At 41.7% G+C, this 288,358-nt stretch overlaps 3 protein-coding genes, 1 long non-coding RNA gene, 1 other non-coding gene and 2 pseudogenes across 8 annotated transcripts; 5 read left to right on the forward strand and 2 right to left on the reverse strand.

Annotated features, from left to right (window-relative positions):
• Window positions 1-12,157: 12,157 nt before the first annotated feature.
• Window positions 12,158-198,509, reverse strand: MCF2L2 (MCF.2 cell line derived transforming sequence-like 2). Its single transcript, XM_037526575.2, is given in 32 exon segments — window positions 12,158-12,333; window positions 12,410-12,519; window positions 12,865-12,935; window positions 13,216-13,222; window positions 22,500-22,527; window positions 23,077-23,163; window positions 24,804-24,840; window positions 31,534-31,612; window positions 31,788-31,880; window positions 32,733-32,948; window positions 36,535-36,660; window positions 38,865-38,936; window positions 43,008-43,100; window positions 43,750-43,842; window positions 47,912-47,981; window positions 49,122-49,237; window positions 50,282-50,348; window positions 86,788-86,873; window positions 95,760-95,851; window positions 100,694-100,871; window positions 106,327-106,518; window positions 109,153-109,344; window positions 120,283-120,402; window positions 120,912-121,026; window positions 121,600-121,724; window positions 125,010-125,159; window positions 131,154-131,270; window positions 135,666-135,785; window positions 138,408-138,498; window positions 153,995-154,109; window positions 160,254-160,337; window positions 198,001-198,509. Coding segments are annotated over 32 exon segments (3,354 nt in total). The 5' UTR covers window positions 198,077-198,509; the 3' UTR covers window positions 12,158-12,197.
• On the forward strand, window positions 63,626-83,361 carry B3GNT5 (UDP-GlcNAc:betaGal beta-1,3-N-acetylglucosaminyltransferase 5). Of its 3 annotated transcripts, none has more exons than XM_037525177.2 (3): window positions 63,626-63,770; window positions 68,359-68,474; window positions 79,410-83,361. In XM_037525177.2, exon 3 carries the CDS (start codon window positions 79,704-79,706, stop codon window positions 80,841-80,843), a length of 1,140 nt encoding a protein of 379 aa, XP_037381074.1. In that variant the 5' UTR covers window positions 63,626-63,770; window positions 68,359-68,474; window positions 79,410-79,703; the 3' UTR covers window positions 80,844-83,361. The 3 variants fall into 3 exon arrangements, with proteins under 3 accessions (XP_037381074.1, XP_037381075.1, XP_037381076.1); XM_037525178.2 differs by lacking the exon at window positions 63,626-63,770 and adding an exon at window positions 63,888-64,046; XM_037525179.2 differs by lacking the exon at window positions 63,626-63,770 and adding an exon at window positions 64,359-64,516.
• On the forward strand, window positions 99,596-99,705 carry LOC119258392 (U2 spliceosomal RNA; annotated as a pseudogene).
• Window positions 145,897-146,524, forward strand: LOC119257331 (rRNA-processing protein FCF1 homolog; annotated as a pseudogene).
• Window positions 198,510-206,075: 7,566 nt separating the features above from the next.
• LOC119257332 (uncharacterized) lies at window positions 206,076-213,521 on the forward strand. Of its 2 annotated transcripts, none has more exons than XR_008553821.1 (4): window positions 206,076-206,370; window positions 206,917-209,359; window positions 210,283-210,413; window positions 212,832-213,521. It is a non-coding gene; the product is annotated as an uncharacterized LOC119257332 (long non-coding RNA). The 2 variants fall into 2 exon arrangements; XR_005128006.2 differs by having other exon boundaries at window positions 206,092-206,370; window positions 209,246-209,359.
• Window positions 210,484-210,610, forward strand: LOC119258345 (small nucleolar RNA SNORA63). The gene has a single exon (XR_005128209.1). It is a non-coding gene; the product is annotated as a small nucleolar RNA SNORA63 (small nucleolar RNA).
• A 23,837-nt stretch (window positions 213,522-237,358) lies between the features above and the next one.
• KLHL6 (kelch like family member 6) lies at window positions 237,359-280,984 on the reverse strand. The gene is made up of 7 exons (XM_037524532.2): window positions 280,651-280,984; window positions 262,289-262,454; window positions 249,312-249,761; window positions 247,675-247,912; window positions 244,163-244,365; window positions 240,621-240,834; window positions 237,359-238,727 (listed from the first exon to the last, which is right to left on the reverse strand). The coding sequence occupies exons 1-7, from the start codon at window positions 280,935-280,937 to the stop codon at window positions 238,426-238,428; spliced, it is 1,860 nt and encodes a 619-aa protein (XP_037380429.1). The 5' UTR covers window positions 280,938-280,984; the 3' UTR covers window positions 237,359-238,425.
• Window positions 280,985-288,358: the final 7,374 nt, after the last annotated feature.

Genomic DNA, 288,358 nt, shown 5'->3' on the forward strand with positions numbered 1-288,358 from the left:
TCTTCTACATGAGATAAAAGAAGAAGAAAAAAAAAGAGTTATAGACCATGCTATATACTAGATGTTTTTGTTCCCCTGAAATTCATATACTGAGGTACCAATATGGTGATATTGGGAGGTCAGGTGTCCAGAAGATACTTAGGTCATGAGGGTAGAACCTCCTGATGGCATTTGTGTCCTTAGAAGAGGAAGCAAGCTGGCCCTCTCTGCTCTCTGCTATATGCAGATGCAGTGAAAAGGCAGCTGTTTACAAGCCAGGAAGTGGCCTTAATCAGTACCCAGCTATGCAGGCACTCTCAGACTTCCCAGCAGCCAGAACTGTGAGAAATAAATATCTGCTGTTTAAGCCATCCACTCGGCGGTAATTTTTTATAACAGCTGGAGCTAAGACAAACAAAAATATACATATTATGTCTTTTATATTTACCTATGTAGTTATAGTTATTGGTCCTCTTTATTTCTTTAAGTAAATTTGAGTTACTATCTAATACCCTTTCATTTCTGCTTGTAGGAGAAATTTAGTATTTCTTAGGGCAGGTTTGTTAGTGATAGATTATCTCAGTTTTTATTTATCTGGAATATCCCAATTTCTTCTTTAGTTTTGGTAGTTTTGTGGATACAAAATTCTTGGTTGACAGTCTTTCTTTTCAGCCCTTTAAATATATGATCTTAGGGCTTGCTGATGGTTTCTGATGAGAAATCCATTAATTTTATTGAGAATTATTAATTATCTGTTAATTTTATTGCATATAGTTTGAGATGTGGATCAAATCACATTGCTTTGCATATAGATAATTGATTGTTCCAGCGCCAATTTTGATATTTTTATTTATTTATTTAATTTTTTACATCATTGTTCATTTTTAAACAATATTTGCTTCCCCCCCTACTCAGGTGTCATCCCCATAGAATTTCCTTCCCCAATGCACACGTGCATCATCACCTCAGTCCCCTGTGCTCCTCCCTCCCTCCCTCTGATCCCTTTCCCTCCTCCCCTGCAGGATGTCTCTGATTTATAATGGTCTGTTTTTGTTTTGTTGTGTTTCGTATTGTTATAATTTTTTTACACTGATGTCTTATTTGGTTCCCTTATATTCCTTCTATAAGTGAAACCATCCGATATTTTTCTTTTTCCTTCTGACTTATTTCACTGAGCATAATTCTGTCTAGATCCAGCCACGTTGCTGCAAATAGCATGAGTTTATCTTTTTTGATTGCTGAGTAATATTCCATTGTGTATATATACCACATCTTCTTGATCCAGTCATCTATTTTTGGGCATTTTGGTTGTTTTCAGATTTTATCTATTATAAATAATGCTGCAATAAACATAGGAGTACAGGTGTTCTTTTGAATCAATGCTTTTGTCCAGCACCAATTTTGAAAAGATTGTCTGTACTTCACTGTATTGCTATTCCACTTTTATTGAATATCAGTTATCCAGATATATATGGGTCTATTCTGTTCCACTGATAGAATATTCTATCTTTGTGTCAAGATCTAATTAACTTGATTGATTGCTGTTGCTTATAATAAACTTGAAATCAGGTATTGTTAGTCTTCCAGTTTTGTTCTTCAACATTTTGGGCATCTCCCTTCCCTTACCATAATTCCCTCTCTTGTGCTTTAAATTAGCCATTAAAGAATGAACACTCTATAGACTCCACTCCGGGATCCTAATACAGGCAAAGCCCCAAGCACTCTGTTTTTCCTCTCATCCTAATACCCTTGCTGGGTGGCCCACAGACATCAATGTACCCTCCAGGAGTGTAATAAATCTTGTTCCTTAAAGGTCCCTTATGATTGGTGGTTGAAGTGTTAGGAGTAATACAGCCTGGGCAAGTGCCTGAGGCCTTCCCAACCAACAGCTTCACTATCAATATACCGAGACCAACCCAACATAGGGGGTGGCATACAATTCAGTCCATAACAAAGGATTTCTGTTAAATGTTCTCTATGCACTTAAAGCAAACGTGTATTTTTCAGTTGTTGCTTTCAGTGTTCAATACATGTTAATTAGTTTAAATTGGTTGATAGGTTGGTCAAATATTCTATATTCTAACTGATTTTCTCTCTACTGTTTTATCAATTCTTGCAAGAGAAGAAAGATGAAATATCTAAGTATATTTGCACTTATTTGGCTTTGTGTATTCTGAAGCTTTGTGAGTGATGTGTAAACATTTAAGATTGGTATGTCATCTTAATGGATCAATTACTTTATCATTTTAAGGTGATCTTCATTTCTGGTTGCATTTTTTGTTCTGAGGTCTTCTTTATTTTACATAGTCATTCTGGCTTTCTTTCCACTAGTGTTAACCTGGTATATCTTTTTCCATTCTTTTACTTTTAGTCTATTTCTGTCTTTATACTATTAAAAGATACACTGAGGCATAGTAAAAATTTAAATTTCATTTGAACAATAATCAAAGAGGATAGCACCAGACTGAAAGTGATTAAGAGCACTCTGCTGTTAGGAGCCAGGGGAAGGACTTTTACAGGCCAAAAGGTGCAAACAAAGCAAGGGCCTTATTTGGACTGACTATAGCATAAGTGGTTGTATTATTTGAAAAAGCTTAATTGACTCTTTGTGATTGGTTGTTCTTAGATTTCAAATTCTTAATCTTGAGGCATTACAGGTATAGGTTTTGGTTTGCTTATGTTGGCTACTAAGGCATTAAGATTTTAATGACCTTGTCTAATGACCTCCTTGTTTAATTAACTGAATAATACTTCAAGTGGATTTCTCCACAAGGATGGTCATTTTTTTTTAATATACAATTTTATAATCACTCTTTTAATTAGTGTGCTTAGGCCATTTGATTATTAATCTGTATATATTTACCATTTTAGCAATTTTTTTCTCCTCTTTCTCTATCAACTTTTAGATTAGCTATGTTTTTCTTTTTTTATTTTTTATTTTTTTTCAGGGGAAGGAAAAGTTTATTGCTCCCGGACGGACCTCACAGACCCAAGGTGTGGGTCAGTAAAGCCACCCAGATTAGCAATGTTATCTCATTTGTTATTGATTTAGAGTTCATATTGATAATATATATCTTTAAGATACCACAGTATACATTCAAATATTATTCCATTTCACATATAAGAGCCTTGCAACAATAGACTTCAATTTCTTCCTCCCTGACCTCTTTCTTTTGTTGCCATATATTTTAATTCTGCATATGTAATAAATCCCACAGCATATTATTTTTCATTTAAACAGTCTGTCATCTTTTCTTTAAATTTATTTTTAATGATTTATTTATTTGTGCATACAAGAACTGGGTTACAGTTCAGAGGTGTGGGAGGGTGAGAGAATTCACCAGAGAGAGCAGGGATTAGAACAACAGGCAGATGGACCGAAGACGCTGCTGAGGGGAGCAGCGGGCGAGGCAGGAGAGGTCTGCCCGGGATCGAACTCATGCTGCAGAGGCTGCGGATAACTTCACAGTGCAGTGCTCAACACGCTGTGCCACCGGGGAGGCCGGAAACTAACTCATGTGATCACCATTTCTTGTGGTCTCTGTTCTTTTGTGTAGCTCCTTGGGTTTATGTTTTCATAGTCACCCTAAGTACGTCTCACACTTCAAACTCCGCAAGTGCTAGCCTGTGTTCAGGGCATGGGCTTGTTTGCCCAAATGTTTTCCTCAATGTCTGTTTCACCCTTGGCTTTGGGTCTTCCCTGCTGTGTGTTAGAGTCTCTTTCTGTGTACCTGTAGTTCTACCAGTCATATTCTACTGTTCCTTGTTAGTCAGTGCTAGTTAGTTAACCTGGTGGTGATGTTGAGGGGTGAGGAGTTCTGTTCTGATTAACCTCAATCATGCGTGTCCCTGAGGCTTGGTGAATGTGATCTTCAAAGAGTTTCTGTCTCTCCACCAGCAGTAGCTCTGGACCCAGAATATAGTCTCACCCCTCCCCTGGGATCTGACATTGGACTTCTTACTGTTACCTTTTCCCAGTTGCACTGGACTTACCAGCCCCCTAAGAGTGGGTTTATTGGCCTTTACTCATAGTTGGTTCTGCAAGACAAGTGGGGCAATGGAATCTGAGCTTCATCTCAGATCCCATCTTTCCTGGAGTAATTGATATCTCCCTTCCCCCAAGACTGTGCCAGGAAACGCACTTTTTCAGGAATTTTGCTAATCATTTTTGTGAGTGCCCAGTGAGATCACTAGAGAAACATCTGGAAATGGATGCAAATTCATATTATACTTGTGGTCCCCAGGTTTTCTGTTTTCCCTTGCAAACACACACTGGGACATTAGCAATAATTTTACTGAATTTACTAGTGAATAGCAGTGCCTGCCCCAGGCACACAAGTACTGGAGTCATTTTTTCTTGGGATGTGAAATCCCCAGATTTCAGGTTAGATGGTTGCCCTGTAGACTCAGATTTCTTAAAGATTCAAAAAAATTTGTGAATTTGTATATTTTCCAGACTTTCATATCTTGCAAGCTGGGGAATTGTGCCCTTTCTAGCACTCTACGTCTCAAGTGGAAGAGACTTTTAACATCTACGTAGAGTTCTATCGTCTGTCAGTACAATACTTTACTAACCAGGTTACCCCTCGCTCCATCTTTCCTTTTCCAAGAGACTTATTTTATTACCTTTATTCATTTATTTTATTGAGGTAAATGAATTGCAATATTGTGATTAAAAGTGTAGGGTCTCCCCCTTCAGGTGTTGTTTTTTTTTTTTTTTTCCTTAGTGCTATAAGGCTTTTTTAAAAAAATCTTATTTTATATATATATTTTTACATCATTTTTTGTTTTTGCACAATGCATGCATTTTCATCTTGGTTATATTCCCCATACAATTCACACCCCCCCCCCCTTATTTTGACCCTAATCCCTCCTCCCTTGCCTCCCCTCCCCGGCCCCGTGTGTCTCTGGTTTATAGTTGCTTGTTGATTTTGAGTTTTACTTTAGTATAGTTAGTCTTTTTCCTGGTCCCTTATTTAGGTTTTCTAAATTCCTGCTATGAGTGAGACCATCTGATATTTTTCTTTTTTTTTTTTTTTAAGATTTAATTTTTTTATTTATACAAGCACTGGGTACAGTCAGAAGCACAGGAGGGTGAGAGAATTCACCAGAGCCAGAGTGGGGAACAGAACAGGCAGACCGATGAAATACACTGCTGAGGGGAGCAGCGGGTGGCAGGAGAGGTCTGCGCGCCATGTGGAACCCTCCCCAGAGGCCGGGGATCAAACTGGCGCTGCAGAGGCTGCGGGCAGCTTCGCAGCCCAGCGCTCAACCGCTGTGCCACCAGGGGAGGCCCATCTGGTATTTTTCTTTTTCTTTCTAGCTTATTTCACTGAGCATGATCCCTTTCAGTTCCATCCATGTTGCTGCAAATTGCATGAGTTTCTTTTTTGATTGCTAAATAATATTCCATTGTGTATATGTACCACATCTTCTTGATCCAGTGAGGTTTTTACCACACCACATGCAGCCCCAAAACACCCATAATCTTCACTACAGTCCATTGTGCTTCCTCCACACTTTGACCTCTCTTCTCCTCCTTCCCCTCCCCTCCTGGTAGCCTCAATTCTACAGTCAGATTTCTAGGGTTTGTTATTGTTTTGGCTTTATCTGACCTTTTGTTTGTTTCTCTATATTCCACATGTAAGTGACACCATCCAGTATTTGTCTTTTTCCTTCTACTTACTCACTTAGCATAATGTCCAGATCCATCCACCAGTTTTTTTTATTATTTAATATGTTATCTATTGTTGCTTGGCAAATGACCCCAAAATTTAGCAGCTTAAAGCAACAAAGATTTGTTATTTCCTGGTCGTCTGGTAATGAATCCAAGTTCTTCTAGCTTGGATTCTCTCATGAAGTTTTAGCCGGTACATCAGCTAGAGCTAAAACCATATCTGGAGACTTGATTGGTGACACAGCCTAGGGAAAAGATATTGGGAGCCAGTGGGGTAAGAGTCGCCCCAAGTCCTGTTTGCACAAGTGAACTGTTCATGGGCTGGATTGGACATGGATTGTTTAAATAATCTGGCCCTCCACACTGACCATAGACCAAAGCATTGATACCTGGGTTTGCTTTTTTTTATCCCCTCCTTGATACTTGTTGATGAGTAAGCAAGTGTTAGTGTGGTAACATGAATCCTGGCCTCACTGTTGAGAGACTTGGATTCTAGTCCATGCTCTGCTACAAGCTGGCTGGGTTACACAGACACATCAGAATAAAGTTGGGGTAGGGCAAGGGCTGTCTAGGTAGGTCCCCAAGCTACAGGCTACCCTTCTTATAGCTTGGTGCGGGCCAGGCAGCAAAGCTTTCACTGAAAGAATCTAAGACAAGGTGCTGTGTGCCATTTGCAAGCTGGGCTTAATCTTAAACTGTGCTTACAATCTCCAAAGTGCTGTTTCCTTTCTTTGAGCTAAAAATCAGACATTCCTGGTACCCCTTGGACTATGGAGACCAGGACAATGTTATAGGGGATGATGGGAGAATTGAAAGGAAAAAAACGAGGCATCCCCAATGGAGCAGAACAGTATGCATTCCAACCCCATTGTCTCATGAGAGAGAAATCTTATAAGTCCCTCTATTGTTGAATCTCTGTTATAGCAGCTTAGTCTTTCACCCTACTGCATATGGAATGTTCTCACCCACAAAGAAAAGATTTCTGTGGTCAAATAAGTGTAGGAATTCATGAGTTTAATAGATGTATAATAGACTTCCTTCCTGCAAGAGTTCTCAGATCCCAGGGCCTCCCCTGTGGCACAGCGGTTGAGCTCTGGGCTGCCAAGCTGCCCTCAGCCTCCGCAGCACTGGTTCGATCCCCAGCTGGCGAGTGTCCCACATGGCCCATAGACCTCTCCTGCAGCACCCGCTTTTCCCCTCAGCAGTGTATTTCATCAGCCCCGCTCTGGCTCTGGTGAATTCTCTCACCCTCCTGAGCGTCTGACTGTACCCAGTGCTTGTATAAACAAATAATTTTTTTTAAAAAAAAAAAAGTTCTCAGATCCTTTTGTCTTCTAATTTGTTTTTGTTTGTTTGTTTTTTTAATATATATTTTAAAAGATTTATTTATTTATTTATACAAGCACTGGGTACAGTCAGAAGCACGCGCTCAACCGCTGCGCCACCGGGGAGGCCCTGTCTTCTAATTTGGATCAACCCAGGGAGGACTAGAATATGAATTGTTGAAGTAATTGTATTAGGTAAATAATTTTTTGTTGTCGTGGGATTAACTCATTAAAATTTTACATTCATCTGCCCATTCTGCAAAATATACCTTGGTAAATGCTTGTTTAAAGGATCTCTAACTTTTCTGATTGTTTCATAATATACATGTTTGCTGTTGACCATGGACTCAGACTACCACTAGATTTTACAGATACAGCGTTGTTTTTAGTGCATCTGCTTCAGACAGGGCACCTACCTCTGGGGCTCCGGGCTTCCCACTCCTCAGCAACAGGTTGAAATCTGAGTCCCTCTAGTGGGCAACAGGCAGCAAGATAAAGATGTGTATGGTTTGAACAACTTGTGAAAGTGGGCTGGGGAATGTTTATCTCGTGACTCTTACTCTTTTCATTTACTCAAGTGGAAAGATAACACGAATTTCACTCACAGAAGAGCCACTCTTTATCTCTCCCCCTCCAATTTTTAAAAAAGATCTATCTATCTATCTATCTATCTATCTATCTATCTATCTATCTATCTATCTATCTATACAAAAACCTGGGTACCTGGGTACAGGCCAGATGCGTGGGAGGGTGAGAGGACTCACCAGAGACAGAGTGAGGAACAGAACAAGCAGACTGACTGAAATACACTGCTGAGGGGAGAAGCAGGTGAGACAGGAGAGGTCTGTGCACCATGTGAGTATCTCCCCAGCCAGCGGGGATTGAATTCACGCTGCAGAGGCTGCGGAAAGCTTCATAGTGCTGCATTCAACCACCTGCGCCACCAGGATGGCCCTCCCCCTCCAATTTTTAAGACGTCTAAAAAATTCACAATTATTTCCTGAGTGAACTGTGTGCAAGTGCCCTCTAGGAGGAGATATAGAGATATAGTGTCTGCTGGGAGCATCCCATGTGTCTTGCGTGGCCTTAGGAGAACAATCCCACTGATGCTGTTCTACCCCACAGTCCACCATGAATTCAGTGGGAGTCTGATTCCCTGAGCCCAGCAGAGGACCTGTCTCCCAGAGGATATCTGTAAGTAGATCAGCAGTGTGAGGCTTGGGCAAAGTGATCAAAATGGATGGTGAGAGTTTTTGACCTGTCCCAGAGCACTTGGGGTCAGGACCTAGTGAAATCAGTAATGGTGTTTGATATTAAAATTGCACCTCTGGTTGCCATTTTAGTGGTATGATTGGTGTTGTGAGATTTGGGAGTTTTGTCTTCTGAGGCCTGGGAAGTTACAATTTATATTCTTCCAAAACCATCAGATGTGGCCATTTTTGTAGATTCAGAAAACAACTGAATTGAGAAAGTTTTGGGCTATGTTTCTGTAGTGAGCAGTTGACTAGTCACTAGTCAAAAGTGTTTTGAAGGATCCAAGCGATGCTTCCTGAGGCTATTCGTAAGAATCTAGAAGATTCTCCTGTCTAACCATAGTTGTTACATATTTTTATTGAGAAATGAAGTGTGATTGATAAGATAATCGAAGAGAACAAAGTTGAAAAGTCTGCAGAGAAACACATGTTCAAGACTGAATGTATGAATATGCTTTATAGAAAGTGATAAAATGGGCAGGGCTATACTTGCTTTTTACTTCATAGACATGGCTAGTGCAGTTAATGTAGCCAAAGGCCCTGTGTGCTTTTAAATTTGCCAATCTCTTGAATTCACAGGCCTGGGTTGGTTCTAATGCAGGTTTCCCCGTTTGGGAGGAAAGGCATCCACAATCTATGAAATAAAGGTTGTTGACTGCAGTTGAAGGTTGGTTGTGCTAAGAGCCCACTCCCCACTGCCTTGGTCTGCAGCTCTACTCTGAGACCCCATAGCAGCCCCCTCTGCCCTTCTCCTCTCTGTCTACCCTGCAGTTGTCGTCACCTGCACCTCAAAGCTGGCTGGTCTCAAGCCTCCTCCTTTCTACAATATTTATGAAGCCCAACTCAAATGTGGCAAAGGGAAAGAGTCACCTCCAAGGGTATGTGGAAAAGAATGGGTGAACAAGGATAAAGTCAGGAATAAGGTGAAGTATTCCAGAAACAGAATTCCAGAAACAGCAGATCAGAGGGTCTTGTGAAGCTGTGGTTAGAACAGTAAGATTAAGAAGAACATGGACTCCGGGGGTGGCTTCCTACTCCCTGAAGCCTGCCATGAGGAGCAAATGACAGCCTGTCAAGCACTGGGCCAGCCCCTAATGTCAGTGCCTCCATCAATCATCCTCCCAGCTGAGGATGGCTCTTCTGCCTCTGTGCCCATGTACGGATGCCTTTTCCTTCTCCACCTGGAAGGCGCCCCTGCCTGGCTGCACCAGGAGGAGTCAAGGGCGGGCTACTGAGCCCCATGGTGTTTGTCAAACCATGTTATGATGATCTGATCCACAACCATCTCCCTCAACTGAACTTCAAGCTGCTCATTCATCTTCATGCCCCCTGGTCCCTCCTGGGGCCAGCACCTTCCTTAGGAGGGGTGCCTAGAAGTAGGTGTTGAATTGAATGACTTACAGACACATACAAATAGAAATGTTCTTATGGTCAACTTGGAACAATGTGGGTTAGGACATAATGCAGGCAAAGTTCTAAGGTCTCTGTAGATTTGGAAAGAACTTTATTTTTTGTGAAAATAATGATTGTAGTCCACATTTTGAAGCACACTCTATCAAGAAAGATACTTTGTTGTTAGAAATGGTGGCAAGAGAGGGTGGCTCTACAACACAGTTTGACTACAAGACAAATTTCAAAGAAGAGCCATCGGTTGGACAGTTGTGCCGAGCAGCTCTCTACACCGGTGGGCTGTCCCTTAGTCTCTGCTCTTTTGGGTCATACAGTCAATAGGCTTCCTTAAGAAAAAAGTGAAACACTTTTTTTTTCCTTGGATTCTACAGTGATTTTTGTAGTTTCATGGCCGAGATTACACACAGATCTTTGTATTCCTATTTCATTCCAGAAACAAATCGAGGGATTGGAAACTCAGATTCCACAGCTAGTGAAAAAGTTAAAAATAAATCACCCCTAAAAATTTCAAAACTGAATTCAAAGCTAATTTGAAAGCTAAACAACTGCAGACAGAGATCAATATGCTGGTCATCAGCTATGTATTCTCAGGCCCAGCCTGCCCTTCTGCTCTCCGCTTTGTGGTCTGGGGCCAGCTGTTCCTGCTAGGCTTGGCCAACAGGGCTGACTAATGAGAGGCTGGTGGTTACAATTAATGTCTGCAACCAACTGATCTCTACCCTGGGAGCAATAGTGGGCTCTGATAAGTTGCAACTTGCTATTTTCATGACACTTCCATGACCAACCTCATCACAACAATTCAGAGACACCAGCACCAGTTAGCAGGAACCATTCTTTAGAGCTCTGCATCCAGTTCTTTCCAGCTCCTGGGGGACCCATCCACTGGACAGCACAACCTCCTTAAGAGGGCTAACCCCTAGCATGTGGGCCACCTCAAGTTTCTGAGTTAGGAGAATTCTAATATTTTCCCTCAGTTCCCTCAACCATTGGGCTGCTTTTGGTAGTTAAAATTTCCATATTTCATTTTTACTTGTTTCATCCTTTTAAACTTTTCAATAGGCAGTTAAAATTTTTTTATATTAAATTCTCTGTTAAAATAACTGGAATAGTGAGCATCTCTTGATTGGATCCTGGTAGACTAAATAATTTTAACACTAAAAATTCTTAAAATAAATAAATCTGAAAATGAAATGAGTAAAAACACAGGACAGACAAAATTAAAAGGCAAAGGCATAACTGAAAAGAAATGAAAGACAATAAGCAAGCCTTAAAATAACTCAAAAACATCTCAAAAATTCTGAAAATAAAAAATTCAGAAAACAGAATGTTCAAAATGCAGTCACTGAAAATGAAATAACTTATTAACAAATAGCTAAATAACAAATGAATATACAAATAAATAACCCAGAACCTAAAATCACTGAAAATAAATAACAATGACCACAAGTAACTCTAAAATTACATAACCAGGAAAAAACATAAGGTAACAAACTATTTTCTCTGAAAATTAATAGCTAGAATAATAAAAAAAAAATCCAGTGACTTTTTAGTATTCAAATAAGTAACTGTATAAATAAGTGGCCCAAAACTCCATTAATTAAAAATAGAGTATGAAAATAAGCAACGCAGACGTTACTTGTAAAAGTAATTAAAAAGCAACAGTTCCAAGCTAGCTTGGAAATATATAACTTATAAAACAAAATAACCATAAGTAAGTAACTGAAAAACTAGTATCTCAAAAACTAAATAACCTTGAAGATAAAAGAATTTATAAACACGTTACTTAAACACTTTAACATTAAATACCTAGAAAATTAAAATAAGGGAAAATTAACTAAAAAGTCACAAAACTAAAATTGAACTGAAGAGAACGAATTTAAAAGCTAATAAACGGAAACATAAATATCTCAGATGTTGACGAATAACCACCCCTCTCTGAGATGAACAATCCTGGCACAAAGTTACACAAGCACCACATGAACATTCTTGCCGAGATTGCAGGAGAGCGCAGGGTTATGCCAGCAGCGTTTGAGGCGCTCAGGCACCTCCAAAGTTCAGAAAACAGGTTCTCAACACATTTCTCCACTGGCACCCGATGGGAATTTGGGCATTCTCCGACGGCAGTTTTGATGTCCCCATTTGGGTGGGTGAGTAGGGTTGGACAGACATTTAGTGGGTAGAGGCGGGGGATGCAGCTAAACATCCTGCAATGCACAAGACAGCTTGCCAAAGAATTCTTCCCCCGCCGGCCCTTTGCCTTGAGAACCCCTGGAGTGAGCCCTCCAGTCTTGGGTGGGCTAATCCTCACAGGCCCAGGCATCGCATGGTCCTGCTTGTGCCCAGGGTGCAAGGAAGGTGGAGAGCAGCTCTTCAAGTTCCTGGAAGGCAGCCCTGGGCGTGCCCTGTCAACCCCGCAGATCCAGAGGCTCTGAGGCCACTTGGCTGCTTTCTGCTTAGAGGCGGCACCGCCATCAGCGACCACAGCAGCCTCTCCCACACCAAGGAGGCCTGGGCGGCTCAGCTGAGCCGGAGCGTGGCTGTCTGGAACGGGTGTCAGTTCTCTGCCACGGGGGTCTGCAGGTGGGCTTCCTTCGCTCCCACGGCCTTTGCCTGGAAACTAGTCGTCTCCCCGGCAAGGGCGAGCAACCCAGTGGGCTCCCCAACACTCTCTTCAGTTTTGTTTGTTGTCCTGAAATTCCAAGAAGAAAGTTAGAGAAGCAATGGCTAACAAGTTTGCTTACTTTTCTTCGCTGTCTCACACTCACGAGTCTTGCTCATTGCCGTCTTTTTCTCCCTGGAGGCTTTCTCCCGTTTCCAGAGCAGATTTGGAAGAACAGGTTTCATAATTGTCATCCATCTGGAAAAGTCCCGAGAGCTGGAAGGGAGGGGACAGCGGGGCACGCGGTTAGTGCAGGGGTGCCCAGCCTGCACCAGGCCCACATGGTGATCCGCTGCAGGGTGGGGCCCACGGGGCTCACCCCAACTCTCCCACCTGGTACACTCAGGAGCCCCCTAATTTGACCAGTACCTTCACAGCTAAGGAGAGGGTGATGGGGAGCAAGCTGGCCTGGGAGGGTCTGAGCCACTTTGCAGACCTAGTGACCTCAGCGTCCTGGATGAGGCCCAGAATCAAGTAAAGGAAGGAGAGGTTGGGGACAGGAAGAGGAGGCAGGAGAAGCAGGAATGAGAGAGAACAGGAAAGAAGAAGGAAATAAATTACACTCAGCGCACTGATATCCTTTTCCATATCTTCTGCACCGTCACAATCGTCAAAGGTGTCCAAGGAGGAGCCTTGGGGAGAGAAAAAAGGAAGAATGTGGTCCTGGGCAGGAGGGAGCAGGCAGTGCCAGGGATCAGGAACCCACTCTCCGCATCTGGAACTCCTGTCCCAGGACCAGCACTGCCTCACCTGGCCTTGAGGGAGCAGATGTGTGAACTCCAGCTTCCCCATCCAGCTCTGACATTCTGAGCTGTGACCCAGAAGACATGTCCCCGTGGAAACTTGAGATGAGAGAGGAATAATCACGGGGCTCAGTTCCCTTGGCCTGTAAACTGCAGCTGCATCCTAGACATTCCCGCTTTACCCCACTCTAAATAAGTCGTGATCTCTGCCCCCACACTGCCCACAAGGCAGGTTAGGGCAGGAACATCCACATAAATCCCAGGGGAGGCCGCCCCAGGCTGAGGGTCAGTGAGAAAAGGATCCACAGGATCTGGGTGCAGGCGAGTTTCCATCAGAGAGAATTCAGGGGGAGGATGGCCAGGCCGTGAGGGTGGGCAGGATGTTGGCAGGGAGGCCTTCTGAGCAGAGTGAGGCAGGAAGAGAGGGAGTGGCAGGAGCCAGCAGCTGGGAGTAGGTAGCACACAGTTATCTCAGGGAATAAAGTTGAGCTCCCCAACTTCTCCCTGGAGGCCCTCCAAGCTGTATTCTGGGACCAAAGCAGGTCAAAGGGAGTATGGGGTCAGCCCTTCCTGGAAGCCTCCAGAAAACCCCTCTGATGCCGGAGGTTTCCCTGGCAGCTGTCATAGTCCTCTTGGACTGATGCAAAGCCTGGTTCCATTCCTGGTCCCAGGCCATGGTGGGTGAGAATGGAGAGTGAAGGGTGGAGGGCAGAGGAGAAACTGGGTCAGGGAGGTGCCTCCCTCTGCCCTCCTCCAGGTGTGACATGGGGGTACCCCCAGTAAGCCCCAAAGACTGGTCCCCTTCCATTAGGAGCACAGTAAGAAGGGAGGAGGGTCTGGCTGAAAGGCTGTAAGGGAGGAAGAAGCCATGCCTTTGCCCATCCCCTGCAAGGCAGAAGGGTTGCATCTCCTGGGTCTGCAGCCTGGCTGGGCAGGGCAGGAGGCAAGGCAGGATCCACAGGCCTGACAAGTCCCAGCCATTCCACTGGTAAATGTGAGCCTGAGTGGAAGGAGCCCTGAGGCTGGCGGTTCCTTCCTGACTCTCTGCTGACCCTGTAGGGGAGGGAGGACCTTCAGCGGGCCCAGGGCTGTCACAGAGGGGTGCTCATGGGCTAGTGCATTATCTCAGGGGTCATTTCGGCCATCCCCTCCTCCAGGCAAGGAGCTGCCTGTGCCTGGAAACAGGCTTATCCTGTGAGTACTGCTGGCACCCACAGGCCACTTCCAGCCATGCGCTGTCAGCACAGGCGGCCTCCTGGGCATCTGGTACCACAGGTGAAGATGTGGGATGTGTGGGTTCCCACAGGAACCTCATTCAGTTTATTTTTTTTATTTTTTTTTATTTTTTTTAAGAGGCTCTATCCACATTTTCTTTTTTAATAGAGGCATGTTTTATTTATTTATTTATTTGTTTGTTTTGTTTACACATGCACTGGGTACAGTCAGAAGCGCGGGAGGGTGAGAGAATTCACCAGAGCCAGAGGAGGGAGCAGAGCAGGCAGAAGGACTGAAATACACTGCTGAGGGGAGCAGCGGGCTGCAGGAGAGGTCTGCGCGCCATGTGGGACCCTCCTCTGGAGGCCAGGGAGCAGCCAGGGATCGAACCGGCGCCGCAGAGGCTGCGGGCAGCCTTGCAACCCAGCGCTCAATCGCTGCACCACCGGGGAGGCCCAGAACCTCTTTCAGTTTATAGCAGGGTTTTCTATACTCAGAGTGCAACTGCAGGGAGATGCAAATTTTACATCCCAACACAGTGCACACAAATACAGTTATCAAGTTAAAACAAGTTCATGGAGGGCCTCCCCAGTGGCGCAGCGGTTGAGTGCTGGGTTATGAAGCTGCCTGCAGCCTCTGCAGCACCAGTTCGATCCCCGGCTGCTCCCCGGCCATGGGAGGACGGTCCCACATGGTGCGCAGACCTCTCCTGCCACCCGCTGCTCCCCTCAGCAGTGTCCTTCGATCCTTCTGCCTGCTCTGCTCCCCGCTCTGGCTCTGGTGAATTCTCTCACCCTCCCGCGCTTCTGACTGTACCCAGTGCTTGTATAAATAAATAAATAAATCTTTAAAAAAACAAACAACAACAACAAAAAAACAGGTTCATGGAAAATATGACCCTTATGCTGTGTGCTGCCCTCCTCCATTCTGGTCCATTCTCTGCTCCTAGGCTGGCCTGGCCATTCTGGGAGACAGAGGAGGAAAAGGGCTGTGGAAGGTGATGGGGTCACCCACAATTACCTCACAACAGACCCTTTGAGGGAGAGAGTCTTCTGAAATAGACACAGCTGCTCTGGGGAGCCCTGGGTGTTTGGCAGCAAAGACAATACTCTATCCACCCAGCGCCCCCATGGCTCCTGGAAGAAACCCAGAACTCTTAGACCTTAGTCTAAGAACGTCCTTCGTCTATGGCCCTGGTTTTATAGGGGATGAAGGTGCAGCTCATGGCTGCCTTTTGCTCTATCCTTCTTGTCTCCATATTTAAGCCCTTCCTCCTGGACTCACTGGCCGTGGGTTGTGTGGTGCTTAGAGGCTTAGGCACCATGTGTGCTAAGAGACTTAAGTACTGTGGATGTGGCAGCACTGGGGAGACACCAGAATCTCGGGCCAGGGTTTGGCAGGTGATGGGCACGAGTGATAAGGGAAAGTTCCATTGCCTGTGGCAGGAGCAGGGGCTTTGGAGCCAGTCAGACCTGAGTGCAGTTCTGGCTGTGCCACTCACTCCCTGGCTGTGTGGTCTTGGGTAAGCCACTGAACCTCTCTGAGCATCAGTTTCTCTGTCTCTAAAATGGGGATAACAATATCTATTTGCAGTGTTGATATTAAGGTTAGTAAAATATTTATATAGTAAATTGTCTGGTATATCATAGAAATTTAATAAATAACATCCACTGTGATTAATTTTAATAATCATTACAATAATCCTCAAGAAAAGGTCTCAGAACAGCACTAGCACCAGCTATGCTTTTATTATACTTACGTTTGGGGGAGATTTGTTTGCTGTTGTCTTCATCTTCACAAACATCTGGGGAAAGAAACAGATTATGAAGGTAATAAATAACTTTAAAAGGAAACACAAGAGCAAATACACACACACACACACACACACACACACACCAGAAAAACCAAAGCAAACACACAGGCGCTTGGCCTATATTCAATTTCATTATAGCAAAATTTGAACTGGAAGTTGTTTTCTTGAAAAATGTCAGATTAGTCAAAGTTCTGTGGTGTGTAGGGAAGAGAGACTCCAAGTCTCTGGGGCACCCCCAGTCCATGTACCAGAATAAGCATAAAAAGTGTCTGTGAGAAGAACGGGAAATATGAGAAATGCTGTAAGGACTGGTTTCTCTTTCCCTCCATGGGTGATCTTTATAACCCACATCACATAAGCTTAAAGGGTTTAAGGAACTTACTTTTAGCACTTAATGTTTAGATTTCTAAGTTTTATTTTTGCTTATAAAAGTAAATAAAATTTGTTAACAACTGAACCCATTCATCAACTTAAACTGTCTCATTAGACTACAGGTTTTTGGTATTCAGAAAATTACACTTTGAATAAAGTCATGCCTTTTTCTTACTGTCCACTAGATGGCGCAACAGGACTACGTAGACCCTGGTAGTTCAGCATCAGCTCTTACCCCATAGATTTCAAATGGGCACGTGTTTTATTTCAAATTAGATTTTTCTCTATGCCTTACAATTATGCAAAACTCTTAAAGAATCACCACCATCACACAAACAAGTATTTCATTTTCACTTAGTGAGTGGGGTTGGCGGCCCAGAACTTCTTTAAAGCAATGCCTAGGTCTTAAGCTTTTCTTTGTCCCGCTAAAGGACAAGCACAAGTAACTAGTTACTGATGATAAAATGCTAACATCAATCAGTGCAAAGAGTCATCTCATTTAATTCTTGCAGCAAGACTATACAACAGTACTTCCATTTTGTCAAATAAGTGATAAAAATGTTAGGGGGAAAAGGATGTCCTGAGCTAATTCCATGCAGGCTTTGTGGACTCCACCCCCACTCCAGACCAAAGCCATAAGGACACTGGGAAACACAAATCCCATCACCACCAAAGGGAAGGTGGCTGGGACCTGAAGGTGGAGTTAAGCAGCCAGGTTTGGTATAAAACCAGACACGTGGGGCCTTGGGGGGTTCCCTTTTGGCTCTCCGCCAGCTCGCAGCACTCAGCCAGCTCTCAGAGTGCCATTGGTTTTCCAGGTCGTTGGATTGGATAGGACGCATTAAAGACTTTATTTCCCTATTTTCTCCCTGAGTTGTACATTTCCTCATTTCCCCTTCCCTTGTAAATAAACCTTTTATTAACCTTTTGTGTGTGCCTGTAGTGGACTATTAATAAGTTCCTTTTAAGCACACGGGTGAGGACCCACAATCAGGCAACCCGTTTTATATCGGGGCTGCTCTATAATAAAAAGAAGTTAAACACAAAGAGGTGAAATAATTCATCCAAAAATAAAATGGAGCTGGATTTCAACTAGGGTCTATGAGCTCAGAGCTTGAGCCTTTAACTGTCAAGCAACACTGCTCACTTTCTGCCTAATCCATTCTAGTAACACTCAGGAGCTCATACATGGTAAGAACTCCAGTATGTTTCCATGGGTAGTGGCCCAGCCAATAAACTTGGACACCTAGGGTGGTTTGTATCTGAAGCATCCATCTTTTTGCACACCTGCCTTTGGTCAACAGGAAGCAAATAGCTCCCAAACAATTCAGTTAATTGCTTTCAGATTCCAAATATTCTAATAGCACATACTTTTAGTGCATTTTCTGTTGCTAAAAGTCCCTACTAGCTTTTAGGGCAGTCTAAGCTTGCTATCTCAGATTCTCAGAGCTGTTAGGACTTTGGGCAAAAGAACTTTACAACCGAGAAACTACCTTCTAATTAGCTGCCCTCAACAGCCCAAAGGTGAGTGGCAGGTGTCAAGAACAAGCCACCTGTTTAGTAGTTTTCAGTCAAAGCCTTGCCCATTTCATCAGAGATTTAATGGGAATTTTTAATCAGTAAGATTAAAACAAAAAACCTTCCAAACTTCATATCATAGCTCCAATTTTTAAAATATGCATTTCTATAGACAAAAGAGTCTGGGTTAAAAGTGTGGAGCAGTTATTTCTGACTCTGTTTGATTTGCATTTCTATATACTTTTCTAAATTTTTGAGACTGTACATATATGTTCTTTTTATGTTATGTTTCAGAAAAGGAAGCCTAAAATCATTAAAACCAATTGGATATCTAAAATAATGCACAATCTCACTAGAGTAGGCTGTTAGAACTTATTTTTTATTATAATCTGATAATACATGAAATAAGTTTGAATAACAATAAATAATAAAAATAATGAAAGTAACTGAATTATTTAGACCTAAAAGGAAATCCCACAAAAATCAAGAAATGTCCTATACTAGATGGTCCATAGGTATTCTGGTAGCACCTCCCTCCCTCCAAGACCCTGAGGGCCCAGACAAGGGACGCACAGTTAGACATGGAAGGTGGGGAATGCTCAAGGATTTGAAAACAGATTTTTCCAGTTTTCTTTGTGGCAGAATGGTTACTCACATTCGATGTAGCATTTTTTTTCCCCTCCCTCATTTTTAAAAGGTGAAGTAAAGTTGCATTATAACATTATGTAAGTTCCAGGTGTACATCATTGTTAAATATATGCATTTTTCATGGCCAGGGCTTTGCAAATCATGGGCTCAGAATACAATTCAGAATTCAAAAATTTCAGCATACTCTTGTTATAGGGCAGCCCCGATATTGAACGGGTTGCCTGGCTGTGGGTCCTCACCCGCGCGCTTACAAGGGACTTATTAATACTCCACTACAGGCACACACAAAAGGTTAATAAAAGGTTTATTTACAAGGGAAAAGGAAATAAGGAAAATGTACAACTCAGGGAGAAAATAGGGAAATAAAGTCTTTAATGCGTCCTACCCGATCCGCCGACCTGGAAACCCAAAGTCACTCTCAGAGCTGGCCGGACGCTGCGAGCTGGCGGAGAGCCAAAATGGGGGACCCCTCCAAAGCCCACGTGTCTGGCTTTATACCAACCTGGCTGCTTAACCCCACCCTCAGGTCCCAGCCACCTTCCCTTTGGTGGTGATGGGATTTGGAGTTCCCAGTGTCTTTGGCTTTGGCCTGGGGTGGGGGTGGAGTCCACAAAGCCTGTATGGAATTAGCTTTAGGACATCCTTTTCCCCCTAACACTCTGAGCTAGTAAAATACTATTAGCTTAACTTCTTTTTTTTTTTTAAAGATTTATTTATTTATGCATACAAGAACTGGGGTACAGGCCGGAGGTGTGGGAGGTGAGAGGATTCACCAGAGAGAGTGGGGAGCAGAACAGGCAGATTGACTGAAATACACTGCTGAGGGGAACAGCGGGTGAGTAAGGAGATGTCTGCTGTGCCATGTGGGTTGCTCCCTGGCTGGCCAGGGATTGAACTTGTGCCACAGTGCCTGTGGATAGCTTCGTAGGTTGCGTCTTAACCCTTCACGCCACCAGGGAGGCCCCTAGCTTAACTTCTTTATGTTAGCCAATTGCACTAGAAATAGCATACTCACCTATTCTGAGACTGTCCTGTCATTACATTGCTTGAGCTTTTAGAAGAATTCTCCTACCAGGCTCTATTGCTTCTGGCCTGAGGAATTCTATCTTTGTCCTCATGCCAGTAGACCACAGTGGAGGAGGTAATAGATCAACAGGAGGAGGTCAGAATACTAATAGGTAGAGGGGAATGTGTTTAGGGCTCAGATGATCCCCTGGACATCTCCCAATATTTCCATGCCCAGATGTAATTGTACATAGGCAAGTGAAATGGACTGATGGGTCCATGGAGAGCTCAGATTCTGCTACAAAGGTTTCTCCATTTATGAGCCCATTGTGAAGGCTTCAGGATGCTGAGTAATGAGCTGGATGACACCTGTTAGCCAAGTCATCCATTCAGCTTGATTGTTTGGAAACTTTTCTGCAATAGATATTCTCTGCAGAACATTAATAGGTCTATGTGCCTCTTCCCTAACTAGTTAATCTTGCAACTTGATGCTGATTATCGTTTTGTAATTTAATGTTGGTTATTCTCAGAGAAGGGTCAAGAAGGAGAGGTAAGGACCCATCCTGAGAAAGCAAGCACTATCTTGTTTGTTTCATCTGAGTTTCTGTGTAATTTTGGAAGGAAGAGAAGATTCTCTTTCAGCAAGGGGACCGTGTCTGCCAGCCCAGGAAGATCAAGGGCATATATCCAGATATCCTCACCCAGGTTATAGGATCCTACATCTTCCCTGTAAGGCTGTGACTTTCCTGATTATCTACTGGCACTAGGAGCCCAAAATGATTGGTCACAGACTTGCTGAGCCTAAGAATTCCTCCTTCTCTTAAGCACTGTGCTCTGCTGTAGGTGATGAAGGCTGAACTTTGGCAAGGAGGACCTCTGAGTTTCATACTGTGCTTTAAAATTGGTGATTAACGAATCTGTCACTTTCATCATCAGGGGTGGTTAGCAATAGCCTCCCAATTGGTCCTGATAGTTCACATTTTCCCCCAAATCTCTTAAATGCTAGGGACATTGCACCAGCTGGTAGATCCCTCTCTACCTGTAACTGCTCCCTGGTCACCATGGGTGTAGATCTCATTAATGAAACCACTCCCGCAGGCCAGGTACCAAAAGGCCTTGATGGAGGACAGGAATAGAAAAAACTGAAAAGGAGGTGCTTAAGACCAGAAACCTGGCTCATACATGGAGGTGGGGGCATAGCCATTGACCCAGCTATGGAAACCAAGATCCTTAGGTGCTGACACCTAGATTACAAAGCATAACATCCAAGCAGGTATCAGAGCGCATCCAAAGGTAAAGATATGGAGATTGAGCCCATTGTGGAATCTCCGGTCCCTTTCTGATTCTACTTAGTTATCAAAATCAGCTACTAACCCGAAGGTTCACAAGGAGTAAGCCCCTCCCAAACAATAGACTCTCAGTGCAGGCTCTGCACAGGCTAGGGGCAGCACTCTGTCTGCCCACCTGTGACTATGCAGATTCTTCTTTTCACCAACTCTCTCCTCTGCAGGGCAGCAGCTTTCTGCCTGCCCGTGACCTGTACCATGCTGGGACTTCTCTTCCCCGACCTCCCTCAGCGGTCTCTTCACTGACCTTCCTCAGCGGAGGCAGCTCTCCTCAAGGCTGACCGCCTGCAACCATGCAGGCCTCTCTTAGCAAACCTGTCCCTTTGGGGCAGCTCTTCCTGTCTGCTTGTGTCTATGCAAGTGTCCCTTATTCTTCTGTCCCTTTCCCTAATAAACCTGCCCTTTAAATATAACTAACATCTCTGTCTTGTGGAGAAACTTGCCTGGGAAACTCGCTGTGCGTCACTGAAAGGGGAGCTCTGGTGAAACCTTTCCTAGAGTAAACCCAAGGACCCCACACTCCAAACCCACTAACTCCAAAAATGACAACAGCCTCAATAACCCACCTATGCAACACTTTACCCCTCACCAACAATATGATCCTCCTTGCCATTTGACCAGCAGGTGATCCAACACCAGAAGTCCATTGTTTCTAGGACCTCTAGTACTGTCTTAGTTCAAATTCCCCAGAAGCTGATTGTGCAAGCAAGTTATGGAGAAAGGGCTTTCAGATGAAAACTATAAGGCACTGAGGGCAGAAGACAGGAAAAGGAAGAAACCAGCCAAACCCCAGCCTGAGGCTGATCTCAGGGGAAACTCTGCAGCAGGGATGGCTCCTGAGGTCCCATCTTGAGGCAGAAGAGCTAGCTTTTGTATGCAGAATTGGTCAGCCATTTTGCTGGCTGTAAGCCACTCTTGGGGGCATAACCTCAATTTCCTGGTTAGCTGCCCCTGGGCAGCTGAGGGCAGTTCCCAGAAGGGCACAACTATAAGCTGTTAGCAGCTAACTTCATAGCAGTTGGACAATGAGTAGCCACCTGATCAGGATCTGGGTGAGGTTCAACAGCTCTACAATACTACTGTGTGTTTGACTAATCCCAAACTACAATCTCAATGACTAAATCCCCAAAACTCTTAGTATGGGCCTTTGTAAAAACATAGAGTAAAAAGTCTTTTGGAAAAGATTGCCTTTAAATAGTCAAGAAAAGAAAAGATGACAACAAAATAACACATTAAAAACCCTATAAACATATAATAGATTATGTTATTAAAATACAAAATATAAAAAGTGCCTCCACACCTGCTTTTTTTAAAAATTTTTTTTTTAATAGAGGCATGTTTTATTTATTTATTTGTTTGTTTGTTTGTTTGTTTGTTTATACACGCACTGGGTACAGTCAGAAGCAGGGGAGGGTGAGAGAATTCACCAGAGCCAAAGCGGGGAGCAGAGCAGGCAGAAGGACCAAACACACTGCTGAGGGGAGCAGCGGGCGGCAGGAGAGGTCTGCGCGCCACGTGGGACTCTCCTCCTGTGGCCGGGGAGCAGCCAGGGATCGAACCGGTGCTGCAGAGGCTACAGGCAGCTTCGCAACCCAGTGCTCAACCGCTGTGCCACCGGGGAGGCCCGCCTCCGCACCTGCTTTACTTTTTTGGTACACCTGCTTTCCTTTTTTGGTCTCATACCCCATTCTGCCTACCAGAAGAATGACATGACACTGGACCTGAAGTCTTGTGGGGAAGCACCTGAATCAAGCGCTCCTTACCTGGCTGTGGAAAGCTACAGGAGGAGGTAATTCCATAATGCCCGGATAGGATAAGAAACAAAGTGCCAACTTGCAGTGTCTCTATTCCAAAGCAGGGCATCCTGGCAGTGCCTTTATGCCTAAGTGGCTTAAGAGGAAAGCTCTTCCAAGAAGAAATCACTTCTCTGTGCAAAACATCTGTCCTGCATTTTAATTCTGTACTAATTAGAGTTTCACAAATGAATAGCAGGAAATTGATTTTATACCTTTTTTCTCACTCACATAATTAAGGAAGGGCTGAGATTCAAGTGATATCTTGCTCAGCTTCTAAGCAACTGGTGTCTTCCCACAGCTTCTGTGCTCCATCCTACCGTTAATCCAGATTTTCCTTGCTACTGGTACCTCATTCCATATCTTCGATGGTGCATGTGTTCGTCCCTGTACCAGCTGGAGTAGGGCTGACTCACACCAGATCCTCTCTGGTCTAAAGCATAGAGGAGCTGCTTTATCCTCCTCACTAACCTTTAGCTTAAAACCTGTCCCTGCTGTGTGGATGACAGCAAGCTAGGGGATGTTTGAAGAACAATCAGCAACTAACTGACTGCAAATTTTCTTCAAGTTGGAGAAGTGAGGAGGAGAAATCCCCTTTCATCTTCCCCAAAGCTGTTTCACTATAGCTCCCTTTTCTCCTCTTCCCTGTCCTGAAATGCCAACTACTATAGTAGGTCATTTGGGTTAGATTAGTTTAGCAAATAAACATTTGCTAAATACTGAAGTTCCAAGATGAATAAGATGCACCCTGAGCTAAAGCCCTCTGCCCTTAGGCTTTGCAGAGTAGTTTGCTAGCCTGCGATTACTCAATGAGCACTTTTATTTGTTTGTTCACTAAACATTTACTGAGCACATATATGAGTGTCAGGCTCTTGTATGGTATGAGGCCCGAGGGAAGCTAAAACTAATAAGACCACCTCTCTGCCCTAGAAGAATTCATGGTTGAGTAGGAAGAAAAATGTAAACACGTCATAAATGTATAATATAGCATGCTAAGTGCTGCAATGGAGTATTCCACAAAATCAGGGGTGCAGGGCCTCCCTGGTGGCACAGGCGGTTGAGCGGTTGAGTGCAGCACTGTGAGGCCGTCCGCAGCCTCTGCAGTGCCGGTTCGAGACACGCCTCGGAGCAACCCCACATGGCGAGCAAACCTCTCTTGTCTCGCCCACTGCTCCCCTCAGCAGTGTATTTCATCATTCTGCCTGTTCTGTTCCTGCTCTGTCTCTGGTGAATCTTCTCACCCTCCCTGTGCATCTGGCCTGTACCCCAGTTCTTGTATAAATAAAATAAATCTTTAAAAAAAATCAGGGGTGCAGAGAAGAAAAAGAGAGGCTCAGCTATCTACCAGCTCCCTTACCCCTTTCCACTTCTGTCATCTCTTTATTTTAGGGCCTGGGGTACCTCCATTCGGATGAGGCCAATGAGTCTACAAAAATGAAGCAAGCTCCTATATCTGAATTGGATCACAGGCAAAGGTTTATCCAATAAGAATTCATTGGGTACCTCCTGAGTGCCTTGGACAAGAAGAGGAATTTCAGATGGAGAAAGTTTCTAAGTGGGCAGGAATAGATAGGAGAAGGAGCATTGGTGAGAATGTAACCCTGAAGAAGTGTGAGTGGATCTTCCTCCAGACAAGGACGAGTAGAGAGAGGACTAATGATCGAGAGTTCTGAGTGGAGCAAGGGACTCTGAACATGTTAACATCAGAGGGTACATTGGTGAGGCAGGGCAGTCTAGTGAAAGCAGGAATAGAACTGGAGGTACTCGTAGGTGTCATCTAACAGTCAGAAGCAAGGGCGATCAAGGTTTTAGAATGGCAGAGGTGACCGCAACTAGCGACACAACAAAAATACTAGGAAAGATACCCAAGGCCTGGGGTTAGGGAACATATATTGTTTTTAATTGGAAGTTTCTTGTAATAAGCTAAATATTGAAAAGGCAGAGAAGTGGGTTGAAAAGGCAGAGAATGTTGAAAAAAATCATTAAGAGCCATCCTGTATAATCAATGGGAACACTGTAACATTTGACATAAAAAAAAAATCAGTACACAGCAGTGCCTCCTTCAAACTGTAGATTTCCTTGAACTGATTTTTTTTTTTAAATCAGTACTCTCAAATTTAAGCCAGTTTGAATTGATTTTTACAAATTTTATGCATCCATAAACACAAAGAGAAAATATATACTTATATATAATTATATAGATGTTGGCCATAGTAATTCAGAAAACACTGCTGCAGTCCCTGCTTACTGGTTTCTGGCATGCTCGCCCAATTCTCTGCCTTCTGTGCTGGGTGCCCAGAATACTGATTCTGGGTCCATCTCTCTTTCCAAGGTTAGCTTTACTGGCCCTGAATTAGGAATAAACATTTTTTCTACCACCTGAACCCAAATTATATGACTCAGTGAGAGAAAGATCATATATTCTGGGGATAGTGATAACATGTTCTTTGTTCAGATGTCCCAGCTCTGAGCATAGCACGAGGTCTCAACCCCCAGAGGCTCCCCATTACCTACACCAGCATAAAAACTCTCTCCCCAGCCTGACACTTGGGCGTCCCTCCCCCTCAGCCTCATCTCCCCCAGTTCTACCCACGAGACTGGCTGAGGCTCCAAATCCTCACTGAACACGCTCACTTCAAGGCAGCTCAGTGACTGTGAAGGGCTCCAGGGCCCACCCTGTATCGCCTGTGACTGTTCTATTTGCCCAGTTGGGGGATGGGATTGCAGTCTGGCCTTCCAGGCCCTGTGCTCTGGCTCTCTGCCCGGACTGGGGCTTTGTCTTGCATTCCACCTTGTGGAGCTGCCTACCCCAGAGCCCTTCCTTTGGGGGCTAATCTTTCCTTCAGTCTCCCTAGGCCTCTGGAGAGTTTCCCAGGGGTCTGCTAGACTCCATCCAGGGGTTTCACTCTCCTCTCTTTGCAAGAACCCTCTGTGACTCTGTAACTCCTGGGCACAAGGCCCCTCTGCCTGGCAGACTCCACATCCCTCAGGGGCTCCCAGTGTCCATCTTAACACCTGAGGGCCCAGGTTGCTGGGGTCCCCGTATGCCTTGCCAGAGTGAACAGTGATTATGCCCAGCACTCCCCAAGGTTGAGGGTTGTGTAGGGCCCTATAGGAGTGAACAGGGTGATGTCATATGTATCAGAGTTGTGTAAAGGACTAGAGGACATACGGTCCTGACATTCCTGCTCTTGGAATCTTCCATAGCTCCCTGCCCCATTGCCTGATGGCCCTGCAATCTGCTCCTGGAGTCTCATCTCTTCTAAGGGAGCAGCCCGAGGTTCTGAGGGAGCAGCCAGAGGCTCTGCTCCTGCTCACTCAGTGTGCCATGCTCCCTCTGAGTTCCTAGAGCCCTGGCTGTTGGAACCGCTCTTGGTGACATTTCATCAGAGCCTGCTTGGCAAGCCCTACTGTGGAGTTCTGCTGCCAAAAAAAGTGTGAAATTGACCCTCTGTTTGCCTGCCTGCAGTAGGAAGGATCCAGGATCATACCTCTGGCCTGCCTTGTAGTTTAGTTTCTTTTTTTCTAAATTACACGCTAGAGTCTGGTTCTGCTTCTTATCTAGATTTTACATTCCTGCCACAAACCAGGGAGCATGGCGCCAGCATCTGAAGAGGACATGTAAAATGTGGTTCTGAATTGTTAATAACTGAATAGATACCATGTCCTCATAACAAATATGTATGTTTTTCTGCAGGTAGGGCAAGGTGAAACAGCTAAAATTTTAAACTCTAAATTAAGCTTGATACTGTTAAGATATCATTCTCACAAAACTGATCTATAGATTTTACAAAACCCTAATCAAAATTTCATTAAGCTTTTTGGTAAAAATTGACAAACTGATTCTAAAATACATACAGAGATCCAAAGGATTTAGAATAGCTGAAAGAATTTTAAAAAGGAAGAATTAAGTTGGAGGAGTCAAATGATGTGATTTTAAGGCTTATTTAATGCTACAGTAATCAAGATAGTGTGCTAAAGCCAAGATAGATCAGTGGAACAGAATAGAGCTATTATACAAATAGATGCTTTTATATAAACAGTCAATTGGGGAAAGAATAGTCTTTCTGAAAAATGTTAATGGAACAACTAGATATCAACATGCAGAAGATTGAACTTCGATCCACATTTCACATCATACTTCAAAAAGCCTTAAAATGGATCAGAGACCTAAGTGTAAAATGTGAACAATAAAATTTCTAGGAGAAAACTTTAGTGACCTTAAAAAAAACATTTCTTAGGGCACAACACTAATAGTATGAGCCATAATTGCTTAATTGGGTTTCATCAAAATTTAAATCTTCTGTTCTTCAGAAGTTACTCTTAAGAGAATGAAAAAACAAATTTCACACTCAAAGAAAATATTTACAAAGCACACACCCAATAAAGGACTTGTAACCAGGGTATTTTTAAACTCTCAAAACTCAGTAATGAGAAAACAAGGAGCAAAAAATTTGAACAGACACTTCACCAATGAATTTACATGGATGACAGAGAAGCACATGAAAAGAGGTTAAGAAAATCAAATTAAAGCCACAAGATATACCATTGTATACCTTAGAAGATATAAAACTAAAAAAAAAAATACCAATTGTTGATGAGGATGTCAAGCAAGTGGAACTCTCATAGACTGCTATGGCAATGTAAGATGATGTAACACTTTGGAAAAGAATGTAGCAATTTCAAAAAGTTAAATCTGCACCTGCCATATGGCCTAGCCATGACATGTTTAGATATTTATTTACCCAAGAGTAATGAAAATACAGGTCTACAAGAAGATTTGTTCTTGAATGTTAATAGTAAGTTTTATCCAAAATAGCCCCTCCAAAGTGGAAACAAATAAAATGTTCATTAACAGGTAAATTAACAAAGGAATTGGGGGGTATATCTAAACAATGGACTGCACAGGGATATACTATTGAAAGGGATATACTATTGTTACACAAACAACATGAAGGAATCTCAAAATAATTATGCTGAGAGAACCCATATGCAAAAAATAGTACATATTGTCTGATTCTTTTTATAGAATTCTATTTTTTTTTTAAATATTTTTTAAGATTTATTTTGATTTATTTATACAAGCACTGGGTACAGTCAGAAGCGCCAGAGGTGAGAGAAGTCACCAGAGCCAGAGTGGGGAGCAGAGCAGGCAGAAGGACCAAAGTACACTGCTGAATTCTAGAAAAATCAACTACTCTAAAGCGACAATGATCACCTAAGGAGTAAAGGGAGATGAGGAAGGGCAGAAAAAAAGGTGATAGAAAGGAGCATCGGGAAGGTTTTGAGGGCGATAAATGTCTTCATTATCTTGATTGTGGTGGAGTTTTCACAGGTGTGTATGTATATCAAGTCTTATTAAATGTATATTTTAAATATTTGAAGTTTATTCTATCAATTATACCTCAATAAAGCTATTTTTATTTATTTATTTATTTTCTTAGCTCATTGGTTATTTTGTACAGTGTTTGATGTCTTCCTTGCAAGTTTTGTCTTTTTCCTGCTCCTTTGTTTGGTGTCCCTGTATTCCATCTATAAGTGAAACCATCTGATATTTATCTTTCTCCTTCTGGCTCACAATATTTTGCTTAGCATAGTCCCTTCCAGCTCCATCCATGTTGCTGCAAATGGCACGAGTTTATCTTTTTTAATTGCTGAGTAGTATTCCAGTGTACTCAATGAAGCTATTTTAGAATAAAATAGAATAGGCTCTGTAGAGAAACTTTAATAAGTGAAAATGCATATTCCTAGGCATTAACTGTAGCTATCCTAATTCCACAGTTCTGGGGGGGCATGATCCAGAAATATGCATTTGGAGCAAGTCTTTCAAACAATTCTAATTCTAATAAATAGGAAGTGAAAGCTAAGGTGGAATTGTCTCTGCCTGGCTGAGTGTTGAAAGCGTGCCTGGATACCCACGCAGAGTCCTTTGGCAAAGACTGGAAGTTATTGATTTTAGATGGTTAAGGAAACCTCTGCCCAGTCAGTAACTGAACAAAAGTTAAAGTGGCAAGTTGTCTCAAAATCCCCTTTGAGAAGCACTGATCTAGGGAATAAGGATTTCTAAAACAACCTTTTGATTAACCATGTCGTTTTCAGAAAAAAACAAAGTAACTTCTTTTTTAAACTAGAGTTGTTACAACTTTCTGTTTTATGCATCCAGGACAGTCATATTCAATTATCATAACATATATTTAGGGCACTATCAATAGTTTCAAAGCAAAAGTAAATCATCATTCCCCTCATCTTACTGTTATACACATTTAAATAAACTATATAACCCTGTGACTATTTCCCGGCAGAGGTCTCAGTGTACATCAACTTGGTTGTTGTGACACAAAACTTTGTGATGGTTTTCTGTCGCCCTTCTCTGTCTCTTTTCACACCTAACAATGCACCCACTCTCGTCCCCGTAACCAGCTGATGACCAGAGATGAGGTAAGAAGAGTATGAAGTTGTTTCATTCTTGCTAAGTTTCTGAAGACAATGTTAATTTTCATTTTTATGCTATTTTCCTTACCAAAAATGCAAACAATTGCCAGTAAAAGTGATAAGACATAGATTTTTCCATACGAGACTAATATTTCTTAACCCTGGCAATATTATCTGACAGGAATATTAGAACTCACTCAATTGATGAAATTTGCGAGGATTTCCCCAACAGTTGAATTTCAGTATGAACAGTGAGCTTTGTGATGTTTTAGTTGCCCTGATCCATCTCTCCTTACCTTCCTTATGGTAGCCTCAGACCCCAACAGCCTGTGATCACAGTGAAAATTTGCATTCTGGCAGCTGTGTGAGGGGGCAGAATGGGGTTAGTGCACCTTCAAAGTTTCATTCCTCATGAACTGTCATTATTTGACCTGTTTGGGATTCTTTGGAATACTCTACTTGCAAAGCTGTTTATAGTAAACCTAATTTTGAGGTGGCCCAGTTTTAAAACATTTTTCCCTGGGAACATTTGTAGAAAATGACTAGAGGTGATTGTTTCGTTTCTTGGTTGGCTGGGCACTGGATAACGGCTGGGGCAAAACCAGGTTAATCAGAAAGTTTAAAAGGAAAATCTTGGGAATGAAATGCCCATACTGACCTTGAAAAGTTCCAAAATATGCCTGAGAATCTACTGCTACTGCTCACGTGAAGGGCTTGTGCAGGCTCAGGGAAGATATGAGAAGGTCTTTCTTACTTGAGGTTGATCTCGAGATGCTATACTAACAGGATGTGAGAGCTAAAGTGAAATTGTCACCTGCTGGACAAAGTGTTGCTTTCTCTCTTGATAGAAATATAAATCCAGTTCTCCTGCCCTTATGTCTCTCCTAGGTATTCCTGACAACTTAAAATGACTCTCCTAGGATTTGGGTCTTGAGTAAAGCCAGATTAAAAGGTAGAGCCCATTTATCCCATTAGAAACATCACGCCAGCTATTTGAGTAGTTTGGAGTTGTCCTGTTCTTGCCTTGTTTTCTGGTTTTCTTCTTTTTAAAATTAAATTTATTTTCTTACCTTGTTGTTCATTTTTGGACAATATTTGATTTCTCCCCAGAGGTATAGGCCCCGTACTTCTCCCACCACATAGCACCCAGTTAACCTTGTCTTCTTCCCTCCTCTGTGGTGACCCCCTTCTTCCCCTACTGAATGTCAACATGCACATTTTGTGGGTTTTTTGTTTTTACAAGAAACAACCAACATCATTTCTATAGCTTCTGTTTTCAGCTGATTGGCCAGAGTTGGCTTCATGGCCTGCAGTCAAAGATAACCTGGCCTGATAAACCTTTGGCCAGAGACTTAAATCTATCTTAGTTTTAGTTTTTGCATTTCTAAAGTCACAAAAATCATGACTGGGTAAGATGTGGATGAAAGGAGACAACAGAGTCTAGAGTTTGCCACACATGTGCAGTAAGTGATTGTCAGCAACATGATCAGTGAATGCTTTTCACTCTAGAAACATGGGTTCACACAAAAAAGTGTCTACAAGTTTCTAGGGTAGCGTTATTCACAATATCCCAAAGTGCACGCAACCCAAATATCCATCAACTGGTGAATGGATTGGAAACATGGTGTTTCCATTCAGGGTGCTGTCATGCAGCCATGAAAAGGAATGGAGCACAAATACATGCTACTGCACGCATGAACACTGAGCAAATTAAGTTGAATGAGAGAAATTAAATAGAAGGTGCCACATTTTATATGATTCCATTTATATTCAATGTCCAGAATAAAAATTTCCATAGAGACAAAAAGTAGATTAGTGGTTGCTAAGGGCTGGGGGTGGGCGATGGGGATTGATTGCTCATGGGTAAAGGGTATTTAGTTGGGGGAGGGTGATGAAAATGTTCTTAAATTAGTAGTGATGTAGTCGTGCTGGTGGCACAACCTTGTGAATAAAGCTGACCGAATTCTACACTTCAGATAATACATTTTATGGTATATTAATTATATCTCAACTTAAAAAAATTGTAAAGCCTCTGAAAGTAGTACTGGCCATTAACATCACCTTTAACATTTTCTTGGGTCACTTTAGGATTAAGGACTGAGAAGAATGACCTTGGCAACTAGGAATAAGGGGTGTGGGGCACACAACTCAAAATGACACGCTCATCCCCAGCCAGAAAACCCCACACAGTCTGAAGCAGGAAGGTCTTTCCAGGCGCTACAAAATTGTGTCCACAGTTATTTTCCTGGCAAACCATTTTCTTTAACAATATCCTTAATCTGCACACATACCACAAAGTTGAAATCAGTATAACTCCAGAATAAAGGCGGCAGGAGATATCCTACCTTTAATATTGTTTTGTTGTTCCAGCAATAATTTACTTAGTGTTGAAAACCAACAATCTCTGATTTCTTTCGAAGCTGCCTGGAATTACAAATAAGAAAGCACTATGATTTTCAGATCCCTTGGAGAATAAATTGCATAAGACTTTAATTCTCTGGGTGACCTTTCAGAAAATGAGATAGAAAACACTTGTTAAGCCAGGGGAACACAGCAGAGAAAGAGTGGAGGATACCTGTGGAGAAGGCTTGAACTTTACCTGAAGGATGTATTTCTCAAGTCCATTATGGTTGGCAATTTCAAACTTTTTGCTGCTCCCCCTTCCAAGTTGGTGAATTGAAAGTGTCATCAACTATTGTTAAAAAAATAAAAAGAAGAAAATTTTCAATACTCTTATTTCATTTTGAGAATTACCCACCAGACCCTCTAATCCTTTGCCCCTTGATAGCTGTCTTCTCCCATCCTGATTCCGTGTTTGCTGTTCTCTGGTAATGGTCCCAAGGAAGACAACTTCATCTGTGTTGATTGTTTCAGAGGACAACACAGACTATATCTTTCCAAATTTACAACTGTAGTTTCAGGTTTTAAGCAAAGAGATCATCTATCATTTAACACTTAAGTACTTCATAAATCTCTGCATAACAATAACTGAGCCAGTGTCCATTAAGAAACATACATAACAAATGCCACTATGAATAAATTAACAACTTGAAGTCACATGAGCACATGTGTGTGTGACAGACATCCCTAGGTGCAAAAGTTTCCTGTAAGGTCAGAGACAATGCTTAGGATGGGCACAGGCTCCTGACACTCTACTTCCCCCTGGGGAAGCTGCCTCCATTTGTATGCAGAGATGCTTGGCTGGTAGAACATGAAATCCAATCCACACTCTAATCACCAAGTCTTTCATTCCTCCGCCTGGAGGAAAGAGGATACTTTTCCTAATTAGTTTGCCCAGAGTCTGCTATAAGGTCCTATTCTTTACCTACCATGAAGGCACCTCCCAACCAGCCCCGACTGTCTCATGAGGTGTTGTAATCCCTGACCCTGGCATCAGACAAGCTTGGGTATAGATTCTAGCTCTGTTGTGTGGCATTTGGCAAGTTAATCACCTCTCTAAGCTTCAATTTCCTCATCTGTAAAGAGAGCAAGATCTCTGGCCATAGGGCTGTGCTGATCCCCAGGGACAACAGGACCCCTTTACCTTCAAGGACTTCTTAAAACTGTGATGAGGAATAAAGCCCTGGTCACTGGTCTCCGTTCGTATCTTACAGAACACTATTTCTCTCTCAAATAGGTAGATCTGCCTCTGACTGGGCTTAAATCGAATAAAATCCTTCATCTTATAACGATCCTTGTTAACTGTCCAGATGTTGAAAGAGTCACACAGCAACAGCTTGCCCAGCCCGCTGATGTCATCCTTTTGGAAACACAGATGCACACAAAGAGATGTCGTTGAATTTCTTGGCAGGGAAAGAACACTTAGGGGCCTATTCTCAAATTATAAAGCAGATTTATTTGAGGTTTACAATCTTAAAAGTGCCACTCAAGTTAATCTGACACTAAATCAAAGCCATAATTTTGGGACCTTCACTGAACAAGGCACCATTCAGTCATGTAAGCAAATAGTTTGATGTATAAGGTAATAAACACATGCTAGAAATACTGGGGCTAAAGATACTGGTACATGAATATTTTTGTTTTGTAGTTCCTTTTAGCTAACAGAATTCCATTTCCTCTTCTTTTTGTTGGATACATGGAAATCTTCTTAAAAGGGAAAAGAAGTTAAGTTTTTTACTATGTTCAGGAGAGGACAAATTTTTGCAGCATTATGAGCCCATGATGGTCCAGGTGCCCCATGTGCATTCTAACACCTGCTTCAGATCTGTCTGAACCTGAGAACCGAGATCTGTTCTAAAGGGAGAAGGCTTAGGGTAAACGTTGTAATGGAGAAGGTGATTACATTCAACTCTGTTTTTTTTTTTTTTTCCAGAGTGTGTGGACAGTGCAAAAACAAAGCCAAGAGACAGGTTTTTGGGTAAAGTTATTTGGCTCTAAGGGAACATACTTTGATGCCTTCCCCATCAACCAACAAGCCCACCTTTCTCATACGTCAGGTTGAAGTCCAAATGAGGTGACTCCACTTTCTCTGGACACTCTCCAAAGACTAGTGGAGAGGGGTGAGCCCCTGATCCCAATAGCCCCATGTAATAAAGATTACAGAGAGCAAGCCCCAATCCCTGTCTGAACTGGAGAACTGAGGGGTAGGAAGTAAGCAGCAGAACTCGTCAGTGTGAGATGCTTGTCATTCACATGGTGCAATGAAAGGCAAGGAAGTGAAGCAATGAAGAAGGTGAGTCACTAAAAATTATGTGAAAGAGGAAAAGACACTGATGGGACAGAATACACGGGGGCAGAGGGGAGAGGATAGTAAATATTTAAATATACCCAGGACACAGGTAAGACCCCAGTTTCTCCTGGCATAAGACACTAGACCTACTGTGAATTCTGGAATAGTCCATGACCTGCCTCTGCCATGGTTTGGATTCATCCCAAGGATTTCTGGTCAGTTTTTTCCAGTAATCCTGTCATTATCAGGGGTCATGAAAGGGAATCACTGGGTGTTCAGACCCACAAAAACACATGGGCTGCATGTGTTTTAGCTTGTCTTACATAAACTTTCTCAGGCCCATGCTGGTGATGGGATTGGATATCTAGATGCTCAATGCCCAGGGGTTGAGGGGGCCAGTGCTGTATGATGCTAATGCAGGGCAGGTGCATACACATGACCCTCAGCCAGGAGGCACGCTTGCATGGAGGCCACCTCACCTCCAAAGGGAAGCTAGCAGTGGGCTTCCTCTGAGCAGAACCAAGGGTGTGTTGCTCATATATGTCCATTCTTTCCAATCAGTCTGTAGTCTGTCTTAAGTCAGAGACCACATGCACAACCTCTTGTAGATACTTGTTCCTTGGAAAGTATTTATTCATTTATTGGCATTTAATGAGTAGTGTGTAAGTATGTGTGTGTGTGTGTGTGTGTGTGTGTGTGTGTGTGTGATCTAATTCAGTGATGCCCCATGTACTGGGTTGAAGAGTGTCTTCCAAAAAACTCATGTCCATCTAGAACCTCAGAATGTGACCTTATTTGGAAATACAGTCTTTGCAAATAGAGTTAATGAGATCAAATTGGATTAAGGTGAGCCTAACCCAGAAACTGGCGTCTTTATAAGAAAACTGAAACACACACAGAGAGAAAACAGTCATGTGAGGACAAGTGAAACTGGAGTGACATAACTTTAAGTCAATGAATGACAGCCATTGCCAACAACCACAGAAGAAAAGCAAGAAAGAATTCTTTCCTAGAACTTCCAGAGGGAGCATTGGCCCACCAACACCTTGATTTTGGTTCTTAGCCCCTGGACCTTGAAAGAAGAAAAGCCATATAATTTGTGGTGTTTTGTTATGGAGCTCTAGAAAATGAATATATCCTCAATCAGTTTTTTCCACCAGTGATATAATAGTGTGGGCATTACTTTGCTATGTTGAAGAATCTGGTGAATATGAGTCCAGAGATACAACAAAGGGGCTACCCCCAAACAAATAAGCAGGTGAAAAGTCAGACAGTCTTATCTATGTAGGGAATGATGGGAAATATGCTAGTAAATGCTACCTTTTTTAGGTGTGCACATTTTGTAGGTAAGAGCTCTGATATAAGAATTTCAAATGTGACTACATTGGCAAATGGAGAATCTGGCTGATAGAAAAGAGAGGAGCTAGTCTCCAGAAAGAGACTTCTTTAGGATGCTCAGATTTTCATTCCTGGCATTGACAGTTGTATACTTTTTGCACAGAGAAGTAGGAAACACCCATGTAAATGAATCAGCACAAAGCCTGGTCCAGAAATAAAAAGCAGAAGATGTAGGATAGAGGTACCGATAATTACAACTACCACAAGTAAAGTTCTTCCTTCTTTTCCAACCAGACTAAATACCAAATAAGTCAAAGGTAGAACTTTTGTGCATCATGTACAATATACCAGGCATATTGCTAGTGCCATAATTATGATTTAATCTCCATTTTTTCCTTATTTAATTCCTTCATTATTCCACAACCATCCTTTGATATAGATGTCCTGAGGGTGGGGAAATGCACAGGGAAATTCCCTTGTGTCATTAAGATTATTTACTCAGCCTTTTATCTGTAGCTTATACTATGATAAGAAAAATGAGAACTTAAACAGGAAATAAATGTCTGGCACTAGCCCATAATAAATTTGCAATAAAATAATACCTCTATTGAACTACATAAATTTGTTACAGAAAATAAAAATGTTTCATTCCACTTTCACTATTCAACTTTGGAACTTGTTCCTGGCAAGTCAGGATTTAAAAGGACACTAAACATACCACTATTTTATGCATTGGATTGAATAGAGGGGAAACTCTGTGTGTGTGTGCAAAATGGAAGGCAGTAAATTATATATCAGTGTCCCACAAAACAAACTTTGTTGAAAAAAATTTTTATGAATTATGGCAGAGAATGCTGGTGGTGGGGGTGATGTGATAACATACATCTGAAGAAGTGGGATTCTGTATCTCTAAATCATACAGTTTTGGAAACCACTGTATTTTTAGTGCAATAAAAATAGATAGATGTATTGTTCAAGCTTCCATGATTAAATTAAACTAAGAACTAATTGGGTGCATGCAACAGAGGAAAAAATGTAGATGCCAGAAAGGAATTTTTTTCTAGGTGTTTTAGTTATTAATTCATCCACTCAAGTACACTTTGGCCCCTGAGTTCCTGGTTTTTCCAGAGTGAATCAGTCTCAATTTCAGGATCCCAAGATTCCTGAAAATGTGTAGGGGTTCCTTGGAATCTCGTAGCATTGGTTTGTTTGCTCACTGACTTAAGTTACTTTCCCCAGAGTCAAATTCCTTTAGCCTAGATCAATTCTTCAACTTTGCCTTTTGTGTGAATGTTCTAAGATTTGCTGTGGGACATACCGGACATCCACTGACTGCTGCCAGGTCCACAGCCAACTCACAGGACTTGATCAAATCCTCCACCATAGCCAGAGCTTGCTGGAGTTCAGCTGAGAATGCCAAATCCTTGGTCCTCTTTGGCCCATTCTGTAGAAACCAAATGTCTTGTTGAATATTAAAAGGTAAACCATCTACTAAGTGAAGAAAGCAAAAAGGTCAGAGATAAGGAGCCAGGGATCAGGAGCCAGCAGGAAGTGTCTGAAAAAGTGGGTACATTGATCTGTTTCCCTGTCCCCAAAGAGTGGTGGCTAAAGATATTTGCTGGTTTAAATATATGTTATATATACAAAAGCAAAATCATCCACCACACCTTCTGTACATTGTATTAAAGAAAAATGAGGTTCATAAAATCATGGCAATGATATTCCTGCTGTACAGGAATACTGAGCATACTGAGCTTTTCTACAGCATGAAAAACTGGCCCCTTCACCTAGGCTGCTCTCTGTGTTACATCTTTACCACCAGGATCTATTGAAAAGCACAGTCTGGACTACGGGTGCTTTGGTGGTGGGTGCTCTTCCTGAAGGGGGAGGAACTATACTTCCTATACTAACAATATAAACCAACGACACGTCCATAAAAAAAGGTTTTTAAAAGTCGAATATAAGCATCGTGTCTCTATATTCAATGTGAAAGTCTTATTCTTGTGGGTAAAATTCTAACACCATTCCAAGAGGAGGATATTTGTAAAAAATATTAACGGAGCAAGGAATGGGCTGTCCACAGAGGATTACTAATGATTTGCATGTTTCATTTGCCTCTAACTCTTCCCCAACTCTGCCCTTCTGCCCTTCCCCGCCCTCCCACCCCCCACATTCTATTACTATGAAGGAGGTAAGTCAATGTGGCCTGCACCTCCCAAACACAAAGACTCAGCATTAAGTGGAAAAGCAGAAACTGGCTAATTCAAGAGACCAACATTTTAATTATCACCACTGTGTGGGGATGATTGTTTCTGCTTGAAAGGTTTTTGCTAGGGTGTTGGTATCTTATTCCCCTGCTATCTATATAACATATTTATGTGTTATCTGGTAAATGCAAACAAAAGTTTTTTGATTCCTTCTAATTTTATTTTAACACAGCAATCTCTACAACAAAGGACAGATAGGTCTTTACTAACTCCCATGATAACTCCAACTATTTTTGTCTTCCATAACATGATGTAAGCAAAGGGATATATATATATATATATATATATATATATATATATATTTAAAGATCTACACCAAAGCAGTGAAGATTAGCACCTTTGGATCAGAGATATGAGTGACAGTGTTGATGAATGGAGCAGCTCAGGCTGCCTCCAGTGAACAGTTAATCATGCATTTTTACCTTCTTACTCATAATAAATATCTTCAGTTCCTGATGAAAAAAATAACTCTCTCCTGAATTTATATCTTTGTAAATTCAGGCATCTTATACTTTACACTTAACATATAAAAACTCAGCTTTCTGTTAGGAGACTCAACTTCTCCTACTTCCTCTTCTTCCTATCAGCCTTCGTCCCCCAAATACATCAGATGTCTAGTTTCACATTGAATGATGTGAGTGGGCTCAGAAAAATCCTCATATGCACCTTCAAATCCCTCTAACAGGCTAGCTCCCCTTGCTATAAAATTATTACCTGTGCCTTGAGCTGCTTCTAATTTCAATGGGCAGGAGGGCATGCAAATGATTACTTCTTGAGACTCATGTCTCAAGTTTCTCTAGTAAAAAATAAAGTTCCATAGGAAACTTAAAAGAAATCCCACTGCTAAGCAACAAATTTCTTCCTAATCTGATGTAGTCATGATATCCTCCAAGGAAATTCTTTCACAAGTTTCTCTCTCTCTCTCTCTCTCTCTCTCTCTCTCTCTCATACACACACACACACACACACACGGATGGGAACTGGGCATAATGCATACACATTAGCAATAATAAGAAGTACAAAGAAGTAAACATAAACATTTGTAATTCTACCATGCAGGAAAACCACAGTAGAGATTTTATCATATTTACTTCAGTCTTTTAAATGTTTGAATTATACACAGTCACTTATCTTTGTAGTCTTGTTAAAACATTTTTATGTGGAAGAAAATACATCACCAATAGTCCTGCTACAAATACCATCTTCAAAATTGTCTTTTAATTCTTTAGTCCTTTTATCTGACTAAGAATTATAGGATACTTACTATTTTGCAAAATTTAGACAATAAAGATCATAAAGAAGGAGAACAAAATCATGATGAATTCTCTCACCCATAGACAAACACCATTAATAGTTACATAAAGCATTTCATATTCAGTACCTTAATTGAACCTCCTTCAAGGTTGCCTGGAACTATCTCTAAATCCTCCGGAGACTCAAAATCCAGGAGACCCTGCATTAACCCAAAAGCATTATTGAAGATAAAAAAGTAGAATGGCAACAAATCTACCATGTAAACAATCTCCAGCCAGTGCTAAACTAACATGATGTGTATGTAAGTTGCCTGTCACAGAGGGAAAGAATGAATGATATATTCAGCAGAGAGTTCTTTCCACTAACAAAATCATATTAGACACACTACTATAGGCTGTTTTTCCTCACCCAACAGCAAACATATCATGAACATTGTCCCATGACATGACATTATTTTAAAATAAGGTTTTTAATTGTGGCAGTGTTACATACTATGGGTAAATCATAATTGAGTAATACTCTCTCCTGTTAAACATTTAGGGTCAACAATTTTATATAATAATCATCATCTTTGTGATTTTCCTAAGGATAAACTCCTAGAAGGGGAATTGCCAGTGTTTGGAGTTTTCATGCAGATTCCCAAGCTCTTTCGTGAAGGTATGTATTCCCACCAGTCATGCATGAAAATTCATTTCACTAGCCCCTAGCCTGCATAGGCATTATCTTTTAACCAAAAATTGCCAATTGCATCAACAGAGCAATCCTACCTCACTGTTGTTTTAATTTGAAGTTTTCAATTAAGGATTGAAAGAAAACTCCAAAAAATATTTTCTATAAACATTTATTCTTTTGTAAATGATCTAATGCTTCGTCAGTCATTTCATTATTAATTTCAGCTTTCTTGAGGTGTAACTGCCATAAAATTGTTACCTATTTAAAGTATACATCGTTGTAATTTGATATATTTATTATACATATCTGATATATATACACACACACACATATATATACACACACACACACTATAAAATTATTTATAAAATTATTTATAAAATTATAAAATTATTACCTGTGAGAGGATTACCCCCTCTAGTTAACACATTCACCACCTCATATATATATATATGTGTATACATATACATATATATATATATCTTTGCTTTTTTAAGAATGCCTGAGTTCTATCCTCTTAGTAGATTTTAATGCTCTGACGCACTGTGATCTGCTATAGTCTCTGTGTTTTGCTCTAGATCCTCAAAGCTTATTCATCTTACAGCTGAAAGTTTGTACACTTGACCAATCTTTTCTTATTCATTCTTTAAAAAAAGCAGTAGTTTATTTAATCTTTTAAGAAGAAAGATAAATATATTTTTCTATGACATGAGCTGGATTACACGTGGAAAGCAGCATGACCACATATTCTAGAACATTCTTCTTGCAAGCAACATTTACAGTAAACAAATAATATACCATTTTAAAAATAATGCACAAGCCAATCTTAATCAAACTGTAGACAATAAAAATCCTTGCATTAAATTTGCTTTTTCTTTTTCTTTTTTATATCATTGTTCATTTTTAAAAAATATTTGCTTCCCCCCACCCCCTCAGGTGTAGCCCCCCTAGGGTTTCCTTCCCCAATGCACCCGTGCACCATCACCTCAGTCCCCTGTGCTCCCCTCTCCCTCCCTCCGATCCCTCTCCCTCTTCATCCTCTGCAGGATGTCTCTGATTTATAATTGTCTGTTTTTGCTTTGTTGTGTTTTGTACTGTTATTATTATTTTACACTGATGTCTTATTTGGTTCCCCTATATTTCTGCTATCAGTGAAACCATCCGATATTTTTCTTTTTCCTTCTGGCTTATTTCACTGAGCATAATTCCTTCTAGTTCCATCCACATTGCTGCAAATGGCATGAGTTTATCTTTTGTTTCCATAAATCACTGATGGTATTTGCCAGAAATCACGACCTCACTGAAAGTGAACTCCTATTGTCCTCAAATGCATCCATCTCTAATATAGGCTGAATTAATAATATATTAATATTGTGTAATCAACTTACTTTGACTCATAAGGCATTATGTACTCAAAAAACTCTTTGTGAGTACATAATGTTAATTTAATTTCATAATATCTGTTAATTTCATAATATCTCAAATAAGATATTAAACATTTCCTAGATACCATCTCTTTCTGTGATTAATTTCCATGAATTCATTATTAAGCTTGCTGACTATTTGCCACGTATCTTGTTAATATATTTTCCCCAGTTTTTCATGCACCTTTATTTTTAATGGTATAATCTATTATTCTTTTCTTTTTTACTTAGAAATGCTTTCCCACAACAGGAACCCAAGATCCTGTCTAAAGTATGGGGTAACATCCTCAGGGGTCTTGGTTCCCATTAATCCAACATCCATGCTCTTTCGAAGAAGTTGATGACAGGAACTGTGGAGTGAGCTCTGGTCATCAGGCAGGAGAACCCTACAGACGTCTTCCTTTCTTTCCAGGTGTGCCAATGGTTTAAACTTGTTCTGGCCACAAAGTAAGCACACCTATGGGAAAACTGGTCTGCCTTGAGTAGCCTCCATGGTTTTGCACAGACTCCCAAGGAATATTTTACAGTGATTGTTTTCTCAGAGAAATGAAGCTAACAAAAATCTTCTAAGGCTTTTTAAAATATGTATTACCTCATTGAATGCTCCCCGAAAGCATTCCAAGAAAGTACTACTACTTCACAGATGAGGAACCTGAAGCAGAGAGAGGGTAAGTGACTTGGCCTAATTTCACACAGCCTGGAAGCATTGGCATCCGGATCCACAGGTCCACTCCAGGGACATCGAGCTCACAAGTCTGGTTTCTAATGACCATGTCTTAAAGTGCTTGCTTTATGTTCAGAATGTGGTACAGAACTTAGTTGTCCACCTTTGTTCTCTGGGAAAACTTAAACCATTCAGTACATGGGGCAGCCTGGGGGAAACAAGACCACCACTTGGGTCCTGCTTGCTCCTCACTGCGTGGAGGGGTTGGACTTCCAAAGCACAGATGACAGTACAGAAGTGATGGTCAGAGGAATATGAGGCCCTAGGCAAGCTTGGTATCAGAAGATGCTCACAGAAACACTCAGAAAGAGCAGTATGTCATTATCCTCATTCAAACATTGGTGTGATATCTCTGTGTAGAGAACACAGCTGTACGTTTCGGGAAGCTTCCCTCAGGTCAACACCGAGGGAGATTGTTACGCATGTGCACTACTCACTCACCCCTCACAGCACTGTGACAGAGCAGGCTCAAGAGTCTTCCTTTTATGTTTGAGAAAGCCAAGGTCTAGGAGGTCCAGCAATCACACAACTGGTGCGGCAGCTGGCCCAGCGGAGACTATTACTGCTAGAGTGAAACTGAAAGGGGTAACTTCCTGAGGGCATGAGCTTAGCCTCCTGAGTTCACTCAGTTTCCTCACACTCCAAAGCCTTCCTGGTATATCAGACTGAGGAGATCAAAGAAACACATATGGGAAGGTACCCAGTCAACAGCAGGGACTTGTTTTCCATTTATTCTGCTTTTAGTAGCTAGAGCTACTCATAAAGGCTAATTCAAAATACAACTCAGAGTAGACCAAACCTTTCTCTCAGCTCACATGTAGGAAACATCAAATTCTGTTGTGGCTATGCTGTCAAACAGAGAAAACCACTTAAGGGTTCCACAGAAAAACATTCATTCTGTTATGCTGCTCTGGAAAAAGGCCTTAGATCTAATCATGGAGGTAGTTGTTGCAAAAGAATAAAAGACTCCAGTTTTGCCTTCTCCCTTCCATTTTTTCAGTGCACATAAAATAACGACTTCGGGATAAATCTTTTCTGAAGTTCTTGCCTCATCTATAAATTGGAGCAGATGAGATCGTATCTGTCTTACACGAGAGCAGAGGCTCTGGCTGCCTTCCCACCAGCTCAGCTGCCAGCAGTGTGGCTGCCTCCTTCTTTCCCACTTTGCTCCCAAGGGCCCCTCTCTCCTCCCCTAAGCCAAGCTCCTGAGAGATTGATATCCTGGGTTGCACGTTCAACTAGCCAGACTTGAAGGTCCCTTTCAATTCTATCATTCTCTGCTCTCTTTCTCACTGAAGAGTGCTGATTTAGACTGGCAGGACAGAAAATTCCTGAAGGATGGACATATTTTTACATTTGGAAGATGAAGTCTTAACTCTACAAGTCGAAAGAAAAAAGCAACTTAGCACAGTGTCTGTTTCCAAACAAAATACCCTCTCGTTGACCTTACCTTCAACAGCGACTGGTATTTTATAAGCCTCTGGCTTGGTCCTCTAAGATACTTAAAAAGGGGAGAATTGTGATCCAATTGGCGCTGGCACACCTTTAAAGGCCAAACAGAAACAACATAAAGCAAAACCAACAACACACACAGAGAACGAAAGTCGGGGAATTTAAATACAAGAGATGAAACGGGCTCTCCATGGACATGGGGTTGACTGCTTTTTATTCTTCAGGAACAGTGTGCAAAATTAGAGAAAAGGGGCAGGGTGGCTTGGCTGGTATTTAACAGTGGTCGGGGAATCAGGACCATTCATTTATTTTAGAAAGCAAGTCCACTAGAGGACAAGGGGCATTTCAAAAACTTCTGAAAAGGAGGCAGCCCTGACTTTGAGTTGGAGGCTGGGGTCTATTCAGGTCATTTTGAGTCTGGAGGTAGATGCTAGCTTATTGATAACATTCCAGGGAAACCCAGTGAGGGGCCTTTTTGACTTTGTTCTACTTTTTCAACACCATCCTAGCGAGGATTCTGGTTTTCACACCAGCCTTTAGCTGTTCCTCACAGGCCTGTCCCATAGACACATAGTTTTGAAACTTCCAATGTGTGCTTTCAAGATGGGGGATAATGTTAATAAACCCCAATGTCACATTCCTCTGCCTCGTTCATATTTTTGATTTCTTTAAAAATGTGGTGTGCATAAACATTGTCCAGGGAAAACAATTTGTGGGAGATTCTGTGAACTCAATGTTACCCCAAAATAGGCGCAGTCTTGACATTCTTGCCAGATTGCCCTGGCTCGGGGCAGATTCTTATGGTATTTAAAATATATTTGAAGATCTTCTTTCTGAGTGAGAAAAAATTAGAACAAATTAATCAGGTGGTATTTTTCAGTAGTGGACAGGATTATAGTTTATTCATTCATTCAACAATTCGGAATATTTCCAATGTGTAAGGAACTGGGGATGCATGATGGGTGGGGTGAGTGTGTGATGGGGAAGTAGAGAGCATGTTATAAATGATTATGAGTGATCAGTACTAAACACAGACATGAATGGAATGTGGTGGGAGCTGTTCTAGGACTCTGGTAAGTACATAAGTGAATTCATGGACAGCAGTAGGTTTCTATTTTTACTCTTCCTACTCTTTATCCATGCAACAATATCATCCCAAAATTGTTCTGCCCTCTCCTTATTACAATTGTCATGGTGACAATTCTAGGGGGAAAAAAATTTTAAGAAACAACCAAAAGATAATCACACCCCAGAGGAAAAATGTGGTAGTCTGGACAAAATAATACAGAGTTAAGTCTTTCGGGCAAAGCAGCAAGCTCTGCTCAGTCCTCATCTTCAACCTGCCACACAAGACTCAGACAAAAACATTCTATCACTGTCTCAAAACTAGTGCTGTGTGATGCATAGTCTCATAGCACCACAGACCTTAAGAGGTGGACACACACCTCTACTGACATCCCAATTAGAAAGGGTACCCCAAGGTAGTGGAGTCAGCTTGGCAGCTTCCTGAGGAAAGCCTGATCCACTGCTGCTGGACTCAGCACAGAGCCCAGGCTGCTCTGGTGGGGAGGTCTTGGGCACCTTCTTTGTGGAATTCAATCCTCCTGCTCAGCTCAATTCTTAATGTTGCTTACGTGGACTTGGATGACATCAACTATGTCACTGCTATAGTGAAAGATGTCCAGTCCTGTAGTGCTTGCCTTCTTCTGATGGATGATAAGTGGTCATTTCACTACAAGAACTACAGCAATTCTGTACTTTGCTACTGTCTCCAGGAAAAATTACACACACACGTACACACACACATGCACACCACACACACAAACACACTTAAGAAGAAAGATGGGCCTTGAGAAATGTTGTCAGACTGGTTAAGGACTCGGATAATAACTCAGAGCTTAACAATAATAAATCTATTATTCATTCATTCACTGAAGAACAAACTTTTGAGCACCTTTGATGCTTTAGGCACTGTGCTAGTCCATTTATTAAACTCAGTGACTCCATAGGATAGCAGCTTACATATGGGGACACTGCTGGATACTGGAGGCCAGGCTTGAAAAACAAATTGATTAAGGCATCTCACCCACATTTGATCTGTTTGTGCATGAAGCAATCAGTCTTTAGCTGCTAAAAGAATTCAAGTTTTCACTGTTTTCATACTCACCCACCCAAGGAATCTCAGTAGCTGGAAAAGCCCACCACCCAGTAGAATATCCTCAACAGTGAGTCATCTTTCCCCCAATTCTCCCAGTAACAGAGAGGGACCTGGCTCCTTTGGTGGATGCTGAGCTGAAACCTGCATTCTTGAAAGCTTCACCCCTTGCTCCTGTGTCTACACTCTGAGCAGCACAGAACATTTCAGCCTTCAAATACTAAATTTGTTCTTTAGTCCAAAATTCCTTAGAGTAAGGATGCTCACTAACTAGCAGCATATGAAAGTGCCAGATGCCCCCTATTTCCTTATAGGATAATTAGGAGGCTAAAAAGTTGCTGCCCAAAACTTAAATTCACACAGGAAGACAGGACTGCTATTAGATTAGGACTGTGAGTGCCAGTGGTAGATGGTCCAAGTTCAGCTCTTGGTTTGTTAGTTTCAAACAGTATGGCCTGAGGTCAATTACTTAACCTTCCCATACTTCAGTTCCCTCATCTGTTAAGTGGGTTTAGAGCAATAGTCAATTCCTATGATAATCGAGAGATTAAATGAGATGATGTATAGATACTTTTCATCAAATGCCCACTACATGCAGAGTACCCAACAAATCGCAGCTATTGTTAAGCAATTTTTAACTTGTCAAATCCTTCTGCATGCATTATTTTGATTTCCACAACACCTTTACTTATTGGTTTTAAGCTTAATATTTGGAGGAGGAAAATGAGACTCCAAGAATTTAAGTGACTTACTTGAGGTCATACAGCTAACAAGTAGATTGACTTAGATAAGAAGTTACGTGCCCTAAGTTGATCCAATGGTTCTTCCCATTGCTCCATGTGAAATCTCAGAGCAAATTGAACTCAGAGTAAACTACTGACAAATGTTACACTTGATCCAAGCTTGATCTCTGGGGCAGCCTTTCCCCAGATGCAACAAGCTATAGATTCTAAATGAAAACACTTGGCCAGAGCAATTTTTCAAAATTTAATTTCATGATTAGTGGAATTCTGCAAATATTAAGAAAAGGTAAACTGCTGTATAAACAAAGGGTGCTGGGCCTGCTTTATTAATGAACAAGTTCAAGTCTTTCTATAGTGGCAGCCAGTTTCTTCAAGGATTCTTAAACAACTGTCATTTTTATTACTTTATTTGACTCAAAGTAAAAGCTTTGTGCTTGATAAGTTATTACTTGTATTTTGCCTCCAACATCATAAATCATATAGAATTATATGCAGGGTTTGTCAATGATCTTTAAGGTTCTTCACAATGTGGGATACCATCAAAACCTTCATAAAACCTTAGAAGAACTCTTCTGAGAAAGAATGCTTTGTCAGGAATTCTCTGACCATTTCATCATATTTGGACAATTTTTAATTGATAATATTCATCTTTCCCCATGGGAATTAGGTCTTCTTCTCATTCAACAATTTTAAAATGCCTGCAATAATGACACAAGTGATAATAAAATATTTCTATACTCTGAAATTAGATTTCACATTGGTGGTTTGATAAGTATTAAAATGCCAAGTAGTATAAAACACTATATTATAATATTATGGGCTCTGGTGGTTATATATCATAACAACCTATATTACATTAGTATATTGTACTGAGATCGTTACTCACACAGCATATTATAATTAATAATGCTATTATGGTCACACAAGAAGGAAATTAATCAGATTAAATATAACATAGTTTGTGGTATATTTTGAATTTCAGCACTTGATGAAGAACCTATGATGAGGCTGATGGAAAGCCCATAGGGAGTCATGGAAGGGACCTTCTAAACCAGTCATAACGATGAGGGCTGCAGGCTGCTTCTCCGCTGTGTCAAGTACCTTGAATCCTGGCAATTTTTGCTTGTTTTCAGTTTATCACAAGTTTTGCACTTAGACTTATCAGTCATATTTGGGTTGCTTAGATTTTTTTTTTTAAGTTGTTTGATCTGATGTCTCAGACTCACAAAAGGCAAAACAAGGAAGAGAATGAAAAGAAGGGCTAGTGGGATAGAAGAAATGCAAAACACTTTGAAAGGAGAGGGCACCAGGATCATCTGCCTAGTCCTCCTAAAGGGAAGAAAGCATGGTGGGGCGTGATATCAGATAAAGTACTTCTCTGTGCCAGCAACTGGGAAACACCACTGGCCCAAACACTCATTTATTGCCCAAAGTACAAAAGGAGAGCCTGAAAGAAGGAAGGAATATCTGTATGGTAGGAAGAGGGGTTAGTCAGAGGCTTGGTGTTGAGGCAACTTTACAGCTTGCATACTAAACAGTAGAGAAGGTAGAGATTTAGAATATACTACCCCCTCACCCCATGCTGTAAAAAACAAAATGAAAGAAAATACATTTTTTTGAGATTTTTAATTTAACATCAAAACTTCTCCTCTGGAGAGTGGTAATACAAGTTTAGTGAAGAATTTCGACCTGTTGTGTGATTCTTCTTCCAAAACATTTAGCTTCCTCATTCAAAGGTGCATCAACTACTTTGAGGGACACAGGAAGCCAGTGTTCCATTTTTTCAGGCTTTGCAAGTAGCTTGTAAGTTGCTCCCACCTATGGGTTCACTTGATTCATCTCACACCAGGTGAATTACTACAAAGGACTGCTGTGTTGCACTCAAGAGGTAGATATAAATGTTCAGATTATGGGTGTTTCTATGTGCCCTTGCCACTTACACAGAAAATTATGAGCTGACTTTAATTACATGGTTATTTCAATTTATTAGGAGCACAGACTTACTCTCTTGAGAAAGCAACGTGCCAGAAGTTCAGGGTTTTCAGTGCACTTTTCTAATTCTTTTAGAAAAGTCCTAGGGAAAGAAAAGATAATAACGCTTCAGGTTTTTTGTTTTTAAACATGTACAGTGTTCATTTTTTTTTAAGTCAAATCACATAAAGATTTGGGAGGAACCCAAAAAATGCTGTTCTTCAGGCTTTTCTGCTTTTGACTCATTTCTAACACACTGATTTAGATGAAAAAGTTGTGTTCTGTGACATTACTAGGATTCCCTGAAACCACCCCCAGCTGTTCTGATCATTCTGAGCACTAGCCAGAGTCCGTCCGTATGTACTTGATGCTGCCTGCTACAAGATACTCCTGTTAGTAAGAATTGCTGCTCTGGCTGCTGTTAGAACTAATATCATAAGCTAGCTAAACAATGTCTCATTTAATCCCCCATCAAACTTGCAAGATAGGGTTTCATAAATATGAAACCTGAGGCTCAAAGAGGTTGAATAACATCTACAGGGAAAGTAGCAGAAAATAGGATTTCCATTTCAGTCTGTGTCTGACCAATGGACAAGAAATGTGGTCAGGAAATATTTCACCAAGTAATCTTTTCCCTTTCATCAATCAGGTGTGTGATCTTGGGGTCATTATAGTGTAGTAAAGTGAATAAATAGACTACCGTCTCCTCTTCTGTAAAAATAAAGGGCTAGAAGATAATTTCCAAAGTCTCTTCTTCCTCGAGGTCTCCAGGACTCAAGACTCAACTAGCTCTGGGCTATAAAGCTCAGGTTGTTTGACCAGTTAGCACTTCTAACACCCTCCTTCCCGATACTACCCACCCACTGATCATAAGTCAGTGGATACGTGTTTTGATTATCTTCCTGTTCCCAGTGGTGACCGCAATCCCCATGGATATTAATAAATATTGCTCAATAAATACTGATGCATTCAGAGATGTTAAGCAAAGGAATACACAAATAATTATGTTAATGCCTGACACCTACTACATCCTCAATTAATGTCTTTTCATTTCTTTTTCAGAGATCCAGTGGTGCTTCTCCCCTCCTTCTCATCCCCATCCCAACTCAACCCAACCCACTGATTCTGGGCCACTTGCTTAAACCTGAAAATGCTTAAGCCCTTGCATCCCCAAATCCCACCAGTCTGATTTCTGTCCCTCTCCTAATTTCCATTTCCTTAGTAAATCTGAATGATTATCTACCTGTTGTGAAATTCATAAAGTTCTCTAATATTCCCAAAGAGCAAGTCCTTGTTATTCTGAAGAACATCTGGAATCAGATGCTTTAGCCAAATAAAATCCATTGGCGTGATATATCCCTGCAGAGATGGAAGCAAGGTAGGTTTTACAGGTAGGAACATATAAGACATGATCTGAATTAGTTATTCCAGGGACCAAAGCTTTAATGACATAATTGGGAAATACAGCACACATATTTCCTGGAAATTATTCCACCAAAGACTTTCTTTTGATATCAATTTTTTCACGTGTCCATCTTCAGAAGATAGTGTAATAACAATAACAGAATAGTACTTTTCAGAAGAACAAATATATTTCTAAGTGGCTATGTTATAAACGTCAAGTGTGAAAAAAGGGAAAGAACTTATCCATCATTTTATGAGTTGATGCAACTACTATGTTTATTATATTTCCTTTTTGACTTTTAAAAACCTTATTTTATAAGGTTATAACCATGTGCATATATAATTCTGTAGTCTGCTTTACATGTACCTTTTAGACTCTGCTAACAAATTTCTACATATATTATTTTAAATTACATCTTATGAGCATTTTTCAATGTTAATTATTTTAAATATTATTTAAAATAGGTATTTTGGAATAGTTGAATAATGTTTCATTCAGTTTGTATATTATACTTTATTAATATTCCCTTTTTATTAAACAGTGGTTTGCTTCTATTACTTTATTGTAGAAAATTCTAGTATAACCTTGTGCATACAGTTTTTTCCTTGATTATTCCCTTTGGAAAATAGGGAAAATAGACATTTTCACTCTTTTGCAAAAAAAAAAAATGCTTCTTAAACCATTAAGAACTCCCCCTTATTAAATTATCAAAAACTTTTAAATTATAATATCCATCATTGGCAAGCATATGATGAACCTGGTCGGAAAGTGCTCTAATCTTATGAATTGGCACAAATTTTTGGAAGACACTTGGTTACATGGGTCAGTAGTCATAGAATATTCTTACCCTTACTGGAAAGACATTTGTGATATTTACAAGACCTGAAATCTTGCTGAGAATGCTAGAGACACATGACAACTATTTTGAATCTCTTCATGTAATAAAACTTCTCAAGTTTGAATACAAATTTAACAAATCCCCCTTCAAACATACTTACATCAATTATGCTCTTAATCTCTTTTATATAAATCTCTTCAGTTTCAAGTAAGTCACATATAATGCGCCTGTATCACAGCAGCAAGTGGGAAAATGAAAAAGAGAAACATAGAGGAAGGAAGGTTTTAAGAATTCATTTAGAATAATGTTCATCAACACAGTTTCCCTTCAAAGCTCACCTACTTTGATTATAATCAGTTCATTCTGCTCTATTGAACACCCCCAGCCAAGATATCACAAAAGCATACTCTGATCACACTGGCAAGGTGAGAGGACTCAAAATCCATTTTGTGCAATCAGCAAATAATCTGACCACTGGAAGGGGTACAGTGTGTATGTGTGGGGAGGGGTCAGAAATACCAGGTCTAGATCCTTGGTCAGGAATACTGCCTGATGCCTACGTTATTCATGTGATTTCCTAGATTTCCTCTCCAGCTTGCTGCTCTTTCATTGCTCACATTAAGATCTTTGTTCCATGTGGATATATTTGTTGTGTAGGGGGTTAGATGGATGCCCCCTCTCTTTGGCATTAAATGTTTTAGTGTGATTGGCTCCTCAGCCAAAAGACAGCTTCAGAGAATGACAGAAGGGGAATTCAGGGTAATCGTGCTGGCCATGCTGATGAAATTAAAAAAAAAAAAAAACAGAGGATATAAAACCATAGAATAAAGATAATGAAAATATAAGGCAGCTACATTCAGAAATAATGGACTTAAGAAGCACTATAGCTGGTTTAATAAATACAACTGAGGGCTTAATAGACAAAGAGAAGCAGTGGAAAGAATCAGTAAATATTGGAGAACACAAGAATAGACCAAGATAAAGAAAAAAAAATAAAAAAATTGAAAACATTATAAGAGCTCTTTGGGACAGCTTAAATAGAAATAACATCTCTATTATGGGGATTCCAGAAGGAGAAGAAAAGGAAAAAGGCATAGAAAATCTACTTAAAGAAATAATCACTGAAAAAGTCTCACTCTTGAAAATGAATCAGAAGTTGTTATCCAAGAAGCCCAAAGAGTTCCAAACAAAATAGCACCAATTGACATGCACCAAGACACAATAATAAAGCTGATGAGAACCAGCAATAGGGCAGAATACTAACAACATCAAGGAAAACCGGGTAACCTATAAGGGAGCATCAATCAGATAGATTTCTCACAAAAGCATTACAAGCATGAAGGGATTGGAAAGAGATTTTAAAAGTACTTAAAAAAGATTTCCAGCTCAGAAAGACTCTACCCAGCACGTAGAAGGAAGACCTTTACGGGAAAACAAAAACTAAAAGAATTTACCAACACCAAGCCACATGTGAAAGAAATCCTAAAGCAACAGAATGATGAGTAGTAAGCAAAAGCCACCTAAATTAACATGGAGGAGAAATAGGAAAGTAAAATATGGCCCATTAGAACAAGTCAGAGATCAGACCATCCAATAGGTCACACGAATAATCCATCACGTACTAACTTCAGTAGAGTCCTCAAATAAATAACATAATAACACAAAAGAACCACAGAAATGGAACCTAAATAAAGCAACAGGGAGTCCTCAAAAAAAATTTAAAAAGACACATCAAAATCAAAACCAAAAACAAACCAAATGGCAATAATTATATCTCATTAATCACCTTAAATACAAATGACTTGAATTCACCAGTCAAAAGATGCAGAGAGGCAGAATGGATTTCAAAACACCCTGACCTTCTGCTATTTACAAGAAACTCATCTTATTAACAAAAACAAGCATAGACTTAGAATTGAAGTTTGGAGGATAGTTATACAAACAAATGGCACGGGGGGAAAAAATCAGCAACAGCTATATTTATATCTGATAAAATAGACTTTTGTTTAAAAAAGGTAAAAAGAGATAAAGGATACTATATTATGATTAAGGGCCTAATACAAGAAAAAATTATGCTTACAGATACACACACACACACACACACACACACATATATGTTATATAACCCATAACATACTAACTTCAATAGAACCCTCAAATAAATAGCAAATAAATAATTTGTGTATATACATGTATATGTGTATATATATATACACACAAATTAAAAATAGAAATACCATATGACCCAGCATCCTGCTCTTGGGCATATATCCACAGAACACGAAATCATTAAAAAATAAATAAATAGGGCCTCCCTGGTGGCGCAGTGGTTGAGCGCTGGGTTGCAAAGCTGCCCGCAGCCTCTGCAACGCTGGTTCGATCCCCGGCTGCTCCCCAGCCACTGAGGAGTGTCCCACATGGCGCGCAGACCCCTCCTGCCGCCCACTGCTCCCCTCAGCAGTGTACTTCGGTCCTTCTGCCCGCTCTGCTCCCCGCTCTGGCTCTGGTGAATTCTCTCACACCCCCTCGCGCCGCCCCCCCCTGCTTCTGACTGTACACAGTGCTTGTATAAATAAACAAACAAACAAATAAATAAATCTTTAAATAAATAAATAAAAACTAGTTCTCCAATATTTACAGCAGCATTATTTATAATAGTTGGGACACAGAAGCAGCCTAAATCTACTTCAATGGATGTGTGGATCAAAAAGATGTGGTAGATACATCCCATGGAATATTACAAAACCACAAGAAAGGTTGAAATACAGCCATTTGTTACAAAATGGAGGGAAGTGAAAACCTATGCAGCAAAACAAGTCAGAATGGCTAAAACAAATATTAGACATTCATATAACAGACAATGTGACAATGTAAAACACTTTTAGAAACTACTGGACGTCAACAAACATCCTGAGGACTCTGAGATTAAGAGCGGGGAAAGGAAAGAGACAAAGGGCCTTTCCTTTGGGTGGTGGTGGAGGAAGAAAAACAAAACAAAAATAAATTTAAAAAAGTAAAATTGTAAAAAAATAAATAAAAAATTTTAAACACCTAAAGCAGTTTATACCTGGTGGATATTTATCCAGAGGTGGGGCACTATGATTCGGATGCTCAATGGAGTTTTCAATGCAAATCAACCTGCATTACTCATTTCTACCCTAGAGTACATATTGGGTCCTTTGTTTAACATATAAAAGAGGATCTTCCCCTCAGACCCCCCAGGGCATTGAGGAGGAAATGGAAACATTATGTTATTAAAGGATGTCTCTTCTCTGAAACTATATTTCAAGGTAGAAAAAAACTGCTCTGGATACCTGGTTCCTTTCTTTTCTTTTCTTTTTTTAAAGATTTACCTATTTGTGCATGTAAGAGCTGGGGTACAGGCCAGAGTTGTGGGGGGTGAGAGGATTCACCAGAGACAGGGTGGGGAGCAGAACAGGCAGACTGACCGAAATACACTGCTGAGGGGAGCAGTGGCAAGACAGGAGAGGTCTGCTGAGCCATGTGGGTTTCTCCCTGGCCGGCAGAGACTGTGGATTGCTTCATAGTGCGGTGCTTTACCCCTTGCACCACCAGGGAGGCCCCGTACCTGGTTCCTTTCTATATGATATCTTATGTTTGTTTCAGATCATATCATAACCAAGGGGAGTGGGGAAAAAAAATACCTTTTTTTTTTTTTAAAGTGAATGCATCCGTATTTGGTATGCAAGATCATTAAAATATAGATCCATGTTAGGATTTCTTGATAAGTTTCTCCTTTGTCCCTGCATACTAACCTATTCTCTCTTTTAATCCTTATCCCTTACCCCCCAGCATCCTCTATTTCCCAGTTCTCCAACAGAAGTGTAGCCTTTTGGGAGCTAGCCTGTTGGAAGAATATTTTTGCTTGTTAAAATGAACACAATTGACCATCAATTTTTATTTACTCCCGGTATTCTATCACGTTAAATACATGTCAAAGAGTATGAAAGTATGAAAGATTTTTGCTTTTTAATAATTAGTTTTCATGCACACCTAAAGCTTATATAATGTTATAGTGCAATGTTACATCAATAAAAATACAAATATAAACTTTTGAAAACCAGGTACCTGACTTTTAATGTGTGAAAACTAAAAATTAACTCCTTAATTTTAAAAATTGTTTTCATCAAATTCCCTTTTTGTCAAATTGAAATCTCTTTTCATTCTTCTCATTCTAGAACATCTGACGTAACAGATATTTACCCTCTTAAATCTATCTCTTCCTTTGGTTTGGGTCTTCATCCACTGTCCACCTCATCTCTTTCATCTCTATTCCTTCTTTGCTTCATCTGCCTCCTCTTGTCTACTCTCACTGTCCCCAAAGGCCTTAGCCTAGGTTTCGAGGTTTCCTTTTTTCCTCTTCTCTCATGCTGTTGACTCTCCCACGTTTCCAAAAGTCTAGACATTTTCACCTGGACGCTGCCTCCCAGAGACTTCATTCATGCATATCAGTAGGGTGGCCATTTTTCTAGAGTCCCTAAAACACAGTAGTCATTTCAAACTTCTCCCTGCCATTATCTTTTACATTCAATCTGTCAGCAAGCCTCGCCGTATCATCTCTCAACATGCATCTTTGAGACACTGCTTCTTCTCCATTTCTGGTGCAACCAATGTAGAGCAAGCTCTCTAGTTCCACTCATCTTGCAACATGGGTGCACTCCTGTGCCGTTTCCCTCCCCTGTCCCCTCCACCCTTAGTTAGGACAGTGTTATCATTACTATACACTTATCTTAAATTCTAATTTTCTCGAAAACTTGATTCTAATCTCTCTTCCATGAAGACTCAACAAATTCAAATGAAATTAGTACCACAGTTTTGTCCTTGCTTCTCAGTGAAAATCCATTAGATTCATTTATAAAATGTTTTTTCTTTCCTTATTTTGTAAGGGTGCTAGGGATCTAGATGTATACTATGATCCCAGGTCTTAGTCACTGAATTGGTAGAGATAAGAAAAGCAACACCGCCATTGTAGGGTGATAGAGGGTCAGGTACAGAGAAAGGGCTCTATAACTAAGCCAGGGGTGGGGCCAGTTATGAGTTGAGTGGAACAAAGTTTAAGAAGAATTTTTAAAAAAGGAAGCAAGGGAATTTGAAAAAAAAAAAAGGAAGGAATTTTAAAAAAGGAAGCTTGGAAGAGGGAACAGAAAAGAGAGATGTAAACACTATTGGCACTTATAAATTCTTAGGTGGGATAGGATTCAGAATTTGGAGGGTTCACAAAATGCTAAAAGCAGATATAACCTTAAAAACCATCTAGTTCATCATAATTTTACAGGTTTTTAAAAAAAGGGAGATGCAGAACCTAAAGGGATTTGCCCAAGGTAAGTCCAATGGCTTGTCCAATGATTTTTGGCAAAATGAGTGTTTTTCCCACTACATTACATTATCTCCTGTGGCCTATGTTTGGGGGTGCATCTAAAACCCTGCTTGCTGATATTAAATAATAAAAGACAAATTAAAATAGAATGAGCATGGTGTTATAAAAATACCAGGTTTCAGGAAAATGGATTCTGAATTCTATTTTTACTATTAATATGCAGGGTAACCTTGAACAAAGCACTTTCTTTCTCAGCATCTTCATTTCTTTATGTGTTGAAGGCTGAATTAGATAATCTTTTTTTTTTACTTTTACAACTTCACTTTAATGAATTAGATAATCTTAACTATCCCTCCTAGCTCTCATGGTCATTCTCTAAATATATTATCATTTCTAATACAATGTTTAATGAAGCCTTTGTATAATGTTAACTTGTCTTTCATTTTCCACAAGACAAACAGCATAGGTCATAAGATTTTCTATTCAATGATAGCCTTAATTAACTGAATAGTAAATATGTAACTGAAATGTGCAATACACAGCAAGGAGAAGGATAGAGGGAGGTTTTAGAAGATGTGGAATTAAAACTGTCTTATGTAAGAGGCAAGAACCTGGCCAGGAAGATAGGAGAATGTTTTGGGGGGAAAAATAAATATGGGGCCTTCCTGGTGGCGCAAGGGGTTAAAATGCAACCTAAGAAGCTATCCGCAGCCACTGCAGCACAAGTTTGATTCCCGGCCAGCCAGGGAGCTACCCACATGGTGCAGCAGACCTCTCCTGTATCACCCACTGTTCCCCTCAGCAGTGTACTTCAGTCAGTCTGCCTGTTCTGTTCCCCACTCTGTCTCCGGTGAATTCTCTCACTCCCTGCACCTCTGGCCTGTACCCCAGTTCTTGTATGCATAAATAGGTAAATCTTTTTAAAAAAAAAATACGATCAGGGTGTGGACTCCTGTTGACATTAAGATCTTTTGGGAATCACATTGCTGGAGCAGGGCCTGGAAGGAAGCAGAGGAAAAGGGCAGCTCAGATTAAGGAGAAGGTTGTCCTACCAGCCTACAGCGTAGATGCTACACAAGAGCCCAGGGTATGGTATAGGAGACTGATTTGACCACCAGGGCAGGTAACTCTTCAGCAACCCATTTCATTAAGCACAGAACAAGTCCTGAGAGTTCAGACTTAAGAAAATGTTTTCTCAGTTTTCCATTTTCTTCTATTTCTATTGGTGTTACATAATTTAGAACTATAAGTAGTAATCAGATGTAACATTAAAGGCACAGACAATAATTCTGTTGAAATCACTGATCTTTTAATCATTAGCAAAATCATTAATATAACTATCCCGGCTCCCAGAAAACTTGAAGTTGAAAGCTTCTGCTCCCTGGCCAATGTATCATTGGTTCATTTTTCACTTCAGTTTCTGTATTTTTCTCCGGTGTCAGCTGGATTCGGTCTTACTATTCTGATGTGTTTAGCATACCTCCAACTCATTTTGAAAGAGGATGGGGCATACATAAATTATTTCAAGATTCATCTGGATGTTCATTCTACAATATCACATAATAAATAATTACAAAGAAATTTCATATCTACTACACTTTTTAAAAAATAATGATTAATTATAAACATATCCCATTCAAACTAAATCAAGCTAACAAACCTGTATTTGTGTGATATTTTAGGGATTATAAATTTGTTGAATTGTGGTAATATGCCCATAACATAAAGTTGACTGTTTAAACCATTTTTAGTGTACAGTTCAGTAACATTAAGTATATCTGGTGTAACCATCACAACTTTTCTATGACCCCCAAACTGTAACTCTATACCCTTTAAATACCAACTCCACATTTCTCCCTTGCCCCAGTCCTCAGTAACCTCTATTCACTTTCTGTCTCTGTGCATTTCCTCTACTTGGTGCCTCACATAAGTGGGATCATACATTTGTCCTTTTGTAACTGACTTAAGTCACCTCATGTAAGATTCACCCACACTTAGCATGTGTTGGGACATCTCATCTCACTGTTAGCCTACACTACCTTTTGCATTTTCAGTCATCTGTTGGTGTATACTGGGGTTGATTCCACCTTTTAGCTATTGTGAATAACCCAATATTCAATTCTTTGGGGGATGTACCCAAAAGTAGAATTACTGGAACACAAAGTAATTCTATTTTTAACTTTTGATGGAACCACCAAACTGTCTTACTGTACCATTTTATATTTCCACCAGCAATGTATCAGGGTTCTAATTTTCCACATCTGCATCAACACTTACTATCTTCCATTTCCTTTTTTATATAACTGTCAACCCAATGCATGTGCATAAAAGTTTTTTAAATGTGTTTGTATCTTCCTTACTCCATTTGACACCTGACAGATGTTCAGCCTTCTCTCCTTGTTCAGCCTTCTCTCCATGCCTTTGAAGGCTTCTTGTTCAGCCTTCTCTCCATGCCTTTGAAGTTGGTAAATTCTCAATAAATGTTTATTGAATATACAAATGATAGATTTCAGGAATTGATACCAATTCCTTGAGCAATAATAGGTACTAATTGTTATTCTCATTTCACAGAAGAGGAAATTGGGGCTCATAGCAGTGAATGACTTGATTGAAGTCAAAGTGATGGCTAGGTGCTACCAGCAAGAGTACAGTCTGGTCCTTCTAGCCCTAAAACCAGTGACAAGCAAAGTCATGTGCCAAAAGTGAATGTCAGTCCAACAAAATAGTACCCAATATTCTGACTCTTCAAAATAGTTCTGTAAGTAACAGGGCCTGCTGTAAGTAAGTAACAGTAAAAACGCTGTTTCTGCCTTGTATTTAAGGAATTTGGCTCAAATCTGAGAGCCATGGTACATAGACTCATCTGCACCCCACATGTAAAAAGACATCATGTAAGAACTTTCTGGTTCACAGAGGACATCCTGGAATACTGCTGATAGGAAAGCCATTATTTCTTTGATTCATGGGATAAGGGACTATCCCATGGTACTAATACCAACAAGAGTATCCAAGGAACTCAATAATCTTCATTAACAAAAAGAAATTGTGAAAAGTTAATCAGCTTCCACCTCATACAAACAAAAAGAAATCTATTGTCAAATGGAAATTTCCAAAGATTAAAAATGTACAAAATAGTCAAAAGATAAGAAAATTGGGAAGGACACATTGCTTTCTCTGCTTTGTTTTTGTAGACCCATTAGTATCTTTACCTACCCAGCAAATAGGCTATTACTCAATTAATCCTTTTACTCCCAAGAGGGTTTATTTGTTTATTGTCCTGTGTCTGCAGGTTAAAGAGGTGTTAATATTGGACTTTAAGATCTTGGACTAACCAAGACCGAGCCATTAAACTGTATTGTTTCAGAGCACATGATTTATCAAGAACTTTACAATGGACTTCTCAGAAGCTCTGTTATAAGAAAAATCTCAGTATAGCAAAATGAAGTCTAACTCTTAACCAATGGGCTGTTTATTTTAAATAATATTCACTGTAAGTCCCAAGGTAAATCCAGCCTTTTAGAATTGTTTTGAGTGGGATTTGAACCACACGTCTTCCATAAAGCAGGCAATGAGCACTTAGTAGTTAGCAAGTATTTTAAAAAGGAAAATAGAGAGTAACATTGGAGCTGTTCCTTAAATTTCATGACAGCAAAATTTAACTGTAAAATTTCAAACTCAAATGATTTGCATTTGGGCCAGGCAAAGAGTCCCTGTATCATAGACAATACTATTTTCTGAACATCTCCACACCGTGTCATTTTCTTCTTTTCCTCTGTACCACCCACCAAGGGTCCAAATTGTTTTTGTTTACTTTATATTACTGTGGTAGGTCTGGTGCCAATTGTCTTTGAAAATAAAAGCCTTGGGCCTCCCTGGTGGTGCATGGGGTTGAGCACCACACTATGAGGCAGTCCGCAACCTCTGCAGCACAAGTTCGATACCCAGCCGGCCAGGGAGCAACCCACATGGCTCAGCAGACCTCTCCTGTCTCGCCCACTGCTCCCCTCAGCAGTGTGTTTCAGTCAGTCTGCCTGTTCTGTTCCCCACTCTGTCTCCAGTGAATCCTTTCACCCCCCGCATCTCTGGCCTGTACCCCAGCTCATATATGCATAAATAAATAAATCTTTAAAAAAATAAAATAAAATAAAAGTGTTCATCAGATAGCAATACATTGTCCCTACAAAAATGTTACTCATTCACTCAGTTTGGTGCTTCCCTTCTGAGGAAAAGAAAAGAGGTGGGGTTAGAAGCAGCAACCTAGGAACCTGTACAGAACCCTGCAAAACCCTGGGGGTGTGCAATGTGTGTCTGGTCTGCTGGTGGGGAGGGGAGAAGAAATGCCGAGAGGGCCATTGTCAGAGAGGAGTAGCAGGTCATTGTTCTGGGGCTGTCAAAGCACTCGCAACCTGAAGGGAAAATCTGTGCTAGCCTCACTCCCACCTCCTCCCCCAGGTAAAGCCCAGCCCACCCCTTCCATCGCATAACTCCTCAGGACCAAGGAGGGTGTCTGAAAGCAGGGCCTGCCACTCCAAGACCGTTGCTGTCCCTGTGGGACCCCTGATGAGGGTTAGCTAAGCACACAAGAGACACCCTTATGGGCTGATGTGGGAGGAGATGCCCCTGCCCTGTGCAGAGGAGGGGAGGATGGGCAACACTGGGTTCTTAGAATGGCCTGCAGGTGAGTGCCTCTCTGTACCGTCAGTTCCCTTCATCTTCCATTTCTGGGTGTACCTAGGATGGCTTCATCGACCTGCCAAGGTCCTGGAACTGAGGGAGGATGCGGAGGGTGCCAAACCACAGGAGCAGAAGCAAGAGTCTCAGGAAAGGAGCTAGTGTGTCTCCGGTGTCAGCTTTTGGGTCTTGATGGCATCAAGGGAGTAGTACACTGGGGCCATTGTACAGAGGAGGAGGCTTCTTGGAAGGAAAGTTTGAACATCTGATGACTGTGCAAAGCATTCAACAAAACTCAATTCAACCAGCACACTCAGCCACACTCATTCTGTGTGAGGCATTGTAGGTGCTCTTTCAAGGAAACTGGAGAGAATGGGATGTGGTCTCCACTCTTAACAGGTCTGAGGACCCTTGTAAGTGTAGGCAAAACAAATCCACACTTTATACGGTGACAAAATGCCAGTGTTGTTACTGGCATGTAATACCCTGGGCTGGTGCACTGGGAAGGAGGATTCTGGTTTTTTAGGGTATTCATGTCGTCCACAGGCATATTCCATTTATTGTATTTAGATATTCAGCTTTAGGTATGCTAAGCTTAAGATTGGGGTGTCTTTAAGTGAAGACACCCCAGTCTAGAGCTCAGAATCTAGACTAGAAATATAAATCAGGGATTAACATCAATAGGAGAGATCACCAAGGGGCAAGGGTGGTGAGAACACCCAGAAGGGTGTGGGTGAGAAATGGCAGGTAGTAGAGGAGGCAGTGGCCAAGAAGTTGGGTGATGCTATATTGTCAGAAAATGTATTTCCAGAGACGTGAGGCACAGAGGCCTTTTTATCATGAGGGTGTTTGATATAGTGAGACCTCCTTTGTCTGTTCCCCAAGGGATAGGAGCTTTCTGTAGCCACAGTGGGCATGAGGACAGTGGCTGTCCACCAACTCATAAGGATGGCCCAGTGGCAACTCAGCACTTCACACTGATTGCCACGTATTCTGTCCTCACTGCACCCTTCCACAGGAATTACGGTGGACAGACACAGAGAGAAGTCGGGTAACTTGCCCAGATTCCATTGCGACAGGACGCCAGGTCAGGACCCCACCCTATCCCTCCAGCAGCCCAGCTTTGCAAGAACTACAAGAAGGCTCACAGTGTCAGAATCACAGCCTGTGGTGTGTCTGAATCAGAGAACAGGATCTGTACAGGGTCTGTGAGGGAATCTACCTACCAGAACCCAGGGTGAGCCAATGAGCTGAACAAGTCAAGCCTGGCACTTGATATGCTTCAGTGTGTTGGGTCTCAAGCCATTCAGTTAACAAATTTGTTTCTTTTTTGATTTCAGTAACACTGCCTTTCCTTTGGGTCTCTTTTGCTCCCCCCATTTTCCACCATTTGCTCCCACCATTTTAGGCTTCTAAAACACAATTTACATTACAAGCCCAACTGCCCTGCTGTCTGGTCCTCTCTCCTCTATCTGCTTCTCCCTCTGGTTCCTCTCAGCCTTCTCTCTTCTCTCCTAAATCTAACATGCAAATTTTAGCTCCTCTTGTTTTTCAAGTCTCCCATCTTGAAGTTCCTTTTCTTTCCCCAGTATCTTCCAAAGTTCTCTCGTCCTCTGTTGAACTGATCCTGATGATGAGATTCAAAGTAAGGTATACATTTCATCATCATGATGTTTATTCATGATACTTTGGACATACTCCCCTTTTCTGTGATGGTCAAATCAGCATCTGCTATCATCTAATTGTATTTCCAGCTAATTAAAAAATTTCCATGTACTGGGCCTCCCCTGGTGGCGCAGCGGTTGAGCGCTGGGTTGTGAAGCTGCCCGCAGCCTCTGCGGTGCTGGTTCAATCCCCGGCTGCTCCCCGGCCACCAGAGGAGGGTCCCGCATGGCATGCAGACCTCTCCTGCTGCCCGCTGCTCCCCTCAGCAGTGTACTTCGGTCCTTCTGCATGCTCTGCTCCCCGCTCTGGCTCTGGTGAATTCTCTCACCCTCCCGTGCTTCTGACTGTACCCAGTGCTTGTATAAATAAATAAAAAAAATAAATCTTTATAAAAAAATATATTAAAAAAAATTTCCATGTACTTCCTCTCAGTGAAAGAAATTTGAGTACTTTATTCTTTTCTTCTCGCCTTGGGGTGGGTTGGGAGCCAGCCTGCTCGAGGAAATCCTCCCAGGTGGGCAAAGGTGTCTCCAAGGCCACCTCCTCGTTCCCTGTGAGGCCTGTGAGTGGGTGGGCACCAGACAGGTATTCTGGGTGACTCTGCCATTCCCCCCCCTTCACCTTTTCTTGCATTCTCTCTGCTAAAAGCCATGCATCCTCTCACCAATTTCCCGATTTACTTTAAAAAACATGGGTCTGTCTGTGGAATACGTGTATGTGGGATACGGAGAAATGTGATTTTTATGTGTTTTAGTCAGTTTTCAATCAGCTTGTATTTGTTGGAGATACAGTTCTATGGCTTCACACCTGTGTATAATCAATGCGGGCCTAGTGCCAAATGACCTGAAAGTTACATAGTGGTCATTGAGATTTTACGTATAATACATTATATGATATGATGGCTGGAGGGAATGTGTGTGGGATTTCAGTCAGATAAAGAAGGGAGGTGATTTATGTTAACAATGGACCAACTTATTTATTTGCACTATCAATAACCCCCATACAAATCACATTGCATAAATATTTCTCTCTGTGGTCAGACCTGCTGCACAATAGCCAGAGTGGCTGTCAGCAGTGCTAAGCCATACTCCGTGTAGGTAATATATGAAAAGAATCCTCTGCTGGAAATATGCCAAGGGGCTTAAAGAAAGTAATTACAAAATATCCTAAAAATCTAGTTTGAAATTACAAGAACAATATTGCATTTACAGTTTCAAACTCTTATTCAGTAATCTACTTTTTACTCATTACCTATCTTACTCCTTTTATAATTACAAACCTAAAGCTCTTATTGCACTGAAGTATTTGCTTTAATCTTTTGCTTTCTGTCAGGGTCTGAAATAATGTACAATCACAAAATCGGTCAAATTATCACCTTTGTGAAATGATAATGTTTGTTCTATAAGGGAAGGCCTAGAACACCACTTGGGGAATAAGAAACCAAACACATAAAAGATTTACTTATGATCCCTTTCCTTCATTCGAAATTTATATTCTCCAGAATTTGACTAGGTGTGAGCACTGGGTATTCTGAATGGGAAAAACAGCTCAAAGAGGACATTCATGAGGATTTTGGCTCAAGGTTCATCATCTGCGTAAATGAACTCAATTAACTGAAGCAGCACGGGGAGGCTCTTCCAGGAGTTGTCCAGCAGGGTCAAGAACAGATTTCGGGACCCATCACCTTAGGCACACGCCGGGTTGGCAGCCGAGGTGTAGGGCAGGCTGAGCTCTGACGCCAGGAGGTGAAGGAGGAGCACGCTGGCAGCGGCACAGGGGAGGCTCTGGAAATCCAGAGCCCCTGATTGGGTCGGTCCCAGCCGCCAGCCAACAACAAAACGAGTCAAGCCGATCGCCGATCGCCGACAGCTCAATATTTAAAGCGGGCAAGTTTTGTTTAAGACCGAGTTTCGCCCGAACAGAAAAGAAAAGACAAAATTACTTGGGAGTTCAAGAAGCTGGCTCCTTAAAGTTGGTGAGTTTTATTTTAAGCTCTTTGAAACTTAGCTGGGTTTGAAGTTTAGTCACTAGAGGGCGGGGTGACGCCCCCGCCCCAAATGCATTTTTAAAACGAACCGCCGTGTGGTGAAGCTTGACATAGCTGTAAATAAGAATTCCCTTTCTTTGTCATTTGGGCCCGCAGAAGCTTAAGGCATACGTGGTGTAACAGATCTTTCAACTAGCCCGCCCTTAGAACTCTTGCTCTAAAAAGATCGGAGCATGCAACTCACTTAAAACATACCTTCGAAAGGTGAGTACCGGTTGCTAGTTTTGACCCAATGGATCACTAATCTAACACGTTCTGCCTCCTAATGGAAACTGTATGGAGACCAGTTGTTCCAAATGGAATTATCTATGCGATCAATCATACGACTTAAAATGCAGCTTCTGCATCCTCACCGGGGCTGCAGCCCCTCGTGGGTGGCTCTGTTCTTTGCTTCTGTGCGGCTGAAGAGCAGTCTCGGCGGGGCTAGGTCTCTGCTCCCAGGATGGTTTGCTCTTTGTGCTGGGGGCCGCAGAGGGTTCCCTTTGGTCCGGAGGAGTATTTCAGGCCCAACCTCGCCCCGCCCCTTACCTAAACCGGCTGCCCCGCCACTTTATCCAGCCGGAAAAATCTCTTTTGCTCCCGTCGCCCTGGCGAGATCTCCGTAGGCTCGAGAGGGAAGAGAGCTCGAGGAGGTGCAGGGGCGCGCGCGCTCTCTGGGGGCTCCAGGACTTCAGGTTGGAATGCGCGCGCGGCAGGAGCAGACTCCCCGGCCCCGGCCCCGGCCCCGGCCCCCTGCCCGGGCCCGGAGCGCGAGCGGCCCAGAGTCCGGGACCTGGGTCTGCCCCACCGCCACCGGGCACGGCTGCCCGGCGCCCGAAAGCGCGGCGGGTAAGAAGGGCGCGCTCCCTCCCCGAGCGCCTTTGTTTGCTCCGGCCTACGGTCGCCGATGCGACCCCCGGCTGAGCAGCGGCCCAGGTACCGCAGGTAGGCTGGACGGCTCGGAGCTCTGGCTGGGGGTTGAGTTTCCCGGGGCCGGGCGGGTTCTCCTCCCTCGGGAGCTTCGGAGAGGCGGCCGCCGCGCCCCTTTGGGGAGACCCGCCTGAGCGCGCAGTTGGGAAGCGAACGCGGCACCCTAGAGCCTCTGTTTCCGGCCAGGAGCTCCCAATCTTGCCGACACCCCTAGGGTGCAGGCGTCGATTCGGGTAAAAAATCTGCGTCGGGATGGTTGGAGTAAACCGGGAGATTGGAGAACTATTTCCGCGAGTTACGGGCTGGAGACATGGAGGCGAGGAAGTGGGCAGCAGGGACACTGCAAGGAGACCACTTTCCAGCTGGGAGGGCTGGGCCACTCTTTCCTGTGACTGCCCGTTTTAATTTTGCATTTTATTTTCCCGATGTGCATTTCATCTGACTTTGGTCAAAGTAGCAACCTTTAATCTGGCGATTACACGCCCCATATTTTTCCTTTCCGAGTTGATTTCCACAGCTCAGTATTGTAACCGCACAGTGGCCAGTGGTGGCTCGTATTTAGGGTAATTCTCTGATGAAAGTACATCCATTTGAATTGGATTTGTTCCTCTGTGCCTTTATTTTGGGAAACTTCACCTGGTCCCAACGGGGGAAGAGAGAGGAATGTAAAAAACTGAAATTGACCCAGAAAAAGAAGTTTGAAGGTGCTTGCATTGAAAAGATCCCATCCTAAACTTTCTGAAATGATTAACAGCTGAGGTTTCAACTTTCTCAAAAGAAACTGAGGGTAGATTTCATATCTTGAAATGGGGGGAGAGACTGCTTTATGGTCAACTTTTTATTTTGAAGTTAGATTAGTTCAATGCCTGAAATGTTACCATTATATACTCCAAAGGACCCTTCTTTTTCCTGCTGTCTCTTTTTCTCTTTACCACAGGCACTCTCCACCCACATTTATTGAGCACCCACTGAGGATTAGTCTGATCCAGTCTGACCCATCTGACCCCTCTGTGCACTCACTATAACACTTCACATGGGGATGAGCATTAAATGAGGAAGCTCAGGCAACTTTGAGGAAGAGAGAAATGAGGGATGAATATTGCACATAAATGATTTGCCCACAAATTTTTTTTTTAAAGACCAAACACCTCAGAAAGTAAAGAATTTTCTAAATAAATTGCAGACTGCCTGTTCTGCTCCCCACTCTGGCTCTGGTGAATTCTCAATCTTAAAAAAAATAAATAAATAAATAAATAAATAAATAAATTGCAGACTCTAGGGGCCTCCCCGGTGACGCAGGGGTTGAGTGCTGGGTTGCGAAGCTGCCCGCAGCCTCTGAAGCGCTGGTTAGATCCCCGGCCACCAAGCGAGGGTCCCACTTGGCTCGCAGACCTCTCCTGCAGCACGCTGCTCCCCTCAGCAGTGTATTTCGTCAGTCTGCCTGTTCTGTTCCCCACCTTGACTCTGGTGAATTCTCTCACCCTCCTGCGCTTCTGACTGTACCCAGTGCTTGTATAAAAAATAAATAAATCTTAAAAAAAATTGCAGACTCTAGTAAGTCAAAGTGTCATAGAGATACAATTTTCCTTTTATAAAAAGCTGATTCAAATGATAAAATTGTAGGAAAAGGAAATAACTTTCTAATGCTCAAATATAGCACAGTTTGAATAACTCATGGATTTGAAATGGGTCATCTTTTAAAATGGGTCACTTTGGTTAGAATCACTGCAACTTGGTGACTTTCAAATTGTAGAGTTCTGTTTGAGGAAACTAGCTGCACTAAAATCTACATAACAACATAAGGATGCGGAGCAAAACTTGCAAAATTTCAGAAGGAAACTGGCTTTTTTTAAAATAAAATATATCCTTTTTTTTTGAATTTCATTATTGCTCAATTGAACAGGTATAAGTTTTGCATTTTATGTCACATTTTACCTTTTGAGGAATATTCCCTAGCCATTATTTTATTTCATTGTTAGAATAATCTTGTGAAGAGATACATTTTTGTATCCTTGTTCCAGAAATTGAGGGAAAGCAAATTATTACAAAAATTCTGCCACTTAACATGGAATCTCAGCAAAGATGTATCCAGGACAACGTAAAACTGGAATATTTTTATTACAGTCTGCATATATATTATATAGGTGGTATAAGAATCTGCACATATAAAGATAAGAAACCTAATCAGGTGAGATATAAACTTTGAATAGACAAAACTAATTTTTTTAAAAGATTTATTTATGCATACAAGAACTGGGGTACAGGCCAGAGGTGTGGGGTAGGAGGGGTGAGAGGATTCACCAGAGACAGCGTGGGGAATAGAACAGGCAGATTGACTGAAATACTCTGCTGAGGGGAGCAGCGGGCAAGTCAGGAGAGGTCTGCTGCACCATGTGGGTAGCTCCCTGGCCGGGGATTGAACTCATGCTGCAGTAGCTGACAATAGCTTCATAGGTTGCGTCTTAACCCCTTGCGCCACCAGGGAGACCTGACAAAACTAAGTTTTTAGATTTAAATCCTGGGAATTCAGCGGCCAACTTTGGTCTATAACTCATTTTTAAGATTTCCATACTTTTGGGCCTCCCTGGTGGCGCAGCGGGTTGGGTGCTGCGCTGTGGGACTGTCTGCAGCCTCTGCAGCACCGGTTTGCTCCCTGCCCACCAGCAGAGTCCCACATAGCGCAGCGGACCTCTCCTGTCTTGCCCACTGCTCCCCTCAGCAGTGTATTTCGGTCAGTCTGCCTGTTCTGTCCCCGCTCTGTCTCTGGTGAATCCTCTCATCCTCCTGTGCATCTGGCCTGTACCCTGGTTTTTGTATAAATAAATAAATCTTAAAAAAAAAAAAAAGATTTCCATAGTCTTCTATAGTGAAGACTTTAACACTAGAACCAGTTTTCTTCAGAAAGGAATAGCCTATGACTTCTGTAGGCAACAAATTCTCAGAAGCCCAAGTTACAGTCTTAGATCCTCCTAAAATTTCATATCTTATCTCTTATTCCTTTCCTATAACTCTATATGAAACTTTGATAGTGTTCTAAGCAAGTAAGTTAAAGGTTGACTTAACCCAGGTTTGCTTCTCCATAACTGACAGGGCCTTATCATCTTTTTGTCATCTTCACTGAAATGGACGTTCACATGCTTAAGGGAACTGTAACACTGTTCTCTCCTGTCCAGGATAATGGAGGACCATGTTCAGCCACTTCTGTTCTCAGTACTCAACAGTATTTGGGCTGTGTTAGTAGATCTTAGCAATGAGCTCAGTGTTTTAAAAAATTCGTATCTGGTATTTGTTGAGACGAACAATATTAATTGAATAGATCATTTTGAAAGGAAAATAAACCCTAATGAGGATCAGCCATCTACTGATTAAACCATCCTGGCAATGATGTGTGGACAATTTCTAGAGAAAGGGAATAAATGCCTACTGAACAGCAAATCTGGACTACACCTGTCACTTAATCACCTCAAATGATCCTCAGAAAACATTGTGTGGTACATGATATAGAGACAAGTCAAGCTCATGTGACCAATAGACAGAAGCACAGGAATATATGTCTACTTTTGTTTGCAATTTATAACTGGTTTTTCCACTCTTCTGCCCCTGTCAGGTCCAGATTCAAGGTTACAACAGAACATTTACTTACTCTGGTAAGAGATCTACACCAGAAACATCTCAGCATCCTGCTGAAGTTTTCCCAGCATCCTGCCTGTCATCCGTTACACAGTATGTGATAAATCAATCATGGAATTAATTAAATGCAATATTACTAACTTTCAGATTGCCCAGCAACCTTAGAACAGGGTTGCTGCATAATAAATATTTAACTTATATGTTGATCAACTGAGACACAGAAGCATGCTATATATAGTTGTTATGTTTTATATCATTATTTATTTTTTTGTACTCTGAAAAAGCTTTCAATCAAGTATTGTTTCCAAATATAATATCCAGAAAAGGGTATATGAAGTACCATTGGACAACAGGCTTCTATGTAGAGCTTACAGAACAGGTTTATACTGACTTATCTTGTCACCCTGTTTCCAAAACACTTTTTTTATAGCTATCATAATTTGATCTTAACTGTGTACGACATCTCTCCTTGCATTTTACCCAACGCTTATTCATTTAATACTCACCTAAAAGCTTTTCTGTTTCCTCTCCTCTCAGCCTCACCTTACCTCTTTTTTTTTTTTTAACTCCCTTCTACCCTCTGAATCTTGGTTTAAATCCCCCTATCTCCTTTGTGAAAGAAAGACGCCAAGTACTCAAAGGACAGCGACACATGAGGCCACTTTTGTCCATTGTCTAGTACTATTAGGATCAGAAAAAGGAAGGAAAATTGAGGTGGAAGGGAAAGGGTATGTTACAAAAAAAAGTGGGAATAAGCTCTGACAAAATGTAGGTGGTAGCAAACATAAATGACTCCAACCTCAGACAGTGGAGCAAATCTTTGGCCCTCAGGGCTTGCTTCTCTCAGCCCTGCCCTCCTTCTTCCCTGCCCCTCCTATTCTGATGGGATCCTGGAGAGCAGGCCTTGCCAGGAAGGAAGGGCAAGTGAGCAACTCAGGGTCGGAGGTCTGACACTGATCAGCTGTTTCTCATTTTCATGGGCTCCAAAATTCATGGTGGACATGTGGTTAAGTGGATAATTCATGTCTTGGTTCCCCAGTTTCTTTTCTTTTTTTTTTAAAGATTTATTTATTTATGCATACAAGAGCTGGGGTACAGGCCAGAGATGCAGGGGGTGAGAGGATTCACCAGAGACAGAGTGGGGAACAGAACAGGCAGACTGACTGAAATACACTGCTGAGGGGAGCAGCGGGTGAGTCAGGAGAGGTCTGCTGCACCATGTGGGTTGCTCCCTGGCCAGCTGGGGATCAAACTTGTGCTTCAGAGGCTGCAGATTGCTTCATAGTGCGGTGCTAAACCCCTTGAGCCACCAGGGAGGCCCACTTCCCCAGTGTCTAATACAAAGTGAAACAAATTTTCTCCCTTTTAGGTTGTTATGAGACTTAAAGAGTTACTGTCTATGTGAGGCATTCAGAACTGATTCTGGTGCGCTATAATACACTGTGTTGCTAGAGTCAACAAAAGGAAAAATTTCTTACATGGGCAAGAACGAAACAGAAGTTGGACTTAAAAGTGCAAGCAGCCCTGTCAGTCCAAACAATGGTGCCTCAGGAGTGAATACAGAGGACCAAGCCTAGAAAAGCAAGTGTCTGACGTCCCTGAGACCTATTTTATATTTCAGCTTTTTCATTTTTTGCATAATTAAATGGCTACTGGGAATTTCTAGTGACATTTAATATGACTTCTCTAAAATATAGCAATACTTGCAGTTCCAGGTCAACAGCTGCCTTCTCATATGTCAGTCATTTGCTTGTTTATTTGGTATTTTCTTTTTTTTTTTTTAAGATTTATTTATTTATTTATACAAGCACTGGGTACAGTCAGAAGCGCAGGAGGGTGAGAGAATTCACCAGAGCCAGAGCAGGGAGCAGAGCAGGCAGAAGGACCGAAGTACACTGCTGAGGGGAGCAACGGGCGGCAGGAGAGGTCTGCGCGCCATGTGGGACCCTCCTCCGGTGGCCGGGGAGCAGCCGGGGATCGAACCTGCACTGCAGAGGCCGCGGGCAGCTTCGCAACCCAGCGCTCAACCGCTGCTCCACCGGGGAGGCCTATTTGGTATTTTCTTGTCTTTATTTTTCTCATAACCAGCAAATGGCAAACCATGCTTAGCTTATAGAGAAAGATATAACTTAGTTTATATAGGTGTGGACCTTGTTACTGTATTCACACTGTACGATTGAAATTTTCCCAACTTTTCTAACACCTCTGCCCATATTCATGTTAAATGGGCACTTAAAGTCTTTGCACTAACACTGACTCAAGAATTAACTCTATAAATATATTCTTTGTGGAGGAGTAGCATCTCCAAATCTACTCTTTGCCCATGATTTGAGCTAAAGTTTCCTAGCTAGTCACAGGCCCGAATATCAACTAAACACAACTGTTAAGTAAAATTTTTCATTTTTTACAGGTCTTGCATTACAAACAAATGCTCACATTTCATTAAAGGATAAAATACCAACTAAGAGATTATTTAATTTTTCACAGTTAAGATGTGATTTGGAAAAAAAAAGAAAAAGAAAAGAAGAAAAAAAGAGGAAAATAATGTGATTTGAAAATTTATATTCAGGTCCCTTCCTTCTTTTTGAGCAAACGGAATAAGCAAAGACTCCAATTGTGTTTTTCAGCACCAGTTACTACACCTAATTTTACTAAGAAAAATCTATAAAGTCAGATTATAGCCATTTCAGTAAACTCAGGGCTTTAAAGAAAATTCCTGATTTCTTTTAACATGCAGTTTGGCTCCTGAGGATTGGTTCTAGCTATCTATCTTAACAGTGAATAGATGATCAGAACAAGCCAGGAAAAAAATGGTTGGCCTGTAGAATAAAATGCAACATAATGATGGGACAGAAAATTTTATCTTTCTTTCCTTTGAGTTGTACCTGGACAAGAACCAAAAATTGTCACTGATGGGATGATGGGATTTTATGTAACAAAAGTTTAAAAGTAAAAGATGCAAAGTACTCAGGCTTTAAAAAAACTGACTTACTAGAGGAGCATCATTTGTTAACAGTCTTACTTTTATTACTTTTAAAGTTCGTCCCCCCAGTGAGCTCCCCATTTGCCTCCCTAGTGCTGGCCTGAGGGTCAGCGCACTTCAGAAAGGAAATGAGGGCTGCCGACCTGGGGCATCTGCAAGGAGGAGGCACACGTGGGGGCGAGAAGTGACCGTGTGTCTGATGTTTTATTTCTCTGTGAGGCGGAGGTGAAATCATCAGCAAAGAGTGAGGAGGACAGACCTTGGGACACACCAGACACTTAGCACGTCTGGTGAAAAAGCCAGGAGAGGGAGAAGGGTAAGTGAGCAGAGGTCACTGCATCAAGTTCACACTAGAAAAGGCTATTTGTAGAGATGCTGCCTGCCTGGTGTGTCTCTCTTCCCCAGCAGCCCCACAAGGGAATGGAGGGGAAGAGAAGGCTGGAATTACCCAGATCTGGGACTGTGGGGGTGGAAGACCAGGTCCAGGGGACAGAGGGCAAAGATGCCAGATGATTCTACATCTGAGATGGGGAGGTGGGTAAGAAGAAAGATCGGGAGGCTGCTGGGAGGGGTGGTGGGGGTTAAGGAGCAGGCAGGGAGTGGGTAGAGGATTCTAGGTGAATATTTAGAGGCTGTGGTTGAAGACTGAATGTACTAGAATTTGAAACTAGTGAAAATGACAGTTCTAAGGGAAACCCGCATAAATGACTTTCTAGGTAATAAGTTATCTTGAGTATTTGGGAGATAATGTGAACAAAGTGACATTCACAGTAAGACAAGGTTTCCTTAGTATTGCATGTCTATTAAATAAGAGTTAGAAATATAATTCCCCTGAAGTGGGATATTTTTAATATATTTCCATAGTGGTCACACATGTGGACTACACAACAATATATGCATTTTCCAGTCGGAGTGCACTGCTTTCTTAGTTACATGCTGGGTCTGCAGGGCTCAGGGTCAGCATTGCTGCTTGTGGAAAAAGCCCTCCCCAGCCTCCACTCACCCCATCTGTAGACTCTCCTGTGGTCTCCACATCACTTACTCTCTGCTCCTGTCTGTCTTACCACTTAGAGCTCAGTGACTGGGCCTGGTCTGTCCTGCTAATCAGGCAGCTCTCTGCCCCTTGATACCCCATCTTATTTTTTTTTTAAGATTTATTTATTTATTTTATACAAGAATGGGGTACAGGCCAGATGTGTGGGAGGGTAAGAGGATTCACCAGAGACAGAGCAGGGAACAGAACAGGCAGACTGACGAAATACACTGCTGAGGGGAGCAGCAGGCGCCACAGGAGAGGTCTGCCGAGCCATGTAGGACCCTCCCCGGCCGGCCGGCATTGAACTAGCGCTGCAGAGGCTGTTGCGGACAGCTTCACAACATGGCGCTCAACTGTCTGTGCCACCAGGGGAGGCCCCCCATCTTATTTTTCTGATGAGCTAGCACTTTCACACAGTTCTTTTTTTGTCTTTGGCTGCTTCCTCTTTTGTTCCCTGAGTCAAGTTTCCCTCGAGGCCTCTCTGTTCATCCCTCCCCTGGTGCCCACTCTGCTCTCAGCAGCCATCTTCGTCAGTCCATCTGACTCCAATCTGAGATGACCTCCTGGACCCTTTCACATCTCTGAACCTCTAAAACCAAACCCTTACTCCTAACAGGAGACCAGTTTCCCCTCCTTTGTCAGTAATATTGAACCTAGATATAACTCCTTCTCTCCCTATCCTAGAACACTCAGCAGGGCCTGCTGGGATTTTTTTTTTTTTTTTTTTTTTAAGATTTATTTATTTATTTGTTTATACAAACACTGGATACAGTCAGAAGCGCGGGAGGGTGAGAGAATTCACCAGAGCCAGAGCGGGGAGCAGAGCAGGCAGAAAGACCGAAGTACACTGCTGAGGGGAGCAGCGGGCGGCAGGAGAGGTCTGCGCGCCATGTGGGACCCTCCTCCGGTGGCCGGGGAGCAGCCGGGGATCGAACCGGCGCTGCAGAGGCTGCGGGCAGCTTCGCAACCCAGCGCTCAACCGCTGCGCCACCGGGGAGGCCCGGCCTGCTGGGATTTTGTTTTCCTTGAAAGGATCACTTTACCTCTTCCTTTTCCCACTCTCACCATCCTGACCACCTTCCTCACCTCTTCCTGCATCAATACAGAGTATCCCGCATCCACACTGCACACTGCTGTGAGATCAATCCTTTGTACAGGCAGAATACATGTTGACAAGGAAGTCATTGTTCAAAACAAACCCATAAACTTTGGCAACTTCCTGCTGCCCTTGGCACTCCCTGAATCCTCTGCCTTATTTTCAAGCTTTTCCATAAGCAATCTCAACTTCTTGCTTTCAAATATATGCCTGTTTCTCAAATACTTGCCATATTGCAAATTTTTCTTGTCTTCCCTGAACCAGATCACTTTCCTCCTGCAACCACCTAAGTCCTATTCCCGTGAAGGCCCTCCTTGTCCTCCTGTCACTGAGATGTGCTTCTAGAGGCATTCCTGTTGTGCCTGAAGTTTGGGTTGCCCATATAAGCACCAAAACACAGTGTGTCCTCACTGTGATGAGCTGATTGATATCCACGGGAACTGCTCTCATGAGTCTGTGGCTACTAAATCGTAGATACTTTCAGACTGAAGACTACAATACTACTTGATGAGTCCCCCATGCTGGCATAAATATTTACATAGCCAGTACTTAACATACTTGTCAGATGCATTGAAACACAAGGCACCGAGGTTGTTTAACTTGGATTTAAAATGCAGCCCTCGATGTGTGGATCAAGAAGATGTGGTATAGTGGCGCCTGTTCAATCCCCGGCTGCTCCCCGGCCACTGGAGGAGGGTCCCACATGGCGCGCAGACCTCTCCTGCCGCCCACTGCTCCCCTCATCAGTGTACTTCGGTCCTTCTGCCTGCTCTGCTCCCCGCTCTGGCTCTGGCGAATTCTCTCACCCTCCCATGCTTCTGACTGTACCCAGTGCATGTATAAACAAAACAAACAAACAAACAAATAACTAAATAAAACATGCCTCTATAAAAAAAAAAAAAAGAAGATGTGGTACATATACACAATGGAATATTACTTAGCAATCAAAAAAGATAAACTCATGCAATTTGCAGTAACATGGATAGAGCTAGAAGGGATCATGCTCAGTGAAATAAGCCAGAAAGAAAAAGAAAAATACCGGATGGTCTCACTCAAAGCAGGAATTTAGAACACCTAAATAAGGGACCAGGAAAAAGACTATAATAAAGTAAAAATCAAAATCAACAAGCAACTATAAGCCAGAGACACACTACGGGGGCTGGGGCAGGGAGAGGAAGAATGAAGGTCAAAATAAGGGTGGGTTCAATTGTATGGGGAATATAACCAAAATGAAAATGCATACATTGTACAAAAATGAAAAATAATGTAAGAATTATATAAAATGAAATATAAAAAAAAGGAAAAAAAAATAAAATGTAGCCCTCACCATCTTGATTAAGGCTTCAAAATTTACTGGAGATTTTGTATAATGTTTAGGATCACAAAAGTAGACTCGGCAAAGAAATGAGTTGACAGTAGGGGTGAAGTAGAAAAAAAAATCAGTGGTCATTATGCAGTAACTTAAATCTTCTAGATGCACTAACTAGTTTTTTTCCAAAGTTCAAAGAGCTTTCTTCTGAAGAAATATTATTTTGAGTCCCTGAGGGTCACAGCTCTCAGACTGAAAGTATTTTCTGATGTTCCTACTTTTCTCACCACTTCTATTAGTAAAGAGAATATCTTAAGGATATCTGTCCCCTCTTTGTAATCCAAATAGAAGGAAACCCAAGTTGTATCCAAATATTTGCATATTTTCCTCTGAGCTGTTCTTTGTCCTATTCTCCTCTATGGTCTTTCCTATCTCCTTTTTCCAGTAGCCTCTCAAGTCATCTGTAATTTTTATTTCCCCTCAGTTACAGTACAATTATATTCACCCTCAATTTGCAGATTAAATCACCAAATCAGAGTGCAATGAGGATTGCCCAAGGCTATACAATAAATCTGGTCCCAAAAGGGGGTAGCCATGGAGTTTCACAATGTCAATTGGTCACTGGTCACTGAACCACGCTGCAGCCACACAAAGGGAGCTGCATCCACAGCATTCTGTTGGCAAGGTTGCTGAGCTCGCATTCATTATTGGAATCACTTTGTTTCCTATAAGACCCAGCATTTTCCTTCTGCAGGTCAGCAGGCCTGTGGGCTTCTCCTCAGCCCCTGCCTGTGTGCTTTGACTTTGAAATCTGGGAGATGTGCTTTAGAGAAGCCTTAAGATGTTGTGTGAACCAGAAAAGTCAACACTGATTGCATGTACATAGCTTCCATCAGCAAAGCCAGAGTTGGAGACAGCATTGATTAGTTGTGATTAATGAATCTATATCATGGAGGTGCTTTTATTTCTGGTTGGGAATAACAATGACTGCTATTCATTTCAGAGGAATTTAGCTGTACTTGGGTTGTAAAGGAGAAATGGGGTACTATTAAAGAGCAGTTTTCCCTTCCTAAATCTTCTCTCATCAGATCAGTGAGATCTGGTAATGGTTTATATAAATCAGTCAAGCCATGGAGACTAGAGAAATCTTGTTTCAGAACTTCACATGCTGTACTCAACCCAAATTAGTACTATGGGTGTTGGCTTCTTGATAGGTTCTTTACTATTTTTCAAAAAGTTCATACAGAAAACAAGGTAAATACATACGTTGTCGGGGGAGAGGGGTTGAAACGAATGTTTTGGGCTGACTGTTAGGCTGTAGTAGCAGGTCTATTACCTGATTGGTAACAGACCCATCTTTGGAGAGTGACTAGGCCTCTGTCATCAAGGGCACGTGCAATTTTAGTGAAGGAATTAGACTTGTGGGCTGATTGTGTAGCAAGAAGCTCAGACTTACAAACAAGTGTGAACAGCTGCTTGCTAAGCGAGGTGGCACTGGAACATGCTAAACACAGCTGCTCAGAAGTGGGAAGCTAGTTTTGCCTGAGGTTTCAAAGGTTATTCTTCTTTATTTTTTCCCGTGTCTATAGAGTAGAAACTGTAGATTCACTTTAATTAGAATTTTCCTAGAATCCTTAAATGATTGTACTATCTTTAAATCTGCCAATAAGAAATGTCTGCCACCCTACACCGTGTGTATAATGTAGAGGAAGCAGAAGGGGATTCAGGCCTTCACAGGTGGGCTATGATGGAAGTGAGCCAGCTAAGACTGACAGGAAATGCCCCCTCCATGACAGTGATTTTGCAACATTTAGGAAGATGCCACCATCAGAAACCGTCATTACCTACTATCTTTCTCACCTCTCTAGAACATGAGCATTTGTCCGCCATGACCAGCCAAGCCCAGGGGGATACTACTGATATTGATCTATTCCTGGGTAGTCTTTCTTGCCTTTTTAATGGATTAAAGCACACTAAAAATGCATTTTTAATTAAAGCACATTAAATGCATTTTTTAAATCACAACCTTAAAGGCTCAAAGATACAAACCTCAAAATTTCACAAAACAATACTTACACTCACTATTTTCAGTGTACTCTGGCCTTCTCTGTCTGGTCTTTCTCAAAATTCTGGTTGTGGGGCCTCCCCTGTGGCGCGGCGGTTGAGCGCTGGGCTGCAAACAAAGCTGCCCGCAGCCTCTGCAGCACTGGTTCGATCCCTGACCGCCGGAGTGGGTCCCACATGGCGCACAGACCTCTCCTGCTGCACCTGCTGCTCCCCTCAGCAGTGTATTTCGTTGGTCTGCCTGTTCTGTTCCCCGCTCTGTCTCTGGTGAATTCTCTCACCCTCCCATGCTTCTGACTGTACCCAGTGCTTGTATAAATAAATAAATAAATCTTAAAAAAAAAAATTCTGGTTGTGGCTTCCGAAGTGGTGCAGTTTTAACATGGATGCGCCCGGGTATAACATTTTACCTGTGCTGATTATCTCTGGATAAAGTCTTGTTGGGGCTTGGCTCTAATCTCCTACAATCCTTGGGCTTTCCAAATGGTTATCACCCTAACCTGAAACAGTCCTAGGGGATGGAAAATGCAGTTGGATACAAAAGGTCTGAAGTTGAGAAAGAGGTCCCAGAGCCAGGGCTTTGTCTACACTGCAGGGCTGGCAGCATGTGTGTAACTGACTTCATATGGGGCAAAGGACAGGGAATTTGAGGGTAAAATCTTGGACACCAAAGCAGGGACTCTGCCCTGGGGCTCGTGATGAGGACTCTGCTATGTACCCAGCCTGGCATGCTGGAGCCTGCCTTGTCCTTTCCTAGCCAATTTGTTGAAAGCTCAGGAGACCACATGTCCACTCTCAGAGACCCCACTTATCCAGGCAAAAGAATGTGTCTTACTTGTGGCAAGCACTGGGGACAGAATCCTTGAGGAAGAGAGGTGCTCTCTTCTCAAAGAAAAGGGTGGACATGGGCCAGGCACTAGTGGCATGGGCCTCATCTGAGGTGGCATCTGACTGGCCATCCTGACTCATAGTTCTTCCCAAATGATCGGTTGTTTGAGTGAAAGGTGGTCCCACTCCAAGCTTGGTTCTTTGCACCAACATTCAGAGGCTGCCTACAAGGGGTCAGGCACTAACCTGGATGTAGAGGGCAGGAGATCTACAACAGAGTGCCTTGCATCAAGGAGTACATTGTAATTGAGGGAGGCAGGTAAATAGAAAGTCTCAGTACCAGAAGATGTGTAGAGAAAGATACTGTGGCAATGCAGATAAAAAGCATCTTTGGTGGGGAGTTGGCCCAAAACAGGCTGCCCTAGAGAAAGATGCTTATAGAACTGAGGATTAGGAGGCCTTGCCAGGCCACAGGACTGCTGGTGCAAAGGCTGGTGTGTATGAAATAGCAAGTGTATTTGAACTTTCAGTTTAATAATTTGGTGTTGTAAACTAGTGGAGAGACTGGAAGGGGTGCAAAGGGCTCAATCAGTTACCTGGCTAGATCTGAGTTTTAGAAAGTCACTGATTGGAGAGTAAAGGATGGGTCAGATCATTTAGTCTGCTCATGTTCTTGGAGAGAGTGATGATGACAGGAAGGGATGAAGAAAGAGTTAGAATAAGCAATTCACAGGATTAACTAATCGGATATGAAAATGGAGGAAAAGGGGGTTTTTCTGATTTGTCATAGATGCATGAAGTGTAGTCCAACCCAAAGAGAAAGTGGAAAAGAGTAGAATGGATTATAAATGGCAGTTGAGTACCCCCTTGTGCCTGATGATTACCTACTTCTGTCTATCTGTATATACCCATGTATATTCCCATTCAATCTGTATAAAAAGTAGTGGTGTCCTGATTTGTTTCAGATTTCTAAGTTAGAGGTATTAAATCAGTGCAATAAATAGTGCGTGGCTGAGCCAACACTGGAGGTGAAATTGACCACACAGAGCACTTGTTGGCTCTGTCCTATTGCTTCCCAGTTTTAAACATGCTAACTTTGCGGTATCGGTTTAGTTTCCAAATGAAAAAATACAGAGAGAGGATGAGTGTATAGATTTGGGACTCACAAAGGTCATTTTGAGTAGAGAGAGTTTAGAATACACTTTTGAGAAGCATATTGCAACTCCTTCATTATGAGCCTTGCTTAAAAAGAAAAAAAACCTTAATCTTAGTCCTGCCTTGTCTTGGAAAAGTGTAAGATTTTTACTGTTATGAACTTTCTATCCATTCAGTTTTTACCTTGAACTATTTAGCTACTTTCGTCCTGTGTTTCAAGTCAGAGTACTCATAGACTTACCCATTGGAGAAATTTGCCCTTTAAGATCTAAGATCATATTCATTGGGGAGGGTTTTTTCTTTTTTTAAAAAAGGTTGAGAAAAGGAGGGTCTCTGTATGGTGATGGGGGACAGAGTACAGAGTGGTTCTTTCCCTTTTCCTGTATTGCCCTAAAAACCAAAATAGCTGCCTGCCTCTGCTACATGTGGGACTTGTCACCTTTTGTCCAAATCAGTCAGGTTACCTGTAGTTTTTGAGCACTTAAAAGCACTGTTTTTCTTTCTGGTAATTCAGTAACTCATTCACCTGTTACCTTTTCTCTTCTTGACTCAAACAGGTTGCACTTAACCCGCACCAAAAGAACACCACGAAACAGCTATGTGAGACCAATCAGGAAACCTAAGGAAGCCTTTGTGGAAAGTCTCAATGTGCCAGTGTCACCTTTGGCAAGCTCAGAAAAAATGGTATTACAAGAGAATATCTTGTGAAATATAAGTTCCTTTTGCATTTGGCCAACGTGGATTAAGATGTACAGCTATTGTATAAAACTCAAAGTTCTATGGTATCGAAGAAGCAAGCGCCTTTTTAAAACTGGTCCTAAGTAACTGGTCCTAAGTAAAGAAAGACCTGAATGGATTTCAGGATGTTTGTTAGTTGCAGAAGAGTCAGGAGGCAGTTTTTTCAAGTAATTGTCACTAGTTTTATATTGTGCTTCATGTTTTATTGGGTACCTATCAATAATGTCTTAAGCCATATGAAGTCTTACTCGTACAGATACCTCATAAATAGCTACGACTTTGTGAATGAGTCACTCTCTCTTAAGCACAGCTCAGCGAAGACTCCTCACTACCAATACTTGATTAACCATGAGGAGAAATGTCAGAACCAAGATGTCCTCCTTTTGCTGTTTATAAAGACTGCTCCTGAAAACCACAACCGCCGTGCAGCGATTAGAAAAACATGGGGCAATGAGAAGTACATCCACTCTCAATTTAATGCCACCATCAAAACTCTGTTTGTATTAGGAATACCTTCTCATCTACAGAAGAGAGAAGAACTGCAAAGAAAACTGCTCTGGGAAGATCAAAAATACGAGGATATAATTCAGCAAGACTTTATTGATTCTTTCTACAATCTTACTCTTAAATTACTTCTGCAGTTCAGTTGGACAAATAACTTCTGTCCACACACCAAATTCTTTATGACTGCTGATGACGACATATTTATCCACATGCCAAATCTGATCGAATACCTTCAAAGTTTAGAACAAATTGGTGTTCAAGACTTTTGGATTGGTCGTGTGCATCGCGGTGCCCCTCCTATCCGGGACAAAAGCAGCAAATACTACGTCCCCTATGAAATGTATCAGTTGCCAGCTTACCCCGACTACACTGCTGGAGCCGCCTACGTGATCTCCAGCGACGTAGCCTCCAAAGTCTACAAAGCCTCGCTGAGACTTAACTCTAGTTTTTACATAGACGATGTGTTTATGGGCCTCTGTGCCAATATAATGAGGGTAGTGCCACAAGACCATGTGTTTTTCTCTGGGGAAGGTAAAACTCCTTATCATCCGTGCATCTACGAGAAGATGATGACATCTCATGGACATGTACAGGACCTTCAGGAACTGTGGAAGAATGCCACAGACCCTAAAGTTAAAACGATTTCAAAAGGTTTCTTTGGTCAGCTATACTGCTGGTTTACTAAAGTAACTCTCCTTTGCAGAGTCCACCATGAAGACACATACCCTTGTAGCGCTGCCTTTGTCTAGTAGGACTTAAATGTTGTATGTTTTCCCTGTAACTTAGCCAAGCCTTTTCAATGTTTGTCTATTCCTTAAACAAATGAGAAAAAAAATGCAAAAGAATTTGTTAAAAGCCTATCTCCTAAGAATTTGTTGAAAGCCTACATCCACTATGAAATGGCTATCGATGAAAAGTCTATCAGATCTTTTCTAGAAGCTCTTCGATGTAACTTATCTACTTCATTGCCTAATTCATTTCATGCAAGAATTTATATTTAGAAGAAGTTTATAACCGTTAAACTAAAAGAAATTCAGTTTCTACCTTAATGCCACATTTGAGGCGGAAAAGTTATTAAGGTACCTTGGCGTTAGAGTAACTGCTTTGGTAAAATGCCAAGTAAAAAGAATACGACACTCCCAAGACAAGAATATATTGTTAGAGCAGGTACAGAGGTTTATTTTTATTAAAGAGTACTTGATGGAGGAGGATTGGCCTAGGAAATTACATGAAGCTGGTAAAACTAAGTTTCTAGTTCTTCAGAAGAGATTGAGGAAAAGGTATACAACTACTTTGTAAATGGCCAGATCACTTATTGTCACATACATGTAGCCATTTTACACAGTGTTGGTATCATTTAAAATATTTTTTTTCAAAGTTTAATGTGAAATATTAGAAATATTAAATATTCTAATATTTAAATTAGGGTATTTAGGAAAATACCCTAAATATGGGAAATTTGCTAAACATAGAGTCCTTTGTAAGGAGAGATCATTGTTAACTGAAGTAAGTTGACTTTAGTTTAATGAGTTTCAACTAGTTTTTAAATATTCAATACCAGTCTACCTTGAAGGTAGTTCTTTGAATGTAGCTTACATGGAAGAATATAACAATGGAGACTTCAAAAGCAAGGATAGAACATTAAAGGCCTTTTTCTCCATCATTTATAAAATAAAATTTGCAATGCCTAAATTATTGTAATGATTGCTAAAATTATTCTCCCCCTCCTCAAGAAGGTCTTATAAATCTCAGTACTGTGCTCCATGTTCAGATTTTAAAACTGAGTTTTAAAGATCAATCAAGACTAGTATTAAAAAATATTATTTCATTAAAATGATTATCAGAGGTAAAGCTAGCTGAAGAGTAATATTTCAAATTTGAAAGAGCAATGAAATAGATAGGCAAGTCATTTGAATGAATTCTTTATACTCAGAGAGATCTGATTGAGATCTAACAGAGTAAATTTTGTCTTACAAAGGAATATAAAAATGTGGCCACAAAGCAAACAACCTTGCTCCAGAAATTTCTAGGTGCTGTCTGTTGTCAGAGGAACGATATTGAAAGTCCAAACAGTGACTTCAGCAAAAACATTAGAACTGAATATAAAACCTTTGTCTGCAGAGGTGCCTGTTAGGGGAAACTAAGATATATCATTTCACCAGATGCTGTCTGAAACATGCAAGACAACTAAAAAAAGAATTCTCAGTAAACACAAATGGGTAATGATTATATATACCTATAATATTTTTCAGGTAGCTTTTTCATGTTTACAGAATTTTTTTTTGTGAATTTGTTTTCTATTTTGACAATTGAATTTGTTTACATGCATCACTAGTTAATTTAGTCTTTTTAACTAATGTCAAAACCGTGGTGTCCAACATTCTGGTTTGTAATTCCTGGGTTAGTTCAGGATTTTTAGATCATTACACTGACCAATTATATATTCTGACCAATTTTAAAAACTGTAGAGAACAAAAGCATGTTTTGACAAAGCAGGTGTATAATTAATATTATTTGCTGATTCTTTAATAACTGTTTGCCTTTTGGCCACTCATACCCATGATTCTATACTCATAATTGTTTCAACTAGCCATTGTTTGAAAACCTCAGAGAATCTCTGTATTGTTTACAGCAATACTTTTGTGAAAAGATTATTTATTTGGGAAAGCGCTTTCCTCAGCTGTTCCTTTTTTTAGTTTTTGTTTAGAGTAGAATGGAACAGATTTAAATTTAAAGGAAATATAAATGCTTTTCTCTCTTTTTTTTTTAAAGATTTATTTATTTATACAAGAACCGGGGTACAGGCCAGATGTGCAGGACTCACCAGAGACAGAGCGGGGAACAGAGCAGGCAGACCGACTGAAACACACTGCTGAGGGGAGCAGCGAGAGGAGACAGGAGAGGTCTGCTGCACCATGTGGGTATCTCCCCGGCTGGCCGGGATTGAACCCGCACTGCAGAGTCTGCGGACAGCCTACAAAGCTGTGCTCAACCGCCTGTGCCACCAGGGAGGCCCCAAAGGCGCTCCCTTTTTTAATAAAAAGGGAGTTGCTAGATGTCTCCATCACAGCTAAGGTACTCGGAAGAGTATTTGTAAATATAAGGATTCCAGCCTTTTAAAAAGGAAGGGAAAAATTTTTGGTGCTTCAGTGCCAGGATATCTTTTAAAAACAAAAGAAGAAAATACACTAACTTGAGAGGAAGATGGTTATACAGTGTTATTGCTAAAAAGCTTTTTACCTCTGGATTGTTTTGCAAATTTTTCCATATTATTAATTTTATACAAAAATGTTAAATATTTATACTACTTGAATTTTGCTCTTGTATGGCAAAATAATTAGTGAGTTTTTTAAAATAAATTTATGATTTTCAATAAACCACTTGAAAATTGTAAGCAGATGTATATTTTCACAAAGGTTTTTAACTCCTGTGTGAACACCACTTGTTTCTACAATCAACTTGTTCTGTTTATTGTCAGAGAGATCCACAGTACATGGTCCTAATCTATTCCTGTTCCACAGACTTGCTGCTGTGTCTAAGGTAGAGGATTTCTGTCTCTACATTATGCGACCACCACAAATGCCTCTTGTTTGTTAAATGACTTAAACTGGAATGTCTAAATGGGAGAATTCTTCTCTGCTAATAGATTTTTCACAAAGGGCTGAAATAAGAACCTGTAGCCATAGCGTCTTAAGTTACCTTTTGAAATTTTTCCTTTTATTTGGTATCATTAGTTATTTGAAAGTAGATTAAAATTTAGCCCTAGTTTCTTACAGTCAGGAATATTTTTAGGTCTGCTTTGGAGCACTTGGTGCTTTAGTATATTTGTATATAGTTTGCTCTTATCTGCTTCCCATGCTATTCCTGCTCAATTGTTAACATAGTATATGGTATGATTCAATCAACATATTTTCAAAAATTTGGAAGCATCTGAATTACTTGACTGGAATAGAATTTTTTTACTGGCACAAGGCATGGTTGGGTGTTTTTAGTTGGGACTAAAATGATGATCACTTGGGAGGGTTGGTTAATTGAATCTGTATTTGGGATATACCAGAGCTTCAATGAGAATCTGAACAGAGAACTCTTGATACAGGGTCGTTCATTCTGATAATATATGAGAGGAATGTGAGGATTCTCCCTGATGCTGTCTTCCTTGCAACCACTGCATTCTACAGTGGGTCAAGCCACAGTCACAGCATTCTCTACCATATTCTTATCCTCTAGAACTTAAAGGTGGTTTACTGACTCCAGGATCAGTCAAATCTCTTTACTGGTTTTCAAGGCCTATGTTTTCTTCTTTTCCTCCTCTATTTGCTATTGCGTTCTTTTATCCATTGTCACTATTATCTGTCACAATCAGCATTCATGACCATCCATACCTTGTGCAAGATGGCTTCCCGTGCTAGAGGTCCCCATTCTCCTGAACCTCTGAAATCTTGGAAATCCAACCCTAACTTTGTTCTTCCACTATCTCTTGCCCTTCCTGAAAAATACATACATAAGCAATTACCATGCTAATTACTAGCTGTTACATGTGTTTGTTTCTAACTAACACAATAGGTTTGGAAGGTAGGCACTGTGCATGGTTTATTGAATAGTGCTTAAAATACATTTTTTTTTAAATAATGTTATTCTGGTAAGTCATCCAAATATATTATTCAGAACCCTTAATGAACACTATCTGGTATAATGTTTTAACTATACTACTTAAAACTTTATTAAACAAAATCTGAATGCTTACTATATGCCAGGCATAATGTACCTATCAATGCTAGCCTTAATAAACTCAAATCTATAAAATCAAACAGAATAAGGCAATGTAGGTCAGACTATTGCATGGACTAGAGATTGGTGATCTTAAGATACGTTTTCAAAATTGGTGGTAGAACAAACATATCTATCTTATAGCTTCCATTTCCTGTTTGATCCACTAACTGATTTTACCTTACCTCAAAATTATTTTACAAGAATACTAAAGATGGTTGTATCACTAGATGCTGTGAGTTTTCCCTTTGTATTTGTCATTAGAAGTATGATTTAATGGCCTATTGTGAATTAACATAATTCATCAACTAACTTACAGGATATATTTAAGGATCTTATAATTATAGAAGTAAAGTTATAATAATAAGAGTAGTGTATGGGTTGTAGTAATGGGAAAAGTACCACAATATACTGTTACTTAGCAAACAATAGAACATATTGCCAAGTGGTGCTTTTCAGAGAGCTTATTAAACGCTCAGAGAAGCTACATAGGGCCATTTACAGTCACTCAAAGACAGATTTCAGTCAGTAAGAGCCTATGTTTCCTTGAATACACCTGGAAGTATAAAAGCATAAAGTAGCCTTATTATACTAATACTGGCTCTAATCAAGGGGTAAATTCCTAAAGACAGTTGTTCATTCACTAGAGGCTAAGCACTAACACGAGATTCATGAAGATAAGTACAGCTCATGATTCGATAATTCAAATGGTGTGGCTCTGTGCAGAGAGCTAGAATAGAGGTAATGATAGGGATTCTGAATCTATAGAAGTTCTTTTTAAAAATTAATTTCCCCTTGTGTTTTTGGTCTTGACCACCCTAATTTAGGCATTCTTATTGGCATGCGTTCACATGCCTATCAACACCTTTCTGTAGGCCAGATAGTATTACATTTGTATAAATTGTGTTTTGGGGGGACCTATAGCCTTTAAAGGCCTTTAAACCAGTAATTCAATGTCAATATTAGTTTACTATTTTCTTGCAAATCTACTTTTTTAATCACTAGCATCCTTAGGAGTCTGGTCTGTGTCATTGTTCATCTCTTGCTTGTTGCTTTTATGAGATTCATGAGTTTTAAGTGAATAAATAAGTGAATAAATAGGGTAAATACAACTGACCCTTGAACAACACGGGCTTGAACACCAGGGGTCTGCATACACCAGGATTTTTTTCTTTCCTAGGGTTCCACATTCATGGATTCAATTAACCTGAAGTTGGTTGGTTGAATCTGAGGATGCGGAACCTGCAGGTATAGAGTGAGGCCTAAATTATACTGTGATTTTGTTAGCATGTCCTGAAGAAACTCCACCAGTAGGTGTTATAGACTCCACCCCCACTCCAGACCAAAGATATCCAAGACACCAAGAACTACAAATTCCATACTGTCGTCATCATCGAAGGGAGAGTTGCTGGGACCTGAGGGTGGAGGTAAGCAGCTGGGTTTGGTATAAACCAGACATGTGGGCCGTGGGGGTCTCAGTTTTTCGCCAGCTCTCAGCGTGCTGTTGGGATTCCAGCTCAGCGGAACTGGTGGGACACATTCACGAATTTATCTCCCTCTTTTTCCCCGAGTTATTCATTTCTTCATTTCCCCTTCTTTTGTAAATAAACCCTTATTAAACTTTTTGTGTGTGCCTGCAGTTGAGTATTATTAAAAGTCCCTTTTAAGCATGCAGGTAAGGACCCACAGTCAGGCCAACCCATTTTCTATTGGGGTTACCCTGTAGCAATTTCCCACTGCATGGGGGTGGGTGACTTTAGACAACAGTTGTTCAAGAACCAACTGTATATGATCTTTATTTACCCTTAGTAAATACATGATTTTTTCAGGAAGGATAAGTGATGAGATTTAGAGTGGAGGACGCCCTCCATTTCTCCTCCCACACTTTAGGTTTAAATGAACTCACAAAGGGCTCTGCAGTCTTACCTGCTGGGAGAAAGACTTCCAGGACTCTCAATCTGCTCCTGTGCAGGGTTCTCCCCATCATCACTAGGATCAAGTATTTCTTCATTCTGAAGTGAAAGAAATTTTGCTAAGATAGTTCACTTGACTATTCCTTTTTCCCATTTTCTTGTTTTGTTCTGTTTGTGGCATTCTAGATAAGCAATATATCCAGTTTCTCATCGCTCTCTTTCTTTGGCTCTCCCAACTATTCTAGATCTGTTGTCATTTGCCCTTTAGACTTCCTCTAAGAACATCAAAAACTCATTCTTAAAAGCAGGGCCTCCCGGGTGGTGCAAAGGGTTGTTAAGCATCAGCACTAGGAAGCATCTGCTGCTACTGCAGCATGTATTCAATTCCTGGCCAGGGAGGTGACCCACACGGCGCAGTAGACCTCTCCTGTCTTGCCTGCTGCTCCCCTCAGCTGTGTATTTCAGTAGATCTGCCTGTTCTGCTCCCCACTCTGTCTCTGGCGTATCCTCTCCCCCCGCCTCCCGCACCTCTGGCCTACACCCCAGTTCTTGTATGCATAAAATAAATCTTTTTAAAAACAAGATAGAGACAATAGGCCCCAAGTGGAGTCACTTGTATTAAGATCCATGTCATCAAACCTAGACTTTGCACCCCCTCCCTGGAATATTATCTTCCCCAGTCAGCCTCAAATTTCCAGGTTCACATTAGATACATAAATTTGCCTGAGGAACCCCTCCCATCTAGCAAGGGAAGTTGGCCTTGCATGAAGTAATCTACTCTTTCTTAACTCACACCCTCCTGTCTATAAAAGGCCCCATTTTGTATAGCTCTTTGGAACTCCTTGTTAGATGAGATGCTTCCTGATTGATGAGGTATAAAAACATCAATTAGCTCTTCAAATTTACCAGCTTGCAATTTTGCTTTTTTAACATCAGCCAACTAGTGCTTAAAAATGGGACCAAACCAGAAGATACCTTGTGGGAGGCCAGTCAGGTGGGAAAGTCTGGCCTTCCTTCTGATCCTTTTATTCAGAAGAAATAGTGTGGCAATGAAGGCAGCCAGGTCAACTGGCATCTGCTCTGGGCCCCTCATCTCTACTCTTAAACTCATTTCTGCCTTAGTCGCTCCCATTTCAAAGCAGCACTAATTCACCCTCTTAGTGTAACAGGGTGGTCTCCAGGAAAAGGGAAGTTCCAGGTTCCCTGCCCCACCCAAAGGAGGGTGGAGCTGAGCAGGGGGGAGAAGAAGCTGGAGAGAAGACTGAAGAAGGAAGGAAGCAGGATGGAGAGCAAAAAAGAGACCTGGAGGAGGTACATGGAGCAGAGAGACGTGAAGAAACTGTGCTTGGCTTTGGTCATGGACTGGTTGAAACGGATGTGAGTGAGAGCCCCGTCGGGAGGTTAACAATGGCAGCTTTTATCTTGATTCTGATTTTGCTCTTTTCCTTCCAGATTTGTCTGGTTGTTTCTGATCCTTTTCTGTGGGTCCCCACTGGAAGGTGCTTTGGACTTGTGGCAGGCTTACAGGCCTTGCTCTGGGCCAATCCCGCTTGGGTGGACTTTTACCCACAAGGGGACGGGTAACTTTGGATGCTTGATTTAGAAACTATATTCTTTGTCTTTTCTGTATTGTTTACTAATTGTATTAAAGATTCTTTTCATTAAAGACTTACATGTTTTGTGTTGATGCGGCGGATGGCAGAACCTATTTAGAATGGGCAGGTTTGGGGGCTCTGGGGTGCCGCTCAACCTGTCCTATAACATTAGTAGCACCATTTAATGAAAACTTCCTATGTCTTTTTCACAGACCTAATCTAATTGTTTGGTCTGCCCTATTCTGAAGACACACTTTCAAAATTGAAAATAAAGAGTAGTTCATGGCCAGAAGAAATTTTATTTTTTTTAAATCATATTTCAATTTCCCTGAAGAATATTATCTTTCTTAAACATATCTTTAAAAAGCATCAATATTTAATTTTCAATTGATTATTAAATTTGACTTTTTCTTCACCAAAGGAGAAATAGCAACATTTGGATCTGAATCAAATTAGTCTTTCCCAGAAGTTAAATGATTTGACCTTAGGATTTAAGGAATGCTGTGAAAGCAATTTCATTCCAACTTTTTTTAAATGATGGCATCTGGTAACTTAAGGTAAAGCATTATTTGTTATAATTTTGTTTCTTTAAAAAAAAAAAAGCCATTAGACTTAAATCTAAGAAAAAAGGTGAGGCAGATAAGGAGCTGAAACATCCTTTTCATTTAAAGCATGAAGAGTAATCATTAGGAAGGGTGATTATTATAAGAAGGGTGTAAGGTTTTGCATTTTCTGGTATTGTGAATTATTTCATAAATAAAAAGGTATGACAAGTAAGAATCACTGGAAAATTATAGAATACTAGCGTATAGGAGTGGATAGTGGCAAAGAACAGAAAATTCATTTTAAGAAATGTCTCCAGCCTCTGTCCAGAATAATCGTAACACAAACACAGACCCAGAGAGGAAAACAGCCTCTGGGAAGGGGCTAGTTAGACCTACCCCCTCTTTATTGCTGGGATAATGGGAAATCTTTTTTTTTTTTTTTTTTTTAAAAGATTCAGCTGGTTTTCTCATGGAGAATAGGAAGAACTTTTGAAAAACAGGAACCTCTTAGAAAAACAGGAACCACTTAGTGACCTGTCCTAGGAATTGATTCCTAGCTGGCTGGTCAACCCCTTCTTTGCTCCATCTCTCTGGCCCTTTCCTGCACATCTTTTCCTACTTTTCACTGATGTGGCTTAAAGAAGCCACTCCCTAAAGATTCCTTTGAATAGCATAAAAGTCTCTTTTTAAAACAGAAAGTGTTTCCAGGAGGGTGAAGGGGCTGTGTGACTTATCACAAACTAACTCATTCAGATTTTCTCCTACCTCTGTACTCCAAATCAGCTGCACTGAGAGGAGGATCCTGCTAAGGAGGGGCAAGACCAGAAGAGGGAGGTTTTAGAATATTTTATGGACTGAAGTCTCTGGAAGGGGACAGGTAGGCTCAAGGAGACCAGCGTGAGTGGTCCTAAGGTTTTGTGGAAATGAAAAATGACTAGAAAAAGATAGGGGCATGGTCCCAAATGCAAACGTGGCCTATTTCAAAAGTTTCCCAGGGGTTCTTTTATCCCAGATCTTGAATTTCCTAGTTAGTATTGAGAGTTATTCATTCAATGTTCTACTGCATAAGTTGACTTTTATAGGTTGGGCTAATATGATAAACATAATATTCCATTCCTGGGGAAAATGTCTTTAAAAACTGAAAATATAGCAATGTTAATTTGTGAGTCTGAAGTTTTATTTAAAAATATCAGAAAATAGGGAACATATCAGTTGATCTCTTTCTCCCATTCCCAAACCAAGACATTGTGAAGGAAGTAAGAGCACCAAGGACCTGGAAAAGAATCCATTCTGAGTTTTCTTAGGCTGCTTGATTTCATGTGATTTTAACCTCAATGCATAAATGGCAATGCAAGTTAATTTTTGTATGTCTATGACTCTTAACTCATTTGCAAAGTGCTTTATTAACTTTGCAAGGTGCTTTATTAAACCAATCTTTGTCCCCTAAGCTAATTCACTAATAATTTCCACAGAACCTCAAGGCCACTCGGTTGCCTCTCCTTGGTGTGGGGAGAGCTACAGTCTCTGCAGAAAGTTAGCCCAGTTAACAAAAGAGAAGGTGTGGTTGTTGCTATGAGACTCCACAAATGATAGACTCAGTATTCATAAGTCTCCCTTTTTACTGTTCCTCATGCATGCACTGTATCAACAAATGCATCCAGTGAGGAATCCAAATGGTAATCTCAATGGTATCTTCAATATCTTCCTCTCCTTCACAATTAATTTTCTCTCCTTATCTTCTCTGCCTTAATCTTTATTCATCAAACTTTCTCTGACAGTCTAGTGTGTTCCAGGTACTGGGAGAATAAATAGATTAATGGATAGGAGCTCTGCCCACCTCTTTTTTCTATTACCACTAAGCTCCTAACATGAAGTCTCACCTCGACTGTGACAACTACTAGCAGCTAATCAGTTTGCCTGCTTTCATCTAATCTGTACTTTGTTGAGCCATTGGTATACCAGGGATATATTCCCTTCTAATCAGCAACAGTCAACCAAAGCCTTCAGCAACTTGTCTTCAGTCTGCCTTCCTAGCTTTCTAGAATCTTTCCCAGAATAGCCTATGTCCCTTCAGACTTCTGAGAACTTATATCCTTTCCCATCATAGAATGTCCCTCTCTGTCATATCTACTTTTCAAAGTTGTATTTACTCTTTAAAAGTTGAGTTTGAATGTCACTGCCTTTGAAAAGCATCTCCAATATCCTGGTTAGGAACTACTCCCTGTTCTGTCCTCTAACACTTTATATTCCTTTTACCACAGGAATTTGTATTAAAGCCACAACTTGGAGATATGTTGGATTTAGTTGCAGACCACAATAAAGTGAATATTGCAATAAAGCAAGTCACATCACTTTTTTTGTTTCCCAGTGCATATGAAGTTATGTTTACGCTACTCTGTAGTCTATCAAGTGTGAAATAGCATTATGTCTAAAAAATATAAATACCTTAATGAAAAAATGCCTTATTACTAAAAAATGCTAGCCATCATCTGATTCTTCAAGTTATAATCTTTATCCTGGTAGAGGGTCTTGCCTCAATTTTGATGGATATTGACTGGTAAGTGTGGTGCTTGCTGAAGGCTGAGGTGAAAGGTAATTCTTAAAATAAGACAGCAATGATGTTTGCCACATTGATTGACTAATAAAAGATTTCTCTATAGTATGTGGTATAGTCTGATAGAACTTTACCCACAATAGAATCCTTTTAATATTTTAGTTAATCCTCTTAAACCCTGATGACGCTTTATTAAGTGAGTTTACATAATATAAGTCCTTTGTTGTGGTTTCAACAATATTCCCAGCATCTTCACCAGGAGTAGATTCCATCTCAAGAAGCCACTTTCTTTGCTCATCCATAAGGACAACTCCTCATCCCTTCAAGTTTGATCACAAGGTTGCAGAAATTCAGTCACACCTTCAAGCTACACTTTCAATTCTAGTTCTCTTGCTATTTCCATCACATCTGCAGTTACTTCCTCTACTGAAGTCTTGAAAACATCCCTTAGATTTGGTATTAACTTCTTCTAAACTGCTGATAATGCTGGTATTTTGACCTCTTTCCATGAATCACAAATGTTCCTAATGGCAGCTAGAGTGGTAAATTCCTTCCAGAAGGTTTTCATTGTCTTCACCTAGATCCATCAGAGGAATCACCATCAGAGGAATCACCATCAGAGACAGTGACAGCCTTATGAAATGCGTTTCTTGAAAATCAGAATGATGCCTTGATCCAAGGGCTACAGAAGAGATGTGTTAGCAAGTATGAAAACAATATTGGTCTCCTTGTACATCTCCAACAGAAGAGTGTTGTTAATGAGCAGTTATATTTTGAAAGGCATCTTTTTTTTCTGGGCAGTAGATCTCAATAGTGGATTTAAAATATCTGGTAAGTCATGTTGCAAACAGATGTGCTGTCATCCAGGCTTTGCTGTTTCATTTACAGAGCACAGGCATAGTAGATTTAGCATAATTCTTAAGGGTTCTAGGAATTGTGGAATGGTAAATGAACACTGGCTTCAACTTAAAGTCACCAGCTGCACTAACACTTAACAAGAGAGTCAGTCTGCCATGTGAAGTTTTGAAATCAAGCCTTAACTTCTCATTAGCTACAAAAGCCCTAGGTAGCATCTTCTTCCAATAAAAGGCTGTTTTGTCTACATTGGAATCTGCTGTTTAGTATAGCCAATTCCATTAACTATCTTACCTAGATCTTCTGGATAAGTTCCTGCAGAATCTACTCACTGCCTTACCTTGCATTTTTATGAGAGGGCTGCTTTTTTTTTAACCTCATCAACCAACCTCTGCTAGCTTCCAACTTATTCAGTTCCCTCGCCTCTGTCAGCTTCATAGAATCAAAGAGGGTTAGGATCTTGCTCTGGATTTCACTTGGGCTTATGGCTGTTTGATCTTCTGTCCAGATCACTTAAACGTTCTCTATGTCAGCAACAAGGTTGTTCTACTTTTTATACTTCATGTGTTCACTGGAGTAGCACTTTTAATTTCCTTCAAGAACTTTTCCTTTGCACTCACAACTTGGCTAACTCTTTGGCACAAGAGGCCTAGCTTTCAGCCTATCTCCGCTTTCAAGATTCATCCTTCCCTAAGCTTAATCATTTCTAGCTTTTGATTTACAATAAGAAATCTGCAATGCTTCTTTTCACATGCACACTTAGAGGGATATTAATTGGCCTAATTTCAATATTACTGTATCTCAAGGAATGGGGAGGCCTGAGTCAGGGAGAGAGATGGGCAACAGCTAGTCAGTAGAGCAGTCAGAACCCACACACATTTATCAATTAAATTCTCTGTCTTAGACTTGCAAGCTGATCATAGATCAGAGGCGTATAGCAGGGGGAGGGGGAGGAGAGAGGAAGGGGTGAAGACAGGAGAGGGATGAGCACAAGAGACTGTGGAGATGGAGCACATGCTGCTATGGTAGTGGGAGAAATACAGGAACTACACCTGAGGGAAGAAATCAAATACTGTCCAAAAATTAACACAGATATAAGAAAATAAACATTTTTTTAAAAGAATATAAGCATAATAACCTAAAAAAAAATTTACTGTGTTATGTGAGTGTGGTTCCTGGTGCTCCAAACAGTAACACACTAACACCAAAGACCGCTGGGCACACATCACCATCACAGGCGTAATAATATGGAAAAAGCTAGACCTTTTGTGAGACTTACCAAATGTGATACAGAAATACAAAGTGAGCATGTGTTAGAAAAATGTTGGCGATGGGTTTGCTCCATGTAGAGTTGCTACAAACCTTCAAATTGTAAAAAATACAATCATCTGCAGAGTTCAATAAAGCAAGGTATGTCTGTATAAATCACTGGAAAGATGTTCTCTCCATGAAATTTAGACATAGCCTGAGTTTAGGCCCTCTGTTGGAATAGTTTCCACATGATCCATAACAATTGTTTAATATAAATCACCTTGGGCTGAATATGCTGCCCAAATTGGGCCCAACAACTATTTTAGGCCTGTCAATTTTGCATTGACCAAAGAACAAAGACAACTTACTGTTATTCTCTCTTCTTTCTTCTGGTGCTTCTTAGCAAGACACATCCTCAGGGATTAATAAAATCTCCCTCGATGCCCCCTACACTTTGGACTCTATATTAGACTGAGAGGTTCCTACCCAGTGTTACGTGTTCTCCTTGATACCAGCTCCCAGCACAGTTCACAGTTCAGGGTGGTAGCAACGACCGCCTCCCCACCCCACCCCTTCCTGTTCCTTTCTAGCTTCAGGGTTTTTTTTCTGTTTGTTTTTGTTTTTTCTTTTTTGCTCTTTATTTTAAGAATATTTGTATGGAGGAGACTGTTTGCTCAGAAGCCTGAAAATGTCTCTGCTATACTAAAGCACTTTGACAGATGTTCGAAAACACAGTTCCTTGATGCTCACGGTCACTAGCTCTTCCTTTGCCCTGTGGGTTTACAATCAGGAAAAAGCATTTGTCATCAGCCTTTGGCTTCTTTCCAGCTTCCAGGGAGGGAAGGAGTGGCTAGGAGTGGCCCCTGTGAATCATGCTTGTGGCTTACAGCTAGTGAGAAGAAGTACGGGAAGTAGGCACAGCAGCACAGCTGTTGCTCCATGGCTGGGCTTCCCAGATGACATCAGTGAGCCAATGACTCGGCCGTTCAGTGGCCAGATGGCTCCAGAGCCTCCTTGCTTAGCCTGTCAAGCTCCTGAGAACCAGCTCAGCAAGGATCACCTGGCTGGAGAGGAGGGGACATCATGTTATGATTCAAGTTGCAGTGACGCTAGTGGCAACTATGAGTACCTAAGGTTTATAGCATTTTTCTCTATGCGGAACTTGCTCTTGAGGGCCAGGAAGGGCATTTATCACAATGCTATGATTCACTCTCCTACACCAGCTATGGTTTTGTTTCATCTTTGAGTTCTAGGATTAATGCCAAAAAGTATCACAATCATCACTCAGGGCCACATGCATGTTCTGTCCATCTTGGCTACCTGTCTTGGACAGTGGCCACAAAGCACACCCAACAGTGTTCTTGATGTTAGCTGATCTCCCTGTTGTCCTTTTATTAATCCATGGGCTGCAAGGACATGAATCTAAACCTTTTTTTTCCTAATCTACCTCTTTCTTATAAGTTTTCTCACATTTCCCTGGTTACACTACTTAGCTTGTGAAACACCTACTTGGTCCTAAATTGATGTTTCTATCTAGGATTTGGGAATTTAGCACGCAAATCCCCTTTCTTCCTATTTGTGTTGTTCACAACTATGTGGATTCTGTCCACAGTTCTCACAACCTGGGTTTCCAGAAGCAGAAATCTGCCCAGCCTCTGCCAAACTCAGGAAGTGTTTACTATTAATGTCTGTTTCTGTCTGTTCCCTCCCAGCCATCACTATTAATGTACAAGCGTATGGGAAAGTCCTTCACTACATACACAAACTCCTGCATTGCATATTTTTTAGCAACATGTAATGATGTTTGTGTGTGTGTGTGTGTGTGTGTGTGCATGTGTACAGTTCTATATGATTTTGTCCTGCTCTTTTTAAACATGAATTGTACATTGTTCTACTAATTTTAAATATGAAGTAAGATGACTGGAATGAATGAAATTGTGTTTCCCTGAACTAAACAATATCAGCCAACAACTACATACATGATCAGTTTGTTACTTCCAGTAGAAATCTCACAAACCTCAGGTCCTGGGTACCCTAGTTTGTGCCATGTGTCTTTATGGGCACGTGTTCTGTAGGTGATAAGAGGTAGGATATAGGGGGAGAAGTTTTATTGATTTATTGTTAATTATGGCAGCAATCTTCTCTCAGAGCAGAAAGTCTCATCAGTAAAGAAAAGTGATCTTACCTTGAGTTCACCTTTTGTCTCATCACATTCCTTCTCCAGGGAGTTCAAATCTGTCTCCACAAAAGGTTCCTCAGATGTTTTCTGAAGAAGAGCTAGAGGGACAAAGAAATCCTGACATTACCAATAACTCAGAGCGCTTAGCCAGGCTTGGACAAGCAAGTGGACCATGTCGATACAGTTGATTAATAAAGCTGAACTGAGCCATAGCAGTGATGGCCAAGCTGGCAGAAGAAATTGGAGGTGAAGGAGAGAGGCTGAAAAGAAATGAGTCCTTGACCCCAGACCCCTTGACCTTTAATCCAAAGAGAAAAGATTCATACCCAACACCACCTGAAACATCAAACCACAACACATCAGTAAACAGAATGCAGCAAAAATGATAGTTTCCATCATTACCATTTTTAAGACTCAGCTTCATGAAGACTTTCTTGACAATTTCAAGCCAGGGATTCTTTTACACACTACTCTTTAGTATCTCTCATTTGTACTTATAGTACTGCACTTGATATTGTTCTTGGACTGAGGACCTGATTCACTTTCAGGTACCACATTCTACTGAATGCCTATTTATACTATAGAGGTAATTTGTGCTTATTATAAAGAAATTGAAAGGGACTAAAGTTTTTTTTAAAGATTTGTTTATTTATGCATAGAAGAGCTGGGGTGTAAGCCAGAGGTGCAGGGTGGTGGGGAGGTAAGAGGATTCACCAGAGAGTGGGGAGCAGAACAGGCCAATTTACTGAAATACACTGCTAAGGGGAAAAACAGGAGAGGTCTGCTGCGCCATGTGGGTTAGTTCTCTGGTCAGCTGGGATCGAACTCGTGCTGCAATGGCTGGTGAAAGCTTAATAGGCTCTTTAATCCCTGTGCCACCAGGGAGGTCCAGGACTCAAGTTTTACCCCTTAAACACAATCATTTGATATATTTCCATAGTCTTCAAAAAGTCTTTATACACACACACAAGCAGAGTATGATTATGTAAGGGGATATCTCATATCCTCTTGTGTGATAGAATCGCATTTATTAGTGGGCGAGGTGGATGACTATGTGAAGATCAATTCGCTGAGTCAGTGTGGATCTGGGCTGTCCTACTCTTATCTCCTCTTTCAGTCTCTGTATCTCCCACTTCTGCCTCTCACAGGATTCTCGGATAGCTGGGTGATAGCCTTTCTTCAGGTTCCATGGGATTTGGAAGTGAGATTGGAACTTGAGGAGTAAAAGTCCTTATTATGTCTTGAGGCTTTATAAGCCAGCTTTGCCAGAGCACTATATTGGGGTGATGGCAACACAGCTAATAAATAAGTGGTACTTTGAATTCTTATGTCACCATTGCCATTTTCATGTTTACAGTTCATCCCAAAACTCACAGACCACATGTGATTAACCCAAAATAAAATTTGAGCATTTTTAGGTCCCATGGCCAAAATGCCACTCAGCCCTTATCACCAGTATATCACTTCGATCCTCATCTTTGCTGCACTTGATAGAGGTTGACCATCAGACTTCCAGAGGCTCCTCCCAACCCACAGATTCTGTGAGCCAACTGGATAGAGCTAGGCTTTCCTTGGGTGATTCATAGATGTTATGTTGAATCTGTACTGAAGTACGCTACTGCGCAAGCTTATATGACCACCAGAGCAATCCTGTTCACTAACGATGGACAATCTTTTCGGTTCCTCACTGCCTGCAGGATCTCTGTGAACTAGGCGATTTCAGGCTTAATAACTGTATGCAAGAAGTGCATACACTGTAATTGGAGATACCCATGACTGAGAAGCACCTGCCCGTAAAATTGTTAAGTACAGCAATGACGTTAAAGGCTGAGAGATGGGGGCCTTACTGTGAGGGTTCAACTTCTGCTCTTCCACATATGAGGTACACATTATCAGTCATCTTTGTGCCTTAGCTTCTTCATCTGTAAAGTGGAAAATAATGAGAAAGCCTAGAATACAGGGCTGTTATGAGGTCTTACTGAGTTAATATGCACAAATTGTTTAGATCATGGTAAGCAGTCAGTACATTTTAGTTCTTATTAGTCATAAAGGAATTTTTTCATATTCCTTATGAGCTACAGAGAGGTGACAGTTTACCCAAGGTATGCAGCTAACAGAGGTAAAGCTGAGATCCCAACTCCCATATCTAAGTAACCTGCCCATATTGCTTGGCAGTTTATTTTGGCACAGATTCATTTCATTTACAAAGGAATTAGAAAATGTGTTTGAAAATCCTATTAATGGACCTGCTTAAGTCCACAGTGGTTATACTCCAAAACAAAAGCACAGGATCGTTCTGCCAAATGACCAGGCTACCTGATCAAGGTCAACAATACCTGTTCAGACATGACTGCTTACCCTAGGAGGGCCATTAACTGTTAGGAAACCTTGTGTTTGAAAATCTGAGAAACAACAGGCTTTAGTTACTTGTAACAAACACCTGCCCTTTAAAACAGTGAGAGGAGCAAAATCATAGAAGGAACACACTTAATTTTGGAAAAGAGCCCTGGGTAAGAGGTCAGGAGAACCAAGTTCCATTTCCAGCCATTCGAGAAGGTGTCTCCATGTGTGTGTCTGCGGTATGTATGTATAAGTGCATCTGTGGGTGCACACTCATTTGTGTGTGTGCATGTGTGAGAAGCAAAAGAATAGACAATTCCAGAAAAAAATGTACTAAACTGTTATCAAAGATTAATTCTAAAAAGTGGAACATACATGTCATGGGAGTCAGGGGGTTATTGACCGTACTAAAAGGAGAATTACCAAAAGATCCCATAATTTTCAGATAAAAATTGGGAAAAAACTTGTTGCCAATAGACCTGCACAACAGTAAATGTTAAAGAAAGTTTTCCAGACTGAAAAGAAATGACACAAGATGGTAATTCAGATCTATAAAAAAGAGTAAAGAACAGCAGAAATGGTTGAATACAGGTTGAATATAAGAGTATATATATATATATATATATATATACACATACATGTATCTATTTCTTCTTTTCTCTTAAGTTCTTTAAAAGATATATGATTGCTTAAAGCAATAGTTACAAAAAATTTAGGAGGATTTAACATATGTAGATGTACTATTTATAATAATAGCGCAGAGGATGGATGGGAGACACAGATATACAACCTCCTATCTTGCAACTATACTGTTATAAATTTTCTATATTTCACATAAAGTACTACAATATTAACTCAGTGCACAGTGTGATAAATTAAGAAGGCATATAATCCCTAGGAGAAACATCTGGGAAAAACAATGTAAAGAGTATGCTAAAAAGGAGTGTAATTAAAACTGAGTAGAGAAATAAATATGAGACAAATTGATAGTAAAAACCAAAATAGTAATTCTAAATCCAATTATGTCAACAAATTACATTGTATATAAATGGACTAAATACTCCAATTAGAAGGCAGAGGTTAACATGTATTAAAAAGGCAAGCTCCAACTATATGCTGCCTATAGAAATATACTTTAAAAATAAAGGTAGAAACAGAGGAATGTAAAAAATACATCAAAACCAACAAGCATATGAAAGCTGGAATAGCTATATTAATATCAGACAGACTTCAAAACAAGGGATTACTAAATGTAAGGAGCAAGGGAGATATATTTCATAATTATACAAGAGCCAATATAATCTGGAAGACATAACAATAAGGAACATTATTGCTTAATAACTGCTTCAAGATACATAAAGGCAACAAATAGCATACATCAAGTTCAAGACAAGTTTATCCCTAGAACATAAATTGTTTTAACACTTGAAAATAAATCATTGCAATCTACCATATTAACAAATAAGGGGGAAAATCATTTGATTATCTCAATTTATGTACCAATCGCTTCTCGGCCTTTTGGCTAAGATCAAGTGTAGTATTAATTTATGTACCAAAAACAGCATCTAGAAATTCAACAATTGTCAATGATGAAAATTCTCATCAAACTATTAATAGAAAGAAACTTCCTTAATTTGATTAGCAGTTATCTGTGAAAAACTTTCTACTAACATCATTCTTCAAAATGAGGAATGAACTCTTTCCCTTAATACTGGGGAAAGATAAAAATGTCTGCTTTCACCACTTCTATTCAGCATTGTACTGGAGGTTCCAGTCACTATAATAAGGCAGGGAACAACAACCAGAAAAAGCATTAAAATAAAAACAGAAGTCTAAGTGTCTCCATGCACTGATGATGTGTGTATATTTCTACAGAGAAATACATTCTCACTGACAGTCATAAATCATTATATATTTTCTAAAGGGTGAAATACCACAAAGCACCTAACACCTTTACATTCAAAACTACTATCTTGCCAAGTGAAGTTAAAGAAGACCTAAATAAATGGAGAGTCATAATGTTTATGAATTGGATCACTCAACATTGGTAGGATAATAGTTCTCCTCAAATTAATTTATATACCCAGTGTAATCTCAATCATAGTCCCAATGAAATTAAAAATGTATATGAAAACAAAAAGAACTTAAAATAGCTAAAACAATCTTGAAAAAAGCAATGTTGGAAGATTTACCTAATGAGCTGTAATAATCAAGACCTGATTGATGCAAGAACTTACATACATATCTTTTCAAAGAGCCCACTTTACTGATTCATTACTAGTAGAATCTTATGGGCTTTTTAAAAGTCCTTAATGGAGTATATTTCATGCTAATGTTATTTGTGCAATTACGTTATTCCTCTACTAGACTCAGTTTCTCCTTGCATTCAGGCACTGAATATATAAAGCTCATATATAACTTTCAATTTTACATAACTTTTTAACATCCAAACCTATACTATTCCATATCTGTAATTTGTTTTAAAGCACATCTGTCAAAACAATGACTATTATGTGCCCTAAATAGCCACAATATTATCAAGTTGATGTGGGAACTAACAAGACATAAAGCGACAAAGTTTCCTTCCCCAAATTACCTACCCAAAGTGGAGGGCTGGCTGGCTTTCGGTGGCACCCATTTTGGGGAGGACTCAGGATGGGGAGCCACAGGTTGCACGGGGCGCGTCTGTCTGGCTGCGAGTTTCATCAAACTCATTTGCCTCTTGTGAAATATATCTTGCACATTATCCAGCTTCTGCAGGACTTTCTGAGCCTTGGCCTGCAGGAACAAAAGCAAATCACAAGCAGACCACTCTACACTGAGCATGAGGAGATAAAGCTTCTCTTTCTCACATCATCCTCTCTTTTCCCCAGTCCAACTGCCTCTGGACATCCATATGCAAGTTACTGCATATCTCCCTTGCACCAGGATTGTGCTTCTAAGGATCTCTAAGCATTTTAGAGAACTTTGAGATCAATGATTTTATCCTTTCACTTCTGCCTCTGCTGGAACACTGCGCAGCCGAGCAGTGCTCTGAAAACACTTGTTAGTAGGTAAAGGCTCTCTAGGTCATGTCCACTGATGATAGAAAATGATGCCACAGACCATGAATAAAGGGCATTTTGCCAATTTACAAAACAGGAGGACTTCACAATAAAAAATGTACCCTGAATAAAGGCCCTGACAGACAAAAGAATTTAAATGTTCAAAGGAAAAGAATTAACTGAATCAAGGGGACCACCTGTAAAAAAATGTACACTTAAATTTTATCCTGTGAGACCTCCTCTTTGTACATAAATAAGGAAGAAATAAACTGAAGAATCACCAAGGGAAAGATGAAGTGCACATATTTCCCTTATCTGATGTAAGCCCTGTGGCAGAGGGCCAGGGAAAGGAGACCCGGAAGCCTTTGATTAACACCAAAGTCTGAGCTGGAATGAGTGCCTGCGGCCTTGCTACCAGCATGACATCCTCTAGCTCTGGTCAGACAACGGGAGGGGTAGACTTTTCTTTGCCATGCCGACACTGACATCCATGTCCTAGATGATTTGGATGGACCAAAGAAGAAACCCAAAATGAGAAGAGCTGAACCATGAAGAGAAGAGCCATGCAGAGTATTGTAAGGCTGCCCAATTCCCAAAGTGCAGGCTCAGCACACACCCGGAAGGTTCCCACATTCTGCAACTGGGAAAGCAAATTTGTCTTTTTTATGCTGTGGCATCTCCTGAGGGAAAGAGCCAGGACCCTGAGGCAGGGCTGGAATGTCAGCTATGGAACAAATGTTGCCTTACAGCTGGAGGGCCCTGTCAAGGCTGACCTCTGTGGAGATCACAGAGGATCTGGGGCTGGTCTCCCTCTGGGTTTCTGAGTGCAGAAATGTCCTCCAGTCACATGTGGCTACTGAGTACCTGGCACATGGTTAGTCCAAATTGGGCTGTGCTATGAGTGTAGAAAACACGCTGAGTTTTGAAGATGTCATATTAAAAAAGAATATAAAATATTTTGTTAATAATTTTTGCTATTGATTTTATGTAAAACTAATGTTGTTTTTTTTTTAAAGATTTATTTATGCATACAAGAGCTGGGGTATAGGCCAGAGGTGTCGGGGGATGAAAGGATTCACCAGAGACAGAGAGGGGAACAGAACAGGCAGATCGACTGAAATACACTGCTGAGGGGAGCAGCAGGCGAGTCAGGAGAGGTCTGCCACGCCATGTGGGTCAGCTCCCTGGCCGGGGGTAGAACTCATGCTGCAGTGGTTGCGGATAGCTTCATAGTGCTGACACTTAACCCCTTGTGCCACCAGGGAGGCCCTTAAAACTAATATTTTGAACACAAGCTAAATAAAACATTAGAATTGACTTCATTTGTTTCTTTTCACTTTTTAAAATGTGGCTACTAGGAAATCTTACATGGCACAAATGATTGGCATTGTAGTCCTATTGGGCAGTGTTGGTCTAGATCAGGGTTCAGCAAACTTTTCTGCAAAGGACAAATGATAAATATTTTAGCCATTTCAGACCATCTGTTGCATTTGCTGCACAAAAGCAGTGTCAGGTAATAGATAAAACAGGAGTGTGGCTGGGCTCTGATAAAACTTCACTTGCCCAAATAGGTGATACGCAGTTTGGGTCCACCCACTGAAGTAGTGGGTCCACCCCCAGTCTCGACTGAGCTCTACACTTTTGCTTTTGTTTAAAATGTCTTAGAGAATGTGTCTCTGGCCTCAGGAAGCTCAGCAGTACAATGGACTGGAGGTTCTGGTAACACAGCTACGAGGCCACGTACCAAAAGCAACTGCATTGAGGGTGATGGAAATGTCATTTGCATTTATGGGGAGATAGTGATGAGATGATGATGAGATTTGGTGATCAGCCACCATGACATGCCTTTCTGGCCCAGTGGTGAGCTTCAGGAAATGGAGACACAGTTGTTATTGGCTGCACATAGATCAAGACAGCTGATTGAACAAATGACTATTGAATGGGTGGTGTATGGCCCTGGGTCAGCTCCATCTCACGGGCCACAGGCTGGTCCCTTACCACCAGGACTAGAACCAGCTCACATCACCTTGGTCTCTTTGCCTTTCTCCCTTATAATCCTAGCATGAGCCCTGGAAAACGAAGCAGTCATAAGAGACCCTAAACTCCTAAGCTATATCACACTCTGACTTATCTTTCTAAAATATCAATCTGTTCCTATAACTACTCTATTTTTTCCCACAGTGTGAGAATAAAGGCCAGACAGCTCACTCTGGAGTACTAAGCAGTTGAGCCTAATTTCCCTAGAGACTTACCTCCTGCCAGGACCCACCCCCTAACACCTCAACCTCAGTTGTCACAGTTCCCCTAAATGCTCTTTTGCCTTTGGGCCTTCTATTTCTTCTATGTTCCCTCCCTCCATTTTGTCTCCTTTGAAAAATGCTACCCAATTTTCCCAACTGGATTTAGGTGTCTCGTATGGACACCCTAGGGGCCCAGGCTGAGCTGAAGACTGCCTCCCCTGTGTGCCCGACTGTCTCTTGAGAGCTTATTTGGACAATCTAGCAGGGAGCGTGGCTACTCGTATACCAATGACCAAAGAACGGGTCATTCTGCCCTGGGAAGGCCGTCCTCTTCCACCTAGCATGAAGATTTGGGAGAGGAGCACATGGAGCAGTGAGGGAGGAAGGGGACATGTTCCCAGTCAGCCAGATCAGCCTGATCAACCTTGGTGATCAACATGGTGAGAGATGTCGCAGCCAGATCGCCCTCATATCGTGTCTCTTGCATTCTATATCTCTTAGCCAAGGAGCACTTAGTGGGCACATGTTTGTCTTCCACTAACCTGGCAGCCCTGTGACTACGGGGCTGTTTTTCATATTGTCTTCCTAAAATAAAGCCCAGACTGGGAACCCAATGAATGTTTGCAAAATTAAATTTTGTTATTTGCTAAACTATGAACCAGAGACACTCTATGGGGGTCGGGGGCAGGGAGGGGAGGGATTGGGGTCAAAATAAGGGGGTTGCAATTGTATGGGGAATATAAAAATAAAATTTATTTAAAAAAATTTGTTATTTGCTACTGAGATTGTTCATTTTCTAGTCTGGGTAGGGAAAGTGAACAAGGGAGAAAAATCTAAACAGTAGCACTAAGAGGGTAACACGATGACAGTATATTAGGAAAAGGTATTTGAAGAGCCTCAGACAGACAGTTCTTAAGAACAGGAGTCTATTGCTGGTATAGTTTTGATAATCACTGTGTCTTAAATGTTATTGAGACATATCAGCTTTTTAGAAATATGATATTTTTTATAATAGTTTTAGATTTACAGAAAAATTACAAAATAGTACAGGGTTGCCATATACACCATATCCAGTTTCCCCCACTATTAACATATTAGTATGGTACATTTGTTATAGTTAATGAATTATTGGGTGGTCAGAAAAGTCATGACACATTTTTGCATAGAAAACAGAAAAAAGCACATCATGACTTTTCTAACAACTCAATAACATTGATTCATTCTTTTTATTATTATAAGAAATAATAAATAAGTTCCCTACTTTATTTACATTTTCCTAATTTTGCTTAACGTATCTTTTTTCCCTAAGGTTCTATCTAGGGCACCACATTACATTTAGTTACCATGACTTCCTAGGTTCCTCTTGGCTATGATGGTTTCTTAGCTTTTCCTGGATTTTGACGACCTTGACTTTTTAAAGGACTGTAGATCAAGTATTTTATAGAGTGCCCCCAAATGGGATTTATCTGATGTTTTTCTTATGATTAGCCTGGAGTTACGGGTTTTTAGGGGAAAGACCACAGAAGTAAAGTACCATTTTCATCTCATCCTTTCAAGGGTACATTTTCTATAAATGACTGTTGACCTTGATCACCTGTTGAGGTAGTATTTGCTAGGTTTCTCTACTATAAAGTCACATACTGCACTCTTTGGAAAGATGTCACATCGCAAAGTCGTAATTAAGGAAAATCCCCCACCTCCTCGAGGCCAAAATCTCTACATGAACAATTTAGAATTATTCTCCATGGGAGATTAGTTTCCTCTCCCCCATTAATATATTTAGTCCACCATTAATTTTGTCAGCATGGATTCACGGATATCTATTTTATACTTTGGTTTGTAATCCAATATACTTTATTAATTTTGTAGTTCAAATTGTTCCAGTATTGGTCATGGGGTGCTCTTTCAGTTGTTTTCTGTGTCCCAGCATTATGGTTTGTTGTTTTGATTTTAGGCTTTCTGGCACTATAAGATGCACTAGTATCATACACGAATTTCCCACCCCAGTTCTAGAATCAGCCACTTCTCCAAGAAGCCCAGGTCTCTTTTACTGAAAAATGGTATTAGAAACCAAAATCTTGGTGTTAGGTGTGCTTATCATATTGGGCATTTCACTGCTTCTAGGTCCTTTCAAAGTCTGAAGATAGAGGTGTCTATATTAAACTCTGCATATACATATATCTAAGAAGGCGTCTATAGGGGTAGAGTATCAGTTCGGATAATGTTGTAAGTTCTCATTGTACAAAACTCTCCAAACAACAGGTTAATTAAATCTATAACTTAGAATTTTATTTCAAACCTAAAGAAGAGATGGGCTTTGGGGATTTTTAGATCTATTTTATTTTATTTTTTATTTTTTTAAAGATTTATTTATTTATGCATACAAGAACGAGGGTACAGGCCAGATGAGCAGGAGGTGAGAGGACTCACCAGAGACAGAGCAGGGAGCAGAACAGGCAGACTGACTGAAATACACTGCTGAGGGGAGCAGTGGGCGAGACAGCAGAAGTCTGCCGCTCATGTGGGCATCTCCCTGGGCGGCCGGGATCAAACCCACGCTGCAGAGGCTGCAGACAGCTTCACAGCCCTGCGCTCAATCACCTGTGCCACCAGGGAGGCCCTGGATCTATTTTACATATAAATTCCATGAGGGATGGAAGCACGTCTATTTCTGCTCATGGTAGTGTCCTCAGCGCACAGCACAGTGCATGATACATCAGAGATGCTCATAGCATTTGTAGAGAAATGAGTGGCAGAAGGTGATGACTTAGTCAAACCATGAAGGGTTGGTTTGCCAGAAGCACAGACCAGAAGTCTAAGAGGTCACTTGAGGGTTCAGGAACTGGTTAACCTACTCACTACATTCTACCTGGATTTTTTTAGGCAATAAGCAAAGTCTTCCCACATTTTGCTCCCAACCACAGGATTAACATATCCCAGAAATATTACCTTTACTTCAACGGTGAGCATCAGCTCAAACTGGTTGTAGAAGTCCCTGGGGTTGGGTAACTGGTAATCCTTCGCTGCGCTCAGGAAAGTCTCGATGTCATTCAAGGCAGTGTCAACCCCTTCTCGTGACTGGCACTTGTCTACAGCTTGGGAAGCCAAGAGGTAGATTCCTTCTTCACACCACTGGCTGACCTTTGGGAAAGAAATAAAGTGCCGTTGGGGGCTAGCTTGACCACAGTCCTCAGGAGGTCTGAGCTTCTATGGGATCAACAAGGAATCTGAAACCATGGGAGATTGTTGGGGGACAGCATAAAGTTTAGAGGTGTGACCACTGTAAATACACTAGAAGGAGGATGAGTTCAAAAATTTCATGTCTGTCCACTTCTCAGGGATGTCACCCAGTCACATAAATATTCCTCCCTTCTCCACCTACAATAAGTGTTACATCTCCAGGAGAAGAGAGTTAAGTACTGCTATATTTGGCTTAACCATAAAAAAATGTAACTAGTGGCTTTGAGGTTTATTTGGTAGCTACTTGTCTTGCACCCTAATTGATTACATGAGCACAAAGTGGCCGATGAGGCATGAGGTCTGGCCTCCTATATGCCTTCCTGGAGGAGGGAATGTTCCTTTTTAACAAAAACACCACTTTCCTCTGCCCACATTTGCATTTATTGGCATTTTTCTTTCCTAGGGAAACTTCCAAGAATGCAAAATTTTGTAACTCAGAACAGCAATATTCTAACTTTGCAGAATGCTGGAATGAAATCAGATAGGTGATGATTCTAACAAATCAATGTTTTTAAAGACTTGAACAGAAAGACAGGAGCCCTTTTACTGCCGAAAATCTACATGAAAAGAAGCTTCCAGTGCAGGTACACTTGCATTTTCCTTTACCATGTGACCTGAAGAGCTATGTAAAATACAGATCAGAAGTAACTACAGAGTAGAAACAAGATCAGAAGGGAGCACTCCAAAGTGGTGATATTTAGGAAAATTAATAGGCACTTACATTGTGGTCTTCATTTTTTTCCTTAAATGATGTAGATAGAACAATACTACTTTTAGAATTATAAAAAGCAATAAGGATATTTAATAATTGATGACTGTCACTGGTGTGTGGATGAGAAGGGGAGTGAGCTATATAGGTGTCCATGAGTGACTTTTTCCTTCTCCTTTTTACATTTTTAGACTTTCAAAGTAATATGAAATCATATTTTCAAAGATGAAAACATTCTCTTTAATCATAATGCCTGCATCTGCAGAAAGCATTAAACTGGGGTCTTCTACAGAGTCACAGCAGTTACTTAGGCATGCTTGCACACATGCACGCGTGCGTGCGCACACACACAAACTCACACACATACACACCAGCATAGGTTTTAATTTCTGGAGCAGAAATAGAATGAGGAAAACAGCAGCTGATCCTGCAGAGAGCCCAGTGCACAGAGCAAGCTGTGCAAGAGGCCATTCTGAATCACTTGCTTCTGAAACAGCTGTGTTTCATTGACATTAAAATCCCTTTGGCAGTGGGATGATGTAAAATAGCCTGGATGGGTGCCCTGGGTCAATGGAGAGAGAAATACCTGTGGGAAGAGGGATGCTGATTCATAGCCCTGAGCTGTGTGCTGTCTGGGAACAGCTGACAGGGAAGGCTCCAGAAGTCACTATTATTGCTGACTGGGCACTTGCCCCAGCGGTCCTCACTGAAGGGCATAGGAGGCTGTGGCATTGCTGTCTAGCCAAATGGGACTGGGCCTAGGACTTTAGCAGGACTGACTTCAAGTCCAGCATCCTCTGTTCACCCTGAGTGGGGTGCTAAGCAATCACTCACCCCAGAGTTTCTCAGTGTTGTCTTTGTGCCACCTGCACCAGCGTGATCTGTACACTTGACTAAAATCCTGATTCGTGGGCATCACCCCAGGCCTCCTGAATCTTGACTCTGGGGCAGGCACCTCAGGGCATCTGCAGCCACAGCAAGCCCATCAGGGGAGCCTCATGAAGTCAATGTTGAGACCCATTGACTTAGTGGAATATCAGTCTCTGCCTCCATAAAATGAGGCCATTAATACTTTCCCCACAGGTTGTCTTGAGGATTAAATAGATGACATATTATGCTCCTGGCAGGAACATAGTAGATGTCCAGGAAGTGGTCATTATGTGTCCCTGTTTTCCATGAGCAGCCTGCAATAAAAACCCAAAGGAATCACAGTCTGATGTCTTATATGAGGGAACACTTTGCAAATATAGTTTTGTTCTTTGTACACCTGAAGGGAAAACAAGAAATGTGCTATATGGTCAGGCAACACACATTCTTTAAATCTGGGTCCCCCGAGAGTAAAATGGACTTTAGTTCATTCTAGTGGGATGTGGTGAGATTGTTGGAGCATTTTTAACTTCAATACCTCTACGAGCTGCAGTTAAATCTTTATGAAATCTGTTCACATGAGGCACTTATCCTCTTGACAACTGTGGGGCAGGAAAACGGTTTTGTTTTGTTTTTTAAAGATTTATTTATTTATGCATACAAGAACTGGGGTAAGGGCCAGAGGTGTGGGGGGAGGGGGGATTCACCAGACAGAGTGGGAAGAAAAACAGGCAGATCTACTGAAATACACTACTGAGGGGAGACGCAAGCAAGACAGGTGAGGTCTGCTGAGCCATGTGGGTTAGCTCCCTGGCCAAGGATCAAACTCATGCCGCCATGGCTGGTGATAGCTTGATAGCACTGAGACTTTAACCCCTGCGCCACCAGGGAGGCCCCCCAGGAAAACTGTTTAATAGAAAATTTTGCAGATATCATGGTCACTGCTTGGTTTTGCTCACCTTGTCCAGTTGTCTATGCAACTCCAAGGACTTTGCTAGAATGTCATCTTTTTTCTTGTTTTCATTGATGAAGTCATCACAGAGGTGCCTGAGTTCCACACACCTGGGTCTGATGGAGTCTGCTGCATAGTGATGGCTTTGGATGAGCTGGTCTCCAATGAGTGCCAGGAGCTGGGCCTTTTCCAAGGGCTCCTCCAAAACAAACATGCAGAGCCAAGCATCAGAAGCCAGGTCATAGGAAGGCTGATATTTGCCTGACACTGTGTTTCAAGCCTGGAGGGAGGTTGCGGAGCTGTTGATTCAGGTCTTAGACTGAAAGTCTGAAACTGGGGAATCTGGGAGAGCCCTGTGGCCATTCAAGGTCTCCTGGAAATCTATTCTAGTTCAAGGTCATCTGCACTCAGAAGGATATCAAGTCATTCATTCGAATACCTGTTGAATTTTAGGGTAAGCACTGAAGATACAGTGTTAACAAGCTAGGAGTTTTCAGCCTAATGAAGAACTCAGATAGGAAATAAATTGTACAAATAATTAGATGATTACAACACTGATAAATTCTAAGCTAGGTGAGCAGAAGTGTTACACTGCACAGAACAGGAGACTCTAAATCCCTTTCAACTAAACAGAAAAGGGAAAGGGACAGACACATGACAGTAAAGAGAGTCAGTAGTGAACTGAAGTTGAGAATCTGGTAAAGATCTGGTTTGGACAACTCTATGGGCAGGGGTTTGGGGGGTCAGTGGTCATGAGACTTAAGAAATATGTTTATCTAAACTGCTTCCTGCAACCGACAAGATCTCTAACTGCTCTCATCTTGTCTATCCAGCCACTGCATCTCCTACCTCTCTCTGTGTAACTTGCTTTGTCCTAACCATAAATGCCATGTTTTTCTGTTTTTAACTCATTCATTACATATTATTGAGGTCCTAACATGTGCCAAATACTGTCTTAGGTGCTAGGGGTTGATGGCAAACAAGGCAGACAAAGATCCCTGCCCACATGAAACTTACATTTCAATAGGAGACACAGGCAATAAGCAATTAAATATGTAGATTATGTATTGTCTTAGATAGTGATGAATGATATGGAGAAAAATAAAACAGAGAGAGGAGTGCAGGAAGAATGGGTGCAGGAGCTGCTATCTTAAATATGATGATGAGGGAAGATCTCGAGAAGAAGGTCCTGATCGACCTGTGCAGAAGAGATAATAGACCAGGTCTGAGACTGTAGTCCTTAGAAAGAATTTGGGGAATCTAAGTTGACACTTCTCCAAGACACACAGATGGTCAATAGGCACAAGAAAAGATGTTCAGTATCTCTTACTATCAGGGAGATGCAAATCAAAACAATAATGAGCCATCACCTCACACTTGTGAGACAGCTTATACCAAAAAGTCAGGAAACAACAAGTGTTGGCAAGGAATTGGAGAAAAGAGAAGCCTGATACATTTTATACAGTGTTGGTGGGAATGCAAAGTGGTACTGTTGTAGAGCAACCCTGATACAAAACGGGGTGCCTGACTGTGGGTCCTCACCCGCGCGCTTAAAAGGACTTATCAATGCTCTACTGCAGGCACACGTGAAAGGTTAATAAAAGGTTTATTTACAAGGGAAGGGCAAATGAGGAAATGTACAGCTCTGGGAGAAAAGTGGGAGACAAAGTTTTAAATGAGTCCTACCCGATCCGCCGATTAGGAATCCCAAAATGGCGCTCTGAGAGCTGGCCGCCAGCCAGGAGCCGTGAAGCCAGGAGGCGAGCAATCGCGAGCCAGAGAGAGCCCAAGGCCCACGTGTTTGGTTTTTCATATCCAACCTGGCTGCCCAACTCCACCCTCAGGTCCCAGCCACCCTCCCTTGGTGGTGATGGGATTTGTCTTTCCCAGAGTCTTGATGGCTTTAGTCTGGAGTGGGGGTGGAGTCCACAAAGTTAATCCTGTATGGGATTAACTCAGGACATCACTTCCCCCTAACAGTACAACTGTTAGGGGGAAAAGGATGTCCCAAAGCAAATTCCATATAGGCTTTGTGGACTCCACCCCCACCCCAGGTCAAAGCCAAAGACACTGGGAACTCCAAATCCCAACACCACCAAAGGGAAGGAGGCTGGGACCTGAGGGTGGGGTTAAGCAGCCAGGTGTATATAAAAGGCAGACACGTGGGCTTTGGGGGACCCCATTTTGGCTCTCCACCAGCTCGCAGCGTCCGGCCAGCTCTGAGAGTAACTTTGGGTTTCCAGGTCGTCGGATCGGGTAGGACGCATTAAAGACTTTATTTCCCTATTTTCTCCCTGAGTTGTACATTTTCCTTATTTCCTTTCCTCTTGTAAATAAACTTTTTATTAACCTTTTTGTGTGTGTCTGTAGTAGAGTATTCATAAGTCCCTTTAAAGCGCGCGGGTGAGGACCCACAGCCAGGAACCTGTTTAATATCAGGGTTGCTCTATAACACAACCACTGTGGAAAACAGTATAGAGATTCCTCAAAAAGTAAAAACAGGAATGTCCTATGATCCAACTATTCCACTTCTGGGTATTTATCCAGAGAATATAAAACCTCTAATTTGTGGGCCTCCCTGGTGGTGCAGACGTTAAAGGCACAGTGCTACCAAGCTATCTCCAGCCACTGCAGCACGAGTTCGATCCCCAGCCAGGGAGCTGACCACATGGCACAGCAGACTTCTCCTGTCTCACCCACTGCTCCCCACCAGCAGTGTATTTCAGTAGATCTTCCTGTTCTGCTCCCCACTCTGTCTCTGGTGAACCCTCTCACCCCCATGCCTCTGGCCTGTACCTCAGTTCTTATATGCATGAATAAATAAATCTTTAAAAAATAAAATAAAATGCAGGCTAGTTAAAAAAAAAACAAAAAACAAAACCCTGCAGATTCACATGTCACAATGAGTAAATGCTAGTTGCTCACAACAGCAGCAGCTGAGGGGAGCAGTGGGTGAGTCAGGAGAGGTCTGCTGCGCCATGTTGGTAGCTTCCTGGCCAGGGATCGAACTCTTGCTGCAGAGGCCACAGATTGCTTCATAGGTTGAGTCTCAACCCCTTGCGCCACCAGGGAGGCCCTTTGCAGGGTTTTGAGGTGAGGATCTCAATTATATTTTTAGAAGAAATGCTCCAGCTGCGGTAGGAAGAATGGCTGAGAAGAGGCCAAGCAGGGAGACCATTTGCCGGGCTACAGCAGTTACCCAGTGAAGAGATATGCCTTTAACAAAGCAGGCAAACTCACCCTGCCTCAGGGTACTCCCTGTGAAACTCTTCTCAGGCCCCAGCTCATAGGCCTTGCCTGCCGGTACATCTAGTCACACCCTGAAACACGCCCACACTGAGTTGCTCTCTCTTTGTTTTCATTGATTTACCAGCACTGTGTCTGTCTAAAAGTACCTTCTGTATTTACTTTAATGTGTGACTCCTCCCTCCTCCACCCACTTCCACCAATACAAAAGCTCTATGACAGTGCTTAGTAGGTATCGCATAAATATTTGACCAGTAAAATGAATGAATGAATGAGCCAATGAACTGGATGATGCAGTGATTCTCCTGGCTGGATCTATGTGAAACAATACTGATGTGTGAGCCAACACATGACCACCCTGTTCCCACAGGTCTCCAGGAGCAGGGAGCCCACACGCACCCTTGCTGACCACGTGGGGCATCCAGTGCCCCACATTTGCCCTGATTTAACTTTCTACAGTAAGGAGTCATGATGATTCCAAGTAATGATAGCTTCCCCTCGCTTCACTTACAATGGTTTATGGTTTCAATAATCTCAAGACCCCTGTCCCCTCTTCAAGCCCTGCAGAGCTCATATGTTTCTTATTACCTTTTTGATTCTGAGCCCTTCTCTGCCACCTCCTTGTCACTCTCTTTTCAGCCCTTCCTGCTCTCTGACTAGAACAGCAAGTCTCTTTGCTTTCCTCAGGCTCTCCTTCAAAGCATGTGCTACTCTGCTGATAAAGCAGCAATTCCATTGCAATGTCTTATCAATATTCCCTCATTCCCAAGTCTCAAATCTTTTCACGGCCCCCTGTGGTCTTCAGGAGAAAGTTCAAACTCCTGAGCAAAGCACAAAAGGTCTTTCTTTATCTCCCTGATACCTGTGGCTCTCCTTCTCCACTTGCTGTAATCGAACTAATGACCCATTTGTTATTTCTGAAATTTTTAGGGAACTTCAGGTCTCCTGCTTTCTCTACTTGCTCTTTCCTGCCTAGAAAGCCCCATCCTCTCTCACCCTCCACCTTCCACCTCCCATCCCCCATGCAGCCCCACTGCTCTGGAACTAACTCTAAGTTACCCCTCCGAGTCAATCTTCTCTAGGAAAATTTCTCTGGATCAACCATTTTTTAATGCCTCTCCTGCAGGCCCCGCAACAATCTGTGACTTTCCTAATACTTCATTGTGTGGGAAACACTTTTCTATCACCTAAGCTATGCCATATACCCTATTGCATGCACTAACTCATAAGATGATAAATGGCACGTATTACTTAAGAATAAATAATTGTTGCACAAAAGGAGTAATTCTAGGGGCGCAAATAGCACTGACTATTTAAAAGAACTCAGGGACAAACACCTAGTGCTCTGGTTCTGAACAGCAACGCCCCAGGCACACTGGTCACCATTCCTGAAAGGAGATTAGAATGCTATTTCTTGAGCTCAGATTTTTTACTATTTTAGTGCTGTGTCCTCAAAACTTAGACAAGTGCTAGGCATGGTAGGAGACCAATAAATACTTGCACAATGAATGAAGAATAAATGAGATACTCTTCCCAGAGGCACTCAGCTACTGCAGATTCAAGCTAGGAAACATTCTGTAGCATAGAATGTACCCCACTCCCTCTAAGATGTTCACAATAGCAGCAAACATTCACTGTGAGCTTTCTACATGCCAGGCACTGTTCTGGTGCTTATAGTGATCATTTCTTTTACTCCTAATCATAAACCCTTGAATATATTTTTTATAAAAGATACAAATATTTTTTAAAAAGAGTGAGAGCCACAATGCCCCAAGGTGGTCCAAATAAGAAAGAGAAGAGCTGGGCTTCCAATTCAGATGATCTGGCTCTAGAATCCCCTTTTTTCATGAAGAAAAATGGCCTATATCTCTCTTGGTTGGTGACATCCTTTGGCTGGTCAAATTGTTAGGGGGAAAGGATGTTCTGAGCTAATTCCATGCAGGCATTGTGGACTCCACCCCCACTCCAGACCAAAGCCATCAGAACATTGGGAAACACAAATCCCATCACCACTAAAGGGAAGGTTGCTGGGACCTGAGGGTGGAGTTAAGCAGCCAGGTTTGGTATAAAACCAGACACGTGGGCTTTGGGGGATTTCCTTTTGGCTCTCCACCAGCTCGCAGCACTTGGCCAGCTCTCAGAGTGCCACTGGGTTTCCAGATCGGTGGATCAGGTAGGACGCATTTAAGATTTTATTTCCCTATTTTCTCCCTGAGTTGTACATTTCCTCATTTCCCCTTCCCTTGTAAATAAAACTTTTATTAACCTTTTGTGTGTGCCGGCAGTGGAGTATTAATAAGTCCCTTTTAAGCATGAGGGTGAGGACCCACAGCCAGGCAACCCGTTTTATATCGGGGCTGCTCTGTAACAAAACTGATCTGATTTTAGTCAAATAGAAAAGCATGAAATCTGGCAAGGACATCTGTGTTGTTATATTTTTTAACCCAGATGTCTAATTTATTAAGTACAGCGTGAGTTTTCTAGGTACAGGGAACTTCACAGAAGATTTCCAAGTGCCCTCACAAGCATGTGGTATCTCTTCCTTCAGAGCTCTTCTTCAAACACTTGAGATTTCTAGGGAAAGATGTGAGTAACATGTCCAAATGCATCTTGGAAAAAGATCCATAACAAGAGCCACCACTGGTTGGCTGGAAGACCACCCTAGTGAAATGAATGGATAATAATAATAGCTTCCGAGTTCTGATCACCTACCATGTTTTCAGGCACTCACTAAGTCCCTACTACACTTCTCACTCATTACAGCTTTAAGGGACTCTAAGGTAGGAGCTATCCTATCTGTCTTACAGACGAGGGGATGTGTGCAGAAAAGCTAAGGCACTTAACTAGGGCCACACAGTGGGTAGTTATTAGAGCCAAGATTTAAATCCAGTTCTGTCTGACCCCAAAGCTTGTGTCTTGTCACCTTCTAGCCCAGATGGTCTCCTCACTGTGAATGCTGTGAATGACGGCTATACAACCATGACCCATGATGATTAAATCCAGCAGAACTTCACAGTAAGGTCTCCAAATCACAGTTTATTTTGTAATCTATACAACTTAAACTCAAGGTAAATAGACAACAAACTTGCAAAGTGAGAAAGAAACAGCTGAAATCTGGTGTTCTGATCACAAGCCTGTCTAACATCTTTCAGATGCTATAAATTCCAGAAGGCTGGATGGTAAAGTTACAACATGTAATTCAGAAATCTTTGTTGTAAGGATAGCCTATCCCCCCCTCCCCACCCCTAAGGACTCTATGTTATGAAAGATGAAAGCTGAAAGTGTCTGCTGTGGAAGAAAATGGTGAGAAAGAGTGATACTGTTAGAGGGAAAGGATGTCCTGAACAAACTCCACAAGTAGGTGGTATAGACTCCACCCCCACTCCAGACCAAAGATATCCAAGACACCAAGAACTACAAATCCCATACTGTCATCATCACTGAAGGGAGAGCTGCTGGAGCCTGAGGGTGGAGGTAAGCAGCCGGGTTTGGTATAAACCATGTGGGCCATGGGGGGTCTCAGTTTTTCGCCAGCTCTCAGCGTGCTGTTGGGATTCCAGCTCAGCGGAACTGTGGGACACATTCACGAATTTATCTCCCTCTCTTTCCCCCTGAGTTATTCATTTCTTCATTTCCCCTTCTTTTGTAAATAAACTCTTCATTAAACTTTTTGTGTGTGCCTGCAGTTGAGTATTATTATAAGTCCCTTTCCCTTTTAAGCACATGGGTGAGGACCCACTGTCAGGCCAACCCATTTCATATCAGGGTTGTTCTGAAACAATGTTGCTCTATCAGTGAACCCTAAGTGAAAACACCGACAGACAGCGTAAGAATGGGGAAGTGAGGGCTTCTTTGCCCCTCCCTGGCCTGGTTCCACTGGCCTGGGAGTCCCACTTTATTTCTGTTCCTTTTCTCTTCAGTAAACTTTTTCTTTCTCTAAACAAACAAACAAAAAAAGAATGGGGAGGTGAGTCAGATGAAACAAGAAAAGCAGCAGGTGCTGAAACTGATCGATAGATACATGAGTTCATCTATCTCTTGTCATTTTAACTTTTCTCAAGAGAACTTATTAAATGTAGATGCTGTATCTTTACTTACATCCTTTCATATAGTACTAAAGAATGGGTCATCACATCTAGCCTTATCTCATTTGAAAAATATGGTTGTGGCATATATCTGTGTAACTGAAGATTTCCATCAAAAAGAAAACAAACTGGGCCTCCCCGGTGGCACAGCGGTTGAGCGCTGGGTTGCGAAGCTGCCCGCAGCCTCTGCAGCGCCAGTTTGATCCCCGGCTGCTCCCCGGCCACCAGAGGAGGGTCCCACATGGCGCGCAGACCTCTCCTGCCGCCCGCTGCTCCCCTCAGCAGTGTGCTTCGGTCCTTCTGCCTGTTCTGCATCCTGCTCTGACTCTGGTGAATTCTCTCACCCGCCCGCGCTTCTGACTGTACACAGTGCATGTATAAACAACTAACCAAACAAACAAAAAAACAAATAAAATAAAATAAATAATAAATAAAGCATGCCTCTATTTAAAAAAAAAAAAAAGAAAACAAACTTGTTTTGAGTGAAATCATCCGATATTTTTCATTTTCCTTTTGGCTTATTTCACTGAGTATAACTCCTTCTAGCTCCATCCACATTGCTGCGAATGGCATGAGTTTATCTTTTTTGATTGCTGAATAATATTCCATGATGTATATGTACCACATCTTCTTGATCCAGTCATCTATTTTTGGGCATTTGGGTTGTATATAGGAGAACCAAATAAGACATTGGTGTAAAAATAATAATAATAACAGTACAAAACACAACAAAGCAAAAACAGACAATTGTAAACCAGAGACATCCTGCAGGGGAGGAGGAGGCAGAGGGGTGAGAGGGAGGGAGGGAGGAGCACAGGGGACTGAGGCGATGGTACAGGGGTGCCTTGGGGAAGGAAACTCTATGGGGACTCAATCTGAGGGGGTAGGGGGAAGCAAATATTGTCTAAAAAATGTAAAAAATGATAAATGTTAAAAAAAAAGAAAATAAACTTATTGGGTGCAGTCATGGTGGGTGTGATGTGTTGACATACATCTGAAGAGTTGTGAACTTATTCCCCTAAATCATATACAGTATATAACCACTATGACCACAGTAAAAAAAAAAAAAGAATTAAAATTAAAATAAAATAACTTGAGCTTTTTTTTTTTTCCAAAAGTTGTTTTACCTTTATTTTTTAAATATATTTCTTACATCATTTTTCATTTTTTGCACAATGTATGCATTTTCATCTTGGTTAGATTCCCCATACAATTGCACGCCCCTTATAATAACTTGAGTTTTGACAGTAAAAGTAAAAAAATAAAATCCCATGCCTTTACATTACTAGGAGTTCATGGGTCCCTGCCTTCTTGTACACAGTAGCACAAGTGCTGGCCCCAGACCTTGTGGGGAGAGGTCAGGGCTGGAATCTCATTGGTCTTTCCTTCCCTCTCTTGACTGATCCCGGCTGGCCCATCACCAGATGGCCCCAGCAAGCCTCACAGTCAAAACCTAGAACAAATTCTGCTTCTAAAGAAAAGAATGCCTGAAACCATTGTTTTTCAGATGCAGAAATAAGCATTCAAAAGATTCTAAACTCTTAAACCACAACAAGATAAAAGAACAGATTTGATTAGCATGCAACCAGTTTGGTTAGTGAGTTGGTTCAAGGTTACCCATGAGGATATGACAGAATAAGAAAGTCAGCACATCCCAGAAATCAGTGTGTGGCTATACTGAGGGAGACACTGATACCTGAGTGTTGAGTAAAGGATAAACCACAAACAGGGCCCTTGTTCCTAGAACATCGCATTGTTCCTATAACCCTTCAGAGGATGAATGGAAAGGTTAACCAACCCTTATCATCTGAAGAAACAACGCTTCTTAGAAATCTGCACAAAGGCCTGTTTAAAAGGTCCCAATTATGATAATAAGATAACTGGTTGCTTGTCATTATCTGATACACTTATTTATTACTTATTTTCACTTAGCTATATCTCCCCCAGAAGAATGTAAGTCCCATTAAAGCAGGGTTTGACTGTTTGGCTCCCTACTATATCCATGGAATCAAGAGCAAGGAATACCTGGTGACGAATGAACACATTTCCGATTGGTTAGTATGCACACAGATATATGCCACAACCATATTTTTCAAATGAGATAAGGCTAGATGTGATGACTCATTCTTTAGTAATATATGAAAGTGTATAAGTAAAGATACAGCATCTACATTTAATAAGTTCTCTTGAGAAAAGCTAAAATGACAAAAGTGGATTTGTCTTGAAGAATCTGAGACATATACATGAAATTCAGTTTTATCACTGCTTGATAAATATTTATGATGACTCATTTCTTCAGCATGAAAGTGTTTGGCTAATGCTTATCAATCTGTGTGTTCTAGCTCCATCAGTGTAACTTGGATTATATTTCTTACTACCATTTGGGGGGCAGCGGCTGTGTCTAATGATAACAAGCTTGTCAATCATCTAGAGATCTTACTGAAATGCAGATTTTGATTCTGAGGAGGGGCCTGATAGTGTGCAGTTTTAAGAAGTACTCACTCTGGTGAATCCATGCTGCTGGATTACACTTTGAAAGGCAAATATCTAGTACTACAGATCATCATCTGGGAAACATGCTTCTAGATCAGTTCAGAAAGGAGCACTAAAAGACTTGATTCCCAAGAGACAAAAATATAGAGAAGCTTATTAAAGAAGGACAGAAAGGAACTTCTCTAGAAAAAGAAGGCTTGATTTTCTTAATTTGTAATCATCCAAAAATAGTATTGTTACAGGGCAGCCTGATATAAAACAGGTTGCCTGACTGTGGGTCCTCACCTGCGCACTTAAAAGGGACTTAATACTCCACTGCAGGTACACACAAAAGGTTAATAAAAGATTTATTTACAAGGGAAGGGGAAATGAGAAAATGTACAACTCAGGGAGAAAAGTGGGAGATAAAGTCTTAAATGCGTCCTACCCGTCCCACTGACATGGAATCCCAAATGGCACTCTGAGAGCTGATGGTGAGCCAAGAGCCGTGAAGCCTAGAAGAGAGCCCCCAAGGCCCACGTGTCTGGTTTTATACCACCGCTGGCTGCTTAACTCCACCCTCAGGTCCCAGCCATCTTCCCTTTGGTGGTGACGGGATTTGTCTTTCCCAATGTCTTGATGGCTTTGGTCTGGTGTGGGGGTGGAGTCCACAAAGCCTGCATGGAATTAGCTCAGGACATCATTTCCCCCTAACAGTATGATTCCTAAGCACTGACTTGTATGTAGATCTGGGAAATTGTTTACTTCTGGTATGAAAATTGTGAAATGCATATGCCTTTTTAGGTTTGATATTCACAATTCTCAAAGAAAGAAGAAAAACATTATAACTGTGTAGAAACACAACTAATGTGGGACAATTTCTCCCTTTACACTGTCCTTTTTTTTTTTTTTTTGGTTTCCGCTTTCAAAATTTTGTCTCTTTATACCCACCCCACTCACACATCCAGCCACCAGGGTGAGATTCCTGATGTGATCAGCTCTTTGTGACTCTCCCTCCCCCCAGGTTGTTGCTCCACTCAACACTGCTGACCCCATGAGCTAGCAAGGTCAACCTGAGCTCTCACTCTACCTAAGCCGCAGCCTCGAACAAGTGCTTCCAGAAGCCTTAACAGAACTTGCACTGCTGGCATTACTCACCATAGTTTTTAAAGTGCCTATCTCTTTGGGGACCTGCAGTGAGAGGGGATGGCTAAAGGTCAGGAATTGGGCATTCCTGTGTCCTTCAGGAACCTTCCAACAATAATGCCTGGGCATAATCTGTTACTGTTCACAGCAACTTCCTTCCTAGTCCATAAAAATGGCAAAAAACTAACCTGGCCTTTCTCTTCCAGAGTTTTGTGCTCCTGAAGAAGTTGCTCCACATGCATTGCACAGTCTCCAATGTCTGTAAACTCTGCTTGCTCTGCCAACAAATTTTCCAGGGCACGCTTAACCTACAAGACACATTAGAACAGTCCAGAGTAAGCCAATGAGCACCTATCTGGAGTTAAAAGTTTGCTACACTCTTAAAAATAAAAAAAAAAAAACCACAACAACCTAAACTAAAATATCCAAAAAGGACTCAGGACTTGTATATATCTATCCATAATTTTTTTTTTAAAGTTCATTAGATTTTTGATTAAGCTGGGAGGGGGTGGCAGGTGCTGAGATGGAATGCAGATGGAATATTAAAACTACGAGAATAGATTATCAATCAAAAAGGAAGATAAACCACTGAAATGCCATATATGCCAATATATGTCAGGAAAATGGGATTCCAGAAGATTATTACTTCTCTAAAATGTGAGAGGTGGGCATCTGTGGGGAAGCAAGGATAAATGGGGAGAGCGGCACTGGGCAGGGTGGGAGAGGGAGGAAGTCAATATCCAGAATTCAAAGGGAAAGAGAAAATCAGAAGACACTAAGTTATAAAAGAAAGTTCTATTAAACAGGAAAATAACACCTCACAAAAGTTGTGCTCAAAATGCTGTAGCTGTAGGCACTGGTTAAGCTTCAGGTGATGCTCAGACCAAAACTGACTAAAGGCTTTCTCAGTTTCTTTCAATTGAACCAATAACCTGTCAAGAAAGGAGAAGAGGCACATTATGGTTAGCACTGATTACCACAGAAAATGGCACCTGTTTTCAATGGTGTTATTGCAGTGATCTTACAGAAGGCTGTTGCCTAGGATTTTCTCATGTTTTCAGATGTTTTCCACATTTGCCGTCGTTCAATCAGGACACTCTCAATGCGAGATAGAAACTTCCCTTCCAATACTTAGCTGCTAGGCTTTAAAACCAGCCCCAGGTAACCTTCTCTTTGCACCTTCTCTTTCTACCTCCAGTGGCAGGTGTGTAAAGCACAGCACCTAACCAAACTGTTACTTGGAAATGAAGCTCACTTAGTACTATTACCCCCCTTGAAACCTAAAATGACAGTAAGTCCTAAGAGGAGAAAATGACATTCTCATAGAAAGATCTAGGTAGATGCATACCAGATGGATATTATCTTTTTTCCTTTGTTGTCTCAAGTAATTTTCCTTCTTGACCCGACCAAGGGCCAACAATAGCTGTCCCAATCCATTCTGGTTATTTCAGAACATTTAGTTCTACACTTTTTTCCCGAAAAAGCAGATTCCCCTTCCCACTCACCTCTCCATGGTGATTGCATTCTCAAGTTCATTGGGATTGAGTTTGTTGATGGGATATCTGGTCACTGGTTCTTGAATGCAAGACAGCAATGTGGCTCCCTGCTTTTCAAGTAATTGAAGCTCATCCTAGAGAAAGAGAAATAGAGGCTCTTCTATAAGGCATTAACAAAAACAATTTCTTGGTAGATCTGAGGTGAGGAGAATAGATCGGTATTTTTTTTCACCTAAAAATTAAATACTAATGAAGACAAGCTACAGCTTAAAAAAATTAACTAGTTTTTAACAAGTAATATATATACATGATACAAAATTCCAAATACACAGGAAGATGTATCTGGAAAAAGTCTGTCTTTTGCGCCAGCCCATCCACATTCCCTTTCTAAAAGTTACAACTGTGTGTGTGTGTGTGTGTGCATCTCAGGTGGCTGTTACAAATTGAAAGTGAAATTAGTTAACAAAATGTGGTAAATTAGTTAACAAAATGACAGATATTGAATGTTCAGTGCTAGAAACTGCAATGCGATGATAATGTCAAAAGTGCTGGTTGATCATGAAAAAAAATGCTGGTTGATCATCTGGTCTCATCAATAACCATCTGCATCTCTTTCCATCTGCCACAAAAATGGAACTTTTTCAACTTTTGAAGTTTTGCAGAAATGGGCAGCAATTTCAGTTTCATATGGAAAGATTAATTCTTCCAGGGTAAATCTAATCTGTTGGGGACCCCTACGGCATGAGATGCTGAGACAATGAGAATGTCAAGATCGCGACTGGAAGACTGGTCAACACGGTTTGAAGACAGACCAGTGATGTCCAACATGTCCTTTCTTGTGTCATCAAAGCTAAGCCTGAGAACATAGAGCTATTTCTTATGCCAGACAATACTGCAAATTATATGGCGCTACAGAGTTAGTCCATATCACCTGAGTGATGTTTTAGCCTCTTTTGTGCACAGTTGCACAGTTCAATTCTGACAATAGCTGGTAATCACACACAAGAAAGAAACGGTTTCTTTCCCTTTACTTCACCTCTGTGGCCTCTGCCTGTGCAGAAATGGTAGACGGTCCACTCACCTGCCTTTCACAGGAACCCTCACTACATAGACAGCTGGACCTGACATACTAGATTCACCCTTCAGATGTGTTCTCTAAATTCCAAAATTTTTCCCTATTCCCCAGAGATTTCTCTGATTTACCTGCTGTCATCATGTTGCTTCTGTTCTGTAGCCTCCCCATACAATCACTCATGAGCTGGATTCCAGGCATAGTACCTGCCTGCCACTCTCAGCACTGTCAGCCTCACCCCCTGGTGCTGACAGCTCTGCAAGCTCCTGGCCTATGACTGTGGGCCTGTGGGCCTGAGATGGTCAACTGCCAGGCTGGCAGGGTATCCTAGACCCAGCACTCTGCACCCTGTGCTGTCTCTTCCAAGAATCATGGGAGATGAATTTGGCCATTATGATTGGCAAAGAAAAAGGTCAAGCTTCTCAAAGGTATTTTCAGGTGTGATATTGTAATTTATAAGAAAATATGTTCTCATATATATTTGGTCTTCAGTGTCTGGCTCTCGGCTCCCCAAACCCTTGGAATGTTTAAGTGTGGAGAGTGATAAAGGTGTCATATATTATGTGAACTTATTTTGAAAGCACCTAAGGATGCCTCTGGACCTCCAGGGAAGGGAAGAGAGAGCAGCAGGAGATTGAATTCTATTGCCACTGCCAATGATTTAGCTTAGCATGCCTATGTTAGGAAGCCTTCATAAAAACCCCCAAAGAAGGGGCTCTGGCAAGCTTCTAGGTTGGAGTCCAAGAGAAGTGAAGCCTCGGGAAACTTAGCCCTTAATTTGTAGGACCTGACGCTCTCTTGTGTAGATAATGCCAGCATTGACTTGAATTCTCAGATACCCCACTGGGGCTTCAGTATTGCTTGATGATGTGCATAAACCTCAGACATACCCATGTTGGAACTGGTTCAGGGTTTCAGTTTCATACTAAATCTTTTCATTGCTCAGAGTAATCTTGAGAATATACTCTGAAATCTGGATACCAAGCCCCATAAAGAGAATTGAACAGTGCTCCCTGTTATGGAAGGATGAACTTACCCCAAATACTAGACTCTGAGGTTGCCCTCACTACACCCTATGTTCCTTGAGTTCACATTCTGTTTGTTTGCTTTCCTAGCATGTAATGGAGGGTAGTCAATAAATGTTGAATAAGGGAACAAATAAACCACTTAGCAAAGCATTTTTGAAAATTTTGGGTCATAGATAAAAGAGCCCAACTCTTCTTCTCAAGCTTTATGCAGCAAGAATACATGTAATGCTGAGATGTGAGATGTGTCCTTCCAATCCTCTATTTTCTACTCTGTTGAGTTCTGGTCTTCTGTGAAATAATGGAATCGGTCTGTTTGTAATTCCGGAAGCAGAAAGGGACAGACACCCATTGATAAATTCCAGGGAGACTTCCCTTTACTGCAAGACCTGAAAGTACCCAACCAGCTCCCTTCTCAGCAGGTTCTGACTGGCTTTTATGAATCATTTAATGGGTGCCTCTCCTTAGACCCAGCTCAGAGCACCTTTCATAGTCCTCTTTCTCAAATTAGTCCACAAAGAAAAGACACATCCATGAGAACATGAAGCAGTAAGTCAGCTATTAGTCTGCCCTAAAACTTCACAACAGCCACAGGAAAGCTTGTGCTTCAAAAGCCGACTCCTCTCCCTCCCTCACTGTACTTTCAGCCTATTATGTCTTGCTCTGTCCTGAGCAGATCATAGAAGCATTGCCCTTGAATAGAGACTCACACACCTCTGCTTGCCAGCACAAAGCTGGGATGTGTTTTACACGCACTATCCAGTCTTAAGATACCTTCTCTTCACATTATGCATGGCTGCCAAGTCACTGGAGAAGAGGGAAGACGAGGGTTTAACTATTTTTTTCTTTTATCACTGTTCAATTTTATACAGTAATTGGTTTCTCCCCTCAGATACAGTCCTCAAAGTTCTCCCACCACCACATCACCCATAAACCATTACTACAGTTGCTTATGCTCTTCCCTTCCTGGTTTCAAAACTTCTACCTTCTCCTCCCCTGCTGTATGACTCAGATCTATGGTTAGCTTGTAAGTTTTGCTTTTTTTCTTGACTTTTGTTCAGTGTGTCTGTACTCCACATATAAGTGACACCATGCAATTTTTATCTTTTTCTTTTGACTTATTTTGCTTAGTGCAATCCCTTTCAATTCCATGTTGCCACAAGTGACATGGGTTTGTCTTTTTTCATCTCTGAGTAGTATTCCATTGTGTATCTATGCCACAGCTGAGGATTTAACTTTCAGTTCTGCTCCTGGTTTTCTCCAGGAGGCTGGACCATCTGCCAGTACAGCAGCTGGTCTGCGAGAGGCCACTGACCACTCACCTGCAGCTTGTCCCACTGCCTCGTGTGGGATGTGAGAAGGTCTTCAGTGGATGGTACACCTCTGGGCAGCTCTGTCTTGGCCAGACAGGCCCCAAACATCTGGAGCATTTGGGCAGTGGTCTTCAATGTCAAGGCAAAATTTTCAAGGGCCTAGCAAGTCAGGCAATAATAACAACATGAACGATAACACATACAGATCTGCTACCTCAATGGGAGAACTAGCTGCCATTTCCTGAATAGTTGCAATGGACCATGCATTGCACCCAATCTTATACATTTATCTATCATCTCGCCTATCCAGAGTGGAAGGTATTTTCCCACATTTTATAAAGAGGGAATTGAGGCTCCAACAGGTCAAGGGAATTGCCCAAGATCATATTAGGTGGGCAATAAAAAAGAAAGGAAAGGACTTAACCAAGCTCAGGTGTTTCAAGTTTAGGGCTCAGCTCATTACCCATGAACACATGCCATTATATCTGACTGGGGATTTATACAAGGTGAAGTGCTGAAAAGGGCAGGGCCACCCACCTACCCCACCCCAATAATCCCTTCCTTCCTGCCCAGCCCCTATATCATCCTCTGTCCTCCCTCTTGCCTCACTCACACAGCCTGTCTGCTTGACACCTCCAAGAAGCCTGTCAGATGCCCATAGATGATAAGACACCGGGGGTAGATAAACGTGGTGATTACGTCACTAGTGACCTTTCGGAGAGTCATTTTTGTCACTGGAAGGGAGGTGTTAGGAATTTCTTATTCTCCTTTATAAAATGTATCTGTTCTTGTGTCTCTTCCACTAGGGAAGGGATGCTGCCATCAACTGAAACTTGTGATTTGGCAAAGCTCTTCAAAGTGAATATCCCAAGAGAGACGTCTCATTTTAGCAGAGCGCTCTAGAAAACACACGGCCTCATCTAGAAAAATTGACACTGAGCATTCAGAAGAGTTAGTTGAAGGGGAGCAGCCCTGAGCCCCACAAGTCATCCTACTCAGCCAGACTAGTGCTGCCATGTCTATGTCTCTCTTCTCTTGAGCCCATTCTGTGTGTGAAGGGCAAGAACAATGTCACATTCACCTCAGTTGACCCAGTGCATAGTCCTGAGCCTGTCACACAGTCGGGAACCCACACACCACTGTTGATTTGGACGAATGGCAGGAGAAAAGAGGCCCAACCTAATTTTCATGTGGGAAAAAACTTACCTCTGCTGCTTCTTCATCAGAGAACATTTTTGAAAACCAAACCCACATCAGAAAGAAGGGGAGAGAGCTAATGTGGCCCTTCTCTATGCCACAGGCCAGGCTTCCAGAGCACAGCACATCTCCCCCTCTGCCTGGACATCAAAGTCTTGTCTGCATCAACCATTTTCATACTTGAATTATTGCTATAGGCGGACTCTCCCTGACTAGCACAAGTATTAATACAGCCCCAATCTTGAACTTTATAGTAGCTTTGGCCTGGAAACTGAGACAAACACTAACTTTTATAAAAATCTTTCAAGTATATGAAACTGTTATTACTTTCACATAATCTAACATCTGTTAAGATATATTCACTAATATGGGGCCTCCCCGGTGGTGCAGCGGTTGAGCGCTGGGTTACGAAGCTGCCCACAGCCTCTGCAGCGCCAGTTCGATCCCCGGCTGCTCCCCGGCCACCGGAGGAGGGTCCCACATGGCGCGCAGACCTCTCCTGCCGCCCGCTGCTCCCCTCAGCAGTGTACTTCGGTCCTTCTGCCTGCTCTGCTCCCCGCTCTGGCTCTGGTGAATTCTCTCACCCTCCCACGCTTCTGACTGTACCCAGTGCTTGTATAAATAAACAAACAAACAAATAAATAAATAAATGAATGAATAAATAAATAAATAAATCTTTAAAAAAAAAAAAGATATATTCACTAATAGCCTATGAGGAACAACATGTTTTAAAAATCTAACTTATCAGGAGAATTATAAGACAATAAAGTATTTTTAAGAATTTTGTTTGTGCGATCTCTTATAAAGCATGCCAGTAGGTGTTATTGTTATCACCACCCCTCAATGAGGAAACCAGCGCATATTGAGGTTAACTAATTTCCCAAAAGTGATATTAAAATTAAGTGGCAAAACTGGAATGAAACTAGATAATCTGGTCTGACACTCATAAACACTATGCTATACCATCACTGTGTATCCACCAAAATTAATCAAAACTAGACTTAACAAAACTCGATTTAAAACCAAAATCAATAAAATATTTTTATCCCAGGAGCTAAAGACTTGAATTAACATTCAGATTCTGGTCCTCTAACTGTGTAATCTTAGATGATCCATGGAAAGCTATGTCTTGTCTTTCAGATAAGAGCCCAGTGTCCTTATCTGAAAAATAAGGATAATGCTTGCTCTATTCCTTTTAAAAAAAAAAAATTATTTACTTGTGCCTACATGAACTGGGGTACAGGCCAGAGGTGCAAGGGTGAGAGGATTCACCAGAGACAGAGTGGGGAGCAGAACAGGCAGACTGACTGAAATACACTGCTGAGGGGAGTAGCAGGCGAGGCAGGAGAGGCCTGCTGCCAGATGTGGGTTGCTCCCTGGCTGGCTAGGGATCTAACTCATGCTGCAGAGGCTGCGGATTGCTTCATAGTGCTGAGCTTAACCCCTTGCACCACCAAGGAGGCCTGCTTGCTCTGTTCTTACAGAGATTTTTTTGAGGACCAAAGTGAACAACAATGTGAAAGGGTCCTGGGCCCAGTAGAGTACCTTAGAGGTATAATAATCGATAGTCACAATTCCAGAGAGTCAGGTGTGAGGGTTGCAATGCCATCCAGGAAATAGGGGAAAAAAAAAAAAAACAAAACAGCAGAGGTTTCCTGTGGAGGGTCCTGTTAATAAATTAACTTAATTCAACATGTCTAGTTGGTGAAGAATTACCTTGGAAAAGATACAGTGGATATGATTCTTTTAGGGTGATGAAAAGGAGTGTGGCCTTCAACTTGGCACTGCCATTACTTGACCATTTGACCTGGACAAAGTCCTATCTTTACACTCAAGGTTAGTTTCATTTTCTATAAAATAACATGATTGAAATAAATGATCTTTAAGGCTCTTTTCCATTTTAGCTTTTTATGAGACTCAAAGATTTGAGATCCAGAAAGCATACCACTATCAAAAAAAGATCTACATTCATAAGCTATAAATACAGACATGTATGTATATATATAATTATGTTGTTAATTATATGTATGTGTATACATAAAAATATATACATTAAACATCCAAAAGGTAGGTAAAATATATCTCTGATGTCTCAATACTAGTTGTACTCTTCAAAGTTCACTATATTTAACACAGGCACAAACACAGAGCAGGCCTGGGGAGAGAAGAGAGGTGTGCACATGTCCATTCATGCCCCATCATTAAATAATGTCTTCATGACCTCAGTCTTCTTTGCCTCTCTGACTACTTGCAGAACCATTTTTGTCTTTGATGTCAAGATGCATTCTTTTTTTTTTTCATTATTTGTTATGAATTTGTATTATTTCAAAATAGATCTGAGGAATCTTGGCAAGAAGGTGCACAATATAATAAAGTAAAGGACTGGTAGAGAAATCAGAGCCAAAAGGAGAGGTGGCTAGTCCAATAAGGTTGGTGGAACAGTTAATGCTTTTAATTATTTAAGTGATGTATAAAATTCTAGCAATGAAGAGAGCCTAGAAGCACTCCAGGAACCAGGTTTTAAATGATTTCATGAAAATATATTTTGTGACAATGCTCATCACCCCCATGTATGATATTCTGCATCAGTTTCCCTCCATATCTTTCACATTTAGACTTAAAATTAAATGCTCACGGGATCTCCCTGGTGGCTCAAGGGGTTAATCACCGCACTATAAAGCAATCTGCAGCCTCTGCAGCACGAGTTTGACACCCCCCGCACCGGCCAGAGAGAAACACACATGGCGAACCAGACCTCTCCTGCCTCACCCGCTGCTCCCCTCAGCAGTGTACTTTGGTCAGTCTGCCTGTTCTGTTCCCCACTGTCTCTGGTGAATCCTCTCACCCCCCACATCTCTGGCCTGTACCCCAGCTCTTGCATGCATAAATAAATAAATCTTTAAAAAAAAAGAATTACATGCTCGTGGGACCTCCCTGGTGGCACAAGGGGTTAAGTCTCAGCACTGTCAAGCTATTAGCAGCCACTGCAGCATGAGTTCAATCCTCAGCCAAGGAACTGACCCACATGGTGCAGCAGACCTCTCTTTTCTCACCTGCTACTCCCCTCAGCAGTGTATTTCAGTCAGTCTGCCTATTCTGCTCCCCATTCTCTGGTGAATCCTCTCTCTCTCTTTCTCTCTCTCTCTCTCTCTCTCTCTCACACACACACACACACACACACACACACACAGTCCCCACACTTCTGGCCTACACCCCAGCTCTTGTATGCATAAATAAATAAAATAAATGTTTTAAAAAAGAGAATTAAATGCTTATGAAAACTTAATTCCTTTTGTCTTCAAAAGGTTCTTTAAAAGGAAATTTAAAGTTTCTCACCCAGCTCATAGGCTTCCCTCTTGGTTTGGGAAGGAATGTGTCTTCCTTGGAATGACATGGTATACAAAGAAGTGAGGGAAGATTGGAGTAGCTTTCTTGTTGTTGTCATCCTTGGGTTATTAATTTTAGAAGCTGTAGCTTTAAAGTAAATGTACTGTTACTAGAAATCTATTTTTGGTTAACTCTTAAATTTACTTTTAAAAAAATCACAAAACATCATTACACTCTAACATAGCATGAATTTTCTTACCCAATTAAATACAGTTCAGGTGTTCATTAGTAAATGTTGGGTAACATGTTGCCAAAGTGAGCAGCTACTGAGAGGTATGTTGACATCACAAGCTGTAGCAGGGTAAAGGGACCTCCTGCTTCCACTTAGGAAAGCTAATCTTTTCTAAAGATTCATTTATTTGTGTATACAAGAACTGGGATGTAAGCCAGAGGTGCAGGGGAGGAGGTGAGAGGATTCACCAGAGACAGTAGGAAGCAGAACAGGTAGATCTACCGAAATACACTGCTGAGGGGAGCAGTGAGTGAGACAGGAGAGGTCTGCTGCACCATGTGGGTTGCTCTCTGGCTGGCCGGGATCAAACTCATGCTGCATTGGCTGGTGATGGCTTGATAGCACTGTCTTTAACCCCTGCGCCACCAGGAAGGCCCCAGGAAACCAAATCTTTTCAAGGGCATAGGAGCCGGGAAAGCCAGGAATGGAGATGACAATTGCATAAAAAGAAAAACTATTTGATGAGCTTCAATCTTACTTTTTCCTCAAATTACTGATTCTAATATTTTAGCATAATAACCACCAATAGGAATAAGTAGGAAAAAGTGAAATATTATATGTCAGTTGCTTTCACAAACTTTCTATCACTTATTCCCCACATGGAACTTTCAGGTAGCCTAGTTAGTCCAGGATTACTCACCATCATCACCTCTGACATTTAGGGTCAGATAATTGTTGTGAAGAGACTGCCCTGTGCATTATAAGATGTTTAGCAGCAACCCTGTCCCTACCCACTAGATGCCAGTAACACTCATCCATTCCGCCCACAAGTCATGACTACAAAAAAATACTTGCCTAAGGACAAATATTTGTCTCCTCTAGGAGACAAAACTTGTCCCAGCTAAGAACCACTGTGTTAGTCCCATTTTAACATTTTAACAGGCTCTGAGAGGTTCAAGACTGGGTCAAGGTCAGATAGTAAGTATGGTGACAATATATACATGCAGGTTCCTCTGGCTTGCTGGGTTTCAATTTGCCTGTACATTAGAATCCTCTGGGGAGCTTTGTGACACACTGATGCCTGAGATCCATCCCAGATCAAGTAAATTACTTTCTCTGAGGTACAGCAGTATATTGGTATTTAAGAACAAAAACAAACAAACAAAAAAAAAAAAAACAGGTACACTTAAATCTCCCCAAATCCCCAGGCCAGAGGATTAGGTGAGGTGAAGGAACTGAAATCTTTACCCTTCTACCCCAGCCTGTGGCTTTAAAAAAAACAACCTTCCAGGGGTTAGAAAGTCATGGGTATTGGTCACCGAACCACTGATCTGTAACTTCCTTGTCTTGTAAAAAGAAGAAGAGACATTGGAAAAGGTCCATCTGCTGATACTCACAGTTCTATGATTTATCCACTGACTGTGGCGATAGTCCAAAGTTCCCCCTAAGTCTTCTGTCAGTTGGCTTTTGTCAATGTAGCCATGAAGGTCAGAGACAGAGTTTAACATAACAATCTGTAAGAGAAAAAATCTAATATATTCCTCACAGATGATTAATTACTCATCTAGAGTCTACTGATGTTTCAACAGCATCAACTTTGCCTGATCAGACACTTATATCACCAGGGTTACAATATCTAGAAGAGAAACATTTTCAAGTTCCTTTCTGTAGCCCCCCTCTGAGCAAGGAATACCAAAGTGTGGAATAGTCTGCCACAAAATGGAGACGGGGATCAGGGACTTCAGCTCTAAGCTACCTAGACATCAGGTCTTGCTCTAGAGCATGTTTGGCAAAATTTCCCTGGGGAAGGTATACTTTTCATTACTAAATTCAAGTGTTGTGCTGAGATCTAAAATCCTGCAATAACATGTACAATAAAAGGTAGGCTGATGAATATAAAATTAAATTAGAACACAGACACCTACTGAGAAGTGTATATTAAATGTATTCACTATCTTAATGCAGATTCTGTAAAGATTGTTGCTATGCCCCCAATTTATTTTGTATGGAAGAGATTTGGAGGTAATAGGGAACTGGATGTTAAAGAATGTTATGATTGTAAATTAGGACCCAAAGTCTATAGGTGAAAGCAAAATTGATGTACTCATTCAGCAAGTAGGTATTTAACTTGCTAGAAGACTCGAAAGGATAAAATGGTATGCATGACAGACCTGCCTTCAAAGAACTTAGCCTTAGTGGGATTCGATTACTAGACACCATTTCACTTTTGAGAAAGAGTTTGGTGGGTTTTTTTTTAAATTATTTTTATAACATAAGTGAAAGAGAAAACGCCCAAATTCACCTATGCCTTTTTCTCCGAAAGTTGTTAAACCACTTTCAGAGTTTCAAAAGATTGTTAGTCTTTCGAAAATTAGAAATTATATAGATATATATCCAGAAACTATACACATAACAAGAAATTATTTAGTCAAAAATATGTTTTGCTTCTTGAAAATTAGTGGCACAGTAACACTTGGACTTTTAAAAATGCTTAATTTAAGTTCAGTTGGATCCCCTCCCCTGCCAGGACACAGGTCTTCATTTCCACTTCACTGAACAGGGAGGGAGGTGTGCTTTCCCTCACTTCCCAGCACTGTATCTTCTCCTTTTTGGTTTTAGAGGACCAGGAGGTATTTTTAATTGAAAACTGAAGGTGAATATTAAAACTAAAAGTAAGATAATAGAAGACTCACTACTGTTAAGTGTTGCTCTATAGATTCAAAGCACTTCCAACAGACTTATTGTAGAAACTCACAACCTGGTCCTAAAATTTATACAGAAATGCAAAACACATAATTTTGAAAAAAAAATAAAGTTGTACGACTCACACTACCTGATTTTAAGGCTTATTATATATTACAGCAATCAAGAGTGTGGTCATGGTAAAGGACAAACAGATCAATGGAACCAAATAGAGTGCTCCAAAATAGACTGACACAAATATGCTGATGGATTTAACTTATTTTGAAGTAAATATAGCTTCACAGGAAGTTGCAGAGATAGTAAGGGGTCACATATCACATATATCTTTTACTCCCCTAAGCTACATCTTACATAATTAATATCAAAACCAGGGATTTGATTTGTTATAATGTGTGGGTATAAAGACACTGACAAATGTCCTCTGGGAGACATGTCATCTTCAAAATGAACCATAGATTTATATGTAAAACATAAAAATTGGAAAACAAAACATTAGAGAAAAACCTTAGGAAAAAGTCTTTGCTTTAAGCTAAGAGTTCTGAGATACAGCAAAAAAAATACAACCCATAAAAGAAATAATGGCAAATAGGACTTCATCCAAATTAAGAACATTTGTACAGAAGACACTGTTAGATGAATGAAAAAAAAAAAAAAACCCACAGGTTGTTTAAAGTGTATACATGCAGTTACAAATATTTGCAAGTCTATGTGCATATTTGTACTGACTCTGCTAAAAGGACCTAGAAGCAGACACCTGAGTCAAAATAGCACAGCAAGCATCCAGATCTTACCAAAGGAAACAAGGCTCCTCAGAGAAATGGCAAACTACAAGAATGGATATTGGCTGTTAGACTATGTTTGAGTCTGGAAATTCATATTATGCCAAAAAGTAAGGAAATACTAAAAACAATACAAAACGAAAAAATGATGGGGGCATGTCACAAGGACATTGCGGCCAGCTTGAAAGAGCTCCTGCTCTTGAAGTTGGGGATGATTTTAAACACCAAAATAATTATGAAAAGGTATTAATTTTCAATCATTGAAAAAAAAAATCCATAGTGGTGATAAACAAGTAAGTTCTAGCTTACAATAGGATACCAATTTCTGATTAGTAAATGTTGAGAGTGTTAACTGAAATATCATGCAACCAATATAATTAAGGTGTTTTCAGACAAGCATCCTTAATGGATATTAAATAGAGAGGGATTTTTTTGAGAAGCAAGATATCTGTATGGTCTCTCCAAAGATTCCTCAAAAACTGCAAGGGGAAACATAATACATTTGAGAGATGGGACAATGTCTTGACTAGGGCCTCAAAATTATTATCATCCATTGGGGGGGGGTCAGTGAACACTGTGTGTCTCCACATGTGATACCCTGAGAAGGACATGATATCACTTAAGTAATATCCCAGTTGGAAACACGTAACTGAAATCCAATCTTGAAAACTATCACAAGAGATGCAAATAAGATATGTTTTATTTTTTAAGGGACTGTGTTCTGAAAAGACACTAATATCATAAAAGACAAAGAAAGGCTGTGGAAATGTTTTGGGTTAAAGGAGATTAAAAAGACATGACAGCTAAATGCACTACCTGATCCTAGACGGTATTCTGTACATATATATTCAGTTATAATGTATATATAATATGTATTTCTAAGTGTACCTACATCTTTACTAGTATATTTATCTCCCTATATATTAGTATATATACTAGAGATAAATATACATATTTATACATTAATTATATATTTATTATGTGTAATATGGAATATAATTACATGTAACATATAGTATACAATAAAGAGTTGTATACATCTATAAAGATATATAGTAAGGTATATATAGAAGCAAATAAAAAGTAACAAAGTAAATGGGAATAAAGTATTAACAATAGGTGAATGAATCTGGATAAAGGGTATGGAATGTTCTTTGACCTATTCTTATTCTTGAAATTCTTTCCAACTAAACAAACAAAAAAACCCCAAAATTATGTTAGAAACTTTTCTGTATCACCACAGATTTATCTTATCCATTTTTTCATGTTTAATTAAAATATAATTCACATCAATACAATGCATGGATTTTAACAGGCTAGTTCAATTAGTTTTGACAAATGTATACACATGAAACACCATCCAAACAAGATACAGAACATTTCCCCAGGAAGTTCCTTGTTTCTCTTTCAATCAATCTCCACTATTCTTCCCCACTAATAGCAGTCACTGTTTTAACCTTCTGGCCCCATAGTTTAGTTTTGCCTCTTCTTGATTCTAAAAAGAGTCACAGAGTCTATACTCCTTAGTGTCTAGCTACTGCCTCTCAAGAGAAATACTCTTGAGATGTGTCTATGTTGTTGCATGTGTTGGTGCCTCACTCCTTTTCATTGCTTAGTATTACTCCGTTATATGACTCTGCCACAATAGCTTTATCTCTTCACCTGCTGATGTACATTCCTATAAATTTTTTTTTGTGTGAACACATGCTTTCATTTCTCATAGGTGGGTCATAGGTTAGGTGTATGTTTAACTTTCCAAGAAACTCAACTCTTTTCACTAAGGTTGTACCATACATTACCACCTTCACTGATTGTAAAGTACTTCGGTGATGAATACTTTGGGCACAAGTGTGACCATATCTGTAGAATTACTTTTATAGGGAGGTCAAAAATGTATAGATTGTAATTTTTGATAGTGAATTAGTCCTTCCTATTGGCCATTATTAAATTCATTCCTATAAGAAAAGCATGATAATACCTGTTTCCCCTACATAGCTGCCAAAGTTAATAGTAAAAATTTTAACCTTGTCATTTTAATTAGTTTTCCTTTTGTATCACAAAACTGGTTTTTACTTTCACCCTACAGTTGCCTATATTTTCATCCTCCCATATGTTAGATTCTTATTTTCTTTCACACATACTATTATAACTTCTCTTCCCCCTTAAATCTCTTTCTATGGTCTCAGACACTACCTTTTCTTCCAAGAGATTATCCTATATGTACTCCAACAAGAATGGGGTTTCCTGATAAACTTCACATAAAGTGTGTACTTTCTCTGTCCATGTCCTTCCACATGCTGTTCCCTTTACCCAGAATGCTTCCTCTCCTCCTTTACCTGTGAGCCACCTGCTTTAGAAACCCAGCTCCAATGTCATCTTCTCCACATGCCCTAACCAAACGGAGACAAAATGAAAGATCATGCTTACCGGAACTTTCATTTTAAATTCATCTCGATAGTATTTAATGCCAATGTCAGTAAATGTCCTCTGGAGAAAGCGAGATGGTCGAAGGATAAATATGAGTTGCAAATTTCCTGGAAATGCTACCTGGAAAGATCATGAAAAGTGTCAGGGAAAATGTCACATGCATTGGCCTCCTCTTGCCCAAGATCACAGATGACAAGTTGAAGAAGACACCATGGACGCCAAAGAATTAGAATATACCTCACAGGATTTCAGAACTGAAAGAGATTTTAGAGATCAGCTAATCCAAACTTCTTAATAACCACACTAAACAAACAAGCAAAACTTCTGGCTATTAAAATATTCCATACTCTTTATAGAAACATTGGGAAATCAATGAAAGTAGGCATAAGAAAAAAAATCCATGATGTATTAGCTATTTTTCATTATTTCAACCTAATTACTTGTTCTCTATTTTCTCTGCTTAAAAATCCTTATCATGATTAAACACATATTGTAAGAATATATTGGCGCCTGCCTTTTCATTTAATATTATGCCATGAGTTTTATTCCCATTATTAAAAATTCTTTGGAAATGTTCTTGTTCAGGGGTGCACCATTTATTTAACCAATTTAACTCTTATTGGTAGTGATTTAAGCTTTCCCATATTTTTACTGCTGTAAGTCATTGTTCACTACAATGAAACCTGTAGGTTCAATGCATGTTTGGAACATTTCTTAATAGTTTCCTAGAAAAGTTACTTAGCCAAAGGCTTAATATTTTAAGGATTCATAAAATTGCTCTGAGAAACATTGCTCTCATCTTGAGATGAGGTCCTGCGAAATGAGCTAACTCAGATTCATGTAACAACTTAGTGGCTAAGTCATCCCATTGCTCATGACTTTGTATTTTTCCAATTGTTCGCCAAAGTAACCTCCTAAAGTGCTTGTTATATTAAAAAGGAAAAAAAATCTGGTCTTTTTTTTTTAAAGATTTATTTATGCATAAAAGAACTGAGGTACAGGCTAGAGGTGTCGATTGGGGGTGAGAGGATTCACCAGAGACAGAGAGGGGAACAGAACAGGAAGATGGAAGTGCACTGCTGAGGGGAGCAGCGGGTGAGACAGGAGAGGTCTGCTGTGCCATGTGGGCCAGCTCCCTGGCCAGGGATTGAACTCGTGCTGCAGTGGCTGCGGATAGCTTTATAGGTTGCGTCTTAACCCCTTGCACCACCAGAGAGGGCCCCCACCCCAGAAAAAGTCTGGTCTTTATCCTAGAATATTCTGATTCATTAAGATGGGAATGAATTTCTGGTATATTTTCTTCAACAAGCACCTGAAGACATTCTGACTGATGGTGAGGTTTTGGAATCCCTGCACAAAGTGATGTACAGTATAGTTTTTTATGTACATAGTAACTGATGTAATTCTTGGATAAATTAGGTTCAAGTATTAGATGATTGCGTATGGGCCATAGGAAACCAAGACTCTTACTTAGAAGCCATCCTCTAGAATAGTCACGGGCATTGTCAAGGTCTAAACCCCAACATCATTATAGTAACCCCCAAAATAAATTCTATAACCAAACCAAACCAAACCAAAGGGATGAAACAAATTCATGCACAAAAGAAAGGAGTTTCCCTTCCCTCATTTTTGAAACGCAAGCTCTTGAACAAAAGAGCCTTGCATTTGTTATGTCATGACAGGATAAATGAGTGGAGACGCCATTTGTGTATCTGAATGAAGCTGTAAAATGATCGGAGGGAGCCTCTGCATATGTACAGGTCTGTATGTGTGACTGCTTCTAATTAGGCAGAAGTCAGGCTGCAAGTCTCCTTTTCTGTTCCTAGCCTGTTCACACACATTACCACCTCCCACAGCCCGTCCTTTTGCAATCAGTCCCAACTGTCCCAGGGAGACGATACTGGTGAAAAGGCCAGTGCAAGTGGCCCTGAGGGGTCTCTGCCTGCCCACATGGCTGAGTTCTCTGGTCTGAGGCCCCTTCACAGAAAGGACACATCTAACTATTGAAAGTCAACAAACGGAGATTGAGATCAAACTAATAAGATGGAAAAGGAAAATCATAAAAGGCTACATAGTTTAATGCCAAATGCAACACACCTGAATTCAAGCCACTAACATCATTTTATCTGGTTTGCCAATTTATTATTATAAAATAATAAATTGAGTGTTGAATGAAGACTGTTTTAAATTGGGTGACTCCACTCCCCCAAGGCACACCTAAGATAAGGATTGGGTGTAAAGAATTTATTGAGAAAGTGAACCCAGAAAACACCTTGAGGGAGGGGGGTCGGGTTCTGAGAGGGTGATGGCCAATGTCCCAATGAGAGGGGACTGCTGTGGACAAGAAAGGCCAAGATCCTCTGAGATACTGTGTGGGACATACCTTAGAATAGTCCCACTGAGGGGTGTAGAAATTGTGATATTCATATACCAACTCCCATAACTCAATTGTTACAGGTCACTTTGAGAGCATTAACTTCCAGCACCTGCCTCTCTCCCAAGAGGAGAGAATTCCAAGTAGTAGAGAGACTTAGGAAATCTTTGATATGCTCAGGAATTCTCTGCAAGTGATCAGAAGGAATATGGACAGAAAGCAGAAGGAATAGAGACATGGCATTGCCTCTGCTATAAAGACCTTCCCCAAAACTGACATAATTGCTTTAAGCCCATGATTTGAGATCATCAAATTTAATAACCAGTTTAAATTACTTTTACAATAATAGCACAAAAGTAAATATTTACAGCTATCCGTGTCAAGGATGCTTTTATGGAGCTCCACTTGTCCCTTCGTCTGTCGATAACAATGATGAATCCGATGCTGGCAGCCTCCACACTGCAAAAAAAGGATAGTGAGTATCAGAGACCAGCTGAGACACATGGGTTCTCTGCAGTTCACTCTGCAGAACATTCCCACTGTCCCTGTGGCACTCCAGGCTCGCTGTGTAAATACCCTGCACAAGGTTTTATTGGGTCTTACTTCCTCGTCAAAGGAACCAACACCCTCTTTTCATCTCTGTCTAGCAGCCTTAATAAATCAGAAAATTTGGGTCTCTAATCCTATCAAGTACTCTGTTTTTCAGACTCCTCATCTGTAAAGTAGGAACAAGAATAGTACCTATCTACAAAGTTGATGTGAGAATTAAAAGAGTAAGTATAGTATAGACGAATAAAGTGTTCAAGACAAAGGGCACCTGCATCCCTGTGTTTATACCAGCACTATTTACAACAGCTAAGCTATGGAAACAACCCAAATGCCCAAAAATAGATGACTCAATCAAGAAGATGTGGTACATATACACAATGCAATATTACTCAGCAATCAAAAAAGATAAACACATGCAGTTTTCAGCAACATGGTGGATGGAGCTAGAAGGAATCATGCTCAGCGAAATAAGTCAGAAAGAAAAAGGAAAATACCGGATGGTCTCACTCATAGCAGGAATTTAGAAGACCTAAATAATGGACCAGGAAAAAGACTAAGTAATACAAAGTAAAAATCAAAATCAACAAGCAACTATAAACCAGAGACACACTAAGTGGGGGCAGGGAGGGAAGGGTAGAGGAAGGACTAAGGTCAAAATAAGGGACGGGTGCAATTGTATGGGGAATATAACCAAAATGAAAATGCATACATTGCGCAACAATGAAAAATGATGAAAGAATTATATAAAATAAAATATTAATTTAATAAATAAATAAAAATAAATTTTAAAAAGTGTAAAAGTGTTCAAGACAATGCCTAGCACTTAGGAACTTAGTACCATTTTTATATTCTATGTGCTTGTCATTGAGATTAAGAAAAATGAAGTACATGAAAAGTAGCTGACAAATAGTAAACATTCAATAACTCTCTAATATCTAATAACTCTAATAAAAGGTAAATTTTAGTCTAAAAAGTATCGACATGTGTACAAAGCACAAGATCTAAGCAAAATCTACAAGAAAACATAAGTAGCTGATCTGAAATAAGCGTCACTGGGACAACCCATTATCACAACCCCATATTGACACAGGTTCTCTCACTGGGACATTTTCCAGACTATGGTGCAAGGACAGGTGGTTTCACTGGGTGGAAAAGGCAGAGATGGGAGATTATGGGTTCAAAAGTGACCAGTATTTAGTAGGAGTGACTGTCAAGGAAGCCTCAGGGAGTAAACTCCAGAAATTTTCAAAGAAATTCTCCTCTAATGCTTGACCAATTTCTAGGCCCCACAAGTTTAGATGAGATTCCAGGAGCCTGGCAGAGAACAGAAACTGTGTGAGTGAGGGATGATGAGAAATTATGAAACTTACATAATTCTAGGAAGAGACAATCTGTCTTTGGGCTGAGCCAGAATAGATAGAATTTGATGAGAACCATCGGCACTCGGGTAAAACTACAAAGGTCATACTCTAGGATAAATAAAACACCATAAGAGTTGTTGGAGCATAACACACGTGCAAGGACAAAACATAAGTGAACTTGCCATAGAAAATCTAAAACTAGTCTCAAAAAGATCAAAGTTAATACCAGTAATTTAACTGCCTGCCAGATCAAAACCCAATGCTCTTTTTAAATATAATCCACAATATCCAGCATAAAAAATAAAATAAATAGAAATGCAAGGAAGCAGGATAAAGTGACCATAATCAAGAGAGAAACAGTCAATAGATATAAATTCAAAAGTGTTCCTATTTTTAGTAGACAAAAACACAAAATGACTATTATTGATATGTTAAAGAAAAATGGGGGGAAAGTCAAAAAATGGATTAAAATATTATTTATTTCAAGAGAATTAGAATCTATAATAAAGAATCAAATGGGTCTTCAAGAAGTACAGAACAGCAATATCAAAAATTAACAGCAGATTGAAGACAGGCTATGAAACTGAAAAAAGATCAGTTGAAAATATTCAAACTAAAACACAAAAAAGGAGGAAATGAAATGAACACAATGTGACAGAGATAGTTGACACGAACAGAAGTCCCAGAGAAACCTCATGAAAAAGAATGTTACAGAAACATTTTAAAATAGTGAAAAAAATTTCCGTATTTGATCAAAGACATCAACTCACAGATTTAAGCAGCAATTCCAGTATGAAGAAGGGTAAATACAAAGAAAACTTCACTTAGGTGTATCAGAGCCAAGTGGCTGAAAATTAAAGATAAGGAGAAAATATGAATAGCAACCAATGAAAAAGAGACACATTTCTTGCAGAAAAAGCATTCAAAGTCATCACTGGTTAAAGATTTATTTATTTATTTATTTATTTATTTATTTATTTATTTATGCATACAAGAGCTGGGATACAGGCCAGAGGTGTGTGTGGGGGGGGGGGTGAGAGGATTCATCAGAGACAGAATGGGAAACAGAACAGGCAGATTGACTGAAATACACTGCTGAGGGGAGCAGTCGGTAAGACAGGAGAGGTCTGCTGTGCCATGTGGGTTGCTCCCTGGCTGCGGATAGCTTCATAGGTTGTGTCTTAACCCCTTGCACCACCAGGGAAGCCCATCACTGATTTTTCAACAGAAACTACAGAGCAATAATCCAATGGAAAGACATCTTTGGAGTACTGGCAAAAAAATTAGAATTTTAATTAGAAATTAGAATTCCATACCCATTGCAAATGAGGATAAAATAAGGACATCTCCAGATAACCAGAGCTCAGAGAATTTACTGTCTGTAGACATACACTTTAAGAAATGTTAAAGGTTGTTCTCCAGCCTGAATAAAATTGGAAGCAGGAAAGTATGAGAAAAATAGACTGAAAAGGGTAAATAAAGGGATAATGAGGTTCAGTTGATTAGGAAAACTTTTATTCCCATGCAAAAGAAAAAAGAAAGAAACTGGTTAAATGAAAAATTCATAATTGTTCTTAAAGACATTAAAGAACTCTGAAGACAGAACTTTAGATAAACAAATTCCAGTTAAGATCTTCTGTAATGAGAAAATACCAAAGCAAATGTCCCTATGAAGTGTGGTTGCCTATTCTGGTAACAGGCAAATGAACACTCCCAAACAAAATAATCTCACATGATAATCTGAATCTGTAAGAAGAGCTGAAGAGCACTGTAAACAGTAAATATGTGGATAAATATTATCAACTATTTTTTTTTATTTCAGTGCAACACTATTGAAAAAAAAATTACTAGACAATATATATGTGAAAAGATGACATAAGTGAAGTCATTTTAAAAAGGGGCAAGGATGGTCAAAGCAGACAAACTGCTTTATTGTCCTCTTTATAACACAACAGACCCCCGGGACTGAGCTGAGCCACCCGCATTCCAGGAAGACAACAAGAATATCCTGTTTGAAAGAACTTTTACTTCATGACCCCTTCACCTGACCATTTTACTTTGTGATTCCTTCATCTGACCATTATCTTATCCATGGCATCATCCTCCATTGCCTCATCCCCCTCTATCCCTTTGAAAAAACAAAACAAAACACTTTTGTCCCTCCGTATAGGTTTCTACCCAGATTTGTGTAGCCTGACTTGTAATTCTCTGTTCTTCTCAAATAAATGCATTTCAGCTTGCCTACTACATTGCTGATAATCTTGAAGTTTAACAAGTTTAGCCAATCCCCTGCCGGGCTGAGCACAGAATGACTGGCCCTGTCCCTAAATTTAAACACTCCTTTCTATCTACCTTCCACCTTTCAAATTCCATCCTGTTAGGGGGAAAAGGATGTCCTAAAGCTAATTCCATACAGGCTTTGTGGACTCCACCCCCACCCCAGGCCAAAGCCAAAGACAATGGGAACTCCAAATCCCATAACCACCAAAGGGAAGGTGGCTGGGTCCTGAGGGTGGGGTTAAGCAGCCAGGTTGGTATAAAGCCAGACACATGGGCTTTAGAGGGGTCCCCCATTTTGGTTCTCCACCAGCTTGCAGCGTCCGGCCAGCTCGGAGAGTGACTTTGGTTTCCAGGTCGTCGGATCGGGTAGGAAGCATTAAAGACTTTATTTCCCTATTTTCTCCCTGAGTTGTATATTTCCTGATTTCCTTTTCCCTTGTAAATAAACCTTTTATTAACCTTTTGTGTGTGCCTGTAGTGGAGTATTAATAAGTCCCTTTTAAGCGCGCGGGTGAGGACCCACAGCTAGGCAACCCGTTCAACATCGGGGCTGCCCTATAACAATCCACCACCTCTCTTTTATTAATGAGTAGGGAAGCAAGTATGTTACTGATCAGTGTTAAAGGCTCTGTAAGCCTGAAAAAAATCTAACATGAGTAAATAAATATATGAAGTACACAGCCAGGTTTTTCTACCATGAATAGTGGGATAAAATAAAACGCAGTTGTTTAAAAAGTTTTGCATAAAATGCCTGTAGGTCATCTTATGAAGTCTACCTCTCCACAAAAAATACTCCATCATAACTTTCTTTAAATGATGCTCATTTCTAGAATATACATTAAATATTTCAATATGAAAAAATCTAGAGGATTCTGGGGAGGGGGGGAGCAAAGAAAGGTAATGTCACCACACAATGTTAAGGTACAATTAATAAGATTAAAAACTAAGTCCTCACTCCTGGCCCAGCATGAATTCTTTCCCACACCTCCAGCCTTACTCCAATATTTTCTCCACCACAAACAAGAATCAGATCTTTTTTTTTTTTTTTTTTGTGGATATGAATTAATTCAACTTTTAAATAATGCTGAAAAAAGAACATAAAAGAAAAAATGCTTGAGGGTTTCTTGCTGGCACTCCAACAGTCTGGGTCTTGAAGTAAAAGGGAACAGTGATCAGGAAGGGAAGTAATTAATTACAAAGTCATTTAAATTTAATGTGGACATCAATCACCCGCAGATTGTTAATCTACCAATTCTGACTCAGAAGTCTGGAGTGAGTCCCCTAGGTTGTGCAAGTTAATAAGCTTACAGGTGGCCTCCCTGGTGGCAAAAGGGGTTAAGACACAACCTATGAAGCTATCCGCAGCCACTGTAGCACGAGTTCAATCCCCCACCAGGGAGTAACCCACATTGCGCAGCAGACCTCTCCTGATTCGCCCACTGCTCCCCTCAGCAGTGTATTTCTATCAATCTGCCTGTTCTGTTCCCCGCTCTGTCTCTGGTGAATCCTCTCATCCCCCATACCTCTGGCCTGTACCCCAGTTCTTGTATGCATATATAAATGTTTAAAAAAAAATAAGCTTCCAGATAGAGGAGGTCTTTCTAGAAGTAAAATTGACTAAAACAGAACAGAACTCTGCCGCCAAGGCAAGTCCTTTTTTATTATGATAAATAATTCCCTAGTCAAGCAACATAAAGGGAAATTTGTTTATAGGACCCACCCATTGTTTCAAGTCTCTGCTGACTGAACTCTCCTTCCATTTAAGTACACAGACTTTGGTTAAACAGATTTATGCAACTGCACAGGAAACACAAGTCAGAAAATTATATTAACAATAAATACAACTCTTCATTCATAAATATGGAAAGGCCACCACAAATCTTTTGAAATGAAAAAAAACCAAAGCACTGAAATAAAAATTGAGGTGAAAAAAAAAAAACAGAACAAGCGACTGTGAAAAGGGACATCTGTGAGGCTATTTAGAAATGGAGCTGGGGAGCCATTACAGAGAAATTGCTTTACCTGTCTGGTTTGAATTGGTCCAAAGACCTTAGGAATGGGTCAAAAGCAATCATTTTAGCAATGAGCAAACAAGTGTATGAGAACTGATGATTATGAACTGTTAGCAGGAGGACAGATCCCTTTTCATCCATCAGTTCCCTTTTCATCCTTTCTAGAGAATCAGTAACCAATTATGTATAGCCAAGAACAGCTTAAGCTTGTTGTCACAAATAGCTTTTTTCTTTAACTGTTAGCATACAAACAGGGGTTGCTAGGGACCCCAAACTATTAAGGGATGCAATCTCTAAAGGGAACTGGACATCTGCGTGCACAAAAGCAAAGCACGTTCATGCTATGGCACTCAGTGCTAGGGAGAAGCTTCCCCATAAGGGCTGATTAACCACAGGTGGCTTTCTCCTTCTCAGGGAACCAAATCTGTTAGTGTGCAACTGTGGGGTACCCAGGGACCCCCATTGCATGATCTAAAGGCACTGAGTCATTCATATGCATAAAGGCAAAGAAACTCTAACAGGGTGGTCTCCAGGGAAAGGGGAGGTGCCAGGTTCCCTGCCCCACTCAAGGGAGGGTGGAGCTGAGCAGGGAAGAGAAGAAGCCAGAGAGGAGACTGGAGAAGAAGAATGGGGGCCAGGGGATCTGGAGGAGGCACATGGAGCAGAGAGACATGTAGAGAGACTGCACTTGCTTCTTGGTCCTGGACTGGTTGAAACAGATGTGGGCGAGAGACCCGTGGGGAGACTGACAATGGCAGTTTTTATCTTAATTTTGATTTTGTTCTTTTCCTCCCAGACATCTGGCTGTTTCTGACCCTTTCCCATGGGACCCTGTGAGAATATACCCTACACTGTGGCAAGCTTTTGGGCCTCAGTGGCCTTCCTTTGGGCCAATCCTGTTTGGCTGGACATTTATCCACGAGGAAATGGGTAACGTCAGATGCTTGATTTGGGAAACTATAGTCTTCCCCTTTTCTGTATTGCACACTGGTTGTAGTAAAGTTCCTTTCCATTGAAAGCCTTATGCACTAGGGCCTCCCTGGTGGCGCAAGGGCTTAAGACACAACCTATGAAGCTATCCGCAGCCTCTGCAGCAGGAGTTCCATCCCCAGCCAGGGAGCTACCCACATGGTGCAGCAGACCTCTCCTGTCTTGCCTTCTGCTCCCCTCAGCAGTGTATTTCAGTAGATACACTGCCTTTCACCAATTGTGAATTTATACTAATTCTTTTTTCTACTTAGGCTTAATATTCATCTCTGTTTTTGTGAGCAGTTCTCAAAGTATGGTCCTCAGACCAACAGCATCAGCATCTCCTGGGAATGTATCCAGCCCAATCTCAAACCTACTGAATCAGAAACTCTGGTGAGGACCCAGCAATCTGTGGTTTAACAAATCCCCCAAACGATTCTGGTACATGCTAGTGTCTGAGGATCACTGCTGTCAACCAGGGCCCACAAATTACATACAGCTCATGTGCCAAACCCACTCTACTTGCATTCCATAAATAAAGACGTATTGGAATACAGCCACACTCATTTGTGTACATATTGTCTGTGGTTGCTTTTCAGCTAGTTGAAAAGTTCAGTAGCTGAGATGAGACCACAGGCCCTGCAAAGTCTAAAAGATTTACTCTAGTATTTACAGAAAAAGTTTGATTGGAAGAAACAGGAGTGCGGCGTGAACATGGGGAAGCAAAAGAAAACAAGGAAGTATGCGACCATGAAGCGAATGCTTAGTCTGAGAGATCAAAGGCTTAAAGAAAAGGATAGATCAAAGCCAAAAAAGAAAGAAATGAAAGACCCCAGTGCACTCAAGGAAAGAGAAGTCACCCAACACCCTTCCTGCTTATTCTTCCAATATAACACACAACTGGGCCCACCATACCACATCCTGGTTGATACCAACTTTATCAACTTTTCCATTAAAGCCAAATTGGACTTAGTGCAGTCTATGATGGACTGTTTATATGCCAAGTGTATCCCTTGTATAACTGACTGTAATGGCTGAAATTGAGAAATTGGGACAGAAGTATCGAGTGGCTCTCAGGATCGCCAAAGATCCAAGATTTGAACGATTACCATGTACACACAAAGGAACCTATGCAGATGACTGCTTAGTACAGAGAGTAACTCAGCATAAGTGCTACATTGTGGCCACCATTGACAGGGACCTTAAGCAAAGAATCCAGAAGATTCCTGGAGTTCCTATCATGTACATTTCTAATCATAGATACAACATTGAGCGGATGCCAGATGATTATGGAGCCCCTGGGTTCTAATTCTTACATGAACAAGTCCTCTGCTTCCTTTAACCAACTTTCTCTGTCATCAGTTCGTTGAACATGCTATAGCATGAATTGTTATTCTACTCCCTGTTTGCTCTGTTATGAGCTGAGTATAGTTAAATACACTCACTTTTTGATGTTTTGAAAAAAAAAAAAGTTTGATTGCTTTTAGCCTAGAATATTCAGGCTGATATTACTGAATGCACATGATTACTAAATTTAATGCAATGTTTATCATCCAGTGAAGCTGTAAAGATTACCAGTCAGAAAGGCATTTGTGCTAGTGCCTCAAGTCCTTTAATAAGATACTGTGAACTCTGACACCTCCTTCTTTTTCATCTCAAAATCCCTCAAAATAGTAAACAATAAATATTAAAAGTCATGTCATAATTAGTAAATAAATACAGACCATAACATAATAAAACAATGAATAAAAAGTCATCCCTTCCTCTGACTCAGTCTGAGGAAAATTTATTGATCACCTGATGATTGGTAGAGACTGGCTCTCCACCCAAAGCTTGATTTTTAAAAACTAAATTTCGTGTTTCAAAGTTAGTATCCACCACATATCTTCACCAATTTCATCTCAATTCTTTGAACCATCTCACCACTAAAACAATCCTAATATAAAATGATAGAATGTATATAATAATATATAATAATATATTCATATAATAAATAGAAGAGGAGGCTGCTTTTGTGGGTGTGGTATCTTTGTAATTCTTTATCTTGGACCAAATCCTAGATATTTACGGCCATTCGCACCCATAAATTCAAGCAAGAGGTTTTATTTGAATGTCTATGGAAAACTAAACTGAACATTTCAGAAAAGGGGCAGGGAATCCCAGCTCAACAGTATAGCTGCCCCACAGCAAGGTGTAGTAGAGGTGATCTAAAATCTTCGGTCCTTCTGCCTGCTCTGCTCCCCGCTCTGGCTCTGGTGAATTCTCTCACCCTCCCGCGCTTCTGACTGTACCCAGTGCATGTGTAAACAGAACAAACAAGCAAACAAATAAATAAATAAAACATGCCTCTATAAATAAAAATAAATAAATAAATAAAAAATAAAAAAAGAATTCAAAAAAAAAAAAACAAAAAAAAAAACAAAGAAAAGGCCTTACAGATACACTAGGTCGTTCTATTGGGAAGAAATAATGCCTGACCCCTTGGTCTCACATAGAGAAGGACAGGAATCTGGCATATTAATTTTTTTCTGCCCTCTACTACAGTTCACTCAACTTCTTTGAGCAGACTGACATGTTAGTGTCATGCTAGCCTGGGGCGCTCTCTAACTTGCGCCTCAGTTGGTGTCTAAGGACTAGCGCTGAAGGCCTCTTCCTGAGGGCTCATAATCAGATCTGTTCACAGTGGACAAAGCCTCAGCCAACACCATGGCCTGTTCTGGATTTCTGCCCATACAAGTCCAATGAAGATTCCATTTTCCTCACTCTAGGGGGCAACTCCATGGCCAGTCAATAACACATATCACTCTAACTACTCATTAAAGCAGCACTTTTGCCCATTAAAGGTGTACAAAGCCACTCAGACACAGGGACTTTCCCCTTCATTCTAGTAAGAGGCCCATATTGAACCCACTTCTCTGAAGGGACTGGCTTCTATAGCTGATGAGTAGTGCAAATCCCATCAGCCTTTCAATACAAAGGAGAAGTTCGCATTATAATTCACAGGCCAAAGAGGAACACTGTTCTTCTTCCCTCCCTCCTAAAGGAGAAATGTAAGACAGCATATCCTTTATGGGAAGAAAATTCTTCTAACTTAAATATATCTCTCAACAGATTCCTTACAGAGAAGGCCCTATCACCTAATAAAAGTTCTTTCTTCCAACCCCTTTCTAACAAGGAACTCAGAACTGGAAGAAAAACAAAGAAACTACAGGAATAGAGTAATAAAAATCCACGCTTAGTTACACAAATAATGATCTGGGGGAAACAACTGTGATTTAAAAATAGTTTGCCAGCTCTGTGGTTGAAATTGTTTTCCTAGTGCCTTTTTAAACCATGTGGCTGCAATCTGTAGCCACGGGAGACGTGCTTTAAATCAAATACCTTGCATAAGTAATACCTCTGAGAAACTGACCCTTAGGATTATTCTGTTGCTCGAAAATGAATTCTGAAAATTCTTTGTCGTGTAATTTGCACAGCAGATGGCACCTAACAGGCTAAAGTGGGCCCTCAGTTGTTACTGGAAACAGAATGGTAATACGGTAATGACCGTCATGTGTTTTAATACTGTGAGATTCATGTGGAACATTTATAATTCAGTCACTCCTTGTGTACTACATATAATTCATAAAGATCTCCCAGACTCAAGGGAACTCAGGAATTTCACTTTTTTGCTTAGGTTACTTTTAAAGAAAAGAAATCTTGAACTGTGAAGGCAAAAATAAAGATTTGGATAGAGCTCTCCCTCAGTGTTTCAACTTCCCTGCATTCCCCAGCACCTCATTTTTAGCCAAACACTAAGTCTGACACCACATTCTCACCCTCGCACATCTCAAATCTTTCACCACAGCTTCTCCCTATAGGGTCCTAGCAGTCATTCCCAGATGTGGCTTCACACCGCAGTCACCCAGAGCTTTCAGCACTATTGAGAACATGGTTCAGCCCCAGAAATTTTGATTTCATTGGTCTGAGTTATAATCTGGGCATCATCAGGATTTTTTTTCAAACTCCCAGGTGATCCTAATGTGCAGCTAGAACTGAGAACCTTGACCTAGCATGATTTGGGGAAGGGAGAACCAGGATATGTACCAAAATACAACAAAAACGAGACAATCAAAACCAAAATGAAACCTCAGTTCAATGAGTTCCCAGGGCCCACCTTTCTCTCCACCCCTTTCTACCCAGTCCTCCCAGCACCATCCCAGGTCACACCCTCCTGCTTCACAGTGGAGTGCCCCTACTAGTTTCCCTGCCTACTGGGTCTCCCTGCCCCCTTTATCCTACTCCCTCTGATCCACCCGCCCACCACCACTGAATTAATCTCTCTGGCCTCTCCCTGCTCACTGAGCCCACACTGCTTAACTTAGTGGTCAAGGCTCTGCCCAGTCTGCTCTTAACTGTCTTTCCAGCTCTTATTTCTCACCACTATTCAAAAAGGAGCCTCACTTTTTTCTGATCAAACTGAATGGTCTATAATTCCCCAAACATACTTTATTCTGAACCTCAGACTCCTGGGAGATGGAAATAGAATCCAAATCACAACTCGCAGCTAGTGAAGAGGAGAAGGTGGATTGCAATTAGGTTTGGGGTGTGTCCAAAGTTCTCAACACCACTTGCTCCCTCATCTGCAAAGTCAGCCTCTCTCTCTCTCTCTCTCCCCCCCACCCTACCCCCAACTCCTATGGCACTTTTTATAAAACAGTATGACAAGACTCAGGTGATGAGTTTCCTGAGGCTCAAGACAAACAACACTGCACCCTGACCATACTCAGCAAAGACCTGGTGAAGAATGAGCTGCAGTGGGAGGATTTTTCTGCATTCACACAACCTAGTCCAATTGTAACAGGGTGGTCCCCAGGAAAGGGGGAGGTTCCCTGCCCCACCCAAGGGAGGGTGGAGCTGAGCAGGAAGAGGAGAAGCTGCAGAAGAGACTGAGGAAGGAAGCAGGATGGAGCCAGGAGACCTGGAGGAGGCGCATGGAGCCTAGAGACACCTAAAGAAACTGCACTTGTCTTTTGGTCATAGACTGGGTGACACAGATGTGGGTGAGACCCATGGGGAGGTGACAATGGCAGCTTTTATCTTGATTTTGCTCTTTTCCTTCCGGGCTTGTCTGGTTGTTTCTGACCCTTTTCTGTGGGTCCCCACTGGAAGATGCCTTAGACGTGTGGCAGGCTTTGGGGCCTTGCTCTGGGCCAATCCCATTTGGATGGACTTTTACCCACGAGGGGACGGGTAAATTTGGATGCTTCATTTAGAAACTAGACTCTTTGCCTTACCTGTATTGTTTTCTAGTTTTATTAAAGTTCCTTCCCATTAAAGTCTCATATGTTTTGTGTTGATGCGGCGGATGGCAGAACCCATTTAGAATAGGCAGGTTTGCGGGGTTTGGGCTGCCCCTCTCCCTGTCCTATGACACAATGAGAGATCCTTATTAATTTTGGACATGGAGACACCCTTACTCTACTCTGAGTATCTTGCCATACCATTCTGTTGCATCAATTCTTCCCTGTTCTATGTCATGCTACCAACCACCTACAAAACATTTTGTAACCTGGGAAGGGCTCTAGTGCTTGGTAACCATTACAAGATTTAAGAATAAACAAACTGTGATAAATAGAAATTACAAAAGGAAGAATAAGGGAAGTGTTCTTCTTTGGAAACTGAAATGCAAGGTTCAGGTCAAATTCCCCTTTCAGGTCTCCATGCATTGTCTCTCTTTTATGCTGAAAGGAACAAGGGTTGGCTATGAGGAACAAAGCGAGTAAGTATTAGCAAATATCAGGAAGAAGAAAGGCAAACAACTGGTCAGACAGCATTCTAGGAAATAAAAATACATTCTAGCTTACAAAAAATCACAAAAGGAACATGAAGCAGAAAAGAGAAATCAGGCCAAAATAGCAGCAGCCCCTATTTTGTCTTCTCTTGTGTCTCTGTGACAGGACTCCCACCCCTCGCTGCTTCTTTCCACACTGGTTCAGGTGGCACTCAGTGTGCAGTCCTCAGTGTGATTTGGAAAGGCTGAAGTACAAAGATGAAAATCACCCATTTCATTGAGCATATATCTGTGTCCTGGGACAAAGTAAAATTAGAAGTGAGTTGAAAGTAAATATAATGGGTCCTCCCTGGAGGCGCAAGGGTTTAAGACACAACCTATGAAGCTAACCACAGCCTCTGCAGCACGAGTTCGATCCCTGGCCAGCCAGGGAGCCACCCACATAGCACAGCAGACCTCTCCTGCCTCGCCCGCTGCTCGCCTCAGCAGTGTATTTCATTCAGTCTGTCTGTTCTGTTCCCCACTCTGTCTCTGGTAAATCCTCTCACCCCAACACCTCTGGCCTGTACCCCAGTTCTTGTATGCACAAATAAATAAATCTTTAAAAAATAAATAAAGTAAATATAATGGAGCGGGGGTAGGGGGTTGGGGGGGTGAAGACTTCCCCTATTGCCCACTTCCCTGCTCACCCTCTTCCTTGCTGCTCCCCGTAGAAGTTACTAAAATGATGGGTCATTGTCTTGGAATTCAAATGAACCAACAAGGGTGGCCAAGTTCAACTCCCTGTAACCCAGGAAGTAGAGGAAGCAGGGAAGAAGGGGCTCCCCTCTCCTAGCCAACACCCTATTCACACTCTACAACAACCACCTTATTGCTGTAATGAATCATAAAAGAACCATAAATTCTACCAACATGACTTTTTGAGAGCCTACTACATATACAATGGTTCTAGGTAATTTTTTTGTAAATAGTTTCGCCATATGTCATTCTGCAGCAAGCAGTCTCATCCCATAACTAGTTGGTTATACAGAAACTTTGCCATAAAAGAGAAGAGAATTGACACTGGTTGACAGTTTGGTTTCATTTCTCTAATAACAAAACAAGACACTAACTCTTTGCAAATTGATCAATTTTTTTTGGTGTAGTAAGAAGTATGCAATCTGGCTTTCCACTCTCTGATATCACATTTGTAGTAAATTTGATCACTGAAAAAATAAAAGAAAAAGAGAGAAGTACAATGAATGAACAAATAAAAGACTTGGAAGACAAGTTCTTAGGTACAATCCACAAAAGAAAGTCAGTTCTTTGTACAATATTGCCATGAATCTATGCAACTTTTAAATACATTTTCAGTATTTTGTTATTAATTTTCATGTTTCAAGATGTCCTTTTGAATGTCCCTTGATGGTAAAATTGCCTTTTGACCAATTAGTTATGTGGTAAAAATATTTGCAGCAAGACAATGAAGATGCCTGCAGTGAAATGACCAGAAACAGTGCTGGGTGCTGTGCTAGAGCCCGGATTCCAAAAAAGGGCAAAATGGGGAAGAAGACATTAGCTCCTACTCTTGAGTAATTTAGTCTAATGGGAGAGGCAAAAACAACTTTCTACAGTGTTACACATCCTATAGTGTCACATAAAGCATGAGTTCAAGAGTCTGGAAATAAAAGAGCCTGTGAGAGCAGAATTGGGGTAAAGGAAAGTTTTTTTTAAGAAATAAGATCAAACCAAGGGCTGATGAATATATAGGAGTTAACCAGGCCTAGAAGCTGAAGAAGGTGTTCGTGCAGACAACCACCGGAACTAAGCCCAGGAGACGGCACCATCCCTCACTCAAACCAACAAAGCTCCAAAGCCACGCTGGCCTGCAGAGCACTGCTACATGCAAAGACCTCTTCTTTGAAGAAGTAAACAGTAAAAAATAAAAACAGAAACAAAAAAAAATTCTTTAGAATGGTGTTGGGTAAAGCAAAGTGTTTACATCCTAATCTCCACAGATGGGATCACGGCCCAGGTGGCCTCTCAGTCACAAAGCTGGTGTTTACCTCTAAACCACCTGAAACAGGTGGAAAACAAGCAAAATAGCACATCCATGACTATGTTGTGTAAATTTCTAACCATACACTCATTAAGAGATGAAATCATAAGTGATACAAATCCATAGAGGGTGGACCCTTTCCAGGTCAGGTAGACAGAGAATTGGTTTTGGGCCCCGCTCTCATTTCTATGACTGTCTGTGAAATGGTTGCTACCAATGTGAACTCTGGCCTAGACCATCTACTACACATACAACTTATATTAGTCAAAGTTCTTTACCTGCAGAGGTGAGCTGTGGAAACACTTTGCTAAAATCTTGACCACTCATTTTGTTTCAGGAGTCTGGTTATTTGGAGAGGAACCAATGTATTGGAGAGCTGGGTATTTATTAATTTAAGTGGCATAAAGATGTAAGGGCTGGGCTAGAGAGTGCTGAATTTACAGGTGCCTGCAGGCATGCCTGTCGTGGGCTCCGCTATAAGAAGAGTTTGTACTCCTGGCCTTTAAGTTTCCTTGTTCTATGCCTTAGTTTATCCATCTGACAATGACAACTATAAAATCTGTCCCTAAATTCCTACTTAGAGGAAATAAATAACTCCTCATGCAGCAACTTGAGTACAGCCACAATTTCTAGATCACAGGTTCGGAGAAACCAGACAACCTTTGCCTAGAGCAGTGAACCTGAAGAGACAAAGATAGCATTGGCTGTTCAATCAACTTTTCATTGGCCAAACATTAACTAATTCCTCCTATGTGCACAGAATAGTCAAATCTAATACTCATTGTTTATCATTGTATTCTAGTCTCTTTCCACATTCTTTCTGTGTAACTAATAGATAAGAGAAACTGGCCAAGTTAACACAGCAGTGCGAACTGTGCTCATTCATGACTGTGTCTTAACCCAGCTCTGCCAGTGGGAAATGTGGAATAAAGCCAATGACTAGGAAAGAAGCAGAATTCTGTGTTCAACTCACCTGGGGATGCTAGTCAGGTAGGTCATGACGTTCAGGAAGTCCTCTTCTTGGATATGTTTGAACCCCACAAACTCTGGAAAAGTGATGATGGGAGCACCATCCTTTCCCCGACCTCCTACAACAAAATGGTGGTCAAGATGTTAGCAAAATGTTTTCATGTCATACCTCTGCATATAAGGGACTTTGGTATCAAGCTGTAAGATGTATATTGGCCTCCCCCTTTTCTGTATTATTTTATATTACTTTAGACTAGAATTTTGGAAGGTTGACAGTGAATTATTTTGAACAAGCCTCTCTTTTTCTTCATGCCTGTTCAGTGGTATTATGAGAATTCAATTTCTGAAAACTTTGAAGATAGTTACTATATAAAAGATAATAGTCACTAAGTTATTTTAGCATAAGGAGAATAGTAAATAATGCCAACACAAATAAATAATGTTGCACTTCACTTTTGTAACCAGTAAGTATCAAATGTAAAACAGCATGGGGTTTGGGCCTCCCTGGTGGCGCAAGGGGTTAAGTCTCACACTATGAAGCTATCAGCAGTCACTGCAGCACGAGTTGTATCCCCGGCCAGGGAGCTACCCACATGGCACAGTAGACTTCTCCTGTCTCACCCGCTGCTCCCCTCAGCAGTGTATTTCAGTCAATCTGCCAGTCCTGCTCCCCACTCTGGTGATTCCTCTCATCCCAACCCCTGCCCCTCTAGCCTACACCCCAGCTCTTATATGCATAAATAAATAAAATAAATCTTTTAAAAACAACAACACGGGGGTTAAGAGAGTTAACCCTAAAATCAGACAAGTTGGTTCAAATCCTGCTTTGTCAGTTAATTGCTATGTGATTTTTGGCATGATATTTACAGAAATAGGATATTAAGAATATCACTTGTACCTACCTCAAAAGGTATTGTAAGAATTAAGTGAGAACATATATGAAAAACACCTTAACAGAGTGCTTAGTAAATATACATGCTCCATAAATGACAATAGTTAGTATAATTATTACAAGGAGGCAATAATCAGCTGTCCTTGGGAATTTATAGATAGGAATATAACATATCCCCATAAGAATAAAACTATAAAAATTAGTATTTTTTAATTCATTGGAGCAGAAGTCACCCAGATTAAATTAAATGCATTCTATTTCCAAGCCTCCTTGTTAGTTGTAGCCACATGACTAAGTTCTTTTTTTTTAAGATTTTTTATTTATACAATAGCAGGGGTACAGGCCAGAGGCGCAGGAGGGTGAGAGGATTCACCAGAGACAGAATGGGGAGCAGAAAAGGCAGATGGACCGAAAGCACTGCTGAGGGAAGCAGCGGGCGAGACAGGAGAGGCCTGCCGCACCATGTGGGAATCTCCCTGGCAGGCCGGGAATCGAACCCGCGCTGCAGAGGCTGCAGACAGCTTCACAGTGTTGCACTCAACCCGCTGTGCCACCTGGGAGGCCCAACACATGACTAAGTTCTATACCACAATTCCCAAATGTGTGCACAATGAATATTTTTAATTTTGATTGAAACAATAATGGGCATCTCTCAGATGCTATGCATGCTGCTAGCTTGAGGGAGTTCATGAAGTCAAGGTTAAATTACACCCTTTGAATGACTTTGCATCTTTGTGCAACTGGGCTTTTGATGGCTGCTGGAGTAAAAAGCAATACAGTATGCAAATCAAGTGGAACAGGAAGTGATATCTAGTCTGGTTCCAAGGCCTAAAATAATTATAGTTAGAATAAAATGAAAGTATTAATTTGTCCTTCAATTATTGAATATTTACTTTTCCAAACAGCTATTAAGTCATTAGCATGGACAGACTCATTGTTTTAACTTTTTTTTTTAAAGATTTATTTATTTATGCTATAAGAACTGGGGTGTAGGCCAGAGGTGTGGGGGAGTGAGAGGATTCACCAGAGACAGAGTGGGGAGCAGAACAGGCGGATTTACTGAAATATACTGCTGAGAGGAGCAGCGGGCGAGCCAGGAGAGGTCTGCTGCACCATGTGGGTCACCTCCCTGGCCGGGGGTTGAACTTTTGCTTCAGTGGCTGCAGACAGCTTCATAGTGCTGCGTCCTAACCCCTTGTGCCACCAGGGTGGCCCCTCATTGTTTTAACTTTTGTCCAAAAATGGTCATGGAAAAATACAGGAATTGAAACAACTATGGAACTGTAACAGGGTGGTCCCCAGGAAAGGGGGAGGTTCCAGGTTCCCTGCCCCACCCAAGGAAGGGTGAAGCTGAGCAGGAAGAGAAGCGGCAGAAGAGACTGAGGAAGGAAGCAGGATGGAGCCTAGAGACACGTGAAGAAACTGCGCTTGTCTTTTGGTCGTGGACTGAGTGACACAGACGTGGGTGAGACCTGTGGGGAGGTGACAATGGCAGCTTTTATCTTGATTTTGATTTTGCTCTTTTCCTTCCGGGCTTGTCCGGTTGTTTCTGACCCTTTTCTGTGGGTCCCCACTGGAAGATGCTTTAGACTTGGGGCAGGCTTTGGGGCCTTGTTCTGCGCCATTCCCATATGGATGGACTTTTACTCACGAGGGGACGGGTAACTTTGGGTGCTTCATTTAGAAACTAGATTCTTTGCCTTTCCTGTATTGTTTCCTAATTAAAGTTCCTTCCCATTAAAGTCTCATGTGTTTTGTGTTGATGCGGCGGATGGCAGAACCCATTTAGAATAGGCAGGTTTGCAGGGTTTGGGCTGCCCCTCTCCCTGCCCTATAACAGAACCAGTGCCCCAGCCGATGCATATGAGCTGCAAAGGGCTTCCTTCCAGATTCCATCTGTGGCACAGGCCACCTACAAATGATTACATGTATTTCTCTTAAATAGAGAGGCACTAGTTTGGGGTATAGTATAACGAGGACTGTGAGATTAATGAGGGTGTGGGATCAGTGAAAAAATTACAAAAAAGAGATACTCAGAGCAACAAAGGTGGCAGCACTAAAGGAGAGGGTGCTGGCCCTCCAGAGAATGCCCCCAGGCTACCTGCTGACACCAGCACTGAGATCATCCAGGCCTCTCTCCTCTACTGTCCCACCTGATGAACTTCTGCTCACACACACTGACTTTCCATGTAAATTTATTTCAAAGGAGAGACCGTCTCACAGAGCAAGCAGGAGAATCTGTATCACAAAAGAGTAAGGGATTGTTCATGGGAGTTGTTGGCTCTCAGAGACCAGTTACTATAGAACAAAACTGTGAGATTTATCCTGACGGCTGACCAGTGTTTTTCCAGGAAGTGCCCTTTATTAGTCCTGTGTGATAATCTTCGATTAAAAAAAAAAAACTATGGATTAGGTGCTTGTCAGACTTTACCAGGACACTGATCCACCTCATTATGTTCACTGAAAACAATTAAAATCGGGATACTATTAATTTTCATATATACTTCTCTACAGTTTCACAACTATATAGGAAGTTTCAGAGACATGTGAATTAAGAGAACTTACATCTCTGGTAAAGTTAAATTTAGAAGCATTATAATGCTGTGTTAATTGTATAACCAATATTTGTCAAGAGATGGTTATTTCAAATAATCAAAGCACCCAAAAACATTCACTAGGAGGGCCTCCCTGATGGCACAAGGGGTTAAAACGCAGCACTATGAAGCTATCCAGAGCCACTGCAGCATGAGTTCAATCCCTGGCCAGGGAGGTGACCCTCATGGCGCAGCAGACCTCTCCTGTCTCGCCCACTGCTCCCCTCAGCAGTGTATTTCAGTCCATCTGCCTGCTCTGTTCCCCACTCTGTCTCTGGTGAATCCTCTCACCCGCCACACCTCTGGCCTGTACCCCAGTTATTTTATGCATAAATAAATCTTTTTTTAAAAAATTCACTAGTATATGTTATATCATTAACTGATCATGCCAGTTATCATTAATTGTAAACTAAAATTATTCACATTTAAATGGAGAAAGCTAAGTGATATTTTCTTGTACTTTGGTTAATACCAATACTGACCAACAGAGAGACCCCCGATATTAATGGGGACACTATCTGATGCTGAATCAGTCTGAAGAGGCAGAAGTACCCATGAAACAAAGCTGGATCCACATACAACCATGGACAACCCAGAACACAGCAGTCAGTGCCACCTTGTGAAGAAAGGTGGAAATGCAAATCAAAGAAAGAAAAATTATGCCAACGTCCTATTCAAGGAAGATAAAGAAAACCAAACTATTGGAACTAAGCAACATGGTGACTTAAATAAAGTAAACATCACTCCTGCTAGTATGATTTTACCTTTTCATTAAATGGAAGAGAACTAGATTTACTAGTTACTGTGTCACAGAAAACACAATTAAATGTTGGGGTTCCTAAAACTCCAGCAAGAGTCTGGGTGAAGACTTCTGGGGTCCTGGGAAATCTTACAGGGAGAAGGTGAAGACCAGCAGTGGGAGAGATAGTGAAGCAACTACTACTATTTGCTTCCCAGTACCCCTTTTTCTTTCCCATAAGATGATTTTATCTAGGAAAATGACAGTACCACTCCCTGGGGTGGGGGGCATTTTGGAAACCTCAGGGACCTGCGTTGTTACTTATCTGTGTGATTCCAAGTATCTTAGCAGAGGCTTACTAGAAATGAAAAAATCCATTTATGGTGATTTAATCCCATACTCTAACTAACTTTCACCTATAAAGTACTTTTTCAGTTTTATTGAGCTACAGTTGCCATAACATTGTATTGTTTTAAGGTGTGTGACAGTAGCAATGTGATACATGTATTTATTGAGAAATGATTACCACAATAAATGTAAACATCTACCAGTTCACATAGTTGGTTTTCTTTTTTTTTTGTAGTGAGAACTTCTGCAACTTACTCTCTTAGCAACCTTCAAATATACAATACAGTATTGTGAATTGCTTACCACACATCACATGATATGCCCAGAGATTATCTATCTTCTTCTTGGCAGTTTGTATGTTTTGAACACCTTCACCCATTTCCCCCACCCTCCCACTGCTCACCCCCCCACCTCTTGAAACCACTAATCTGATCTGAGTCTACAGTATTTGTCTTTCTCTGACTTATTTCATTTAACATAACAACCTCAAGGTCCATCCAAACTGTCAAAATTCACCAAGTATTTTTAGATGATTTCAATATAGACTAAATTTTTCAAGAATGCAACAACCCTATTTATTGAGGAAAGATAACACTTTGTTCAGAACTTAACCAACAATTGTTTACTATTTTTAAAAAATCACAACAGTTAGGTTTTGGGGAATCTGATTACCCATGGGGCACCTCAACCTTTGCACACATCATGTTCATGGCAACCCCAGGTATAGAGACCAACATCGAACTACATAATTATTTCTTCCAGTATATCTAGAAATACATATTTGTGACTTTGTGATTAATAGGAAAAAAATTTTTAAGATGACCAAAATAAATTTGTCATCCATCTTTGCTCTTCATTCAAAGTTCCTTTCTCAAAGTCCCTGGGGAATTTTCTAAGTACAGGGAATGAGGAAGGTAACTTCTGTTATGTTAATGAAGGCAAATTTGGGGAAATGCCTGAGGTTGGGGTCTGGTTGTCAGGGAAATAAACAAAATAGAAGGTGGGGTTTTCCACTCCATTCTTCACATTTATTTTTTTAAGCCTACACATAACTAGGGGGTGGGCACAAGCTAACCACACTTCCCAACTTCCATTCTGTTAAGTGCATCTTAATATCTAACTGATCCTGGTTCAAGTCAAAGGAAAGTGGCATGTGCTGTCAATGAGCTGAGATTTTCAGGAAGTAGATGGTCTCTTTCCCTGTCTGCTACTTGAACACAGGTAATAAAAAGGCCGCGTTTTGGTAATAATGAGAGTCACAATAGAAAGAAGCCTTCTTTCCTGAAACTTCATCTGGAGATAACAAATAACCACAGTAATGTTCATGAACCCTTAAAAACAAGGCTTTCTAAAGGTTGGCTCTTGGAAGACCATTGAACAAGAACATTGAAAGAACATCATGGCTGTGGTTGATGTCAGTAGTAATTTCTTTTTACTCCTCAAAATCTTTTCAGCTCCGTTCTTTATCACTTCAAATGTACTTAGAAAATACTAAATTGCACCCAACAGCAAGTGACACCTATAGGATCCCACCCTCCTCCAGAGGAACATTCCTCAGTTCATTCTATCCTGGTTGGGGCTTACAGGGTGACCAAGCTTTAATATAATGTTCATCAAGGTAAAAGGAGTTAGGCTGTCTCAGCAGGACCTCACAACAAAATCTGGAAACGTAAAAAAATTTGCACCTTACCTGAAAGAATGGCAAATTGTCTATGAAGTTGTTCAATTATATCCACTGCCCCCAAGGGTCTGACTTCCTGCTGCATAATTTCATCTGCACAAAAGAAAATATAAGTTAGGTTAAATCCTTGCAAATTACAAAAAGGAATTAAAAGGCAGAAAAGAAAATTCCATACTAGGGAAATCTGAGTCCTGTCAAAACAGTCATGGATACACACTGCTCTCCTGAGAGCCTGATTCCTGAGATGCATGAATGGATGCAGGTTTTGTGTAGTGTGAAGCCCATACACATGAGCGCGGGGCACAATTCCTGAGCTTCTCTCAAGGTCTGAGAGGGATCAATGCAAAGAAGGGGCCCTGATGTTTAAGCTTCAGTAGCTTTGAAGTAAACCTGTTGGGTTGCTCTTATTACCAAAGCAGGCACTTAGGAGTCTGCCTACTCTTTTGGGTGGGCAGAGGACATAAGCTACCAGGGTTCATCTCAAGCTTGGCTTTAATTAATCTAGGGTTTATGAAAGTTCTCTGATTTTTGTTGCTCTCCCTCACTTCTTTCCTTTTGCCTCCCTCCTTAAGTCACCTCCACTCTTTTTCATTCCTTCCAGATTACTGCAAAGAGCCTCTTCCCCCTGCCAAGCATATTTAAGGAGGCATTTCGCCATTTTGCAATTTAAAGATGCTCCATACTGAGGGCCTCGACTGGTGGCGCAGGCAGTTGAGTGCTGTGCTGTGAAGCTGTCTTTCCAGGAATAGAGGACTTTTGCTTTCCACAATAGACAAATACCTGGAGGGACTGGTTTTCTTTCACACTGGAACCTGGTAAAAAAATGTTCATCTGAGACTGCATCCCAACATCCATATATTCGATCTTCATCACCATGGAAATGGTGGCAAAAAGTGAAAGGGGGGAATTGTTAGGGGGAAAAGGATGTCCTAAAGCTAATTCCATACAGGCTTTGTGGACTCCACCCCCACCCCAGGCCAAAGCCAAAGACACTGGGAACTCCAAATCCCATCACCACCAAAGGGAAGGTGGCTGGGACCTGAGGGTGGGGTTAAGCAGCCAAGTTGGTATAAAGCCAGACACGTGGGCTTTGGAGGGGTCCCCCATTTTGGCTCTCCACCAGCTCGCAGCGTCCGGCCAGCTCTGAGAGTGCTTTTTGGGTTTCCAGGTCGGCGGATCAGGTAGGATGCATTAAAGACTTTATTTCCCTATTTTCTCCCTGAGTTGTACATTTTCCTTATTTCCTTTTCCCTTATAAATAAACCTTTTATTAACCTTTTGTGTATGCCTGTAGTGGAGTATTAATAAGTTCCTTGTAAGCGCGCGGGTGAGGAACCACAGCCAGGCAACCCGTTCAATATCGGGGCTGCCCTATAACATCTGCAGTGCCAGTTCGATTCTGGCTGGCTGGCGAGGGTCCCACATGGCATGACAGACCTCTCCTGTCTCGCTTGCTGCTCCCCTCAGCAGTGTATTTTGTCAGTCTGCCTGTTCTGTTCCCTGCTCTGTCTCTTGTGAATCCTCTCGCCCTCCCTCGCATCTGGTCTGTACCCCAGTTCTTGTATAAAATAAATAATAAAAATAAATAAATAAAAATAAAGATGCTCCACACTGAAGAAATGGTTACAGGTTTCCAAGGCAAAAATTCACAGCTTTCAAGCACAAACCTATAAATGTCCTCTAACCCTAACAAGTGATTTATATAAGCCTTAAGATTTACACTTTATCTACTTAGGGATAGAATAGTTTGGACAAGCCTATTTATATGCATTGCTCTGGACCAGCCTTTCCCATACTTGCTTTCTGAAAGTCATGTAGAAAGCAGGGCCATCTTAAGCCCCAAGACCCTTGTCAATGAATTCTCCTTTTTTCTTTTTTTAATGGAGGAAAAGGGGTAATCCCGTCAAAACTAATAGTGAGAGCTCCTTTATCCCAATTCAAAGAACCCCAAGATGCCAGGCTAAAGGTAAGGGAAAGTATGTTCTGGACCAAAGAGGGAGGGCAACCCCACATTTTATAAGCCTGCCACATGTCTACTTGGCCAGAAAATCTGAAGGACAGAAAGAATGGAACTTGGAATAGGACCAGGATCTCTACACTGTTAATAGTGTTAATAACACTAATGAGAGCACAACAAGAGCCTGTCCCAGCGTGGCACTTTATAGACTAACTCATGTCTTTAGTTAGACATGACAGAGAAGGAATGAGTCCGAGCACTAAAGTGAACCACTTCCAGCCCATCCCACCCTCCCTCACAACTAGACCAACTCGACAGTTAGGACAACACTGTGCTTCAAAAGCTGTAAGTGATCAGTTTGTTGGGCTGGTACAGAAAGCCACCCAGTGGGGTCATGCTCTGTGTTGTTTCTCTTCCTTATTGACCAGGCCAGAAATTAAATAAACCCACATTTCCTTCTTTTATTGGGTCTGTGATTAACCTGAAGCATAAGACTTCTTATTGAAGGCTTGCCCACAAACTAACAAGGTATAAAAGACATTTGAAAAGCAGATGATTTTTTAAAATCAAGAACATTGAAAAATGTTAACTTCCCTATAATCTAGTAATGCAATTAAAACAGAAATAGAATTTCCCATTTCATTCACAAAATAATTGAAATTCTCACACACAATGTTGGGTTATGTTAGAAAACTAGTACTTCTGCATAACTTCAAGGAGTGAAGCTACTAGGCTCCTCTTAAACAGTAATTCCCCAATATTTTACCCAGTGAAATTGTTGTGTGGATTACATAACAACACTCTTCACATATTATCTCATTCAATCTTCAAGAGTAATATTGAACTAGAGTTACAGTAGCTTGTCCAAGGTCAAACAGAGACAGCGTTTGTTATTGTTTTTGTTTTTAATTTTTTACATCATTGTTCATTTTTAAACAATATTTGCTTCCCCCCCACCCCGTAGTCCCCATAGAATTTCCTTCCTCAAGGCACCCGTGCACCATCATCACAGTCCCCTATGCTCCTCCCTCCCTCTGATCCCTCTCCCTCCTCCTCCTCTACAATATGTCTCTGGTTTATAATGTCTGTTTTTGCAGAGCCAGCATTTGAATCCAGCTCATCTAGATCTCCAAAGCCCAACATATTAATAGAGCTTAACACAGAGCTTCAATATGTAGTCATTAAATCCTCATAATCTTTCACCTACTCATCCTATATCTGGAAATTTATCCCAATAAAATAATAACATAAAAGTTTCATACATAAAAATAAAGACTGCAATATTATTTATAAGGCTGAAAAAATTGGAGGCAATCATTATGAAATTGTAAAAATTATGTCCATTGAGAAAGATTTAGATATAACATTAAGGACATCAAAATCATATGTATGGTGGGATTGTAGCTAGGTTTTTAAAAAAAAAAAAGAAAGAAAGCATCTGGTGTGTTTTTGCACATGTGTGCAAATATATGAGATGGTTATGCTAAAGTGATAGGGTCATATGTGGTTACCCCTCAGTTTACACAGAAAAAAGTATGCTCTGGTAACCTTTTGTTTTTAGTACTAACATTACTTTATTGAAGTATAATTTACATGTACTATGCACAAATGTTAATTATACAGTTTGATGAATTTTGACAAACATATATTGATATAACATGAAACACATCAAGATTGGAACATTTCCATCACTCCAGAAAGTTTCCTTATGACCCCTGTCCCAGGCCTCACACTTTTCACAATCCCCTTCCCACAAATAAATATATTAAAAACTATATGGGGGACCTCCCTGGGAGTGCAAGGGGTTAAGTCTCAGCACTATGAAGCTATCAGCAGCCAGTACATGAGTTCAATCCCCAGCCAGGAAGGTAACCCACATGGCCAGCAGACCTCTCCTGTCTACCTGTTTCTTCCCTCAGCAGTGTATTTCAGTCAATCTGCCTGTTCTGTTCCCCGCTCTGTCTCTGGTGAATCTTCTCACCCCCCCACCCCCCGCACCTCTGGCCTATACCCCAGCTCTTGTATGCATAAATAAATAAATCTTTAAAAGAAATGTGGCTTTTGATCAGAGCTCAATGCTGGCAGGGGCACTGTTGCCCTAAATAGCTATTCTCTTAATACCATGTAGGCCCCAAGGAAATCTCTGGTCCATGTCCTCAAAAGAAAAGACGACCACATCCAAATGCTACGATGTTTTGTGGGCTGTGCCACTGATGACATCAGGGGCCGATGCAGCTTCAGATTGCTGGGAGGATTTGAGCCGTGGAAGTGCTTGGTGAGAGAAAAGACAAATTAATTACCTTGTCAAATCCTTCCTCTCACATGGTATAAGTGCTGTAGAAATCTTATGTAATGAAACATCCTGTCTAGTACTACCAAGCATCAGCATTCTTATTTCTTTTTTTTCCTTCAATTCACAATGCAAATTGTATTTAAATTTTGAGCTCGCTGCCATAATTGACATTTTACTTAGATCAGATTGACTTCATATCACTGCTCTTAAAAGATCTCAAATTATGTGAAAATCTCCATTATGACAATAGTGCTTTTGCTGACAGGAAGCCAAAAAAAAAATTACAGATTAACTAACAAATTAGAGATCATATATCTTTATTTTAAATAAATACTGTCCCATCAGCCGAATTGTGGTAATTTAATCTAGTCATCTTTGATATTTTCTTTGATATGTTCTTATGAAGGTGTATTTGTTAAGATAGTAGATAGAATGTGTTTTATTTAACTGTGGCACATGGGCTTCTATTTGTACTTACCCCAGACTCTGCAAATATATCCATTTAAAATTGCTTTGAGGGCCTCCCTGGTGGTACAGGGGTTAAAGTCTCAGGGCTATCATATCCCCAGCCACATGGCAAAACGGACCTCTCCTGTCTTGACTGCCCACTGCGCTGCCCATCTCAGCAGTGTATTTCAGTGGACCTACCTGTTGCTCTGCTACCCATTATGTCTTTGGTGAATCCTCTTACCACCTGCACCTCTGGCATACCCCCCAGTTTTGTATGCATAAATAAATAAATAAATAAATTTTTAAGTCTTAAAAAAAAAAAAGTGCTTTGAGACTTGCTAAGACATCACCAGGCATAAGCAATTCTGTCCTGGACTACTTATCCAAAAGCTATTTTCTCCTTTTTTCCCCATTAGACAAAATTGATACACATTTTACATCTGATCTTAGGCAAAAGACTAAGACTAAGGAGAGAATTCACAGAAGAAATATAGCCAATGAACACATATATAAAAGACATCTAGCCTAACTAATAAATAAATGTAAGTTAAAGCAAAATAAGATCTTTTCTACCTAATTCATTGCCAATTACTGCCTAATGGGTTGACAATTACTTTAAAAGCTAATAATACATAGATAATGTTGGCAAGAGTGTAGGAAATTCTCTTTAAGTAAAAGTACAAATAGGTATTTTTTTTAAATGTTGATTCATTTGAAAATATCTGTCACAGTATTAAATAGGCAGTTTTTGGTCATATCTTAGAATTTAAAGCAAGAAAACAGTAATACAAATGGGTAGCAATGATTATTATTGTACTGTTCTTCTGTACAAATGTTCATTAATAGGGGATTGGTCAAATACATGATCTTATAGCCACAGAGTAGAATAAATAAATAAAATCAGATAAAGCTATATGTACTGACAGTAAAGGAAGTTCAAAACACAGCTTTTATTTAAAAAGAATCCAAATATAGAACAGAATGTTATCATTTATGTTTCATTTACATAAATGTAAAAATAAGAGAGACTATTTATTGAATGTTGTTGCAATGAATGAGCAATCGAGGCAGAGATGGCTAATTGCCCACCAAAGATTCACATTTTTTCTTCTACACAGTAGCATTATTGTAGAAAGTAGCTGCTTGGCCAGGGATTCAATCTCCTACTCACCCACTTATTCCCCTTACGGTTAAGTAATTAGCAAATGCCAACAAGACATGAGCAAAAATGATGTGTTACTTCTGAGCTAGGGTATTTAAGAAAAGGGTGTCTACGTTACTGTCTCTTTTCCCAACTGCAGTCTGCATGGTCATCACCATGCTGGGGAAAGCAGATACACAGGATAGAAGCAGACAGGGTCCCTGAAACACTCTGAGGGAAAAGAAAAGGCCCTCTGACCAGGGACAGTGTGCTGGCATGTATCCATCCATTGGAATGTGGGGGCTGTATGGGTGGAGCTGGAAGGGATTATGCTCAGTGAAATAAGTCAGAAGGAAAAAGAAAAATATCAGATGGTTTCACTTATAGGAGGAACATAGAGAAACCATACAAGGGACCAAGGGAAAAAAGAAAAAGACAAAACTAGCAGTCAAACTGTAAAAAAAGAAGAAATGCAGGGGTTGTGGTAACAGTTGATGTTGTACTGATTTGTAGGCATGCTTTCATTTTATATAATATTTTAAATACATTTTTTTCTTTTTTTAAAAAAGCGGGAGCTAGTCGATGGAAAAGCAAAACTCCAACTGCTGACTCTCCCTGATACCAACAACTAAATAAAAGTCTTGATGAACACACATTTCAGTCATCTCTTGAGTTTCGTTCCCTTCATCCCAAGGAATCAGTATTAGACCAAGAAGCTGATGGACAGAACCCCATGAATGTAAGATTGCAAAAATGTCAGATTCATAAAACTTGCATTGAGATAGTCGAACTTTTGTTGTTGTCTTAAGTCACAGGTAGAATAAGACGCTGAGTGACAAAGCATGTAGGTAAACTTTTCGTAAGCTGTTACAGTTGTGGAAAAAGTGAAAAGCAGCATAGTATATGTAATATTGTGAGTTCAGGATCCAGAAATTTTTCATATTTTTATTTTGAATTACTTCCTCTGCTAACTATTAATAAGACTATAATGTTCTTAGGATTGAACTTTAGTAAAACTAGGGCAATAATTTACACCTCAATTCCAGCCCATGTAAGGATTATATACATGTTTTTTAAATATAAAAAGCAAAATTTGGGTAACAAGTTATTTCTTAAGTAGCAAATATATAGTGGTCATTGCCTTGGAGAATATAGTATATTATATATTATATAATTATATGGTATGGAATATAGTATAAGCATGAAACACGTCTTAACCAGAAAGTAGACAGCAACAGTGATGAATTTATTTTAAAGGTACACTTCTCTATAAAGTAATTGTCTTCTTCTGAAGAAATAGTTTCCAAATATGAATACTAATGAGAGATAAAAACATGTACTCTAATCACCTTTCCTAGTTTATGATCCAAGGGGAATAAATGTAAACATTTTCAAGGCCAAAGACTGAGAGGGGAGTATATCAATAAGCCCAGGCATAAAAAGAAGCAGCCTTAGAAATATGGAGCTGCTCCAGCTCTTCGAGCATTCTTCTTACCAGCTTCCAGATGTAAGGTGTGCTTAGAAACGGTTTCCCTTCTCATCCAGTCCATTAAAGGGATGTGTTTTTCTCCTTTCTAATAGGAGAATCACCAGTCTGTTCTCAGCTCATGTGTCTAATACAAAGTCTTAGCAGTTCAGATTTAACACTTTTCTCCAAGCAACATTTTGCTTTAGGAGTATGAATTTCATAATCTGGATTCTTATTTTCGTCTCACAAAAGCAATACGTGTTTTTATTTTAAATTAAAAATGCAAATCAAATCAACAAAAATAAGAAAAGTAAAACTATCATTCTTTCATCAAAACTAGAAAGGAAGACTCCTGGAGGTGATATGGTCAATACGCATGCATGTATATTTAGATAGAGATGCTTTTAAATGGGTCTATATTCACACATATCATCTAACCACCCGATTTTTTTTCAGAATATTTGGTCATCTATTATGAAATGACCATCTATAGAATTGTTAATAGTGGATGAATGTTCTTAAAGAAAAAAAATCCTCTAAGTTCCTTAGCAAACTTGAGGCAGTATTGCCAAGTAAATAATTTTTTTTTTTAAGAAATACTGCCCAGTTCATGAATCTTTTTTTTTTTTTTTTAAAGATTTATTTATTTATTTATTTATACAAGCACTGGGTACAGTCAGAAGCACGGGAGGGTGAGAGAATTCACCAGAGCCAGGGCAGGGAGCAGAGCAGGCAGAAGGACCGAAGTACACTGCTGAGGGGAGCAGCGGGCGGCAGGAGAGGTCTGCGCGCCATGTGGGACCCTCCTCCGGTGGCCGGGGAGCAGCCGGGGATCGAACCAGCGCTGCAGAGGCTGCGGGAAGCTTCGCAACCCACCGCTCAACCGCTGCGCCACCAGGGAAGCCCCAAGTAAATAATTTTAATGTAAAAAAAATTTTTACTGCAAAATTTTTTAGCTTAACCATTATTCCATGAAGAATGAAGATGAATTGCAAAATATATGTAAAAGAAAGACATCACTGCTGTCACAGTACCTTTTTTGGCCATATAGTCTAGCCTGGTGCAACTTGCTAGGAAATGGTGGTAGGCCCTCATCTCTGCCTCTGTTATCCGCACGGAGGTGTCAGGTAAACATCTAGGGTCCTGCTGTCCACACGTATACCCAAAGGCCACGGAAGGCCAGGAAACCGTGCCACTTTGCTCCCCCTCCATTCCTGGTCTCTCCTCTCAGCACTGCACTCACATAAATGTCTGAGCCTTTCTCCTGGCTAATCTCTCCCAAATCCACCCAAGGTCATTTCATTGCTGAGAGCTAATCCTTTGGGTTGGTGAGTGCTCACAGGATTACAGGCCCACTGGATTACCAGGCTTCCTCATTTTTATTTTTTTTATTTTTTTTTTAAATAATAAATTTTATTTTTATATTCCCCATACAATTGCAGCCTCCCCATTCTGACCCCAATCCCTCCCCTCCCGCCCCGCCCCCCTAAAAGTGTCTCTGGTTCATAGTTTTTTGTTGATTTTGATTTTCACTTTCTTATAGTTATTCATTTTCCTGGTCCCTTATTTAAGTTTTCTAGATTCCTGCTATGAGTGAGACCATCCGGTATTTTTCTTTTTCTTTCTGGCTTATTTCGCTGAGCATGATCCCTGCTAGCGCCATCCATGTTGCTGCAAATTGCATGTGTTTATCTTTTTTGAATGCTGAGTAATATTCCATGGTATATATGTACCACATCTTCTTGATCCAGTCATTTATTTTTGGGCATTTGGGCTGTTTCCAAAGCTTAGCTATTGTAAATAGTGCTGCTATAAACATAGGGGTGCAGGTGTTCTTTGGAATTGATGTTTCTGTGTCCTTTGGGTAAATACCTAGGACTGGAATTGCTGGATCCTATGGAAGCTCTATGTTTAGTAGGTCCAGAAATCTCCACACAGCTCTCCATAGTGGTTGGACCAGTTTGCACTCCCACCAACACTTCCTCATTTTTAAACAAAAGGGAAAATAAATAGGTAAGGATGTCCTGGTGGAGAGGGAAATCCTACAGTAGACAAAAATCAGAACGTTTCCCCTTTTTTACAGGGACATACATCAAGTTATTGGATATTTAAAATAATAGACAGGGATACATTTTTTAAATGATGCTCTTAAAATTTCCCCAGGCTACAATGCTCCCCTCCCTCTCTGCCAGGAATAAGATCCAGACATTAACCCTGAAGCCCAGTGAAGTTACTCACTAAGCAGAAACACACGGGGGGGAACAACAAGTGGTCAAGTCAATCCTAAGAGGGGATGCAGAGCATCTCCTGAACTACTTCTAAAGATCAGAGACAAGCACGTGGCTCCTGGTGGAAGTAGGTGGGCATACCTTCCCGGGCACAGAAGCATAGAAGATTTTCCACATCACTCATTGTCAGGGAAATGCAGCTCAAAATTGCAGCAAGAAGCCACCACACAAACAGCAGGAAGGTTACTGTCAAAACCAGAGAACAGGGCCTCCCTGGTGGCTCAGCAGGTTCAGTGCAGCGCTGCGAAGCTGTCCACAGCCTCTGCAGTGCTGGTTCGATTCCTGGCCAGCCAGGGAGATTCCTACATAGTGCGGCAGACCTCTCCTGTCTCGCCCACTGCTCCCCCTCAGCAGTGTATTTCGGTCCTTCTGCCTGTTCTCTCCCTGCTCTGTCTCCGGTGACTTCTCTCACCCTCCTGTGCTTCTGGGTTGTACCCCAGTGCTTGTATAAATAAATAAATCTTTAAAAAAAAAACAGAAAACAGCGAGTGCCAAGAGCCCTCAGGGCTAGGGGGCAATGTTAAGTGGGGCAGCCACTATAGCCAACAGCAACCACATTCCTCAAAAGATTAAGAGTCATGACCACGTAAACCAGATATCCCACTCTGAGTACACACGGAAGAAATGGAAGCAGTTCTCAAAAGCAGCATCATGTCCAACAGCCAAGAGGTTGAAGCAACCCAAGTGTCCATAGAGAAATGAGAAACACAACATGTCCATCCATACAGTGGAATATTACTCAGCCCTAAAAAGGAAGGAGATTCTGAAACCAGTGACATCATGGATAAATCCTGAGGACATGGTGCTCAGCAGAATAAGCCAGACACACAAAGGGCAAATCCTGTATGATTCCACTCATGTCAGGTCCCTGGAGTCCCCTTCATAAAGACAGGAGAATGGCGCTGAGGTGGGGTCTGGGGAGGGGTGGGTGAGTGTTTGTTGGGGCAGTGTTCATTTGGGAAGATGGACAAGTTCTGGAGATGAAGGTGGGGATGGAGACTCTACCACATGAATGTGCTTAAGGTCACTGACCAGTGTCCTTGAAAATGGTTACAATGGTTAAGTTATAGATTATGGATTTTTAGCCACAGTTGAAAATAAATTAAAAAGAAGAAATTATCAGGGGCAGGTACAATATAACGATTCTAAAGTGAAGGGTATTCTTTGCCCGTCATCATCTGACCAACAACCCATTCACTCCCACCAGTGCGGGAAGAGGGGTGAAGAGTCAGTTCACAGAACTGCTGTGTAAAAGTGTTGTGTCCTCAGAGAGAGGCTGCTTTTTCATAATGTGGTTTATTTTAGTCCTTTATGCTTAATGGCATAGTTTATGAATGTTGAATTGTTATGAATGTTAAAGAATGTGAAATGTCAGATAAGAAAAACAGTTTTGATACATAAACTTCTAATTTTTGTTTGCATGATCTGAGCTAAAGCATCAGAATAAAACTTGCACTTTGTCAGGAGAAACTGGAAGACAATTTTGTCATAGCTAATTTTTTTTTTTTTTGTATGTGTGCTTGGAAGGTATGCTTGTGTCCCTGAAGGGAATATAACAGATGTCTAGTGTTTTTTATTTCTAAGATTGGCTCCTACTCTTGCCTCCTTTGCTAGGTGATGTTGGAAATGTTATTCTCACTTATGAACCTCAAGTTTTAACAAGGTCATATCTTAGTGTTTTCTAATAAATTTTCAAATTCTGCTTTAACAAATTCAATGTGTGATAATAGAGACTTATAAGACAAACTAGGTTATGATTAGACACATGAAAATAATTATTTTATAGAAAGATTTATATTCAGAATGTTGGTAATTTTTTTTAATTAATAATAAATTTTATTTTTATATTCCCCATACAATTTCAACCCCCCCATTCTGACCCCAGTCCCTCCCCTCCTGCCCCCACCCCCAAAAAGTGTCTCTGGTTCATAGTTTTTTGTTGATTTTGATTTTCACTTTCTTACAGTTATTCATTTTCCTGGTTCCTTATTTAACTTTTCTAGATTCCTGCTATGAGTGAGACCATCCGGTATTTTTCTTTTTCTTTCTGGCTTATTTCGCTGAGCATGATCCCTTCCAGCGCCATCCATGTTGCTGCAAATTGCATGTGTTTATCTTTTTTGAATGCTGAGTAATAGTCCATGGTGTATATGTACCACATCTTCTTGATCCAGTCATCTATTTTTGGGCATCTGGGCTGTTTCCAAAGCTTAGCTATTGTAAACAGTGCTGCTATAAACATAGGGGTGCAGGTGTTCTTTGGAATTGATGTTTCTGTGTCCTTTGGGTAAATACCTAGGAGTGGAATTGCTGGATCATATGGAAGCTCTATGTTTAGTAGGTCCAGAAATCTCCACACAGCTCTCCATAGTGGTTGGGCCAGTTTGCACTCCCACCAACAGTGCAGAAGAGTTCCTTTTTCTCCACACCCTCGCCAGCATTTGTTGTTGCTAGTTTTTTTTAATAAAAATTAGCTAATTTATTTTTAAAGAGGGAGTAAAATTTACATATATTGAAATAGTCAAACCTGAATAAGTTTGGACAAATGGATACATCCATGTAACCCCTAGCCCTTTCAAGATGCACATCATGTCCATCTATTGAAAGTACCATCATGTCCAATCGACCTTTGCTCCTGACTCCCAAGAACCACTGCTGCAATTTTTTTCCAGTAGAAACTAGTTTGCCTGTTCCAAAACTACATACAAATACTCCTGCAGTATGTACTCTTTTGTGCCTAGCATCTTCCTCTCAGGATAATGCTTTTGAGAGTCATCATATTGAGTATTTGCCACATATTCCAGCCTGATGCCACTTCCTAGGAAATGATAGGAAACCCTCATCCTGCCTCCTTTGTCTGCACCAAGGTGTAAGTTAATTACCTTACTTTTACTGCTGAGTTGTATTCCATTGTATGGGTGATCGGTTTGTTCGTTCTCCTGCTGACAGACATTTCATGGTTTTTTTTTTTTTTTTTGTATTTTTTTTTCAATTTGGGCTGTTATGAATAAATTTGCTATGAACATTTGTTGAAAGGCCTTTGTGGAGACATGTGTTTTCATTTCTCTTGGATAAATACCTGGGAATGGTGTTGCTGAGTCAACGGAGAGCTTATATTTAACTTGTAAGAAGCTGCCAAACCTTTTCCCAAATTGGTTATACCAGAAGGTGGCTTTAATGTTATAAGTTGCTCTGTTTAGAAATCCTCAGAGCTAGTTCTCTGTTAGTGTTAACTGCATGTGAAATACTTTAAGAAAATACGTGAATTAATAGAGGTTTGTTTGCTGTAATATCTAAATTTAATATAATTTGACACTCTAAAACATATGAAAGCTCTTTTTTTCTCTATCATTAGGTATTACAAATATGCTGTTCAACCAAATGTGAAGTCTGAAAGTCTTCTAATACACATAAAGCAGTTTTCAAACAATAGCTTGTTAGATATTGCCACACTTCCCTCCAAAATGATCTTGCCAATTTGCATTTCTACCAGCAATATAAAAACGCCTGATTTCAGAATGTATGCCTGATTCCCCAAGTGGGGTTCTTTTTCTTTTTTGCACTTTCATGCAGATATGAACAGCCACAAATACTTGGCTGGCATCACAGCACTTTCAAACAGAAGAGCTTGCTTTGCTAACCACATGAACCCACATTTGCATCGTACATACAACTGCACACCCAGAGACAACCATAATTATATCTTTCTACAGTTTACAGAACTCTAGGGAAAGACACACACAAGATTTTCCAAAAATCTTGGAAAATTTCCTTATTACACTTGAATTCCTCCATTATATGAACAAACAGTACAGCTCTTATAAATCCTATATTCCATGCACTAACCTTTCTCATTTGACCAAGATCAAATATCCAATAAAGGATTACATTTTCTTTATGTTTAACAAAAGATTCTGAAATAACTGCACACTAAGCAGCTCTCCTTAGAAAAGAGCTGGGCCTCCCTGGTGGCGCAAGGGGTTAAGACTCAACCTATGAAGCTATCCGCAGCCAAAGAGTTCGATCCCCGGCCAGGGAGCTAACCATATGGCGCAGCAGACCTCTCCTGCCTCGCCCACTGCTCCCCTCAGCAGGGTATTTCAGTCCATCTGCCTGTTCTGTTCCCCACCCCGTCTCTGGTATATCCTCTCACACACACACACCCCACAGTTCTGGCCTATACCCCAGTTCTAGAAAGGAAAGGAAAAGAAAGAGAGAAAGAGAGAGAGAGAGAGAGAGAGAGAGAGAGAGAGAGAGAGAGAGAGAGAGAGAGAGAGAAGCAAGGAAGGAAGGAAAGAAAAGAAAGAAGCTGGTTATTTCAGCAGTAACGGGAGATGAATGTTTCCCCCGCCTTTCCCCTAGGAAACTACCAGTACAGGCATAAAAGAAAAAAAGCTTTCTTAGCACATCTAGATTTGTCCCTATTTTTTTTTAAGGTGTATGTTTTGTAATTTTGTAGCAGAATGAACTGATGCCATTCACCTGCTCCTTCTACCTAGGGGCAAAATAGAGCATAAGAAGTAATTCGCAAGCTCAGGAAGAATTTGAATTATCTGTAGCACAAGCACATCAGATTTATTATTTTACCAGAAGCAGGATTAAAGTCACATTAAAGGGAGGTATAACTTTTCCTTACATAGACTAGACTTTGTTTTCTCTTAAAGAAAGAAAAAAAAAAAAAACACTTGAATTGAAGCAGGAAGTTGCCAAGTCTGCTGCTTGGGGGAGTCTGCTGCTTGGATTCTGCTGCTTGCTGGAGCAGAGAAGTTGCTAGATGTACTGCTTGTCCACAGTAGTAGCCATGGCTACCTTGACCCCCTTCCCAAACAATAAAGAATGCTTATGCTATGATGGATGGGGTGACAAGGTTCCTCATACAACCTGTATAAACCTTGCCATTTCTGCTCTTGGGTGCTCAGTCTTTTGGGAGCTATCCCACTGAGCCCGCTGGTGTGACAATTAAATCCCTCTCCCACCTCTGAGTTCTGTCTGATCCCTCTGGGAAATTGCCATAACAGAATGACCAGGTATTTTTGCTGGGGCAGCTAAACGGATCCAAAGTTAAGGCCAGGACAGAGGGAATAACAGAGCTCTGCTGGCATGGAGCTGGGAGCCACCACACTCCCACCCGTTCATCCGTGGGCCACAGCATTCCACCCGCTCATCTCCCGCTAGTCCCTTCTCAGGAGCCTGGCCACCTCACCCACTTTAGTTCAGAGAGTTGGAGATGGACACATCCAATTATATGCACTTGGGGGAAACCTACATTGGAGAGTGGGGCTGGAGTTCTGGGGGACAGGAGACTCTTTTAACTGCACACCGTTCTGTGCTATTTGCAATTTATACAAACAGTATAGATTACTTGTATTAGTAAACCAAGAATGCACTGCTAAAGATTCTTTTTTTTTACTATTTTATCTGGGTTACTCACTCCATATACACAGCTCTAATGTGATTCTCACAGATATTTTGAGAATGTTTATAAACTCTATTGACCACTATGGCAAATGTTGATGGTTGTTAAAGCTGAGTGATGAGTAAGGCTTCTAAGGCTATTCTTAAGTAGCCTTAATTAAATTAAATTAAATCTACTCCCAGAGGTTAATATTAACTGAGTGAGCTACCCAAGTGCATTAACACAATGTCCCTAGTGCCTTTACTGTACATAAGTCACATGTGTGTGATAGAATTCCTAAACTGCAATTTTTTTAAATTATTCGTTAAGATAATATTTAAAATGATATTAAAGTGTGGTTTCTAAAACAGAGGACCTGAGCACAAACAATATAAAGGCATCCAAGTAATATAGATCCCAAAACTAAGCAAATAATTATTTTTAATTATACTTACATATTTAGCATTGTTTTGGATCTTCTGATTAACACAAGTGAAAGTAAGAAGTGAAAATAAAAGGTGTAATTACAGGGAAAATGGGACCAGAGGGGATTATCACTATTCAGAGAGGACATTATTATCAGCTGTTACTTAACAAATATTTATAGATATCTCTGTGTTTAAAAATAAAGGTGTAAAACTACTAAACTTACTGTTGCCATAAAAATCACCTGTTACAAATCAGTATTCTCAAAATGAGTGTCTTATAGGCCAGCAATAACTAGTGAAAATAGAGTTAAAAAAAAAAAAAAAGAAAAGTCACATGCTTCACAGTAACAAATGCCACAAATTGCCCACGGGTAACATTGAAAAGGAATGCATGACAGCTATATAAAAAGAATAAAAAATTTCGGGGCCTCCCCTAGTGGCGCAGCGGTTGAGCACTGGGCTGCGAAGCTGCCCGCAGCCTCTGCAGCGCGGGTTCGATCCCCGGCTGCTCCCCGGCCACCAGAGGAGGGTCCCACATGGCGCGCAGACCTCTCCTGCCGCCCGCTGCTCCCCTCAGCAGTGTCCTTCGGTCCTTCTGCCTGCTCTGCTCCCTGCTCTGGCTCTGGTGAATTCTCTCACCCTCCCACACTTCTGACTGTACCCAGTACATATATAAACAAAACAAACAAACAAACAAATTTTTTAAATAAATAAATAAAATTAGGGGTTAGCAAGTTGGGTTCCCAAACGCGTAGTGAATTTTATCCTTAAATCATATCTCAGAATTCATATGTATTTTAATCTCAAATCAAAGTCATTAGTTAGGTATGTTATTTTAACAGTTAATAGCTAAGTATGCCAGTCTTTTTTCTTCTTAATTCTCTCTTCTGTGTTAATTCGCAAAATGTTTTCTATGTGCTTTTCAACTTTTAATTAACACAAGTGCTGTATGAATACCTCTTCAGTGTAAGACATTAAAAAACTCCAGAAATACACGAGGTTTCGGCAAATCTGAAGATATTTTCAAAGCTGGGTTCCCTTCTTTCTCTTTGAAAGTAAGAGAGTTATGAATTTAGTTTATGATTCTAAACATATTCCTTATACCTAAAACTGTATTTATCTTATAGAAACATGTAATATTAGTCTGTGTTTTTAGCAAATATTACACTTTGTATACTGTTCTACAATTTTCTTTCAACAGTTGTCAATATGTCTTGAACCACCACCCATATTTGTATAAATAGAACTTCTTTATTTAAAAAAAAAACCACAAATATATTACTAGGCTATTCAGCCATTTTCCTGATGATGGGCATTTAGGTTTTTCTAAAAACTGAACAGACATTAAACTTATCTTATTCATGCTTTTTTATATACATATGCAGTGTTTCTTTAGGGGACAATACCAAAAAATGAAATTACTAGGTCACAGAATATTAATATTATAATTTTTGCTAGAAAATATCATCTCATTCTCATCTCATTCTCCATAGTGGTTGTACCAATAAACCTTCTTACTTGCAGGGCACTTTTTTACTTACATTTCACTATTATTTAATATTATTAAGCTTTTAAAGTTTTGTCCATTTAATGGAGGAGTTAACCAACTATGGCCCACAGCCCAAATCTGAACCTCTACCTTTTTTTTTTCAAACTTTTGTTTTCTTTCTTTTTTTTAACATTTATTTATTTATACAAGCACTGGGTACAGTCAGAAACGTGGGAGGGTGAGAGAATTCACCAGAGTTAGAGCAGGGAACAGAACAGGCAGACCGACGAAATACACTGCTGAGGGGAGCAGCGGGTGGCAGGAGAGGTCTGTGCGCCATGTGGGACCCTCGCCAGCGGCCAGGGATCAAACCAGCACTGCAAAGGCTGCAGGCAGCTTCACAAGCCAGAACTCAACTGCTGCGCCACCAGGGAGGCCCACCTCTGCCTTTTTTTAATGAACCTGTAAGCTAAGAATGGTCTAAAATTTTGTAATGGCTATATTTTAAATTGTTCTATACATACCTAAAAAAAAAAAATCCCCCATTTTTTCCCCTTAACCCATAAAGCCTAAAATATTTAATTTCTAACTCCTGATCTAATATGGAATGGTTGTCATTTTGTTCCATGACCACTTAGTAAAACTGAGCATTTTCTCATATAACTATTTGAGATTTGTAATTCCTTGTCTGTAAATCTTCTGTTTATAATTTTTGTTTGTTTGTAATTTCTAAGTTGATTTAATGAACTCTGTCTACATACATTCAAATCACTACTGCTTGCCTACTCCAGTGTTCATCTTCCTATTCACTTTGTTTTGCTCTGTTTCCTTCTCAGGTACTGGGCAGTGATATACTATTGGGGAGCTAAATTCCACCCAAATCCTAAGAGTGGGGGATAAAATTATGATTATTCTAAATATTTGAGGCAACTGCATTCCACTTTGCTTATGATTAATTCAGGACTGAAGATGTGATGAGATATGCTCAATGACATATGAAGGACTTCAGGATTTTTCCTCCTCGTTTAAAAAAGGAATACTGGAATATACTGGGACATTTTTACTCTTTTGCAGTATTGGTTTGCTTTCTTATTGTATTACTTTTGTGAATGTGAAAACCATCTTTAGCTTATTACTTTGCGGGGGGGATAGGGTTGTACGTTTTATTGAGATATAGTTGACATATAACATTGTATTAGTTTCAGGTCTACAGTAAATTTGTGGAGATGAGGGGGATTAACAGAATAATTATAAAGTTTATCTGAAAGAACTGAAAAAGTTTATAAGAATTAAGAATTTTTTTAAATGATTGATAGAAAGGGAATTTCTTCTAGAAGATACTTATAAAGTTATAATGAAGCACTAATAAACTAAATGGGGCTAAAACAAAAAAAAAAAAATAAACAGGAAGATCCATAAATAGGGTATATATTCTAAAATAAAAATATGTGAAAAAGGAGCATCACTAGTTGACAAAGAGCATCTAATAAATGCTACTGAAGGAGTATCATTAGTTGACAAAGGACATTTAATAAATGCTACTGGGAAAATCTAGAATCTAGCCTCATATTACGGCCAAAAACATATAGAGATGTCAAGTCAAATGTAAAAATTAGACTAAAATATGATTATTTGGTTTTAATTTGAGAAAGGATATAAGAACAATAGAGTAAATCACAGAATGAAAGATCTAGAGATTTGACTACATAATATTTTAAAACCTCAATATTTAAGTCATCAAAAGCAAAATCCTAAAACACAAAGCGCTGAAAAATACCTGCTATGAACTTAACAGTGGCTTAACATATTTAGACAAACCACACAAAAATAACTTTTACCCAAAGCACATACGAACAGAAGTTACTGAGCAAAAATTCAGATAGCAAATGAACTTATTAAAAATCATTCTAGTTTTCAAAAGTTACTATAGTTTACTATCAATCTTTAAAGTTCAGTTAAAATGAATACTGTATCATATTGTACTTGTGTGGAGTATACACAGTTGACTATGCATACTACACTTTGTTTTCTCTACAAGACAAACATAGAGTCAGATAACAGCACCAATGAGGGTTAACAATGTAATAGGTATTGTACCACATACTTAACATGCATTGCTTCAAAACCTCTAAGATCAGTTCTGTCATTTCTCCCACTTGACATATGAGAAAACATATGATCACAAATGCTGCCTAGGAGATCAGATGAAATCAAGAATTCCTACATCCTGTTGATGGGTCACAACCACGTGATAAGTTTCCCAGAAGCAATTTGACCAAAACGTATTTTAAAACTTAATACTCAATAATTATACTTGATCCAATAATATTTTTCAGAACTCTATCTTTATAAAACAATCTGAAATACGTGAAATGTATGCAAAGATTTCAAAACAAAGATGTTCCTTGCATTTTTTCCCTCTTGCCTTTTTAAAAATATAACACTGGGAAACTAGAAATACCTATGGCATAACCATGTAGTGAAAAAAAGTAAAACCATTACAATACTGTTTGTGGAGATATTTTACAATATTTGGATTTATTTACAATACATTTTAGCCTAATTTATAGTATGGCTTTAAAAAGAAGAATATAACTTATATAATGTTAAATGTAATATGTGTGGTATACATAAAGAAAGATAGACCATAACATTTAAACTATGTAAAAATGCCAAGGGAAAAAAGCTGGAAGAACATATGCTCAAAGGATAACTGATTATTATGAAGAGGTGGAATTGCAGATTTTCTTCTTTGTACTTTCCTCTTTTACAAACATTGGACGTTGAGCATGTACTGTTGTTTGATAATGTTGTCCTAAATCTATTTTTAAACACATACAGCCTAAGTCACCCTTACTGGGGTGCAGTCCTTAAGTTTTGACAAATGCATGAGTCATTTAACCACCATCACAATCAGGATACAAAAAAATTCCAATATCCCTTTGCTGTCAAACTAGCCCTTCTAATCCTTAACACCCGGCAGCCACTCCATCCCTAATACAATTTTACCTTTTCTGAATGTCATATGAATGGACTCCTTCAGTTTTGTGCCTTTTGATTCTGGCAACTTCCCCTTGGCATATGCATTTCAGATTTATTCATGGTGTCATGTGTATCAATAATTCATGTCTTTTTCCCATTGAATATTCAATTGTACCGATGTAACATAGGTTGTTTAACCATTCCCAGGGGAAGGATATTTGGGTGGTTTCCAGTTTTTAGCAATTAAGAATAAAGCTGCTATAACCATTTGGGTAAACATAAAGATTTTTGTGTGACCAGAAGTTTTCATTTCTTGTGGGGTAGAATTATTGTGTTGCACAGTAAGTGCATATTTAACTTTATAAGAAACGGGCAAATATTTTCCAAAGTGGCTGTACCATTTTTCACTCCCACCAACAGCATGTGAAATCCAGATCCCCCTCATCCTTGCCAATACTTTTTATTGCCATTTTTAGAAATCACTCTAATAGGTCTGCAATTTTCCTGATGACTACTGATGTTCAGCATATTTTCATGGGTTAATTTCCCATCTTTTTATCTTCTTTGGTATTCATTCAATATTTTTTACCCATTTTTAAACTGAGTTGTTGAGTTGTTGTTGACTTTGAAATTTCCTTATATATTCTGTATACAAGTCCTTTGTCCAATATGGAATTTCTGAGTACCCCCCCTCAATTTGGCTTTTCATTCTCTTGACAGTGCTTTTGCAGAACAAACATTTTTAATTTCAATGAAGTCTAGCTTATCAAATTTTTCTTTTATGAAAGATACTTTTGGTGTCAACCTAAAAACTTTGTCCAACCAAGGTCACAAAGATTTTCTGCTATTTTTGAAAAATATTTATTTTTACTTACTTATGCATACAAGAACTGGAAGAGAGGGAAGGGTTGGGGGAGGTGAGAGGATTCTCCAGAGACAGAGTGGGGAGCAGAACAGGCAGATCTACTGAAATACACTGCTGAGGGGAGCAGCGGGCGAGACAGGAGAGGTCTGCTGTGTCCTGTGAGTTAGGCCCCTGGCCAGGGATGAAACTCTTGCCACAGTGGCTGGGAATAGCTTGTTACCCTTGAAATTTAACCCCTGCACAACCAGGGGGCCCCAGATTTTCTCCTATGTTTTCTAATAGATTTTTGAATAAGTTTTCCATTTAAGCCCATGATTCACTTTGAGTTACTTGTCATATATGGGGAATGGTATAGGTCACGGTTCATTTTTCCCTTTTTTGTGCAGATGTTCAATTGTTTCAGCACCTTTTGCTGAAATTGCCTTTTATACTTTGTCAAAAATCAATTGGCCATTTTTGTGTGGAACTATTTCTGGATTCTCTGTTCTGTTCCATTGATCCATGTGCCTATTATTTCACCAATAGCACACTCTCTTGATTACTTTACAGTAGGTCTTGAAATTAGGTAGTGTGAGTCCTCCAACTTTGTTCCTTTTCAAAAGATTTTGGCTATTATAATCATTTTTGCCTATTATAGTATTTTTTTAAAGATTTACTTATCTATGCATATAAGAACTGGGTATAGCCTGGAAGTGTGGGGGGTAAGAGGATTCACCAGAGACAAAGTGGGGAGCAGAACAGGCAGACTAAGTGAAATACACTGCTGAGGGGAGCAGCGGGCAAGTCAGAAGAGGTCTGTTGCACCATTTGGGTAACACCCTGGTCGGGGATCGAACTCGTGCTGTAGTGGCTGCAGATAGCTTCATAGGTTGTGTCTTAACCCCTTGCGCCACCAGGGAGGCCCCTAGTATAGTTTTTTATAGCTGATTCGAAAATTGGTTTAAAAGGATAAGAGCAAAGAGAGAAGGAAACACAATGGACTATGGTCGTGGACTGGGGTGAGGACCCTAATGTTACTTCAATAAAAATATTATAAAAAATAAATAAGATTGGTTTAGTAATTGGTTTTAAATTCTGTAGACAGCTGGTTAATTTCTACCTAAAAAAAAGTTGATAGATTTATGACTGCAGTTGCCTTTTATTTATAAATCAGTTTGGGGAGATTTGATCTCTTAATATTGGTTCTCTCAAACATTAAACACAGACCATGTATCATTTTATAGTTGTTAAAGTCCTCATAAAATACCACATAACACTCATTTCCTTCTCATTTCTTCTTCTATTTTAGATTATACCACAAAGCCATAGAAATGATGAACATGATCTTTCTCTTTAAGATCTAGGTTAGTTTTCCCAAAGCACTGAGGGAGAAAATGTTCACACCACACCTGAAGGGCAAACAAGGTTTGTGTAGTGGAATTTTCCTTCACGTCTCTGTACCATATGTCAAGGTTTAAAACCCCATTTCACAGGCTGAGGAATTTTTCCTCTTTTGCAGGCAAAGTTTCTTTGGGTTACTGGAAGGATAAATACTGCAATGGAAACAAAAGGGAGTAAGTGGGGTAGTTCACAAGGCCCATCTTTCCAGCCTACGTCCTATGCCAGTCCCTCCTATCAGTGGGAGAGGGAAAGGAGACACAGTGTAAAGAAAACCAATGAAATGAAGGGAAGGGCCTGCAAAATCTCCAGGAGCTGGGATGACCAGAGGACATTTTTAAAAGCAGTGATGCTTCCAGCTATATTTCAAATTATCAGTGTGTCTAGACCATGAATGTCTCCATTTTTCTCTTCAGAAAATTCCCCAGAACCTTCCAATCTTAAGTGTACCTGAGTTCTGAGATGTTGGGGGGAAAAGTTAAGTTTCACAACTGAGTCAACCAGGCACAAAAAACAGACAGCCAGAGGGAAAGCCAGAGAGGCAGAGAGGGTGAGAGACCTCAAGAGGAGATGCCTAGTGAAATAGGGGAGGAACCGGCAACTGTAAGGTATAGGAGAACAAGGCCCAGCACACTGGAGAAGCAGCACAGAGCCCTGGGGCAACAGGGGCAGGAACTGCAGCCAGGATCCTGGGGGCCAGTGGCCAACTGCAGGGGTCACAGCTGCTCCTTCACACCCATTGCCAGCACTCTGCCCAGCCCTGGAGTCCATCAGTCTATGTGATGCTACTAATTTGGAGCTTAAGAAGAAACAGACAAAAGGACATCTGTCCCCTAGGTGATTGAATTAATTCTAGCTTCTTGGCTACAGAAAGAGAGAAGAGCTAAAATGCATTTATACTGATTTGGTAATACATAGGAGGAAAAAAAAAGAAAGCCCCAACACCATACCCAGGCTGGCCAGGATCTGGGATCAGAAAACTGGACAAAGAAATCCAGAAAAATCTCTTCTAAGTCAGTGAGACCATCATGCTCAGACAGTCTGGGCCTGTGGTGCATCTACCTGGGCATACTTTGTGCTTGAATCTTCTGGGCGGCAAAGTAATCCAAACATTGAGACTCTTCTATACTAAATAAAATTACACAGTAGCACTGTTACCTCGCTATTATAACTGGGGTCATTACTTTGATTTTTTTTTCCTGAAGACTCCAAGGCTTACTTAGCACAGGAAGTACAAGTATCAAGCATTCTTAAAATTTCTTCCAAAATAAAGCTTATTCTCAAGTGCTATATAATTACTACCTTTGCATATTTAAAGACTATAAGGCAAATCCTCAAGTTCTAAATGACAGCTTTTTCTTTGGAAGAAAGTGACAACTGGACATCCCTGGTGGCGCGAGGAGTTAAGACACAACCTATGAAGCTATCTCCAGCCACTGCAGTATGAATTCAATCCCTGGCCAGGCAGGTGACCCACATGGTGCAGCAGACCTCTCCTTACTCACCCACTGCTCCCCTCAGCAGTGTGTTTCAGTCAATCAGCCTGTTCTGTTCCCCACTCAGTCTCTGGTGAATCCTCTCACCCCCCAAAATTCTGGCGCCCTAGTTCTTGTATGCATAAATAAATAAATCTTTAGGGGAAAAAAAAGAAAGTGACAATAGATCACTAAAAGAAAGTGACTGTTAGTAAATGAACATTTCAAGTGGCTCATAAAATACCACATTATGGGGACTAGATGTCTACTGGGTGTTTTCAAAAGTTTTTTTAAACTAATAATGTATCTATCATTTATTGGTTTTTTTTTTCATTCTGTAATGAGAAATTAAACAAAGTATGACCATTTATAGACTTTAAAGCCAAAGGATCTTTAATTCTGACCCTTCCCTTGGTATAACAGTGGCAAGTTTCCTCACCTGTTTAGCCTCAAATTACTCCTCCATAAACATGGACTGTACTCCAGCTTAAATTTAATTAGATTAATATTGATAAAAGACAGTATTTGACACTAAAGAAGCAAGATATAAGTGCCAGCTGTAATAGCACTATTTTAATAGCATTTTTGTGTCCTCTCTCCTCTAGAAAAAGAATATATGAACACGGGGAAAAGTGACACACCATAAAGCTGCCATCCAACAGGAGATCATTCCTTATTTTAAGGTAAAGCTCAAAGCTTCTCAGTTGTCCAGGGAGGGTCACTGACCAGGAAGGTGTGAACATATAATAGAGTAATTGCGACATGCAGTACTGATGGCCAGTGCAGTTACCAAAAGTAGCTACCCCCTCCCCTACTCCAGTTAAAAAGCTCTCTCCTTTCCACAAGTCACAACCACACATCTAACACGAATCTTTCTTGAACCACTGAAACTCATGACAGCTTCAGTTTCCAAACGCTCATAGCACTGTCTGGACTGGCAATCAAGTAAACTCAACCTCTGAGTTTTTTTACACTGTTTCTTGATACAGCTATCAGATTGGGTCTCCAACTCTCCTCCATTCCAGGGGCTCATACACCTCCCCAGGCCTCTCAGATCCTTTGTAAACTGGTACAGCAGGAGCCAGAAAGTTACTCAGTGGTTTTAAGAGTCCTTGGGTTTCCCATCTAACACTCTTCTTACAACAGCTAGAGCAGTACCTGCACCTGATGGGTGCTCTCTAAAAATCTATTCATTGACCAGTTACTATCTTGATATCTAAGCAACTAGGTGGCCACATAAGGGCTGTGGGTCTTAGAATATAGCCCCTCCCCCCAAAAAAAGAAGCAAACTGACTACAAAGCAGAATTTCTATTTTGCCCAGGACTTGCCTATAAAGCTGCCCAAGTCTTTCACACACCTCTAGATTCTGAAGGGCTGACTTTGGTTCAATAAAGTCTTATTGATTCTAAATCAAAAAAGCTTGGGCTCTCAAGACCAGAGCTTTCCAAGTTATTATACCTGTTTTGAGGTGGCTGCACAGTCTAAAGCACTCTTCTCTGAGGACGCTCACCCCCCACCCCAATACCAAGCCAGTTTCTAAACCCACAGTTAATATGATCAGAAATATCATGCTTCATTTGAACTGGACTAATCGGATTCTCTGGAGAGAGAATTTGTACTGAAAGACTTAGATACTGAGAGTTGATTGGTGATTGTCTCTTTAAAGGGGACAGTGATAGGAGGGGCCACCTGGTGTCCACACCCACTGATAAATGAATAGAGAGCTGATCTGCAGAGCAAAGCAAAAGAATGGTACACACAACAGAGAGAAGCAGAGACCAGAGACGAGGTGACAATAGTGAGAAGGGCCGACTCCATTCCTGACTCTACACGTGGCTGATGAGATCCAGTGGCACCGCCTACTCTGAGGTCCACAGCTTGGAGATATGGGAGAATGAGCAGCAGTGGTCAGGAACTCAGACTCTAGTGCCAAGGCAGCCTTGGTTCAAATCCTGGTCCTGCCACTTACTAACAGAATGCTATAAAACAATACCGCTCTTTGCTAACTTAAACTAAAAATACATACCTTTAGTAATATGAATGTGTTAAATTCCAAAATTTCTTAACTTTATTATGGACATTATTGCCTGTTAGTAGGAAATAAATAATTCATGATAATAAGAGATTCTTCCTTTTCAGACTCATTAAAATCAGTCAATTTCCATCTCTTGCAATAAGCAGGAAAAGAATCTACGCCCATTTGGGAAGAACTTGTACCTGGTGCCAGGCAATTCTCACTAACACCTAAAGGGAAGCAGATGTGTCAACAGCCTCATCCTTCAGGAATTTTGATCCTCAATGATTTCAACTATTCTGGCAAAGATTTTTTATTTGTTATGTTGATTAAGCATACTTTAACAGAAATGTCAGGCTACTTGAAGCATTCTTTTTATAAAATAGAGAACACAGATGAGCCTTTGGCGCACAAGTGGAGGTCCTTGGCCATATAGCAAGGGAGGCCCTGTAAGGGGCCAGGCATCTGGTGACTAACTTTACCCAGATTCCCTGACATGAGACCCCTTTACTTACTTAGTTGCTAGGTAACAGGAAGATGCATTTTCATCTAGTTTAGCATCTTTGAAAATGAACTATACTTTAACATTCAAGATCCCCAACACCTGAAAACACAGAGAAATATTTGAAACCCAATTTACCAGTAAGGTTGCAAAGTCCTAGTAGTAGCCTAGTTGCCTGAACCAACACTGTGCTGGATGAAGGCTGTGTGGATGACACATATTTTTTTCTGTGAAATACACACAAAGTAAATAGTCAATGTGATGTTCTGCTTCATCACCATCCCCACCCCCAACCCAAAATGCTGGGAAAAGTTTCACTCTCACCCTAACAAGAAGAAAAAGCTAGATAAACTACAAAGTTACAACCTGTCTTGGCCCCATACAAGCAAATCAGAAGAAATCACTGACAAGTTATAAAGAAATTGTGAAAGGCTGAGAATATACCACAAGCCAGGATGCAAAGGGAGTTCAAATCTACCTGCATGCTCTTCCCCCACTATCTGAAACAGGGTGGGAAGATTGCAGATAGCCTCTGGCAGGGCAGGGGTCAGACTTCCAAGAGGCAGGTGCCCAGGAAAAGCACATTTCTCCCTGAGGAGCAAGCCTTCAGCAGCTGGGGAGAAAGCAACAAGACCCCAGGGCACACGTGAAAACTCACTGTAGCTGAGAGAAAAATAAAGCAAAACAAAATAAAATAAATCCCTACTGTTAGGGGAGGTGTAGAAAACTCAAAGAAGATCTGCCAAAGATTCTGATTTAAAGTACTTGCAAACACAGCCCAGATCCAGTGCTTCTGTTATAGGACAGGGAGAGGGGCAGCCCAAACCCCGCAAACCTGCCTTTTCTAAATGGGTTCTGCCATCTGCCGCATCAACACAAAACATAGGAGACTTTAATGGGAAGGAACTTTAATAAAACTAGGAAACAATACAGGTAAGGCAAAGAGTCTAGTTTCTAAATGAAGCACCCAAAGTTACCCATCCCCTCGTGGGTAAAACTCCATCCAAATGGGATCGGCCCAGAACAAGGCCCCAAGGCCTGCCACAAGTCTAAAGCATCTTCCAGTGGGGACCCACAGAAAAGGGTCACAAACAACCAGACAAGCCCGGAAGGAAAAGAGCAAAATCACTATTTTTCAGAATGGAAAACTGTCATACTGGACATTCATAGACAATGCTGCTGACTAATTGTTGCTTCTCTTACACACATTGTAACCCTGAAAAAAAGACTGTCTCCTAAGATTACACCCTGAGATCTGTGCCACCATAGATATGGTGGAATAAAAATTAAAAGGGGGGATTGTAACAGGGTGGTCCCCAGGAAAGGGGGAAGTTCCAGGTTCCCTGCCCCACCCAAGAGAGGGTGGAGCTGAGCAGGAGGAGGAGAAGCTGCAGAGGAGACTGAGGAAGGAAGCAGGATGGAGCAAGGAGACCTGGAGGAGGCACACGGAGCCTAGAGACACGTGAAGAAATTGCGCTTGTCTTTTGGTCGTGGACTGGGTGACACAGATGTGGGTGAGACCCGTGGGGAGGTGACAATGGCAGCTTTTATCTTGATGTTGATTTTGCTCTTTTCCTTCCGGGCTTGTCCAGTTGTTTGTGACCCTTTTCTGTGGGTCCCCACTGGAAGATGCTTTAGACTTGTAGCAGGCTTTGGGGCCTTGTTCTGGGCCAATCCCATTTGGATGGAGTTTTACCCACGAGGGGACGGGTAACTCTGGATGCTTCATTTAGAAACTAGACTCTTTGCCTTACCTGTATTGTTTCCTAGTTGTATTAAAGTTCCTTCCCATTAAAGTCTCCTATGTTTTGTGTTGATGCGGCAGATGGCAGAACCCATGTAGAATAGGCAGGTTTGCGGGGTTTGGGCTACCCCTCTTCCTGTCCTATAACAGATTAAATGTCTTAGCAAGTCACTACAAACAAATTACATACAGACACACAGATCTTCACAAAGCCCAAGCCAGTTTTTCAACAGCAAATCGACATATGAAACAAACACACCGGAGAAACCAAAAATCACATTTGCGCTTATGGTAGCCAGCGCCACAGGGAAGCCCAATTTCCCCATGGGGCTGACTAACCACGGATGGCTCTGTCCTAAATCACGTTGGACGCCAAATCTGTTATAGGACAGGGAGAGGGGCAGCCCAAACCCCGCAAACCTGCCTATTCTAAATGGGTTCTGCCATCCGCCGCATCAACACAAAACATAGGAGACTTTAATGGGAAGGAACTTTAATAAAACTAGGAAACAATACAGGTAAGGCAAAGAGTCTAGTTTCTAAATGAAGCACCCAAAGTTACCCGTCCCCTCGTGGGTAAAACTCCATCCAAATGGGATCGGCCCAGAATAAGGCCCCAAGGCCTGCCAGAAGTCTAAAGCATCTTCCAGTGGGGACCCACAGAAAAGGGTCACAAACAACCAGACAAGCCCGGAAGGAAAAGAGCAAAATCAACATCAAGATAAAAGCTGCCATGGTCACCTCCCCACGGGTCTCACCCACATCTGTGTCACCCAGTCCACGACCAAAAGACAAGTGCAGTTTCTTCACGTGTCTCTAGGCTCCATGTGCCTCCTCCAGGTCTCCTGGCTCCATCCTCCTTCCTTCCTCAGTCTCCTCTGCAGCTTTTCCTCTTCCTGCTCAGCTCCACCCTCCCTTGGGAGGGGCAGGGAACCTCCCCCTTTCCTGGGGACCACCCTGTTACACTTCCTGTCTCTACAGTAATGATAAGATGTGGGCCCGTGCCCCTACCACATGATGGTGTCATCACCTCCAAGCCACACTGTGCAGGAGACGTATTCTTAGAGGGATTCAAATTACTCTCTCCTGTAACCCCTGGTCAGCCCCAGCTAATTCCAAAGAAACAGTGGGAGTGAGCTGGGCTGATTCTCAGCAGAAGACAGATTATCTCACACTCCTTCAAGGCAGCCGCTCACAATTCCCACTGCTATGGAGTCCAGAAGACTCAGAATCTCTGCCATCCCTGCCTCCCTTCCTCTGCCCACTTGATCCCACTGCTTCCTCCTGGAGGCAATTCAGCCATCCTGTTTTCAATCTGTGCTCACCAAAGCAAGCTCATGTTACACATGCCAGGCCATTCACGGGGGACACTGGTAAAGATTCCACTTAACTAGACAGAAGGGACAATAAAACGTCCCTTTCATGTCTCTCCACCTAGTCCATAAAGTAAACAATGAAAGCCAACTCATATTCACAGAGTTCATTCGTCCTCAAAGAATTTATTTTTAGCCACTTCCAACCATATAGTATCATTCCAACTTGTGAAATAAGCAGAGGGACCTGCATAATTATCACCCTCCTTTTTAGATGAGGAAATTCAGGAAACAAAGAAATTCTTTCCATTCAATTAAATATATCATTCTTAATCTCCCACTATGTGGCTAATTTACCCACAAGACAATATTGGGGGGATGTCTACTCTTAAATAAGACATGGTCATTTCATTAGAAAAGACTCAGAACATGTTCAGCAACCAAAATGTGTATCAATATTTGGAATGAAGACAGAAAAAAAATCAAGCCATCCTTAAGGTGAAAACAACTGCTCCAGGTACTCAAAACAGGAAGTGGGTCTGGAGCTGGCTCTGTCCATTTTACAAATGCTGGAAGTGGGGGAGGGGAAGGCTGGCCAGGAGCCTGAAAGATTCAGACAGACAGACACTGTTGCTGCTGTTGCTGCTTAGAGGAACCACAGCGGGAATGAGACAGGAAAGTGACCCAGGGTGACCAGAGGTAGACTCAGCCCAGGGCCCTTTCCAACCCATCCAAACAGAAGAAACATCTTGTCCCAGTCAGTAAGTTGTCTTTTTGTTTTTGTGGTGATTTCTTTTACTGTACAAAAGGTTTTAGGTGTAATGGAGTCACAATTCTTTACTTTTGTTTTTGTTCCCCTTACTGCTGGAGTTGAGTCCCCAAATAGGGGACTCAAATAGGTCTCTGAGGTTGATGTGCAAGAGACTATTGCCTCTGTTTTCTTCTTTGTATTCATGGTTTCAGTTCTGATATCGAAGTCTTTAATTCATCATACATCACACATTTGACAAGGGGTTAATGACCAAAATATATAAAGAACTCATACAACTCAACAACAACAACACAAACAAACTAAAAAAAAAAAAAAAATGGACAAAAGACCTAAATTGATACTTCTCCAAAGAAGATCTAAAGATGATCCTCAGGCATATGAAAAAATGCTCAACATCATTACATAAGGCAAATGTAAATCAAAAGCACCCTGACCAATCAAAACAGAACAGAGAAGTTACTCTTATTACATCTTCCTCCAGCCTCCTCTTCCCATTCTCAGTCTAAGGTCTAATTTTATTTTAACTTTAAGAATGTGCAAGTGTATTAGTGCATATGTGCTAACAGGAAATAAAGTCTCAGTGATAACTAGTAAAGAATTTATTAGATAATCAAAGTGAGGATCTGAATCTTGGAAGCAAACCTACAAAGTTTAGTCTGTGAGAACTGTTCCAACAAACCAAGTTTGAGTTTAGTTTATATTAGTAGGAACCGTGTGTCTTTGACATTAAAAATGCAATTATTCCTGACAGGAGATTTCTAGTTCTAAGTCATCCCTGCTAAAGACATGTTGACAGTATCTATGTATAGAGGAAGGTAATACAGGATTTAATCTCTGCTGTTTTTTTAATTTTTTTTAAGATTTATTTATTTATGCATACAAGAGCTGGGGAACAGGCCAGAGATGCAGGGGGTGAAAGGAGCCACCAGAGACAGAGGGGGGAGCACAACAGGCAGATTGACTGAAATACACTGCTGAGGGGAGCAGTGGGTGAGACAGGAGAGGTCTGCTGCGCCATGTGAGTTGCTCCCTGGCCAGCTGGGGATTGAACTCCTGCTGCAGAGGCTGGTATTGAACTCCTGCTGCAGAGGCTGCAGATTGCTTCATAGTGCAGTGCTTAACCCCGTGCACCACCAGGTTGGCCCAGGATTTAATCTCTTCTAAACAATGTACTGTTGAGAAGCCAAGGCTGGGTATCAAACATTAAATCTTCTTTATCAGGCTCCTGGGTCATCAATGGGGATGAAAAGACTAGATTTTTAAAAATTAATTAATTAATTAATTTTTTACGTTTGCTTTCTTTTCTCAGGTGTAGTCCCCACAGGATTTCCACCACCATCACCGTGCCCCATCACCACAGTCCCTTGTGCTCTTCCCGCCCTCACCCTGATCTCTTTCCCTCCCCCTCCTCTGCAGAATGTCTCTGATTTATAGTTGTCTTTTTATTGCTATTTGGCTTTGTTGTGTTTTTTATTGTTGTGTTTTTTATTTCCCCCCTTGGGAAAAGACTAGATTTACCCACAGGTATCTAGTTACCACTTATCACTACACAGGTGACACCTTTACCCAATTTGCCTACCCCTATTCTGGCCTTTAGTCTAAAAGTTTGGTTTTGCTTTATTTAGTACATTTATTTGTTTTGTTTCTTTATGTGCCACATATGAGTGAAACAATCTGGTGTTTGTCTTTCTCCATCTGACATGCAAAAAGATGAAATCCTGCCATATGCAACAGTATGAGTGGATCTAGAGTGTGACAGCCTCTACTTCTTGAACCAGTCACCACTCGTGGAAGGGTGTGAGAGTGGCCGCAAGTGCTGAGAGTAAAGTAACCCTCAAGCAGTTGGATTTCACTTCTGAATTTTTGATTTTGGCACTGCAAAGGAGAAAGCAAAGGTGTGGATCCAAGTACTGAGGACTCGGACTATTCTCCAAAGCAGCAATTTATGTCAGGATTGGCCTGCATCTTCGTCAGAGCAGAACCTCACGGGACAAAGCGGGTGAGAAGCAAGAGGAATAGTAACAGCACTGACAGTACTTATGATTCAACTTGAGAAATGATGCAGTCCTTGTGGTGAAAGCCAGTCTCACCATCTCTGCTTCTCAAGTTTCTCCCCAGTAATGGATACTGGGCACCCACAAGACACTCTGTAGACAGTCACCTTCTATCAGTCCTGTAGAATGTGTATTATTTTCTTATTCTCATGAGGGAACCAAGGCTCAGAGACAAAGTGTTGTGTCCTGAGTCTCATCAGGAGAAAAGAACTCCTGTCTTCTTGGCCACATGGGTCTTCCTTCACACAGAGTTGAGAGGGAACAGGCCATGACTCAAATAACCACAGACTCTGTTCTTACCAAAATAAGTAGAAATTTTCCTGAATATTTCTTCATTTGTGATGTCCTTGGTACAATTCCCAGAGACTTTAAATGTCATTCTTTATAATTTTCACCAGTTCTGGTTGTTTCACTGTGAAATAAATGATCCATAAGTCTCCTCACAATGGCATTCCTGAAGTGAAACTCCACTTACGCTTTTTTTATGTAATGAATATTATTTTGTGTGGGTCAGAGAGTTTTTATAGATATCTAAACATTTCTTAAATTTCATTTTGTCCTTTCAACTTAGTTGCCTTTTTTTTTTCTACAGTTCAAATTTTTTTTATTTACTTTTATTTCCTTACATTGTTGACCATTTGATTTCTCCCCTCAAGTGTAGTCCCCATAATTTTCCACCACAGCACCCATGAACCATCACCATGGTAGGGTTCAAATATTTTTAGTAGCTCATGGGCCCCAAGTACAGTGTCTAAAGAGCCTAACAGAAAGATCATTCAGATGCAGTAATTCATTTCTGGGGTAGATAAAGTCACTAATCCAGTAGCTAGTTGTCCCCAATGGGCACATTCCCATCTGAGAAGCACATACTCTAATTAGATCCTCCGTCAGTATCAACAGCTGTGGCAAGGATCCTAGGCATTTCAGCCACTGCTCCACTCTAGAATAATAAGTCACAGGCTGAATTTCTCCATTTAGTATTCTTCTGGTTGCATTTTGCCAATGATAGCAGTGTCTGAAAAATAGTGACCTGTGTTACAAGCCAAAATCCTATAGGTTTTATCACCAGAACCGCCACTTATTCAATCTCCAGTTATGTAAGGAACGTTTCCAAGAATATTCCTTTCGGAATCATAGCTAAATTGGGCATAGCCCAAATATATGAAACTCTTTTAGAACAATGATAAAAAACAAAAGAATTACTTTTAATATGAGATCCCAATGTGAAAAGTGAGCTGGACTAGAAATGTGAAACCTGTTTGGGGGACTATTGACATCCAGCTGGATGACTAAGGGTTTTCACTGACTGGAAGCACCAAATGTGCCCTGTCTATCAAAATCTTAGAGCAATCTGAGATGCATTAGTAGAAAATCCATGTTCACTTAGGCAGCACCTCTGTGTATAAATAGCAGTACAGCAAAACTTGCAGAGAGGATTCAGAATTGAAAGGAATGTGTGGGGGAAATCAAACAACTCTTGTCTGATGCTGAAATCCTCTTATTGAACCAATGTGACTAGATAGTCCAGAATAATAGGAAGGAATGGTCCTACATGTCCTGTATGAATAAAAATACATTGGACACTGTTTACATATAAATAATATATTTTATGAGTATCCCTGACAAACTAGCACAATCCAAAGAAGGGAAACCACGGAATTTAATGATTATTTAGAAAATGAGGTTTGGAAAATTAGATTTAGGAGTTATCCATAAATCCTTTAGAGCTGTCCTAGTAATGTGAAAGCTGCCTGGCATGCAAGCTCCACTCCAAGGAATAACAACTCATTCATTTATTCAGCGTCTCCTTAGAAGGAGGCCCTGTATTTGGTCATCCTCTAAGACACACATATGAGTAATGAAGAGTCTAGAAGTAGAGATAAGGACATGAATAATCAAATAACCATAATACAAAGGAGCATGCGAGAGGTGTCACCACATGAACAAAACAAAATCTACTTTGGAAGTCATGATGTCCAACCGGCAGGATCAGAACAAGCAGCTGGAGGAGGAGGCACCGAATTGGGCTTGTAAGGCGCGTACTATTTCTGTGACAATAAATATACTGAGGGTATTCCCAATGGAGGCAAAGCAGAAGCAAAAGTTCAACAGTGGGGGAAAAGTTGGGCAATATAGTGGGACAAAGCTGAAAATGAAATAGTCCAAGTTGGGGCCTCCCCTGGTGGCGCAGGCAGTTGAGTGCCACGCTTTGAAGCTGTCCTCAGCCCCTGCAGCGCTGGTTCGAACCGGGCTGGCCAGCAAGGTTCCCACATGGTGCAGCAGACCTCTCCTGTCACACCCTCTGTTCCCCTCAGCAGTGTATTTCATCAGTCTGCCTGTTCTGTTTCCCGCTCTGTCTCTAGTGAATCCTCTCACACGCCACATATCTGGCCTATACCCTGGTTCTTGTATAAATAAATAAATAAATCTTTAGAAGAAAAAAAAAAATAGTCCAAGTTGTCCGACCACAGGTGCGGAAATATTGAATATGGGGGATAAGACTAAAGGGTGCCAAACAGGGAAGACTTTATCTCCAGGCTGCTGAGACAAAGGTGGATACACTGGGACTGTGTTACTGTTGTTGTTGCTGGTGGTGGTCGTGGTGTCTGTTCCTGGTACAGGTTATATGCAGCCATAGCAGAGGCAGGAGGCTTTTATACAATGCTTAGTCAGGCAGAGGTGAAGTTTTGACACAGGTCACAGGCAGGTAACAGTGAGGAAAGAGACCTGAGAAATATTTTAGACAGTCAACAGACCCCAGACCTAAACTGTCAAATCCAAAGGGCCATGGAAAGAGTAGAACCCCAGTTGAAAGAGGAACTGGCTGAGAAACAAAGAAGGCAGAGTGAACACAGAAGCACAGTGCTGTAATGCAGGTGGATGGCTAGAATCGCTGGAGGGAGAAGGTTCTAACCCACTGCCTTTCTCCAAGTCCTGCTCAACCCTTTCCCAGATCATGATCACACCCCACTGAGGCTGCTCATCAAGAAAACACCTGAAAAGAAGGGCAGAGCCAAGCCACCCTAAAAGACTCTCCACTCTGCTCAAAACAGCACTCCATGAAGGCAAAGGCTGTTGTATGGTTAGAGACCCCTCAGTGAGATCCTCAAGCAGAGCATCTGAAGAGCTACTTTCTGGTCTGGAGCCTGCCACTAGTTATCCCTGAAACCTTTAAAGATGACCTCTTGGCCTCCCTGGTGGCGCAAGGGGTTAAGACGCAACCTATGAAGCTGTCCACAGCCACTGCAGCACGAGTTCAATCCCCTGCCAGGGAGCAACCCACATGGCACATCAGACCTCTCCTGACTCACCTGCTGCTCCCCTCAGCAGTGTATTTCAGTCGATCTGCCTGTTCTGTTCCCCACTCTGTCTCTGTGCCCAGCTCTTGTATGCATAAATAAATACATCTTTTTAAAAATAAATAAATAAATAAATAAATAAATAAATAAATAAATAAAGATGACCTCGTAAGCCTCAACTCCTTCATTTGTAAGTTGGAGGTAATAATGTATCCCCCACCTAATTTCACAGGTTTGTGAGATCACACAGGAGGAGACTGCAAGCAGCAAAGCACACAAACATCCTGCCAGGAGTCATTAGAAATACTTTGAGGGCAGAAACTACAACAAATTCATGTTTGTATCCTGCATGGAGCTGAGTATGGAAGGAGGGAGGGAACAAGGTGGGCCCCACAGGTTGCCAGTGTTAGCCAGGAATACTGCCCACCACATGCTGCCCACCACATTGTCAAGAAGATCACACATGTAGAGAAAGAGGATAAAATCCTCCAAATTGACCCCTCATTTAAGAGATGGTAAGTTTCAACCAGAGAGAGGCCCAGTGATCTGCCCAAGATCCTGAGGGCCCAGGGATCTGAACAAAAATGTATGTGCATTTTCAGTGATGTTTTTACCCACATTATATTACAAGTAGCCTTTGAGTGGGGTAGGCAAGGATCATAAAATTCTCATTTTCAGCCCAGGGTAAAAAGGCTTGTGCAGGAAAGGATTCAAATCCAGATGGTCAGACCCCCCCAGTGCACTGCTCTTTTCCTACACCACAAGTTCATGCATGGGCTGGTACTTAACATAAACACTTTAGCACTCAATATATTTCAAACTCCAAATTCTACTTTATTGGAAAATATTTTTGTTTTTATTTCATCTTGCCTTCAGCAGTATTTCACATTCAGTCTTCCCTGGTAGGATTCTACTGACATTTGTTTTAAAGAAAAAAAAAATACATACATATATATCTATATATATATAGTTCAGTGGTCACATTTAGCAACACATTTTTTAAAACTAAATCCTCAGGGCCTCCCCCATGGCACAGCGGTTGAGCGCTGGGCTGCGAAGCTGCCCGCAGCCTCTGCAGCGCCTGTTCGATCCCCGGCCACCAGAGGAGGGTCCCACATAGCGGAGGAGGGTCCCACATAGCAGAGGAGGGTCCCACATAGCGGAGGAGGGTCCCACATAGCAGAGGAGGGTCCCACATGGCGCGCAGACCTCTCCTGCCACCCCCTGCTCCCCTCAGCAGTGTACTTCGGTCCTTCTGCCAGCTCTGCTCCCCGCTCTGGCTCTGGTGAATTCTCTCACCCTCCCGCACTTCTGACTGTACCCAGTGCATGTATAAATAACTAAATAAATCTTAAAAAAAAAAAAAAAAAGATGGTGCTAGGAAAAAAAAAAAAAAGAAACTAAATCCTCAAAACTGGGCCTTCCCATAAAAATCATCTTCACAAAGTACATCCCTACATGTTTGTCACCGAAGATATCCCTCACCTTTGCACAGAGCACATTTGACTATGATGATCAAAGAGCAGTAAATATTTAACACGTAACCACCAAGAAGACAGTTCCAACAAAACTGAGGTGAAAACTTCCTGGCCGTATGTATGAAACAGATTTGCATCCATGGAAAGGTCTCAAAGCAGAGTGAGCAACAGAGAAAAGGAGGCTGATCATTCTAGTCATCTACACCCAAAGTCTCTCGATCTGAAAGTGGCTTTTATTTGGGGAGGTCCAAGGAAGAGATGAGGAGAGAAAATGCCAAGAGCAAATGAACGGATAGCTGTCTCAATGTCCTCTTTATTACATAGGGCCTGTCTTTTCCACCCCATGGAAGGCATGTCTATTTTGCTCCCCTTTTTAAACTAACGCAAGAGGATTAAAATTGCTTAGTCTCCTGGGGCTTGCAAAGGTTTCTCACTAGGTTCACCAGGGGGGTGGCGATAGCTTCCAAGCAGTGCTTCTAACAGGCCAGGGGCCAGTCTGCCAAGAGGTCCTCTCCGCATCCCGCGTTTCAGGCAAGCTCCTGAACAAGCCAAAGCGCTCTGGCAGTAGTTTCTGCTGGAAAGCCCCCAGCAGTCCTTCTTCTGGTTCCTCTCCTTTCTCGTTATCACGTAAACCACCACACAACTCTGCCCGCTGCCCCGGGCCCTCTCCCGCGGTCAGAGGAGGTAACAGATTGTAGCACTCGCAAACCACGGATTTAGGGCCCAACAGACCTGGCAACCTCCTGGTGACAGCACCTGCTCCACCGCCTGCCCAGGCCCGGTGTGGGAAGACCACAAAATCGCCCCAAGCAACACGGAGACACTAGCCCCCCACCGCACCCCCACGTATTCCCGAGGAGGGCGCTGCCCCTACACAGCGAGTGGAGGCCAGGGGGAGACCTATTCGCACAGAGGCTACGCCCCGACCCTCCATCAATAAGGCGCAAGGGGGAAAAATAGGTTTCATTTACCGACATGAGTGATCACTGTGGCCAGTCGCCGGGTGAGCTCATGGGAGGCCATTTCTTCTTTTAACCAAAATAGCATTTCTCCGAAAACCCAAACACTCAGTGTCAACCAAACTGTTTCTACTGCAGCTACGGATGATGTTTAACAGACATCTCCTTCCGATGATGCTCTGCTCTGACACTTCCTCACGCTCTTCGGGGACCAGAGATAGTCCCGCCCATTCACGGCCAATTCTCCGGGGCTCCTGGACTCGAGGACGCCGGCCACGCCCTGAAGAGGATTATTTTAAAGATTAAATAAGGAGTTTCCCCGAGGAACATCTGGCTTTGACCGGGAAAGGACAGTCCTGGAGGTGTGAACCAATCTCAGGGAACCACGCATCTGGCTTCCCTCGCCGAGGGGCGCGCGGGTTTCTGCATTTGCGGTCTTGGACCGTGGGGTCCCCAGCGCCGAGTCCTGGGAGCGTCAGGATGAAGCCATGTCCTGCCCACGCGCGGGGGAGCTGACGGGGCGTCTGCTGGGGGCGAGGAGCAGCGCGGCCGGCGGCCGGGGATCCTGCGCGCCGCCCAGCCCACGCCCGCCGCCGGCCGCGCGCCTCCAGCCTCCGCGCCCACCAACCCCGGCTCGGGGCGGAACAGGGGGCGCCGGGAGAGGCGCGCACGCGCCCGAGCGCCGCTGGTTTTCTGGAGTGAAGCCGCGCCCCTTCCCCTGCCGGGATACCCGCGCTCCGGCCCGCGGGGCAACTTCCGACCTGTTCTCGGAACCTTGGGGGCAAAGAGGAGGAGACAGCGACTTAGGCGCTCCCCCACCCAGCGCCCGGATCCAGATCACCCTAAGTGCGTTATCCTGACTCCGCCCGTTCCCTGCCAGCCAGGTGTCTGCGGAGAAGCCTAGGCTAGAAGGAGGCAGACTGGTGGGGGTGTAGCCATCCTGCCAGGGTTCGGGAAGGTAAGGTGATGCCCGCCTGCAAGCCCTCACCACCTGACTCCGGACAGGGCGGGGGAGGAGCCGTTGTGGAAAGATCGGGCATTTTGAATGTATCTCCATCCCCTTTGGGGGTTGCTTCGCACAACTCTCAGCGTCTATAGCACACACCTGCACTTTCCTCGCAGTAGGTACTGTACCCCAGGTTCCTTAAATTAATCCAGATATTACCTAACAGAGAGCAAAAGACTAACCCCATTCAACCAAGCGCAAAAGGGGAAACCTGAGAAAAGGGGGCGGGATGTGAAAGAGGTGATTATGTTACAGGACAGGGAGAGGGGTACACCAAAACCCCCAAACCTGCCTGCTCTAAATAGGTTCTGCCATCCTCAGCATCAAGACAAAACATATAAGACCTTAATGGAAAGGAACTGTAACACAATTAGTGTGCAATACAGACAAGACAAAGAGTACAGTTTCCACATCTAGCATCCGAAGTTACCCATCCCCTAGTTGGTAAAAGTCCAGCCAAACAGGATGGGCCCAAAGCAAGTCCCATAAGCCTGACTCAAGTCTAAAGCAACTTCCAGGAAGGCCCAGTAGAAAAGGGGTCAGAAACAGCCAGACAAGTCTGGGAGGAAAAAAGCAAAATCAAAACCAAGATAAAACTGCCATTGTTAACCTCCCCAAGAGTCTCTCACCCACATCTGTTTCAGCTAGTCCAGGACCAAGAAGCCAGCGCAGTTTCTTCACATGTCTCTGCTCCATGGGCCTCCTTCAGGTCTCCTTCTTGCTCTCCTTCCTGCTGCCTTCCTTCTTCAGTCTCCTCTTTCCAGCTTCTCCTCCCTCCTCAGCTCCACCCTTCTTTGGGTGGGATAGGGAAACTGAAACTTGCCCTTTTCCTGGGGACCACCCTGTTACAATTACTGAATATTCAGTTTGGAGAATATCAGGACTGTCCACATGTTCTGAATCAATGCCAGAAATCTCAGCTTTCCTCTAAAAAGTCAAGCCCTAAACACCCTGGATCCAATTTCTGTTGGTGTCCACCCATTCCAAGGGGCTCAGGATATATTTCAATACTTTCTGTAACAATTGTGGGCTGTGGTTAAGAGAGATTGTTAGTCCAGCTGTGAAGTGAGATTTCTGCAGAACTTTCCCCCTCCTGTGAGGTTTGGGCACTTGGCCTATACAGGCAGAGAAACCAATTTCATATCTTACTGCAAGAAATTCAGAAAAGGGTTAAAGACCCAAGGGAGCCAGAGGGCTTTGAATTGAAACTTAGTGATTTCAATTCAATTCTGGTTATTCGAGGGTGACAAGTCTTTTTGAGGAACCAAATGAGATGTTTTCTATTGACAGTAATCAGAACCCTGGTGCCCAGTACATGCCAATTATGACTTTTGGTCACTAGAAACCAGCAAATTGCTGAAGCATACAGACTCAGAGTTTTGTGGATCCAGTGACCACAATTCCCTCCTCGATTAGGCCGCCAGATCCTTATGTTTGAGAAACATGAAAAGGAGGGAATGGAGAGGAACAGGAGGCAAGAGAAGCTAATGAGTAGGAATGAGAGAAAAGGAAGGAAATATATAATGCTCAGAGCTCTGCTCTCCTTTCCCACATCTGTATCTTTACAATCTTCAAAGGTTTCCATGGTGATGAGTTGGCTGAATTTCTGGCAAAATGTAATAGGCAGTACCTGTCCTCAAAAGCCAATTCTGTCTCCCCCAATCTGTAACAAATGCACCCATGGCTTCGAGTACCTTGCCTGGACCGTGAGGGGTGGGTCTGTGATCTCCAAATTACCCTTTCCCATTCTGAACTGTTATTAAGAAGAAATGACCACATAGTGTTCAAGAGCTTTCCTTCCTTGTTCTGCCGAAAATATGGTGATCGTTTCCATTGCTCTTATGAATACGGTCATTTATTCTGTTTTCTTTCTCTCCTCCTTACTTCTTTCCAAGCATCTTTTTCTCCTTCCTAGTTATGATCTATTTCCTGTCTCTGAAAAAATCACATTGCTTTAAAGCTTGACAAAATCAAGGAATAATCTGAAAGAGCCAGCCACCCTCTCCAATGAATCAGTGAACAGTCATGTCAATGGGATTGATTATATGCCCAGGGTTGTGATAGGCAGTAACATCTCTATACAGTAAGTGACTGCTCTGTGCCTGGTGTGATGGCAGGCAATTCACAAACACTACTTAAGCCTCACAACAGCCCTTTAAGGGCATTAGTCTCATTTTACTGAAGCCACTAGTTTATGACTGTAGCAGCCTTCTTGTATGGACTTGCATGAACTGGAAAGAGGTACATCCTCCTAGCACTGCCAAGGTGGTTTTCACCTCTCTGTTGGTGGACTATCAGCACCGCCTTTGACAGTAGGAGAATGACAAAAGAACCCCACACTGGGGTTCTTTATTGTGAAAAGATTTTGAAGATACTGAAAAGCAGAATGGTAAAATAATTCATATTGCACCTTGATTTAGCAAGTATTGACATTTCCAGCATAGATCTCAATGAGATATCTTTGCTAAGGTAGTTTAAATTACAGGCAATGACATTTTATCAAACCTTAGCCACAGGTAAGGGATGTCTGGGCTTATGAGGGGGCCATCTGTTTAGTCTAGATCACTGGCTCTCAAACTTGCAGAATCACCTGAAAATACAGGTGCTCTTTTTAAATTACAGATTCCCGGTCCCTGCCTATTGTGAGATAGGACCCAAGAACTTGCATTTCTAACAAGTCCCCCAGGAATACCAATACTGCTGGTCCTGGGACCATACTTTGACCACCATTGGCCAAAGGCAGGACTCTTCAAACTCCTTAATCTGGAAACCCCAGTGTGACATAAATTTTACATCATGATGCAGATACATATAATTAAAACAAAAATACAGAACAATTTTTCCCTTAGTATAATATAAAGTCTTGAAATACTTTCTATTTTACTTTTAAAATGAGGGACAAAATGGGTATGTTTGCATTCAGAAAGTTTAGCACTATAGTAATATAAGAAAATGTCCTTGTTCTTTTTGAGATGTATACTATCAATAAGTTTTTAGGGAAGAAACATCATTTACTGTAATGTAAACTACCCTGGCAAAGAGAATAAATGAGATAAGTGCCTGGATATGTTAATAATTGTTAAATTGAGGTGGTATGGGCTATTTTACTATTCTCTTTGCTGTTTTTCTGTATGTTAAATTTTTTTCCTAAAAATATTTTTAAGAATGATTGAATCCATTGAATTGATTTTACAACCCACTAAGGGTTTTCTCAGAGCAGTTTGAAAAACACTGTGCTAAGGCAGAGCAGAGCAAAGAAAGAAAAGAGAGTAAGTTAAGAGAGATGGTGGAGCATAGGAAAGGAAGGCATGAAGAAGAAGAGAGAGAGCAGGCAGAGATGCACTGGTCACCACAAGAAGAGAATGCCTCTCCAAAGGACCTCTTCTACACAGCACATTCTGCCTTTCTCCCCACAGAAGAAAGGGAAGATACCTTATTCACCTCTGTAGATCTTATAGCCCCTGGGCAAAGCCCAGAAAGAGAGGCCGCCTGAGTCAAAGCCTCTAACTTTATGAAGCTCTTGGACTTGCCTCCCTCAACCCCCAGTCCCCAGTGCCACTCTATAGGACCAGTCTCTGAGTCGGGAGCCCAGCTGTTCTTTTTTTTTTTTTAAGATTCATTCATTCATCCATTTATACAAGCACTGGGTACAGTCAGAAGCGTGGGAGGGTGAGAGAATTCACCAGAGCCAGAGCGGGGAGCAGAGCAGGCAGAAGGACCGAAGTACACTGCTGAGGGGAGCAGCAGGTGGCAGGAGAGGTCTGCGCGCTATGTGGGACCCTCCGGTGGCCCGGGAGCAGCCGGGGATTGAACCGGCGCTGCAGAGGCTGCGGGCAGCTTCGCAACCCAGCGCTCAACCACTGCGCCACCAGGGAGTCCCAGCTGTTCTAATAGGCAAAATCAGACTAAGGAGGTCACACCACGTGCTACCTACTGCATACTCGCAAGAAGTGAAAAAGTCACTGAGCAGCTCACACCATTCTGATATTCCACTGTTATCTTCTGTTGCGGAATCAGCCTATTCCATGGTACATGGGTGTATGTGAGTGCGCAGGGCATACATGATGAGGGGGAGAGCAGCTGTGTCTCCCTCTTATACTTCCACTCCTCTCCTCCGTATATTTCCTTTCTCAGTTTTACCCTTGTCACAAAAGTTCATTTTCTTTATAGAAATAAAAAAAGAGAGAGTTAAGAAAAGAAGGGATGGAGAATCAATCATAAGTCCATCACCCAAGACAAAACCATTGGGATTCAAAAAGTTCACTTGATGTGTTATTTTCATTAATAGACTATCTTTAGAGCAGTTTTAGGTTTGCAAAAGAATTGAGCAGCAAAGTACAGAGAAACCCAGCACCCACTCTCTCTCCAGTTTCTCGTATTATTAACATCTTGCGTTAGTGTAGTACATGTGTTATAATTGGCGAAACAATGCAGATACATCATTATTAACTAAAGTCTATGATTTACTTTATCATAGTATTTACAACACTGTGTTGTACAGTTCTTTGAGTTTTCACTAAGGCATAATGTCATGCATATCTCAACTTATCATTGTGTATCTTTGTTTCTTAAATAGGTTAGCCAACTATTTATTGTTGCTTTTTTCAAATCTTGTGTTTATTTGTATTCTTATTTCTATTTTCTATTTTATGATTTTCTTCTTTTATCCTTTTTAATCCATTCTTGCTGCTTTTACTTTGTATCTGCTTTTGAACACTGATTTTGTGTATCTCACAGGGACTAACATGTAGTGTTTTGTCTATTTTTTTTTTAGCCCCCCCGTTTGGTCTATTTTTATTTTAAAATATTTTGGGACTTCTAGTTTCAATTCAGCATGACAGAAGTTACAACTCCAGGGGTCTCCCTGGTGGTGCAAGGGGTTAAGATACAACCTATGAAGCTATCCACAGCCACTGCAGCACGAGTTGGAGCCCTGCCCAGGAGCAACCCATATGGTGCAGCAGATCTCTCCTGTCTTGCCCATTGCTCCCTCAGCAATGTATTTGAGTCAGTCCTCCTGTTCTGCTCCCCACTGTCTCTAATGAATCCTCTCACCCCCATCCCACACCTCTGGCCTGTATCCCAGTTCTTTTATGCATAAATAAATAAATAAATAAATAAATAAATATTTTTTTTAAAAAGTTACAACTCCATCCAAACAACAAGTAGAAAACTGAACAAACTAAAATATCGACAATTCCTAGGTCCACAAGAGACATGAGGTCACAGAGCAAACCACTGCCCCAATATTGGAGGCAAATACTGATACTCACAACTTACAGAAACCATAAGCTGCAACCTCTGTAGGAACCAATACCTGGAAAGGAACCTGAACTGTAACTGATGGGCTGCTGGAGGCTCAGTTTGTAAAAATCTCTGACCAGGAAGACCCTGTCATGGGAATGGTCAGACTCTGTGAGTTTTACCTCTAAAAGCTCTACCAGATCTTCCTACCTTTGTTCAATAGATTCAATGCAATCCCAATAAAAATCCTAGCAACTTATTTTGTGGATCCTGTAAAACTGATTCTGAAGTTTATATGGAGAGACAAAAGCTAGAATAGCCAATACACAAGAAACTGAAGGAGAAGAAAGTAAGCAGACTGACACTACTTCATGTCATGACTTACTATAAAGCCACAGTAATCAAAACAGCAGCGAGACAGACAAACAGAGAAACTGAACAGAATAGAAGGACTGGAATTAGGCCCACATAAATATAGGCAACTAATCTTTGAGAAAGAACAAAGGCAAAACAATGGGGGAAAGTTAGTCTTCTCAACAGGCGCTGGAACAACTGGACATCCACACCCCAAGCAAGCTAGACATAGATCTTATGTCCTTCACAAAAAAGAAGTCAAAATTCCTAAAACATAACATAGGAGAAAATCCCAATGACCTAGGGTTTGGTGAAAACTTTTTAGGTACAACGCTAAAGACACCATCCCTCAAAAAAGAAGTGATAAGGTGATATAAAATTTAATATTTTCTGCTAGATGATAGACACTATATGAAAGACAATCAAGAGAATAAAAAGAGAAGCTATAGATGGGGAGAAAATATTTACAAAAGACATGAGCTAGAAAATTATTATCTAAGGTATAGAAAGACCATTAAAAACTCAACAGTAAGAAAATAAATGACCTGATTTTAAAAATGGGCCAAAGATCTTAACAGATGCCTCGCCAAAGAAGAACTATAGATGGCAAACACACATGTGAAAAAAATGCTCCACATCCTATGTCATCAGGGGAATGCAAACTAAAAGGACAATGACATACCACTACACACCTATACAGATGATCAAAACCCCCAAATACTAACAACACCAAGTTCTAGCAAGGCTCTAGAACAACAGGAACTCTTTCAGTGCAAAATGGTACAATTACCTTGGGTAGCTTGGTGGATTTTTACAAAATTAATCATACTCTTACTGTACACTCCAGCAATTACGCTGCTTGGTATTTATCCAAAAGAGTCTAAAAAACGTTTGTCCACACAAATACCTCGAAGTGGCTAAGAGACTAGATCACCACAAAAAATACGTGATAATTATCGGTGGTTATCATATTGCAATACAGAAATTTATCGACTCAACACTGTTCTAGTCCTTAAACATACACAATGTTATATATCAAGTATGTTTTTTAGTAGTATTGTTATAGGGCAGCCCCGATATTGAACGGGTTAGCTTTAGGACATCCTTTTCCCCCTACCAGTATTATAGAAAATATTTAGTCTTAAAATTCAATGATTTCAAAAAAATAAATAAATAAAAAATAAAATTCAATGATTTCGGTTTTAAGGTAATTTAGAGAAGGAATTTTTTAATACGTGGTATTTTAAATAGAATTCTGGAAAACATGATAAAATTGTGCATTTTTTCTGCTCACACCCTCTTTTCTTCCCACCAGAGGCTCTAAAGATCAAAAGTCAGAGGGTTCCTCTCCCTGGCGCCCTTTGGACAAAGAAATCCACGGATCACAGGACGCAACAATGATCGGCTCCCGGGGGGAGCCTAAGGAGGCTGAGGATAGAGGGGGGTGAAATCAGGGACCCCACCTTCGGGGGACGGGGCCCGATTGGCTAATCGCCGCTGCTGACGCCCTGCTCTGCTCTTTGATTGGTGTTAGCCGTGATGCCTCCTCCCGAATGCCTCGCTCGGATTGGCTTATTTATTGGTTCAGACCTGGACGGTGGCCAGGGGAGGACAAGAGATTTCTCTTCGGAATGGAAGGATGATTCGGGTGACCTCTGAGGCGCTACCGCATGTCTGCACGCCGAGGTGCTTCAGGGACATGCCGCGGCCTCTGCGGGGTTGGTGATGCTGGTGATGACAGCGAGGAACCGGTGGCCGCATCTCCCAAACCCGCCCAGGTAACGGGGAGGGGGCCGGAGGGGCAGTTGCGTTCCTGCCCAGGCCCGGAGACGTATGGGGTGTTGAACTGTTTGGCGGGTCCGAGCCCTGAGGGGTACAGGGGGACAGGTTTGAGGGAGAGGAAGAGGATCAGAGCAAAGAATCTGCTGGTCAGGGGATTCTGCTTTCAGACCCATCTGGTGTAGGGAGCCCTCCTACACCCGGTCCTTTCCTCTCTCCACACCCCTGTGGATGGCCTTGAGCCCACCATTTGCCTTGATTTCTTCGTTTAGGAGGTGGGAGGAATGAAGCTAGGCCTACTATCTCCCAGGCTCCTCCCGCCACGGGAAGCAAGAATAGGGTTGACGAATTTAGCAATAAAATACAGGACTCTAGTTAAATTTAAATTTCAGATAAAAAAAAAAATTTTACCGTGTTTCCAGTATAAAATGAAATTATTCATTGTTACTTGCCTGAAATTTAACGGGGTCTCCTGTTTGTTTTTTTCTTCTGGCAACCCCAGAAGACAATAACAGGGCCATACCGCCTATTTACTGTGTTTTCAGAATACTCCCAGAGCATGAGCGTTGTTTAATCTTTGTTCTAATGAAGCCCAAAGGGATATGCCTAAAGCTACTCAAACTAGTAAGTAAGGAGTTTAGGAAGACAACTTAAAAGCCTCTTTCAATTCTGCTGTTTCCACCAGCAAGACTACTGCAGGCATTCCTTCTTCTTGGAATTAATTTAATTAACAACAGCAAATTTATCTTCCAGAGGACTGGGAGTTTTTTTATAGTCAAATTATCCATTATTCTCATTTACCTTATATTTTGAGTGAGGAATAACTGTATGACACTGTTAAGAAATACTGCATTAGTATATGATGATGAGGGTATATTTTATGTTAATACACAAATGATATATAGTTTGACTTTGATATCAGTGGACAAAGTTATATTGTGTACTATATGTATATATATTATGTATTTTGCAAGAGATCAATACATCGCTGTAAGGTAGGGATTAAGGCAGTAGAGCGTATGGCAGTTAAGAGCTCAAATTCTAGAATGAGACACACCTGAGTTCAAAGCCTCACTCCCCACATTGTTGTAAATTCTCAGTGCATAATATCAGGAGGCTGTGCAAACTGTAGTCTCAACCCTCTTCCCCTTGAGGTGGCTCAATCCCACAGAACTCTGAACCAGTGTAGTCTTACTCCTTGGGGTGTCCTCACCCAACAGCCAGCAAAGCCACCATCAGCAGTCATTGGTTAAAGACTGCCCTCAGGGGACATAAAATCCCAGATGCTTTAGGTTTTACAAAAGTGAAGAGTAGCTTAAGAGTTAGTGATCCATTCAGAGTCTTCTTTTTATTATTGTCCATGCATGCATCTTTCAAATAAAACAGGATCTAAGTTCGCAATATGGCTTGCAGAGCTATATCTCAACAGACTAAGAAACTATAGCTTGCTTGCTTTCAGGATAGACAGTTTCCATACCATTTGTATTGCCATTTTTTAAGTTTAAATGCAATTTTGCAACATGAAAACTGCATTGATCTATAATGAGTTGGGAAAGTGTCATTTGTGATACGTCTGTTACATGCTGTTTTCAAAGTTTTGAAATCTTACTACTTATTACCTATGAAATAACACTTAACAAAGCTATAGGCATTATTAAGATCACAGTTTCAGTTTCTTGTTGGAAAGGTATTTCTTATAAAAGTGAATGATAATCATTAAGTACCTATCAGAACAATTTGCCTTAGAGCCGTAAATACAGTTTATTTCACTACTTACTCATCTTCTGCATAGGTAATACAGAAAATGTTTGTTTGGTTCTTTAACTATCCCTAGGGAACTGAGGAGCCTAAGTTTGAAAAGGCACAAAATTTAATTAAAAACAAGACCTTTAAAGGGATTTTATCTGGAAGGAATTTGACTAGTTTGCATTGTAAGCTTGGAATTGGTTCTGTGTTGTGCAGTATAACAAAGCTATTTGTAGACCAGATTTAAATTAAATATAAACAGTTTAACCTTTAGCCATGGGCTTTGAAATAATAATTTCTGTATTTCTTAAAGTAGTTTCTGGAAAATAGTTCTTATTTCAATAAAATAATTATTTCTATAAAATAATAATTAAACTTTTGACTTTTAAATTGAAAAGGTGCTTCTGGCCCTTGAATACTACTTGGAAACATGCATACATTGTAGAATCAGTGTTCAAAATGAAATGCAAACCAAGTACATACTGATGCAGCCTGATATTGATACTTCAGAGAGAGCATTTGATATGTTAAATAGAAGATACCTTTGTAAGTATTGCTATAGTTTTCCTAGGCAGTGCCATTCCTAGTAAAGTGCCATGTCATCTCATTTTATCAAGGTTTGTGACTATTGGTGTTGACCTTGGTCACCTGGCCAAGGTAGTATCTGTCAGGTTTCTCCACTGTGAAGTCCCTCATTCCCTTTCTCCTTCCATACTGTAGTCTTTAGAAGGATTCTCTTTGTGCACCACAAACATTTTGCTTTCCAAAATAGACTAAGATGCTTATTTTGGATGATGCAGCTAAAAATTTTTGAGCCAAAGGAATTAAAGACCAAATCTATGAGGTTTTCGAGAAATTAAATAGCAAGTATTCAATATGCACATGTTTTTTGTAGCTGGCAGGTTGAGTTAATTGCAATATAGCTGTGAAGTGCTATGTTGTCCTTTCTCTCCTGCTGAAAGCAACTGTTTCCTACAATCTCTGTCTAGCACAATTCTCTAGTTAGACAGGGACGCTTGGTCTCAAACACTGTTTCCCTGAGTATAAAAACTGTTAATATCTGCCTAATTGGTGTGTCAGTATAATTCATCATCTCTTTTGTAATGTATTATTGTTTTCTGTCTTTAGGCCAATCAATATATTGAAAGTCATCAAAAAGTTCATAGCAATCCTTTTCAAATTCTGTTGAAGAAGGAAATGACCCTGAAAAGGACAAATGTTTTATAATAATTTTGAAAGAGGGTAATGTGTTTTTTTTCCTAATTGAGAGACATAAAAATTATAGCCGGGAATATTTTTTGCCTTCTTATTTAACCTCTCTGCTAAAATTGTAGAAACTACAATCATGTCTTAGTATTTTGTCTAAAAATCATGTCTTAGTGAAGGCAGTGGTATATGCTATTACCAATCCCTGTCTGGCAGTGAAAGGCCAGGCATTTTAACCCCTGAATCACCATGGGTTCTTGACTCACAAAACCGCAAAAGGAAATTTGTAGATAGACCCTCAGATAAATAAGCAGAGAGAAGCAAATCTTTATTTAGAGAGTAAAGAAAAAGTTTATTTAGAGGAAAAAGGATAAAAAGTAAAGACTCCCAGGCAGCAATGCCAAGGAGAGGTAAAGACACCATTATGGGCCCGTGTCTAAAGAATATTTAAACATTTTTTTCTCTATTCTAAAATCTCAGCATCCTCTTTGTGATTGGCTGTCTCCCAGTTGCTGTGTCTAGCGCCACAGCTCTTATCTTAGTCTTCCTTTCACTGCCCCTGGCCAAGTCTCTTAAAATTTACTAGACTTGTAGCCCTGCTGGATTTCTTTGCCCTTATCTCAGAATCCTTTTTAATGCTCCGAAAGTCCCTGCCTGCACTGTCCCTGAAGCTGCCTACTTAACTCTAACTTGCCCTAGCACTTATTAGTATGTTTAACAAAGCTAAATAAGCACAAGCAGAAAGACAGCTGTACCAGATAGCAGGAAAACCAAGGTGAACCACTTTAATCCAGGGTCATTCTAAGATCTGCTGTAATAATACCTGTATTTAGGCAGAATTAATAGAGTGCATTTCCAAGGGTACTTTCCAATGGTAGTGATGAGAATTAGAAACCAAATGGCCTTTTATTGCAACTGATATGAATTACTATTTTATTTTCCTCTATGAAATGCTACAGGGAACAAAATTGTATACTCTTTGTGACATTCGAAAGTGACTAGGACACAGACTGTCCTTTTTTAGAACGTAAGGCAAAACAAGGGAAGACTTCTGAGAAAATGTCTCCCAGGAATTTCAGTCTCTGATATGGTAAGAGCTCTTCTTCCCTACTATTGCTAAATAAGACACTGTTAACATGTAACATTTCCTTAATAAACTGATGCAGGATCTACTTACAATGTAGCTGTGAAGTGCTGCATTGCCTTTGCCCCCTGCTCAAAGCAAAATTGTTACCATTCTAGCCCTGTCCGCTGCTGTAGCTACCAGGGATGCGTGGTCTCATACATGTTTCCAATTTAAACTCTGACTTGATGAATGATTCCTGAGAATTAAGACTTGTTAATATTTTACAGGTGGTAACAGAAAGAAAGAGCGAGTATCCAGAGGGAATTTAGTAAGGGATGAACCATATCTTGATTACTGACTTACTGGTATTTCAGTTCCTAATTTGATTATAATATTTATTTACCAAAAGTTAGTTTTGAGGGAAAAAATTTTTAATGGTCTTTGTCAGTTCAAGCTATGTGGGGGAATAAAGACTACACTCCATGGTGAGCTATACTGTTTACTTCATGACTTCATTGCTATTTTTTTGTGAACTAGAAGAGTATAGAACAGTTGCTTTTTTAATAAGAATTTGAATATATGCCATCATATCTTGGGCTCATGGTTTTTAAATACAACTAGTCTCTATCATTAGAAATTATGATTTGCCCACTACTTATGAAAACTACTTTTCTTTGTTCAGTGTTTGTCATCTTTATTGAATTACTTGTTTTTATCCCAATGAAATAAATTCATGTAGTGTTTTTCAAGTATGATTTTTGTCCTCTAGCCAACCTTGAAAATCAGATAAATAAATCAGGAAAATAATCTCATCAACTACTAACATCAAGATGCTTTTAAATTGTACTTAGGAAAGTTCATTGTTGATCAGAACACAGTGGAAAGGCAAATGTAAAATGCAGCCCAGATTTTGAACTTTATGCAGTTACTATTCAAAGGGAAAAATCAATGTGCTGTTATATCTGGTTGACTTAGCTTATACATGAGTGTTCTGGGTTTTTTTTTTTTGTAAGATTTATTTATTTATGCATATAAGAACTGGGGTACAGGCCAGAGATGTGTGGGGGGAATGAGAGGACTCATCAGAGACAGAGTAGGGAACAGAAAAACCGGATTGACTGAAATACACTGCTGAGGGGATTAGGGGGCGAGACAGGAGCAGTCTGCTGCACTATGTGGGTCACCTCCCTGGTAGGGGATCGAACTCGTGTTGCAATGGCTGTGAGTAGCTTCATAGGTTGCATCTTAACCCCTTGCGCCACCAGGGAGGCCGAAGTGTTCTGTTTTTAGTTATGTTGCTCATATCTTTGTGGTGATTTCCCTGTAATTGGAATTTTCAGCATTTTCTGGTAACCACTTATATCAAGTCTGGTTTGGATATAATATCTTTATCACTAAATAAGCTGAATTTGGTCTTGCTACTAATGTAAAAGTAACTTTATTAAAAAATATAGAGTAGTTGATAAGAGTCAGTGCTCAGCAGTGGCATTCAGCTGGTTTAGGACATAGATTCATAAATGAAACAGCATGCTGTTTGGATAAAGAGCAAGTCAGAATTTCCATATTTGTTTTTCTCTTTTCCTGATTATTTGATATTTTAAGTTGCTCTAGCCAAGACATTTTTCATTGGTTGTATTATCCCTTTTGGAAAAAAGTTGTGCTGATAAACAGAGCTCAGTCATTTGTATTACTATATATGAGGTAAACTAAGCAGAAAGTTGTGATAAGTATGGATTACCATAACAAAGTTTTAGAGATTTTTTTCCCCATCTACTGGGAAAAATTTTTAATCCTAGACCGAGTTTGTCTAGTAGAACTTTCTTCAGTGATGGAAATGTTCAACATCTGTGCTGCCCAGTGCAATAGTGACTGGCCACATGTGCTATTGAAATATGGTTAATGCAACTGAGGAACTGAATTTGCTGTTTTGTTCAATTTTGATTCATCTTAATTTAAATAGGTACATATGATTTGGGGTTATTATATTGGACAGCATATTCCTAAACAACAGTCAACATCCCAGGGTTTTGTCATTTTTAGTCCCAAATGTGTGTCAGAATGGATTATGTAACTGTTCTTTTTATTTCATTCCCTGTGGTTACATCTGTTCCAGGCCGACATCTGCTTGTGGCTGCCCCCCCATGGGACCAGCTTTAATTTCACTACCTTAAAAACAATACTGTCATCTGCTTTATAAATGATGCTCAAGATACCTGATAGAATCTTATTTTGCAGGCAGAGGACTCATTTTACAATGACCATAAAAGAAATCTTTTCCTTTTCTCTAAATTTTGTGATTAGCATCTAGTGCTCTAATTGGAAACACTCTAAATATAATCTTGGCAAGAAAATAGTCACTGATGATTAATAAGAAATACATATTGTAAGTAGCTCAAGTAGTATTTGATAAGTAATATTCTCATTAATAATTTTCCTTTTCAGAATTGACAGTAGAAGTCAATGTGGGAGCAAAGCTGTGCCTGTGAACAAGAGGATTCTTCATGACGTTGATACTCAACAATACTACCATGGAAGAAATGCCAGTGAATGTGGCTGACCTTATTTCCAGGGTTGCGATGGTTTTGAATGTGTGCTAGTTGTTGCTGAATAGGTGATCACAATGTGCATTGTGCTGCTCTCCTTGGGAATGTTTGAAGCTTGTCTCAATGCTCACAACAAATCCAAAATACAGATTTTGATAGCAAAGTAACCTCAGTCATGAGCTCTTATGAAAAATCATTGACTTCATCCCCTTTTAGACTATTGGGGTTGGGTATAAACTAGGAGGTTGAAAAAAACTTCCTTAGAAGTTTAGTTCCTAATTCTGGAACAATGATATAGTGAGTATTCGCTGTCATTTAATAATATACTTAAGATATGGGCTGTCTTAAACTAGTGTATCTGACTTTATTGTTTTAGTAATTAGATGTATATATAGAATGATCTTTAAGATAATTTTTTAAGAAAATATTTTAATTTATTTTGTTTGCTATAGTGTTTTTGCCCAATAAACATTTTACTAGTGGTAAGTTTAATCTAGACCCTGTTGCTAAGCAGCAGCAACAATCCTAGGGTTAAATCCCAGGGAAAAAGACCATATTATGTATCAAATATTTTATAAGTTGCAATAAAGTGTATTTTTCTTTAAATTTGTTTTGCCCTTATTCCTTCAGGTATGTATTTTTTTCTCTAACCGTATTTTCAAAGGAAGAATAAGCCAGCATTCTCTAGTAAATATTTTATTCTAGTTACAAAATTATATACAAAAGCTACAACAAATATGGGTTGCCGTAAAAAGGTTTAATATTTCCAAGTGAGTTGCTGCTTGGCTCTTGCACCAAGACTCATCAATTGTAGATGTTCACCAGCACCACCTGCTAAGCATCATCTGCTTCTTTGAGGAAACAGAAACATTAGAATGTAAGATTTTATTCCTCTTCTGATGTGGCAAACATGCCCTGGAACATGTAAAGAAGCTACTAACAGCAAGGTCTTCTGCTACTAAATATATATATATATATATACACACACACACACACACACACACACACACATATGTGTGTGTATATATGTATATGTATATATATGACAAGCTCTTTTTCTAAATTAACAACATGGAGCTGCCATAATATAGTATATAATAGAACAGAACAGAATATAATAGGTTCTATTATGAAAGGATTGACATTGAATATGATTCTTTTTTTTCCTACTGTGACAAATAAAGCAAATCCTTGGGACTCACATAAGTTAAAAGTCTCACTGTCTTCAGTGAGTGAATGTACAAAAGGAGACCCTAAAGAATGAGGTGTAAGGGATAATCCATATCCTATAAAGATTGGAAGGCAGGTGGAGAGAACTACCTAAAGATGAGATAGTAACAAAAAGACATAACTTAGAATGTATTAGGAAAAGGTGTAATTACAAGATTTACTAGAAGACACCTATGACCCAATTTAATAATATGGATTTTATTCAGAATTAAAGTTATGTATTATCTCCATGCCAGGATACCTTGGCTAACTTCCTTGAACTCAGTGGCACCCCCCTTGAACTCAGTGGCACCCCACTCTTTCTTGGTTCCTCCTCTGCCTGTGGCCCTGGGCTATCCTGTCCACATCCTTCTCAGGCTTCCCATGGAAGCATCAAACCAGCTGCTCCCTGGATGTTTCAGTAGCATGGCTCTGACATTTAAATAGATTCACAATCAGACTTGCCATTTTGCTCCACTGTTACTCACCTTCATTACTTGAACCTCCTTCTCTTATCTAGACTGGCAATGTTCTCCAGATTTGGTTCCCTTTCTGTGCTGTTGCTTTAGGCAATCCATTTACCACTCACCCCTAAGGTGATCTCATAAAAATATAGGGTTTTTTTTTCACCTCAGGATAAAGTCCAAAGTCTATGGCTTCCTTGATTCTGCTTTTATATCTAATAAGTTAGGCCCAAGGTGATTGAGATTTTCTCCTGTTATCTTTTAGGAGTTTTACAGATTTTTTTTTTTAAAGATTTATTTTATTGGGCCTCCCCGGTGGCGCAGTGGTTGAGCGCTGGGTTGCGAAGCTGCCCGCAGCCTCTGCAGCGCCGGTTCGATCCCCGGCTGCTCCCCGGCCACCGGAGGAGGGTCCCACATGGCGCACAGACCTCTCCTGCCGCCCGCTGCTCCCCTCAGCAGTGTACTTCGGTCCTTCTGCCTGCTCTGCTCCCCACTCTGGCTCTGGTGAATTCTCTCACCCTCCCGCGCTTCTGACTGTACCCAGTGCTTGTATAAATGAATGAATGAATGAATGAATGAATAAATAAATAAATAAATAAATAAAACTAAAGATTTATTTTATTTATGAATAGAAGTGCTGGGGTACAGGTCAGAGGTGCCCACATGTGGGTTGCTTCCTGCCCGGGGATCGAACTCAAGTTGCAGAAGCTGCGGATAGCTTCACAGACTGCGTCTTAACCCCTTGCACCACCAAGGAGGCCCAGGAGTTTTACAGTTTTGTGTTTTACATTTAGTGGTCAGTGACTCATTTTGAGTTCACTTTTGTGAAGGGTGTAAACTCTGTGCTGAGACTGTTTTGTTTTTGCTTTTGCTTATGAATGTCCATTTGTTCTGGACCATTTATTGAAAAAATCTCTTTTCTCCATTATTTTATTGCCTTTGCTTCTTTGCCAAAGATCAGTTGACTATATTTATGTGGTTCTGTTAGGGGGAAATGATGTCCTGAGCTAATCCCATACAGGCTTTGTGGACCCCACCCCGACTCCAGACTAAAGCCATCAAGACATTGGGAAAGACAAATCCCATCACCACCAAAGGGAAGGTGGCTGGGACCTGAGGGTGGAGTTGGGCAGCCAGGTTGGATATAAAAACCAAACACGTGGGCCTTGGGGGGCTCACTATCGCTCACCTCCTGGCTTCACGGCTCCTGGCTCGCGGCCAGCTCTCAGAGTGCCATTTTTGGGATTCCTGATTGGGGGATCGGGTAGGACTCATTTAAAACTTTGTCTCCAACTTTTCTCCCTGAGTTGTACATTTCCTCATTTGCCCTTCCCTTGTAAATAAACCTTTTATTAACCTTTCGCGTGTGCCTGCAGTAGAGCATTGATAAGTCCTTTTAAGCACGCGGGTGAGGACCCACACTCAGGCACCCCAATTTGTATCGGGGTTGCTCTACAACAGTTCTATACCTTGGCTCTCTTAAGGAAAACTGTTTTTCTCCTTGACTCACAGAATTTCCCTTCTAGTGCTTCTGGTCATCACATATTGGGGGATTTACCACACCAAGCAATTCTCTGGCATCAGCAGGGAGTCCTATAATTTAACTCAATTCTGACACTAACCTGGAGATAGCATTATATCCCACAGTTTAAGAGTTCAGTTCCACAAGACTATGCCCTCCCCCCACCACAGATACCGGATGCAAAATGCAGGTTGAGGTTCTTACTTATATTTTTCCACCTATTGGCCATAGTTGGAGGGTCCCATGACTCCCTCTGTAACAGGGTAGTGCCCAGGAAAAAAGGAAGTTCCAGACTCCCTGCCCCACCCAAAGGAGGGTGGAGCTGAGCAGGGGGGAGAAGAAGCTGGAGAGGAGACTGAGGAAGAAAGAAAGCAGGATGGAGATCCAGAAGGAGACCTGGAGGAGGCACATGGAGCAGGAAGACACATGAGGAAACTGCGTTTGCTTCTTGGTCCTGGAATTGTTGCAACAGATGTGGGTGAGAGACCCTTGGAGAGGTTAAAAATGGCAGCTTTCATCTTGATTTTGACTTTACTCTTTTCCTCCAAGACTTGTCTGGCTGTTTCTGATCCTTTTCTGTGGGTCCCTGCCAGAAGTTGCTTCAGACTTGTGTCAGGTTTTCAGGCCTTGCTCTAAGCCAATCCCATTTGGGTGGACATTAACCCACGAGGGGATGGATAACCCTGGGTGCTTGATTGAGAAACTATGTTCTTTTCTTTTCTGTATTGTTTACTAATTGTATTAAAGTTCCTTCCCATTGAAGGTCTTCTATCTTTTGTCTTAATGCTGCAGATGGCAGAACCTATTTAGAGCAGGCAGGTTTGGGGGTTCTGGGGTGGCCCTCTCCCTGCCCTGTAACACCTCCTCAGGCTTGATTAATTTGCTGAAATGATTCACAAAATTCAAGAAAACATTCTATTTGCCATTTTTCCAGTTTACTATAAAAGGATATAACTCAGGAATAGTCACATGGAAGAGCCGTATAGGGAAAGGTATGAGGGAGAAGTCACACAGCTTCCATGCCCTCTTTGGTTGTGCCAATCCCCCAGTATATCCAAGCATTCGCACTCCCAGAAGCCTTCTAAGCCCTGTGCTCCTGGGATTTTATGGCGGCTTTGTAAATGTAGACATAATCGAGTAAATCATTGGCCACTGGTGATTAGCTCAACCTCTAGACCCTTTCCCACCCCTGGAGGTCAGGAGCTGGAGCTGAAGCTGAAAGCTACACCCCTCTAATAGCAGGTTGGTTTCCCTAGCAACCAGCCTCCATCTTTAAGGTCTTTTCAAAAAGCCATTCTTAACACAACCCCAGGGGTGACAGAAAGGGACTTGTTTTGAATAACAAAAGACAAAAGATAAAGGTGAAAACCTTCATTCTGTGGAGCTATTTCAGGAACTCTGTGGGGGGAGGGACTAATTATTATAACAAAAGCTTTCTCTATTACTGTTATATAGAAAATTACAAGAGTTTTAGGAGCCATATGCCAGAAACAGTAGAGGAAGACAAATACGTTTTTCTTATTACAAACCACACTACACAGCTCTCTATTCTGCACCATTGACCTATTCATCTATTCTTTTACCAATGTGACATTGTCTTGAGCACTGTAGCTTTACAGTGTGGCCTGAAGTAGGGCAGTGTTGCTCCTCTGATTTGCAACAAAATCTCCCCAAAACTAAAAATTAGGGAGTTAGCAAAATTAAACTCTAATCACCAAATTGCATTCCCTCTTTAGGATTGTTAGCTCAATTAATTGTACTCCTTCTGCCCCTCCTTGTAATAAATAAACCTTAACTGACTAACTACATTCCTGGGAATTTGAAAAACTGAATTGTGTTACATCCCTAAATAAAATTCTCCAATGTCTCTGGGGTTGATAGTGGCATCAACATCTGCTGGTTGCTGAAAAACAAACAAAAAACACCACACACCCTGCTGGAAAAACCAAACACCTTGACTCCTGTCACCTAGACTGTCCACCTCCTGGATGCCAGGCCCTCTAGGAAGGGACAGCTCTACACTCCACTCTAGCCTGAAACAGTTATGGAAGGTGGACCTCTACCCTTCATCTCCCCTAGTTATTTCAGACAGGATATGATGGGGGGGTGGGGTTTGAGGGAAAAAGATGGAAGCTAACTGCGGAGGTGGGGTATAGGGATAATTAACGAGTCAATACAAAAGACCAACCCAACCCCAAAGTAATAAATGCTACAAAGTCATAAAACTCCACCAAAGAGCAATATATAAAGAAATCCCTTGCTCTGGCAAAATGCAGCTCTTGCACTAATGGCCACATTTAGAGTGGTCAGGGGAATTCATCTGTGACCTTCCACTCACTCATGCTGGACTTCTCCCTCTCCCAGCCTCGTTGCCAGCCATGCTAAATCTTCCCCATTGACCCAGGGTCTGCCCTCCACACTCTGTGCTGATGACTTCGCCTGACAGAGAAAGATGACGTCAAAAACTTTTCACCCTTACATATGCCTCCTCCTTGAAGACTCCCCTGCTTATCAACCCTCATTCCCTCTCTGAAACACACAGACCAGTCAGGTGCTAGGGAGATTACCTCTTCCAAGGAGCTCATTGGGAGGACAAAATACAAGGGGACACTAAAAAGCACAGTCACCAAAAGACACCATATTATACCACATACACGCTTTACAAACTAACACTCAAAATTCATATTGAGCAAAATAGCAAATTTTTAAAATAAAGACACCATCCATCCTTGCACTTACTCAGTCCTGCCTCACTCTTCTCACCCAAGAGCTGGGGTACAGGCCAGAGATGCAGGGGGGTGAGAGGATTCACCAGAGACAGAGCGGGGAACAGAACAGGCAGACTGACTGAAATACACTGCTGAGAGGAGCAGTGGGCGAGTCAGGAGAGGTCTGCCTCACCATGTGGGTTACTCCCTGGCTGGCCGGGGATCAAACTCGTGCTGCAGAGGCTGCGGAGTGTTTCATAGTGCAGTGCTTAACCCCTTGTGCCACCAGGGAAGCCATGTTTTAGTATCTACTTCTATAAGAAGAACATGACTGAGAAAACCATTTAATGACTCAAGGGGATTTCCCTATGTACCTCCCCACTCTCATAGCACCTATGTGGAAGCATGGTTGTGAGGAATAAGTCATAATATAGGCATAAACAATATGTTTGCAACCTGCAGAATAAAGGGTTCTGGGGCTGACTTGTTTAGAAAGGAAGGAACCACTTTGCTTCTGGTGACTATAATTATGTCATGGGCTTCTGTCCCATGGTGTCGTTTCTTTTCTGGGACAGATTTTGTGCTTATTCATTTATCCAGATGTCTTCTGATTCTTTGTGTAAGAGATAGAGCTGTCACATTAGCTGGTACTGCAAGAAATGAAAAGATGAACCCCCAAAAGAGGTCTCTTCCTAGGGGCTAGCTTTATCCATTTACTTTTTCATTTAGATTCTTCATTTGGTATGGTCACATTTGCAACTCATATCAGAGCTCTGACCTACAAAATGTCCATGCAACAAAAATTATGGGGATCCCTTCTAATCTCCCTGTGCTAAATGAATGGAATGAAGTGCCCAGCAGGGCACGTGGCTCAGCTGCTTCTACAGGGATAGTGAGGAAGGGAAGAGCACCAGGCATAGTACAGGAATCTGCACATCACACCCAGCACAGGCTGCATGACACAGTATATGGCTCTTACTTTGAATTGAGATTCCTGCCCCATTGATGCCCAAAGGAGTGCGGGACATTGACACCACCAGATGTAGCAGGGTCAAGATGATCAGGAAGCAGGTGACAAGTTCTGGGGGCGGAACATGACAAATATCAGAAATATCAACCGTGAAGGGCTGTTCTGATGGGTTTGGTTGCTTATGACTGTCTTTGTGTAGATCATCATAAAATGACCCGCTCCAGATGAGATGTCAGCACAGTCTTTTCAGGGAACTGTGCCCACTGCGTTCTCAGATCAATGGCCAGTGATCTGAAAAATAAAAGCACTTATATTGGCTTACTGACTTTCTGGTAGTGACAGTCAGCAGAACCCAGGCCAAGTCCCAGCAACATTTTCGCTCATTACTAATTGGTGCCATCAACTATTTGCTACTCCTTTGAATAAAGAAGAAAACATCCGAGGGTTAGATCTTCTAACAGGAAAATAATATACCTTTGTCTATATACTAGAGAGGGCTCTTTAAAGTTGTGCATAAATGGCTACTTTTCTATTCTGAAAGATTTATTTATTTTTTTTTAATATTTTTTTTTTTTTAAGATTTATTTATTTGTTTATACAAGCACTGGGTATAGTCAGAAGTGTGGGAGGGTAAGAGAATTCACCAGAGCCAGAGCGGGGAGCAGAGCAGGCAGAAGGACCGAAGGACACTGCTGAGGGGAGCAGCGGGCGGCAGGAGAGGTCTGCGCGCCATGTGGGACCCTCCTCCGGTGGCCGGGGAGCAGCCGGGGATCGAACCGGCACTGCAGAGTCTGCGGACAGCTTCGCAACCCAGCGCTCAACCGCTGCGCCACCGGAGAGGCCCTATTCTGAAAGATTTAGATGGACCCAAACGAAAAAAATTTAAAGCCTTGGGAAGCGGGACCCACTGAACCAGCGGGATGGCGAGCGGTCCCATCCTGCCATCTAGTGGAAGGCAAGGGAAAAGCCACATTTAGAGCAAAATGATCTTTGGATTTTGTTTTCAGAGTCTGTAATTCACCAAAAATGTGTTTTTTCAGTAGGATAATTTAAATTCTCCGTTAGATTCACTTGTTAAGAGACTTCATTCAATTATACAAAGCAAAACAACAACACTAGTTTTTAAACACTAACCCCCAAAACTAAATGTCCTAAGTCATATAGTGATTAAAAAAAAAGAGAGAGAGAAGAAAGAATTCTTCCCCTGATCTTAGTGTGAATTTTCAGGCCCCATTTACAATTTGTCTGGTCCTTGCTAACAGCGTACTTGGTGTTTATTCTGGCATGTGAACCGGGAGTGTCCCAGAGACCAGGTTTGTCTTCTCAACATGTTGTTGGACCAGACCAGAGTCATTCTGTACTTTTCCCAAGAATGCAACTATCCCTTGAAACTAGGCTGACTGCTCATTAAGGGGCTGTGGTCTTGGTTTGCATATGTGGGTTTCCCTCTCCTTTTATTATTAAACTAGTTCATGAGAAAAGCTTGCTCCCTCCCCTAGGTATTGGAGAGGATTTCTCTTTTGTCTAGGAAGAAAACTAAATATTAGCAGCACACATAAATAAGCAGAGTTCTGAAACCCTCACAGCTCACTGCTTACAACTCACTGGAAACTGCACACTACTCACTGTACACTCTAGTGTTGTTGTAATTGCTGATAATAATAATCATAGTGCGTGTCATTTTTTAATTCCCAGACACCCTACATTATATACAGTCCTGCTAATTTTCATACCAACCTTACAAAAATAGATACTATTGTCTCCATTTTAGAGACAGAAACTGATGCTCAGAGAGGTTCAGTGGCTTACCCAAGACCACACAGCCAGGGAGTGAGCGGCACAGCCAGAACTGCACTCAGGTCTGACTGGCTCCAAAGCCCCTGCTCCTGCCACAGGCAATGGAACTTTCCCTTATCACTCGTGCCCATCACCTGCCAAACCCTGGCCCGAGATTCTGGTGTCTCCCCAGTGCTGCCACATCCACAGTACTTAAGTCTCTTAGCACACATGGTGCCTAAGCCTCTAAGCACCACACAACCCATGGCCGGTGAGTCCAGGAGGAAGGGCTTAAATATGGAGACAAGAAGGATAGAGCAAAAGGCAGCCATGAGCTGCACCTTCATCCCCTATAAAACCAGGGCCATAGACGAAGGACGTTCTTAGACTAAGGTCTAAGAGTTCTGGGTTTCTTCCAGGAGCCATGGGGGCGCTGGGTGGATAGAGTATTGTCTCTGCTGCCAAACACCCAGGGCTCCCCAGAGCAGCTGTGTCTATTTCAGAAGACTCTCTCCCTCAAAGGGTCTGTTGTGAGGTAATTGTGGGTGACCCCATCACCTCCCACAGCCCTTTTCCTCCTCTGTCTCCCAGAATGGCCAGGCCAGCCTAGGAGCAGAGAATGGACCAGAATGGAGGAGGGCAGCACACAGCATAAGGGTCATATTTTCCATGAACCTGTTTTTACTTGATAACTGCATTTGTGTGCACTGTGTTGGGATGTAAAATTTGCATCTCCCTGCAGTTGCATTCTGAGTATACAAAACCCTGCTGCAAACTAAATGAGGTTCCTCTGGGAACGCACACATCCCACATCTTCACCTGTGGTGCCAGAAGCCCAGGAGGCCGCCTGTGCTGACAGCGCATGGGTGGAAGTGGCCCGTGGGTGCTGGCAGTGCTCGCAGGATGGGCCTGTTTCCAGGCACAGGCAGCATCTTGCCTGGAGGAGGGGATGGCCAAAATGACCCTTGAGATAATACAGTAGCCCATGAGCACCCCTCTGTGCCAGCCCTGGGCCCACTGAAGCCCTTCCCTCCTCTACAGGGTCAGCAGAGAGTCAGGAAGGAACCGCCAGCCTCAGGGCTCCTTCTACTCAGGCTCACATTTACCAGCGGTGTGGCTGGGTCTTGTGAGGTCTTTGGGTCCCTCTTTGCCTCCTGCCCTGCCCACCCAGGCTGTGGTTGCTGCAGAGATGCTGGAGTTTCAGTGCCCAGCCTCATCACAACAGTGATAGATGTCAAGAGAGTTGCTGAGTGAAAGAGGCCAAATAAGCAAAAGAAAGAGTACCCATTGTATGATTCCATTTATATAAAGTTCTAAAAGACTCAAAATGATCTATACTGACAGAAAGTCAGTCAACAAATGCCCACACAGAAGTGGAGTAATGAGGGATACATGGGAAGGAGAGATGATCAAGAAGCAGTAGAATCTCTGGGGAGGTTAATGACCAGATTGCGGTGATGTTCTCATGGACAGACACTTATATCAAAATTTATCAAAGAGCACAGTCTAAACCTCAGTGCTTTAGTGTATGTCAATTACCCCCCAATAAGACTTTTAAGAAATGATTTCTTGATAAAGCTATGACTTGACATTGAAACAAAAAGTCAACATGTACAGAAGAGCAAGGAAAGAGAACAGCGGGGTTGCTATATGCATTGATATTATAATGACCCTGACTGATCAGGAAATGGGTGTCACTGAAATAAAATGATTTATGTGAACAATTTAAAATGAAAGTGAGGGCCTCCCCGGTGCGCAGCAGTTGAGCGATGGGTTGCGAAGCTGCCCGCAGCCTCTGCAGCGCTGGTTCGATCCCCAGCTGCTCCCCGGTCACCAGAGGAGGGTCCCACATGGCGTGCAGACCTCTCCTGCCGCCCGCTGCTCCCCTCAGCAGTGTACTTCGTCCTTCTGCCTGCTCTGCTCCCCGCTCTGGCTCTGGTGAATTCTCTCACCCTCCAGTGCTTCTGACTGTACCCAGTGCTTGTATGTATGTATGTATAAATAAATAAATAAATAAATCTTAAAAAAATAATAATAATAAAATAATAATAAAATGAAAGTGAGACCTGCTAATGAGGATGCTGATAAACAGATATGCAAGGCAAGGACAGATAAAAGTCTCGCTGTGCCGACAGGCCAAGCCCCAACACCAAGCTCTGTTAATAAAACCCTGAAGCAGTATAAATACAAGAGCTGAAGAAACCAGTCTGAGACACTTTGGATCACCTAAGACTTCTCCAAATTTGGCATCTGCCACTGGAGGCTCTGTCCATAGTCACAGCACTGCCCCCTCCAACAAGCTGACCCCACAAGGGAAATTCCAAACCCCAAACGCCTCCACTCTCCTGCTGGTTTCCTGAACCTTGTCTTAGTGGTGGCAGAGAGCCCTCCTTTTATGACAATTGAATCTGTGCTTATATTATTGCAATGTGCATCCCAACCTCCCCATAAATCACATTGTAATTATATGTGATTGACTGGGTAGTAAGTGAAACCTCCACCCAGCTGGGAGTTAGCATCTTGACATCTGAACTGCACTCTACAGGGTCACCAATGTTATCTTAGTGGAACTACTATCCACTAGAGGCGGTGTGATCACAACCCAAACTTTCTTGCAAAACAACAAACAAGTGCTGTGGGACACCTAACCAGATGGTGCTAGATTCTACTTTGTTACTGACGATATCTGCTAAAAGATCACTTATATCATCCAAAGCAATATATTAACCTAAACGATATTATCTTAAGGCTGGGACAAATGGCCATATCTATGCAGAAAGTGAAAAGAAACTGCAAAACAAAGAGAAGCTGGTACAGCCAATTCATCCGTGTGAAATTCTGTCATTTAATGCCTTGTGCCTTCGTATTTCTTTGTTGTAGTCACCCAAAATAGAGATGCGTGTTATAATCAACATGTGTTAGAGTCGGTGACTTCAGAACAGAACAGGTAACAGCCTGTAAAAGCACACTCTGACAGAGGAGTCCTGGCAGGAAACTGGGGAACAGAATAGTCATAAACCCGGCAGTTAAGATCAGATCTTTCCTTTTAGGAAAATAAACCCGCAGGAGCGCTTGGCTCCGCCCCATCGCGAGCATGTAACTAAGGCGTTCATTGTCATCTTTTGCCCTCTAGTGGACAATCGCCGGAGGTGCAGCCCTATCTCCTGAGCTCTCTGGCCTCCTCCAGTGTGTTTGGAATAGATGTGCATTAGCGACATCATAGGAGACATCATATCCAAGCCCTGGTTGGTTGGTTTCTCTTTCCCTGTCTCCCTCCCTCCCTGCCTCCCTGCCTCCCTCCCTCCCTCCCTGCCTCCCTTCCTCTTTCTCTTGGAAAAGGTCTCTAGTCTTGCACATATCACAGTGAGTGACTATTTCTATTTATTTCTACATTTCTCTGGGTGACTCTAGAATTATGGCACACATGATCAAAAATATTCAAATCATAGCATCCTAGAGTTTCATGGGTCCCAAGACATCACTACATTCACTATTACTCTCTCCTCATAGGCAGGGGTGGGCATAGCAGAAGCACCACCAGCTTGGGAGACCCACAGAACTACGTCCAGGCCCTCACTCTGAGACATTCTCAACATCTCTGAGCCTCAGTTTTCTCATGTACAAAGATTCGATATACTTCACGGAGTTGGAGCAAGAATTAAACGGATAGTGTACATCAGAGGCTGCAAACTCAAATGCCTTGGCGAACAGTCAGTGGAGGTCAGTGGAGTCTGGTAAACTAGAAAGCACATTCCTTTCTTAAAGAGGACATTTCCTATTGCGTTCTGGCCAGTTGTTCCATAGGAATATGGTGCCAGTGTTATCAATTAAAAATTTAGCACAGTCCAAACAAAGGTATCTGTGGTTTTCAATGTTCATTCTCTGATGTGAGTGAAATGTCCAGGATGTGATAAATAAAGTGCTAGTAATTACTAGGGTGGCAACTGCTGAGGAACTCTCCCCCCCAAAAAAAATTATTGTTGGCAGGAATGAATGTTCGTGGTGTGCCTGGATATAGATACAGGTGATACAAAGCCCAACAAGAAAATAGCCCCCAGCCCTGCAGACTTTGCTCAAGTGAGCACAATTATAGTAGTTAACTAGATGGAACATTTACAATCTGATGAACAGCGACTTGAGCATTTCACAGCTACTAACTCACTTCATCCTTACCCACAATCCATGGGGTATAGACTACCATTACTCTACTTGGGAGTGAGGGAAGTTGAGTGCAATGCTTCAGCCTCACCTAAGCCACCACATCTCTGGCCATGGTTCCTACAGAGGATTCCAACCCACCTCTGTGGATAATAGTCTCTTAAATCACCTGGAAATAACATTTTTAGGATTTAACTTCTAGTTTGCATCTGCATTGCCACACATTTTATATATAGATTTTTTTAAATGGTTAGCTGGTTTGTCCTTAGTCACAAAGGTTTTTGTTAATCTGTGTGGTAATGTGCTGGCTCTCAGTCCACATTATTTGGGGTTATTAATAACAGGTTTTCAACATTCATTGAGGCTTTTGCGCAGTCACTGACTGTGAAAGATCTAGCTTCCCTTCCTTCCCCTCCCCCACCACCGGATGGCCTCATTATCCTCAGGAGCCCCTGTCGCTGAGTGCCACCTTTCCATTTGCATGGAAAGGACCCATAGATCTTGGTTATTTGAGATGCTTTCCCCAACCTTCTAGGCCAGTGTGACTAGGTATTGGCAGAACCAGCCTTAGCCTGCCAAGATGGGAATACACAGGGCAGGATCAGAAAGACTGAGTATTTGGAGAAAGAGTTCAATTTATTGGATTGACACAAAACCTTGGGTTCAGCAGCTCCTAGCTGCTAGTTGCCACTATAACATGGCAGATATTTTGTAAGCCACAAGCTTGGGTATGTAACACTTGTTAAATGTTATTTCTGAACTTGTCTTCTGCCCTGTTCGCCTGCTCTGATCACATGCAAAGTGTTCACAGGGACCTTGCAATTCTTATTGTTGCTCTTCATTCAATCCAGCCCTTGAGGTCTTTTTACTATCTTTTGAATGCACTGAACCTCCCACCTCCCGGCTTTTGCTTCTGCTGTTCCCTCCCCCGAACATGGAGATATTCACAGGTTTCACACTTTCTCTTCACTCAAACTGCTGCCTGTCTCTTTCTAGAAAGAGTTCTCTGCCCATCCTACTGAAGGTAACACACATGCCCTTCACCTTGCTTTACTTCTTTTCTAGCATTTACCACTATTTGACATTATATCATTCACGTATTTGATTGTTGCCTGTTCTCCCTACTAGAATGTTAGCTGGCAGGAGCAGGGACTTTCTTTTGTTCGTTGTTTAGTTCTCGAGTGCTAGAGTCCAAGTACCTAGAATTGTGCCTAGCACATAGTAGATGCTTAATAAATATTTGTTGCTTTGTTTCACGCAGACTCATCCCATTACCTCCTTCCTTGGTGTCTATTATGCGTCAGCAGTAACAAAGTCTAATGTATCATTTCCTCTCAGGTTGCTGTCTAAACCTTGCTGGAAATGCAGTTTTCTATCAGCACGTATTGTAATAATAAAAATTCCAGCATATCTACCTACACTAGTTTTGTCACTGTTCCAATCTCTATTTCTGGCTCTGTTTGCTGTTTCTGGGAAATTAGTCAATAGATGTTCCTGTTACTACATTTCTATTATGAAATAATAGACTATTGCCCCCCCACCCCAAATTCTGTTTATCTAAGGTCAGGCTTATAGGCTTCTTTGCACAAGTCAGATTTTCCCTCAGGTTTCTCCAGTAAGTATTGAACCAACAGTTTGCCAACTTCCTGACCTCTGGCCCTACCCTTTCTTTGCCTATATTTGCACCCTCTAGTTGTTTGGATTTTGGGTTTGGATTTTGTTTTGTTTTTGTCTTTGCTTTTTTTCAGTCTTGTGTTTTTCAGATGTGGATTGTGACTTGTGCCCCACTGGTGCATGATGAAATTAATTTAGTAGATTGAAAATAGTATTTTAAGAAAAATTGCAATAGATTGAAAATGTTTTCATTTTGAAACTGCAGCACATAGTCAAAATAGGCTGAAAGCACCCCATGACCTATATTCGTTGAAGTTTCAGAATTATTTTTATCTTTAGTTTTGAGGGTGTCCTGAAACCAATTTCTACATGGATGTGTGGGTAGCTCCTTCCACACTTTCAAGCAACTCTCTGACACTTGAAGGGGGTTCAAAAATCCAAGTCATTTCTGAAACAATCTATACAAAGGTAGTGTCAGGTTCCACAGGTTAAGGTTCAGTCTTCCAAGATCACCCTCCACTTCAGAAGCCAGCCATTCACAAGCCCTAGGCAAGTCCCACATGGTTACCTGGGCTTCTACCAATGGGCTACAGACAGGAGGTCCCCACAGCTCCCTCATCAGACTACCTGTACCCATCACAAGCCCAGATTATTATCTGTGCTTCTGACCCTCTGGCTAAAAGTCAGAGGTTCCCAGGAAATCTTCATCTGGTTCAATTAATTTGTAGAACAGCACACAGAACTCAGGAAACCTGTTTACTCACTCAATCACCAATTTATCACAAAGTATATTAAAGGATACTGGGCCTCCCCGGTGGCGCAGCGGTTGAGCGCTGGGTTGCGAAGCTGCCCGCGGCCTCTGCGGCGCCGGTTCGATCCCCGGCTGCTCCCCGGCCACCGGAGGAGGGTCCCACATGGCGAGCAGACCTCTCCTGCCGCCCGCTGCTCCCCTCAGCAGTGTACTTCGGTCCTTCTGCCTGCTCTGCTCCCCGCTCTGGCTCTGGTGAATTCTCTCACCCTCCCGTGCTTCTGACTGTACCCAGTGCATGTATAAACAAAAACAAACAAACAAATAAATAATAAATAAATAAATAAATAAATAAACATGCCTCTATAAAAAAAAAAAAAAAGTTTTAAAAAAAAAAAGTATATTAAAGGATACAAACAACAACCAGATGGAAAAGATCCATAGGGCGATGTGTGGGGAAAGGTGTGGAGCTTCCATGCTCTTTCCAGGACACCATTTGTGCCCCAAATCTGCACATGTTCACCAATAGGAAAGCTCCCTGAAGTCTCTCTTCTTGGCTTTTTTTTTGGAGACTTCATTACATAGGCACAATTGATTAATTCATTGGCCATTGGTAATTTAACTGAACCTTCAACTCTTTATCCCTCCCAGGAGGTGGGGTAGGTGAGTGGAAATGGAAGTTCCATCCTCTATTCCTGTTGGTTTCCCTGGCAATCAGCTCCCATCCTTATGGGCTTTCCAAAAAATCACCTTCACTATCATAGAAAAGATACTTTCATCACTCATAACACTTAGGAAATTCCAAGGGCTTTTGGAAATTGTGAGTAAGGAACTGTGGATGAAAAAATATGTATGAGAAATGTATTTTGATCAACTGAATGACCAAAATATGTACTGATTATAAATAACAATAGCACAGTTGTCTTCAGCATATTTTAGCAATATTCTAGAAGAAGGGAGTCTGGCATTCCTGTTCTCACAGAAGTCTCGTTTGTTGGCGCACCACCAAAGGGTACCATAAGGCCCCAAATTTGCACTCTTCTGGGGTCTGGCCATCTATGAGCACTAAAGAGACTCCGTGTGAAAGAACTTTAATAGAATTACAATGCACAGAGAGGGAAGAAAAGAAAGGATAGTAGTTTCCCAATAAAACACCCAAAATTACCCATCCCATCATGGGTAAATGCTGAGTCAAATAAGGTTGGCCCAAAGTGAGGCCACTGAAACCCAAAAGCTTGCCACAAGTCTAAGTCACCTTCTGGGGGGTTCTAAAGCAAGACCCAGAAAATTGGGACAAAAGGAGAAAAATCAAAGTATAAATCAAGGTAACTGCTGCCATTGTCAGCTCCCTACACGTTTCTCACCCACATTTCTCTTCATGTCCCCCAGATCCCTGGTGCAGGTCCAAAGCTGAGAAGCAAGCACACCTTTCTCCACCTGCCTTCTGTTTTGTATAGCTTCACCTGGTCACTCAGTTCTACCCCTAGTTCCTAGTAGCTAATCCAAAGTGCTGCATGTTAATGGGGGCAGGGAACAAGGTGCTTCCCCCTTTTATGTAGATGTCTCTTTTATAATGTTGAGTTTTTGTAGAAAATGGTCAGTTCTCTTTTAAAATATCCCCAGCAGCAGTGCAAGAGGTGGGCACACCCTTATTTTCAACTGTATCTGTTTCATAAAGTAAATACACCTGGGGCACTGAGCACTGCAAAAAATGCTTTGCAGAGACATTCTGTCCAAACCTCACCCTTCTTCCCTTGCCCCCCTCCAAGAGACTTAAACAACCCTGGCATGGCTTTTAGCAGCCAAAGTCAGCGTCCCAAGGAACTCCCAACCCCTCTTGAGATCCTGTCAGGAAGAGCCCAGAGTTGTCAGAAGAATTTACCCTCTGTTCTAGCCAAAACCTGAGGAGGGGCCCCTCACCTCCCTTTCTCAGAACATTTGCCAAAAGAGGCTTATGATTGAGAAAGCTACCCCTGTTCCTTTCAGATACACAAGTACAAATCTCCTACAACACAGTAATCTTTCCCAAAGACCCGAAGGCTCTACCTCCCGAGGTGCAATCCTCGGGAAGGATAGGGCCTCTGTCTCCCAACTCTGTGGGAGGGTAGGATCCTAATGCCATGATTGTCTGCCAGCAGACACAGGAGCCTAATCACATTTACACCGACCAACCCTTGGTAAATTTCCACGTCCCTGCCTCTACTCCAACCCTGACTCTCTCCTCCATCCTCCCTCATTCTCCCCTTCAATCATCCAGTCACTCTGCATAAATGAGATTGTGGCTCAGACCTTTTCCCCCACTGTTAGTAGTAACTGAATAAAGTCTATTCTCAACACTTTAATATCCAGCTTTGTTTATCTTTGACATCACACACACACACACACACACGCACCCCGCACACCTTCTCCTAAGGGCGAACACTGATTCTCAGAGAAAGCTAAAGCCTGTCACCCTCCTTATTCAGCACGTTGTTTCTGTGTTTCTTTCCCTATATCTTCTGTTAGTCATCAGTGAAGTCTTCCTTCCTGTTCCAGCCTGGTCTGTGCTAGGTGCTTTGGGATATTCTGTGAAGAGTCATGTCCAAGCTTCCTTCTTATAGGAACCAGAGTTTGGGACCATAAGATCCAACTCTTTGACCCCCTGGGAATTTCCCCATCTATTGCCAAACTTGAAGGAACAAGGCCATTCTTACCAAAAAAGCAGGAAAGTTTCCTTCCTGCAGAATTTGCAGCCTAGAAGTCCCATATCCTCTTTCGCTCTTTCTCCAAGTCTCAGAAATTAGAACAACCTAGACAAGCTATGGTGTTGGTCTAGCTAGAAGTAAAGAGATGAAGTTAATGAGGTTTTTTTGTTTGGAGACCCCAGGGAAAGCAGCAGGTTAGAAACTCAGACTATCAAAGGTGGGGACATGTGGGTAGCAAGGAAGCTCACACAGGAATTAATAACAAAGGAGACACCTGATTGTGCGAGAAAAAAGGAAAATCCCTTGTGCTAGAAACAAAAAATGCAGTGAAAACCAGAGAGATTGGTAAGCAGGCAGGCTGAGGCTGGCCAGTTTGGGGAGGAGGGGCACCAGACCAGGGCAGTCCTTGGCACAAGGATCTTGAATGTGGCAGCATACAGGAACAGCAAATGAGGCATGGGCCTATAAGAGGTGGAGGAGAACTGTGATCCTATGTACAGGCTGCAGCTCCAGCAAAAAAGAGATTGGTCCAAGGAATGCCAGGCCAGCAGAGAACACCAGGAGCAGATAGAGGTGCCAAGAAAGCAGGGTAGATACCAGGCCCCAGTCAATCTGCCCAGGCATCAGATTACCACTTAGACTCAGCAGGAAAATTGGAGGGTTCAGTAATGAAGTTAAAGTCAAAAACCCATTTTGACTCAGAGTTGGTGCACTGTCTGGTGATCTTTGGCCCAGGATTAATCCAGCATACTTCCTACTGGTGAGATGGAACTGTACTCCCAAGGTTTTCTATCCAGAATCCTGATGGCAGTGAAGAAAGAATCTCTATTGCTGGAGAGGCCCAGAGGAGAATGATCTTAAGCTATTCATGTGACCCCTCCTTTCTTGAAAGCTTCAGCCTTTCCTTTTCAGTTATATAGGAGCTTTGCCATCCAAAACACTGTAATCCAAAGTGAATTAAAGTGTTGACAAGCTTTCCAGGGTCAAGAACCACAGTGTTCTGTCTCATACACTAAGTTTCATGTGACACTTCTGAGAAGCACAGGTCAGTTAGGGCTTCAGAGACAATATGATGAAGTTGGTAGCTGCAGACTGAGGGGTTAGGCCAGAAGTCAGAAACCTAGAAGGAAGCTCCCTCTATGAAGGGGTAAGGGCAGGCAGGATGAGATGCACACAGTTTGCAAATGTCAAAACTTGCTCCAAGAGGAAATGAGGCACCAGGGAAGGAAAACTGTACTTTTTGCCACTTACACTAAACCTGTTTAATCTTTTTTTTTAAATTTATTTATTTATGCATATAAGAGCTGGGGTACAGGGCAGCAATGTGGGGGGTGAGAGGATTCACCAGAGTCAGAATGGGGAACAGAACAGGCAGATTGACCAAAGTACACTGCTGAGGGGAGCAGCGGGCAAGTCAGGAGAGGTCTGCTGCGCCATGTGGGTTGCTCCCTGGCTGGCCAGGGATCAAACTCATGCTGCAGTGGCTGCAGACTGCTTCATAGTGTGGTGCTTAACCCCTTGGGCCACCAGGGAGGCCCAACCTGCTTAATCTTATCCTATGATTTTATTGTAACCCTCTTGAGGCAACTGGCATGTTTAAGATTTCCACCTCCTAAATTAATTTCTATTTAGATACCACTTACATCAACCAAAAACAAGAAAAAAATTCATACAATAACTGTATATAATATATGCTTATCCATTCCACACATTTATTAAATAAATAAGAACTTTGTGTATTTACTTATAAACAATATTTTAGTTTGTTCATTAAAAAATACAACTTAATATAATCAAAATGCTTAAAGGATCTGGTTAATAAATGTTGACTAATATCCATAAATAAAAAATCTCCGGCCTCCCCAGTGGCTCAGGGGTTAAGCGCTGGGTTGCGAAGCTGCCCGCAGCCTCTGCAGCGCCGGTTCGATCCCCGGCCACTGGGCAAGGGTCCCACATGGCGCTCAGACCTCTCCTGCTGCCCTCTGCTCCCCTCAGCAGTGTACTTCGGTCCTTCTGCCTGCTCTGCTCTCGGCTCTGACTCTGGTGAATTCTCTCACCCTCCGGTGCTTCTGACTGTACCCAGTGCTTGTATAAATAAATAAATAAATAAATCTAAAAAAAAACAAAATCTCACTTGCAAAAACCAGTTTGGCAATAGTTATAGCTGAGCTTTTTGTGAATTTCTGTGAAAGTGGACTCTTCAAAATGTAAGACATGACATAACGTCGAGATCCGACTTTAAACATTATTTTATAACTCCAAGTTAGAACTTCAAAGAAGAAATTCCAGCAGTATTTGTTTACTTTAAAAATTCCCCTGAGTAGTTCTCTTTTTTTCAAAATCAAATAGAATAAGTAAATAAAAGCAGTAATTGAAGGACTTCTATAAATAACAAAGCTATACTTTCACAGCTAAAAACTAATGATATTCACATTTCCCTGAGAGCTCAGTTTGCTTTGAGAGAGAGAGAGTTGTGTTTCCTAAAGCCATTGAGAGCAGAATGTGATGGAAACTAAGAACATTTATCTGTTGGTGTTGGAAGAACTTGAACTTTAGAACACCCTTGCAGCTGTCCCTTAACCTCCCCTACAGATTCCATCCCATCAGAGTCTCTGGACCTCATTGTCTCTACATCCAAAAGAATCAGAGACACAGCCAAGCAGCCCAGCAGCCTGCAGCAAATGGATCTGACTGCTAGTCCTGCTTTAACTTGGAACTCATGTCTAAGAAGTTGACTCCTGGAAGCCACTTGCCTGGCAGCCTTTTTTCTTATCTCTCTTTACCCTTGAGAATGGAGTCATGTTCACAAACTCCAGGGCCCCTGGTGACATTTCTAGTCCTGGGTCCTTAGACTAGGACCTGGGTCCTCTTCCATCTTCACCCCCTTTTCCCCTCCACCTTGGGGAGCTCTGTGCAGTCTCATCACCTGTATGGAGAGAAAGTCTGTTGTACCAGGAGATCCTACAATGTTCCTGTCTGAGTCCCTTTGCCCCTTGTCTCCAGATCATTTGGCACCAAACTGCCTCATGCCTCTACTGGTAATGGGTTATAACAGTTAACTTGCTGCAAACTACATTTTTATTTGTTTATCTGGTAATGAAATTTAGTTTGAAGAGCTTCCATCTGGGCTAGGGCCTAGAAGCTTAAATCCTGATGATCTAAAGTTTCCCAAAAATGTCTTGAACTTTTTTCTTTCCCTAAAAACTTTAAGTATAGAATGCTGGACTTTATTAATAGGTATATCTATCTGCTAATTGATGCCATTAGGAGATTTCCTATTTCTTAAACATCAATTAACTGAGATTTTTCCACAATTCACTTGGATATCTGGTGATAGAAACAGCATTTGGAAACCTTCCTTTTGTCCTGACTGAGGTGTTCTGAACTCGTCCTAAAACTTGGGTCCTGCAGTTAGAGCCAGGTCTCTAACACAGAGACCCTAAATCCTCACTTTCTCAGCATAAGATTGATGGGCTCAGAATTTGCTGACTGCTCTTACCAAAGGTCACCATGACAACCACACTGTTTTTGAGGAGACACTCTATGTATGCCCTCAATGTTATCTTTGGATTTCCTCTTTAGGAGTTATTTCCAGAATACTGGAATACTACTGACTTCTCCTGTAGCTCATAAATGGTTTCTCAAGATGATCTCAAAGAAAGAAAAGCATGTAAGCAATGACCACATCATTGAAAAGTGCCCAGCATCCCAAGGGACCACTGGGAGGGCAATAAAGCATTGGGTGTGGCCTGGAAACATCATCTCATTTTCTGCTGAGGCACATCTCATTTTCTTGATGAAAATAAAAATAATGATATTTGCTAGGGGCCTATGGCCCATATATTGAGTGTCTCTATGGTAAGGTCTATTATTGACAAATATAAGGCTTGACAGATATAAAGAACTGCATGACCATTTGCTGAATTGAATTAAACTATTCCAATGGACAGCTTCCTTACGGTCATTAGTGTTTACGAGTAAGCAATGCATGTGTTCTAAATTTTCCACCAATATGTTTACATTTTCCCTCCTTGAGTTTCATGGTAGGCAGCTAAACTGTCACACTGACCCTAAGGCACACAACTTTTCACCCACAAACTAGCATTTCTATGTATCCTCAATGATCTAAGCAGAAATCTCACCTGTAATTTTCCAAGTCTTTTTAAATCTGCTTTGTACTTTAGCTTTTTCTAACCAAAGCTTTCCTATGAAAATTAAGTTCACTATCAGGCAAGGATAAACAGCTGGAGCTACATCAAATTAAAGCGCTTCTGCACAGCAAAAGAGACAATAACCAAAACCAAGAGAAACCCCACCAACTGGGAGAACATTTTTGCGCACAACACTAATGATAAAGGACTGATCACAAAAATCTACAAAGAGCTGATGAGACTCAATAAAAACAAAGAAAATAATCCAGTCAAAAAATGGGCAGAAGAGCTAAAAAGAAACTTCTCCAAAGAGGAAATGCAAATGGCCAACAGGCATATGAAAAAATGTTCAACATCACTTGTAACCAGGGAAATGCAAATCAAAACTACAATGAGATACCATCTTACACCAGTGAGAATGGCACATATTAAAAAAACTAGCAACAACAAATGTTGGCGAGGGTGTGGGGAAAAAAGAACTCTTCTGCATTGCAGTGGGAGTGCAAACTTGTCCAACCACTATGGAAAGCTGTGTGAGACTTCTTGACCTACTAAACATAGAGCTTCCATATGATCCAGAAATTCCAATCCTAGGTATTTACCCAAATGACACAGAAACATTAATTCCAAAGAGCACCTGCACCCCTATGTTGATAGCAGCACTGTTTACAATAGCTAAGCTTTGGAAACAACCCAAATGCCCAAAAATAGATGACTGGATCAAGAAGATGTGGTACATATATACCATGGAATATTACTCAGCATTCAAAAAAGATAAACACATGCAGTTTGTAGCAACATGGATGGAGCTAGAAGGGATCATGCTGAGCAAAATATGTCAGAAAGAAAAAGGAAAATACCGGATGGTCTCACTCATAGCAGGAATTTAGAAAACCTAAATAACGGACCAGGAAAAAGACTAATTAATACAAAGTAAAAATCAAAATAAACAAGCAACTATAAACCAGAGACACACTATGGGGAGGGCAGGGGAGGAGCGGGGAGAGAAAGGACTAGGGTCAAAATAAGGGGGGGGTTACAATTGTATGGGGAATGTAAGCAAAATGAAAATGCATACATTGTGCAAAAATGAAAAATGATGAAAGAATTATATAAAATAAAATATTAAAAAAGAAAATTAAGTTCACTATCAGTTCTAATACCTCTTCTTACCAAACCACTGAGGAAGACAAGCATAGTATGACACAACTGATATGGGATACAGCTCGGTAAAGAGATTTGAAACCACATGATGAAAATAAAGCACACTGAATAATGCAGTTACTATGCTGTTACCATTGTTGTTGCCTTTTAAATACAGCCTATTTAACAGGATCTCTTAATCTGCTTCCCCATCTGGGGTATTAGAATACATTTCCAGTGAGCTCACTGCAAAGCTCTGTCTCTCATGGTGAAGGACAAACTCTGTTCTTTGAGAAAAATTGTATCAACCTGATCCAAAAGCCATTTGGAAGGCCTTAAAAGGACCCTGAAAATTAAGATTTCAGGAGGATGGTGTCTCAGGGACCAGGACCCAAATCACTGGCTAAAAAGTAGAAAGTTTACCATCAAGAAGAGTCAGTCATTCTGTCAGGGGGAAAGGATGTCCTGAGCTAATTCCATGCAGGCTTTGTGGACTCCACCCCCACTCCAGACCAAAGCCATCAGGACATTGGGAAAGACAAATCCCGTCACCACCAAAGGGAAGGTGGCTGGGACCTAAAGGTGGAGTTAAGCAGCCAGGGGTGGTATAAAACCAAACACGTGGGCCTTGGGGTCTCTCTCTCTCTCCTGCCTCCTGGCTTCACGGCTGGTGGCTGGCGGCCAGCTCTCAGAGTGCCATTTGGGATTCCAGATCGGAGGATCGGGTAGGACGCATTTAAAACTTTATCTCCCACTTTTCTCCCTGAGTTGTACATTTCCTCATTTCCCCTTCCCTTGTAAATAAACCTTTTATTAACCTTTCGTGTGTGCCTGCAGTAGAGCATTGATAAGTCCTTGTAAGCGCGCGGGTGAGGACCCACAGTCAGGCAACCCATTTTGTATCGGGGTTGCCCTGTAACAATTCCTGCAGTGGCCTGCAGAGTTAGCATGTTTACATTTTTTTACAAAACCGTATTTTGAGTCTCTGGAAATCTCTTTTAAACATCGCAGTACAACCACTGGACATTAAGAGGCCAGGTTACTAGACAGTGCTGAAGGCACAATTCTGCCTGGCAAAGACAGTTCTCGTTCAAAATGGGTCTCCTGTGATCATAAAAATAGAAGTTTTTGATGTGAGAGAATAGAAGTCTTATCTCTTGAAGTAAGCAGTCTTCCAGGCCCATTTCTCCAGACCAGTTTCTCCAGTCTCACAGAATGACAGCTTCTACATAGTTCTACCATTTGAGCAACCAAGGTTCCAACACTGTGGATTCCACATGGCTTCAAAATAAGGGAAAAAAAGAAAAGCAGAGGAAAAAGAAACACCTTGATTTCCGTGTTTTGCTGAGTGAATCCTTTAAAGAACTTGCCAGAACAAAACTGAGCCAGCTGTTTGCCTTTTTCCTGCCTTGGAATAGACAGCAAGACAGAAAGGGCCCTGATTTTGAAACCGAAAAATCTGGATTTAGACTCCTAGCTTAACCACTTGTACTCTAAGTGACATGGGGTAAATCAAGATGCCTCTCTGAAACTTGGTTTCCTCACTTGTAAAATAAGGGTGATAATATCCTGTTGTTAGGGGGAAAAGATGTCCTGAGCTAATCCCATACAGGCTTTGTGGACCCCACTCCCACTCCAGACTAAAGCCATCAAGACATTGGGAAAGACAAATCCCGTCACCACCAAAGGGAGGGTGGCTGGGACCTGAGGGTGGAGTTAAGCAGCCAGGTTGGGTATAAAAACCAGACACGTGGGCCTTGGGGTGGCTCGCTGTCGCTTGCCTCCTGGCTTCACGGCTGGTGGCTCGCGGCCAGTGCCATTTGGGATTCCAGATCGGAGGATCGGGTAGGACTCATTTAAAACTTTGTCTCCCACTTTTCTCCCTGAGGTGTACATTTCCTCATTTGCCCTTCCCTTGTAAATAAACCTTTTATTAACCTTTCGCGTGTGCCTGCAGTAGAGAATTGATAAGTCCTTTTAAGCGTGCGGGTGAGGACCCACAGTTAGGCACCCCATTTTGTATTGGGGCTGCCCTATAACACTGTCAGCATGTCACTGCACCAGTAAAATGAAATGATATGCAAAAAGGCTTGGCATAAGACAGGTTTTTGTAGGTTTTTTGGGTAAAATATCATTTCTTCCCTCCTGAGGTAGGTCATGAAAACATCCTGGCTGGCCTCAAGTATCCCCAAAGTGTGGCTTCCAAGCAGCCCCTCCAAGGGGTGGAATCACTGGGAATTTAAAACTCAAGCTCAGCCTGCAGTCTGAACGGGGGTGGACAGTGAGAAGTAGGACAGTCTCCCCCAGCTGCCCGGCTCCCCAAGTGGCTGGCGCTGGGCTCCAGGGTCAGACAGACACGGCGCCTGGCACGATCCTCCGGATGTGTGTGTACGACTTCCTGATGGTGACACTGCCGTGGTGCGACACCCCCCGGGGCAGGACACACTCCTCTGTCAGCTTCTGGGCCTCAGGGTCCCAGCACAGCACGGTGGCGATGACCTCATTCTTCTCGTCCCGGCCCCCTGTGATGTAGAGCCGGTTGTTGCAGGGTGCGATGCCACAGCTGGCCCGCTCATGGCTGAGCTGGGTCACCAGGCACCAGCTGTCCTCCAGAGGCGTGTAGGCGTACAGGGCCCGCATGGCCCCACCTGGGAGGAGGGAAAGACAGAGGACATCTCACTCTTGTTCCCGTTTCTTCCCCCTTGAACGGCTAACCCCCTCCTGCTGGTTTAATTGAGAACCATCTTGCCCAGAGAAAGTAGACTGATGACTGTCCAGAAAGCCAGAGGAGATAACTCTGCCAGGGAGTGCTGGAAACACTTCACAACCCCCTTCCAATTCTGTAGCCAGATGCTAACTGGGCTCCAAAGGACACCTGCCTTACCATGGATGCACAAAAGCACCCTAAGACTGCTCCCTAGAAGAAACACTGCCTGGTGCACCAGAGACACTCAGCTCAGGACCCCAGCTCTGATCTGCAACCATAAGCATGGACAGTAGTTGGTCATAAGACATCAGAAGAACGGGGGCATAAGGCTCAGGGCGGAACACCTGATAACAGTAGTGGCAAAACATGGCAGTGACTAGAGGTGGTGGCATGTCTTTGCAGAACGAGCATGACCTGGGGCAGACATGTGACTGACCACAAACACAGGAAACCTGAGGCAAGGGAGAGAAGAGGATTATCCTTAATCTGTTCTTCTATATTGCCTCCAGGAAGCCTTCTCTGATTAGCGATCATTCTCTGAAGTTATTTAATTTCAGCATCTCCTTTATCAGTAGTTTGCAATAGGCAATACTGGCTGCATATTTAAAAACACCTTGTCCTGTTTGTCAGAGCAGAGTATTCTGATTTGATTGGCCTGGAATGAAGCCTAGGTACCTCTATTTTTGTAAAAACTCCCTAGGTGATCCTAACAAGTATTCAGGATTGTAATCCATCAACCTTAATGTGTCGTGTAGTAGGTTTGCTTGTTTGCAGGGGTAGATGGGGGAAATTCCACGGAAAACAGATGTACTTTCCAACGCTAGGAATATCCCCTGGAGTAGAGAAGAAAGGAGGTACTTCAGGTGTGGGGCAACTACAAAATTTGCATAAGGGGCACATTTCTATGAGATGCTCAAACAAACTTCAAGAAATAATCTGGTAGTTCACCTGCCCTTTCCAATTCAGATTTTCTGTCAACTAGTTCCAAATCAGAGGTTGTAGATTTCTTTTCTAAAGTCACATCACATCATGAGATTTTTATTTTCTAAGGAAAGTAGCTTAGAAGTCGTATCTAAGTCAGGAGTCAATGAAAAATGCTTTTGTTCTAACTCTTACTGTCGAGGTTCATTCTACATCATATACTTTTTCTATCTGAAAAAGAATGATAAGCTGGGGCAATTAAACGGTTTTGTGGACATTTGATAACCTCATATGCTGTAATGTCATTCTTTTAAACAACATTCAATATCTTTATCTTTTTTGCTGTGAAAGGGAATAAACTGAGTGCTTAATAATCCCAGAACTCCTTTGAAAAGTATCAATGTGATCTTGTTGCTAATGTGGCCCTTTCTGCTAAAATTGGAATGTTGCAAATAAAATTAAGTACAAAAAAAAAATACATGCCAACTGTGATGGTCTGACTAGTGAGGATTTTCTTCTAAAGGCAATTTTTCAGAATCCTGAAAACAAGTGGTAAGTGTAAAATCACCATTAATACAAAATAATAACTACCAATAGCTACTATCGATTGGGCACTAATGTGTACATTTCAATTTCTATCCATTTGCTAATGTTTACAACACAACTTGGTTTCTGTAGCAACTACGGTTTCTCCCCAGTGTCAGTCTGCTTTGTCTCAGAAATGGAGGCTGATTCTGCCTCCAGAACTGCAAGGTAAATCCTGTGAAACCTGGAGTCAGCCCAATTTATCTTTCTTCCCTTTCAACCCCACCCACATCATTCAGGAATTCCTTATTTTCGGGAGAGCCCTGCCTGCTCTACCTTCAGGGCTACAAGGGTGGGGGAATTTCAGACAAGCTATTTGTTCGCTTACCAACAACATAGATGCGGTCCCGGAAACTCACTGCATTGATGCATTTAGCCTCCACCGGCATGGGCGACTTTAAATTCCACTTATTGGTTGAAGGGTCGTAACACTGGGTCTTGTCAGTTGCCAGTTTCCCATTGGGTCCTCCCCCTATCACATAGAGCTTCTTCTTATGGCTTGTGGCTGCGAAGGAGCTGACATGGACGAGGAGGGGTGCAGCCTGCAGAGGCACAGGCACCAGAAAAAGCTGTCAGTCACATACCCAGACCCCTGTACTAATAGAAGCAAGGCCAGGAATCAGGGGACACAAGCCTCTGCATCCTTTGCCTAGAGTTACAAGATCTGTCACTCCTTGAGAGAGAGAGAAGATCAAAGCACATGTTCCATCCTGGGGACCACCCTGTTACAAGACCAGCCTAGCACAGGTGTGTGAAGGAGATTTCTAGCCTGTTTCTCCAAGTCAAGCTCTCAGGGATAGAGGAGGCACAAGAATAAATGCCCATACAAACGAAACTGATGGAGGACAAGAATAGAAAAAACTGGAAAGGAGGCCTCACAAGACTAAAACCTGACTCACACAAGGAGGTGGGGGTCGAGGGGAATAACATGACCATTAACCCAGTTGTAGAGGTCGTGACCCTCAGGCACCAGAGCCTTATCACAAGGCATGAGACCCAAGCAGGATCAGATGCTACAGGAAGTGACGCACAGGCCTGAAGGTAAAGATATGGAGATTGGGCCCACCCTGGAATCTCTGGTCCCTTCCTGGTTTTGCCTACTTATCCCAAATCAGCAACAAACAGGCCACTCCACAGAGGAGTGACCTCTCCCAGAGAGAAGAGGACGCTATCAGTGCAGTCTCTGCACAGGCTCAGGGCAGCACTCCCACTGCCCACCTGTGACTATGCAGGTGCCTCTTTTCACCAACTCCCTTCCTCTGTAGGGCAGCAGCTTTCTGGCTGCCCGTGACCTGTACCATGTTGGGACTTCTCTTCACTGACCTCCCTCAGCGGAGGCCACTCTCCTCAAGGCCGCCCGCCTGCAACCATGCAGGCCTCTCTTAGCAGAACCTGTCCCTTTCCTTTTCCCTAATAAACCCGCTCTTTAAATGTAACTAATGTCTCTGACTCATGGAGAAACTCGCCTGGGAAAATTGCCGCGTGCCGCTGAAACGGGAGCTCTGGTGAAACCTTTCCCAGAGTGAACCGAAGGACCCTGCCACTCTACAAAACCCCAACAAAGCCAGTCAATGTTGGAGGAAAATGTTTTCTCAAACATGCATATTCATATTCCTTCATTCAAAAAATATTACTGAGTGCCTACTATGTGCAGGGCATTACCCTTAGTGTTTATATCCAGGAAGGAAAAACTGGAGTGAGGGTTTCAGGTGGCCATGGGTGAGCACATGCCCCCACCCTGAGTAACGTAGAGATTATGTGATCAAGTTAGACCTGTGCTTCTCCCCTGTGAACCCCTAGGAACTAATGGGGACTCCCAAGAGCCTCTTGCCCATTAACATGAGCCCGTTGGGTCACAGAGCAACTCTATGATGGGACTGCAAACTGACAAGCTGTTGGGCACAGGCCCCAAAATGTGAAGCATTCTCTGGACAGTTGTCTTCAGGATGACAGCTCTGGGCTGCATGACCTGGCTGCCTTTGTTTGTGGCCACGATGAACATGTTTTATATTCCCCAAAGCTGGAACATGCTGTGACATATGATCTGATAAGGAGAAAGATCATTTGAGATTGCAAATAACCTGGAGACACAAGAAGTGAGATCACATTACTTCTAAAAAGGTTTCATTTTATTGTGTAAGGACGCTTAAAATGAAATCTACCCTCTTAAATTTAAGTGTAAAACACAGTATTGTCATCTGTGGGCATAGTGCTTATGGCAGATCTCCAGGGCTTATTCACCTTGTGACACTGATGCCCTGTGCCTGTAACAGGGTGGTCACCAGGAAAGGGGGAGGTTTCAGGTTCCCTGTCCAACCCAAGGGAGGGTGGAGCTGAGCAGGGAGAGAAGCTGCAGAGGAGACTGAGGAGGGAAGGCAGCAGGATGGAGCCAGAAGGAGACCTGGAGGAGGCGCATGGAGCCTAGAGACACGTGAAGAAACTACACTTGCCTTTTGGTCATGGACTGGGTGACACAGATGTGGTGAGAGACCCGTAGGGAGGTGACAATGGCGGGTTTTGTCTTGATTTTGATTTTGCTCTTTTCCTTCTAGACTTGTCTGTGGGTCCCCACTGGAAGATGCTTTAGACTTGTAGCAGGCTTTGGGACCTTATTCTGGGCCAATCCTGCTTGGGTGGACTTTTACCCATGAGGGGACAGGTAACTTTGGGTGCCTGATTTAGAAACTATATTCTTTTTTTTTTTTTTAAGAGTTATTTATTATTTATACAAGCACTGGGTACAGTCAGAAGCACGGGAGGGTGAGAGAATTCACCAGAGCCAGAGCGGGGAGCAGAGCAGGCAGAAGGACCCAAGCACACTGCTGAGGGGAGCAGTGGGCGGCAGGAGAGGTCTGCGCACCATGTGGGACCCTCCTCCGGTGGCCGGGGAGCAGCTGGGGATCGAACTGGCGCTGCAGAGGCTGCGGGCAGCTTCGCAACCCAGCGCTCAACCGCTGCGCCACCGGGGAGGCCCTAGAAACTATATTCTTTGCCTTTCCTGTATTGTTTCCTAATTGTATTAAAGTTCCTTCCCATTAAAGTCTCATATGTTTCGTGTTGATGCAGCCGATGGCAGAACCTATTTAGGGCGGGCAGGTTTGTGGGATCTGGGGTGCCCCTCTCCCTGCCCTGTAAACTGACCAGCAGCCCTTTGCCTTTTCCTGAGTGTGCTATGTACCGAGGCTGCTTTGCTAAAGTCTCGTAAGCTGCATGCAAAGGGCTCATGGCTAATAGGCTTATAAATAAGGGCTGACTTCTAAACACTACCAAATGGCTCTGGCTTCCACAGACTAATTGACAGATCCTGTGTGCCCATTGTGGAGAAGACAAGGGCAGGCAGCATCTGAGGAGACAGACTCTGGGTCAAGGCATGAACCAAGGTTAGCACCAAGCCTCCCCTCCAGAGCCCGGGTTCTGGCCAGGGTAGGACAGGTGGCTGTACAGAGCTTCCCCACCTGGAAGGAAGTCACTTCTGTGACCTGGTCAGCAATCTGAAGCAGTGGCCTTACAAGGAGGGAACTCAGAGCCACTGAAAAGGTTCTCAGTGGAAGCAGAGAGATCTTAGAGCCATGTGCATTTGACCCTTGAACAAAGGGGTGGGGATTTAAGCTCTGCAATTGAAAATTCCCGCATGTTATAGTGGCCCATTCATATATACTGGTTCCACATGGGGGCATTCAACCAACCCACACTGGTAGTTGGTAGAATTCATCCATGTGGAGCCTACAGATAGAAAAAGAGTCCCCCTATAAGTGAAACCATGTAATTCAAATCCCTGTTGTTAAAAGTCAATGGTACTTACATGGGGGTACACTTTTTTGAAAACTTTGAAGTAGTAATACAGTGTCTCACAGAAGTCATCTCCCTTACCTCTGACCAGCAGTTGTGGAAGGGGTCATATGTCTCCACATTGTTGATCCTCTGCAGACCGTCAAAACCTCCGATCACATACACCTTGCCTCCCAACACCACCATCTTATGCCTCCAGCGGCCTATATTCAAATACTCAATTTGAATCCATTTGTTGATGGAAGAATTGTATTTCCAAACATCATGCTGTGTTTCTTTGCCACCTAAGAGTGATACAGATTTGAGGGGGGTGTTATCTTTTATATTTATTTTCTTACATAGTTAATTTTTGGACAGTATTTGGTTTCTCCCCTCAGGTGTAGTGTCCATAGTTCTCCCACCACCATCGCACCCATCATCACCACAGTCCCTTGTGCTCTTCTCTCCCCTGTTTTGACCCCTCTCCCTACCCGATGAGTCACATATACCGCTTTTTCCATAATTTCCCACACTCCCCTCCCCCCAAGGTCAGGAAAAAGAAACAGTCTTGGGGTAATCTGGTTGACAGAGCCAACAGGGGAACAGGGAGTGACAGCATAAGACAGGCAATTACAAGTCATTGTGTCCTATGTCACCCATGTGCTGTGAGAGTTTAGAGACAAGGTGGGCTTCAGGGAGATGGCACCCAAATCAGCCTAGTAGATGGGGTAATAGGAGTCTGGACTCAGTTTTTTGAAAAATAAGGGGAGGTGGGGGGAAGGCCTTGGTAAGCAGACCAATTAGAAAGCAGCATGAGTTCTATGTTTGCTTATTTATTTAAACAAAAAACAAAAATATAAACCTGGAAGAGTATCAAGAAATCTTGCAAAATTCTCTTGGTTCATATCTGATCTATATCAAATTTATAAATGGGAAAATACATAGAAGAAAATATAGATAAAACACTACAAGACATACATCTCAGTAACATCTTTAAAGTCTCATCCCCCAAAGCAAAGAAAATGAAGGAAAAGATAAACAGCTGGGATTACATCAAACCAAAAAGCTTCTGTACAGCAAGAGACATAACCAACACAACACAAAGAGACACCCTACTGACTGGGAGAAAATTTTCATACTCCATACAACTGATAAGGAACTGATCACAAAGATCTACAAAGAACTCACACAACTCACCAAAAACAAAGTAAACAATCCAGTCAAAAAAATGGGCAGAAGAGTTAAAAAGACACTTCTTCTAAGAGGAAATGAAATGGCCAAAAGATATATGAAAAAATGTTCAACATCACTTATAATCAGGGAAATGCAAATCAAAACCACACTGAGATACCACCTTACACCAGAGAGAATGGCACATATTAAAAAAAAAAATAGCAACAACAAATGTTGGCAAGGATATGGAGAAAAAGGAACTCTCCTACACTGCTGGTGGGAGTGCAAACTGTTTCAACCACTATGAAAAGTTGTGTAGAGGTTCCTCAGACTACTAAAAATGGAGCTACCATATGACCCAGCAATTCCATTCCTAAGAATCCACCCAAAGAACACAAATACATTAATTCAAAAGGAAACCTGCACTCTGATGTTTGTTGTAGCACTATTTACAATAGCTAAGATATGGAAACAACTGAATGCCCCAAAACAGATTACTGGATCCAGAAGATGTGGTATATATACCATAAACAATGGAATACTATTCAGCAGTCAAAAAGTATAAACTCATGACATTCACAACAACATGGAAGGGGCTAGAAAGGATTATGTTCAGTGAAATAAGCCAGAGGGGGGAAAAATATATCAATGGTTTCACTAATAGGAAGAATTTAGGGGAACCAAATAAGGGGTCAGAAAATAATAATAATAATAATTAGTAAATAAAACAAAATCAATAGGCAACTATAAATTAGAGACATTTTGCAGGGGGAGGAGGGGAGAAAAATCAAAACAGGAGGGAAGAGCACAATGGACTATGGTGATGGTGCACGGGTGAAGTGGTGGTGGGAGTTCTATGGAGAATACACCTGAGAGGAGAAAGCATACATTGTACAAAAATGAACAATGATGCAAAATATATAAATAAATAAATTTAAAATAAATAAATAATAACTATTAAAATTTATAAGTGGGGTTTGTCCTACTTCAAAACAAACTTTGTTTAAAAGAATGATTTGCTCACAATAGGTAATTTGAAAACAAGCTGATAAATCTGTTTTTCATAACAATTCTCTCAAAAGAAAGTACACAATTCCATTAGGGAGAGAGACTGACTTTGTTGGCGACTTCAATCAAACAGTCTATAGCTTTGTGTCTCACCAACAACTTTAAGCAAAAGATGTACTTTTCAGATTATAAATGTACACTAGTGCGGCAATGAATATCACTAATGAGTCTCCATGTCACAGGGAAGTATGGTAAAGCCCAGTAGTCAAGACCAAGAACTTAGGTCAAGGGCATATTCATCCTGAATTTTTATAGGTGTTGCCAAAGAGCCTGGCAAAACTGTCTTTGTTGACTTTCCCATGCCCTACTCACAGAGGCTATTAGGAATTGGAGGTTTTGTTTGGTTTCTTTGGGTTTTGTTTTGTTGGGTATTTTTTTAATTGTTTTGTTTATAGAAAAATTATATCACAGTTTGGTTCTCCCTGACTGCTAGGGACTCTGAGTTTCTTTCTTTGCTGTGACTATTTTGCTCATATAGTTTAACCATTTTTCGTTAGGTTGTGTACTTTTTAGAGGTCTCTACTTACTCAAAACACTGTGATATTGACCCCATTTAGGCAGCATCAAAAATAATAAAATAATTATAAACTTTCAAAGAAAGGTATGCAAACTATATCGAATTTGGATTTGAATCCTGCCTGGTTTTTACCATTGTGTGACCTTGGAGCACATTTCTTAACTTTTCTGAATCACCGTTTTTTTTCCATTTGTATCTCGGAGATGAAAATCAATTACCTTATGGAGTTGATGTGCTACCAAAGTGTAAATTCATCTACAATGCCATAAAGATGGTGAGAAATCTATCAGTTACTAAATATTAATTGAGTTTTTATTCTCTAGCCAGGCACAATGCGTAGGCCCTGAAAACCTTGTTGACTCTCATGGAATTGAAAGACTAATGAGACAGGCATAAAGTAACTGCAAATAATTAAGCAAACAACTTAGAAGTAAGAAATGAAAAAGAATGGATTGTTACTAATGCATCTAAAAATATGACCTAATAAACTTGAGCGGAGACGTTGGGTTTAAGGGACAAGCAGACATTTTTATTCACTACTGTGTACTGGTGTCCAGGGTTCTATGCGGGTAGCAGGCACCAAATAAACTCCAGTGTCACTTTTCTTCTTCTTTTCCATGAAGAACTGGACCTAACTGCCTGTCCCCCCAGATGCTAGTGCAATACAACTCACATGTTAGTGTTCATGCAGTAACGTGCTCTCTGGGAAAGACCACCTGAGCTCCTGATTTCCACATTCTGACCCAGTCAGAACCAAGTCACTCCACTCACAGTAAATCTAAGATGGTTGCCTGGCCCTCGCTCAGGAAGATACATGGTGCACTGGCTGCTTCAGCATCACATGGCTGCTGCTTACCTGAGATGTACACCTCATTTTTTAATGTCACACATGCAAATTCCACCCACTTCTTATTCTCTGTCTCTAGCTCGTGCTCCGTCATTGGGAGCTTGGCCACCTCCAGGCGGCTGCGTCTCAGGGGGTCCAGGCAGGTCACCTCAGCCACAAAGCGTTCATCTTTCGTGCAGCCGCCAATGATCATGAACACTTCAGACTGGAATTCATGCATTCTGGGCTTGGTGCGCTCTGAGATGATCTGGAAAGTCAAAAACAGTACCAAAGGCAGGATGACACAAGGTTCAGAGCTGAGGCTGTGGAGCTAGCATAGCAGGGCCTGTTCCCCGTTCTGCCACTGTACAATCTTGTGCTAGCACCTTCTTGAGCCTCAATTTTGTCATCTGTATAATGGGGATATTTGTGGTAATTAGTACAAGTTTGTTGTGAGGATTAAATGAGATCTTAAATGAAGTGTGCCTTGCCTGGGGACTGGCGCTTGACACATACTCAGTAAAGGTTATCTGTGGGTGCTTTTGCTGTTTTTTAAGAAATTCAGATCTGTTTACCATCAAATGCACTTTCCTGCCTCTCCCTTCCTGCCTGTTCTGAAGACTCGATTCCTGGAATTTCATTTCTGGTCACCTCTTACTCCACCCCGCTCCCTCTCCTTGGTTTCAATTTCTTAACAATATTCCAGACTTTGGTTTGAAAACAAACTTTTGAAAGAGAAATCTTGACAACAGGCAGAAAGTTGGGAGAAAGGAACCAATAGTGAGTGGGCTGTGGTCAGGGAGTTTAGGGGAGTGAGTCCCAACATCAAGCATATGACCTTCCAGAACCTCAAATGAAAAAAGGCATTTGAGCAGCACCTGTATTGACCTGGAGGCTAAAAGAGCACATCCACACTTTGGGGAATTACAAACAGTGCCTTAGGACTGTAGGAGAAGAGAGAAGTTGGAGATGATGTTAGTGAAGGTGGCAGAAGAAGTATGGGAGGCCAAGCTCTTGATGTTTAGGTAGGAAATGTGGGATTTATCCTGAAAGTGGTAGGGACCCAGTAAGAGGGTTAAGCCCAGGTGGGAAATGATTAGTTTGAGCTTTAGGTCATTCAGCTGATGAATTGGAAGGAGGTCACCATGAAGGCAGAAAGGTGAGTTTTGAGGGATTTTCAGAAATTCAGGAAGGAAGTAGAGACAGTCTGTATCAAGGTATGTCAGAGGAGACCCAAGAGACTCAAGGCTTCCCAGAATGGGTAAACTAGGACAGCGGCACACTCTGTTCCTGCACGGTCACCCCCGCAACCTCCCGCCCTTATGCAACTGGGTAGAAGAAGGATGTTCCAGGTGTGGTGTACAGTATATCTTAGGAGAGTCCTTAGCAGACCCCTGACCTTAGGAGAGTCCCTAATAAATAGTAAGTGATTGGTAAATGTGAGATTTCCACATCTCACCTAATTCTTTCAATAGTTGTCTAAAATGAAGTGTCATCCTCATTTTACAAATTAGAAATCCAAGGTTTCTGGAAGCTCATGACTCAAACTAGAAATCTGCAGCAGCATCCTCTCCATGCCCTAGGGATTTGTGAACCAGTCTCACCAAAACCTTTGCAAGGCCTGCTCACACCTTCACTCGCTGGCTGACTGGCACTTCTCAACTCACCTCATTGCCAGAAAGGTGATACATCCTTGCTTCCTGGAGCAGCGGGAAGACCTCCGGGCACTGCCTGATGAGAGGATCTGCCTCCACCGTCTCCACAAAGTACCAGGGGTCCAGAAGTGGCAGGCGCACGTTCTCCAGGACATAGGGGAGGAGGCAGAGTCGCTCTGACTGTTTGTGCCGGACCCAGCTCATCACTGTCTCGAACACCTGAGCCTCCTCTGTCACATACAGCTCATCACTCCTCAGGATGTGGTATAGAGTGTCCACAGGAAGTTCCAGGAAGTCCTCTGAGTTCAGAATCTGCACAAAGTTTTGGATGATGTAACCCTGAACCTGCTTCTTTAGTCTCTCCAAGGAGTGTGTGTCTGCCAGCCTCAGTATTCCAACACAGTTTTCTGGGTTCAGGGCTTCTGTGAGGAAGCTGGCACAAGCATCCACCATCCGCAGGAACTAAGAGAGCAGAAGTGCACCAAATCAGCTCAAAAGAGGATTATTCCACAAAAGTTTATCAGGGAGCCACATGTGGCTCACCTAAATGATTGACAATAGGAAACTAGCTAACACATTCCTATTTCAACAGCATTAACAAAATATGTTGTAGAAAAATATTAAATGATTTGGGAAATTCATTTAACAGTGTATTGAGTTGTATTGAGTTGAAAAATCAGTGTATTGAGTTGAAAAATCCATTCACAAGATGTAGAGAAAAAGGAACACTTTTCCACTGCTGGTGGGAATGCAAACTGACCCAATTACTGTGGAAATCTGTATAGACAACCCCCAAATTACTAAAAATGGAGCTACTGTATGACCCAGCAATTTCACTCCTAGAAATCTACCCAAAGGACACAAAAGCATTAATTCGAAAGGAAACCTGCGCTCTGATGTTTATTGTAGCACTACTCACAGTAGTTAAAATATGGAAGCAACCTATTGACAAATGCCCCAAAGCAGATGACTGGATCAAGAAGATGAGGCATCTATATATACAATGGAGTACTATTCAGCAATCAAAAAAAATAAACTCATGACATTTGCAGCAACATGGATGGAGCTGGAAGGGATTATAATTGGTGAAAATAGTCAGAAGGAAAGAGAAAAATATCAGATGGTTTCACTTATAGGAGGAACATAGGGAAACCAAATAAGGGGTCAAAAAAAAAAAAACCAGAAAAAAACTAGTGTGAAAACTATAAGTCGCAGACATACAGCAGGGGGTCGGAGAGGGATCAAATCAGCAAGGAAGAGCACAAGAGATTACACAAATCACGGGTGACTTGGTAGTAGGAATTTTGTGGGTACTATACCTGAGGGGAGAAATCAAACATGGTAGAAAAATGAACAATGATGTAAAATAAATAAATAAATTAACTAATTAATTACTTAATTAATTTTTATTTATTTATTTATTTTTAAAGATTTATTTATTTATTATTTATACAAGCACTGGGTACAGTCAGAAGCGCGGGAGGGTGAGAGAATTCACCAGAGCCAGAGCAGGGAGCAGAGCAGGCAGAAGGACCGAAGTACACTGCTGAGGGGAGCAGCGGGCGGCAGGAGAGGTCTGCGCGCCATGTGGGACCCTCCTCTGGTGGCCTGGGAGCATCCGGGGATCGAACCGGCGCTGCAAAGGCTGCAGGCAGCTTCGCAACCAAGCACTCAACCGCTGCGCCACCAGGGAGGCCCTGGATAAATTTTTAAAATAAATAAAAATAAAAATCCATTCATGGAATCTGATCCGGCCTCTAGATTTCATCAGCAGGATTAAATCTTACAGGAACTATAAGGGAAAGAGGAACATGTCAAGTGATGCCACAGGAGTGCAATCAGCAAAATTCAGACTGTGGGAAACTCCACAGAACAAGCAGTTCAGTTTCTTCAAGAAATACATCACAAGGGGAGGGCCTCCCCGGTGGCGCAGCGGTTGAGCGCTGGCCTACGAGGCTGCCCGCAGCCTCTGCGGCGCCGGTTCGATCCCCGGCTGCTCCCCGGCCACTGGAGGAGGGTCCCTCATGGCGCGCAGACCTCCCCTGCCGCCCGCTGCTCCCCTCAGCAGTGTACCTCGGTCCTTCTGCCTGCTCTGCTCCCTGCTCTGGCTCTGGTGAATTCTCTCACCCTCCCATGCTTCTGACTGTACCCAGTGCATGTATAAGCAAAACAAACAAACAAACAAATAAATAAATAAAACATGCCTCTATTTAAAAAAAAAAAAATACATCACAAGGGGAAAAGAAGGGGAAGGAGAGCTTAAGGAGAAAAAACTATAAGAGACACATCAATTGATTGTAAAGTACGAAACTTATTTGGATTCCTGATTTAAGCAAAATAATTACAAAAGTCAGAGAAGTGTTTATAATAATTAATATTTGATGATATGAAACAGTTATTAATGTTAAGTATTATGGGTATGGGTATTATGGGTATGTTTAAAGAAATATACAAGTTACATTAGGTAAAGAAAAATATAAATATATAAATTAAACATTTATTTTTCGATATATACATAGAAATGTTTGTGGATGAAATGAGACAAGCACTTCACAAAATCATATGTACATTATGATCTTTTTTATAAAGAAAAAAATTATGATTTTTTTTTTTTATGAAGAACATAAGCATAGGAAAAACACTGCAAGATATATGCTAAGGTATTAACAGTTGCTTTCTCACTGCATATCCAAATCTTGGAACAAGTTACGCTGCAGTAACAAACAACCTGTAAATTTCAGGGGTTTACAACAATAAATGCTTACTTCACACCCACGTTACAACCTTCACAAGCCTCTTCATTCCAAGACCCAGGATAACAAAAAGCCCGTAACTGAGAGGTGCCATTTTTGTGGTAGCGGAGGGAAAAGAACATGGCAGAATCACACAAACGCTCTTAAGACATTTGCTCAGAGGTCATCTATGCCATTTCCGTTCACAGTTAACTTCGAGGAATATGCCTTGTGGCAAAATTCGTTGTGGAAAAAATAATAATCCTCCCTTAGGGATAGATAGAGAATATACTGTGTAAATAATATAAGGTACCACACTCTTTAATAAGACTCTAGGAAATTTTTTGTTATTTTGTTTATATACTTTTTTTTTAAATAATAAATTTTATTTTTATATTCCCCATACAATTGCAACCCCCCCCCCATTCTGATCCCAATCCCTCCCCTGTTTATATACTTTTTAAAACCTCTATATAGAATAAGCACTTTGTAACTACAAATGAATATGTAAAATTAATGCTGGGTTTTGATGTCTTACTTTTAAATCATCATCACTCTTTTAAGTCTCTGAATCCCCTGTGTTACACAGCACCTTACAGCTTACAAAGCACTGCCATATCAATTATGGTATTTGATACTCATTTTGAAGAAGAGGGTGTCTCAAATGTTTCTGTTCATTCTTATTGGTTACTCTCTGTCACTTAGGCTTGTGGGAGTTCAAGCTACTATTTCCTCTTCTTGTCCTCTGGATTCAAGTTTTGTTTTTTTTTTTTTAAATGCAGGAATCCTCCTTTTTTTTTTTTAAGTTTTATTTATTTATTTATACAAGCACTGGGTACAGTCAGAAGTGCGAGAGGGTGAGAGAATTCACCAGAGCCAGGGCGGGGAGCAGAACAGGCAGAAGGACTGAAAATACTGCTGAGGGGAGCAGGGGGCGACAGGAGATTTCTGTGCACCATGTGGGACCCTCTCCGGTGACCGGGGATCGAACCGGCGCTGTAGAGGCTGCGGGCAGATTTGCAGGCCAGCGCTCAACTGCTGCACCACCAGGGGAGGCCCTGGATTCAAGTTTTTGTGGCCTTGGGTTGTCAATTCATGGAAGGAGAGGAAAAAAGGAGACTGAGGGAAAGATGTCCTGGAGGATCTATCTGAAGGCAGGGTCCAAAGAGAGTTCGGACAAGACAGACGTGAGGGTGTAGGGGGTGCGGGGGCGACACACCCTACAGAAGAGTAGCTCCAGTGACAAGAACCAGGGGGAGCAGGGTTGTGGGCCTGAAGGGTGTGAGTGGAAACACGAACGGTCTCAGAATGGATCAAATTGACTTTGACTGACCTTTACTCTAGAACATACTAGGGTCACACATTTTTATTTTGGGGGATCAGCCCCATTGCAAAATTTTTTATTTTTCATGTCAGACCACGCTTTCTTAATGATCAGTTTCCAGAACATTGAGGGTAGGAACACTGGGGAAGGACTGAACTGTGCCTCAGATTGCCGTGGCTGGGCCATCAACCACCAGCAGATCTGTTTCTCGCTTGAGCAACTGTGAAGACAGTTGAGACTGAGAATTCTGACACCTGTTTAGTTGTTTACAGATTTTCAGTTCGAGAGTAAAAATATACAACCGAGACCAAGCCTCACTGAGCATGTGACCTCTGTGGCCATGCCCACAGATACCTGTGAGGGCTGAGAGGGCACTTACTTAAGGTAGTGGCTTCCAGGACAAAAGCGTAGGCAGGCCAAGCCAGCGTTGGTGTGAAAAGAGGGTAATTGGAAACTAAGCAGATATTTTTAAAACATGTAAACTCTCTCTGGGAGCCACTTAAAAACCTGATAGCAGGGGTTGTTTTGAGAGCTGGTATCTGGTCACAGAGAGAATTACTTTTCACTGCTTATCTTTTTGTGCCACTTCAAATTGTGTGTCATATGGAGAAATTACTTAATAAAATCAATGAAATTTCTCATGAACTGAGAAAACACCATAAGGGGACACATCAAAAGTGCAGCTTTATACGTAAATTATCAATTTGTTTTTTAGACTTTGCTGTAAAGATCGAGTTTTCTACCCTGAATGTGAAGTTACTGCTAAAGTTAGAAAAAAATAAAATAACACTATCTTGCAAAATACAAGAACACTATGAAAAAACAAAATACAACATAAAAAATGAAATAAGCTCCTACTGTGTGCCAGCTCACCTGTTACCTAGCTCATTTAATCCTCCTAACACTATAAATTATCATGTTTATTATCATTCCTGTTTTAGAGACAAAGAATACAGATTCAGAGGAGTCAGCTAATTTCTTCAGAGATATGTAATAAGAGGAAGAGCTAACATTTGAACCAGTCTTATCTGATTCCAAAAATGCATGTTTTCACACTTTTTCAAGCTGCCTCAGGTCAAATAGTGGGCATGGGCTAAGGACTTGGAAAAGGCCTGTCTGATTTGCACACTTCACCAGACTGGTCGAATGGTCTGCTCCACGCAGCCATGTGAAGGCCTGCCAACCCCTGCCCCATGAATACTGATGAGCAAAGAAGGAAACCATGAAAGAGAATCAAGTACCAAAGTTCACAATGTTAGAAACATTGACCCAAATGTGTCTCTCTCCACTCAGAAGCCAGAATATATGCTGAGTATCTGTCACATTGGGTTTAGAAGATCAGTGCGGGAGGCAGACAGTCATCAGATAATCACATCAAAATATAGAATTGCAACTGCAATAAGTGCTACATACAAAGTTCAGTGATTCCACCCCCTAAAGAAACTGAAGAAAGCCCTGCTCCTACTCCCCAAACCATGCACAATTTGGTTTTAAGCCATCACCTGGACCCTCCCTGAAAGAAGACCCCACAGCCAGGCCCATCTATTTGCCTTCTCCAAACACCCGTAAGTTTGCCCATGGCGCGTCTTTCTATGCTCATACCATTTCCTTGGCTTCACCCACTTTTCTTCCTCATCACTAACTGTTAAAATCCTACTCCTCTGACCCAGGCAAGTTTAACTCAGAGCCTCACTTTTTCAGAAAGGATTACAGATAGCTCAGATCAATTTCCACTGAGATATCTCTATGTTTACCTCAAAAGAAGGTAAACTTTCTACATCAAAACTTATGTCTAAATTCCTACCATCCTATACTGTCAAAACACTAACAAGAACATAAAGCAACACTTTTATAAAAAAGAATAAAATACAATAATGAAACTTCAAAAAAACAAAGTGGAGATTAATTAGCTAAAAAGCACATTTCCATTTCTTTGAACATCATATTCTTGTGTTTCATGATGGAAGTATAATAACCACTTAGAGATAATCCAGGCTGATTTTTACTTATACCTGCCGATATATGTTACTTAATAACAAATAAATAAATAAATTTCTACTTTCTTTGGGTGTCTTAAAATATATATATATATATATATATATATATATATATATAAAAGAAGGTAAACTTACAAAAGGAGTGAATACCACGGCTATCACTTAATTTATACAGGGTTGTTCTTGTCACTCAAAGTAGTCAATTCTGGAACTAATGGATGGGCTGTGAGCCCCTGAAACTGTATGCAAACATTCGTCTGCATGTTTGGCATCTTTCTGGGAACTGAGTTTACAGGAGATGCTGTGAGCTGCTCTCTGGAAGCCATCCACCCGGGGACAATGTCAACACTGGAGGAAAGTCGACTGGACAAGCCAGAGGAAACAGACCCAGACTCTTAAGCAGACTTTGTTTTAAGTCTTCCCTGCTTCTGGACATTTTAAATTCTGAGTCAAAACTTGCTTAAGAAAAGAAGGGAGTAGAAGAATAGGGAAGGGAGAAGAAGAGAAGAAATCCTACCTATTCATGAAGCTCTTTCTCAAAAGCCACTCCTCCTTCGTGGCTTCTCCAGATGCCCAACATGGAATCAACTCCTCCCTCCTCTGCGCTCCAGGGGGCAGCTTGCTGCCCCTACAGCAGAGCACCGATTACATCGCTGTCTTGCTTTATGGTCAAACATCTCAAGGGCAGGTTCTAGGTCATACTTGTGATTTTATATCCAACAGCACCCAGCACAAACTCTGGCAAAAGAAGGGAAAGAAGAGAAGGAGACAGAGAGAGAGAAAATATTTTTCAGATACCGAGTATGCACCAAGATCTGTGCGAGATACTTTCCTATCTGTCATTTTATTTGATGAATAAATTTAACAAATATATTTTATTTAACAAGTAATAACAAGGTAGGTGTTAATATTACCATTTGTAGAGAGGAGGAAATGGAGAATTCAAAGCATTAAGTTCATTGCCCAAATTACTAGCTGGTAGATGGTAGAGATGACCTTGGAGCCCACTCTCTTCCCACTGACCATCACAGTGCCTCTGGAACTGCCCATCACAGCGCTAACAAACTTCCAGGAGAGTCTGAAGAGTTGCCTATGTTCCCGCCAGAATATGTTTCAAGAAACACTTTTGAGTGTGAGGCATATAGAAGAGCAGCATGTGATCCCAACCAATGGCTGAAACCAGCTGCTGTGTGGGGTAGCTATAGGGACAAAAATAGTTTTCCTTAAAAAAAATTTTTTTTTGCTTCTTCATATTAAGATTATTTAAGACTTTAGGGTAAATTTTCGGTCTCAGCTTGTCCCGATGACACATGTACTTGTTTATTAAAGCTGGGTGATGGCAGATAATGGCAATAACCAACCAACTTCCTGTTGGGGGGCATGTGAACAAAAGGTTACAGCCAGGCACCTGATTCTCAGACAGGGAGGCTAAAAATACGATCAAAGAAACCACTTGAGATATGGCTGCAGTTCCCATGAGAAGTGTCTGCCTCAGTAAGAGCGCAGCCCCAACTCCACTGCCCCTCTTCCACTTCCCTTTTTGTTCTCTAAACCTGCAGTCCTAGGGACTTCACCAGTACGATTCCATGTCTCCCTAGAGGTTCCTTCAAATCCACTCCTAAATAACTGAAGTCACATTTTGCTCCCAATCAACAAGTCCATTGACCACGGTTGCTAACTGACCTTAGAATTCTTACAATGGGTTTATAAACACATTGATATTCTTACCTTTCAGCCCCAACAAATCAATGTATGTGAAGAGGTAGTAATTTCTTTATGAGATTAATAAAATTCAAATTTATTTGGAATTGTTTCTAAATTCCTTGTACATTTTTGTCACCATTTCTCTTCTCACACATTATAGTCATGTCTCTCCTGACACTTCAATGAAGGATTGAATATGCCAGCGTGGTGCCCACATGCTTACTGCCCAGTGCCATGGTTAACACACACTGCCAGTGTAATATAAGATCCATGGGAAGTCCTGGCTGACCCCGCTCTGCTTCCAGCTCACCCTCCTGAACTGCGACGCCAGTTAAATGAAGAAGTACTATTTGGAGAATAACATACACTGTGATGTATACACAACTACAAAATTGCCTAACAACACATTTCTCAGAACTTACCCCATCGTTAAATGATGCATGGCTGTAGATAAGGAAAGTAAAGCTGTTCTCCTGTGGGATCTATATTTGTTTTTAAAAAAGGGTCTTTATACTTCAAAATTGCATATCCCCACTGAAGCTGATTTTCCATCCTTGCCTCTCTTTCTCTCTCTCAAGCCACATACCCCCCTTAAACCTTGGGGGAGTATACCCTCCATCCAGTGACGTCCTGTGCTCCCTTAAACTTCGAGGCCGTACTCTACATGGAACTGAAAGGCCTGCTGGTTACTGGGGCTAACTGGAGTGGGTAGGAAAAGAAGCAGCTAAGACTTGCAGAAGGGCAACTCGGTAAGGTGGGGCAAGTGCTGGGGGCTGAGGCAACTATAGAGGTAAACGGACCTCAGAAGTGGAAACAGAGGAAATAAAGGGGGTAGTGCCAAAGGGTGTGGTAAATTTGACTGAGACTCAGGACACTATGATAACCCAAGTTTCAGAGGGGATAGTCCAAGTTTCAGAGGGGTTAGCAACACATAGTAGGGGATACACGTGAACCACATTAACACTATGTGTCTCAAGGGGCACGTAGCACAGCTGGGGCTTAGTGACTCAGCCCAGGGACAGGATGTAGGCCAGAGAGGACACCATTGTGAGGATTAAATGAAATGACAGCATCTGGAACATGGTCAAAGGTCAAGATAGGGTGTGTGTGTGTGTGTGTGTGTGTGTATGCAGCATGCATGTGTGACAGAGGAACAGGTATCTAAGAAGTCACATCCTGAGAAGCAGATCCACAGGGAGGCAGGTAGAGAATGTGAAAACCTTAAGTCTTTGCTTACTAGTATCCTTTGTCTGTAATACATTCCATCCAACCCAACTACTACTTCTTAAAATCCTACCCATTCTATGAAGACCAGCTCAATGCCACCTCCTTCAGAGCCAGACCATGTCTGAACTCCTGCCTTCTGCTTTGCGGTCTAGTTGGATTGCCCCCTCAGTTGGAAGCTCACTGGAATCGTTTTTGAGATGTGGGATGAAGGCAGCAACAGGAGTCAGAAGCTCTGGGTTTAGGCTCCAGATCTGAGGGCATCATGTGCCAACATTTGTCTTTTTAAAAATGGAGGCAGATGCAAAACCGCCTCAGTAGCCGCAGTAGCTTGGCCTAGTCTGAGCCTGGCCAGCCCCTCCCCCAGGAGACCACTGCAGCCGCTGCCCCTCAAAGCCGTGTGCGACCGCAAGGGGCAATCAGAAATACTGGTGTGCTGGAGAGATGCAGCAGGACTCCGTGGAGTGTGCTACTCAGGCGTTGGGGAAAGAAAACATAGAGAAGGACATTGCAGCCCCATTAGGAGGAGTTTGACGAGAAGTCCAATCCTACCTGGCGCTGCGTCGTGGGGAGGAATTCGTAGGTACTGACACGCGAAACCAAACACTTTATCTACTTCTACCTGGGCCGGGGGCCATTCTTCTGTACAAATCTGGTTTAAGCGGGGCCTCCCTGGTGGCACAAGGGGTTAAGCACCGCACTATGAAGCTATCTGCAGCCTCTGCAGCCGGAGTTGAATCCCCCACCAGGGAGAAACCCACATGGCGCTGCAGACCTCTCCTGACTCATCCGCTGCTCCCCTCAGCAGTGTACATTGTTCAATCTGCCTGTTCTGTTCCCCACTCTGTCTCTGGTGAATCCTCTCACCCCCACACCTCTGTTCTGCACCCCAGCTCTTGGATGCATAGATAAAAAATTATTTTTTTAAAAAAAGCCTGCAGCTATTGTAAATGCTGTTACAGAAACAGATTTGTTGATTTGAAAAAAATTATAATACAATAGGGTAAATAAACAGATTCAAAAGCTTGTGCAATAGGAACCTATTCCTATAAAACGTACAAGATATGGATCATTGTCTTCAAAATGTACAAAGAAAATTATTTTCCACCTTGACTTTTATTTTTCAATTGTGGACACAACTGAAAAATATCCCACCCAAAAATGCCCACCAAAATATCAATCAAGTAAGAAGGTGAAATAAAAACACTTTTGACAGCTAAGTCCGTAAATTTGCATACTTTTCATCGTAAGCTATTAAAGGTTGGAATATGCAAGAAGAAAAAAGTCATGGGATCCAGGAAAAGAAAATCCAACATAGAGAAGAGGTAAAAAGGAACTCCCCCGATGACAGCTGAACAAGAGGACTTAGGAGCAACCACTTAAGGTTACAAAAGGAGGCAGAGGGAATAGAAGCTATATAAAACTGATGCAACAAGAGAGAGCAAAGTGCACAAAGCATTTAGAAAAACAGAAGTGAATTAAAGAAGAAACATTTAAAACAAGTGACAGTAATTGCTCCAGAAGAATAGGTTGTGGAGGGAGTGGGAATAAGAGATTGACTTTAAAAAAAAAAAAAAAAGACATCATTTCTAGGAGGAATATAGGGGAATCAAATAAGGGATAAAGGGGGAAAATAACAAAAATAATAAATAAATAAATAAATAAATAAAACAAAATTTACAGGCAACTATAAATCAGAGACATTCTGCAAGGGAGTGAGAGGCAGAGGGATCAAAACAGGGGAGGGAAGAGCACAAGGGACTATGGTGATAGTTCACAGGTAAATTAGTGGTGGGAATTTTATGGGCACTACACCTGAGAGGAGAAAACATACAAGCATACACAAATGAATTATATAATTGCAATATATATAATTGCATTTTATATAATTTTATAATTGCAATTTATATATAAATGAATTATGATGCAATATATATATTTTTAAACAATTTCTGTTTAATTTTTTAAAAGACAGCTATAGTTGACTTTGTAATAATGGTGAAGGGGGTGATTCTGCTCAAGGTTATTGGTGCAGATGAGTTATATTGTTTTTTTTTAAAGATTTATTTTATTTATTTATTTATTTATACAAGCACTGGGTACAGTCAGAAGCGCGGGAGGGTGAGAGAATTCACCAGAGCCAGAGCTGGGAGCAGAGCAGGCAGAAGGACCGAAGTACACTGAGGAGCAGCGGGCAGCAGGAGAGGTCTGCGCGCCATGTGGGACCCTCCTCCAGTGGCCGGGGAGCAGCCGGGGATCAAACCGGCGCTGCAGAGGCTGCGGGCAGCTTCGCAACCCAGCGCTCAACCACTGCGCCACCAGGGAGGCCAGAGTTATATTGTTTTTTAAAAGGTGTTTCAGAAAAAGCATAAAGACTGCATTGATAGAGGCTCCTTCATGACTTGAGAAGGATTTTCCTGAATTTTAATTGTTGGAGTAGTGGATGGAGGGGATGAGATAGTGATGCTGAGTATGAAGCAGCTGAGCCCCTCCCTCCACTAAATGAGGGATGTTTCTATTCCAGTCCATAAGGCTGAGGTTATAAACAGGTTAGGAAAGAGAAAGGGCGAGGGCTTTATGTGTGGGTGGTGACTTAGACACAGCAACAGGTAGGCATGACCAGTCCTGCTGGAAGTTACTCACTCTGTGACTTTAAAATGTTCTAAAGAACAGAAGAGCAAAAGACAGAGAGAGAGGGAAAGAGCAAGAGCACCACCAGCAGAGAAGCAGAGGCCACGAGAGAAGGCCAGCGAGCCCAGAAAGAGTGAAGACTTGCTGGGGGCTGGGAGGCCTGCCAGCCTCTGGGCCCACCAGCACCCCTGCCTGCTGTGTACCTGGTAAAATCCCAATAAGAGCCTGCAAAAGCCAATAACAACAACAACAACAACAACAATAATAAATAAAATAAAATGTTCTAAAGAAACTGAAATAATAAAATCAGTTACCATTGCAACATGCCATTAGCGAGGATTTATTATGGTTTCATGATTGAGTTTCCTCTCTCCCTTCTTGATGGGCTATGTAAATCCCACCCAGACTCCAGCCTCACCAAAGGTAACACCAGTCCTCATGATCTTGACCATGGAACGCTTTGCTCCCCACCTTCTTCAGAAGAAACCAGACTGTTTTCGTTTCTGGCAACTGCTGACCAACTGATGAGCAAAAAGGTCACCACTTTCTCAAATCCCAAACCGTGGATAAGATATGATGCTTGTCCTGGGTCCCTGGGATAACTTCACCTGCCCCTGGGTTCTGGTTAAAATAAATCTCAACATCCTCAGGGAGGGAATCTCTGTTGTAACCCAATGGAATCACATTCAAGATTTAATCTTAGACCTAGGCAAAGATGGCCATTTGGCATGGGACCCTGTGATAACTGTGGACACAACTGACATCATTGAGGTCTAATTATTATGTGAAGCTAAATGTAATTACTATTACGAAATCGAAGCACTCAAACGCAAGCGTTCAAAACTTATTTTCTATAATACTCCTCAAGACACGTGTTCTTCTTTTATACCCACCATGAAGTGCTGATCAGGTCCTGTTTGCCCCCAAATCTAGACACTGCACCTCAAGATACTGCCTGGTGTAGTGGCAAGCCCAGGGCTCTAGTCACAGACTTGTCACGTATCAGCTGTGGGCCTTACTTTCACCACCTGTAAAGTGGAGGAGTCTAACTATCTCCCTAGATTGTGCAAATGAGTAGAAGTTACACATATGAAGTAGTAGTTACAGCTCCTGGCTCCACTTAGGTGTCATAAATTTAGTCATTGTTTCTGGAGTCAGGAACCAAATGTATGAGGCACCAAGCTCGCCTGGCTTCACCTCCTTAAGTGCATGATGCCCATGTCATCACCAAAGCAGTACCGTCTTCCTTTGAAGTAAGCACAGCTAGGTGTGTACAAATCCCAGGTCCAGACCTGGGAGCCAGTCCAGGGAGGTCTCTGGGGAATGGCTGATTTCCTCTGCTCCAGAGGACAGCACTGAACCTGTGTGTTCACACACCTGGAAGAGGTTAGCAGCTTCCAGGACCCGCTGGACGTTTTGCTTGGTGATAAGCGCCTTGCTGGTGTAGGTATAGTCCAGAAGAGTGTGCATGGTCTCAGCATCCACCCCTTTGATAATGATCCTCTTCTCATACTTTTCCTTTAAATCATTGCAGAACATGGCCCTGGAAGAGAAGTGTGAATATGAATCCTACCAAGATTCTTGGTAACAGGACTAAAGAGAAGACCCGTGTGCCCTGTGGAAAAATGATGTAATTGAGGTTAAAATGAAGTCATCGGGAGAGGTCCTGATCCACTAGGTCTGGTGTCCTTATAAAAAGAGGAAGAGAAACTGAATTTCTGTCTGCGAAGTGAGTACACAGCAGTTGTCCACAAGCCAGGAGAATCCCTACCAGAAAACAACTGTGTTAGCACCCTGATCTTGGACTCCCAGACTTTAAAATGGTGAGAAAATTTATTTCTGTTGTTGAAGTTACCCTGTGTATGGCATTTTGTAGCCCAAGCTCACTAAGACTAGCAGTCCTATCCCAGTACCTACTAGTCCCCGATCTAGCAGGGACATGTACACACAAATAACAATCTAGGTGGGTCACAGAATACCTACACTGTGCGGTGGAGGCCAGGGCTGGCCTGTTATAAAGAAAGAGAGGTGATATGTGAAGCTTATATATAGGCCCTCCAGGTGGGGCCTCCCTGGTAGCGCAAGGGGTTAAGACACAACTTATGAAGCTATCCACAGCCACTGCTGCACAAGTTTGATCCTGGCTAGGGAGCTACCCATGTGGCACAGCAGACCTCTCCTGACTTACCCACTGTTCCCCTCAGAAGTTTATATCAGTCAATCTGCCTGTTCAGTTCCCCACTCTGTCTCTGGTGAATCCTCTCACCCTCTATACCTCTGGCCTGTACCCCAGTTCTTGTATGCATAAATAAATAAATCTTTTTAAAAAAATATAGGACCTCCAGGTAATAAGCACAGTACATAGATGCAAGAGTGTGGGCACGTAGAGGATGAAGCAGCCGTGTGGTTTGGCTGGAATCTGGAGGATATGAGAGGGTGGTGAGAGATCAGTCTGGAAAAATAACCTGGGTTCTGATTGTGGAGGGCACTGGAGGCAGGCTGGGTAATTAGGCTTTTATTCAATGGACAAAAGGGAGCAGGACTCAAAAAAGAATTAACAGGTATGTTCTCACTTTGGTTTGCTGGTGATGGGTGCCACTGGAATCCAGCATTAACTGCACCCAGACACACCTGTGCAATTTTTGGTGGTGCCAAAACCTTTTTCCAGAAATGGTATTGATTGAGGCAGCAGCCACACTATGAGGGAATTTCTCCAACCAGTTGTCACTGGACCTTCTGAGCAACAGACACACCAGTATCTTGGAGAGTCATTATCTCCCAGTCAAGTCTTTGAAATGAGAAGTTTCCAGACTAGTGCTGGTAGCAGAATGTACTTCCCAAAACTAGGACCTTCATCCTAATACAGAGGTGATTGTACTCACACATCCTACACTTCCGCACTTCCCCACCTCTCCTGTTTATCTGTGGATACCACCCATCAGTTTCTGTCCTCCATTTCTTAAGCTACAAAACAAAGCTCACTTTGTGATCTCCCAGAAACAAACATCAAAAAGTCAAAAGACTCTGACAGAGAGAAACATTGAGAAAGAGGTAGAGAGACAAATCACTTGGCTGGTTGACTTTTTTTTTTTTTTAAGATTTATTTATTTATTTATACAAGCACTGGGTACAGTCAGAAGCGCAGGAGAGTGAGAGAATTCACCAGAGCCAGAGAGGGGAGCAGAGCAGGCAGAAGGACCAAAGAACACTGCTGAGGGAAGCAGTGGGCGGCAGGAGAGGTCTGCGTGCCATGTGGGACCCTTCTCCGGTGGCCGGGGAGCAGCCGGGGCTCGAACCGGGGCCACAGAGGCTGCGGGCAGCTTCACAACCCAGTGCTCAACCGCTGCGCCACCGGGGAGGCCCTGGTTGACTTTTTGAACCTTTTGTATCAGCCAAGATCTTTTCCCTCAGATCCATCCTTGTTGTTTTAATCAGTTAAATTTTCTTTTCTTCCTCTTCTCTCTTCACTCAACTGCCCCTTTTCTCCTCACAAGAACAGGACAGCAAGGTCATACAGGTTTTTGGCAAGAGAATGGAAACCAGAAATTTTGGATGTTGGTCTGCATTCAACTGTGTGCTAAAGCAAAGAAAATCAGCAGGAGAGCACATCATTTTGAGAGGTCAACTCAGTATCAGCACTGAGTGAACCAGACCAAGTTTTGCTCTCTGAGAACACAGCTGGGTTAATTGCTAACCATTTACTCCTCAGCTTCTACACAAAATAAATACAAATTTTGGTGCAATAAAAAATACTTTCTAAACAGACAGTGAACAATTCTCATGAGAGCTTATAAAACAGAGGTGATTATTAAGATCCTCATTTTACAGTGGAAACAGTCTCACAGCTGGGAGCAGTTGCCCAATTCTTTGTCAGTGAGTCAGTGCCCACCCCAAAATAGAGCCTGTGCCAGTGAACTTACCACCCACAACAGCCATAAAAACATTCATGGTCCCAAGTATCTTCTGGAATAAAGTCAGACCATGGCCCCAAATGCTAACTGCCACACTTCATCCAGATCTCTGCTCAGACGTCACCTCTTCAAAGTGGTCCTCTCTGACACTGCCCCAATCTAAAATAGTCACACCCTGACACTTTACCTTCGGTTTTCTACACAACCTTGTCACTACATGAAATTATATATCTATTTGTTAGCTCGTTTCACAACTGTCTCCCCACGAGGGCATGGGTGAAACAAGGGATGTACCATACTCACCACTACATTTCTGGAACTGGAACCAAGTAGGAAATCAGTAAATATTGGGGAGAAATGAGTGAACAAATGCACATTTTCTTCCTGGCCCCTGTATGTTTGCTTTTGACAGGAATCCCCACCTCCAAGAATCACTAAACACTCCCTGGAGGATACAACTTAGGAGGCCTGCCTTATGCATCCTCCACTCCCATCATACCCCCAAGTCCAGCTTGACCAGGACACACCCCCGCTTGGAACATGCCACTTTCTAGCCTATTGAGTTTTGCATGGTCAGCAACCCCTAACCATCATCAACTCAGAATATTCTATCCAACCCAAATTCCCTATGGTTTACCTCCTCCCGAGTCCTCCACACCTATCCCTGAACTGCCTCCTGCATCTCCTACCCTAATCACAGTCCTATAAATCTATACCCCCCTGCCATGACTACTCTCATTCCTTGACCAGCTCCACTTGGGCTGGTCTGTTCTTCCTCTAAGCCCTTTACCAGTCCATTTATATCAAGAACTAACTCCTTTGTAGCAGTGAGACATCCTGGGGTAGAATGGCTCTAACACTGGTTGCAAACTGAGTTCAATTCTACCTAAGAATATGTGTCAATATGTATACAATTGACTAAAACAAGCTTTAATTAATAATCATGTGCTATTTAATGATCTATTATTAAGAAAGGATTTAATAATAGGAGTTACATTACATGTAAATCCAACGTAGTTGATTAAAGGGGTTTCACTGCAAAGAAAGCAGGGAGTCAGCAGATGCAGGAGAGACTTAGCATGGGATGACATCACTCTCTATGGTCTCCAGCACCTCTAAGCAGGCCTCAAAACCTTCCAAAACCAACCAAGGGAAGTACATAAACATTTGGCTTATTTCCATTCTGACCTCTAACCCTGGATTCCTGCCCACATCCCTGGCCTGTAGACACTCCAGCCTCAAAGCCAGTGGGTCTCAAAGCATGTTCCCTGAACTGTCTACATCAGAATTCTTTTTTTTTAGGTATTTATTTATTTATATTATATTTTTTTTACATCATTGTTCATTTTTAAACAATATTTGCTTCCCCCCCCACCTCCTCAGGTGTAGTCCCCAAAGAATTTCCTTCACCAATGCACCCATGCACCATCACCTCAGTCCTTCCCTCCCTCTGATCCCTCTCCCTCCTCTTCCCCTGCAGGATGTCTCTGATTTATAATTGTCTGTTTTTGCTTTGTTGTGTTTTGAATTGTTATTATTTTTTTACATTGATATTTTATTTGCTTTCCCTATATTCCTGCTGTAAGTGAAAGCATCCGTACATCAGAATTCTTGACTTGCTTGTTAAAAGTCCAGAATCCTCACTCACCACAGACTTACTGAATCAAGATCTCTGGCAGTGGGGAAAAATACAAATTTCATTAGACTCACCCAGACCCCACCCATAATTCTTTTGCAAATGATCCTAGAGAGTGGTCACTTCCCAAACAGGGTCCTTCAGCTTCTCTTGTAAGGAATGGAGTTGGACAAGGTCAAAGTCAAGGTCAAGGAATGCTGGTTTTAAGTTCCCTCACTGCAGATTCCTCATTTCATGTTCTGAGAGCCAGGTTTCCTAGAATTTCGTGCGGTCTGGTGTTGCCTCCCAAATGCAGCGAGAGGAAGTACTCTTCCACTTCTCAACCTGGGGAGCTCAGATGGATTCAGGCCCTGTCCTGATCTCTTAAGTCTTTCTCTAGCTCAGCTGCACAGATGGAGTCCCTTTGTTAGGGGGGAAAGGATGTCCTAAAGCTAATTCCATACAGGCTTTGTGGACTCCACCCCCACTCCCGACCAAAGCCAAAAGACACTGGGAACTCCAAATCCCATCACCATCAAAGGGAAGGTGGCTGGGACCTGAGGGTGGGGTTAAGCAGCCAGGTTTGGTATAAAGCCAGACACGTGGGCTTTGGAGGGGTCCCCCATTTTGGTTCTCCGCCAGCTCACAGAGTCCGGCCAGCTCGGAGAGTGCCTTTGGGTTTCCAGGTCGGCGGATCGGGTAGGACGCATTAAAGACTTTATTTCCCTATTTTCTCCTGAGTTGTACATTTCCTTAATTCTCTTTCCCTTGTAAATAAACCCTTTATTAACCTTTGTGTGTGCCTGTAGTGGAGTATTAATAAGTCCCTTTTAAGCGTGCGTGTGAGGACCCACAGCCAGGCAACCCGTTTTATATCGGGGTTGCCCCATAACACCAGCTTATAGTCAAAAACACAGTTCATTAGAACTAAGAGTTCTAAAACAGGATGTGGTGCCAGAGCCCTATTAATAAGATATAGTGTGTAATTCTTTGTTCTTACTTGCTGTACACATGTAAATCTCACACATCTGGAGGAGTATCTACAGAGGAGGATTTAGAGTTTCACTGCTAATCTCTTTCCACTCCAGAAACACATCTCTCTGAGATGTAAAGTCAGGTTCTGAATCCCCAGAGGCTGTCTGTCTTTACTCCAAATGAGCAAAGGAGTTGGAATCCCCTACCAGACTCCAAACATCATCAGGCCTCCAAATAAGTGCCTCTACCAAGTTTCTTGCCCAAGTTCACCACTCCTCATGGACAGCACACACATACTTGTTGGGGACCAGAATTCCAACCATGTTCTTATAGAACCAGAGTCCTTCCCAGAACCACTAGCCTGTTGCTGAGACTTCAGCATGCCATGTAACTCAGCCCAACCAAATTTATAATCAAAAGAAGGACATGTTCTGTCCTGCAAGATCAGGCAGGATAGAACACCATTCACAGCAAATGCTTGTGGTCAGGATTCAGTAATGATTCAGCCATACAGATATATATATATATATATATAAAATGAGCTCAACATCATTCCCAGCCATTTTAGTAAGAAGACCCAGATTTTCCTTTGGGGAAATAGTCCCTCTCCAATATTACTCTGGGAGGTTTGGCTGGAGCTAGCCCTACCTCTTAGACCAAGGGTGAGCATGGTCCATGTCCCATATTACATCTCCTAAGCCATGAGCTTGTTTCACAATGGGCATGGGCATAAGGAAGAGCCTGTCCAACTGAAGTCAATTCCAAAACTTCCTCTGAAATTATTGGGAAAGAAAAGTATTCTTCCAAATAGAATTGCTGAGCTGGAAGAAATAAAAGTTCAGAGTTGCAAGAGACTTTCTTGCCTCCATATGTGGAGACCCTCCCTAAGAGAGAAGCCAACACAGAGAACAATAGAACAATTAAATGGAGGGAAACTAGGTTCACCTAGACCTGAAACCAATACCTCTGCAATTTTTAAGTATGTGAGCAAATAAATTCTCTTTTTCAAAAAAAGCTTGAACCAATTGGACTGAATATCAGCCATTTGCAACGCCGAGTACTACCTGACACAACTGAATAAAAAAAACCCTGAATAACAAATGGGCCCAAATTCCAAAGCAGGTTGGCTAAAAAGTGGCCAGAAAAAGAAATGTTAAAGTGTGTTCAACATTGGCACACCAGGCCCTTTATAGTCTGGTCTGTGCACCTCCTTCCCCATCCCATAACACAGCTCCACCCAGTGACCAGCAGTTTCCAGCATATGCTTCTGTTTACATCAGCACCCTTGGGCTGCAGACAAGTTCCTGTATGCACATTCTACTGGGCTTGCCTTAAAGGTGTCTTCTCTCTGTTAGATTCATAAAGATCTGAAGAGCAAAAGTTGGATTTTATTTCTCTCTCAATTCTCATTTACTGGCCCACAGTTATGTTTATTGGACAGATGGACATATGCGTGCATGAGAAGTAAGTTACACATGCAGTGCAATGCTATAGGCCAAGTGAATTGCTTATTTTACCCCACACGCTCCAGACCCACTCTTCTATAACTGCCGCTGAATAAATAATGATGCGCGCCAAGAACGAGTGTGGAGTGAAGCAAGTATGAGAAGAACTGTATTATCTAGTGATTCTCCAAACTGGAGCCCCGAGTAGTTCATGATGTTCATCCTCATTCCTCCTACCTGAGATTTTACATTATAAAACCTGGCTATTCTTCATATTACTATGCCTTTGTCCATCTTCCACTTGCTTACCAGAGATGCAAACTGGCTTCCCCAAATAAAACACCACTTCCCTCACAAAGTTCTTCGGTGAGGTCCACTCTGATTCTCACTTCCTGCTGGGCCATGTCAAGGTCTGCACTTACTGTCCACTGCCACATCCTAACCAGGCTTTTCCCTGAAGCCTCCTTAGCACCCTCTTTTTCTAAATATTTTCCATCCCTGCCCCTCAAGGCCCCATGTTGGCTTCCTTGCAACCTCCATGTCATTATCCAGAAGTCAAGGATCCACCTGGCTTAGACATTTTTCTGCCCATTTGGGAACATGCCAACTGGGACTGGTCTCAAGTCCCATCCCCGGGTTCTTAAATATGAAGCTTCCCCAGTCAAAAAGTTACCCCAATTGTAACAGGGTAAAAAAGATCAGTTATGTGCTCCAGACCTCCAGTTGCCACAGAAGAATCTAGAAAGCCAGGATTGTTCCTTGGGCATTCATGATACGGAATCCAGAGGAAATGGGAGGAAGGTAGAGATCCTTGAGACCAGGAGATCCTTGAGGCGGAGGAGCTATCACAGATTGGGTCAGTTCTGGCCAAGTCAGAGTTGGGATGAAAATGTAGTCCCTGCCACACTCACCACACCTTGCACCCTAATATGGACTGTGACAGTCCCCAGAGAAAGGGCACCTGTTTCTAATTGGTCCTCCCAGGCAGAACTTTTAAAAGTCATGCAGAGGAGCCCTAAAAATAGATAGAGGTCCCCATCAGAGATGTGGCTAAGAAAGGGAATGAGGTTTTAATAACGGCTATGGTGTGGAGCTCCTTTAAGGTGCTCAAAACCTGCAAGTTCAGGGTTACTTTGAAATTACTTGTTTTTTTTTCTGAGCTTTGCTCTAAAACGGGATTGTGAGGATGGGTAATGATTTATAAAATTACACTACAGGTCCTCCCTGGTGGTGCAGGGATTAAAGTCTCAGCTAGCCACTGCAGCATGAGTTCAATCCCTGGCCAGGAGCTGACCCACATGGTGCAGCAGACCTCTCCTGTCTCGCCCTTTGCTCCCCTCAGCAGTGTATTTCAGTAGATCCGCCTTTTCTGCTCCCCACTCTGTCTCTGGAGAATCCTCTCACCCCCCACACCTCTGGCCTATACCCCAGTTCTTATATGCGTAAATAAATAAAAATAAATCTTAAAAAAAAAAGAAAATTGCACTCCATTTTATTTCTCAATTTAGGTTTGAGTTGACCCTTAAGGGTGGGGTCCATTTAGTTTGTTCCAGCCTCACTTTCTCCACTCCCCCATTCTCATGATGCAGGGCCACCCACAAGTTGGGGGTCTGTGAGGTCTAGCTGCCCTGAGGATTCAGAGAACACAGGATGTTATGTGAGATCTCCTCCACACTTGCAATCCCAGCCTTCACACTCTTCTCTCATTATAAATTCTGCAACCACCTGAGGGCCTCCTTAGACAGTCAAGGTCTCCACCCTATAGCCCAAAGGGTTATTTTAAAACCTGTCTGGAGTCACTTTCCTGCTTAAAATCTCTTTCATGGCTTCCCATTGCTTTCCATTGCCTATAAATTATGCTTCATCCCAACCTAACTAAACCTTTCATAATCTGACCCTGCCCATCTGTAGGCCTTACTGGCCCACACATATTTACTCCTACCCTATTCTTCTGGGTTTTCTGCACCTGTGTTGCATCATTCCTTCCCAGGAGTGTTTTCTTTTGCCTGGAATGTTCCCCCCTGCTTCTTTCCTTAGTTTGACCTCTCTGGCCAATGCCTACTAATTCTTCAAAATTCTGCTGAGATATCACCTCTTCCAGGTAGTCTTCCCTGCTTTTTCTCCTGCCTGAGGTAATGTCCTGTCTTTAAGCTCCCATTGTCTCTTGTGCAGAGCTCCATAATAGCACTAGTCACCCTATGCTATAAATACTGATTTACTATATCTCCCTGCTAACAGATTGTGACTTCAAAAGTCAAGCAGAAACCATAATTAATTCATCTTTGTATATTAAGTGACTGACACAGAGTAGGCACTTGATAAATTTCGATAAATTGAAAAAATGCATGAATGGATACATGGATGGAATTTCATTAAACCCACTCAAAACTTGAGAGTTGAATTATTAAGAGTAATGAAGGTTTAACATTATGTTCCCCACTTCCCCAGATATTTGCACCTTCAGAAAGATTATATGATCCAGAGTTCCACAATTATAGGCCTACAAGTCACTGGTGATCCAGTGAAGAGGTGTAGAAGGAATGCAGGTTTTCGTAGCAATTACTAAGAAATCTCTCTCTCCCTTGTCCAACTAAGGTTCATCTGCAGTAAGACAGATAACCTGCCAACTCGCTCTCCTAAGCTTTCAGGATGCAGCCAGTTACCCAAAAATCTTCCTAAACTTCTTAAAGTCCATTTTTGTTGTCTTATTATTTTGTGTGCTGCATTCATTGGACCCAACTTCCAGGAATTATTCACTGCCACACCCTTATCTCCCCAACACCAAAATGACCCAGTCCCTTATAAGTGAACTTACTTTACGATTGCTTGAATTCTAGTCAACTCTTGACCCCTGGACCTGAATCATTTCATCCAAACCTGCTCACCAGTTTTGTAGACCTCTGAGTGTCTCCTCAAAAAGGATATGATGCAATTATTTGTTTGACTGTTTTTAAAGTCACAGCAGTATCAGTATTTCTGTAGTTATTGTGGTTTTAAAACTTTTAAAAAAGATAAAAGCAACCAAAAAATGCCTACCCATATAGCAGACAAAGGTTGACTAAATGATAGTCTTTCCTTAGGAGACAGAAATGGCCCCTCCAAAAGAACTTAAGGTGGTTTACTCTAATGCAGCAGAGGTATTATAAAATACAAAACAGTAGTAACATTAGAATTAAATAATTAAAATAGGAAAAGAGTTTATCATTAGTGCCAAGGTTATGGAAAGCTAATGCACTGAGCTTCCTGACAGCCAAAGCAAGAACAGAAGTGCAATGAGTCAGTTAACAAAAGAAAGTGAACCAAGATTGGTTATCCCTCTTTTTTTTTTTTTAAAGATTTATTTATTTATTTTTACAAGCACTAGGTACAGTCAGAAGTGCGGGAGAGTGAGGGAATTCACTAGAGACAGAGTGGGGAACAGAACAGGCAGACTGACGAAATACGCTGCTGAGGGGAGCAGCAGGAGTGGCAGGAGAAGTCTGTTGCGCCATGTGGGACCCTTGCTGGCGCTGCAGAGGCTGCGGGCAGCTTTGCAATCCTGTGCTCAACCGCTGCGCCACCAGGGGAGGCCCTGGTTATCCTTCTTTAATGGACATTTAGTTTCCTTCTTTGTAGCGCCCCATGAAGTGATGGGGGTGCCCTCCCCAGCCAGGTCCCAAGTTCCATTCAAATCAGGTGGTTTAAAAGTGAGAGACAGGATTTCTCACCTTTTACCCACCTCTCTCTCTTCCTCTCTCTCTCTCTCTCTCTCTCTCTCTCTCTCTCTCTCTCACACACACACACACACACACACACACACACAAACACCCCCCTTAGGCCAAGGGTGGACTCCTAAACCAAACTAGGCTGCTCCTCACTGTACCCCACCTCCCTGACAGTGGTAGGGAGTTACCCTAGGACTGAGTAACTGAACAGAGCTGGACCAATCCGGGGTCTTTTCCAACTGAGGTTAGCTCTTCCTTTCACTCAGGAACCAAGCTGGGAGAAGTGAGTCTCAAAGCTGTGGACCAACAAATTCCCAGTATGAAGCAAAAAAACTTAAAAAAGCACACTTGAGAAATCCCACCTCAAAAAGAAGCCCAGTAATGGTAGAGAGAAAGCACCCCAACTGTCTGCAAGGTCCTGGTTCCTCTTTTTGCCAGACTCTGCTGCATCCAGCCCTTCCTATGATTTGGTTATGTGGCCAAATGCCTTCCTCTTTTGCCTAAGCTGATGTGATTTGAGTTCCTATCCCTCACAACCAAAGAATTCTGACCAACCTACGAACATTGAGCAACATGGTGAATGGGGTGCTTTAAGGCAGCTTTACCAACAACACGTTCTGCGTGCAACCAGCTCTTCTCAGGGGTTGTTCGGCACCTACAGAATCTCCATCTGTAAAGGAGGCCAGTTACTTACTGTGGCCTTGATGCAGGAATAAAGTTCAGAACTTGAGAGGCAATCCTCAAAGTATTTCTCTGTTATGTTTTAGTTCAAAGCTGTGTAGAATATTATTCCAAACTGAAGAAGAATAAATTTTCTGATCTTGATTGAAATATGGCCTTAGGCACCAGGGATATGACAGAGATGACATGTTATTGAAAACTCAAGAAAACATATTGCACTTCTGCCCTGGACAACAGCACCTTCCCCGCTTCCTCCAAGTATCTCTCAATGCTAAGAAAGGAATGGAGTCCCTGGGCAGGCAGAGTGCATCTAGGTCGAGGTGGTCAGATGAGTGACCTGTTGGATCCACAATGTTCTGAAGCATTTTGGATTTTTCTAACTGCAACTTCCAATTTTTCCTATGATGACCACATTTTATTATCTTTCCCTTTTCTAAAGTTATGCAATAAACTCCCAACTCTGAGGACTTCCTACTCTGACCAGGATGATTCTTTATCAGAGACTGAAATGGCAGGAGGAATATCAAGTTTTTATTCATGCCAAACAGGGTGTCTGCTGAACAGTGGCCATTGAGACAGTGCCAAGTACTTCACGCAGCTCACACTTTCAGCCTGTTTCTGGTATCATGATGGGTGATGCCTTCATGTCACACATTCCCACAAGGGTGCTCAGAGTTACTCACAGAGGAGTAAAGGTGCAAATAATTGCCTTCTTGCCTGCCAGGATCTCAGGATCCTTAGCTCTGATGCATATGTGACAAGGTCATGGAATTACTTTATACTCCACAGTCATGGTGCACCTAATGTAGGCCTGGCATAGCAGTTACATAAAACGGACCTTTTTATTCTCAATTACCTAGTGTCTACACCCTCCCTAGGTGACGAATTCCGCTTTGAATAAGAACATGGTGGGTGGCACAAGCCACTTCCTGCTCCAAGGCCCAAGGCTCACTTTCCCAGCTTTAGCTGGTTTATAAATGTAACTCAACCTTGACTTAACAGATAAAACCACCCCAGGCTATAAATTGGGAGCCAGTGAGGCCAAGGCGCAGGGAGAGAGGAGAACTAGTTCTGGCAGAGGCAGCAGTGCCCTCCAGTAGTTTCCAGCGACAGTGAGGGTAGCTGTGCTATGACAGCAGTGGCTGTGGCTGTGCCCAGAAGGCCACTGTGCTAACCAGTCTCCAGGATCCTGCAGCAGCAGTGGAGTGCTCCCCCCACAGATTCCCAGTGATTTGGGGTGGGGGTCCTTGTCACTGCCTGGCCTCCCTTGCCCCTGTCTGTTTTCTGAGTTTGGTACTCCAGCTTTTCAGGGAAATTTGTGACTTACCTGAACAAACCCTCTTCATCTCAACAAAAACAACAACAACAACAAAGCCAGTTCATTTCTATTCCTTGAGATCAAGAAATCTGACTTACTACCATGCCAAAAATGTTCAGTCAAATAATTTCATAAATTAATCCATTTTATTGTCTTGCATAGGAAATGTCCTAGCAGCCACATCTCTGCCTGGTAGAGAGGTCTGTTTTCAATTTGGATTCCAATAGAGAAAGCATTTTTACCTTTGGATATTACCATGTCTTGACTATCATATAGCATCTACAGCACCACTTAATCCAATGCATTAGTCTTCACCGGCAAACATATGAATAGTTGCCCAAAGCAGGATAAATACTCTAAGTAAACTCCCCTCGGTTCAGGACAGATGTCACTGCCAGATGAGTGCAGTTCTAGTCAGATATGGCCATCAAATGAGTTATGAGATGCTTTTCATTTTTCAGCACTTTGGGGCTTTAGGAATTGCAGATGAGGAATTAGAGATCTATAATACTTCAATATTAATCACCATACCGGTTCTGCTAAAAGATGACATTGAAAGTTAAACATACAGGACCTACAGCTGGAAGAATAATTGCCAGTTCACTAGAATTCATCAGGAGTACCCACTGTGACAACAGAATCTTGCATGCTTTTGACGTTAGCCAGATTTTTTAATCTAGACCCAGATGGTCTGAAACACATTCTTGTTTATCTCTGGATCTTAAACCATTATGGAGGAAAGGCAAAGGACTGTATTAGCCTTTTAAGGGCTACTTAGAGGATTGCTTAAAACCCATAAGCAAAACTTAAGAGCAACCTCTTGCCCCACTTCCTGCTATCTGGTGATTGATTAATATATAATAATAATTAATAGGCTATATGCACAACACCATTTCCCCTCCTGACCTGTACTTGAGTTTCTTTGCCAGTGGTAAAATTCCCTTATCACAACCACAGAGAACCAGACCCAGAGACAGCTACTGAGGCACAAGGCAGGGGTCAAAGCCTAGGCGAGGATTTCAGGCAGCACCAACAACAAAGGAGCTTCTGTTGACACAGTCTCAGCCTGGAAATTTTAAATCCATGTTGATAGAATTAAGAGAAACCTCATGACCTGGCTCTACGCGGCCACTACTCTCCCCCCTCGGCCACCCTTGGCATCACAACATGGTCACCTTCCCACAGCAGCACCACTGGTGAAGCGTGTCATACTTGCCAGTGAGCTTCCTTCCCCCAAGCGGTGAGAAACCCAGGTTTAGATGAAGATCCTTTGGGAGGTAGGGCTCAGTATGCACAACTCCTTTCAATGACTGACTTGGGGACCTGTCCATAGGCACAACACAAATGGCATCTTTATTAATAGTTTCATAATAGCCACTGGTAGCATTATTAAATAAAGCTTTGTTAATGAGCATTAAATCTATGCCTCCCCTGGGCCTCCCCTGGTGGTGCAGTGCTTGAGCGCTGGGCTGCAAAGATGCTCGCAGCCTCTGCAGTGCTGGTTCGATCTCCAGCCGCCAGCGAGGGTCCCACATGGTGCACAGACCTCTTCTGCCAAGCCTGCTGCTCCCCTCAGCAGTGTATTTCATCACTCTGCCTGTCCTGTTCCCCGTTCTGGCTCTGGTGAATTCTCTCGCCCTTCCATGCTTCTGACTGTACCCAGTGCTTGTATAAATAAATAAATCTTAAAAAAAAAAAAAATCTATGCCTCCCCTAACTTTTCTGATATGAAAATATTTGGACAGACAGCTTGACATTTGGCTGTTTCACGTTTAATGTAGGTTATGACCTACTTTCTAAGCTTAGTCTCTCTCACCCTTTTCTAGGTCTCAAATCTACATATTTTCCTAGCTTCCTCATTCCAGTCAAGACTTATATGGCTTCCAAAGGGAACTATACTGTCCGGGTTACTAATATAGTCCTTGTTTACAGTTACATTTCCAGGTTGACAACCCCCACTCCCTTAGTCTTTTGACACTACATAAATTTTTGAAGCTGCTTTTCTATGTCTGTTGCTGGGGACCAGGGGCAATTTGTGGCAAAGACAGTGGAATAATTGGTGACCAAACAGGTTTCTCTCTCATGTATAAAGTGACACAAGGCATTGGTTTCATTATCCCTCTAGCTAGTAGAAATCTGAACATTTACAGGATAATAGCAGTTGCTGACATAGATTTCCTTGGCATTCTGCCTGAGTCTTTAGGGAAAGTAGGTTTTTGCAAAATCAGAGTTTATTACCAGAAGGAAATAAGACACAAGGAAGTGCTTTCTCTCCCACTAGCTTTGTGACCTGGAACAAGTTACTTAAACTCTCAGAGGTTAATGTTTCTGCTTCTTTGAAGCGTTGCTGATAATAACACTTTGAACTAAGTGTTCTGAGACTTCAATACGATAATATGTTCTTTTTTAGAAGTTATTGGAGTATATGCGCCATCAAAGTTAAGAGTAAACCAAGAAAGAAGAAGATAAATGATGAAGGGAGAAAAACTTCAATATAGGAAAGAGTCAAGGGGGATTCTTGGAAATGGTCAAGACACAGATACAGCAACTGAGCAACAGGTCCAGAGAATATATGTGGGATGGTGGAAATGAGGATGATTCTGGGGAGAAATGGAACAGTATCTAAATGAACTAGGTCTGAATCCCAGTTCTCGATGCAATGGACCACGTCATTGTGAAGATGGTGAGCTTTTAAAAGATACCGCCAAAGTCAGCAAATGGAAAAAAGAGTGAATTGCTAACTTCAGGAAAGACAATAAGGTGTACAAGAAAGGTAATCATATCACACATTTGGTTCAATGGGAAACTGTTTCCTTGGACGTAATGTAAACTTAATGCAAGTGCATGCATCCCCCAAAATGTGATACCATATTGAGAGATTATAGGGAAGGGAAATGCATAAGACAATTAGGCAAAAGCGCTAAGTCCTAATCAGACATACATAGAAATCAATATATGGTGTCTAACACTTAGAAATCAATAAAGATCAATCTAAGCATATTTTGTAGAAATATAAAATATATCAGAAGGAGCAGCTAATGGTCGAAAATGGTGGCATCTAACAAGCAAGACTGAAGGGCAGAGGAGGGGAGGAGGAATTTGTGTTTTTCATTATAAGCCTTTAAATATTATTTGACTCTTTGTTAACAACTATTCACATGTATTTATTTGACAAAGATACAGTTTATATTTTAAAATATACAATGCAAATTTAAAAGGCTATAAAGAGTTCACAGGAAAAAATGGCAGACTATCCTTAAACATGCTGCTCTTAAACAGATTGAACAGATGTTCAACCTTATTTAAAATAAGAAAAATGCAAATTAGCTGCAAATGTACTCTTTCTTAGCTTACAGATAGGGGAAAATTCAAAGTTTGGTCGCCATTCTCTTTTGGCAAGGCTCTTCAATTTTGCCAAATAATTGAACACCTATCAAGGACAATCTGACAATATCCACTAAAACTGCAAATGCATTTGTCTTGACTCTTCAAACCCTCTTCTAGAAATGCACACCCAGACACTCACGCATATATATGGAATAACAAATGTATAAGGTTTCATTTCACCATTGCTTTTAAGAGCAAAAGATTACAAACAATTCAACTCTCTGTCCGTAGGGGACTAGTTAAATTAATTGTGGTTCTCTCAGTAAGGGAAAATGTTTGTATTTTGAATGAATAAAGGAAATAAAACTTAAATAATTTAACAATCAGCTTCCAGTACCTCCAAAGCACAGAAGGCCGTGTCGGAAGCCTCTCACAACAGATTCTCTGACCTTCCTAAATCTGAGCATAAGGGGAACTTGGCTCCCAGCCCCTTTCAAAACCTTAGAAACAAAGCAAAACAGGCAGTGAGGCAATGTCAGATTTCATGTCAGTCCAAATCCCACTTGGCCAACTTATTAATGGAGACACTCAGGGTGTTGGTTCCTTGTCTGTACATGAGAGTTGCTAAAAAGGCAAAAGGGGATTGCATATGTGGCCCAGAGGCACAGCGCCTGACCCACACTAAGTGCTCAAAAACACAAGTTATTATTACTGGTGGCAGCGGAAAAAAGAATCCTGTCTCCAAGAGTGTGTTCATTATAGCAGGAAAGTCTTCTTGGAAATACCAAGATAAGAATCAAAAGTCACTACTCTGAAGAAAAGAATGGCAGGTATTTCCCTTCACGACCTGACAATTTTAGAAGAAACTACATCCACAAGCTCTTTCAGCTTCTTTTGCTGCTGCCTCCTGCAAAGACTAGAGGAGGCTTCTCCCCGAAGTATCCTACATGAATGGGGTTGGAAGGCTCTGAGCCCAATGCCTTCTGTGTAGGAAGAGAAATCTGAGGACCAGGAAGGTACTGGAGAGCACACAGCCAAGAGCCCCATTCCATAGCCAAGCCGAGCACTAACAAAATTGCTAATTAAGTGCAGCTTTTGTGATAGCAGTTTTCCAGTGATTCAAAACAGAAGGAGTAAACCTAAAAGTAAGTCTTCGGAACACTGAGCTAAGTTGTCTTCATTCACTTTTAAAAAGGTCTGGGATCAATGTGAATGTATATGGCCTGTATTGGTGGAGCAAGTAGTATCTTCATCTCCGTAAATTTGTCTTTATGGCTGTGCCCAGGCTTTATCTTTATAGTCTCCTGTGGAATAAGTCCCAAACTGTGTGGGCAGTCTGTACTACAGTAACACAGATTTCAAAAATGTGTACAATCCCTCTCCAGCAACGCCTAGATATATAATGCTGGGTTTCCATTTCCTCTTCTGTAAAAAAGAGTTACCAGTCATCTTCATCATGCTGTTACAAAAATAAAGTCAGATAACTGTGTCTGTCTGGTGCATAGTAGACACTACTTCCCACAAACCCAGATATCCCCTTGCCTTGTCTACATGTGAGACTTAATCAGTCCCACAACAACCTGCTCACCCTGCTCTTTGAATTCCAAACATTTTCTGCTAGGCAACTCCAAAAGATAAAAAATAAAATACCTTCCATGATATTTACATAGATTAATAACTTTTAATTTCCTCAGCCTGAACCAAGAGTTAAGAAGAACCTCATCAAGAAAAATTATAAGGGTCGCTTTTTTTCCCAAGTTCCCCCAAATACCTTCTTCATCCACATTTCCCTTGGGGACTAGTTCTCACATGTCTGCACCGATGCGAAAACCTCTGGTTTACAGCCATAGTCATTGGATTCCAGATTTTCCCACATCCTAGCCCAGGCATTGACTAAAGGTAAACACTCACTAAATGGTTCTGAGCTGAGTCAAGCAAAATCAAGGGAAGAATTTCAAAAAAGATATATATTGAGCATCTATTAGACATGAGGCACTGTTTGAGACCCATTTGCATCTCTTATTTAATTATCACAACAATCCTGAGAGGTAACACCCATTGTCCCAATGTTACAGGATGACAACACAGTAACTCAGAGCATTAAAGTACATTCTCAAGTCCCATAATTAGAAGGGGCAGGCAGCATGGCCTGGAACCCAACAAGTCTCCAAATTGACTGTAAGTAGCACCTCTCAGATGGCCATTTCTCCCTCCTCCCAGGAGTCTGAGATCTCATGATAATCCCCACCCAGTCCCATAGGAATCTTGGAAAGCCCGCTTGTCTCTCACTTCTCATGCACCTTGGCAAGTGCTTTTCCTTCATGCCCACCCACTGCACACATGCAGAAGCCCCTAATTTTCAACAAGTCATTTTATAACTGCAAAAGTGGGGCCACACTCTTTTCTCTACCTCTGCTCACTAACAAAGAGCATCATTTTCCAACATACTAGTCCGACCCAGGGAGAAAAGTCCTCACAACTTCAGTAATTTTCCATCCTCTGGAACAAGGACATATACTTGGAAGTTTGACCATAATATACAAACATTGTTTTTAAATAATGCCAATCTTCTTTTAAAATGACTTAAATGCTAAAAGCTAAGGTTTTGTCACTTCTTTTCTTGTGTCTTGAATAGACCCACAAACTTAAATAAATACATAAACCATAAATGCAACTGCCAACTGTTTAGATTGAGTTCTCACATCAATACAGATTTTCCTTACAACTTGCACCCAATTTGACTCCAGTCTTAGGAGTGCTGACCTGAAATAGTTGCTGGCTGCGGCAAGCACCACGCGGTGGCAGGAGAATTCCTGAATGTCCACACACAAGATGACATCTGTCAGAGCATTTTCCACTCGCAGGGTTTCCAGGCCATTCTGCAGAATTAAGGAGAGTCCCGTGTCATCAAATTTTACCTTGTCTTCATTTAAGATTTCTACTAGATCTCCTCTTTTGGGAGCAGGATCGTCTGTAGAAGGTGGCAAGGGTCCTTCCAAATTCTTCTCTACCACATCACCCATGGTCCAGCCGCCCCTTTGCGCTGCCATCAACCTCCAGACTAAAGGAGAGACCAAGTTTCAGGCAGGTCACATTGCAGAAGCTGAGCGGATTTCCTGTGCGGGGCCCTCCACTTATCACCAGCTGTCACACACTCATAACAGGAAGTCTCGCACTTTCTCATCCTGTTACTACAAACACCAGTAACTTCTATTCTTCTTCTTTCTGTGAATCATCACAAGGTTAGGACTTACTTGAAAGGGGTGTTGGAAGGGGCTCCGGGAGAGAAGGGGTGGCTTCTCGGAGTATGCTGTTAATGCTGTGTGGTTATTTTGGTCCTCTCCCCTCCCTCACATCCGTGAGCAGGAAACCTCTGGTTCTGGTTATTATATTTATACCCCTGATGCCCTCATAACCCAAGCGGTCAATGATGGGATGGGTGGGGCCATTTCTCCCTCCTCCCTGGAGTCTGAGGTCTCATGATAATCCCCACCCAGTCCCACAGGAATCTTGGAAAGCCCACTTTTCTCTGGCATTCTCACTTCTATCAGCACTGCACACTTTCTGTCTTTGCCTTCATCCCTGCTCAGGGGGAAGCAATGTGATGGCAAATATTAATGATCCCCTCCAAAATGTTTCTATTGTTTTAGATACGCCCCTAGGGGCAGAGAAGAAATGATTGCCATCTCCAGGAGTCTTCTCTGTTAGAAAACCAATCAAAGTAGGTCCACATCAGACTGCCCTGGCAAGTCTCAAATTAGCCTTATCTCACCCATCATCTATTGGTCCTGCATCAGTGGTAAATCATGAAGTATTTTCATTATCTCCAAGGCTAAATACTAATAACCATGTTTTACAATTTTTAGCATATTGTAGAAATATTTACATTACATCCCAGAAAATTCACAAGAGCTAATGTGTATTAACCCGTGTAACAATTGAAAGGGTAGGTATGACTTTCCTCATTTTACAGCTTTGCTCAAGTGAATGGCAGGGCCAGTTCTGTTTGACTCCAAAGACCCTACTTCCTCCACCACCATCAGACCAGCAGAGCTATCATATCATGGGGGCCCTGACCCTGTCCCTCCCATGGAGAGACAAAGAGGCTTGGCTGCACCAGTCCTCAGTTCCTCACCAAAGTGGCCTCTGTTGTCTCCTTGTTCTCATTCACCATCTAGCAGTGGGGAACACTCTCGCTCATCCTGGTTGCAAGAATCCAATCCTTTTTCTGCCCTGGTGGGTGATGACTGAGCTCTCCCTAAAATGCCCAGTTCTGTCTCAGCTCTGCTCTTCCATGTATACTTACTCCTAAAATCAGAGTCTTTGACATTCTCCCCAGATTTGTTCTTTATTCAGAGTCTGTCAATGAAGATGCTTTGAGCTTCAGTCATAGAATATCCCATCAAAGGCAATTCACACAATAGCAGTCTCACATTATAAAAAGTAGGAGGTGTGGAGTCCCAGGTTAATCAAGAATCTCCATGATGCCATCAAGACACATGATTTTTCCATTTTTCTGCTGTCACCTTCAGTGTGCCACAGTACCAGACAGCATGTCTTCACATAACCCTTGTCCATGATCAGGAAGAAAAAGAGCAGACATCTTCTCCTTATCACTCTCTTCCTACTAGGAAGAAAATATTTCTTAATTTCCTCATCATCTCTGTCATAGGCCATTTGGCCACCTCAGATCAAATGCCAGGACTATAAATAGAGTGTCACTATTACAAGACAAAGGTCTAAAAACTGTCACTGAGTCAGAACCTCTCTCACTGGTTCTGGGTCTTGGCCACCCACCACCTCAAATGCAAACAAAAGGGCCTTTGGTGTAGCAAAATAAAAATTATTGTGACAGGTTAAAGGCAAAGCAAGATGGAAATTTCAGTCACCAATGGTAAGAAGTAGAGTTGTGATTACAGTAGCTAGCAAGGTAGAGCAGGATTTGCTGTGACTGACGTGGGTGTAGGGAAGGTGGCAAAGGCCTGCTGCCCAGCCAGCCAGCAAGATGACTGCCTTCCAGCAAGATGACAGTAATTCTAGCAAAAAAAAGAGTGAGCCCATGTGCTTGCTCCCTATTAAAGTCTCCCAGAATGGCAGCTCAGCTCCATCCCCTTACCAGCAGCGCTCTCCCTCAGGATGTCAGAGATGTGGTTCAGACCACAGCATTGCGCAGGTAGGGTCCCCTCCAGCTTGGGTGGTGCCATGCATCAGAGAACAAATTTGGTCCCTTTTCTGCACTGCACCACTCCAACACAATGAGTGGCAGTTTAACCAAGCATGACGCATCCACTGGGCCTAGTCCACCATCCCTAAAATCAAGGTATAACCATCTGATAGCTGAACAAAATCAGGGCCTGTTATCACAGAAGAAGGGGAAGGTCTGGTGTGCATTTAAGCTCCTGTGCCTGCCACAGACCAGACACTGCCCTCTAACCACCACCTCCATGGCTCTAACTACCACCCCTAGTAAGGCTGAAGACAAAGCACGACACAGTCACTCTCATGGCATCTTGTTCCCCAGAGACTCTCAAATTATAAATTACATTCGTGGCCTCCCTGGTGGCACAAGAGATTAAGCACAGTGCTGCAAAGCTGTCCACAGCCACTGCAGCATGAGTTTGATCCCTAGCCGGCCAGGGAGCTACCCACATGGTGCAGCAGACCTCTCCTAACTCACCTGCTGCTCCCCTCAGCAGCGTATTTCAGTCAATCTATCTGTTCTGCTCCCCACTCTGTCTCTGGTGAATCCTCTCACCCTCTGCACCTCTGGCCTGTACCCCAGTTCTTGTATGCATAATGAATAAATCTTTTAAAATAATAATATAATAAAAATAAAATAATAAATGACATTCACCTTATTCAATTTCACCCCAACCATCCCAATAGAATGAAATTAAAAGTAAAACTCAATTCTTTGTTCATGACAGATCCTGTTCACCAAGTTCACATATTATTTTTCCTCTATCTCCCAAGCCTGCTCACTCTTCCCCTGACATAAGCAGATAATTGTTCCTCCCTCCCCAAGCCTGTTATCTTCCTAGTAGGCATGCACACCCAGTATTGTACTGTAGACATGATAACATATATAATTAGATTTTAGTACAGAGGTAAAAAACACAATCAGTTTGGTATCTTTGTCAACCTGGATATTCTCTGAGGTTCAATGTGAATTGCTAAATATTCTTTAGAGCTAAAAGCAAAATAATTCTGTTTTGAGGAAGCTTTATTTTCCCACAAGGCGAGAAGATGTACCAGTGATCGTCATAAGCTATATACTGAGAAAACAATCTAATTGTATCTTACTAAGCTAATTGGCACTCAGATGCTTGTAAGGAATAGATTTTGTCTCCATAAAAGTGGGTAGCTTTCCTAAAGCCACAAAAAAACACTTTTGACTCCAGTCAACTGTCTTCTCTCATATAAATTTTAGTGATAGAACAAATTTTAAGTCAGCTATAGAAGAGCCACTTTTCCCTCATGTTAACTTATTGCTACTAACACTATCATTTATTGAGCATCAACTATGTTCCAAGAACTATGAGAGGTACTTTATAAATTCTAATGCACTGAATCTTCCCACAAACCCAATGCAATTAATTGCCATGATCTCCATTTTAGAGACATGGAAATAGACAAAATCACACAATCATAGCCAACAGTATCACTGCTATACCCACAACCCTTCAGCCCATAATCCTTCACCCACAGACAGTCCACCCACGCCCACAGTCTGTCTACCTCAGAGTGCTCTACAACTACAAAAGCATGCCAGTTACCAAAATTAGAGTCCCTGATCCCAGAGTGACCTTCAACTGAGAGTCAGGAATTTGTTGATAAATCCACTAACAAAGTAAGATTTGCATCAAGGTCTAAATCCCAAGGGGAGGAGGGGACTGGACTTTATACTTTCTCCTCCGAGTACTAAATGCCTACTTACCCTTCATGATCAAGGACCCTCCTGCCTCCACAGAGCTTCCCAAAACACCTACATTTATTTCAGGCCTTGTCTCTTCCAAGCTTATGCTCACACTCCTGTGGCTGCACTAAAGCACTGTGTTATCATTACCTGGCTGCTTGTCTGCCTCCCCCGTAGCTGTGGGCTCATGGAAGGTAGGGGGTGTCTGAGTCATCTTATATGCCGGAGCCTGGCAAAACCCAACTGTGTATGTTTCAGTCAAGAAGTATGGGAGGGCAGATGGATTTATGGTTGAATGAAAAAATAACAAAAAACTGTGTGAAGGCAAAGAAACATTGCTGGTGGCAGAAGAAGACTTCTGGCTTGGTAGTCCGTGACTTGCTTAGGAAGAGTCCCTGAGTGGCGAGAGTAGCGTGTAAGCTGGCCTCGGAGGGTAAGAATTTATAAGGTGAGAAAAGCGAGAAGATAAAGCTTCTCCAAGAACATGGAACAGCATGTGATCTCAGAGATGTATAAGAACAAGGAGTATTTGGAAAACTGCAAACCACTAGGTACATTTGGAGCATAAGGTATGACCAGAGAGGAGGGTGTGAAAAAAGAGAGACAAAAGTGAGAGGCGGGCTTCCCCGGTGGCGCAGCGGTTGAGCGCGGGGTTGCGAAGCTGCCCGCAGCCTCTGCAGTGCCAGTTCGATCCTCGGCTGCTCCCCGGCCACCAGAGGAGGGTCCCACATGGCGCGCAGACCTCTCCTGCCGCCCGCTGCTCCCCTCAGCAGTGTGCTTCGGTCCTTCTGCCTGTTCTGCATCCTGCTCTGACTCTGGTGAATTCTCTCACCCTCCCGCGCTTCTGACTGTACCCAGTGCTTGTATGAATAAATAAATAAATAAATAAATCTTTAAAAAAAAAAAAAATTTAAAAAAAAAAAAAAAAAAAGTGAGAGGCCATGGAAGTGAAGGCGTTTGGGCCCAGGCTCTATGGCAATGATGTTGAAACTTGAGCACACAGCAACATTCCTTGGGCCCCAGCCTGACTTTTGGATTATGTACGTCTAGGGTTGGGCCTGAAAATTGGCAATTCTAATCAGTTTGCAGATGAGGCTGAGGCTGCTGGTGCCAGGAGCATTCTTTGAGAACCACTATTAGATGTGTACCCATTGGAAGCACTGGAGAATTTAATAAAAGGGAAGAGAAGCATCCCGATATGGAATTTGAAAGCCATGAAGTGGGAAAAGTTATGGGATGCTCCAACAAATCAAATAAAATTCAACAAGAAAAAATATCATGAAACAAACCCAGATGATTAAGTGACATACTCAAAATTCGTATCTGAAATGGGATCACAGCTCAGGACTTACAGCTGCCGAGTCAGTGCTTTGTCCATCACCACCTGCTGAAGTAGCATGAACAGGACTTGGTACGTATCATATAAGGGAAGGGTAATTGAAATACTCCTGCATGCCTCAGATAAAAGCAACTTTGCCTTCTAATCGTTGGCCTTCTTCTGGTTCCAGTGAATGCCTGAGCGCCCAGAGGACAGACAGTCTGCTGCTGCTCCCTCAAGTTAGGGTTCTGTGTATCCCCAGTTCATGGGTAGAATGTCCCAACCTCTCCTCCCATCCTGAGACAATGCTAGTCTGGTCTCGCCTTCCTTCCTATCCAGGGTTTCCCAATGTTTCTACATTCCTGCCCATGAAGTGCCTGACCCCGAATCTCTCAGGCTACTCCTCTTGCCAACCACATCCCAACATAATAATAACAAAAGATAAATACTTTCATAAAGAACAATGATCAGGGCCAGTCTAGGTCAGAAACAGGAAGTTGGAAAGTTGCAAGGGAAGGAGCACTTGGCCTAGCTAAGTGGGGAGCCTGGAAACCAAAATCTGAATATAGTTAGTGTAAGTCCAGAACCCACTTTTTTTAATAAAAGATCCGTGTCAAGGCTTTATTTTCTCTTAAAAATTCCACTTGTAGTACATGTTCCAGAACATAATTTTTCATTTATAGTCAATATAATGGAAAACTTGTCAAAAATGGGTTATGGCTTTTGAAAACATTCTATTCTGGACTTCCTAGCTGGTCTCTGAACATCACCCTGGAATCTCCTCTGCAGACGGGAACTTAAAAGAGTCCACGTGTTCCCAAGACCCTCACCAGGTAGTTCTGAGTGACCTCTCTCTGAAACAATATCCACAAAATAGGAAGTCAACATTTGGAAGTGCTTTCAGGGAGACAGCTGTGAGCCCAACCATACAAGGAATTAGGTGGTCCCATAGGCCAAGGGAGACCACGGAGGGCAAAAGCTAAGACTGTCTCTCAACAAATGGTGAAATCAGTTTAGTGTCTCCTTAATACACCACACACATTCCACATTTTTCTGATTATAAAACACTAATAGATCACCTTTTGAAAACTTGGAAAGTTCAGAAAAGAGTCCAAGTTAATATTTGATGTGCTAAAATAGACTCAACAATTACTCAAAGCATTCCATGGCAGGCATTTCTTCTCTATTTCAAGTTTGATAATTTGTGTTGCTTAAATTGGTCATGATAAGCATATTTACACCACAGAAATTGGTAATGTTACAAAAATAGCTTTTGGGAGGGAGGGAAGCCAATTATTAAATAATTGCCAACACACAACTAAGCTATCCCCTTTCCATTTAGATTATTGAGGTCTTGAAAACATTTAGAATCTGGACCCCCTACAGCTCCAAGCTGTAATATTTAGATTTTAGAGAAATATTGTTTAACCCCTCCCCGCTTTTCTCAAGGAAGCTTGATTGAGCCTCTGTTCCTTACATCCCAATGGCCTTCACAGAAGCAGAGATACAGCTATAGCAGGACAATCCTCCATCTCACCACACACGGGCCACCATGCTACTCTTGCTCTATGCCTCCCAATACTCACACGGAACATGCTATCTGCAGCTCAAGTTGGCATCTTCAAGTTTCTACGCCTGCCTGGAGGGCAAATCCAGTTTTCCCATAAAGGGAATTTCCCAACAGACACTAATTTATTAACCATTTAGCCCCATACAACTTCTCACTCATTATCCCATCATAGCTTCTTGTTTCAGCTTGCCTCTTGGCCAGTCTTGCTCAAGATATTAAGGGGTTCTTTGTTCAGCTGGCACTACCATCATCCAGTAATTCACTGAAATTTCCAACACAAAGGGAAAGAAGAGAGCCACCCTTCATATGTTCTTTATGCCTTTTAGAAACCATGGATTTGTTCCTTTGCCCACATACATGTGAATCTACAAGAAAGATGATACTATAGACATCAAGTGGGCATTGTTAAAAGGAATGCCCCCCAAATGTTGCCATGGCAAAAGCAGAAGACTTGACAATGTTACCTGACATGCTGTTGGGATTCTTGTAAGTTAACAAGAAGACTCTTGCTCAGAGAATGAATGTACATATTAAGCATATTAAGCACACCAAGAGTCAAGATTGTCTTCTGAAATGTGTGGAGGAAAATGATGGAAGAAAGTAGGAAGCCAAAGAGAAAGGTACTTGGACTCAACTGAAACACTCAACTCAACTGGAACTTCTTGGG

Source organism: Talpa occidentalis, unplaced genomic scaffold, assembly GCF_014898055.3.
Source record: "Talpa occidentalis isolate TD23 unplaced genomic scaffold, MPIMG_talOcc4v2.1 talOcc4.4, whole genome shotgun sequence".
NCBI lineage: Eukaryota > Metazoa > Chordata > Mammalia > Eulipotyphla > Talpidae > Talpa > Talpa occidentalis.

Bases quoted from the DNA above. Each gene is read 5' to 3' on its own strand.
- B3GNT5 (XM_037525177.2), top strand. From the start codon at position 79,704: ATGGATTTCAGGATGTTTGTTAGTTGCAGAAGAGTCAGGAGGCAGTTT.
- KLHL6 (XM_037524532.2), bottom strand. From the start codon at position 280,937: ATGGCAGCGCAAAGGGGCGGCTGGACCATGGGTGATGTGGTAGAGAAG. The intron at 249,762-262,288 runs GTGTGTGAACAC...CTGCTCTCTTAG, and splicing joins AAGCTGCTAACCTCTTCCAG to TTCCTGCGGATGGTGGATGC. The intron at 238,728-240,620 runs GTAAGCGAACAA...CCCTCCTCCCAG, and splicing joins GGACCGCATCTATGTTGTTG to GTGGGGCCATGCGGGCCCTG.